Below are 288,358 nucleotides of genomic sequence, written 5' to 3'. Positions count from 1 at the left end.
AGGAAATTAAAAGTGCTGCTCCAGTGTACCACTGAATAATAAGAAAGCAAAATAACCTTATTGCTGATATGGAGAAAGTGTCAGAGGTCTGGACAGAAGATCAAACCAGTCACAACATTCTCCTAAGCCAAAGCCTAACTGGGAGCAAGGCCCTAAATCTCTTCAAATCTGTGAAGGCTCAGAGACATAGGAAGCTGAAGTATGAAGCTAGCAGAGAGGTTCAGGAGGATTAAGGAAGGAAGCCATCTCCATGATACAAAAGCGCAAGGAGAAGCAGCAGGTGCTAATGGAGAAGCCGCAGCGAAGTTACCAAAAGACTGAACTAAGATAATTCATGAAGGTGACTTCACTAAACAATGGATCTTCAAACTAAATGAGAAGCCTTATACAGGAAGAAGACACCATCTTGGACTTCGGTAGCTTGAGAGAAATCAATGCATGGTCTCAAGGCTTCAAAAGACAGGCTGACTCTCTTATGAGGGGCAAATGAAGCCCATGGCTTGAAATTGAGGCTAATGCTCATTAGCCATTTCAAAAATCACAGGACCTTTAAGAAGGAAGCTAAGCCCACTGTGCCTGAGCTCCATCAATGGAACAACAAAGCCTGGATGACAGCACATCTGTTTACAACACAGTTTACTGAATATTTTAAGCCCACTCTTGAGAACTACTGCTCGGGAAAAAAAAAATCCTTTCAAAATATTATTGCTCACTGAAAATGGCTCTGATGGGGATGAACTACAAAATTAGCTCTGATGGGGATGAAATACAAAATTAATGTTATTTCCATGCCTGCTAACATGACATCCATTCTGTAGTCCATGACTCAGAGTAATTTCAACTTTCAAGTTTTATTATTTAAGAAATGCATTTTATAATGCTATAGTTTCTGTAGAGAGAGATTCCTCTGATGGATATGTGCAGAGTAAACTGAAAATTGTCTGGAAAGGATTCACTACTATACATGCCACTAAGAATATACATGAGTTATGGAGGTCAAAATATCAATATATCAATATTTACAGGATTCTGGAAGTTGATTCTACTCCTCATGTATGACTTTGAGGGATTCAAGACTTCAATGGACAAAGTCATTGCATATATTGTGGAAATATCAAGAGAACTAGAATTTTAAGTGGAATCTGGACATGTGACTGAATTGCTCCAATCTCATGATACAAGTAGAACAAATGAAGGGTTGCTTTTTATGGATGGACAAAGCAAGTGGTTTCTTGAGATGGTGCAGATGCTATGAAAATTGTTGAAATGACAGCAAAGGATTGAGAATACTACATTAGCTTAGTTGGTAAAGTGGCAAGTTTGAGAAGATTGAATCCAATTTTGAAAGAAGTTCTAGGGTAGGTTAAATGCTATCAAACAGCATCACATACTACAGAGAAATCATTTGTAAAAGGAAGAGTCAATCCATTCAGCCAACTTCATTGATGTCTTATTTTAAGAAATTGCCACAACCACCCCAATCTCCAGCAACCACCACCCTGATGGGTCAGCATATCGAGACAGCAGAAAGATTACAACTCACTTCTGAAAGCTGAGATAAGTTAGCATAAGATATTTTTAATTGAGGAATATACATTTTTTAGATGTAATGCCACTACACACTTAATAGGTTACAGTACAGTGTAAGCATAACTTCAATATATACTGGAAAAGCAAAAAATCCATTTGACTCATTCTATTGCGGTACTTGCTTTATTGTGGTCTGGAACTGAACACACAGTATCCCTAAGGTATGCCTGTATTAGCCATACAATGTGCGGAGTGTCTCATTAACATTTAAAAACATTTAAACAAAACAAAACAGAACAAAAAAACACTGCTTGGATACCCATGTTGTATGAGGAACAAAAGAATAGAAAAATCCAAGCATCAGTCTCCTTGGAAGCATTGAGATTTCTATATCAACGTTATGCTAGCACTTCTTTAATGATGATGTACTAGGGTGTATTCTATCATTTTTTTTTTTTTTGCCTTTGAAGTTTCCCAGCCTGTCATGAGTATGGACAGTGTGTAAAAAAAAAAAAAAAAATATATATATATATATATATATATATATATATATATATATATATATAAAAGCTGAATGAATTACACTTTTATATCTGAGGGAACATTTCTAATGGTTGTGATCACTGTGCTTAGTGGAGGCCCTGTTCCCTTCCATGTGTACAGTTTCAATCTTTTCTTGGCCATAGATTTCACTGGAACTACAGCTATCCATTTGTAGATGTCTGGTCACCAGGCATAGCTAATGAAAAACTGGAATTGATCTATCTGTATCTACATTAGCCCATATCATTTCTAAAGTAGTGAAACGTTCATAGCCAGATTGTAATCTTTTTTCACAACCTATATTATGCCAAGGTTCTAGGGATTTGTAAAGTCAAGTTAATTACAATATCAACTTGAACCATTTAAGCTCTACTTAAACTCAGTGGAGCCAGGTTCTTAATAAATTATTTTTGAGTTGCTAGAGTTGCCACAGTGATCCATTTAGGAAACTCTCTTGATGTAAAATTGTCTAAATACATACCTTCAATATTATGATGAAAGTATTCATAAGATACATTCTTTTGCACACTTTTCAAATTACAGGAAAAGCAAGTGATCGTGAAATCTATTTACTTAACACACCTTAAGTGTGAAATACAGTACTGTTAACAATAGGCATAATCTTGTAAATCAAATCTCTATAATTTGCTCATATTGCATAACTAAAACCTTTTACCAATTCTCCATTTGCCATCTCCCCAGTCCTTGCCAACCATTATTCTACTCTGTTTCTACAAGTTTGACTATTTCAGATATTTCATATAAGTGAAATCATAAAGTGTTTTTCCTTCTGTAACTGGCTTGTTTCATTAGCATGACACCCTCAAGTCTCATCTAAATTGTTACATGTGGTAGGATTTTCTTTCTTTTTAAGGCTGAATAATATTTCATTATATTTATATAATGAAATATTTTCTATTATATAATATATATTATATCATATCACATTTATATTATATCACATCACATTTTTAATCCATTTATCCATTGATGGACATTTGGGTTGTTTCCGTGTCTCAATTATTGCGAATAATACTGCAATGAACATAAGAATACTAGTATCTCTCTGAGATCCTTCTCTCAATGTAGGTTCTACTTTAATTCTTTTAAGCAACCCCCATACTGTTTTCCACAACAGCTGCAACACTTTATTTACTCCACCAACAGTATGTAGGAAATACTGTTTCACCACACACTTGTCAAAACCTATTATATTCTGTTTTGTTTTGTTTTTTGTTTTTTTTCTAAATAATGGTCATCCTAACAGGTATGAGGTGATTCTTCATTGGGATTTGGATTTGCATTTCTCTGATGGTTAGGGATGTTGATCTTTTTTATGTTCCAGTGTGTTATTTCTATGTCTTCTTTGGAGAAGTATATATTCAAGTCTTTTTCCCATATTTTATTGGTTATTTATGGGGGCAGGGATAGTTATTTACTCTGTTAATTGCCCCCTGTGTTGTAGAGCTTTTCAGATTGATTTGGTCACCCTTGTCAATTTTTGCTTCTATAGCTTATGCTTTTAAGGTCATAACTAAGTAATCACTGCTAAAACCAATGTCATAAAGCTTTTCCCCCATGTTTTCTTCTAGTAGTTTTAAAGTTTCAGATTAATCTATTTTGAACTGATTTTTTTTTTATTTTGCCTGTGGTGTAAAAAAAAGAGTCCAATTTCATTCTTTTGTATGGATATCCAGTTCTCCCAGAATCATATCTTGAATATGCTATTCCTTCTCCATTGTATGCTCTTGACACTGTGGTGAAAGATGAGTTGACCATATATGCATGGTCTTACTTCTGGGGTCTATACTCTGTTTCCTTGGTAATATTTGTCTTTTTTATGTCAACACTATAGTGTTTTAATTACCATAGCTTTGTATATATTTTGATATCCAGAAGTGTAATGTCTCTGTCTTTGTTTCTCTTTCTCAAAATTGCTTTGGCTTTTTTAGGTCTTTTGTGATTCCATATGAATTTTAGAATTGATTTCATTCTTTTTATAAAGAATGCCTTTGGATTTTGATAAGGATTGTATTGGATCTGTAGACCATGTTGGGTAGTATGGACATTTTAACAATATTAAGTATTCCAATCCATAAACATGAGACATCTTTCCACTTAATATTTGTGTCTTTAATTTTTTCTTCATTATTTTATAGTTTTCAAGGTATAGATGTTTTATGTTATTAGTTAAGTTTGTTCATAAATATTTTATTCTTTTTGGTTCTATTATAAATAAGGAAAAATATAAAAGACGTCCAAACCAGAAAGAAACAAAACTATTTCTGTCTGCAGATGATATTATCTTACTTGTATAAAACCCTAAAGACTCCTCCTCCACCACATATACACATCTGTTAAGATTTGTAAACAAATTCAGTAAGATAATGGGATATAAAATCAGTTTCATTTCTCAACAGTAGCAGTGAACTATTCAAAAAGGAAATTAAGAAAATAATCTCTTTCACTTTTATTTTTATTAATTATTTTTAGAACACATGGAAGAGTTTCCAGTGAGGAATCTTCTGGAAAATATGGGATTCTGAAAAATCTTAAACTGCCTATAGAAAAATGCTGTTTTATTTGTAAGCAGAAAAATTTAAAAAGTACTGTATCTTCACCTAGAAAAGCATTATGGAATCCACAAGTTATGGGAGTCAGGATAGTGTTTGGAGAAGAGTTTCAAAGATGATGCACAGTTAGAAGAGTCAGTCCAGAGTTTAAGGGAAAAGAAATTGCTAAGCCTGGAGACAGATGGCTTACTGATGGTCCTCAGATATATGAGGGGTTTCTATAGACAGGATAGTGACCCCTGTTTTCTTTCTTTCTTTTTCTTCTTCTTTTTTTTTTTTTTTCTGAAAACAGGACCAAAGTAAACAGGCTTACACTGAGTGATCCAGATTAAAAATAAATAAAATTGTCAGTGCTTAGTGAGCACTGTTTATCACTGGAATTCAGGCTACAGACTCCTCTACAGGCTGATGAAATGTAAATGGTTTTGGTTCAACCTGAAGATAAGCTAACGAAAGTTAATCTCTGATGGCTCTTATCAAGGTTCATTAATAGAAAACAAGAGTTTATTTTTTTAAGATTTTATTTATTTATTCATGAGAGACATAGAGAAAGGGAGAGAGGCAGAGACACAGGCAGAGGGAGAAGCAGGCTCCACGCAAGAAGCCCGATGCAGGACTCGATCCTGGGACTCCAGGATCAGGCCCTGGGCCAAAGGCAGGCGCTAAACCTCTGAGCCACCCAGGGATCCCAAAAACAAGAGTTAAAATGAACTTTTGAAGAAATCACATATCTCTTCAAAATAACTTGCAAATTGAATTTCAGTGACAACAATTGGCAGGTATCTCATGGCTATAAAGGGATATTTTTTTCTCCTGTATTGTAATGAATGAAGCTGAAATCTATGAACTCTGATTTGTGACAGATTTAATTTTGGAAAACTCTATAAATGATCTCTAAATTAAAAGATGTATTTAAGGGAAGAAGTGTGCAAATTTTACCATACATATTATAGAAAACACTCACATTTTTGTACAATTTTTTAAAAGTATTTTCTAAGCTTGAGTCTAACAGATTGTCACAAGTAAGATAAATGTTCTTAAAAAATAAATCCAATAATTGCAGAGATTAAAAAGAAAATATATAGTTCTTCTTCTTGAGAATTCAAAATACAAGAGTGAATCTGATTAACAAATACTTCATTGCAACCTGATTTAAAAAAAAAAAAAATGTGATGCTAGACACACCGAATGCTCTAGGCACAGAAAAGATGGAGTTAACAGACTCTACACTCAGATTTTGGGAAAATATTTGAACTGGGTTTTAAAGAATGAGCAAAAGTTTTTCAAATACATTAAGGAGTGGGTAGGCTAGGCAGGGAAAACCATGAAGGCAAGGAGGAGAGACAGAAGTTGTCATGCTAAAGAAGAGGAAGAGTTTAGTATGTCAGGAAGGTAGTGATCAAATAGGAGCAGCAGAATATCATTAGAACCAGACTGTAAAGACACCAGATGAGATGACCACTTTACAGTGGTCAATGAAAACTCATGTGCAAAGTAGTTACAGGGGCCTCAACCCTGGAGTTCTGAGAAGATGATTCTACCACAGGTTTTTCAAGGATCAGACTCAGAACCAGAGTACCAGGCGTAGCGCTGGTAAACTTCACTGTGTGTCTCTGTGATCCTGAGTAAACTAGTGAACCTTTCCAGAATATTTGTAAAAAAGGTCAATGACACTACATCCTTTTACCCATCAATGGCTTCCCAAAATGCTCAAGAAGAAAATAATGCTAACTGTTCTGCTACAGTGGAAAATAAAAGAGCCAAATCTACAAAAATCTACACTCCCTGCACAGTACATTGGAAAATGATGTGTATTTTTTCAATCCCAAAGAAAGAAAAGATGTATTTGAGCAGAAAAAGTAAGGTTACTTACTTTACATGCACAGCTGCATTACAGACTGTCATCCACTTGACAGGATGGAGAAGACGGACATTTCACATATGAATATTTCATAGCAAAACTGTGACTCTTACCAATAAGTGGACCAGGAAGTTGGCGAGGAGGGCAGTGAGAGATGTTTACAGTAGTTTCGCCACTGGATAAATATCCTCCAGCCAAAAGCTAAGTTTGAGTGATAAAACTCTTCAGAGGAAATATTTGCAATGTAAGGCTTCCAACAAGTCAGAGATATTAGGTCCCTGATTTCACATGATCACCAAGCCCTTTTCTTTAATTTTTAAAAAGTGATGCACAAAATTGTGAAAGAGAATGTGAATGGTCTTCCAGTGCTTATGGGATAAAATAAACTAAACCCCAAAAATCTGAAGAGTTAATTCAATTGTATGGATTTGGGAAATAAGCTTCAGGAGTGAAAATCACTAACCTGCTAAACTTGTGTGCAGAACATGTACTAGTGAAAGACAAGGGAGATATAATTCTAGGGGCAGTTTTGAGGGCAAAAATATGCAACATTTTGCCTCTAGGGTAAACTTTCAATCATCTGCCTTATAAGGTAAATGTTATGACTCTTCCTGAAGCCATACTTAATTTTTATAAATAACATAATAAAAAATTGTTTAAAACACTTCCTGGGATGAAATTTAAAAAAAAAACTCATAAATCAGCAAAGTTAATGAGGGAGAAGAGACAAGTTTAGGCAGGTCCTTCATATTAACCTCAGAGGAAATCCACCTTAAAAGAAAAAGTCCACAATATCTGAATTGAATTGTAGGATGAGATAGTTTCAAAATTTCTACCTCTTCATTGCAATTTTATCATTTCTTCAAGGATCATGATTTTCCAGAATACTGTAAATTTATACTTAAATATGTAAATAAAAAGTCACTGATTTTTATCTGATTCTGTGTACTGGATAATAGAAAATATTCCAGTATTCTAGCATTTATTGTGAGAAAAATATGGGAACAATAGAATAATGTGGTGATTCTCAAGCAAAATGAGGAGAAAACATATGATTATAGTTATTATTATATGTGTACATATAATACTTTACGTTTTATTTTTACTGTGATTATTGCCACAATAAATCCATAACATTCAAATAGAATACATGTGCATACTTTAACTAATTTGTAACTCTCTTCTGATTTCAAAGCATGAAATAATACCTATTTAGCCAGAAAGTATACTTTCTTCAAATTATCATTCTGATTCAGTGAGGGTCTTTGTTATAAATTTTCTGATCCTAACTTAACTGATTTTCTAGGTAATGTGTACATACTCCTCAGAGAAGAAAAATTTAAAGAGCATCATACAAAATAAAGCTTATTTCCTTCTCTGATCATTACTCAGTACATGACAACACACTTCTTTTTAGTGTAATACCATGTAAAATGCTAATGCCTGTACTTGAGAGATACAGAGCACAGCAAAAAAGAAGTCAAATTTTGCCCATTTAGATTGTAAGGATCATTTATTTTGTTTCATTATCTGGCTGTCAATGTCCTATTGGTCTAAATTTATTTTTAAACACATTTACTTCTGTATATAGATAAAGAGTTTCAATTATGTGTCATATTATAGCTAAGACCAAAGGATACCTTCCTTCAGTAAAATGTCTACAGTTTTAAGAAAAAAAGACTCTGTGATTGTAATTACATTACTCATCATTAAAATCAGAGATGGAATTAAGTTCCAGATACATAAGCTTAAAACTATGCTCTGTAGTCTTCAAGTTAGGCTATTCCCTATTAAGTGTTTTTCTGACGAATAATCAAGAAAAATATGGCTTATATGTACTGAATTTAGGATTTAGGGAGTTTGGACATACATATATACATACATATATACACAATGAAATATTATGCAGTCATAAAAAGTTTGAGATCTTGCCACTTGAAATATGAATGGATCATGAGGGTATTATGGTAAGTTAAATAAGACTGTGAAAGACAAATACCATGTCATCTTACCCATTTGTGGAATCCTAAAAAAAACCCAAATGCATAAAGAAGCAAAAAGTAAAATCAGATGTATAAATACAGAAAACCAATGGTTACCACATGGAAAACTATTGGGGGACAGGAAGAAATGTGTCAAGGGCAGTAGGAGGTACAGACTTCCAGGTATGGAGGTCACTGGAATAAAAGACATAGCATAGGGAACTTCATAATAGTGTGATATCATGGTATCGTAATAGTGTTTGTTGTATGGTAGCAGATGGTAGCTTATTCACTTGTGGTGAGCACAGCATAATCCAGAGTTCATGAATCACTATACTGTACACTTGAAACTAATGTAACATTTTGCATCAACTTTAGTAAAAAAAAAAATTAAAGACTGTTCTTTTAATAAATTAAGTTATTCTGAACACAGGCTCTGGATTACTCATATCTGGTGCTATTCACCCGCAGTTTCCACTTCTACACCCATCATCTCAAGCTGTGAGTCCACAGTCTGATTTATTGGCAAATGCCAATATGGTTCCTCTGTCTTAAAAACCTCACTCTGCTCAGGCCTAGTAAAGATAGTATCAATCATCACTCTTATTACTGAGGATAATTCATTAAGTGGAATCATGTTTCACAACCATGCCCATGAGGTCCTCATTTTATAAGAGCAGAAAACCAGTTAATTTGCCTTTGCATTTTGTTCAAGAAAATGGATTATAGGTCAAAAATGTATAAAACAGATCTTAATGGATATTAGTTGGTTAAAACTAAAGCTCTTAATTTATCAACCACTTTACATGCCCTTGCTTTGTTGCCCTTTCATCCTCCCCCTCCTCTACCCTACCAAAGACCACAAGACTCTCCGTCAGAGAGCAGAGTGATAACCAGCTCCACAAAACTACTATCTGAAAATAGAAACTGGCTGAGAAAAGGAGAATATCATTATTTTGCGTTTGAACCACTATTATTTGTAAACCGGCTACTATATCCCAGGAAACCAAATGTTTACCATACTCACTTCATTTTGGGCAGGGGAGGGGGGACCAGTGGAAACAGTGGTGAATATCCATTGAAACTAGTCTTCAATTATTTGGGTGAACTGTGATCAAAACTTTTCATTTCAATCACTAACTCTCTCAACATACCTAGGAATATATGCTACACAAAATAGGCAGTGCCAAGACCTAACATGCCCACCTCAAATACTCTTCACAAAAGGGTCTCAGTCAAGAAGGAGAAACCTCACACACTTTTTCCAAAGCCATTGCTAAACATTATGAGAGTCTCATTTCATAGGATTCTCATTTCTATTGAAGGTATAAGTATCTTTGACATCTTTATATCTTTACTTATTGCTAGTGATGATACTGGAGAGATATTTTATATACATCATCTTAGAAGGTTTGCTGCCATTTTACCCTTGCCAGTTCTATGTCTTATACCTTCTTGATTTTCTGCCTGGAGAATTCACTTTCAATATCAATGCTCTTTGAAAAATGAGTCTTTTCCTTTACTGATCCTCTTATCGGGCCACTGTGGAAGAGTCTAAAATTTTTTTCTGGCTATATTTTGTGATTTTTGGTACTTGGGGGTGTGATTGCATTTGTCGTATAAAAATAAATAAATGCATAGAAACTTCTGGTATGAATATGACTATCTATATCAACTCCCTGCCCCCATTCCTGTTTCTCCTGTTAATTACATAAAGGCAATAATGATCACTTTTCAACACCCCATATTCAGTAAAAGTAGGAGTGGGATATACTACATATACAACAAATATATGTGTATTGAGTGTAGGTGAGTGAGGTTTGGTAGAAGCTGCAGAAGAGGAAGCAGAGAGAGAGCAGGAAGAGGGCCATCAGTAGGAGTTCTCTGAAGACAAAAAATACACTTCCTGAGAGAGAGGCATTCATTCACTAAGTGCAAAAATTATGTACCTATATGCAGGCCAGCAGCAGAAGTCTCCTGCATAAGGCTTAGAAATAAAGTAAAAAAATACATTTTATATCAAAATCTGTGCATGGCCAAAAGGAATATATATCTCATATATGCAATAGGTACACACACACACACACACACGCACGCACGCACATATGCAATCTATATCTCACATATATGCTTGCTGTATCCCAAATATATAGGGCACTGCCAGCCACATGGGTATTATTTGAGTGAATACATGAATCATATAGAAAAAAATTAGCAAAGACTATTTTGTAGAAAGAAAACAGAAATGGCTTTTACACATATTTAACAAAGTTTAATCCCTAATCATAGTAAGAGAAATTATTCCATTTATTAATTCATTAAATTGGCAAAAATCCAAATACTTCATAAAACTTCCTATTGGTAAAGCTGTGAAGAAAGTTATAAATCACTGATGGTCATGTAATTTGTATAAACTTTATGGAGGAAAGGCCATCAAAACTATAATGCTAATTTGACACTGCAATTCTTTTTTTTTTTTCTAAGATTTTTTATTTATTAACTTGAGAGAGAGAGGGCACAGAGGGAGAAGAAGCAGCAGACTAGACTCCACACTGAGTGGGGAGACAGACATGGGATGCAATCCGAGGATCCTCAGATCATAACACCAGCTAAAGGCAGATGTTTAACCAACTGAGCCACCTGGGTGCCCCTCATTCAGCAATTCTAACTTGGGTAGCATCCTAGAGAACTGCTCATGTACATCATGAAGTAGGTAGAAGGTAATTCTCTGCAAATTATTAAAAGTATAATGAAATCAAATTCCAATCAATAGACACCAGGACTGTTTAAATCCATTATAGAACATACATTCAATAGGAATATGATGCAGCTATACAAAAAATGGGAGAATTTTCCTTAAGATCTCCAGGATTTATAATTAAATTAAAGAAGTGTAAGCCAAGACAGTATTTGTATTAGGCTATTTTTTGTGTTTTAAAAGAAATAGAAGATAAGAATATTTGTCAGTAGCTATTTGCAGACCCACCAAAAAACTCTGGAAGCACTAACACAAGAAGCTAAAAATACTCGTGCTCTATTTCAGTGATAAAAGAGGGAGCAAGAGAGAGAAACAACAAGATGTAAAAAAGAGACAGATACACAAAACTTTTTCCACCGCAAAATTTTGTAAGCTTGCTCCTATCAAAAATTTTAAACTTAAATTAAGAGAGAAATTGTGAAATTAAATGCTAGCAAGTAAAATAAAGTACTGACGTCCAGCCTCATTACCAAATGACACTCTGAGATTTATAGCAATAGAAAAACTCATTAATTCAATCATTCAATACATAACTATTGAGTTACTTCCATGCCTCAAGATGATGGAGATAACATGATGAACTGATTAGGGCTAGAAGAACCGGCTATTCTCTTGAAACTTCTTTCAGTAAGGTAAGAAAGGACAATTTCCATTTAAAAAGAAAACATAAAACCATGATGGCATCAGACAGTATTGTTATTTAGATAAAATAACATGAGGGGCACGTGGGTGGCTTAGTCAGTTAAGTATCTGCCTTTGGCTCAGGTCATGATCTCGGGGTCCTGGGATGGAGACCCACATTGGGCTCCCTGCTCAGTGGGGAGCCTCTTTCTCCCCCTCCCTCTGCTTACTGTGTTCTCTCTCTGTGTCAAATAAATAAATAAAATCTTTTTTTTTTTTTTAAAGATAAGATGACATGAAACTTTATGGACAGTAACTTCAGAGGGCATTTTTTTTTTTGTTTTCTGTTTGTTTTTTTGATCTGGGAAAGTGTCTAAGGATGGACACTGAAGAAGATGACTTTTGAACTATGACTTGACAATAAAGAGACAGGCATGCACAAGTGAGAAGGACAGCATTCCACTGAAACACCAGGAAGCAAAAGCTTAGAGTGGAGCAAGCTCAGCATGTTCAGGACAGAAAAACATGCAGTGTGAATACAGAGAAATGAACAAGGACTCAAGGGGCATGAATTAAGAGGTATGGACCCATTATGTAGACATACTGAGCAAGGCAGGAAATCCAGATTGCATTTTATGGGGGAGGAAAATGCAATGGAAAGTTTTATGTAGATGAGTCATGTGATCTGATCTCTGCAAACAAAGGGCCTGACTCTGCTCCCTGCTGGGTATTTTAGCAAGGAGGAATTGAAGCAAGGTAGATGCCGGCAAAATTCAGTTGCAAATATGTATGAAACCCAAGAGAAAGGCTGAATCAGTACATTAAGATTAGGAATCATTTACATGTAAATGCTATTTAAGACCAAAGGAGTGGGAGACAAAATCACTAGTGAATAAAAATCGATATAGAAGAAATGATAAACAGTATTCACTCTATGGGTATGTCAACTTGTAGAAATGGAGAAAAAGGGAGATTCCAAACAAAGTGACAGCTTAACAATATAAACTAATAAAAATTATGCGCAAATGAAAACAATGAAGATAAAAGTCATGCTGGAAAGCATTTGCATCAAACATGATTTTCAAAGAGTTTGTGGTTCTCAAAGATTATTTAATGGGGCCTTGCTCTTCATCTAAATAAGGCAAAAATTATCAGCAAAAACTATATAAGCAAAGATTATAAATACATGGGAAATGTACAATGTCAGTTATTAAAATAAAGGAATATTAAAAAATAGAACAGAAAATTGCTTAGGCTACTAAAGTATTCTTCATCTATGAGTAAAAGAATTTTACTTCAGTAAAAACATTCAAAACTTGTGAGATTCAAAACATATTTGTTGTGTAATACACAGTAAGTAGCAAAAGCAACATGCTTATCTAGTATGATTCAGTAAGTCCACCTTTGAAAATGTATATCTTAACACTATAATTCCACACAAGAGTACTACATTGATGCAGAACCAGATTTTCATTACAAAACTTTTGTTTTTAACTTTAAAAAACTGCAATCAACATAGAAACATATAGAAAAGTGGTTAAAACTAGTACAGTATAAGTAGATTGGATAAATATTTTTAAGCTAGTAAAAGTATCATTAAAATTGATCTACAATGATTTTTTAAGATTAAATTAAGATTTGTATTACTTTATTGTCCTAATCATAATCAACTGATATTTTCTCTTTTGTTTCCCTTTCCATTTCTAAAATGTAAAATCCCAAAAGACTAGCTTTCTATGCAATAGTGTTATCTACTTTGTTGGCATGAACTTCAGGGATGGGGTTGTGAGTTAGGGAGTATATTCCAAATGATGGATCTTCATCTCAGGAATCATGGTGTAGAGTTCTGATGAAGATCCAATAAATCAAAGATAGAGGTTTGACCACAGATAAATTGTGGAGTGGGGCTATAACTAGCAGTAGAGAAATGGTCATAAAATGGTTAGGAGGAAATATGAAAAGCAGACAGGTTTAGGGTGAGGCCAGAAACACTGAGATATGAAAAAGTCTGAGAATATAAGAAAAATAAATTTAACCCATGTCCCGAATACATGAGAGCAGGCTAGGCATTGAAGACTTAGAGAAGATGCAAAGAATTGAGTAGTTTTCTGGTGGTTTCAATGAAAGAAACAAAAAAAAATTTTTTTTTTCCACTCAAATCCCTTTTGCATATCCAAAGAAGTCCCTTAAAGCATTTTTTTTTTAATTTCCCTCTGTTTCCAGATTTGCCTAACCCCACCTATCACCTGAGAGCATTGGTATCTATTAATTGTAAGCAAATTCACAGTGTAGTAGTAAGAGGTACACCATTCGTCCCAGGTATAATAAAATTTTTAATACTGTCCTCCTCGACACCAAATCTTAAGGTGAAGGAAGGGATCCCTATCCTTGTGCCCTACTGGTAGAAATGTAAATTGATGTAGTTAATGCAGAAAACAGTGTGGAGGTTCCTCAAAAAATTAAAAAGGCAACTATCACATGATTCAGCAATTCCATTTCAGGGCACACATCCAAAAGAAATGAAGACAGGATATTAAAATTTTATTTGTACTCCTATGTTCATTGCAGCAGTATTCATAACAGCTGAAGTATGGAATCCACCTGAACATCTGTCAATGGATGAATGGAAAAAAAAAAGTGGTATGCCACACAATGGAATATTATACAGCCACGAAAAAGAAGAAAATCTTTCTGTTTGTGGACCTAAGAAACCCATACTTAAGAAGTAGAGCCTAAAACAGTGGTTATCAAAAGTTGCAAGGTGGGGAAAATAAGAAGGTTCTGAAGAAAGGAAACAAACTTCCAGCTGTAAGACCAGTAAGTTCTGGCGATCTAATGTACAACATGGTGATTACAGTTATAATACTGTATTATAAACTTGATAGTTGCTAAGAGAGTACATTTTAAAAGTCCTCATCCCTGAAAAGATAGAGCAATTATGTAACCTGCTGGAGGTGTTAGCTTACTCCATGGTGGTAATCATTATGCAGTATTTAAGTGTATCAAATCAAATCAAAATGCTGTACATTTTAAATTTACATGATGTATTTGTCAATTATATCTCAGTACAGGTGAGGGATAAAAGAAAGGGATCTCTAGTGGAAGATATTAAGACATGGTAGTGAACAGGTTAGGGGTCATTTAACTTTGGAGGCTTTTTGAAACGACCTTTCAAATCACAAAGATGGCACAATCTCAGAAATCTTTTTCTCAGAGCTAGATGCATTCTCTTGCAGTGATTTAGGCACTATAGGAAGTACCATGACTTTTTCAGGCAACAGAGGAATGACTATTTCTGTTGGTACTAGTTTTCTGGTAAACAGAAATTTACCAATCATTTTTGGTAAATTACCAAAATTATTAACATGTCTTAATATGTACAGCTCCACCTTTTAGGAGGGAGGATTTCATCACACTAGAGTTCTATTACTATTAATCCACTGAGTCCCAATAAAAAATAGAAATATATTCTCTCCTCTATTACCTTATTTGCAAAGTGATTAATTCCTAACACAGGAAATCCAAAAGAACAACCTAAGAATCAGTCACTTAAAAGAAAAGTTAATACAGGGCTGACGGAATATGTTCCTTAGTCCTATACAGAAATTTCTACTGTGATTTCTACTGAAGAACTCATAACTGTGTCCAGTTTTGTGATGATGTAGAGCAAAAGGAGACAACGGTGCATTAAAAACCAATTATTTGCTACAACTGTCTAAAAATAGAAAATTAAATGCACATATTCAATCTTAGCATGCTATTATGTATTTGCTTTGTCATTTAATATGTTAAATGTTACAAAAGTTCTACTACAATATTTTTTTAGAGAAACATTAATTCTGCATATCTCTCCTATATAAAAAGTACACATCAGAGTTCTAGGAACAGAAGTGCAACACATGATAAAGCATGTACTGAGCATCTTTTGTTTTAGCTTGGTCCCCCCAGAAATTAGAGCCTGAGGCAAAGGCTTCTGGGCTTCCAGTGTTTTAGGAAATGCAATGCCCAGAGAGCGAAGGGACAGGGAAGTGAGGCAGATCAGAAAAGTAAACTCGAAGAACATGTTTTTGAGTTGATGGCTGCTGATTGCTTGATCTCATTAAGAAACCATACAAAGCGCATCTCAAGACAGCCTAACCAAAGGGAGGAAATGAGAAGAATATATTCCCCCATTCTTATCTCTCATTTGTCAAAGATTTGTCCTTAGGGAAGGTGGGAATTCTCGATATTTCCAGATTGCTTCTCTATGAATATTCAGCTGAAGCCCCATTCTTTTTGTGCCTTGAGAATCCAAAGCTTAGCTCTGGGATAGGAGACATGGGGCATAGGACATAGCAGGAGGCAAGGCATGGTCAGGTTGTACCTATAGGAAATCTGTTGGAGCTCATGCACAACGGATGGCCATAAGCAGTGGCTGGAACAAGGCAGAGTGAGGATAAAAGGAAATGAAGAAGTCAGAAGAGAAGTGGTTCTCAAACTGTTGCAGGCATCAGAAGCCCCTGCAGTGCTTGTTAAAACACAAATTGCAGGGTGTCACCCCCAGAGTTACTGATAGGGGGTGGGCTGGGGTGTGCCAAATAATAAGTTTGTAGGTGATCCAGATGCTACTAGGTGCCAGCCACAGTTTGAGAAACACTGCATAAATCTCCGGTCCACTGCACCCCTCCCACATGTGGGTTCTGGTAGTACACACAGTAGCAAATTTCTGCAATTCCTTCTGTGTGTCATCCATTGCCTCCAGGCCTCAGACTATATATCCCTGGCTGGCTGGAAGTTGACTCAGGTTATCCACCTCGAGGCAAGGAAGATGGTAAGAGAGGGTCTGCGGAAAAGTGACCTTCTGAACGATATGCCTCAGGTGATACCTCTATACAAACTGCAGGGGCAATGAGGCTCATCTCTGCAAGCCAAAAAAAAAAAAAAATATATATATATATATTGCCAATGGCCCAGAGAGTTTGATGGTATCTAGAAGACCAATATACTCTCTCTCTTGAATCCTAAACCAAAACTGCTTTTCTGTGATTATCTATCCTTTTAGTGCAGCTACAGTGTGGTTTTATGAAAAGATGGAAAGAATCAGGAAAATTTAGAGTAAAATGATTTTACTAAGCTCCATTAATGTGTATCTCTAATTTAGATATTATATGAAGGTGCTAAATGAGCATTAAAGTATATCTAGAGTTCAGAAAGCCTGATAGGATCCAACAACACACATAAACGGTAAAATCACACTATGGATGGAGAGACAAGATTCTTCGTTTTTTATAAAGAATATCTATATTAGGAATTCTTTGAGTTTTCTTGAAGCAATTAGGTAAGTATCACAAAAATCACAACCTATCATCCATTTTGGGACAAGTCTGTTAAATTAAAAATGAGGTTCAGAGGTATGGAGAAACATTCCATCATAAGAATTTCACAAGTGACTGTGCTTGCTGACTTTGCAACTACAGAATAGAGGCTCTTCCAGGAGCCCCGCAGGAGCATCTCTTTAATTGAATTAATAATTTAATAATAACTATTAGAGGATCTGTGAATTCAGAAGGATGACAAGATGCTACAGAAGGCAGAACATTTGGACTATTTCCATTCAGTCATTCAATATTTATTGAACACCTGTCTTATATTAAGAACTTTGCTAAGTACTGAGAAGTACCAAGATGATAAAAGGTATTTTTGCCCTCTTGAAGTTCATGGTCTACTGTGGGAGATGATGAATAAACAAGTAATTCTAATAATTTGTGAACAGGAGATGGCTCCAATTTGGGACAAGTGTGATGGAATTCCTTTAAGAAAAGCTGTTGCAGTATTGTGTAAGCCAGAATGTTTCTCATTTACATAAATTCCACATATATTGTAAAGTCAACGTCCAAATCAAATAATAAGGTACATTTATAATAATTCATTATACACACACACACATGCACACACATGTAATGTACTTAATGAGACCCGCCACAGTATAATCAGTGTACGCCCTCTATCCACCTCTCCCAAATGTGACCTTTGTCTAGTCTATCTCACATCTGACATATGTCTGACATTACCCTGAAAATGCAGTAGAATGGAAGAGAGGATTAAAAAAATTTTAATTTTATAATAGTAAAAAAATGTGATTCTATGTCACTAAATGTAACTCTAAACGCTCATTCTCACAATGTACCTGTTTATCTATTTAGGGAAATATAGGGGAATGGGAATTCTGAAAGACCTGTTCTCCAGAGTATTTCTTAGCCACTTCCTCCATAAATATCCACAAAGCCACAGATACTGTGAGAGAGTCTGTAAGAAAACAGGTAAGCAGGATGCTAGGTATCAAGGGAGCTGGTTCTCAGAGAATTCCTTTTAGGGAATAATTTGTTTCTTTAATTAATCAAAAATATGTATATGTTAAGATGAATATTATAACAATTTGTACCTTTTAAGTATTAAATATCATAAGTTTTTTAAAAAAGGCAAAATTCATTATAAGTAATCACCATGTATTAATATTATTGAGTATGAGTTACAGCTCATAAGGGCAAAGGGAGAAAGAGAAGAGGAGAAAACTTTTTTCTCTGCCTTTTCTTCCCCTTCTCCTTCCCCTTTTCCCTTCTCCCCCCTACCCCCTTTCCTTGTTGCCCTTTCTTCCCATCCTCCTTTATTAAATATAGAGTTCTGGCTTCATAAAATCATAACCACATGCTTTGAGAGCACAGAAGACTGTGATAGTGTGCCAGGTGAGGTGACATTTGAACTTCACCCTCAAGGACAAGCAGGAGTTTATGAATCAGCAAATGCACTCAGGTAAGAAGGAACACAGATGTTAACTGAGGACACAAGTGGACCAACTCGCATGGTGATCAGCACAGCCATCTAATATTCCTGCCTTCATGCCACAGGATGTTTGCACTTCTCTTGCTATACTCTTAAAATGCATCCAGTTCCAGATTGATTAGTAAGCATTCCTTTTCAAGCCTTGAGAGACCTAGAGGTAAGACAGGAGTCAAAACCAATTAGACAGAATCAGATGGTTTCCTTCTTAATACCTAGCTGAGGATCTGATACAGCCTGGGGAGTTGCCACTGAGGGAAATCCAAGCTGTGGGTGAGCAACAAACTGAGAAGTCTTGAGAGAAGCTTCATCTCTATTTTGAATTCCTTTTTTTTTTTTTTTTTTAGATTTTATTTATTTATTCAGGAGAGACACAGAGAGAGAGGCAGAGACATAGGCAGAGGGAGAAGCAGGCTCCTTGCAGTCCTGATGTGGGACTCTATCCCGGGATCCCGCCCTGAGCCAAAGGCAGACACTCAACACTGAGCCACCCATGTACCTCTATTTCACATTCCTATTTCAACATATTCCCCTAGTTAACTCTGAACCCCTAATAGGGAGGGTGGTCTCCTTTATTGTTTTCCCTGACTCCATGTCTTTGCTCACTCCATCACCAAACCCAATTAAAACTCAGCATTAAGACTGGCCCAAATTCATTTGCGAGCTATGCTAAATGTACATTGTAACTACTCTGATGGGTCTATCTGAGACTCTCATTTATAACATTGCTTCTATAAGAAAATACATTCCTGATTTCCAAAGGAGAACCTAGGAATGATTGAGTTAGCAAAGGTCACTGGTGTTTTAGACACTTACCTGGGGAAGAACTGATAGAACATGTGATGCAATAGTGTTATCAGCCCACCAAAATGGGGTTTTTGTATCCTGTGAGACAGGGCAAGGACAGTGGGCAGCAAGCACTGGCTGTATCTGTTCTTTGAATTTCACAGTAGAGAATGGCAAGAGGTGGATGGCTATATAAATGTCAGCTCTGCCTTTTGTTGATTAGTTCATAGCAAAATCCTTTTATAAAGGTCTACCAAAAAGTAATGAAATGATATTTCATTTCATATTGAAAGCAAACAATGTAAATAATTATGAAAGAGAAAAGAAATGTTTATAGCAATTTAAATCCCATTAGAAGCATAAAAGCATAAAACTACACTAAAAGGGCATTGCATTCACTATTTTTGATATTCTGAATTACAAATTTCAAGTATTTTAAATCCTGAATCAGAAGCTGGGACTTTATTTTTTTTCTTTTGCTATTCAAAATGTATGTGAGGTTTCCCCCAGGATTCATCCATTTTTCTAGGAGTTCTATCATTCAAATCTAACCTCTCAGCTGGCTTCCACCACCTTTCCAATCTCCTTAAACTCACCCACTGACATGTCTTTTCTTGATGTACTGTTTTCTCTTAGAAGTCTGTCCCTAAAGCTTCATTTGCTGAAGATTATATCCCACTGCCCTTTCTAAGTGACTTTTTGGCTTGGCTCTTCTAGACATATCAAAATAAACAAAATACTAATTTTAAAAATTAATTTTGTGGAAACCTCAATACTTTGCCTTTCTCACACTAATTTTTCTTTCACGTGGAGGTCACAGGTACTTGCAATAACTGGTACTATTGTCCAATAGATCATCTTTTACTGGAGAGGAAGTTTCCACTGCTCTACTCTGCTTTTGTACTATCCAGGCAAGCGAGGTAAAAACAATGCAACTTTAAAAATCCTCATTATGATGAGTTGAAAACCAGCATGCTGAGTTTCTACTATGAGGATAATATAGATTTAGGTTTATTGGATCTTAGAGAAAGAGAGCTTTGAATGAGCCAGCTTTAGCACTTGGAAGTCTATTTAAAGGCCCTGAAAACTCTGCCAATAGGGCACAGAGAGCAATGGAAACAGCAGGGGAAAGATATCTCTCAAGTGTACAGGAATAAAAATATTGTTTCTTATTTCAAAGAGTGCTTACCTCTGAGAATTACTGGTGCCCTGTCTAAACCCCATGCTTAAAAATATATTAGTTTTTCCATGAAATAGAAATATAGTATATTAGAAAAATGCCCCATCCTTACACCCCTGTACAGATCCTTGAGTATATATATATGAAAAGAGTAGACAGGAACCCAATCAATGGTTTTGAGAACTAACGGCAGTCTTGAATCTAGGCAGGAGAAAATAAGAAGTCAGTTTCCCTCTATTCACACAGGAGACAGTCTGTCCCTCATATTCCAGATAGAGGAAACTCAATGCTTACCTCCCTTGCCACAACTTTAGGAGACCAGGTGTACCAAACTCCTTGTAGTTTGCCCTGTACCCTCTCTGTCACCTGATTCTCTGAAGAGTTTTCTGCAGGATTTGACTTTGGTTATGTTGCCAGCACTTTGGCTCAAATATGCACTACGTGACTTCTGCTTTCTTTTGGGGCTTTTTCCAATGCCCTGATGTAAGACTGTGGCAAGCGACAGTGTAGCAAGCACACATGAAACAGGAGACATTACTTGCTCACCCAACCACAGGGGAGCTCTCAAAAGCAAGGGCAACAAGTACTTCCCCTTGGAGATCTTTTGTTGACAATTGGAGAAATATTAGGTTTACTCCTCAGAACATCATGGATTAAACTCCAATAGCCATGTCCAGGAGCAATCTGATACTGATTACCCCAAGAGGGTAAACTCTTTACCCATCCTTTTTCACTCACACTGGTGCCTATCTTTCTCCCTAGAATGATCTTCCAGCACTCTCCAAATGAAGCAACTACATACAAATCCTTAGAGTTCAGTCTGTTTTTGGTAGAAACCCAAGCTAAGTTAGAGGTTAATCTAAATCCTATTCACAAATACTGGTAGTGGTTTGGTGGTAGAGCTCCATTTTCTCAATCACAGAGCCAACAAGATTCATGCAGAAGTGTGTATCCAGGCATAGGAGACTAAAGATTTCTTCAATGCTCTTCAAAGCTTAAATCTATAGAGACCATCAGTGAAAGTTGCTCCCTTTTCTTATAATACTCCATTGGTTTGGCTTCTTTAAACTACTTCAGTGGATCTCAGCCTATAGATGTTTCTTTCCTTTTTCCTTACCAAAGTGTTCTATCTTTGTTTGTATTTTCCTGGTGCCTTAACCAAACTACTCTCCAGCTGGTCATTTTCCCTCTGGGTCTTTGTTATCATCAGATTTGGAAGTAACCTTAAAATCTAGCCACTTTATGAGTCTAGTGAAAAAAGCTGAGGCTTAAAATTGTCAAAATATCTGACCCACGATCATCTAAATTGTTCATAGTCTTGATAAACCACTTTGTCTATTGCCTTGATCTTAAACAGATAAAACTATAATTATTTCTAGATGATAATTCAGCATTAAATCAATAAATACAATATTTCCTCCCTCAGAGATGTTCTTGTATTTTGTTTTACTCATTTCCCCACAATATAGCAATTCTTGTACATGTTTTTCCAATGAGCTACATATAGTTTAAAAATTCTATTAAAATATTTTAATAATGCAATAAGTCAAATTCTATATTTTAAAAGCTACTTAATAATATCAAAATGATAAAACTCATATATTGTGGGCAGCATATTCTGTCTTGTATAAAGATGATATGCATGTACAGTAGCAACTTCTTACAACACAAGTTGAATGAGATTATGACATATTATCTTATTTGTTTCATGTTTATTAATATTTTCTGGATCTCATATGTAGGAGATATAGGGGGTTAAGTTTATCAAACTCCTAAGCTTATTGCACAGTATCGACCTTGCTTAATAAAAGTTTCTTCTCTTGTTATATTCATTCATTCTCTAATTCTTTGGCTTATACCCTATATCCCACTTTCCTTCCCCTTCATCCCTAGGCAACAATGTTAATATATTCAATGTGTTTCTGTTTATTTGAATATGCTTTTATGAAATGCAAATTGTATAATGTGCAAATATTTTAATTTACTTAAATAGCATTATGTTATGTATCTCATTATAGTTCTCATTTTTTCACTAAGGATTATGCTTAAAGATCCATTCAGAGTTTTGCTTCTGTTTCGAATGTGAAAACCACAAGAGAACACTGTTCCTACCCCAACAATAAGAAAATATATGGAACTAGATCTTTTTCTTCAATCCATCAATGAGCTGAAGTCTCAAGGCAATGAGGAGAATTGACTTTCAAAGGGTGACAAACTCCTCCAAGGAAAGATAGGATGTACTAACTATTTTTGTAATAGCAAAGCCCAAGACAGAAAAATAACACCCATTATAGTAGGTAAGGAAAAAAAAACCTGAAATGTCAAAAAACACATGAAGGCAGAGTATGGGCTGATATGACAGGTTAAAATCCCCGAGAGTCCCCAAAACAGAAGGAATCTCTAGCCACATACTGGATTTTTCTCATGAGCCTTCAGCAGGTGTCCATGAGAAAGAGAAGAGGCAAGAAAGGTCACCCAAGGAAAATTCTCCTTAGTAAAAGAAACCTAGAGGTGATGATCATCTGGAATAGGCATAAAATGTATATGTGACTAGAACTCTTTTCTCATTTAGAGCAAAAGCAGTCCTCCTTTAGATATGGAGCGGGAAGTCTTCCTTTCCTATAATCCCAGAAATAAGTGAGCTTTCACTGGAGAAGGGGTAAAAACAAGAGTTATCAGTCTCCTAGGGAAAACAGGAGAGCCTCCCTTGTTCCTGTTCCAAGCAAAGGTTAGCTGCTGCTAGTGGAAGATTTCAGGCATTCTACACTAGTGCAAAGCAGAGTGGTACTGCCAATGAAAGAGAAGGAATTAGCTTGCTTGAAAACCTCTGGGCCAGACTTCCCACCTATGACAGGCAGTTTGACTGCATGTGGGAGGAACAAAAATACTGAGCAATCAGTATTTCTGTAATCCCTAGGGTTCAGGGTCACAGGACTAGCCTGTCTCAATGCCACAACCTGACAGAAGGAGAGGAATACTGACTTCTGAAAGTGAGTATTATATATATCTCAGTTTCTATTCTTCTTTTTCACATAATACCCAGAATCTAACGAAAATATAATTTTGAGAGACCATGAGAATCCATGGGTTTACCATCAAAAGATAAAGCAGTCAACAAAACCAGACTTACATGGCAGCCGCGGTGGCTTAGCGGTTTAGCGCTGCCTTCAGCCCAGGGCGTGATCCTGGAGACCCGGGATTGAGTCTCACGTCAGGCTCCCTGCATGGAGCCTGCTTCTCCCTCTGCCTGTCTCTGTCTCTAATGAATAAAGAAAATCTAAAAAATAAAAAAAAAAAACAGACTTAGAGATGGTCCATATGCTGAAAATATTTGACATGGACTTTAAAATAACTATAATAAATATGTTTACGAATCTCGGGAAAATAAGGACAACATGGATGAACAGACAGGAATTCTGACAAAAAAGATGGCTATGTTAGGAACATCAATAGAAAATGACAGAGATTTTTTTTTAAGTCCTAGCAAAGTTAAAATTTCCCTTTAATAGGCCTCCTTTCAGATTGGACACATTAGAAGTAATCACGAATTAGAGTACATTTTGGTAGAAATTCTCCAAAGTGAAATATAAATATTAGAGTGACAGAAAGAAGACAACAAAATATCCAAGACCACTAGCAAATACTCTAATGTATGTGTTAGAGTCCCAATATTAGGAAGGAGAAGGACAATAGGATCGTAGAAACACCTTAAAAGATAATGAGTGAGAACTTCACAACATTAATGCAAGACAACAGACCATAGATGTAAGATGCTCAGAGAATGCAAAGCAGGATGAAATGAGGAATAACATATACAGGTACAACATAGGAAAACTTCTGGAAACCAGTTATAAGTAAAGGTTATTAAAGCTTCCCAAGCTAGAAACGGATTACATACAGAAAAATGAAGACGGCAATGACATGAGACATCTCAAGAGACAGTATGAAAGAAAGCTAAAAGACCATAATGACATATAATACTGAAAGGAACAAGTCAACCCAGAATTCTAAAATAAATGTTGATAAAAGTTATTCAAACAGAATATTGTAACAGATAACTTTATAACTACACAAAAAATGAATTGACAGGTGTAAAAATGTAAGAAAATATAAACTATACCTTCCTTATTTTTAATCTCTTTATCAAACAAAGTAAAAGTCAAATAATGAAAATATATTTAATGGTCACAGTATAGTAGAAGTAAAATATATGACAGCAATAATGCAAATGAAAATTGTGGGAAATGGAAGTATACTCTAGTTTCTTAAACAATATGTGAAGTAGTTCAATATTCTTTGAAGGTAGATCATTGTACTCTCAAGACACATATTGGAAATCCTAGAATAATTATTGAAGCAATAAAAAGAAGTAGAACCAATAAGCTATTAGTGGAAATAAAGTGGAAAACTGGAAATAGTTAATACCAACATCTCAGAAATTAGAACAGAAACAGATGTGACAAATTAAAAACACAAAGTAAGAAGATATATCAATATTTGCTATCATATCACTATGACATAGCAGTCCTAACGTAATCAATAAATGCTTTAGTTGTAATTTATCTGAACACTGTAATAAAAGCTGGAGATTGTAAATTCACACAACAAAGCCACACCCAATTATATAATATTGAAAAGATGATAGAAAATGGAAAGAATAATGAAAAAAATTGTAGTGACTATATAAATATCGAAAAAGTGTACTTGAAAACAAGGGATATTACCAGAGAGCAAAATCAGTGAATTGATACTTAAGAAACATTGACCACAATAACATCAGAAGCAACAATTTTTTTCAAGTGGACATAAAACATTCAACAGAGACTATAACCTCACAGATCAAACTTCAACAGATGTAAAAGAATTGAAATCATACAAAATATATTATCTGACCACAACAAAACTCAACTATCAGTATAAGTAACAATATGTATGGAAAATTCTCAAATAATCACAAAGTAAACAACACATTTCTCTGTAGTCTCTCAGTACAAAGAAACCACAAGGTAAATGAGAAGACATTTTGAACTGACCTATGAAAACTTAACACCAAAATTTGTGCAACACGGCTAAAACAGTACTTAAAATCAAATTTATAGTAGTAAATGCTTTTATTCTATGATGAGAAAGTTCTGAGAATAATGATATTGGCTCCTAATGAATCAACTAGAGAGGAGCAAATTAATCACAAAGCAAGCAGAAAAAACGAAGTAATAAAAAGCAAAAAAACAAAAACAAAAACAAAGCAAAAAAAAACAAAAAACAAAAAACAAAAAACAAAAACCCAAACCCAGAAATAATTAAAAAGATAAAACCAAGGAAAAAGATAAATAAATAATTATTATTAAAAATAATGATACTGATAAGACTCTGGGCAGATTGATAAATAAAAATAGAGCTCACGGGGCAACCTGGGTGGCTCAGCGGTTTACCACCGCCTTTAGCCCAGGGCCTGATCCTGGAGACCTGGGATTGAATCCCACATCAGGCTCCCTGCATGGAGCTTGCTTCTCCCTCTGCCTGTGTCTCTGCCTCTCTCTCTCTCTGCCTCTCTCTTTCTCTTTATCTCTCTGTCTCTCATGAATAAATAAAATATTTTATATATATATATATCACTGGTATCAGGGGGAAAAAAGCACTGTTACCTCCTATAGGCATTAAGTGAATAATTAGGAAATAATATAAAGTACTTTATGACAATACATTTGATAACTACATAAATAGAAAAATTTGAAAGATAAAAATTCCCAAATCTCACTCAAGAACTTATACTTGAATATCAAGGATATTAAATATATACTTCTCAAAAATCAAACTCCAAGGTCAAATTCTACCAAATATTTAAGGATTAAACATCAATTATACATAAACTGTTATATAAAATACAAGATTAAATAATGCCTTCTACCACATTTTATGAGACTATATTATCCTGATAATATAGACTTCATAAGAAAAGTGTGGACCAATATCACTTGTAACAAAGGCTCAAAATCATTAACAAAGTATTATGTAAGTCCAACAATATATAAAACAATACATTGGTAGCTTTATCTAGGAACGAAGTAATTTTTTAACACTTGAGAATCCATCAATATGTTTCACCAGTAACTGCATACTACAAAAAACTACAAAAATCACATGATCATTTCAATAGACATACAAAAAGCATTTGAAAAAGTTAAAATTTTATTATTCATAAGAATCATCAACAAATTGGTAGCTTCCTCAGACTAATAAAGATCATCTATGAAAAACCAAAAGTAAATATTTTACTTAGTGGTAAAAGATGGAATTATTTACTGCTATGACTGAAAAAAGACAAAAATATTCAATCTTACCTCTTCTTATTAAACATGTACTGGAGGTTCCAGAAAATTCAAAATTTGGGGGAGAGGAGTGTTGATGGGAAAATGAATTAAGGTGGTCAAAAAGTACAAACTTCCACTTATAAAATAAATGTCATAGGGATATCATGTACACCATGGTGACTACAGTTAATAATACTGTATTGTATATTTTTAAATTGCTAAGAAAGTAAATCTTAAAAGTTGTCAGAAGACAAAAATGTTAACTATGTGGTGACAGATATTAACTAGACATATGGTGGTGTTTATTTCACAATATAGACATATAATGAATTATTATGCTGTGCACCTAAAATTAGTATATTCTATTTCAATTATATCTCAATTAGAAAAAGACTCAGAACCCAACAGTAAAGAAGAAGTGATTCAAATAGAAAATAGGCAAAAGATATGTACAGACATTTTACTGAAATGGACATCTATATGGCAAATAAGCACATGAAAAGATATTCAAGCGTTCAGAAATGCAAATCAAAAACATGGTGAAATACCACCACACCCAACTGGATGGCTACAATAACAAAGACAGACCACATCAAACATGGGTATATATATGAAGCAATTAAATCTCTTATCCATGGTTGATGGGGCATGTTAAATGATATAATCACTTTGAAAAACAGTTTGGTAGTTTCTTAAAAAGTTAAGCACCCACTCAATATATGATCAAGACATCACACTCCTAGAAATTAAAGAAAGATAAAAGAAAACATGTGTCAATTCCAAGATCTGTACTTAGATGTTTAGAGCAACTCTATGTGTAATAGAAGCAACACAAACATTCATCAGGTAAATGAACACACTGGTATATCCATAAAATGCAATGCTGCGTAGTAACAAAAAAGGAATATTAACACATGTAACAGCATGGATTAATCTCAAAATTACTACAATGAGTGAAAGAAAACTAAGAAAAATAGTATATGTTATGATTTCATTTATATAAAACTAGAAAATATAAACTAATCGACAGTGCCAGATGTCAATAAAGCTATTATGAATACAACACGAAAGATATTTTATAAAAAGATTTATAAAGATAAAATTGACATACAATAAACTGCAGAGATTTAAAGATTTAAAATTTATTTAAATATTCAATTATATATGTATATACACTATTATGCATATATCACTAAATATACAAATACTTCATGTGTATATATCACATATATCTTATATATACACACTCATGATGTTAAGATTGACTTAATTTCCAAAGTAAATGAGTTGAGAGGAATATTTCCTATTATATTAAAAAATCATGTAGAGAAAAATAATAAATGCAGAGGAGACATACTGGAAAAGTGAAGTAATATATCCTCTACATTGGAAATCCCAAGAAATCCAGAAAAGGGACACTTGAATAAGTGGATTTATCAAGGCTAAGGAATACACATCAGAACACAAAAATCAATTATATTTCTATATACTGGCAAATAAAATAGGTAACTTTAAATTTTAAAAATGATATGCTTAGAATGTTCAGTCAATAAGCATGAAATACTTAAGGGTCAACCTAAAATATATGCAAGACCTGTACACTGAAAACTCTAAAACAATGTTGATAGAAATCAAGCATATGAAGAAACTGACCCATATTTATCATCAGAAGTCTCATATTTAAGACTGTTCTCTTCATATTTATTGATCTAAAAATTCCATAAAATTTAAACCAAAATTCTGGAAATATTTTTGCATTAATTAGGAAGCTGACTCTCAAAATTACATTGATAACCTAAGGATAGAATATTGCAAAAAATAATTTTGAAAAAGAACAAAGCTGGATACTACCTGATGTCAGTACTTACTACAAAGCTATAGTAATAAGTAAATCTTAAAGGTCTTATATACAGGATTTGAAATTAAATACATGATAGGTAGATAGACAGAATGACTCAGATTTGTCAATGGAACAAAATAGAAATATAGCCACACATACATGCAAATATGGTGCCAAGTTATTCCAATAAAGAATTATCTTATACCCTACACAAAAATTCAAAATGATTACAGACAAAAATTTAAGTCATAAACATAGAAAATATACAGAAATAAACATTGGAAAATATTTGCTACGACAAATTATGTCTTAAAGATGACACCAAAAGCAAAAACCATTAAAAAAGAAAATAAGATAAATTGGATTACAAGGAAATTTTAAAAAATGTTCTCAAAGATCCTGTTAGAAAATGAAAATACAAGCCACAGACTGGGAGAAAATGTTAGCAGAACACATATCTACTAAAGGACTTGTAGCCACAATATAAAAAGAACATTTACAACTGAACATAAGAAGATGAACAAATTAATACAAAAAGGACAAAAAATTGGTTGTGACAGTTCAACACAGATAATGAAGAAATGGCTCATAAAGTGCACCAAAGTGACACTCAAATGCATTAGTTATCAAGAAAATGTAAATAAGATCTATAACAATATGCTAGTAAACATCTGCTAGAATGACTAAAACTAAAAAGCCTGACATTAGCAAATGATGATGTAAATGTTGAGCAACTGGGACCCCTATACACTGCTAGTGGGAATGTAAAATGGTGTGATCACTTGGAAATCACTTCAGCACTTTCTTATAAAATTTAATATACACTTTGCAAATGATCCAGCTATTCAACTCCCAGGTATTTACTCAAAAGACATGAAAACATTTGGTCACACAAGTATCTCTGTGCAAATGCTCATAGCACCTTATTCAAAATAGATCTGAAAACAACTCAAATATCCCTCAAATGGTGAAAGAATAAATACATTTTGGTTACAGCCCAATAAGAGAATGCTAGTCAGCAATACCAAAAAAAAGTTGATATGTTCATATGAGAAGGTTCTCAAAAACATGTTTTTAAATGAAAAAATCCTGGCAAAATAGACTACTATAGAGTATGATTCTGTTTCCGTAACATAGTAAATAAAAGCAAAACTGCAGTGATAGGAAATAAATCAGCATACATCTGTTAAGATAATCATATCATTTTCTTTCATTCTATTAATGTATCACGCTGATTGATTTACATATATTAAATCAATTTTGCATCCTGGAGATAAATCCCACTTGATTATGGTGAATGATCATTTTAATGTGCTACTGAATTTGGACTGGTAGTATTTTATTGACAATTTTTTCCTCTGTATTTTCATCAGGGATTTTGCCTGTAGTTTCTAGTATTGTCCTTTCACAGTTTTGATATCAGGATAATGTTGCCTTATAAAATGAATTTGAAGGTGACTTTTTGGAAGAATCTGGGAAAGATAGATGCTAATTCTTTAAATGTTTGGTAACATGCATCAGCAAAGCCGTTTGGTCCTGGGTTTTTCTTTTGGGGAAGTTTTGGATTACTGATTCATTCATCCCACTAACAATTGGTCTGTTCAGATTTTCTATTTCTTCCTGATTTAATCTTGGTAAGCTGTATGCTTCTGAGAATTTTTCTATTTCTTCTAGGTCATCCAGTTTGTTTGCATATAGTTGTTCTTAGTCATAGCCTCTTATAATCCTTTAAATTCCTGTAGTATTAGCTGTAGTGCCTCCTTTTTTATTTATAGTATTACTGATTTAGATACTTATACTTTCTTTTCCTTAGTGGATCTAGCTAATTCTTCAATTCTGTTCATTTTTTCCAAGGACCAAATCTTACTTTGGTTAATTTTTCTGTAGTTTTTCTGTTATCTATTTCATTTACTTCTGCTCTAATCTTTACTATTTCCTTTCTGTGTAGACTTTGGGTTCACTTTGTTCTTCTTTTCCTAGTTTTTTAATACCTAGGTTGTTTATTTGGATTCTTTCTTCATTTTTAATATAGATATTTCTTGCTTCGAATATCCTTAGATCTATATTTGCTGCATCCCATAAATTCTGGTATGTTGCATTTCCATTTTTGTTTGTTTCGAGAAACTTTTTTATTTCCCCTTTTTTTCTTTGAGCCATTGTTCGAGGAGTGCTATTTAATTTCCATGTGCTCATGAATTTTCAAATTTCCTGTTGTTACTGATTTCTAGTTTTAAGCCACTGTGACCATAAAAGCGACTTAGTATGATTTCAGTCTTCTTGAATTTGCTAACACTTATTTTATCATCTCACATATGGTCCTAGAAAATGCTCCTTGTGCATTTAAGAAGAAAGTGTATGCTGTTGTTGTTGGATAGAGTGTTTTGTAAGGTCCATGTGGTCTACACTGTTGTTTAAATCTGCACTTTCCTTATTGACTTTGTTTGCATGATCTCTCCGTTGTTGAAAGTGGCATATTAAAATGCTCAGCTATTGTATTACTGTTTATTTCTCTTTTTCTTTCTGTTAGTTTTTGCTTTATATGTTTAGGTCCTCCAATGTTGGGCACATAAATATTTATAGTTATTCTACCTTCATGGATTGACCACTTCATCATCATTACATGATCATCTCTTTTGCCTGTTTTTACCATTTTCAGTTTATCATCTATTTTATCTGATCTAAGTATAGCTACTTCTGGTTTTTGCTGTTGTTGTTTTGAAACATTTGCTTAAAATGCCTTTATTCCAATCGACCATGTGTCTCTAATGCTAAAGGGAATCTCTTGTAGGCAGCATATTGTTGGATTTTGTTTAATATATTTAGACATTCTCTGTTTTTTGATTGGAGAAGTTAATCTGTTTACATTTAAAGTAACTCTTGATAGGGAAGTATGAAGTATTTACTATTTCCATGGCCTTACTTGTTTTCTTGTTGTTTTGTAGATCCATTTTGTTTGTTTTTTTGTTTGTTTTCATCCTGCTATCTTTTTGTGTGCATTTGAATGTCCCTTTGTAGACAAGTCCTTTTGACTTCTCTATTGTGTTCTTCCATGTAATTACCACAAGATTTTCCCTTGTAGTTATTGTGAGGCTTGCATAAAATATCTCAGATTAATGACCCCCTATTTTAAACTGATAACAACTTCAATAGAATTCACATATTTCACAGTTTTACTTCTTTTCCCCACATATTAGGTTATTGCTGTTACAAGTTATATAATTTTTATATTATGTATCTGATAACAGATTCTTCTATTGATGGGTGTTTTTGCCATTTGTTTACACTTGTACACTAGGGTTTTAAGTTATATGCAACTATACTATCTACATTTTGCAGATTCTAACTATTACTATATATTTTCCACTATTAGGGAAATTTACACTACTTCTCTTTTTTAATGTTAAATAATGTTCTTTTACTTCCATTCTAAGAACTCTCTGTAACATTTCTTATAGTGCAGTTCTGATAATAATTAACACCTTCAGGTTTTGTTTGAGAAGGCTTTATTTCTCCTTTATTTCTGAAGGACAACCATGGAGTATAGCATTCTTGGTTGATTATTATTTTTCAATATTTTTAGTGTGTTAACCCATTGTCTCTTGGTCTGAAAAGTTTTCGTTGAGAATCTATCAATAATCTTATAGGAGTTCTCTTTATGTTAACTTCTCTCTCTTCTTTTGCTGCTCTTTACTTTCTTTACTCTTTTTCATTCTTTTTTCTTTTTGCTCCTCAGCCTGGGTAATTTTCATTCATCTATTCTCCAGGTCACTGATCTTTCTTCTACATGGTCAGTCTACTCTTGAAAATGTCTATTAAATTCTCTAGTTCAACTTTAGAATTTTCAACTCTAGGATTTCTGCTTTTGATGGTTGCTGTTTCCTTATCGAAGTTCCTGTTTTGTTTATGCATTGTTTCCCTAATTTCATTTAGTTATCTGTATTTTCTTGTAGTTCACCAAACTTCCTTAAGAGGATTATTTTGAATTCTTTCTTGGACAGTTCATAGATTTCCGTTGCTTTAGGGTCAGTTATTGGAGCTTTATTAATGTCCTTTAATGGTGTCATATTTACTTATATTTCATGACACTTGATTTTTATGTTACTATCTGTGTACTTGAGTAATGAGGCTCCTCTTCCAAACCTCTTCCAGGTTTGCTTTGTCAGAGACAGCTCTTTACCAATCAACTCAATTTGGGTTTTGGGTGTGTCTAATACTAACATCTTTGGAAAGACAAGACCTGTTGTTAGAGTATATTCTGGGGTAAAGACACTGATCACTCTTAAGATGGTGGTGAGAGGATGTGCCAGTGGCTGAGAACAGTTGGAATGGATTGCTGACTTGGTTACCTACTAGAGTGAGGCTTCAGGATAGGACTCATGGTTTCCTAAATTCTCTGATCAGGCTTACTTAATAGTCAGGACTGGTAACAGTAACAGAAAGAGCTATCAATTACCTTGTCTGCCCTGGCAGGGCAGCAGGCCAAGTTCCAGGTCCTGAATAACTTTTGACTGGGGGTCCAATCCAGGCCTGAATATGCACTGAAATCCCTGGTCAGATGAGGCCACCTGTTTTGCTCTGCAGATGGAGGAAGGCACAAGCTGTGTTCTCTAGTCAAGAGCAACTGTATGTAGGGCAGTAGAATGCACTACATAGCTTCCTGTATGCTCTGTTTAGGTTTCCTGGTTGGACAGGCTGAAAGGTGTACTCAGCAATGAGCAGGGCTATGAATTAGGTTCCTTGCTTGGGTTCAATGGGTGAATCAGCTCTAAAATTTATAAATCTCTTTTGTTGTCATCTTAAGTCAACCCACACCCCAATGTACCTGACTGAGCAGAGCCACTAGCTACTCTATAAACCACCAGCTCTATTTATCCTTATCTTGCATCAAGTGCTGCCAGGGACAAAAGCTTCAAAGAATGATCTCAGTCCTTTTAGCCAGTTGGAGCCAAAATATTTCTGCATAGACGAGCCTATATCTCAGCTCCCTTACCTGGTTGGAGGGTGAAGGGCCACTCTAGCCTACTCCCAATTTCTCAAACAGCCCTTTCCAGTTGGAGGGAAGCCTCCATGTCCAGTCCTTGCTTCATTTTAGGGGTAATCAGTTTTGCCTGCCCACCTCTCAGTTCACACAGCATTCTCACACCTTCCAGTTGTAACCAGACATGTGTTCAAATGGAAATGAAAGGCACTCTCCACAGCAGGTGGGCTGTGATTCTACTCCTTACTTGGGTGTGGGCAAAGCAGACTCTGGAGCCAGCAGAAATCCTCATTTGAGGATTTAAATCAAGCAAATCTGCATCCCATCAAGCTTTCTGGTCAGTGTACCACTCATGTGCTTCTGTAGATGAGTAAAACCACTGTTGGGATTGCTACTTGGGCAATGCCAGTCTAAACTCAGTTAGTCAAGCTGTTGCTGACTGTTTCAAGCCCTTTCCCCCTACTCTGTCAGTGTCAGACTCCCAGAGGCTGGGCCCCACAGATTCCCCTGCAATCCCCACAGTGCAAGACCAGAGAAAGTTTCCCACAAAGTGGTCCACAATGCCAGAAAGGGCTGTTTGTCCTTCTTGGGTTCTCTCTTCTCACTGGAAGAACAAGAGTCTTGAGGGAATCTCTCCATGTAGGTGCTGCACTGGTCCAGGAAACTGGCCATGTGGTCTACTTGCAGCCACTTCTCTTCTAGTACAATTTGTCTTGAGTTCTGTGATACAGGTGGCGCTTTAGCCTCACCTTTGTGTTTTAGGAGTTTCTCAGTGGTGCTTTATTCATAAATAGTTGTTGGTTGTTCTTCCTATGAGGGGGAACAAAGAATTAGGAATAGCCTGTCACCATCTTAATGACGTGACTTTTCTATCTTAATTTATCCTGATTATTGTTGCATTTACCTGACTATAAAGGCTTGGGGAAACTCATCAAACAGTAAACTTACAAAGGTAAAAATTTAGAGGCACCTGGGTGGCTCAAGCAGTTAAGCCTCTGCCTTTGGCTCAGGTCATGATGCCCCTTGTAGGGTCCTACAATCAAGCCCTATAGGAAGCCTGCTTCTCCCTCTCCCTCTGCCTCTCCTCCTTGCTCATACTCTCTCTCTCTAATAAATAAAATCTTTTTTTAAAAAAAGTAAACTTTAATGAATGTAATTATTCCTCAATAAAGTTGACTTTACCCCTTGTTGACTTTAAAAAACAGAAGGATCTATTTCAGTTGCTATGTATACATCTCATTCAATTCTGATCATCATCGACACTGTGACAGTTAACATTTTCAAACCTGTTTTTGAAAACTTCTATGATTATTTATGGAATATATGCCTGGGAAGAAAACACTGAGTCACAAGATACATGCCATTAGTTTGCCATAATAAAACAAACTTTCCCTTCTTAGAGACTATACCAGCCTCTATTTAGTGGGAAGTTAAAAAGGATTTGTGTTAAGATCATCTGTTCTGGGGGCCGCCATGCCTGTAGCTTCAAAAACTAATCAGCCTCTTTACAGAAATAACTTTTTTTTTCCATTTCTTCTTGTTCCCTGTCCATTTGGTCTGTTATCATTGTTGTTTTCATCTTTCCATAGTTACATCAGGCTTTTCGAAATTGGCCATCCCCAAAAAAGTTGCGTGTCACAACAATCTTTAAATTCTTTTCCGAATTATTTCATTTCTTCTCCCTATCTCATTCAGGCTCGTTGGTTCTCTCAAAAAGATCTCTCTTCAAATTCAAGTCTGATTTTAGCATTTTTCCTATGTGCTGTGACCCACAATTCTTATTTCCAAAGGAAAATAAGCAAAACTGAGCTTAGCTACCCAGATTTTCAATAATCAGACATGTGTAAAAACTCATACACTAAACTTTCACCCCAAATCTCTTCTTTGTCACATTTGGGAAAATTGAATGATTAACATCTATTATGTGCATGTTTTTAAAGGCAGTTGGGAGTTTTGGCTCAAATTGTTATATGAGCAAAAATGAACATGGTATGTTTTGAAACTTTACCATCATACTTGCAACTAGATTATATACATGTATCTCAATCTATACACTATAACAAGTCTTTTCTGCCTTTCTCAATAAGGTATTTATCAAATGAATCATAAGTTTTTCTCATAGCTGCTTGAACTGTATTCTGAGTCCAATTTCTTACATTGCATGTTTTAAGTTGAGAATAATTTCGTCTGCTTTCTATAATGAAGCACAGTATAGTAATTCTAATATTTATATTTGCCATAGAAGGTTAAGTCTATATTTTAAAAATATTTTATTTATTTATTTATTTGAGAGAGGAAGAGAGTGCATATGAGAGCACAAACAGTGGAGAAGGAGAAGCAGGCTCTATCAGGAAGGATGCGGCTCCATCCCAGGACCCTGGGATCATGACCTGAGCCAAAGGCAGATGCTCAACTGAATGAGCCACCCAGGCTCCCCAAACATTAGGTATTTAAGAATTTTTATGGAGATGTCACTATAAAACACCTGTTTTGTGATTAAGAGATAAGACAGTTCCAGTATCTTACATTACACCTCAATGAAGTAAATTCATAGCAACCTAGCTTCATTCATTTTATAAATTTTGTTTTACATGGTTTTGTCTGAATTAGACACTCATGTATGGTGAGTCAACTTCCAGTAATTAACATTAAGGATAATTATCAAAATTTGAAGCACCGATTTATAAAGAGTTAGTGCCACCAACTATTTTCAGGCAGCACAGAAGAATTTGTTTACTTCTCACTACCTTTCTAGCAATGCTTCCTAATTTTAAATACCTCCAGTAATTTATAGTTCTCATAATTACCATTATTCCTAAGTTTGTCTAAGTTTAATAAGATCTCACTCCTTTTGTTTGTTTTTAACTTCAGCAGAGTGTATCTAAGAAAGTATCCTAGAATAAAAAGAATTCCCTCCCTGTGACCCTGAAACAAACACAACAGTCATATTTTCCCTGGAGTTGATTGTATGCTGAATACATTAAGCAATCAATTATTTGGCTAGAAAGTATATTTCTGTTCCTTTGGCTTTGGTTAAAGCCCATGTGTTCTTTAACATGCCTGTCTAAAACTGTCCCATGTAATCTTCAGTCTGCACCAAGCAGAGACATTGTAACCTAAGGAGTACACACTGGGTGCTTGTTCAACAAAGAGAGACAAAGCTAGGAGACAACATTTATGCAGATTTCTCACTGTTCAAAATGAGCCTTCTAGACACAGTGTGCTTGGGACAGCTAGCCTCAGGATGCTCCTTAACTCCAGCACTGCGGTGGCAAGTAGCTTGGTGCAGGAGTAATCTGCCGGCACAGTGCCTCAGCAGCGTCCCGTGTTTCTACCTCAACCTCCAAGTTTCTCAGCCACCACCTCATGGCCATCCTGATGAACCTGTGTTAACTTGACTATACTTACCAAGATGGTCAAGCAAAACCATGACGATAGCCAAATAGTCTATCAAAAGGTGAAACACACAACAGACACTGAGAGACCCACAGAATTTTAAGGTTAATTGGACAATTCGTGGTATTTGCTTGGCATAAAACACTAAGTAGATAAGTGAGACTTTTTTCAGACATTATTAAATCCCTTTTTGTCTTAAAAAAAAAAACAAACAACAACTGGCATTTACCTCACTACATTTTATATTTCCCAAGTGGTTATCCAAAGGAAAAAGAAGTGTCAAACTAATTAGAAGGAAGAAATGCTATCACTGTGTTTCCAGAAAGAACTTGCCTTCTCATTTTATCATGGACACAAAAGAGTAAAAGTATTTGCTTCCTTGACGGTCATTAGTTCACTTCGCCATCAATGAAACAAAACTTCTTTTTTACAGCCTCAGGGCCATCTTATTAATGGAAATTAGCATCTGACTCTTATTAACATTTCCACTTTATATCCATCAGATCAAAATGTTCAGAATCCATTATTCTTTTGTGAATACTCAACTAGTCCCCAAAGAAGTTCATTAATATCAGATCTCCAAAGTAACATCTTATTTATCTAAGTCAAACACACGTACCCAAACACACTTCCCAGACTTTACACACACAGCTGTAATTCAATCCTGCTGATCCTATTCTCTATTTTCCCAAGGAAGGGCATGATTCAGTCGGTAGAGGTGAAGGCACCATGACGTTAACACCATGTGCCTGGACTTCACTCTCTTACAGCAAAGGAGGCCGACTAGTGACTCCAAAGCCTTCCTACTACAATCCTACACATCTGGAAGAAACATGTTTAGAAAAGTATTAATGGATTCATGACAAGCAAGAAAAATCTGCAAGGGTAAAAATTAAGCCCAAATAACAATAACAACTATGAACTTTAACCAGAGAAGGCAGCTTTGAATGGTGTGCAATGGCCATGGATACTAATATCTAGAGAAATATGGAGATTAGAGCCAATGCCATCAGACTGCCCCTCAAGTGGAAGAGCTGAATCTAAAATGTCTGTATGAAGATGGAGAACTGGGGAGGTTACAGTGGCACCCCATGTTATTAGTAAGTTCTGGACTTTAGCATAAACAAGTTAAATTCTCTCCCTCAGTCAATACCATGCTATTCTTCCAAATTAAGTTCAACTGAATAGAGCTAGGAATTTTTTTAATCACACACACAAAAAAAACACCCCTATAAAATAGAATGACTTGAGGGAAAGTCAGTAGAAACTAAAAGGCAGTAACTTTAGATCTGCAGGGACTTCAGATGATAGAAATTATAAAACAATATAAAATAGTCAAGAGAAAAAAGGTGCAAGTTTTTAAAGAGGATAATCAATAAGAAACTATTGCAAGACTGATGTCAAAAAGAAATATAATTCAAGAATAAAAATTCACAATTAATGGTCAAAGGTTTTTAGAGGACTGGAAAAGAGATCTGAAGGGAATACCTACATCATAGTTCAGAGATAAGGAAAGACAAAATTTTTAAAAGTAAGGCATAAATGAGATGTTCTGCCTTCTAGTTATAATTACAGAAGGAGGAAATATAGACCGAAGGAGGCTAATGGTCTCTGCAGAGAAAAGTATGAAACTTTATTGAAAGATATTTAAAAGCCTCAATTAGACCAAAACACCCTATTCATGCACTGGAAGACTCTATTTTAAATATCTGCTAGGCCACATCTAAAATTTATCCCTTCATATGAATCATAATAACTACTTTGAACGCCTTTAAATAGCAAGTCTTGTTATGTACACCAAAGGAGATATTCACAACAGGATTATTCAGAGTAGAAAAAAAAAATATATATATATGTATTGAGTGGACAACATTTGAATAATGAGTGAATGATATGTATATATCATTTACATGAATAAATTATATATATATATATATCAGCAACAATGTATTGACAAGAGTATAGATAACATTTTCAATTGTCATAGTGGAATTTTTATGGAATGAGAAGAATTAATTGCAGCAATATAAAACAATGTGGATGGATTTGAGAAACAAAACAAAGGAAAAATGGAATTGAAGGTGGGATGACCTCACGTTTGATAACTCTATAAATCCCCCAAACAAGAAAACTAGGCTAGACTGAATTGTCTAGTAGCATTAAACATGTAGTAGTGGTATTAAAAACAATAACAAAAAAAGAGTATCCATTAATATTAAAGAGTAGTGGTTAGTTCTGGTAGAGAAGCTAAGACATGAAATTAGGAAACAAAGAGTATCAATATTAGTGCTATTTAATAATTCCTAAGCTTGATTATGAGTATATTGTTAATATTTAGGGGCATCTACTGGCTCAGTCAGAAGAGCTTCCAACTCTCAATCTTAGGATCATGGGTTCTAGCTGCACATTGGGGGTAGAGATTATGTAAATATATACATATATATATTCAATATTTAATGTTAAATCTTAAAATCTACCTAGAGGTTACATATAGTATTTTGTACCTATTGCATATCACCTTAAAAGTGTATCTGGTAGTTTATAGATAGTTCTAGGTTGGTGTGCTCAAATTTATTCTCATTTTACTCCAAATTCCCAAAAGCTACTTATTCAGAGTCTTAGGCCACAACCGATCAGAAGCAGCAGATTGAAAGGTAAAAGAAAAAGTTCCCAAGAGGCTACTATAAACCAGCACCTGTACACTGAATAATGAATGAAATATTTAGAAATAATCTCTGAGATATAGGCTCAAGGGCTGCAAAATTATGGCCATTCAGCACAAGAGCTATTTAATATTATAAGGAATGGGTTGGCACCTTCCAACCTCTAGCACCGCTGTGGAATACAGTAATCTACTTCCCTTGGGGAATCCTGAGTCATGATGCTCCGGAGGCGCCGTTACCTTAGGAAAGAAAGAGGTGGCACCTATCAAAAGAAATCTCAACTCCAGTAAATGTCCACTCACAGGGTCTGGAAGGGATGCCCCCTTTAGACTCCACAGAGTCATACTGCCTGCTTCACTTACTAGGGCACCTTCCTGGTTCCTGAAAGCACGTGTCTTTGTGAACCACAGATGAGCAACCCTTACAAGCAGTTAGGGACAGGCTGCAGGGGCTGTTTCATAGCCTTGGAGAAAGAAAAGAGTCTGTGTGTGGGCGACGGGATGTGACGGGTGGATGTAGGGAGACGGAGGGGTATCCCAGGAAGAGAAAGCAGTGTGAGTAAAGGCAAAGTTGCCACTTCTCATTCTCAACGCCTCCCAGTGCTAATGGCTTGTTATGTATTTGCCATGTGGTCTTTTTGTGTCTCTGGTGGCACGACATGGAATCAGGGCCAGGATCCCTAGCAAAGTGAACATGTAGCTAAAGGATATGCAGGGCTTTCTCTGTCCCTTTTGGCAGCTTTCCTAGTTTCTGACTTTGTACTTATGCCGTCTTCTGGAGCTTGGGATATTATCTTAAAACTATCTTCTGCAGCTGAAACTCATCCAGGTTTATTCTGTACAAATTGCCTGGAGCACCAACATCAAATCTCTTCCTAAATCCCTCCACTACACCAACCAAAAATTAATTAATTCAACAATTAATGGTGACCACTATGTGTCTATGCCTTCCATGCAATTAAATCCAGCTAGTTATTAAAAGGAGAGTAATTGAATTATTCGACTAAAATAAACCACCCTAAATGGCGAATGACTCATTTAATATTGAGTAATTCTCTCAAGGACTTTTCATAAGGTTTTTGGTAGAATATACAGAAGAGATGTTTTTCCTTTCCATAACCAGGGACAAAACCGCAAAGTTTATTATTTAGGCCATAAAACATTAAACAAGTATTTATTATGATGCCAATTATGTAAGGGTCTAAATACAATTGGCAAATTATAAGATGGCAGTATAATATGCCATATTTATATAGATAAATTGAATTTTTTATGTCGTAAAAATAGCAGTGATCCTGATTCAGGGGATTCCCATCTCTGTTGTTGCTTTGCTATTAGTTAGATCATGGACTTTAGCTACCTTGCTTACTTGGACTATGTTATTTTGTTTCATATCTAGAAATCGAAAGGCAATGTTATTATCTTCATGAGGTAAATAGGACTCCTTGCCCTGCCACTTACAAGTGGCAGTTTTCTAGGTCTCAGTTTTCTAGTTCATGAAATAGAAGTCACGTTAGGAGGAATATCAACCTTAAAGAATTCTCGAGATGGTTGAAATGAGATTTGCAAAGCCCTTAACATGCTGTCTACCTAGAACATGGTAAACATGGACAACATTGTCTTTCACAAACTGAAGAGACCCACAAATCAATACATGAAACAAGAGATTTATATTTTATTTTAATCTCCAATGTTTCTTTGGTTTATTTTACACGTATGACCTTGATTTTCCTCTATTTTTCCTGTTTCTCTAAATCTTCTCTGAGACATAGATGGACATACAAAATAGTAAATTGTATCAAGTGGATCAAGTGACTCTATAAACAAGATATCTAGCTGAGGATAAGATTTCAATACTCATATTTTAAAAGAGAGAGGTCTTTAGTACAAATCCCTTTAGATCTGGCTTCGTTTATTTTGGGCTGAGTTATATTTCTAATGGCCTGGATAAAATGCCTCTCTAAGATGGATGGGTAGGGTAAGCTTTGTTCCCAAAGATGCATGAGTGACCTAAAAATGGTACCATGACCCGTAAGTGGCAGCTTTGGCCTTAACACTGTGGATGTTGATAGTATTGGTCTTGAAAGGGTCCCTAGAGTTTTCATGCTGTGAAGAAATAATTGAGATATTTCACAGAAGTGATATTCTAACAAAAGTCCTTGCAGGCCATGGGGGCCACTTTACGTAGAGGTGCTTAGCTTTCTATTTTCCATGAGTTTCACATAAATATAATTTTATGACAAATATGTATTTGGTTACTAAGAGAAATGATACAGTTTCTTCCTTGCCCTGGGAAAACAAGGAAGTGAGCCAAAGATAGACATCTGAGGAGAGAAAGCTTCCAGGGGCCTATTAGGGAGTTTCCATCCATCAAGATTCCAGAATTCCTAGGAGAAGCTGAAGTGATAGGATGATGTTCAGCAGGAACATTTTCTTGTTTGGGGTTAGTGAGTGTGCTAGGAGATAATTCAGAGGAATGAAAAATAGGGGTGGGAAGGAATATCAGAAGGTGAAAACATATCTCATTCACTGTGTAAACAGAAGGGAGGGGAGATGAGGTTAATGGGCCAGAAGTGGTTGCAGCCAAAATATTCCTGACTCTGTGAAAATCACATTCCTTCATGCAAATAGGCCTATCCATGGTTGGCTCTGCTACTCCAGACTCTTTTTAACACCGACAAAATTTATATCCACATACTGGAATCAAAACAGGATTCTGTACATTTGTCTAAATGCCGCTCAACATAATCCCTTTTTGTTTGTGCGGAGTCCATAAAGAAGTCAATATGGCTCTGTAATTTATTGAGATGTCAGCTCCGCAAACGTGGTTGGAGCTTGGAAAGACAGACTACAGCTTCTTTCTCCCTTCTTAAAGATGCACTGACCTCATGCAGGGAGCACTTCAAGGAGTTTTGTCTGGATGATCAATACATTTCTATATTTATAAGCCTAATCAGAGCCCATCTGGTTTTCTGCTCAAGTGCTGCTCAATGAGAGAGGCACATAATCAAAATTATAAACTTTACTGCATTGATTTTTTTGTTCTACTTGTTACTCAGACCACAAAAATAATTAAATATTTTCATTTTAATAACTACGGCTTGACACAAAATCATTTCTCTGGGAATTATTTCTCTAACGGCAGGACTATGGCATCTTCTACTCCCAGTCCTGTCATTTCTCATTCTAATTATTAGATTTTAACAGGTCCAAGACTTGTTTTAAATGCTCTTGTCTCAAAACTTAACAGCTGTTCCGTGGGCCATATATAGAAAACCAGTCAGCTGCCTTGAACTGACCTCGGTGGCGTAGTCACTGAGAGCTCCATCTCCACCAGAGACACTCTAGCTGCACATTATAAATCCTGCCAGGTCATCTATAAATATGAGCATTTCACCACATTTCACCTGCTGTTGTTTTGCTGAGCCAAGTGCCTGCTGCCTTTACTCATGGAGCAGTGAGCGCCTTTGGAACTTACTTTTTTTTTTTTTTTTTCCTTTAGAAGTAGGGATTGCAAAGCCAGTGACTGTTTAACTGGCTTCATCAAAGTGTGGTGGGGAGTTCAGAAAAGAGAATTGAGGATGACCAACTTGGTGGAAATATACAGAACGAAATGACGTCTCACAATGACGATAATAGGCTGGCTTTTAATTTGCCGACGTGTTAATAAGCTAAGACATCTTTCTGTATAGTACATGGCTCATCACTTCACTTCACAATGGCCTGTGAAAGTTTATTAGATGGTTTGTAGAGAAGGTGTATGTGTGTGGGGGGGGGGGTGTAACCAGATCAATTCTACTTGCCACTGTTGAGCCACTGCCTCTGCTGTCGGGAATTTTCTTTTATGAAGGCAACTTTTTCTTCATAGGAAGATGAATTAGATCTGAAGACACCTAAATGCTTAGCATTTTCACTATGCCTTTGAGTATGCTCTCAGGCTAATTTAGGCCATATGGTGTCTTCACACGGCAATAAATATGCCCTTCCTGACTTTTAGGCTTTCTCAGCTTTGGGATTTCTGAATTACAACCTGCAGTTCTCCCTGGCTTTCCTAAATTCTTCAGAAGCACAAATCAATCAGCATGTTCTCAAGGCCAAATTACCAGGCTAAAGAAAATCAAAAGGGTAGTTGTTGAAAGGCAGTATGCTAATTTTAATTTTTAATGGGCGAAAAGAGTCACAGGTGCGTTCTGATTTTATTTAAGCATCTTTATCATTTTAGTGGAAATGATAAAGCAGTTCTTTCCATCTCAAAATTTTCCAAGATTTTCCTAAGTATTTTTTTCTAGTCAACTTCCTTCATGTCTCATGCTACACAACCAAATTTGTTTTTTAGTAACATATATAAAATTGTAAGCAAACTCATGAATGGTGACCAACCACATAAAGGAAGAAATTAACTGTTAACTTTCCAGATGCCAAAAATATGTTATTTGTTTTTCTTTATGGAATGCACAAGGTTTTTGCAAAATCTTTCCACAAAGTCAGTCTTTGAGGCTCTAAGACAGGGAAACAAAATAAGGTCCTATAATGACATACCACAGCAGTGAGTTTCCAACAAATACAGCTAAAACTGATTATGGACACTTGCCTTTATCTAGCCAGCTTAGACTTTGAAGTTTCATATACAATATTAGTTTCAAAAATTAAGGAACTTATCATTTAAAACAGGTAGCCTTTTGTAGTGAGCACTCAAAATGTTGCATTGTCTGAACACTAATGGTAACAAAGTTGGGACCTCTGAAGTAATGAAGAGTCTGGATGGTCATTTAAGCCAAAATATACATTTTATTTTCTCTACATCCTCTTCACTGTCTACAGCACTTGACTAGCCTGTCATAGGATAGACAGCTCCACTATCTCCTAAGATATCCAGATCATAGTAAGATCACTTTCATTGTTTAACATCACATCAATCTAGGATCTACTTCATAGTTATTGGTCCTAGGCACCAAATAAATTCCCTGCAGCTGAGTTTACCTCTGTTTCTCTTGACCAGAAAAAAACACTGTCTCAACTTTACGTATCTCTTAAGTTTCAGACTCAGAGGAATCATGGGGTTTGGAGAAATAAGTGTGTGAACAGCATACACAGCAGTATCTCAAATATCTTAACTAGGCTGTTTCCCTACTTAATCAATTTTAATGCTGTAATAATTTGATATGTCAATTGCTGGAATGAATATACATACACACACATCTACTCTTTCAGGTACATACACACACACACAAATACATATAAAGAAATCAGTAAGCAGAAGCAGAAACTGTTATAAAACCAATATGTATATGTGTATACACACACATATATATGAATATATCTATAGAAAAACATACATGTGCATACATATATATGAAAAATCAGGAATTCCAATATTTCTGACAGTAGCAAGTTTTTCTAGAAAGAGTGTGTATATTATATATAATACCTACCACTGGAATCATGGAATCATACATTTTGTTTTCAGGTGAAAATACAGAGCTTATATAATTTCTGATGTCCAAAATCCTTAAATAGTCCTTAATGAGAACAAAGACTATAGCAGCTCAAATACAATCCCAGTATATTTCTCTTTCATGTTAGCAGATCGGCCAGTACAGGCTGGAAGAACCACTGTGCTTCATGAGATCGTTAGACCCAGTTTCCCTCCATCTTGTTACTCTGTCCTAACCTCCAGTATATTACCCTTATCCACATACTGTAAACTGTCCCACCACTACCATACTTCCACTTTAATTCCGAGGATGAATAAAGAAAGACGTAGAGGGCAAGTAGTTTTATTTTAAGGGGCATGACCTCACAACTGGGCACATCAATTTTATTCATGTATCATATATTTCATCAGACGTAGCTCGATGTGCACTGCATCTCATTCTGTCTCCACATCTAGCTGTCGGATAGGCCAGCAAAAGAAATGTCTTCTCTCTGTGGTCATGTGTTCAGAGTAAGCTGGTGGCATGAGTGAGAGAGGAAGGAGTTTTATTATTTGAGTTTAAAAGGAGATCATTGTACCAGGGAAGAGTTCATAAACTCGTCCATTATTCCCTTGGAATAATTAGGTTAATTCTAATTTCTTTTACATCCCCAAACCAGAAATTTTATCTTTGATGAAAGCACTAATTATATGCAAACCCAAAGAGAAAATTTAAGATCATGACAAAAACTTTTTTAACAAAGAAAAAAAAAAACCATGCTGAAATCAAATTATTTTGACCAAACTTGTGTGTACATCTGTCATTTCTTAATTGTTTCCTTAAGATAAAATTTCAGAAGTACAATTGCCATATCAAAGAGAACATAATCTTTTAGACTTCTGATGTATGTTACCAATATTTCATCCAAAACTCTGTATCAATTTACACTCCAATCAGAAATGCAGTAAGATGCATTTGTTTCGATCTTTTTGTAAAGAGTTTTATTGAGGTGTAATTTATACACTATAAAAGTCACCCATTGACGTTTATATTTCAATGACTTTTAATAGATTTATGCAGTTGTGTAACCATCACCACAATAGTAGAACACTTCTATCACCCTGAAAGATTCACTGCTGGCCAACTGCAATCAATCCTGGCTCACATCCCCAATCCCAAGCAAATGTTGTTTTCTATCTTTTAGAGACCTGCTCTTTTCAGAAATTTCATATTCATGGAATCATGCAACACATAGTTTTTTGTGTCCGGTTTCTTTCACTATTTTACAATCCTTTTGAGATGTATGTATGTCATAGCATGTCCGTGCAATCTGTTCATTATTATTGCTGAACAATACCCCACTGGATAAATATGATGCATTTTGTGTACCATTTCACCAGGTGATGGGTATTTGGATTGCTACCACCATTTTTTTTTGCAATTATAAGTAATAAATATCTATGAACATTTTGGTTTCAGTCTTTGTGTGCACCGAGATTTCAACTGTTTCTCAGTCTTACTAGAACTATGTTAATACAACAGTCCTAAATGTGAGAATATGTACATTCACTTGTGATACAAAAAAGTACTAATTCCCATATTTCTAAAAGCAGTGGAATTTTTTTAAAGGGTGTTTATTGAAAGTGACAGTTCACATTCTAAAGCCATTTCTATTCCGTAATATTTTTTTTCTGATTCTGTTGCTCCGAAAAGGGGCACTGTATTGTTTCAATGGAGAAAGGGTGGCATCATCTTTCCTAAGTTCTGGCACACACTAAGTTATTCAACGATGTGTTAGAAAACACTGCATTTTGATTTACATGTATGATGCGCTTTATTTTTATATTTTAAATTCAGACACCCATTCAACGAATATTTATTCATCATACACAACAAACCAGATCCTACATTTGGAACTCAAGGAACAAAACAGAACAGAATATGGCCCTTGTCTACATGGAGCTTTACAAACCAAGGAGGCAATCACAGTTCACGTTTATAAGAGGATAATTGCTATCTACAATAAAACTAGTTTTAAAAAAACCCTAGATCTACAGGAAATAAAGAAAAATCTATTTCAACATTCAAGACATCTGAAAAGCATTGCCAGAGGAAGAAATATCCAAGCTGAGATCCAAAGAAAGAAAGGAAGGGTAATCTAAGGAAGAAGACAGAAAAATAGGGAGAAAATGAAAGGGGGGAAAGAACATGCACAAAGGCCTCGAGTCATCAGAATACAGCATCTTTGGAGAAATACAGGTAATTGTTATGGATGGGCTAAGCAAAGCTTTTGAAAGGGCAATAACAGCAGAAGGAGCTGGAGCAAAATCATGAAAGGATTTGTAAGCCATAAGGAAGCCCTGTAAGTCAAATCTACTTATACTCCAGGCACCAGGGTCCTCCACAATCATCCCTGTTCACATCATCAGGCTCAGTTAAAGCTTAAGGAAACCTTTTATGGGCCTTGAAACCATAAGCATTCACGATACATGGATTCACTATTTCACAGAACCCTAAAAACCTCCTTTAGAATTTAAGTGAGTTAGACATACAGGGTAGGTCTGTCTCCTCTATTAGAAATGTAAACTCTTAAGACAATGCATTTACATGTGTCCAGTTCACTCAAAATTTTAGCATTATTCCATAGCCTCTTGATTTTAAAAGGCTCTTAAACAAATTTGTGTTGAATCACAAGAATGGATTTACTCTTTATCATATGGATACTGAATAGGTCCTGATGACTTTGAGGCATATTTTTGCTTTGAGCAAGTCACTATTTTGCAGAGAATGCCCTGAAGAAAGAGGGCAAGACTTGATATAGAAGGACAAGTTAACAGTATGGACTAGTTGTTTATAGTCAGACAATGTCCTAAGTGCTTCATGTATTTTATACCTCTGAATTATCACAACTCTGTAATGTAGATTCTATCTACATCACTACTGAATTGTGTAGGAAAATGGAAACATTATTATTGATGAGAATATAAGTTAGCATACAACTTCAGTGGAGAGGAATTCCGTAATGTCATAATTTTAAACGTACATATTCTATTCTTAGGTTTAATCCTAAAAAATATATTTTTATGCATGAATATGTATATATACATAATACATAAAATATGTTTACAGTGGCATTTTACACAGTTTTTTGTTGTTGTTTTATAGTAAACATTGGAAACAAGCTAATTGTCCATCATCAGATGACTGGCTAACAATTTATGGGATAGAGTAGAATACTAAAAAGCTACTTTTTAAAAAATGAAATAGATATAGAAAAAAGCCCCACGTAGTTTTTAAGTGAAATTATCTTACATATATTGTATTCCCATTTGTGTAAAGATTTTCTACATACCTATCATCTATTATTGATCTATCTCCTTCCATCTATTGACGTATCTTTGTAAATGAATGAGTAATTTCTGGAAGAGAACACAAAACACTAATAGTGTTTACTTCTAGAAAAAAAATGAATACATGAGAGATACAGATGGAAGACAGTTTCATTTCCTCATAAGCTTTACTGTGTTTTAAAAATATGTTTTGCCAATTACCAAAGTGGATTTTGCTCTCTGGAAGACTTTTTAAAATTACCCAACTCCCAAATCCAACACATGAAATTTTAACTTTTTGGCTGAAAAACTTTTGTGCTTAGCATGATATTTGGCTGCCAATGAGGCATTGTAAGTTAAAGTATAAAACACAGAGTTTTGAATATTATTATTTTGACCAGGATACCTGCGGAAAACAGATGGCACAATTAAATTAGAATAAGTTAAGGAATGTTTGATAAAGAGATATTTTATTTATAAAGGTTCTGTCAGGATGGGAAAACTCAGGGACAGTGCAGTGCAGTACTCTAAAGCTAATGCTAAGTTACTTCCCTTAGGTTAAAAGGGCTAGAGGAGAAGTGTTACCAGAAAACAGACATGGGCACTTCTGGAGAAGGTCTTCCAATAGGAGGTAAAGCCTTTTCTGAAATAGCACAGCAGAACTGCAACAACTTTTCAGGGAGAGAGCTGGGACTATACACCCCTCACTGTCCTCCTTCGTTTTGGTCTCTTGCTAGGGTTTGTCATCAACTGACAAAGGACAAAGAAGTCCACTGATACAGTAAGCTTCCCATAGCACCAAGAAGGACAGAGAAGGATGGAGAGTAAATCTGGAAGACTAAGTGGATGATCATCTACCCAAAAGTAAAACTGGTTCTGATATCAAGTCCTATAGAAAGTTACCAAAGTTATGACCTTGAGAAAGTCAATTTACTTGGTCTTAGATATTTTTATATGCTACATTAGTTAGGATCCAATGAGAGGCAGAAACCTCATCAGTAATATGAACAGAGAATTTGATATAAAGAAGTGTTAACCAGCTAAAATGTGAGTAACTACTAAACTGAGTAGAAGATTCTACAGGGTACAGAAATAGCTAAAGCGGGAATCAGCTACTACCTCAAAGGTTAAGGCACAGTGAGCAATAAAGGAATTAAAAAGTTGTAAGATATACCTGCAATGACCAAGTAGAATTTGTAAATAAAAAGACGATATCACTGAGGTGCCTGATTGACTTATTTGGTTAAGCATCTGACTCTTGAATTTTGGCCCATGTCATGATCACAGGGTGGTGGTATGGAGCCCTAAAAAGGGCTCTGTGCTCAGCACGGAGTATGCCTGTCCCTCTCCTCTGCTCCTCCCTCCCACTCCCTCTCTTGCTCACTTTCTCTCTAACAAATAAATAATTTTTTAAAAAGACAGTATCACTTACATAAGAATCCCCAAAGTTAAAAAAAAAAAAACAAAAACAAAAAAAAAACAAACAAACAAACAAACAAAAAAAAGAATCCCCAAAGTTGAAATACTTAGGTATAAATTTAACAAAATATGTATATGATCTATATAAACAAAACAAAAACTCAGAATAGAAAAAAATTAATGGAAAAGTAGTTCATTTCATGGATAGGAAGCTGTAATATCAAGATGTCAGAGCTTGGCAATATGATCTAGAGATTCTATACCACCAGGCAAAATTCCATCAAGCTATTTTGTGGATATTGACAAAAGATTGTAAAGTCATGCAGAAAAAGCAAAGATTCAGAATAGCCAATACAATCTTGAAGGAGAAAGAAGCACAAAGTTGGAGGACTAATAACTACCCAGCTCTAAGACTTAGTATAAAGTTATAGTCATCAAGACAATGTGGTATTGGCAAGAGAACAAAGAGATCAATGGAACATAATAGTCTATAAACAGATCTACATTAATATAGGTAAGGAATATTTGACAAAGAAGCAAAGGAAATTCAATGAAGCAAAGATTATCTTTTTAAACAAATGGTGGTGGAATAACTGGACGTCCACATGTAAAAACATGGATGTTCAGATTCTATATTCCTCACAAAAATGAACTCAAAGTGGATTATAGATCTAAAAGTAAAACATAAAAATATAAAACTCCTAGAAGATAATATAGGAGAATACCTGAAAAACCATGGGAATAGTGAGTAGGTTTTATATACAATATCAAAAGCACAACTCATAAAAGAAGTAATTGGTAAGCTAGATTTCATTAAAGTTAAAATAAAATTTTTGCTACATGAAAGATAATGTTAAGAGAATGAATAGACAAGTCACAAGCTAAGAGAAAATACGTGTAAAAGACACATTTGATAAAGGATTTTTACCCTTTATTCACATTTGTTTTGTTTCTTAAATCCAACATCTGAGTGAAATCATACTCTCTCAAGACATTGTCAATGGCAAGATTTCATTATTTTTGATGGCTGAGTAGTAGTCCATCATACACACCCCCCCCACACACACACACACACACCCCACATCTTCTTTATCCATTCTTTTGTTGATAGACACCTGGGCTATTTCCATATTTGGCTATTGGGGACATTGTTGCTATTAAGATTGGAGTGCAGGTGTCCCTTCAAGTCACTATTTTTACATCCTTTTTAAAATTTTATTTATTTTATTTTTTTATTTTTACATCCTTTGGATAAATACTTAGTGGTACAATTGCAGGATCACAGGATAGTTCTATTTTTAACTTTTTGAGGAGCCTCCATTCTGTTTTCTGGAGAACCAGTTTGCATTCCAAGCAGCAGTACAAGAGGTTCTGCTTTCTCTGCATCTTTGCCAATGTTTGTTGTTTCCTGTGTTGTTACTTTTAGCCATTCTGACAAGTGTGAGGTGATATCTCATTGTGGTTTTCCTGATGATGATGATGCTGAGCATCTTTTCATGTGTCTGTTAGCCATCTGTAGGTCTTCTTTGGAACAATGTCTATTCATGTCTTTTGCCCATTTCTAAACTGGATTATTTGTTTTTTGGATATGGAGTCTGTATGTAGGGGGGATGGGTTAATGAGTGATGGATATTAAGGAGGGCACTTGTGATGAGCCTGGCTGTTGTAGGTAAGTGATGAATCATTAAATTATACACCTAAAACTAGTATCACGCTGTCTACTAACTAACTAGAATTTAAATAAAAACCTGAAGAAAAAAAGGATTGTTATCCAAAATAGACAAAGAAACTCTTAAAACACACAATAAAAAAAAATAATAATAAAAATAAAAAAAAATAAAAAATAAAACACACAATAAAGAAACAACCTGATTAAGAAATGAGCCATGGGGCGCCTGGGTGGCTTAGCGGTTGAACATCTGCCTTTGACTCAGGGCATGATCCCAGTCCCGGAATTGAGTTTCGCATTGGGCTGTCAGTGAGGCTTCTCCCTCTGCCTATGTCTCTGCCTCTCTCTGTGTGTCTCTCATGAATACATCAATAAAATCTTAAAAAGAGAGAAATGAGCCAAAGATCTTAAAAGACGTCATACCAAAAAAGAAAAAATACTAATGGCAAAAGAAAGCATATGAAAAGAGGCTTTGCCTCCTATGTCATTAGTGAGACGCAAATCAAAATGATGAGATACCATTATCTACTTTGAGAATGGTCACAGTCTGAAACACTGACAACACAAAATGTGAATATGATATGGAGAAACAAGAATGTTATATGTTTGCTAGTGGGAATGCAAAACTCTATGGTCACTTTAGAAGGCAGTTTGGCAGTTCCTTACAAAGTCAAACATACAACCTTGCCACATGATCCAGTGATCATGCTCCATTGCTCCATGGGACTTATCCAAAGGTGTTTAAAACTTATATTCCCAGAAAAAAACTGCACATATGTGTGTGTGGTGTGGGAAGGCATATACATAATTTTTTCTGCAACAGCCAGAAACCTTGGAAGCAACCAAGATGTCCTTCAGCAGGTGAATGTGTAAAGAAACCATTGCACATCCAGACAATGGAATTTTTCCCTTTAAAAAAAAGAGCTATCAAGCTATGAAAAGACACAAAAGAAATTTAAATGCATATTACTATTACATATTAAGTGAAAGAGGACAATCTGAACTGTCTACACATTTTATGATTCCAACTATGTGACAATCTGGAAGAATGTAAAACTACTGATTAAAAAATCAGTAGCTGCCAGGGAGGAGGGAGAGGAACTGGCAGGGCACAGACGATTTTTAGGCACTGAAAATATTCTGTATGACATTATAATGCTGGATACGTGTTACTATACATGTGTCCAAACTCACAGAACGTACAGCAAGAGTGAACTCTAATGTGTGTGGACTTTGCGTGATGAGGAAATGCCAGCATAGGTTCATGAATTGTAACAAACGTCCTACGCTGGTGAGGGATGTTCATAATGAAGGAGACTGTGAATGTGTGGGGGGAGAGGTTATATGGGAAATCTGTACCTTCCTTTCAATTTGGTTGTGAATCCAAAAACGAAAAGAAAAGAAAGAAAAGAAAAGAAAAGAAAAGACAGAAAAGAAAGAAAAGAAAAAGAAAAGAAAAGAAAAGAAAAGGAAAAGAAAAGAAGAAAGAAAAGAAAAGAAAAGAAAGAAAAGAAAAGAAAAGAAAAGAAAAGAAAAGAAAAGAAAAGAAAAGAAAAGAAAAGAAAAGAAAAGAAAAGAAAAGAAAAAACAAGACTTAGGAGCAAGAAGCCCGATTTGCTCAAAGGCCTCCAGAAAGAAATGTGAAAAGTTGAAGAGACTTCTATCTAATTCATTATAGGAGGAAATCCATTAGTGTGTGACATGCATAGGATGTGGATATTATAGAAAACTTAGACAGGTAATGGAATGCTAAATAAGTTATCCAAGAAGTAACATAAATGAATAAATGAATGAATGAATGAACAAATGAAAAAAAAATTCTAATTGCCTAAACTTGAGATTCAAACTTATTTGGAGAGGGTCTGGCTACCAGAGGAATAAGTTTGCCTAGAGCAAATAAATTTTACAGAGAGCATGGGCCAGAGCAGGTCCATGAGGGCATATGAGGTGGGCACTGCCTTCCTGTGCCTCCTAAGCTCCTTCATTGGCTCCTACACCAAAACTACACACTGAAGGGAATCCCAGCCTGTGGTATCCCTCCAGTGATCTAAATTGACAGAGTCTGACATAGAGCCAGATGGCAAAGACAAAAGTGTACACAGGAGTCCAGCAAAGTATCAACATCATGAGAAAGCAGGTGGATTTGAATTTGATAGGTGATGACTGATAACTGGCAGATGTAAAATAAGCCTCATAAGAAAAACTGTAATGACAATACTTTAATTACGGAGAGCTAGGTACTTGAGAAAATATTTTATAAATATTATCTCATTTACTTCTCACTAATTCCTATTGTTGTACACATTGTAAAGACGAGGTAAAAATAATACATTTATAGTACCCTGAGAGTGCTGCTGTGAACATTCAGAGGCGTTATACCTAAAAGGCAGAACATGTTAGGTGGAATATACAACATGATCAGTAAACGGGGAAGGAGAAGAGGTAGGGAGGAAAGGATGGAGACAGAAATGGAAATTATACTATCTGATTTCATCCTTGTATGATGTACTTGGTTTAAGATTTCTTTCATTTGTTTGTAAATTACCATGAACAGTCTGTGTCCCACAGTGACAAATTTAGACCAATTTCTTTTTAGGTGGAGAAGTCAAGTGAGAGGGAGAAAAAGAATCTTAAGCAAGTTCCACACTCAGCGTGGAGCCTGACAGGAGGCTTGATCTCACAACCCTGAAATTATGACTTGAGTGAAATCAAAAGTCAGTTGGTTAAACTGAGCCACCCAGGCATGCACCCCCAGACCAGTTCTTTACATAGGACCCACATGTATTTGAAATGAAATGATATAGTGGAGGCTAAAAAGTGATATATAATATCTTTAAAGCTATATATATAGCTTTAAAGATATTATATATATAATATATATGTATATACATACACACACATACGTCATCACCTGAAACTCTGTATTCAATGAGCCATCTTTCAAAAATGAAAGTAAAATAAAGACCTACTTAGATAAGTAAAAACTGAGAGCATTTGTGACAAGAAGATTTTTTCCCCAAGAAAAAGACATTCCTTATGCTAAAGATGAATAAGGTAAGATGAAAACTCAGATTTAAAACAGGAAAAATAAAGTAAGAAACAGGAAGTATAGAGTATTAGCAATAGTAAATATGTGGACATTCTTATCTTAATTACTCTGAAAAATATTTACTATTTGAAACAAGAACTGTGTTGTGAGGCTTGAGGTTGATAAAATCCCCTTAGGGAAAACATGAGGGGAAAATGCTTTATGTTGTCACATCTTTCTTAACATTTTCAATGAAATGCAACGATATTTACTCTGAGTTACAAGATAGTAAGATGTATTAAAACCCTAGAGCAGCATTAAACACACAGTAACAAATAAAGAGCTAATTTTTTTTAAATGAAATACTAGAAATTATTCAAGCAAAATAAAAGATAACAGGAAAGAAGTGACTAAACAGCAAAGCCAGAATGAACAAATATGAAATAATTTCAAAATGGTAGACCCCAACCAAAGAATATCAGTAATTACACAAGCTGGTATAGGAAAAAAGTACTTAAAATGCAGAATAAGAACCAAATACATGTTTTCTAGAAGAAAGGCATTTTAAATGTAAAGACACAGATAAGTTGAAGGTAAAACGATTGGAAAAGATACACTACTCAACTAAACATAAGAAATCTCATGTGAAGAGATTTTTCATTAGAGAAAAGGTAGGTTTCAAGCCAATAATTATTACCAGAGATAAACAAGGAACTTTTGGAATGACACAAAGGTAAATTCATCAGCAAGATCATAATCATTAATGGATATACACCTAATAATAGAGCCTCAGGGTATATAAAGCAAAATTTGATAATACTTAAGAGAGACAGATAAATGTACAATCACACTGGAAATTTCAGTTACTTACAGAATATAAGAATATACCCTATTTGAACCACAATGTCAATCACTTTGACCTAATGGATCTTTATCAAATGCCCACACTCAACAACTATAGATTAGATATTCTTTTCAAATGCACATGAAACATTTATCACATTAGACCACATGCAATGCTATAAAAATAAGTGCCAATAAATTTCAAATGATGGAAATGCTATAATGTTCTCAAATCAAAATAAAGTTAAATTAAAAATCAGTCCATTATTTAAAAATCTTCCAATATTTAGGATTTCAATAACAGACTTCTTAAGACATTCATGAGTCAAAATAAAATCTGATAGTAAATTAGAAAATATTTCAAAAGGAATGATAATAAAAATATGGAGGATGCATCTACAACAGGGACTACAAAGAAAATTATGATCTTAAATGCCTAAGTTTCTCCTTGAATGAGCAGAGAAAAGGGAGCAAATTAAAATACAAGGAAAATAATGATAAAAGCAGAAACCAATAAAATAAAAATGCACACAAGAAGAACATTAACAAAGCTAAAAATCAGTTCTTTGGGGAGATTAATAAAATTAATAGGCTCCTAGGAGAATTGAACTGATAAAAGTGAAAACGCAAATTGCCAATATTGGGTATTACAGGGCACATATTAGTTAGATCATCATTAATTAAAAGAACAATAAGAGTAGTATGAATAATGTATGCCAAGGAATAGGATAGCCTATAGAAAATGCAAAATATGTCCTTGAAAAACACAATTAATACAAACTGATACTGGAGGGAATACAAAACCCAAATAGCCAACTAAAGGAAATTAAATTTCCATGTAGAAAACTCATGAACTAAATAGCTGCACAATCTCACTACTTTCTCAGACAAGACAAGAGGAAGTAACAGTGGTTAGCTGATTTCACATGGCTCATATAAACCAAACATCAAAGCCTGACAAGGACATTATCCCTCATGAACACTGACACAGAAACTCTTAATAAGCATTAGCAAATTGAGCCTAATGATATATAAGGAAGGTAATATATCAATAACAAGTGAATTGTATTCCAGGGATGTGAGAATGGCTCAAAATTAAACAATCAATCCATGTAACTCACTATGTAAACAGAATAAAAGGGAGTGACATCATCTGATCATCTCAAAAGCTGCTGAAAAAATCATTTGATAAAATTCAGTACTCATGCTATAGCTCTGCTTTAATACCTTTTTCTAAGAAGTTACTATGAGAAACCTTCATGTAAAAGTTTTAGCTCTTCAGAATATAAATCCAAACAGATAAAAGAAAATCAAAGAGGATAGTGGTTTTCCAAAATCATCAGTATTTTACTATTGAGCTACCCAGTCATTTTTTTTTAATTTGGATTATTGTATTTTTTCCCATTTAAGATTTCCCACACCCCCTGTTTCTAAAATTTTAAGAGTGTTGTCCCTTCTTGGAACAAGGTTTTGATGGTTCCCTCAGAGGTTCTGTCTAATAATTCCAACATTTGATTTATCCTGGGTTTGGCATCTTTTGATTGTCTTTTTCCCCTGTGAGTGTGGGCATTCTTGTGTCCTACAAATTTTGGATTGGATCCTGGACATGTTAAAGTGCCATGTGACTCTGTGCCCCATATGTCCCATCCAGAGTCCACACTGACGTTCTCAAAGCTTCCGATGTGCTGTTGAGGGTCAGACTCTTGCACATGCAGTTTGGGGTGAGCCTGGGGGTTCCTACATCATCAGTTTCAGGGGTTTGGTTTCTTGAGCTGTCCCCTCTCTGTAGTCTTCCCAACACTCTCTGGCTATCAAAGTGCCCTTTTCTGGCCATCTGTCTAGAAAACTAGGACTTTAGTTTCCTTGCTCTTATATGAACTTCCAGTAACGATGCCTGGTTCTGAGGTCAAGTGATGGAAGGATAGATGAGGTTATAACCCTAGCACCACCACCCTTCAGTTGACAGTTCATTTGGCCAATGGAGTCTTGTCCCTCAGAGTTTTAGGTGTATGCCTGGCTGATATAGTGATTGCTGCCATAATGGAATTATAACTTTAAAAATGAGGATGCTCTGGTGGCTGGGTCAGGAGAACTAAATACTGAGATCTTTTTCCTATTTTCTCCCTGCAGAAAGCTCTCTTTTCTTGATGCCCAGACCAGAGTTAGAGGGCTTCTTTTTATTTGCTCTTTTTGTTTGCTCCCAGGGCACAATTCCAGAATTCAGGTTCCTTTTGTATCCATGATGAAAGATATGGTAAGAAAACAAAAACAAAAGCAAACAGAAACAGGAAACATACCATCAGATCAATCCCACTTGAAGCTCTCATCTCCTCTCCCATTTTGCCTGCTTTTGTTTATTTTTCAAAGTCTTTAGGAAGCTGTCCCACATATTCTACACAGGGGAGAGACATGACCTACATAGAGTTGAAGGCACTAATTCCATGTTTAGAGGAACTACACATCTTTTAGCCATATTCCAAAACAAAATATTTTCAGATGTTCAAAAACATGTATTAAAATGTTAGATTTTCAGAGGTGAGCTTGTTTTCCGTTACACTTAATTTTCAAAATTAACATACTTTGTATTTATATACCTTTTTATTAAGACAATGTTTTTTGAGTATTAATCAAATCAAGCATCCAATTATGGTCATGTCATCTCTTTTTGTTTTGGATAAGAAAGCTCCACATTGGACTCTGATCAGGACTTGCAGTATGACAAGTATGACAGTTAAGTCACAAAGGGAGGTAGCTTCAAGAGTTCTCCTTTCCTTTTGGAGTAGTTGTTTTGGAAGCAGGGTAAATTCCATCCAATGTCACTGGAAATACATTGGAATAAAACATGCAGGCATAAACTTTGAAACAGAGATAAGGAATATGAGAACCTTAAGCTTTTTGACTCCCCCTGGTCATCATCTTGTCAGTCACCAGTAAAAATCTTGAATGGAAAGTCCTGGAGTGATCATCAGGGGCAGCTATGTAGGTGGGTTTGCGGTTGGCCGTCTGGGTAGGTTTTTGTCTATTACTGCCACCAAAGCCTGCAGAGAAATTCCTGAATGGCAAGTGTGGGTGATGGCAGTTTTTGAAGAAGTAGAAATCAGACTGAGCATTTACAGCAAAAGGAAGAGAAGTAGAGGGAGTGGGGAGAGCCTGATAAAAAGGACTGGGGCTTAACCCATGGAAAGCTCCCAATGAGGTTCACTCACTAGCCACTCATCTAGAAATATGTGGTACTTTCTTAAAAGTTTTAAGTGCATGCTGCTAAAAAAGAAGACTCTTTAGCATACAGAAGAACAGAAAAAGGGGAAAAATAATTTGTTTTTCACTTCACTGGTTTAAAAGATATTAACTTATTCTAAAAGTAACTTTATGCTACTAGGTTTCTTCTACCTTCTTATTTTAGCTCATGGATGGCTTATTCCAATGAAAGCTAAAGCAGTACAAAATGAAGGGTAGTTTTTACTTTTATAAAATACTAATTAATATATTTTACTTGCAAAGTCATTGTTTAAAATGACACCTAAAACCACTGGATCAGTGTGTACATTTATTTTAGATAACAACATGAAGATCCTTTTTTCTCTCTGAAAAGCCTCCACTCTACAGAATAAACTCATAGTTTGGGTTTTTTTTTTTTTTTAGAGGAATTTCTTTCCCAAAATGAACAAAATTTTGTTCCTTTGCAAAGCCCTATGATATTTATATGGCTTCTCAAAATGCCCAGGGTGTCCAGTGCCAAGTCCACCACTCTCCCTAAGCTGTCATTATCGTTTTATGGACATTGTGTACAGTCCCCTTTCTTCTTCTGCATTTTCAATCACTTACTGCTTGATATTAGAAAAGATTACACATTTGTACCTGCTTTTCTCATCCCTTACTTTACTGAAATCTGTTAAATTCTCTAATGGGCTCAGGTGTATGCCTTCAACTTCTTATGTTGAGGTCCTAATCCCCAGTACTGAAAAATGTGACTGTCTTTGGGGTTAGGCCCTTTTAAGAAGTAATTAAGATAAAAAAAAATCATAATGGTGGGCTCTAATCCAATAATGATTAGTGTCCTTATAAGAGGAAGAGATTAGGACACAAGACAAAGAGGGAAGGCCACAGGGAGACAGTGGAAGAAGACAGCCATCTGCAAACCAAGGGAATTGGTTTCCTAAGCAGTATCCCTGATGACACCTTGAAGTTAGACTATTAGTTTCCAAAAATGTGAGAGCAGAAATTTCTGTTTTCAAGCTATCATGTGTGCGGTACTTTGTTTTGGCAACTCTTGCAAACTAACTGTGCTAATTTTTTTAAGTTTTATTTATTTATTCATGAGAGACACAGAGAGAGGCAGAGATTTAGGCAGAAATGCAGGAATCAATCCCAGGACCCCAGGATCACGACCTGAGCCAAAGGCAGACACTCAACCACTGAGCCCCCCGGGCACTCCGTGTGCTAATTTTTAAATGAGTTTCTTCAATGTCTAGGCTTTCCATCATACTGTCTACAAATTCTTCCCAATTTTTATCTTATTATTTATTCCACCGATGCAATTATATGTTTAGTAATTTCAGAACAATGTTAAAGAAAAGTGGTATTAGTGGGTACTCAAGTATTTACTCTGCCTTAATGGGACACATCTAGTGCTTCAGCATGCAGCAATGATCATATTTCTGGCCTTAAATTGCATATAGACTTTCTTTTAACATTTTAGAAATGTTTCTATTTATTGCTAGTTCACTAAGATTTTTTGTTTTTCTTCTTTTTTTTCCAATTTAAGAACAAAATTATTTTACCAAATATATTTCACATTTAGGGGATGACATTAGATTACTATCCTTAAACCTTTAAATATTTGATTAGATCAATAGCATTTCTAGTACTAAATTGCTCTTACTTCTTGGATTGAACCACACTTGGACTGGCTGAACTGTTGCAACAATAGAACAGTAATTGAAAGAAATAAAATACAACCAAAAAACAATACCAGAGCAAATAGGAATCGGGGGAGATAACCTTCACAAGCTAGTGCTTTTACAAAACATATTCTCTGACAGATTTCTCAATGTCATTAACAGTTGTCCTATTTTGATTTCATATCTCTTCTAGGGTTAATTTGAGCAATATTTTGATTATCAGTATTCCTTGCATAGAGAGGATAAATCTTCTTATTCATAATCCTTTTCCTTTTTCTGTCTATGAGTGTTCTTTTTAAACATTTTTTGCTTACATTTGACTTGTGAATAATATTAATTAATTTATGATTCTTTCGGGCAATATAACTTTGCAAATGTTTCATGGATAGTTAAAAAGAAGTTGTATCTTCTATTTTCAAAGTGGCACTTTTAATGTGTATCTCTTAGACGCATTTTTAAAATGTACGTCTCTTATCTTCCATATCCTTATTTTCTGTCTTCTTGATGTCTCCTAAATTAAGTCTCTAAATTCAATTAGTTAGACCCAACAATATTATGAAATACATAGATAATATATATTTAATTCTATTTAGTACTTCTTCAAATAATTAAGAGCTTTATTTGCAAGTGTGATGTTCTGCAGTCATAGGGATTTTATTCAAATTCAAGCTCAATTACCTAAAAGTTTTATTAACCCAAGCAAGTTACTTAACTCTCTGAGCCATTCACAAATTTTCTCACTTACCAAATGGCACAAAACTATGCAAAGTATCAAAGACGATACATATATAAAACTTTGCTCCAAGTAAATGGAAGCTGTAATTACTATTCTGTCCACATGACCTACCATAAATCAGTGGCATACTATACTTTTCATTATTATTTTTATGTTAATAGGGTCACTTTACTTCTAATTGTTTTTCCTTTGTGACTTACTGCTGCTGTAGTTTTAATGAAGTCTATAACATGTATTTGCAGATCAATTATTTTCAGTGTAATTAGCTTCTGTATCATTTAAACCATTTTTCCTTACTTACACCATGTGTGATACTAACACTACCTGCTTTTCTTATCTTTGCATTTACCTGACATGTATTTATCACACAATGAGGACTTTTTATTTAAAAAAAAAAAAAAGACTTTTTTTTATTTGAGTGAGAGAGAGCATGAGCGGGGGAGGAGCTGAGGGAGAGGGAGAAGCAGGCTACTCACTGAACAGGGAGCCTAATGTGGAGGTCCATCCCAGGACCCTGACACCATGACCTGAGCTGGAGGCAGATACTTAACTGACTGAGCCACTCAGGCGCCCCAAAATGAGAACTTAAAAAAAAGTTCACACTAAAATTTTTGTGTTATTATTGAAGAACCATGCCCATTCACATGTATTGCCCTATTGTTACATTGAGTATTTTTCTTGTCTTACACTGAAAAAAATATTTTTACAGTTGGGCAATAGCAAAGGTAAGCCCAGAAAGCAGCCCTTTCAGAATCCAAAGAACAACAAGTTATATCAAGAAATACCAAGGGGAAAAAAAAAGAAATACAAAGGGAAGCTATCCCCTTTGGGTCCACAGAACAAAGTTATTTCCTTCATTTGAGTACAAAAGGGAAAATTAAAAGGTGACAAATATCGGAGTGCTTGGGTGGCTCAGTCAATTGAGTGTTGGACTCCTGGTTTTGGCTCATTTCACAATCTTAGGGTCCTGGGATCGAGCCCTCCATTGGGCTTCACACTCAGCATGGAGTCTGCTTGAGATTCTCTCTCTCCCTTTCCCTCTACCCCTTCTCCCCACTCATGCACTCTTTCTAAAATAAATAAAAATAGATCTTTAAAAAATGACAAATATTATACTCCCCACTGATGTTAATTTTCCTCACTATTTTCTTTAAAAAAAAAAAAGATTTTATTTATTTATTCATGAGAGACACAAAGAGAGAGGCAGAGACACAGGCAGAGGGAGAAGCAGGCTCCATGCAGGGAGCTCGATGTGCGTCTCGATCCCGAGACTCCAGAATCACGGCCTGAGTGGAAGGCAGACACTCAACCGCTGAGCCACCCAGTGTCCCTCCTCACTATTTTCTTGCATGGCTTTCCATCTACTGAAACCCACCAACCAACCAACCAACCAACCAACCAACCAAGGTAATTAGAATAAACTTAACATTTGCCCATGAAAACAAACAGGCACAAGTGCTGCAGCCAGGAATTTCCACTCGGGTGCAATCACATTGACATATTTGCCTCAAGGAGCTAATTTTTTTAATCCTATAGCTTACTTATCTGTTATCATAGACATAATTTATATCAAGTCGTGACTTTACTAATTATATTAAGTTTGGTGACAATAAAGCTACTGAAACCAAGGATAAACCAAGGTTCACTCATTAAAAAAAAGTGTTCTGGGGCACGTGGTGGTACAGTTGGCTAAGCTTCTGACTCCTGGTTTCAGCTCAGGTCATGATCTCAGGTTCATGAGATCGAGTCCTGTGCCAGGCTTCTCTCTCACTAAAATAAATATGTAAATCTAAAGAAAAAAGTTTTCCTTGACAATTTTAAGAATGCATCACATAATTTTTGAAAATATTTACCATATCAAAAACTGAATTTAAATTATCCACTTGCATGTTGTTTCTTATTCTTTAATTTTGGTAGGTTTGGAGTAGAATGGTGAATTGCTTGCAATAACAGAAGCAGAATATAACCAGATGGGAAGAGACACTAAATTCATATAGTCCAAAAATTCAGTGTCATATTCTGTATGAGAGTGCCTTGTGCTTGCCCAGAGGCCAAAAGATAATGGGCATGTTTTTAATAACATCTTTTTTTTTTATGTACTCCCCTCATTCATTCTATAATCAGGAATTCTTCATTTAATCTTAAAAGGCTCTGATCACTGGATTTTCGAATTTTCAAAGGCTCCTCAAAAAACTTGGAAGTTTGATTATCTGATCCTTTACTTATACAATTTCAATAAGCCACTGACTCCAGCCCACTATTTATTAGTTTTGTAACCTTTTGTTGGACTACCACCATTAAACATCCTCTGACTGTTGTATTGATGTAAAGATAATATGAGCTGATTGAATTGTTTTCCAGGACATTTATATTAAGATGTGAAGGTTAATGTCCAGCTGCTGTTCAGATAAAATTTCTCCCTATAATTAAAATCAGCATATGCCCCCACATAAATCAAAAGAGGTTTTATTTTAGTAAAATTAGATTTGGTTCTCAGGGACAGAATTTTTTTTCCAATGATGATAATGAGCAATAAGCAAATGATTATTTGAAAGAGATACTTATACAAATTAAAATACTATTTAACAAATAGGGCTATGAATTAGGTCACTGTACTACTGCAAATGTTTGGCAAATTTTTAAATATTTAAAGACAGACACTAAGGAATAAATGAAAGATCAATCTTCAGTGTTTTTTTAATCTAATATGTAGTAGTCTTTCACTTGAGATTTAAGTTAGTAAAGTGGAACTTAAATCAGACTAAACCATAGACTAATTAGTTATCAGATTGGTTATTCTTTTCCTTGGCCTGCCTAAATCCTGCATCATAGACAGTGATTAAGATTATTTTGTGAAATGAATTAATACCTGTCATCTGTGTTAGTTCAAAATGAGAGAGAGTAGCTTTCTTTGAAGCCTGTTACACATTTAATCTTACATTTTAAAACCTATTTTTATAGATGTTTGAAGAAATAGCACATGTGCTCAGTTTAATTGTAGATGTCTAATTTGGAGAACCAGCAATGTACAACTGCCCCTTCATGAGTTTCTAGACAGATTCTTGTTCAAACAGGTGAAGCTCAGCTAGACATCTTGCCAGTTCTCTTCCTGAATGGAGCTATATGTGGTGTAACTGCCACTGGAAGGGCTTGTCTTAATCCTCCTTCACATGTTCGGTTTTACTATCCATATACTCTGTTTAGTTACTAATTTAACACTAAAATAGTTTTTCATTAGCAAAAAGCATGTGTATTGTAATCTTTCATTAATAAACTTTCTGAATAAAAATTAATATGTAATTAAATAATTTAAACTGCCGTTTTCAGAATTGTTCTAATTTGTAAGCAAAGTATCTAGACCATTTTATTCTGTAAAATATTACCTTTGGGCAACGGAATAGGTATTCATTTATAGATTTTAGAACAGGGTTTACAAAGGTAGGATCCTATGGTTCTCGTGAGTTAATGTGCAAAGAAGTGCTTCATCTACTATATGCTATATTACTATTGCAATGCTTTTAAGATTTTAATTAAGCACTATCCACATTTAATCAAATGTATTTTCTGCATTGTTTTTTTCTAGAAAATAAAAAAAAAACAGCAAACCAAATACTTAGAAATAAAAAAATCTGTTTATCAAACACCCTAATTTAAAAAAAGAAAGAAAATAGTACCTCAGTTCTAGGCTCCCCTGAAACAGCTCTTACTCAAGTTAATAGTGATCTCAATCTTGCTAAATCTTATGGTCCTCATTTTACTTGAATTTTGAGAACCATCAATATAATAGACCAACTCTTAAAAGACTTCCTTTGGTATTTACTGTGCAATACTCCCCTGATTTTACTTCTACATCCATCTGTATCATTCCTTCAGTATCTACTTTGTAAGTATTTGGTTAGTACAATAAACATTAATATTCTTCAAATTTCTGCCCTAAAGCCTCTCCTCCACCATTTTTTTCTTCCTCCACCATTTCATTTATGTACATGACTTAAGCTAACCGATATACAGGTATTTCACAAATATATACCTAGGTCTGCATATCTTCTTTGAGGTCTGGACTTTTCTATCTTGTTTGCATTTTGACATCTGCTCTTTGATGTCTCAGAGGAGATTCAAAATCAACATGTCCCAAAGTGAACTTAAAGTCTTCATTCAAAACACTGATTCTCTGCCAGTGTTCATTATCTTAGTGAAAGGCATTGCCATCAATCCAGTCATTCATCAGAAACCAGGGAGTTTGACACCTGCCTCTACATCCAGTCTATTAGCAAGCACTGTAAATTTCACTACATACACACACACACACACACACACACACACACACACACACACACATAATCTAAAACGTTGGCAAAGATGCTTTTATAATAGGAATTAAAACATTGTTGACCTTATTCTCTCAAGAACAATTAAGTTATTATTAAATATTCAAAAGAACTAAGTTGTTAATCTACTAGATGGGGTTCCTACCAGTTTTTGACATTCTTAAATAGTTTGCTGATTTTTGCCTTCATTTTTAAAGACAATTTTAAAAAATTAAAAATTCATATTTTATTCACTTCAGGATCAGCTAGGTTGTAATTGGCTACACAACTCTTGGATCCCAGTGGCTCAAAGTGATAAAGTTTATTCTCAATTTCTGTTACATGTCTATTTAGGTGAGCGAGGATTCTGTTGTGTATCTTTCACATTTAGAGCCAAGCAGAAACGAGCCATGATTGGGTTGAAAGAAAGAAAACTCTGGATCAACAATCCGAAGAAAAGTCTGTATCAGCCATCAGACATTCTGTCCCAGAAGTAACACATATCATTCTTGCTCACTGTTCATAGGCCAGGACTGGCCTCATGTCCATCCCCTGATAGGTGGGCCAGCAAGGATGTGTCGAGTAAGGAATGAGCTGGAAATATCTGCTGAGAGTACTCCTGACTTTCACATTACTCAAAAAGAACTGTTATTTTAAAGCATGATTTAATAGCTAAAGCTGAAACTTTAAATTCTTTGGATGTACCCATTATGGGTTAATCATACTGATACTCAAATAATTTGTATACTGGGAACAGGATATATGGAAGACAATAATTTTCCTCATTTTCAATTAAATTATAATCTTTAATGATGATTTTATTTTCTTAGTTCTTCAAAGAGTCAGCTGAATCAATCAATTACTAACTCATTGACCATTTAGACATATATATGATTATATGAGTTCTCAATTACCATGGCCCATTTGATGGAGAAATTTAATGAAAAGCAGAGCTTAGCCAAAAAATGGACTTCTATTCTTTTGGGATAAAGTCTCTTGAAGTTCTCTAGTTCTCCCTATTTTGCTTTCATCCACTCTTTAAAAAAAAAAAAAAGTTTCATTTGCCCTTTTTAGTGAGTAGCTAAAAGCATAAGAACTATATTTCCTCAGCAAAACATTATTTTCTCAACAATTCAACAAGTCTGAAAGAAGAAATGATGCACATAATTTTAAAAGTAGTTTACTTATAGTCAGATTCCCCACCTTCTTTTGAGGATAACAAGGAGCAACTAAGTCAAGTATATAATGCTTCTGGCAAACTCCCACTGACTCTATGACTTCATTCATCTGTAACTTGGTTTCCAAACTGTATCAGAAAAAATTTCCTTTCCATTCAACATCAAGGACCCTTCTCTGCAGCCATGTGAAAGTTTCCTTGACAAGGTTTTTAATGCTGTCTTTAACTGGAACATTGAGTTACTGCACTTCCATTATCAGAATACAGTATGCTTGATTGGCCAAGGCTACAGGAATTTTAGTTAAATTCTTCACCAGGGAAAAAGCAGCACTCAAACCCTTTTCACATAGCTGTAGCTAAATCATATAATGCAACTTGGCAAGTGTAGATGACATCCCATTATAGTATGTCTGGGTTGCAAGACTCTTAAGAAACTGTCCTGAGTCCCTCATATCAATCTGTAAAAGTCCCCCACACATAGAATTCTTTTTGATGGAAGAGAATAATTATAATTAAATGTGTAAAATCACAGTTATGCAACTTTGTGAAAATATCATCATATTTGACTTTACAAAAAACACGTGCCCACTTTCCAAAGCCTGTTAAGTATTACTGCAGTGATTAGAAGCTTTTATAAAATGGAGCTGGATGTATTTCTTTCTGAGTTGTATATCCTCGAGACGTGTATGTATACACATAGCTACTGAGTTTGACTGAGAACCCTGACAGAAAATGTAAGATTTTCTTCAGGGAATATTCCAAAATACATTATTTGGGTGAAATAAAACGGTAGCCAGAAGCAATGAATTAACAGCTGAGCTGTAAGTATGCAGTCCATTACCAATGATTAATCACTAACTGGTGTACATGGGCTTCATATATAATGTTTGGGTCTTACTCTCTTCCTGTTTTCATGGGTTTAAAAAAAACATCTTGAAAGTTGTCAAAGGGATTTGGCTCTAAAATAGCAGAGAAAAAAGTCAAGAAAGGCTTCTCTGTTGTGTGCTACTAATTGCTGATAAATTAATTATTTGCCATTGGTCTTTCATAGAAAGATATAATCATTATTTTGTTTTTGTAGGTCATCAAGATGATTCTAATATGAAAGACTTCACTTCTCATTCCCATAAAACAGCAAAAAGCAAAGTGGGGAAAATCATATATTTGAAATCCCATGTTTCTAGTTGTGTTTATGAAGTATTACAACTCTGTGAAAACTCTGATTACTGACTCAGATTCTGGAGCAATCTTATTATAATTCACTCTTATTATCTGTCTAATCAGAGATAAAGGCACAGTGATTTGTGCCTTTAGGCAAAATTCTCCTCAGACCCACTATTTCTGTTTGCATTTGCAATGGTTTAGTGCACTATCCTGGTTTCTGATTTCTTAAAGATTGACAATCTCAAGTTGAAACTCATCCTTTCTGGGCCTCTGTCAGCACTGTGTAAACCTACTGTGCCTTACAAATAGTGCTCAGGAGGTGTCCATGAGAAACTCGGCTATGGAGCCCATTCTATCCACATTCCCAAATTCTGAGAGCTCTCACAGCTGCCGACACCACAGACAGCTATTGAATGAGCTTCACAGGTGCTGTGTTATATAGAAACATATTATTTTTTCTTATGAAAATATTATCAGCTATACAATTGAAAGATACTTACAAATTCAAATTGTGGATCTGGATGTCGCTTTGAAAGGTCATTAAATCATCAAAGAGTATTGTATTATTGAGGGAGTTCATTACTTGTTTCTCTACATTTGGGGTATTTCTTAAAATGTTATTGTTAAAGTTTTCTCCAAATGTCACTCTAACTCTATCATTTATTAACAATGATACAGATGGTAGAACCCAAAACACTGATTCTAATGTGGGACTCCATTTATGGATACTGCAGAGGAAACTAGAGACTAAAATGATAAGAGATTGAAAAGAGACATCTACCTATCAGCCAAGAAATATTATTTGGGGCTTACATTTTGCCCCATATGGTTAAATGGTGATTTCAATCATGCCAACAAAAACGTTATCTAATAGTGAACAACTGCTTACCATTTGCACTGCAACGGATCTTTTAGCAAAGGGAGTTTTATTACCTGAGTTATCTCAATAATTGTCTGAACACGGTAATTTGTCTGTGGAACATAAGCCAAAACAAGGAAATAAACCTAAAGTGTTAGGCATGAGGGACATCACCCTTCCCGTAAGCACTGATGCTTGGTGCCTGCTGCCAAAAAAAGAAAGAAGAGAACTAAAGATTTTTATGGAGACTATCCACCCCACTCTTTGAGGTCACTAAAAATAATTGTGCCCCAAATCAGGAACATGAGCAAATTCTTTCATTTATTCACTTCACCTATTCATGTATTCATTTACCTGTTTCCTGTCCTGCACTTACTGTAACAGGCTCTGTACAAGGTACAGCTTGTATACAGAGAAAAAAAGACAGATTTTTGTCTTCAAGATGTGTCCAGGGATTTCAGCAAAGAGCTGAGATGTCTAAAGATGGAGGAAGTCACTCAGAACCATGGAACATTTTGAGCAAAGACAGGTTTGGGGTTTAGAATGCAACAGAGTCATAACCAAAGGCTTAGTACAACAAAGTGGACTGCAGGCAAGTGAATACCATGGATTTGAGGTTCATTCTCTCATGTATCCCCAACTCCACCCTTTCTGATGGCAAGTAACAGTGCAGAAATAATTTAGGAGTTCAAAGAGTAAATAGTTAAAGAGAAACTTTTTGAAAAAATTCTCCCTCTCATATGGAGTATCTTTTCTATGAATGGAAAGATATTTGGACCAAAGTCATCTGAGGAAATTCAGATTTTTTTTCCAGAAGCCACAATTCTCAAACTTTAAAGCTACATTATTTTGTCTGTGAAGAAAGTTTCACAAAGTTCCTCTTTGTAGATTACTATTTCCTACTCTTTTTCTAGGTAGTCAAATTAAATTTCAATAAATTATTTTTAAAACTAAATTATAAATTCTGGTTTTTATATGTTATTAAAGTGGACAGGAAAGAAGGGGAAGGTTTTAGTATAGCTATTTTCAGTGAAATTTTTCAACTGATACATCATTACCTATATATAATCTTAAATTATAATTCTCTAATTAGCTATACATTTGAATACAATTTTTTATTCAATAAATATTATTATCTATTATATGCCAGTAAGTCTAAATGCTGAGGATAAAAAAGTAAGAAAAACAGGAAAACAATTCCTTCTTTCATGAAGCTCACATTCTTGGATAGAGGGGAAGGTGGAGCATATGAAACACAAGTGGATAAGTAATGCATAACTTGTCAAATATTTGATATGGATTATGAAAAAGATTGAGTAACCATTGCAGAATTAAGACAGTTTCATGGAATCCCTGGTGTGAAGCAAGAAAATCTTGCTGCTGAAAACATTCAGCTGGTCTCTGAGTTTGTTAAAATTTATTGAGTTATGTTTACACAGTGCTTGGGAAATGCTATGAGCTATTGGGTTACTCTTAGTAACTCATATACAATATTATCATTCAAAATTTACCATGATAGCAAATAAAGAAAGCTTTTTTTTTTTACATAATTTGAAGATTTTTAAATGTTGTATATTAAACTGAAATAAGACAACAGTAAAGACAGGTCAAAATGAATTAAAATGGTTATATAATTGAGTTTTGCAGTAAAAAGGAATCTTGAGAATAATACAATCCAAACTACTCTTTTTTGTATCAAAATAAAATACATAAGTAAACAACACAAAGACAAAACCTAAGATCCATGAATCATCAGAACAAGTGGACATTAAGAAGGTAATAAAAGTTAGGGATCATGAAATGAATTATACACTCTAACAAAGTGAGATTTATCCCAAGTATGCAAGACTGGTTCAACATGAGAAAATTGATTAATAGAATCCATCACATCTACAGGCAGAAAAAATATCAAATGATCATACAAGGAGATGCAGAAAAGCCTAAGCCAAAACCCAGTGTCCATTCATGATAAAAACTCTCAGCCAACTAAAAAGAGAGGAGAAATGCCTCAACTTGATATAAGCACCTACAAAAAACTTATGAGAGTACAACAATGAGAGTACTTAACATTGCAAAACTCAGAGCTTTGTAAGATCAGGTATAAGGCAAAGATATGCTATCTCACAATTCCTCTCCAACACTGTACTGGGTGTGCCAGCAAATGCAGTAAGAAAGAAAAGAAAATACAAGATTTGGGAGAAAAAATAAAATAAAACCGTGTTTGCTCACAAATGGCACCATCAATTATGCAGAAACTAACTAACTAAATAAATAAATAAATAAAATTCCAGGGATTAGTAAGTGATTGTAGGAAAAGTTGTAGATAAATCCTTTTTTAACTGTTTATTTTTATTTTTTTCTGTTTAATTTTGTTTAAATTCAATTAATTAACATATAATGTATTATTGGTTTCAAAGACAGAGGTCAGTGTTCCATCAGTCTTATGTAACACCCAGTGTTTACTCCATCATGTGCCCTTCTTAATGTCCATCACCACAACCAAACTCCCCTCCAGCAACCCTCACTTTGTTTCCTATGATTAAGAGTCTCTTATGGTTTGTCTAACAAAATATGATCTGTAAGAGGAAAGTATAATCTGTATGAAAAAAACTAAAAAAATCTGATGAACAAAAACAGAATTAAATACATGGAGAGATACTCCATGTTCGTATATAGGAAAACTCTTGGCACTTCTTGCCAACAACCTAAAGAGATCTATAAAGACTCAAGACCATAGTAATCAAAATCCCATGAGGTTACTTTCTGGATATTGATGAAATTATTCTACAGGTTTATAGAGGAAGACAAAAGCTTCCTAAATAGCCAACATGATATTGAAGGAAAAGAACAATGCTGAAGGACTTATACAACCCAACTTCAAGACTTACTATAAAGTTACAATAATCAAAAGAGTGTGGAATTCACAAAAGATAGATAAATAGATAAGTTCACAAAATAGCCCAGAAATAGATATGCACAAATAGAGACAACTAATCTTTGACAGAGGAACAAAGACAATACAATAGAGCAAAGATAGTCCCTTCGACAAATGGTATCGTAACAAATCGATGTCTAGTTGCAAAAAGAAAAAAAAAAAAGAAAGAATCTACAAACAGACCTTGCCCCCTTCAGATAAATTAACTGATCATGGATCACAGACATAAATGTCAGAGACAAAACCATAAGCCTCCTACAAGATGACACAGGAGAAAACCTAAATGCCCATTAAGTATAGTGATAGCTTTTAAACAGAGCACCAAAGACACGATCCATGCAATAAATTGGAAAGTTGAATTTCATTAAAACTAAAAACTTCTGCTCAGCAAAAGACAATGCCAACAGAATGTGAAGACAAGCCACAGCCTGAGAACAAATACTTGCAAAAGTCACATCTGATAAAAAATTCTTATCTTAGGAATACAAAACAAAACAAAACAACCCCCCCCCAAAAAAACAGAACCTCTTAAAACTCAACAATAAGAAAGTAAACAACTTGATTAAAAATGGGCCAAATACCTTAACAGACATTTCACCAAAAAAGATATAAAGATGGCAAATATCCATAGGAAAAGATAATCCACATCATATGTTATCGGAGGAATGTGAAATACAACGATGAGATACCCCTTGACACCTATCAGAATGGCCACCATCTGAACAATGACAGCACACCAAATGTGAGGGGAATGTGGAGCAAGAAGAACTTCGTGGTGGGAATGCAAAATGGTAGAGACACTTAGGAAGACAGTTTAGTGGTTTCTCAAAAAAGTTCACACACTCCTTAAGAATAGAAAGGGAATCTGACACCTAAACCTAACAATGAACTCTTCTTATTAATATCTCAATGCTGGATTTGTAAAGTACAATGGTGAAAAATCATCAAAAAGTCCTAATGGTCAGAATTTATTGGGCACCTACTGTGTGCCAGTCAACATATAGGACTTGGCTACCGTCATACGCTCCCCCAGAGCATGCTGTCTGGGTCTGACATGTAGTGAGTGCGCTGTTCCGGTCTAGATCCAGGCCTAAAACCAACACCTGTGCTGGGGTGTGGAAACCAGAACTTCGCCTGGAGAACAGAACAGAGAGCGCAACCGGTGTAAGCCGCCCCCCCCCCCCCCAAGCCTGAGGGCCTCCTTCCACCTCCCTTCCCGCCCCGGGCGGTGACCGTGGCGGAGGCGGCCCTGGTGGCCTGCGGGGAGGACGAGGTGGCCTCGGGGACCGCGGGGGCCGCGTGGAGACAGAGGGGGCTTCCGGGGTGCCCGGGGCACCGACCCAGGCGGCCTTGGCGGGGGAAGACGAGGCGGTCCTGGTGGGCCCCCCCGACCTTTGATGGAACAGATGGGAGGTGGAGGACCTGGAAAAAATGATAAAGGCGAGGCCCCGCAGAGCTGCACCGACTACCAGATTTATTTTTTAAACCAGAAAATGTTTTAAATTTATAATTCCATATTTATAATGTTGGCCACAACATTATGATTATTCCTTGTCTGTACTTTAGTATTTTTCACCATTTGTGAAGAAACATTAAAACAAGTTAAATAGTAGTGTGCTGAGTTGTTTTTTTTTTTTTTCCTTCTTTTAAAGATGGTTGTTTAACAAAGACTAAACAATGGGAACCCCTTGTGAGCATGCTCAGTATCATTGTGGAGAACCAAGAGGGCCTCTAACTGTAACAATGTTCATGGTTGTGATTTTTTTTTTTTAAATAAAACTCCAAATGTTTATAAACAGTAAAAAAAAAAAAAAATTGATTCAAATTAGGAAGTCACATGCCAAAAGAAAAAAAAATGTTCAGAAAGCAGATAGTAAAGCCCCTGGAGGGGGGCGGGGGAGGGAAATATATATATATATATATATATATATATATATATATATAGTACATATATTACAAATATATTTATAATATATAAACATATATAATATTAGTATTATATATATATATAAATAAATGTGAGTGGAGAAGCATTATGAGATTCAGTAGAAAGGGGGACAGAAAGGATAATGAAGTACAAAAGTTAATCAACTCTTAACTATGTGTCTCTTGAAAGCAAAGGAAGCAAAATAAAAGCTCAGGTTTACTGATATGAGAAGGCAAAGGAAAGATGGGGAAAACCAAACAGCAAGCTAAAAGATGTTATATGCTAAGAGATATATGTAAAATTAAAAACAAAAAGGGATTGGAGTGCCTCAATGGCTCAGTCAGGTAAGCAATCAACTCGATTTCAGCTCAAGTCCTGGTCTCAGGGTCCTGAAGATGGAGCTTCGAATCACTGGGCTCCACACTCAGCAGGGGGTCTGCTGGGGATGGTCTCTCTCCTTCTGCCCATTCCCCATGCACACACTCTCTCTTTATTTTTTTAAATAAATAAATCTTAAAAAAAAAAAACCTCTATAAAAAATGAAAAGGGAGGAGGACAAAGAATGAGGAGAAAAAAGCAGTAAAGAAAGAATTTGTAAGTAGATATGAAAGGGATTCGGAATCAATATAAAATGAAATGTGGTGAGTATACCTGGTATTACCTTAGATGTAATTTTTAAAATGTCTATAATGATTGGACATACACATGGAATTTTTTAATAAGTTAAATATTATAAGTAGACCTAATGAAGGTAAGAAGTATAATAACAGGGTTGCTAATTACATACTGGGGTGGGGCCAGTATACTTTTGATGAGCAAAATATCTGCTGAAAGGATTACATCCTGACAATACTGAATTGCTAACACAATTCAACAACTGATTACTACTGAATGCTTTTCTAAAATTGGCCCATTATGAGTTTTCCATATTCACTTTCTATGCATATTATTATATATAGTATCATAAAAACAATATGAATCTTTACATTGATCTGTTTTATATGCCTTTTTATCATACACAATTGTTTTTTCTTGTCTCACTGACCTAAGTGATTAGGCATTTGAAATACAAAAAATGGTTTAAAAACAAATTATTTATTATCACAGCAGGAAGAGTTTACAAAGACAGGCAGATGATAAATGCATCAGGTTTGTGCACTCCAGAAACCATGTAGATAAACTGTAAGAATTTCTACTCTGATGGAAGAATGCATAGAGGTCACTTTTTTTTCTTAAGATTATTTTCTTAGATTTTTTTTATTTATTTGAGAGAGAGGGAGAGAGAGCACAAGTAGGTGGGAGGAGCAGAGAGAGAGGAAGAAGTAGGCTCCCTCCTCACTAAGCAGAGAGTCCTAAGCTGGCCCCAGGACCCTGGGATCATGACCTGAGCTGAAGGCAGATGCTTAACCAACTGAGCCACCCAGGCAGCCCCACAAGAGGTCACTCTTGAGGGGAGGCTCAGTGGTTGCTGAGAGAACAAAGGGGTTGAGGTGGGAAAGACTGTCCCAGTACTCACTGGTAGCAATGATCTTCTGGAGCATATGCTACAGTTTAATTTCAGACCTATGATTTTTTTTCTATTTTAAATCTACTATTATTGAAGATTTATGGCAAGGTGGAAAGGTAAAATCACCTTCCAGCGAAGACAGTCAAAACTACTCTTGTATCTCAGCTAAAATTCTGGAAATGAGACCAAAAAATGGGAACACAAAGGATACATGCTCTTAAATGGTCTTTGAGTTTTAACTCATGAATCACCACCATGGTTTAGTCAATTTCCACAATGTAAACATTTTTCAAGGAATATTCATATTTGCCTTTGAGACATGTTCTAAGTTAAGCACTGTGTTAAGGAGATCTACAAAACTATTCCATATATTTCATTGCCATCATTTCATTAAAAGAGAAAATCAACCAAGTGAGTAACTTGCTTAAGTCCACCCAACTATCAAGTTTCACAGCCAGGAATAAATCTAGAAAATAGTAACTATGACTATGTTTTGCAGTTTCCTGAATCAGACTGTGGAGAGGTAGAGGCCATAACTTTAAAGTTATTTTGATGCACAACCAGGATAAGTTATCACTACCTTATACCTACAGTGTACACAAATATAAATGCAATAACCCAGAGATTGGAATCATCACCAAAATGAATACGTCTAAAAGACAAAAGTGAAATGAAACAAAAATTTTCTTTATCAGTTGGGCCCTGAATTCCAATCAACCTTTCTATAAACACTGTGAGTGAAACTGGTTATGTAATTCAGTTGGCTTGTGTACACTGTGCCTAGTCAGGCTCAGTCTGACTTAGACAGGACTCTAGGGATCACTTATATAGTGGCCCTTCTCCTTTTGGAGGTATCTGGATTTCTCTCTTGCAATCTATTCATTTAATTGCCTCTGTCTCAACTCAGAGCCAGTAAAGCAATACAAGAGCCGCAAAGAATATCCATTTGAAACCATAAGGTGTTACAATGGAAAAAATAAATTCAAGGGAGAAATACATGTTGTAAGAGTACAGATAAGACCACATGAAATGCAGAGTTATTTTACAAGGAAATTAAATGCATAACTTTCAACATTGACCCCACTGCCCTCCTTTTTATTTTCATGGCATAGGTGCTTCCTTAAAGCATTTCTAAACATATCTTCTATTTTTGGCAGTTACTGAAATTGAGCAACTGTTCAGTATGTGAGGAGTTTTGCCTTATTGGAAAAAATCAGAAAAGGGACAGAAATAAAATTGTAGCAAATAGTCAAAGAGAGAAAATAAATTTGGGTTAGAGAAGCAGCAACACATGTAAGTACATAATGAAGGAGAATTCAATTAAATTATCAGTGAAGATATGGAATTACAGAGCTAGAAGAAAATGTAATTTCCTCATTACTAAAAAGAGATGGTTAAGCACTTTTACTCAAGAGATCTAGTAACTTTGGGAAACCTGGGTGGCTCAGTTGGTTAAGCATTTGCCTTCAGCTCAGGTCATGATCTCAGGGTCCTGGGGTGGAGTTCCACAGTCCTGGAATCCAACCCAGCATCAGGCTCCAGGCTCAGTGAAGAGTCTGCTTATCTCTCTCCTTCTGCCCTTCCCTCATTACTGAGCACATGCCTGTGCGCACATTGTCTCTCCCTCTCTCACACACTCTCTCTCAAATAAATAAAAAAATATATTCTAAAAAGAGAGAGAGATAGTAAGTTATACCAAGATTACTTATACCAAGTGTTCTATTAGATTTTATTAATAGAACTACTCATATATAGTGAGGCACTGTGTTAGGCATTTATATTCATTTAATTTTCACAATAATTCTCTGTAGCAGTTATAATTTCCATTTTAGTGAGGAAGAAACTAAGACTCAGAGAAGCTAAGTAATTTGTTTTAAATTGTCTGTTAAAAGTAGCAAAACCAAGACCAGAACAGATTAGATATGCAGGGACAGAGTCTTATCAGATCAATAAAGAAATCATCTGTGAGACCCATGAAATAATTACCAGAAGAAAGGTAGTGGGTGGGCGGAAGCAGACTGGAGTGTTTCATTCCATATTCAATGGCATATGCTGAATAACTATACTGTCTCAGGCTCTTAGTAGAAATGATCCCTTTTAGGACATTAATATTGATCTAGAATACACTGAGTTAGACACATGTCTATTTCACAGGAATGCTGTAATCGAGTGTTTCACCAAGAGCTAAAAATTATTTTAAATGATAATTGATTTGGAAGATACAGCCAAATCAGAAATGTAAAAAGGAATTTCAAACGTGATGTAATAAAATTCAAGAAAGAATTAGAAGAACTGTTTTAGAATTAAAGACTCAGCTAGAAAAAAACACAGAGCATCTAAGCATAACAGATGATGACTTAAAAGAACAGAAGGTAAACAGAAAGTAACTGTCAGAAATCAAAGAGAAATGAAAAGGGATATATAAAAAATATGAGAAGAGGCAGCAGATGCAGGAAAAAGACAAAAAAGACCCAAGACATGTAGAGTAGGCATTCCCTAAAAAAGAAGTCTAAATCAGAGAACAAAAAATACTAAAAGTTATAACACAAGAAAACATCCCTGAGACTTAAAAAACAAAACAAAACAAAACAAAAACTTGCAACTAGAAAGTAAAGGAATACAACACAAATACAGAAAAACGGGCCAATAGTGGAACACACTCTAGTCAAACTACTAGAATTAAAAAAAAAAAAAAATGGTTCTCTGAGCACTCAAAACATGACAACTCTAGAAAAAGAAATTGAATCATCGGGACACCTGGGTAGCTCAGCAGGTTGAGCACCTGCCTTCAGCCTAGGGCCTGATCCTGGAGTACAGGGATCAAGCCCCCACATGGAGCTCCCTGGATGGAGCCTGCTTCTCTCTCTGCTGCCTGTGTCTCTGCCTCTCTCTGTGTGTCTCTCATTAATAAATAAATAAAATCTTTACAAAAAAATTAGATCATCAGACTTTTCACATACTTTTTATCAATAATATACTTAATACCTATGAAATGTGTGAGCCTAGGATTTGATCCAGTCACACTGATTTTTAATTATAAAGTCTTGAGATAAATCGTTATGACAACCTAATGTTTCAGACATTCTGTTCCCATTAGCACTCTGTAAAGAATTTACTAGACCATGAACTTTAGATAGCAGAATGAATGGAGGAACTACAATAAGAGGCCTGATGGTGAGCATTTAATGTATATTTACCTACATAGGACTGTGAAAAAATAGAGTTGTAAGAGGTGGCTTGTAACATATAACAGCTATATGTCCTAACAACAGACACATAGCAATCTATCCAAAACAGGAGAGAATGGGAAAAAAAAATAATTAACAATAGAACAGGAAGTTTACCAACTACCCTATAAGTATTAGCTTAAAGTAAAAGAATATTACTTCAAATATATTTGGGGGAGATTAAAATAAAGTTCCATTCTCCAGGAGAAAGGACTTTGCCATAGCCTATTCCCACCTGAAGGAACAGAATTTCTGTGACACTGATACTTCTCTGGCCTCTTTCATGCTGTAAGAAAGAAGAGGGGAGAAGAACACACACACACACACACACACACACACACACACACAGTCAACAGGGGTCTGTAATTTAAAAATAATAAATTCAGAATGCTACAACCGGGAAGTTAGGAAGCAAGGTGAGAAAAAGAAAGGGAACAAATAAAGAGCTATACCATTAGAAAACCACTTTTGAAAAGTCACAGCACTGTGACACAAACCACTTGAAAACTGAGATTTATCAGAAAATCATAGCATGCACCCCAAATTTAGATTCAGAGCATACAGCAGCTGTGGGAGCTACAATGATCACAGTTTTAAGAGAAACAGAGCCAGTAAGACATAGATATACACCTAGGTATATATGTATATATAGATCATGAGCAATTGGCTCATGTGATTATGGAGACTGAGAAGTCCCACCATCTGCCTTCTACAAACTGGAGACTCAGGAAAGCAGGTGGTGTATTTCAATCTGAGTGCAGAGGTCCAAGAACCAGGGAAACCTAAAGTATAAATCCTAGTGTAAAGGCAGCAGATGAGATGAGCTGTCCCAACTCAAACAGTAAAGGGGGGTTGGGGAGGTGAACTCCTCCTCCTTCTGCCTTTTGTTTTCAAGACCCTCAGTGGATTTTATGACTCCACTCACACTGAGCAGGATAATCTACTGAGTCAATTGATTCAAATGCTTATCTCATCTGGACACCCTCACACACACCCAGAAGTAATGTTTATTCTGGACAACTCATAGCCAGTAAGTTGACACATAAAATTAACCATCGGACAAGAAAGAAGAAAGAAGAAAGAAAGAAGAAAGAAGAAAGAAGAAAAAAGAAGAAAAAATTACCACCACAGAAGCTCTCAGCAATATCTTTGCAATTTTCTGTAAATCTCAATACTATTCTAAAATTTAAACAATTTTTAAAAGAACTCAGAAACATAACAATTAAAATGTATGGAGTTTTCTTTGATTCCAATATTTTAAAAATTAATACAAGAACATTATAATTTTGAACACTTACTGGCTATTTGATGTTATTTAGTACTATTCATTAATATTGGGGGTAAGACCATATTTTGTTTACTTTTTAAAAAAAGAATACTTTTGTTATGGAAGTGCAAACTGAAATATTTGTTGGTGAAATAATCTAATGTCAGGGACTTGCTGTAGAGGAAGAGTGGAGGGGGAAGTAGGTGGGAGTATGAATGAAGCAGTATTGGCTGCAGATTCAGGTTTCTTGCACTGGGTTACAGGTACACGGGGCTCATGGGACTGTTGTGCCTATTTCTGTGTATGGTAGACATTTACCAAAATGGAAGCTTAAAAATATCTCCAAAGCAAACACGCACAACTCCGTAACGACTGTTGTAAAGGATTACAAGTAAACAGAATAAAAAACAGATGGGCTACATTTCTAAGTTAAAAATGAACAGTTGAGCAAAAACACTTCAAATTTTCACAAATCTGGATTCCTTAGTACATAATAATTTCATTATCCTCAACAACCATATAGAGATGTCGTTAACAGACCTGGGTGCTGGCCTAATTATCAGACCTTGCGTTCCCACCTAGTTAAGGCACAGACACTAAGGGGAAAAAATCAGCAATGTGTCTCAATCAACAAGAAAGCTGCCTGAACTAATAATGAGTTAAAATAGTAGACAGCGAGCAGCAGCTAGATGCACACACTGGATACGAAGAGAGACAGTCACAGGCGCTGTGTGTGGAAGGAGGCCAACTGCAAGTTGTCAGGCACAGAACTTTCTGCTTCTTCAAAAGCACTGTCATAGGAAGGGGCTGCCTTTTTAGAAACTAAGACTGGTAGTACAGAAATGATCGAAGTATAAATGAGTACTGAAAATAAATTCCATCTTCTCTTTTTGCCCAATCAGCAGTACCACACTTTAAAGATATTTAAGTTACCCTTATAAAAATTGTCTATGAAACTAGAGCTGAATGGACACCCTGCATGCATGCTCATGCACAGAAAAACACACACACGCGCGCACACACACACACACACACACACAGCACCTAGGTGGCTCAGCCACTTAAGTACCAGACTCTTGATTTTGGCTCAGGTCATGATCTCAGGGTCATTGTGAGATCCAGCCCCCACTTAGGGTCCCTGCGCAGCAAGAAGTCTGCTTGAGATTTTTCTCTCTCCTTACTCTCTGCCCCTCCCCCCACTTGTATGTGCACACACTCTCTCTCTAAAAAAATAAATAAATCTTTTTTAAAAACCACATACATGCGTTATTTTGCATTAATACTCAAGAAGATGACATTTCGAAGGAATACATATTGATCAAGAAGAGATATAAAAATGTGGAGGGAAAAGAGTCTAGGAAACTATAAAGAATGCTTTGAGGTAAAAATGAAACTCAAGTTGTAGAATTAAAAGAGGTTTAATACCATTCTGGTTTTTGGCTTTCTACACATCATTCACATCTACCACTTTTAAGTCACTTCAAATTAGGCATCCCAGCAGTGAAGTTCATATTCTCTTGCTTCAAGCGAAGAATAAAAATGTGAGACAAAAAAAGGGAGGGGGGAGGATTTTAGCACTAAACTTAGTGCTAAAATATGGTAACAAGGGACAAGAAATATAAGGAAGATGGGAAGGCAACGGATGGAAAATCTGTGGCTCTAAAGATGTCACCTCAGTTCTATAATTTTCAGCTTTGTGGAGATTAGCAATGGTAGGAGGTCTGTTAAATTGTAAACCATGTTGAACAAAGGGGACGCAGCCTCTGTATGCTGGTGACATGGACTCCAAAGAAACAGAGCAGTCACTAGCTGACTCTTAGAGTTTGTTTTATTATTTTTTTTTTTGAAATGAGACATCTAAATGTCCAAGGGGAAATAGGCAGCTCTTACAGTGATTTATTCTACTGAGACATTTGGGGGAAAGTTTGTAATTTAAATTCATCTGTCACATATGTTCTATTTTGTTCTGCATTAGAGTATATCCACACAGATTTCTATGCTATATGCTATTATTTATGAGCGTGGAAGAATGTAAGCACAAGTTCTGATAACCAAAATTGTTTCCGGTGTGAGTTTTCGATCTCAAGCGAAAAGAAATGTATGAATTTGTAGCCCAACGTATGGCAACGGGCATAGGTTAGTGTGAGCTGGGGAGGTTAAGGGAATAGAGTTTTCTGAAACATCTGGGGCTCAGGGATACAATCACAAACATTATTGTGATGTAAATCATAGAAATGTATATTATTAGAAAGACATAGGGAGATCTATTGGCGAGTGCTTGGAAAAGACCAAGCAAAAAGGAAACAGGATATGTAGAAAGAGGTGAAGTTATTTCTTCCGTGTTGATTTTGTGGTCAAGAGTCTCAACTATTACATGAAGAAAATGCAATAGATATAATGGACTTGGTGATTGCTAAAGTTTATAATACATTGCCTTAAAGCATCTCACTGAAGACAGAACTCTAATTGGCTTGAAAATCATCTCATTGGAACTGTAAGCTTGATCTAGATTAGATGAACTCAAACCACTGATTGAATCAAGGTAAATGAAGTGACTACACTATAGAGACACAAAATCACTATTTGGTTGATTTTTTCCTTGCACATATTCTCTCTCCTTAGTCTATAAAGTCTTCAGATGAGTGATATTTCACACCTCATTTAATAAAAATGTCTAGGAAGAGAGGGAATATGTAGACTAGCTATAGACAGTAGAGGCAGTCACAATATCCTTCTAATGTGGTGACCATGAATGTTCTAAGGAAGCAAACTTGCATTTGAAGACCAAGGTAGGAAAGAAAACTTATCCCCAAGATGGTTTGTAGACTTCATCCAGATATGTATCAATCCTAATGGGACATGTGTCTCAAAGAGCAAAAGTTGGAACTGACAGCTCCTATCTTCTCTGCATATGATACGAAATCCAATGTATTCCTAAATTCAAAGATATCCACATTTAAGTATTTGAAATTGCTTAAGATGCAAAAAAATCACACCTACTTAGAGGACCAGGATTTAGTCCAGGGAAAAGTCTATTAATGATGAACTCAAGAGAGGAAATAAGAAAAATGAATCTTAAAGAAGAAGAGAAAAAGTGACATCAGTCCAGTTGACTGGAAAGCCTTTTCTAGTTCAAGAAGAGAGCTGTATCCTATGAAAACTCATGGTACATAGCACCAAACCCTTTTCTCTTCTCGTCTTCAAGATGTCTAGGGTAAGGGAAGATTTATCTCCACCCAAGGCAGGCTTGCTGCTGGCATCCAAGAGAATGCTGCAAAGAGAGCTGAGTAAGAAATACTTTTTTGGATTGCAATTTGAGAAGGTTTAGTAGACATATAATTTCTCTAATAAGGGTAAAAAGGAAATGTGGTCCAGAGTTAAGCTCCCCTAAAAGGGTTTCTGATACCACTTTATATTTTTTAATATCATAAAAACAAATGAGGGAATAGTAAAAGTCCTGCTTGAAGTAACTTGCTATGTATTTCTTATTCTGAAAGTTAAGCCATAAATAATAATTTTACAATCTAATTCCACTGTTCCCCATCTGGCTTTAAGATAAAGGCCATAAGCCGCCAATTCATGAATAAGTCAGATCCATCAAGATATGCCAACAAAAAACCCCACATTTTTAAAAAGATTTATTTATTTTAGAGAGAAAGAAGGAGAGAGTGGATAGGGCAGAGGGAGAGAGAGAATCCTGAAGCAGACTCGCCATTACATGAGGATCCCAATGCGGGCCCCGAGACCATGACCTGAGCCAAAGCCAAGAGTCAGCCACTTAGCTGGCTGAGCCATCCCGGTGCCCCCAACTGCCAACTTTTTTTAAAAATAAATTTTTGTTAATATTTAAAAATTGAGAGAGAAATTTGAATTTTTCTTTTCTTTGACAAAAAGAATAGCAATCCTAGGGCCAAATCAGCTAGATCTGAGTGCCACAGTTGGCTTTTAATTAAGTAGCACCATTTCTTTTCAACATGTCCCATATGAGTGACTTTTTCCATATATTTCCACTGCCTGCCCCATAGGTATTGAGATCTTGCACAATGCAACATCATATCCTTAGGGATGTATTATATTCATTAAGTAAAATATATTCTTTACTTATATTTAATATGCAATATTTTAAATAAGTTCTAGTTGTAGAGAAAGATGAAATTAGCCACTTTTAGTTTTCTGAGTGATCCACATACTACTGGCTGAAGACATGATCAGAACGTGTACACTGGAGCTGGAGGTCTAGTGCCACCTAGGAAAAACAATCCAGGTTCTATAGTCTTTTTAAAACTTAAAAAAGAAAATAAAATTCACTTAACCAACTAACATGCAGAATGGCACATTCTTCTCAATGTAGCGAGGGACATAAATTCTCCTGGCAACCCCTGCTACCTAAGCTCCTCTGACTGACTAAATTTCTGGTAATTTCTTTTCCTGGTTAAATGTAAATTTCTTTAAATCATTAAAGATGGAGGTACTAAGAGTTTCCTTGTCTCGGGATAAGATTTTGACAAGAGGGAGAGCATGTATGAAGAATTTAAAGCCCCCACCTGTAAAAGGACAACAGTCCGGACAGTAACATAGCATTCTGAGGGTCCATCTAGTTTCTGCTCTGGGTTGCAACTGAGCCCTGTTCCCTAAATGTGGTTAAAACTATAAATGGCCTAACTGGCTATGTTTCTGTCCAAGGACTCCACTATGCCCTGCAGCTCTGTGTAGCAAAACCTATGCTGTCTACTCCAAGTCTAACCATTACTAAGGAGGAGACCCAGGGAAACAGAGGGTTCTGGGTTCCTCCCGCAAGCTGCTGGCGTTTGAACCTCCTGCATTAACTTCTGAGAACACTCAAGGGAATTCAACCATAAAACAAACCAGTCACTCGGGTTGCCAGGGGGCAATAATAAGACTTCACTGGTTCAGCTTTAGGAGCTCTCCAGGCAGTTTTCCATACAGCAGGGCTAAAGGGGCAGGTGTGACAGGATCATGAGCTAGAAGCTGCCTGTGAAGCTCTGGCCAGGGTTCTCTAATCAGGTGCTGTGGCACTTTCCCCACTCCTGGCCCAAATGCCCCAATTAGGAGCTAACAAAGAGCAAGCTGAACAAACACATCAGGAAAAGAGCTCCCCTGGGAAAGAAATAAGTTCTTATTGATGCAAGCCTTGGAGCGGTTGAAGTCAAACGCCTGGGTACACTCAGCAAAGATTCCTGGAGGAAATGAGGTCTTGCTGAGTATGTGTGAGGACTGCCAAAGGAATCAAGGTGTCAGGTTATTCCAAAAGCTCCAGAGGACTGTTGTCTCTCCTATGCCAGAGGGCCAGGAATTGCTGAGAGAATCACGAGTGATAGGTAGAAGAGGACTCACAGGTGGTGTGATACGGGAGACCATGAAATCACACATATCATGCAACAGCTCTGCTTATTTAGGACAAAGTACAAAGTATATTAACAGGGAGAATAATATAATAATGTTAACTAAGGCCATTGGATGTATTTGCTATGGTATTAACCTTTTTGTTAGATAAGATTTTTTATTCTCACGCATGACTTCTTATCTTTGGACAAATACTGTTGTTTATTAGCCATAAATATTTTTTATATATAATGAACAATAACCTTAAGGCAAAATACATGTTTCCTCTGCCCGGAGATTTTTCAAGAAATTATTCAATTACCTAATGCTGATTGGAAACACAAAATGTGCTATACCCTTAAAGGATGGATAAAAGGAGGTATTAAGAAAACTCAAGGGATTTTTTTTTTAATACCAAAACTGATTTTAGTCAAACTTTCCTTTAGGTACTAACCTGGTTAGCCAATTCTCTTACTTGGAATTCCTACAATTAAGTTGGTCATTACTTAATATTTATAGAGCACTTTGAAATGTCCTAGTGTTTAATAGCATTGCTTATGTTTTCTTTACAACATTCCCAAAAGGTGTAAGCAGTAAAAACTTCTCAGGAACAGAACAGGAAATTCTAAACTTCCATCAGAAAAGATATTTTTATAAGGCATTTTGGGTGGTGAACAGATTAAGGAAGTCAGCTGCTTATTCCTTTAACCAACTTAATTTCGAGTCAGTTCTGCCAACATTTATTTGAACTCAGCTGTGACAATAATCTTCCAGGGTTTAATTATGATTAATTACAGCAAAGCCTAGCAAGAAACTCGAGTTTAATAGAGGAGTCTTGAGATCAAGTCTCAAATTGGAAGTACCTGGAGAGGTCAGTAATTCCAGAACAGCTCTGAAAGGCAGGCCATCTCTAGCAGATGGCAATTGATTTTAAAATTCTCCCCAAACCCTCCATTTTTCAAATCTATTCAGTTGAATGTCTTTTGGTACAGAAATAGCACTTTCCTATGTCCAATCAAAATCCAGGCTTTGGAATAAACCTATCTTCTCTGGTTCATATTCCTTGGAAACAGAGGAATTTGGTTAAAAGCCACTTACAAATTTAAAAAGCTATGACTTACTTTTTCAAGTAAATAAAGTGCCTGTCCTTTAAACCATATGACCTGCATTAAGTGTTTTACTTTCCACTTCCAGGCTCAATTGGGACTGATTAGAATAGCTCCTAGATCTCACACCCACAGCATAGATCGTCTTTAAAAAGAATGGTAAGAGTGATAGAAGTCCACTAAATATTGAACTCAAGAAAAACCACAAAGGCACCATTACAATGGAATTAATTTCAACAAGCATTTAATTAGTTTCTACTATGTGCTTAATAATGGGCAGTAGGCTGCTCAAGTAAAACAAACAGAAACTCCTTTTTATATTAAGGTTGAAATAAAGAAATAACAGCATATTTAACATTTCAATAAGTGAACAATGGCAAGAAAAATGCAAACTCTGTAGTGTAGACAGATTTAAGAGACAGGTCAACGTGAAGACATACCCTAACACAAGAGATAGGACTTGAACTGAAACTTGAAAGAGTCCTCTATTTAAGAAAAGAAAGAGAAGTACATTCTCAATCAAGAAGGCAACATTTAAGTAATTACTTAATTAGAATGGCCTAGTGTTAGGTTAACAATGGAAAATGTCTGCATTGAAGAGTTGTTCCCAGAGTGAGGTGAAGATTAAACTGAATAACTTACGGCAAATTATCCTTCAAGAATCTCATGGACAGGAGGTCTTTGTTCCATGTGTGAATTTTGAGCTGACTTTGAGAGTAAGTTAAAAAGACAAAACAATAAGCATTAATGTGGGAGGTCAGTAATCTAATACCTAATAAAGACACCAATAGATCTACCGAGAAACAAAATGGGATAAGATGAAGAGGGTGTTTGGTGGAAGAATATTTTAAGACACAAGAGAAGAAAGTCAAATTAGATCACGAAAATCCATTAAAGATTAAGTCTTTTAATAAATAGAGAAATGAAGACAAAAAAAATACCATAATGAAGGAATTTTTCTTATAAAATGAATATTCCTGGGGTATCTGGGTGTCTCAGTGGTTGAGTGTTGGCCTCTGGCTCAAGTTGTGATCTGGGAGTCCTGGGATGGATAGAATCCTGCATTGGGCTTCCCATAGGGAACCTACCTCTCCCTTTGACTATGTCTCTGCTTCTCTTTCTGTGCCTCTCATGAATAAATAAATAAAATCTTTAAAAAATAAAGTAAAAAAATAAAATGAATATTCCTTCTCTCCAACTATTGTGAAAGTGACTCTTTAAACTCATCCTTAAGATTTCTTTGCTTCTTCACTCTCTTCTTAGTAACTCTGCAAATTCTTCCTGGTTGGTGTATGTGTTCACTGGCTTTAACTCTTTCAAGCATACAACTTTAACTCTTTTCAAGCATACATACTTTTAATACAAATAGGAGCCCCACATTTACTTTTCTGTTGTTGGACTCTCTCTGCTGAATAGAGTTGGTAGATATTTCATAGAAAAATTCCTCATATTCACCACATCAAAACCTGGGGTTTAACCCAAATCCAGATCCTCCCCAGCCAACCTCTATGTTCTCTATTGCAAGGCTATCAAATGATTAAAGACTTCATTCTCTCTCACCAAATTCCTTATAGCAGCATCTCACTTAACTTCTCTGCCTCCAACTTCTGTCTTTAACATATATTTAAACCATCTGCTTGATATAGTCACTTCATTTCTACAAATGTGTAAAATTTTTTTTGGCTCCATAAAACATATTCCAAATTTTATAGCACAACATCCAAGACACTATTCTCTTTTTCCAGGGTTTCATTCCAGAAACCATCCAACCCTAGTGTCCTTCCACTTCCAGAATATGATCTGCACTTTCAAATATGGAGCCATGGCTATGGCTTTAGTCCATGTCTGAAAATCTTCCTCAAATCTGTTCTTTGGAATATTTCTTACTACTTTTAAAACAAGCTCAGAAAACATCTACTCCTTTGACCACTCATCCAAATTTAATCAGTAATTCCTCTAAATGACCACTATACTCAAATATAGTTCTACTGGTAATTTATTGAGTAACTGCTATTTATTTTTATTTTTAGATTTTATTTAAATTCAAGTTAGTTAACATACAGTGTATTATTAATCCAGGGATAGAATTTAGTGATTTATCAGTTGCCTGTAACACCCCTCATTACATCAACTGCCCTCCTTAATGTCCATCATCCAGTTACCCCATCCCCTCACCCACCTCCCCTCTAGCAACTGTCAGTTTATTCCCTATTGTTAAGAGTCTCTTATGGTTTGCCTCCTTCTTCGTTTTTATCTTATTTTTCCTTCACCTCCTCTATGTTCATCAGTCTTGTTTCTTAAATTCCACATATAAGTAAAATCATATGGTATTTTTCTCTGACTGACCTATTTTGCCCAGTATAATAGACTCTAAATCTATGCACCTCATTGCAAATGGCAAGATTTCATCCTTTTTGATGGTTGAGTAATATTCCATTGTGTATATACACCACATCATCTTTAACCATTCATCAGTTGATGGACTTCTGAGTCTTTTCCACATTTTGGCTATTGTGGACATTGCTGCTATAAACGTTTGGGTCCATGTGTCTCTTTGAATCACTATTTTTGTAGCCTTTGGATAAATACCTAGTAGTGCAATTGCTGGGATGTAGGGTAGTTCTATGCAACCACTATATTTATATATCATTCCATTGGAACCTTATCAAACTGTAAGATTGATGGCCTATAGGTTTCAGACACACAGGTGCTCAATAAATGTTATGAGATTTTACTTGTGGCCTTTCCTGAAACCTACAGAAAGATTATAATTGCCTGAAAGAGAGTATTTTCTAAAGTAAAAATTTTAGGTACTTGTCCATTTTTTAATGAATATCTAATTTTTTTGCTTGTGATATCCTTTCTATTCTTCTAAACATACTCTGTATGATGCCAGTCCCTTAGGCACCAGCCCCTCCTACATACACAGGCACACACACACACACACACACACACACACACACAAACAAAGCAAAAAAAAAAAGTCAATCTAATGGTTCCTCCAAGGAAAAAAAAAACAAAGAAATTGAGCACCACTATGGTGCTATGAACATAAGATGCTCTATACACCTTGTTTACATAAATTTCTGATACAACTAGTTAATATAAGGACACTGGAAAGAATATTTATGTAAAGTAGAAATATGAGACTCCAACATAGTTTAGGGTTTTTAGGAAAAGTAGATGTTATTGTTCAGGCAGTGGAGTCAGACAAAGAAAACGATGTCTAGCTTTTAAAGACTCACATACTTCATTGGCTGTTAGGAAAATTAAATAGAAGAATGCAGGCAGAAAAGCTGGCATATAGTTACCTAACCTGATTTTTACTCTGATTGTAATTGCATTATCTATAAACTGTGGAAGAGAGAAGAGAGCATGGGCTAGCGAATCAGATGAATCTAAGTTTAAATGTTTGCCAGCTGTGTGATCTAGGATGATTATTTAACTTCACTAAACCTTGCTTTTTTTCCTACTGTACCTATAATCAACATTAGATACAACTTTCTAGTTTTAAAATGAGACAGATATTGCAACTAGCATGAAAACGCACACAGAGGATATAAAATAAGGTTGGTTCTCTTCCCTTTCCCTCATGTAAAAGGCCAATTTTTCACTTATATTTTTATAATGTAATTTTTTAAAGATGTAATACATTCTTTACTAATTGCATCGGAATTTAACAGCCTACTTACTCATAATAGATGTAAGTGTCTTAGTGTTGGCCCTGGCTAGAAACCTTTCACTAAAATGGTGTTTAGGTTATAATCTTTCTAAAATCAACAATAAACAAGCAGAAATGTCCACTTAATGGGACACGGGATTATGCTATTACACTAAGAGATTTTAAAGTAAAGCCTCGGGGGATTCCTGGGTGGCTCAGCAGTCTAGCGCCTGCCTTTGGCCCAGGGCGCGATCCTCGAGTCCGAGTCCCCCGTCGGGCTCCCAGCATGGAGCCTGCTTCTCCCTCTGCCTGTGTCTCTGCCTCTCTCCCTCTCTCTCTCTCTCTCTCTCTCTGTCTATCATGAATAGATAAATAAATAAATCTTAAAAAGAAAAAAAATAAAGGAAAGCTCCTGTGATTATACATTAAGTAGCTCAAATGTTTTTAAAGCTCCAGCAATCCCAACAAAACTAAAAACAAAACAAAACAAAAAACCCACCATGGGTCCCTGTCATCACCAACCTGCCAATGTATTTCCAATACCATCTAAATTTAATTAAAGGAGAGTAAAGTCTTGCAAAAAACAAAACAAAACAAAAAAAACAAATTACTTTTTAAAGATTTTATTTATTTATTCATGAGAGACATAGAGAAGCAGAGACACAGACAGAGGGAGAAGCAGGCTCCATGCAGGGAGCCTGACACAGGACTCGATCCCGGGGCTCCAGGATCCTGCCCTGGGCTGAAGGTGGCATTAAACCACTGAGCCACCAGGGCTGCCCCAATTTTCATTTTTAAATCCTACTCTTGGCAATTGAGACATACACCCCTTGTATTTTTCACCAATTTTTAAAAAATGGAGAGGCAAGTGTGGAACATTAGGCAGTGGAAAAACTTTACCTGTTTTTACCAAAGTGATTAAATTTACTTTTATTTCTAGTTGCCACATTATACACAGTTGAGCTAAAGCAATGCTAACTATACATTTTTCTTCATAATTCAAGAACTCAGAATGTCCTAAATAATCGGCCATACTGTGTCTTATCCCAATGGAATCAGTGCTTTGAGAGGATTAAATAGTGACTTTTTTTTAAAACCAATTCTAAGGGCGTGTAAATATGTAATTGTTAGACAATCTTTCTAGGCAGTCTTGACAGTCCTCTCTCACTCTGAATTTATTTATTTATTTATTTAATTCAGGTCAACTTATTGTCAAAAATGGAAGATGTCATCAAGTCTTCCATTTCCCTTATCAGAACCTACTTCCTTCTGCATCTCCTCTCCTGCAAGTCTCATTTATTACAGTTGGAAAAGTTAATTTTGATTAATGACCTAATTTGAAGAAAAAAATGAGTTTGATTAATCAACATTTTCCAGCAAAGTGTCAGTTTTGGAATAAGTCCTCCTTGTGGCAGTTTGTAGGTATTTATGATGTCTAAGTACCTGCTAGGCTTCCTATACGCTAATTACATATCATGGTTCATTGCTTAAAAAGTGTTTTGCATACCTTTACAGAGAAACAATGTAATGCAAAATATATCAATAATACAGCCTTTCTCACAAGACATAGTTTTTGTAAAGCTGAATCATTATCTTTACCTCCTGTGAGTACTGAGTAATACTGGCATGGATATGACTGGCATAGTATCCATCTGAGGGACACCATTTGCTGCTAACTGCAAATTCTCCTTTTCTTATTGTTTAAGTTATTGTCTTTGTGTCCGGATTTCATCAGTTTGACTACATTATGTCTACTTGCGATCAGCTAACAATTAATCAGAAACTACTTCAAATACCTTAAACTATTAAGTTGGAGAGCATTTGTTAAAAGCTTCTATATATAGACACATCTTCATTGCTCCATCAGGCAGCTTGCAAGTCTGCCCTAACCTTCACTTCCTCATTGCTCAGAGCCTCAGGGTCAGCCAGAGGGGAACGATTAGTGACCTCTTCAAGTCGTTCCGTGGGAACCAGCACAGCTCTGCCCATGTAAGTGTCCTTTTATATTCCCAGGTATGTATCAGAAGAGCTTTCCAAAGTCCCCATGAACACTTCATGTACCAATTTTTCCTTGACAATTTTTGGTCAGCTTCTTATTAGTACCAACTAATAATTTATTTATCAATGCCTGAGCCATCTGCAGTATTAATGAATTTCTGCTGATTTTTTTTCACAAATGCTATAGGAACATGGCTAAAGAAAGGATACAGCTATTGGCACAGATCAAGTGCTGAGTCCAGTCAAACAGAGACAAGCCCTGACAATGGACTTTTTCAGGGAACCACCATACAAATCAAACAGAGACAATTTTTCCACTTGAGGGTTTTGGTGAGCTACAAACCTGTTCTATCCTTTCAATGGCTGCCAGACTACTCATTTTCACAGCTAGTATGGTTGCAAAGCTTTTGGTTTCAAAAACAACGTAGTCTGGGAAGAGGGAACTGGGAAAACACCACGAGGTTTGCTACTCTTACTGAGATTCCACTATTTTTCTTGAAAAAACACTCCTTAAATTGTTGCAAGCCTTTGTCTAATTTCCAGAGTTCCAGAAAGATAATTTTGACACTATTTGCTGGTCATCACTTGGAGGATAGGTTTGGAAGATTCCTTACTCCACAGTCTGAAGTACATCACCATAGATACTAGGTTTGTGGCTTTGAGTTCAATGTATTTCTTTTTTTTCCTTCCTCAAATATTTATAGAGAACTTCCTAAACTATCCTTAGCTTTATAGTCTGGATTTTTAAAAATCAATAAAAGCAAAAAGAAGACATCCTACGAGTTGCTTATAATGTCATCATGAATCTCCATGGGTGAGCACCATGGGTGAGCCCCATGGGTGAGCATCAAGGGTGCTCTTCGCTGCAAAAATACGCCTTAGATGTTGTAAAAATGTAGAATTGGTACTGATCTTAGCAATTCTCTATCCCATTTCACCATTTATAAATGTGAGCACAAAGGATTCCACAATTTTGTCCTAATCACAACAGAAACAGCCAGAGGTGTTAGTAGAAAAAGGCATTTCTTTGCTTCAACTAAATGATTACTCTTCTCTATCCTTCAGTCTCAATTTTAAAATAGGTTAGTGAATGAACACCTTTATTAAATGCTGTAGATAAATTAACCATGCTGTAACACATGGAAGGTAGATCTAACCGGAAAACAATGTAATTTTTGCTTATGAATTTATAACCTAAGAAATATTTAGGATGTATGTGCCTGAAAAATAAAAATACATGATTAAAATATCCAAAATCGCAAATTATATAGGAACCCAACTATTTAAATTTGTGGATTTTTTCCAAGTGATTGGAATAAAAATTATAGTCATAATGCACCCAGGAAAAGACATGTATGGCTAATTCATTAATTTGGGCTATAAAAGACACCTTCAATCCAATTCATGGCAACCATATTGCCCAGAATAAGTCTTTCCCAAATTCTCCAGATAGTCATGTTGCGATGGCCCTTTATTCTTGGTTTCTTATAGTACTTAATGGTGTAATGTATCTCTTTATCTACTTGCCTTTCCCAGTACATTATGCTCACCTCTGAATCAGCCACTCTGGATCCCCAAAATCAAAAAGAGACAAATAGTATTTATCTAACATTGTTATTCAAATGGATGAATGAAATAATGCTTGAATTTACCTTCTACTTTGCTTGGGCAAATCGAGACTGAAAATAGATATAATCTCATGAATTTTATCCTGGAGGTGAGTGGATCTAGGCAACAGATTGTGTTTCTTAAAGTTCAGGAGTATGCTGAATTCAGCTCCATGAGATAATGCCAGGAATTTGTTGCTTTCGATAAATGCAGGTACCAGAACTATGCCTGGGAGAGTCTGTGAATGAATGAACTACTTGCATCAGGAAACTCAACTCCCCCGTATGCAGAAATAGCAAGTCCAGAAAACAAGCTATGGATGAAGAAGAATCTTACTCTTTATCCTGATGTCATGCTACTGGTGTTTTGTTTTTGTTTTTCCGTAGGCTCCACACCCAATGTGGGGCTTGAACTCATGACCCTGAGATCAAGAACTGCATACTCTGCTAACTGAGCCAAAAGGTATTCTCAACCAATGTCACATAACCACTTAGGACTACTTTTAAATTTGGCTTTACCAAATTTAACATCAAGAAAGTAAAATAAATAAAAAATTAAAAAGCACCACAAAGTCTGCTAATCTTACTAAATGAACACGATTCAGTGGCAGAAATGAAGCCAAAGGATTTCATTTGTTGTGAATTAGCTGAGAAACTTTTCTGTTCACATCCACAGCTTAGCATAATAAGAGATGTAACCTGGGATGCCTGGGAGGCTCAGTGGTTGAGAATCTGCGTTTGGCTCAGGGTGTGATCCCAGAATCCTGAGATCAAGTCCCACTTTGGGCTCCTGGCAGGGAGCCTGCTTCTCCCTCTGCCGTGTCTCTGCCTCTCTCTCTCTCTCTCTGTCTCTCATGAATAAACAAATACATAAAATCTTTTTTAAAAAATGAGAAATATAACCTGAAGTAACAAATGCAGTTGGTTATAACAGATACGTAAAGACAAAATGAAACGGAAAGCTGAAAAGGGCTTTTCTAATCATTAAATAATGGAATTATTCAGCTAATGAGTCCTTATTAACTAAGGGAATTAATGAATTAAACTCATTTTCAAACCTAAGAGTGAACTGTAAATATAGTATTTTCACTTCTATGATAAGAATAGTCCTTTAAGAAATTGGTTTCTTGTGAAAAACCCATGAGGACTATACATTGATAAAGCTGTTTCACATTATATTATCTATATGTTTCACCCACTATTGAAAAAAAAAGCCACATCATCTATTCTGAGCCCAAGTCTGCCTCATTAAAAGTAGATAGTTATATATTATTTGATATTGCTCTGGGAGCACTCACCAACTCATGGTTGCTATTAAATACTATCCAATTTTTTTAAAAGATTTTATTTATTTATTAATGAGAGACATACAGAGAGAGAGAGGCAGAGACACAGGCAGAGGGAGAAGCAGGGAGCCCGACGTGGGACTCCACGCTCTGGGCTGAAGGCGGCGCTAAACCGCTGAGCCACTGGGGCCGCCCTATCCAAATTTTTTATTATTTTCAGGTTCCCAACATTCTGTCTTCAGTCATTCACTTGGTTTTACTTTAATGTAATCCAATAATTGCAAGATTTCATAGGGAAATAAGTCCCTAAAGTGTTCTCTATGGCTCCTTATGCACATTTTGATGAAAAAAAAAAAAAAAGTGAGAGTTTGTTGCTTTGCTCTCAGTTAAGCTGCTTCAATTTCTCCATATGAAAGGACTTCCCTTTTTCTTTTTTTTTTTTAGCAGATATGTGTATGCATGATTCCTGGAAATGGTAAAGACAATTGTGCATATACTGATGGGAAATCCTTTACCTTGAGACTAACATAGCAAAGGACAAAATCAAAAGACTCATTTGTAATGCATGTTGTATTATGACCACAGAGGTCCAATCACAAAATGCTCATTTTTAATTTCTTTAAAGCTTTGTTTCATCTACCTATGCTAGATGCTTTGATTCTTTCATTTCTTTCCTAATTTTTCTCCCAAATGTATCTCAACATAAATGGATGCCAAGGGTCATCATCTAGAGAAAGCCAAAGCAAAATACAATATGGTTAGAAGCATCAAACAATGAATTAGGGAATATCAAAATAAAGTTTTGGCAAAATTTCATTGCTGCTTTGAAGTTTTCATTCTTTCAGAACTGAAAAATCTGAATGCTTCTTCCCTAATTTTCTATGTGATGTTATCTACGGCTGAGATCGTCCACACTATACACCAGGTCACTCTAGAGAAACACTTTCCAATAGATAAGAAAGAGGGAGGCATGAAGAAAGGAAAAGAAAGGGAGGGAGGGGACAAAGAACCAAGGGAGCTAAAAAAAAAGAAGCCAGGGATCCCTGGGTGCTGCAGCTGTTTAGCGCCTGCCTTTGGCCCAGGGTGCGATCCTGGAGACCCGGGATCGAATTCCACGTTGGGCTCCCAGTGCATGGAGCCTGCATCTCCCTCTGCCTGTGTCTCTGCCTCTCTCTCTCTCTCTCTCTCTCTCTCTCTGGCTATCATAAATAAATAAAAATTAAAAAAAAAAAAAAAAGGAAGCCAGCAAGCTAAGTCTCAGGAAGCTACAACAGTCAACAGGACTGTGCTGAGTGCATTATGGCACAGCACATTTTCATCTCTTATGCCCATTTTCTCCCAAAGTACAACGAATAACAACAACAAAAAACTGACACTTCCAGAATTCCAAACTTTGAAACACTAAGAAGTTGGGCAAACATACAAAAAACACTGTAGTGCACTGTGTTTTTTAAATATGTTTTTCAAAATGATATGACAGGAACACAACTCCCCCCCCTCCACCACCTCACAACTACCTTTGAGAGAATCATGAAGATTTGGGGGTACCTGGAAACAAAGATATGGTCCAGGGTTCATTCTACTTAATTATTGTTTTTGTATATACCTGTGAGCTTGAGGTCAAAATAAAACTTTGAAAAAAAAAAAAAAAACTTCGAACAACTTATCTAGAAAGAAAGAGGGAAATGTATAAACCTGGGGAAAAAATGGAGGGGCTTTCCTCAGTTAAGAGCCATCTGTGGAAAGTGGAATGTTAGAAGAAGCTTTTGCAGAATGTAAAGATTTGCTGTCTTTAATTTTTACAAGATAGTTTGTCTTATTTCCTCCCAAATTCTACTGAGAGCTCAGCAATAAAATTTATGTAACTTAGCCAGAATAATTTATCTTTCCATCTCTGTTATAGCTTACAGTCATTAACAAAGTCTATTTTTCCCTGCCATGTCACCTCTGCACTGATTTTTCTCATTTAAACAAGAACACACCTGATTAAGGAGCAGATGTCTTGTCCCTGGGTGGTTGTTTTATTTTTACTTAACTACTGTATTGCAGAAAAGAGGCTAAATTTGCTAATGAGATAACATCACTTTAGTTAGATAACTGCACTGGTCTTTTCCACTTGTTACAAGCCAAGTGTCATATTCCATATATAAAACCAAAATGATGCCATTACCAAAATGAGCTGAGAGATTTACAGGAAAAAGCTCTGGCCTTCAACACAGAAATCTTTAACCAACTGAGTTACCTTGGAAATTTGCCTTAACTGCTTCCATGGTCAGGTTCTTAATCTGTGATACAAATTTGATAATACTGACCTCTCAGGGTTGCTATGGAAGTAGGGCTACATTGGGCTATGCTTCCCATAGAACTATTCAACAGTAGTATATATTGTAACTAAAAGTTGCTTGAACCCAAGAATGGAATGACTCTTCTTGTCCTATAGGAGTTAAAAACTCCCAACCGTATGGCCCTCAAAACACACAGGGAGATCACTTTAAAGAATCCAAAGCCAGGACCCATTTAGAAAGCAAGGGAGCTATAGCATTGCAGAATTATTCTTACGTCTAGGTTTATTAATCAGCTGGTCTTAAGGAGAGAACAGTTTAGGAATAAATGTCTTCAAAATTAAGAGAAAATAAAACATGCAAGAGTTAAAGAATGTAAGATAAATAAATATGCAAGCAAAGGCAAAGAACTATTTATGATGTGGAATTTTTTTCAGAAAGAAAAAAACACATTGCCTCATAGCAAAAAAATGAAGAAACAAGACAGATACTCTGAGGCTGTATAAATTCTACAAAATAGAGATCTGACCTTTATAAAATTTAAAAATTCATTGTAGAATAACAGAGTGGCAAAAGCCAAGTGCCTGCTGCATTATGAAAACACATATGGTGGTCTGAAAGGTGAAATATATGCTTACAAGTCAAAAAGGAAGTTCCATTACCAGAGAGCAAAGAAGTATTTTTAATTCCCTAATTGTAGTACTGACACCCACAGCCTCCTGTGGGTTCCACTGCTGGTAAGAGTTGAGAACTATATTGTCATCATAGAAAGAAAGGTAGCTAATAATGCAAAAGAAGAGGGCCAGGTGTTATCCACCCTGTTGGCTTCAGGACCAAAGAAATTGAGGTAGGCACCTGCTCTTCATTCAACCCTCTACTACCCCTCTATCACCTCTTTGAAAGTAAAGTAAGGTGTCTCTTAGCCATAAAGTATCTGTGCTGGAATGTCCTAAGTACTATGTACTAGTACCTAAATATCACATAGATAAAGCCACTGTCCTACTACACAATCTTTTCAACCAAAATAAAGATTAATATTTCATAATTTATTTGGATCTTACAAATAAATTTTCAGCATTTTTTTAAAACCACACATACGACAAATGATGTTATTTTATATAATCAAATATTTGAGGATATCAAGTAACTGAAACACATGCATCTTATTGATTTGACGTTTAAGTAGGAAGAGATGCTATTGCTTATACTTCCTTTAAACACTTAAAGGTTTTAAAGGTAAGAAGAAAATGCTTCAAAATATAGTTTGGATTTTGCTGAATGCAAAGCTTTTAAGAAATGTGTTTGAAGTTAATGAGTCCTGAAACTTTCTCCACTCCTAAGAAGAAATAGTTGAGTCAATGCTAACAGAAAGCTATCTCTTCCAAGAGCACCATGCAGATAAATATTAGAGTCTTAGAAATAATGATGTTAATTTACAAAATCATACCATGGCCTTATAATCTGTCATCATAGCTTCTCCCCCTTAAGACAAGGGAAGGGATTTGAATGTGCAAAACAGAGAACTAAGAGACAAAGTAACATACTGTTATCCATCTGTGATATTTATGCCAGCAGAAGGAAATGGAGCTTGGGGTGAACCAGTCCAGAGGTAGACATGCATCACTGACTGAAAATGATTTTGGGGTGGGCTGGAAAGTGATCAACAGATAGGATAGCAAGATATTTCTGTCAGATGTATTACTAAATGTACAGAACTGCTCTTGTACACTCTTTGAACTTGAATTTCTTCATTATGCATAGCAAAACCCAAAATGCCTCATCACATTAAAGATTTGTTCTCCAGGGCCTAAATGGTGCTGTGGAAAGAGTGTCTTTACAGGTTTATATACAATGTTCTGACGGCTGTACAATTATTTGTGGCTTATGACAATGCACTTTTAAACCAGTCCAGAAAGTTGACCTTTTGTAGCTCATTTTGTGTGTCTGTGTGTTTTGAAATAACTTATATGTATCCTGTTTCCTTAGTTAATTGTAATGTTGGTTCACTGCAGTAATAAAATGGTTATATATTGAGTATCAGGGATGGACCACTCTGCAGTGTTATATTATAACTGTTTATAACTTTGTAATGCCTTCATAAATGTGATTCATTACACTAATAAACATGCAAGACAACTGCAGCATCTTGCTGTTTCTTTGCCCAAATTGCTTTGGCCTTGATACTCAGACATGACTTTCACCTTCACCTTGAACAGAATCATAGAATGTGTATGATTTGATTTCACAGAATTATTTCAGTTTATATTTCCTGAAATTATAGAATCTCATAAAAAAGTAGATTATAACAGGATGTGTTCGAATCACTTATAATTAAAAAAATATATCCCTTATGGGAGAATATAGAAATTATCAAAAGGTGAGAAAGCAGGACCTCTAGTTTTAAAAGCTTTAAAAAAAAACAGAAATTATTTATACCATAGACAAGAAGATTGTTAGCAAGTTACCTGCTTTTCAATAAACAAAAGGTGTTGGGAGAGAACAGGTCAAATAGAGAATATTTTTCCTCTATTTCTAGTACAGATAGAAATTAATGAAATCAAATTGTAGTGGAGTTTTTGGTGAGGAAGGGAAAGAAGGCAAAGTTTCTGTTTTCAATGTTTATGATTACTTGTACTATTAAAAGCATTATAGAAAAAGGCACTGTAAATATTCTGTTGAGATCTTTAAAAATAGAGTTCCATTAGTAAAGAATTATCTAGTCTTTTTTTTTTTTTTTTTCTCTAAAGTAGAGAATAACTGAATGGTCCGTATCTGGCTTCAATAAACAGTTTTGTGGAAATTCCCAGCTTCTCATAGTCCTGTGTTAAGGCTTTAACATCTCCAATTAACATCAACAAGTTACAAAAAAAGATCTGTAAAAGAAAAGCAAGATATTGGGACTCTTTCTCATTCATAAATGCAATTAACCTGCAATGTCTAGTATTTGTCCTGAGCAATTAGGACAACTGAGCTTTAACCTAGTCCCATCCCACATGTGTCACCTCTATATAATGGTATGGGGTGGAGTCACACTTGATTTTCTAATTGGTCTGCATCTAGTCTGCCTGACTGGCCTTGATATTTTCCTCTCCTTTCTATCAATCTCAAATTCAGGGTTTGTACCATACTTCTTATATTCATAGTTTCTAGGCAGGGTCCTTCTTAATCATAGGGACTACCAAAAATCCAATTGTCATATGCCTGACATTTTCTATTTGTAAAATAGAAATAAAACTTGCCTTGCAGAGTTTTTCTGAGAGGTAAATGAAGTTTTATGAGATAAAGTATATACAGCTGCAATTTAGTAAATGCTCTAATCATCACTTCTTTCCTCCCTAGGCTCCCAACCACTAACACAGACTCTAAGCTTTAATGACATACTTTTACCAGTACAACAGACCTCACTTAGTCATTGACAATCGCTAAAGTACACTAAGCCCTTTGAACTGGGATATTAGGTCATTTAGTCATGATTATGCTCTTTTAGTCCTTCCAATTTCAACTGTTCTTAGTTTCCTCAAACATTTCCCTATAAGCCCACCACTTAGGCGTCAGTGTGCAATACAACTGAATCAGGCCAGGCTAAGATAACATTCTATAATAATAAAAACATGTACAAAGTTCTGAGTCCAATTAGTATGTGAAAGAATGAGGAAGACTGACATTACATGAAATGATAAAAGTTCTTCAGGCTAAAAAGCAGTAGCAGTATGTTGTGGTGTTTGACCATTTGCAGTTATAATAATATTAACAAAAATAGCAAAGAGGATGGGATGCTAAATAAAACTGTACTGTGGTAAGTTTTTTACATTGTGAGTAAAAAGACACTGAATTATTTCAAGACAGACTATGCTTGTTTAAGCAAATGCTTTCTAGTCTATAGAGTAAGCACTGGCAAATAAGTAAGTGAATAGGACCAAAAAAAAAAAAAAAAGGTATAAAATAGAATACGTAAAAAGACATAATTAATGCAAAAGCAAGTAGATAAGAATCTCAAGAACAAAAAGAAATTGGATAAAAACTAATAGCCAGATGGTAGATTTAAACTAAACAATACCAATATTTAACATTAAACATAAATGGATTAAATATTCCAATCAGAAAACAGATATTCTGAGATTCAATTAAGGGCAGGCTATTAGGGGATCCCTGGGTGGCTCAGCAGTTTGGCGTCTGCCTTCGGCCCAGGGCATGATCCTGGAGTCCCAGGATCGAGTCCCACATCAGGCTTCCTGCATGGAGCCTGCTTCTCCTCTGTCTGTGTCTCTGCCTCTCTCTGTCTGTGTCTCTCATGAATAAATAAATAAAATCTTAAAAAAAAGAGCAGGCAATCAAGAACTAACTATAATGTTATAAAATATATAAATATATAAAATTATATATAATTTATAAGAGCTTACTTGAAATAGATACAGGTAGGAAGGTATAGATAAGATTGAAGTATGCAATAAGATATAATATTAAAACATTAATCTGATATTTATATCAGAAAAAGTAGTTACCAGGAAAAAAAGATTCATTACATATAAATAACTACTTATATTGATTAGGTGCCAATCCATCAGAGTCATGAAAATAATAAATCTGCATAGATCTATAGTTTCAAAGTATCTGAAGCAAAAACTGACAGCTGTAAACGGAAAATAAGACATGCACAATCATACTTGAGTATTTTAATACTCTCCTCTTGGTAACTGTAGAATAAGTAGATAAGAAGCACATAAAAAATCTGAATCATACTATCAACCTACTTTTAACCTAATAAAAATTTATACAACATGATACTTAGTTGCAGAACAAATATTATTTTCAAGTGTACATGTAATATACTTCAAGACATACACTAAGGAAGACCAAAGATGTCTCAATTTATTTCAAAGAATTTAAATCATATAGCATATCTAAGAATAAAACTAGAAATCAAGAGTAGAAAAATTCTCTTATTTGTAAATTAAGAAATGTGAGTCTACATGAACCTATAGTCAAAAAAGACAAACAAAAGAAATCAGAAAGTATTTTGAGGTAAATGGAAATGAAAGCATAATGTAAAAATTTTAGGATGTAGATACAGTGATGATTGTCTTTAAAAGTTTATATTATAATATCAGTGTCTAGGGGAACCTGGGTGGCTCAGTTGGCTGAGCATTCAACAGTTGGTTTCAGCTCAGGTCATGATCTTAAGTTCATGGGATTGAGCCCTACATGGGGCTCCATGCTCAGTACAGAGTTTGCTTAAGATTCTCTCCCTCTGACACTCCCCACCCATGATCGCTCTCTCTCTCTCAAATAAATAGATAAATATTAAAAAAAAGAAAAAACCATTATCTAAAATTAGTAATATAAGCTAAAAAATGACAAACTTTTTTCTTAAGGACAAATAACTTGGGTTTATGGATGATGGTCTATATAACAACTGCTCAACTCTGCCATTGTATAAATAATATAAAAACATGCAACTGGTTTGTATGTATCTGTATGTATCTGGGATGTAATCTATGGACCGTGATCTAAGCTTCCATGTAAAGAATTTAGGAAAGGGGAAAAAAGAGAGAAAAGCAAAACAAACCCACGTAAGTAGAAGGGCATAAATAATTAGTAGAAAATAAAAAATAATTGAGTAAATCAACAAAATCCAAAACTTGGTTCTTCATAATGTTAAATGTAATTGATAAACCTAGCAAAAATTATCTAGAAATAGAGAAAATATAAAATACCAACATCAGAAATGAAACATAGGTCATTACTACAGATCCTACAGTCACTGAAAACAGAACTATATAAGTATTAAGAATAGCTTTACAGCAATAACTTAGCTATGTTGATAAAATTAAAGTTATTGACCCCTCAAAAAAGAACTTATCAAAACAAACACAAAAGAGGGATCCCTGGGTGGCGCAGCGGTTTGGCTACTGCCTTTGGCCCAGGGCGCTATCCTGGAGACCCGGGATCGAATCCCACGTCGGGCTCCCGGTGCATGGAGCCTGCTTCTCCCTCTGCCTATGTCTCTGCCTCTCTCTCTCTCTCTCTCTCTCTCTCTGTGACTATCATAAATTAAAAAAAAAAAAAAACACACAAAAGAAATAGGAACTAATTAAATTTGTAATAGAAAAAAAATTTCTCACAAAGATAACTATGGGCACATAGATGAGCATAGTATCTCATATTTATAGTATAAGGAAATAATATTAATAATAATTAATAAATAATGCCAATATTGAACAAACTTTTTCATAAAGTGGGGGTGGAGAATAGAACACTATTCAACTCATTTTATGAAGTCAAAATAACACAAAACCCAAAACTGGACAATGACATTTGAAGCAAAAAAATGTTTACAGAACAGTATCTTTCATCAATATAGAAAATTCTTTACAAAATCTAAGCACATCAAATTTAGCAATATATAAAATGTGATAATAAATCATGGCTAGTGGAGTGTATCCAGAAATGCAAACTTGATCTAACATTTGACTATCAGTAAGTATAATTCACCACATTAATAAAGGAGATAAATTATGCTATCATCTCAATAGGTGTAGAAAAAGTCATGGGACACAATCTAACAGTTATCTATAATAAAATCACTCAGCCATCTAGCAATAGAAGGAAACTTCTTGAATGTGATGAGTACCTATGGAAAACCTGAAATGTTTTCAGGTTTAATGGTGAACATGAATACTTTTTCCCTAGGCCTATAATCAGGATGACATAAAGATGTCTTTTTTCATCACTTCTATTGAATTTTGTGCTAGAGATCTTATTCACTAAAGTAGCTTAAAAAGAAATAAAAAGTATTAAGTGTCAGGACACCTGGGTGGCTCAATCAGTTGTCTGCCTTAAGCTCATGTCATAATTGCAGGGGCCTGGGATCAAGCCCTGTGTCATGCTTCTTGCTCAGTGAGGTGCCTGCTTCTTCCTCTCCCTCTGCTCTTTCCCACCTCTCATGCATTCTCTCTTTCTCAAATAAATAATAAAATCTAAATAAATTAATTAATTAATTAATTAATTAAATAAAGTTTGAGAAAGGAGAAATAAAACTCTGCTTGCAGAAAATATGATTATGATAAAGACCTGAAGGAATCTACAAAAACACCCAAATCCACTAAGTGAGTTCAGAAAGGCCTAATGATAGAAGGTCGGCATAGAAAATTCATTTGGAATGCACTGGCAACAAAAAGGTGAGAAAATAAAAATAAGTATCACAAAAAAAAATATAAATCACTTAGGAACCAATTAAGTAATATAGGTAAAAACTCTGCACTAAGTACTATATAACATTGTGGCAAGTATTTAAAGAACAAAGTAAAAAAAAAGAGATACCATGTTTATGTGTAGGAAGGAGTATTTTAAGTATGGAAATTTCACCTCAATTATTTATAAAATAAATGCTGTATCAATCAAAATGCTGTCAGGTTTAATGGGATTTTTTTGAGGGGGTGGGGTAGACAAGCTATTATTAACATTTATGTGGAAATAAAGGATCTAAACTGTCAAAAATTTCCTGAAAAACATGTATAATATTAGAAGAATTAGATGGCCTGATTTTAAGTCTTACCTAAGTTTTAATGAGTGTGGTATTAGTATAAGTAAATGGAACAACAGAACACAAGAAAGAGTCTAGAAATGGATTCACACAAATATGGTCAACTACTCCTTGACAAAAGAGCAATCTAAAACGTATATGGAATATTACTCAGCTATTAGAAATGACAAATACCCACCATTTGCTTCAACGTGGATGGAACTGGAGGGTATTATGCTGAGTGAAGTAAGTCAGTCGGAGAAGGACAAACATTATATGTTCTCATTCATTTGGGGAATATAAATAATAGTGAAAGGGAAAATAAGGGAAGGGAGAAGAAATGTGTGGGAAATATCAGAAAGGGAGACAGAACGTAAAGACTGCTAACTCTGGGAAACGAACTAGGGGTGGTAGAAGGGGAGGAGGGCGGGGGGGTGGGAGTGAATGGGTGACGGGCACTGGGTGTTATTCTGTATGTTAGTAAATTGAACACCAATAAAAAAAAAATTGATTTGAAAAAAAAAAAAATAAAATTCTCTCTTTATCACTAAAAAAAAAAAATAAAAAAAAAAAAAAATAAAACGTATATGGCCATCATTTGAATAGCAACTCATGCCTCACACCATATACAAAAATTATTTCAGTAAGGACTGCAGACTTAAACATAAAATCCAAAAATATAAATCTAGAAACAAGGAAGGAAGTATCTTGGTAACACTAATGTAAATAGACAAAGACTTCTTAAATAAATCTGCAAAATGCTAATCTTAAAAGAAAAGACAGTTAATGATTTAGAACTCATTAAGATTAAAAAATGTATCTCATCAAGGAGGTAAACAATCTACCAGGATCTGCTTTCAGGGATTATCTCCACTAACATCTGTTATGTTTGGGTTTTCTCAGACACAAAGACAAGAGAGAGGCAATCTATTTGGTAGATAATATCAGGAAACACTAGAAAGAGAGTAGGGAATTGAGACAACAAAGTAACAACATCAATAATAGCTGTATCCTAAAGAAAGCACAGCTCAATCCCACTGGAATACACTAGGACAGAGTTTAAAATACCCCTTAAGGGATTTCCCAAGTGAGGGACAGAGACACTGTGCTATTCATTCTGTAACAATAGTACTCACTGGCTGAGAAGTGTTCCTTAGGATATTAACTCCTGGCACTTCCTTGCTTGAGCTGTATGTACCCTCTCTGAGGAAACACTCTGAGGAAAAGAGGGTAGAGACTTTTAACTAAGAATCCCCAAGCAGTAGAAGTAAATAGCAAGAGGATATAGCCTCAGCACTAAAAAAATCTGATACATATATTTCTAAAAATATTTCACCAACAGCCATTTTCAGACTAACATTTCCTGTAAGGCATCAAGGAACAAAATTAAATGGAGGAAGAGTTCAGATTCCAAGTATGAAGTCCCATGGGTTGAGGTTTGAAGACTCATCTAGGAGAGTTGGGTATTTGCTCTGTTCCTTCCACCTCAAAGGCTCTTCCTGCATACCCTTCCTCCTCCTAATTAACTCCTATCTATTATACAAAACTCATTTTACAAATCCTGACTGATCTTTTCCCAGCACATCATGCCCCTGTAAAAAAGCACACTTTAACACCCTTGACATGGCCTTCCTAGCAACCTTCCCAATTGAAATTACATAAATAAGGTAACTTACTATTTAGATTTGTCTCACACAAATATTAGCCACATAAATGTGAGGACTGTATGTATTTCCCATTGCTGTATCTTTAACCTTTAACACTATTCCTAAAACAGAGGAGGTACACAACACATATTTGTTCAACTCATGCATTAATAAACTAGAAACTATAGAATATTTTAGATTACCTAGGGACTGGTTACCTTTGCAAATTATGAATAATAGAAAGCTATCCAAGGACATCTAATATAGCCAAACAACAGAAACTTGTCCAGGGAATAAATATACACCATCAAGATGTCTATCTTGGGATGCCTGTGTGGCTCAGTGGTTGAGCATCTGTCTACCTTTGGCTCAGGGTGTGATCCCAGAGTTCCGGAATTCAGTCACACATCACGCTCCCTGCTGGGAGCCTGCTTCTCCCTCTGCTTGTGTCTCTGCCTATCTCTGTATCTCTCATGAATTAATAAATAAAATATTTTTAAAAAAGATGTCCATCTTAACATCTGACAAAGACGATTCTCGTAAGAAACACATGGACAGGGATAAAATATACATAAACACATGGAAAATCCTTCCATCTTAAAATATACATTTAAGGAATTTATTTGAATAAATAAACTGAAACAGCAACAAAACATTAGAAGAGGATTGTGTGAAATCCTCAGCACACATAAAATATATCACTCAAAACTTGGAACAAGAGCATATGGCATGACATAGTTAGAGAAAATCCCAAAAACTCCACTGAAAGACTGTTAGAACTAATAAATGAGTTCAGTAAAGTTGTAGGATACAAAAATCAATTCACAGATATTTGTTGTGTTTCTATACACTAAAATGCACTAGCAGAAAGAGAACTTAAGAAAACAATTCCATTTATAATTGCATCAAAAAGAATAAAATATGTACAAATAAATTTAATCAAGGAGGTGAAAATTTTAAAACAATGAAACATTGTAAGACATTAAGAAATAAAGTGAAGACAACACAAATGGACAGCTATACCATGCTCATGGATTGAAAAAATTAATATTACTAAGATGTCCACATTATAAATTCAACGCAGCCTCTAGCAAAATACCAACAATATTTTTCACAGAACTACAATAAGTAATCCTAAAATTTGCATAGAGCCACAGAAGACCTCAATTAGCTAAAGCTATCTTTAGGAAAGAAAAAAAAAAAAAAAAGCTGGAAGTATCGCAATTCCAGATTTCCAAGTATACCACAAAGATACAGTAATTAAAACAGTATGGTTCCAGCACAGAAAAGAAATAGACACACAGATCAATAGAACTGAATGCAAAAAAAAACAAAAAAACAAAAAACAAAAACAAAAACAAAAATAGAACTGAATGCAGAGACCAGATATTAACCTTTGCTTATATGGTCATTAATCTACAAAAATATACAAAAGAAGCAAAAATATACACCCAGGAAAAAGAGCCTCTTCAAAAGATGGTCTTGGAAAAACTGGATAACTTATAAAAAAAAAAAAAAAGAAAGTGGATCACTTCTCATACCCACAAAAATAAACTAAAATGAATTAAAGACCTAAACCATAAAACTTCTTAAAAAAAAAAAAAAAAAAAGAAAAGCTAACCTAAGCAATAATCTCTTAGACATCAACCTTAGAATAGATTTCTGGTTATGTCTCTCCAAGCAAGGGAACAGAAGTAAAAATAACCAAAAAAAAAAAAAAAAGAAGAAGAAGAAGAAGAAGAAGAAGAAGAAGAAGAAGAAGAAGAAGAAGAAGAAGAAGTAAAAATAACCAAGTGGAAGTACACCCAACCTCAAAGCTTCTGAACAGTGAAGGAAACCATTAACAAAATGAAAAAGGAGAAGTTATTTGCAAGTAACCTATCCAATAAGGGTTTAACATTAAAAAATATAAATAATTGATACAACTGAAAACCAAAAAACAAAACAAAAGATTTCAAAGATATTAACATTATTCTCATCACATTTTGAACATATTCCGGTGTTACACACCTGAATTCTTGTCAATTTTTGACTATTAAAAACAAGTCTCAAAAATATTTATCATGTCTTTTATAAGATCATATCTCAGCAATGTTAAAGAATATGAATTCTATATTTTTAAAATTTTTAATATTAACAAAGCATTTCCCTTTGAAAAAGTGCTCTCTTCCTATTGTAGGAGAATGTTTTCCACAAGTTTGTCAATGCTTGTTATTATTAATCCTCTTCTAAATTGTGTCATTTTTTAAAAGATTTTACTTATCTATTCATCAGAGACAGAAAGAGAGAGAGAGAGGCAGAGACATAGGCAAGCAGGCTCCTCATAGGGAGTCTGATGTGGGATCGATCCCAGATCCCAGGATCACACCCTGAGTAGAAGGCAGATGCTCAACCGCTGAGCCGCCCAGGAGTCCCTAAATTGTGCCATTTTGATGAGCAAAATAAAACTTCCCTTCGAAGTTTGCATTCTTGATCTTTAAGGACACTGATATGCTTGAGTGTATTTTTACTTCTTGAATTACCTGATCCCATTCTTTCCACTTTTTCTAATAAGCGAAATATATGTCTTATCACATTCTTGAAGGTCTTTATGTATTTCTGATACAAATATTTTTATACAATATATGGAGTGAACTTCTTGTTTGCTTATTTTCCATTCCACTCCTTATTTATAAACTTTCTAAAGGTGACTTTTGTTCTGATGAAGCATATTCAGTGCATGCATTAGGGTCAGATTTTATGTGGACAGACCCTAGCTCTGTCCCTTACCACCTAGGCGACCATGTGCAAACTACTTAACTCCGAGTCTTAGTTTTATCCCTTTTCTAAAATGGGTATAGTAGTATTGACTACCTCAAATTTAATGAGGACAAATAATTAGCTATTATATTGGTTTTGTTTTTATCATTCTGAAGGCTTTTTATTTTTATTTATCTCTTGATTATAAGGCCTATCCCACAACAAACTGAAGGAAAAATACGGATTATTGTTGATTTTTATTTACTTTTTTTTATCTATAGGGACCCACATACTATCTGCACATTGAAAATAATTAAAACCCAGACACAGGTTTTTGAAAATAAGAAGAAATCATCTGTGTGCCTGTTTCCACAAACCACAGTGACAGACCACAGTATCTGCCTTTCCCTTGATAACAGATAGATCACTACTGGGTCCATGTCAAAATCTATGTACAAGTTTTAAGATTGGATCTTTAGATAAATAATCTATAGAGCATTTCATGCACTGACAGGTGGTCCATGGAAGTTTGTCAGCTACTTAAAATCCAAACTATTTCTATTTACTTTGGCACAAAACAGGAATCTAAAAGCCATATGCTGAGGAAAAGAATGGTTGACCACTAAGATGTTCAACACACAGCAAAGTTGATTTGTTTTTGATTTTGGCTCTGGTTGGGATCTCAGGGTCATGAGATCAAGTCCTGAGATGTGCTGTATGCTCAGTACAGTCTGCTTAAGACTCTCTCTTTCCTTCTGCCCCTCCCTGCTGCACTCACACTTACACACTCTCTCTCTAAAATAAAAAAATATTTTTTTAAAAAAAAAAGCAAAGGAGAGGAAAAGAATCAAAGTAAAAGGACACCAAAAGCAAACAAAAACCTTGTCCCTTTCAATTCAATTTGTTGGACAGAGTTACTGAACACCTCTTCTATAGTCCCTATCACAATCTTTATCAAACATGTTCTGAGGTTTTCCATCCAAGTCACACTTTTACAGATGTGCTAGACATTGTCAATGGTGCCCTTGACCTAAACAGAATTATCCAGATGTGATAGTGGCCAGAGTATAGTAAAGTGAATGTTTGCCTTGATTTGGACATTAAATTTTTGTAATTGCTGGCCAGATTGTATGAACTCCAAGATGTTGCATATTTATCTCTGCCTCATGCTAAGCCTGCAATCACTTTAACTCTACAGCTATAGCCTAAGAAGTAAAATTCAGATAACTTCAGGTATTCCTTACATATACTTACTAAGCCATTTTTTAGATTAATTTTACACATATCAACTTTACAATGTATCTCTGAGTTTTTATTATAACCTATCAAGTTAATTCAGCTCAGGGTAATAACTGCTAAATGAGTAAAGCATTTTACTTCTGATGTGTCATTTACTATCTTTAATATAATGACCTCCATATTTATTTACGTGTTAGAGATTATATAAGGCTAGGTGATTTAACAGTAACCATGTAGAGAATAAATAGTGATGCTAGTGACTGAACTCGGGTCAATCTGATTCAAATCCTTCCTCTTTCAAAATACTGTACCGGTTCAGAATGTAGTGGAATACTATCTTATCCTCCCAACATTATTCTTTTTTCAGACCATTATAGGAATTATTTATAAACTAGTTGAGCACAGCAGTGCCAAGGTCAGGGCTCTGCAGCATGCCACCAGAGAACTCTTCTTTTTCATGCTGGCAATGACCTATTAGTCAATACTTTGATAAGAGTAATTTCACCAGCCACAAGCTGACCTAAATTTTGCCAAAGCCCAACCCATATATCATCATCATGTTTATAAGAATACCATGAGGGACTTTGTCAAAAAGCCTGCTGGAACAGGAAACAGTATGTCTACCTGCAGCATTTCCAAAATTTTGTTAGAGTTGAGAATGTGGGTCACCACTATGTAAGAGAATGTACTTGGTTTTTGTCCTTTAAGGCTGGTCAAAGCCCTTAACAATGCCAGCATCCATTGTGACTCCAAAAGATAGCATGTTTGCTGTAATGTCCTTTGCCAGAGAATCTTCCCCTTTGTGAAAGCATGTACTAGATCTATTATAAGAAAAATATCCTATGAAATATACTTTGCTAAAAAACTGGCTCACCTATCAGTTTCAGTTTGAAATCTCTGATCCAATGTAAATTGCAGCTAGTTCGGCCTAACTTCATATATCATTGATGACCTGAGATAAATATAAACATAGGCAAACACACACCTAGATGAGTCTCTCCCTCTCTCTAATGCAGACACACACACATACACACATTCATCCCATTTATGAATTCCAGGATTCTAGTAGACATTGGCATCAAATTCACTATATTTGTTTCCTTCTGGTTGTCCCACATGGAGGATGCTTTTCTGTGCCCATTCTCATTCTTTTGTGTTGACTACACAGGAAAAGTGACAAGCATCCTCTACAGCCTCAACGTGAAGTACTGTTGCATAGACAGCACATAATAATCTCTCCAAAGAATCTGCAATCTCTTGAATCAGCCAAGCTACTCAGTAGTGCATCTCTTGCTTACTTGGCTCCAAACCTTTCTCACTACTTCAGCAAAATAACTTTGAGAAATTATCTTCTGTGCCTCTTACTTTCTAAAGATTTTCTCCAGTGTTTTATGTGTGTGTATGACTTATTATTTCTGCCTTCAGATTCATTTTGGTTTTTGTCTTCAATTTTTCTCATAGCCTTCCTTGTAGCTATGTGCTTTCAAGGATCAGTGTTGTCCATGAAATACTAGTCATGGAATAACAAAACAGAAGGGTCTCTGAACTACTCATCTCTTACCTGGGAGTAAGGGGAGGGAGTGAACATCAGTTCACAGCATTGGAAAGAAAGCGTGTCAGACATTTCTTATTCCTCATCTCAGGACCTCTCAGACCATCTTTTATCCTATTGCTACAGTAGATGCACTCACCAATTTGTATCCTGCCAACACCTCATCACTGAAGCATCCTATACATCTTGCTTCCTTCTCTGAGCTTCTCTGAGTCCCCGCATGACACACCTATGGGAATTCTCATGGCTGTTGCTTATGTTCAGCCTAGAAGAAACAGGAAGTTATGCACAGCTGACCTTTGACTTATGGGGCATGAAAGCTAATGAGTAAATGTTCTTCCTTATGATCCTTAAGCAGGCAATTATGAGGCTCATTCTACATATTAGAAGGTCCCAATAAGATCTAGCTCCAGGCACTCATAGTGGTAGTGACTGTGTATCTTCTTAAACTTATGTTTCCCTTCTCTGTTTCACTCTTTGCAGGTTCCTACTTCCACTCCCCAGGGTTGCTTCATCAATTAACAACCTGGAGGCAAGCCCTTGTCTTTAGCTCTGTTGTGGGGGAACCCAGGCCAGGAAGGGAAGCGTTATGGCCTTCAGGCTTGAATGTGACATTCATTTTTAGCTCTTCTTTTCAAGGAGGAAGTTTTCTTGCCAAGATAGGATTAAAATTCACCCTCAAATGCCCCAATATCCAGTGACCTTCCTGTTCTCATACAGGAGATACAGCTGTCAAATAGTACACAAATACAGATATAGAGGACACTGTGTACTCAAAAGAAAAAGATAAAAGTGCAGGATCACAGCTATTATTCACGTTAGGGTGGGATATAGCTTGGAATAGCAAATCATTAGGTAGAAATCAATTGATATGGGGTGCCGGGGTGCCTCAGTTGGCTAAGTGTCTGCCTTCAGCTCAGGTCATGATCCCAGGGTTCTAGGATAAAGGCCCACATTGGGTTGCCTGCTCAGCTGGGAGCCTGCTTCCCCCTCTTCCTCTGCTGCTCCTTTTGCTTGTGCTCCCTCTCTGTGTCAGGTAAATAAATAAAACCTCCAAAAAAAAAAAAAAAAAAAAGAAGAAGAAGAAGAAAAGGAAAAGAAATCAATTGATAAACCCTAGGCTACAATATCACCTTCATCATTTTTATCAAGGCATTAAATCCAGAGGTACCTGTGCCAGTGTATTCTGAGGATACAGACCACTGTGGCACCTTTCTAGGGTATGCAGGCTGAGGCATACTAATTACCTTAGCCACATGGGCCAGTGGGATGATGAAGTGGTTGCAAATACTTCTTCTACATGTATTACATATAAATGCATAAGATTATCATTTAGAGCTATTTGCAGAAAAGCCAGTTAGTTTCTCTGTCTCCTTAAAATCTAAAATTTGAATCCCCATACACTAATCACAACCGAGAGTTCATAATATGGGTCCATACAACAGATCTATCTTAATTAGGCTATTTTTGTTTTGAAGTAATAGAAGCATCAGCTTAGGCCGAATTAAGGAGCAATAAAACATTTTATCTCCCATAAAAAACAAAGCAAAAATCAAAAATGTGAGTACAGGGGGTTGCAAGATTAATTGATCCAGTTGCTCAGTGATTTTAACAAGGACTTAGGTTCTTTCTGTCTCCACGCTGTCAGCTATAACCTCACACTGCTTCCCATTGGAAGGGAAGCTCCAAAGCGCCATAGTTTGGCTGTGGCAAGTAAATATATGACATAATATATATGGCAAGTGAATTCTTGGCGCTTTTCTTAAGGAGGGTGGATTCTTTACATTGAAACATGGATTTCTCATTACCAAGGATTTGGTCACATGCCCCAACTAAACTGATTGCTGGCAATGGAAATGAAATTGCTGTGGCTGACTTAGACTAATGGTCCAAGCTGGCATCAATGTTGACAAGTCAACTACAGTGTCCAGAACACACACCTCACTTGATATGTTAGAATCAAAGGCTCTCATATTCAGAGTAAACAAAGCCAGATAAAGAGCCCCCTTAACCAAATGAAGCTTCTTTTACTGCACAGCCAGCAACACAAAATTATTTTTATGCCATAGGAAAACCTGGTTCAGAAAGATTTCCAGCACAATTTCTCAGATCAAAGTCTTTTCTGCAAGACCCAGATCATTATCTGAACACTGAGCATAATGAGGTCACTATAAACAACACTTCTTTTTGTGTTTATTGGCTTCCATGTCACAAAGTTACACACTATAAAAGTTCTTTGAAGTTCAAAAGAGGACAAATCAATAGCTGATGTAACGAATCTGTCTCATACCTTTTAAATTATACCCTTATGTAATTTATATGTCCCATGTGTTTGATTAGCAATTGCAAAATTTCTGTCCAGAAGTCCAGCCGTTGGCTTGAGGTCAAGCCCAACATCAATGAACACTTATTAATGTGCCAGGTGCAACTCATAACGTGATGAAGTTCTGACATTTTACTGGGGGCTTCTCTCCGGCTTGAATCTTCTGTCATTTTGACAATTGAATCTCATTTGCAAGGCAAGGATAAAAAAGACAAATCTGCATCTTGACATCTTCTGACGTCTCTCTGGAGGTGATGAATCCCTGTTTTGGTTAAGGCTCAAAATAATTGAGCAATGGAAAGTAATGAGAGAACAGTTTTCACAGTAGCTTCAGTCTTAACTGTCTGTCAAAGCATCTTGTCAGGTTACAAAACAATGATTTAAATCCCAAATGCAACTCATCTTGCACCCATGTGAGGTAGTTACACATGCGTGCTCAAGACACATGCATGCATAGAACAGAAATATTCTCCCAGGTTCTGGAACATGCCAGGTTTTGTGCCCATATTGGTAAACAATATAAAATAAATATCCATTTTCAAATGTCCAAATCACTACAGCATAGTAAATATAAACTTATTACATTTGGATTATTATTTGAAACTAATTTATTTGATTGCCATTCTAGAAAACAACAAACAAACAAACAAACAAAACATTGACCTAAAGATTAGTTTCTGAGTTCCAACCCTGCTGCAGATCATCCAAGAAGACAGGGCATTTGTCTTCAAGGGTTTCAATTTTTTTTCAGTTACAATATGTTAATGATTTATTGTGCATCTATGCCTATGGAATGATCATTTTTCACTTTAATTCACAACTAAGTATGTCAAGAACAAAAAGTCCATTGATCTCCCCTGATTGGTATGATAAATAATAAATAACTATTTTATTTTTGACAAAATTCCCTAGAATATATATGCTCTACTTATATTTCCCCAATGAAAATAAAAGTGTACAATTGATAAAGACTAGTTTGAAAGGAACAACTACTCTAAAGGCTGACTGTCAATGGCTTCAGTCCTTCACTTAAATTTTATTGACTACTTACTTCTAAATACTGGAACAACAGTAATAAACAAGACAGCAAGAGTGTATTGGCTCCAGTAGAACCTAACTCTGGTGGCTAAATTCATTCACATGAGTCCTTTGAATGGGGATCGTGATCAGGTGTTGGCTCTCACTCAGAGCAATGAACACATTCTCCAGAATGAATACAGATAAAGTCCCACTCTAACATTCATAGTGGGAAGGTGCATTTGACCACCACATTTCAGTTCTTAAAAACTCTCTCCCCCATTGTCTCCCTCTGTGAAATATACTCAGTTCTGCATCCTTAAAAACTGGTTCAGTCAATTGCAGCATTTTGCAAAGCTCTACTTAAAGTGAAATATCATTACTCAACATTACAGATTTAAATAAACTGTGTCACCAATTGTCTTTTCTTCCTTTATTTAATCAATGAGGAGAGGGTAAACATCCTTCTGATGCATAAAAGCAGCAAAGGTTGATGGATGGTAAGGAAATGGGTTTCATAGAATGTCATCTCTGCTAATTTTCACTGAAAAATTTTTTATTTAACTAAGAATCTCACATCCTCCTCACTGAAAGAGGACTTTAAATGTATATACTATTATTATTTGCACTAACAGTGACAGATCCAGTGGCAGTGCAATAAGCGCTTGTGATACTTACTCAATGACTATTTATAGAGCAATTACTATGTATAGGCACTTTCCTAGGTACTTAGGATATGGCGATGAGCAAAACAAAACTCCTTGTTCTGGAAAAGCTTATGTTCATTTAACATCCTTTGCAAGCTCTTAAAATAGGTGCTATTACTAATCTCATTTCTTAAGAGATAGTATAATGGGATTTAAAGGTTAATTAATTTGCCTGATGTCATATAACCATTAAGATCAAACACAGGCTGTGAATTCAGGCCCATATGAGCCTAGAGTCTGAATCCCTAATTACTTTAAATACAAAACCCAATGTATAGTATCTTCTAGTAGACCACAAAATGGTAGCAATTTCCTTCATCTTAAAGACTATGAAATATCAAGACTAAAAAATTGGGAGCTAATTATGATAAAGAGACTTAGCCCCAGCAAATTAGCGACTTCCTTCCTGAATCCCCATTTCAAAAGTTTACAGCCACATGAACAAACATTAGGTGGTATGAAATAAACAGTAAGTGAAGAAGGCTACAGAGTCAGGAAGATTTCCCATCTGCTCTTTTCTTGCTGCTTATTACATGCATGATGTTGGATAATTACATAATGCCTCCAAGTTTGGGTGTACTGTAAAATGGCATAGGCAATACTACCTATCAGAACAAGCTATTATGCAGCTCAGCAAATGAGGCTGCATGTCCAGAGCTCACTACAGTGCCTGACACACAGTCCACGGACCAAAGAAATTGGACTTGAGTCTTCTTTCTTTAAGATTTTATTTATTCTTGAGAGACAGAGAATGAGAGAGAGAGAGAGGCAGAGACACAAGCAGAGGGAGGCTTCATGCAGGGAGCCCAACATGGGACTCGATCCCAGGTCTCCAGGATCACGCCCTGGGTGGAAGGCAGGCGCTAAACCGCTGAGGCACCCGGGCTGCCCGGACTTGAGTCTTCTTACTCCTATGTCTGTGAGCAATGCATAAGGTAGAATAACTGCCCATGTTGCGGATATGAGATACCTGCTACATTTAGGGAGGCTAAAATCAGGGGTTTCCATAACTCTTATTTTTTTCACAGCTTTAGAATTTTCTCAAGCATATACCCTTGAGAGAAGACAGTTGAAGTCTTCATCTTAAAGACACCTAATTAGTTGCCTCATGCTTAATTTATAGGCACATTTAAAGCATGCATGTGTGTTATAGGCTAGGTACCAAAATTTGCAGAAAATTACCTTAAACTAAAAACACTTTTAATATCAAACTGGTTATGTTTCTGATAAATAATGCACTGAAGAAAATTTCAAGTAATATCTATTGCTTTAAAAAAAAACCTGATGATCCTGTTTTTTAGCTTTAGCTTTAAAAGGATAATCACCTGTGTTTGTATGATTTATATGTGTGTGTGCATATTGTGTGTATATATATATATATATATATATATACATGCACACATATTATATATATAGTTTCCAGATACATATGCTAATCTTAGAGTGTGGATAATTTAAGTTAGGGCATAAAAGGGGTGCTCAGCTGGCTCAGTCAGAAAAGTAATTCTTGATCTCAGGATCATGAGTTCAAGCCCCACATGAGGTGTAGAGTTCCTTAAATAAACTGAAAAACAAAACTGTAAAGGAAAGCCATAACAGACAAAATTGATATGTTTGACTTCATAGAAAATTGAAATCACATACCAAAAATATGCAAAAGACTGGCTTTAAAACATATTACAAACCAGAAGAATAGTAAACATGTGAGATATACAAAATTATTTCTATTCTGTATAAATAGGTCCCAAATCACTGAGGAAAAATTTCAAATTCTTAGGGAAAAGTATGGGCAGAAGATGTAAAAGACATTTCAAATGCAGGAAAAATAAAGCCACAAATGGCACTGAAGTACTTGAGAAATGTTCAAATTTAGTCATAATTGAAAAACTGCAAACCAAAACAAAAAGGCTATGTTTTTACCACTATGAACAGCATATATCAAAAAAGCAAATTAATACCCAGCATTGGCAAATATGGGGAAACAGGCATTCATTGTTCATAGGAATATAAATTTGTGTATCCTCTCTGGAAAGAAACTCAATAAAATATTAAGCAAATATATACCACAGTACTAAAATACAAGAATTTTATTACTTAGTATTTCTGCTTCTGGATTTTATTTTATAGGCATGCACAGTTTATACAAAAAGATAATTGACTGAAAATTTTAACATTACTTGTGGAAGCCCAAAACTAAAATATACGTATGTGATTGTCAAGACTGAATTGAGAAAGCAGATTATATTAGAGACATACAATGGTATAAGAGGTGGATTTATACAGGTTATGATGGAATTATCTCCAAAATACTTTAAGAGGAAAAAAGCCCACAAGACTGAAAAACTTGCTTATCATAGTAAGCTCCCATTTGGGTAAAAATGAAGATGTATCTAATGGCAGACAAAGAGAAAGGAGATTTATTTTTTCAAGTCTGTGTTGTGCATTCATTGATTTTTTTAAGTTCTTAAAATGTATATAAATAGGTACCATTTAAAGAAAAAGAATTCAAAAAAGAAGAAAATGAAAAAGACAATTCTAAAAAAGAACAGAAATGGTTGGAGAAGGCAAAGGAAAACAAAAATGTAAGAGATACTGAGGAGCAATTTAAGAAGTTCACAGATAATTATTTATTTTGCATTCCAAATAAAGTTCTAGAAAGATGAACATGAATAAGAAAATAGTCACATCATAAATTAAAAATTATCCAAAGCTAAGATCTTAATTTTCACAATGAAAAAAAACAATTGAATGACCAAAACTGCACCACCTAGAATTTGGCATTTCAGAAAACTTAGATTAAAAGAATGGCCTAAAATATTCCAGAGAATGAGCAGGAAAAATGCTTACCCACCAAAAACTAAAAAGGACTTTAGTATTGATCATCCTGCCATTATGGTTTCTAAATATTAAGGATGGAACCCATGAAAGCTCTAGATGGAATTGTATCCACAGGCTAATAATTCTATATCCAGCTAAAATATCATTAAGTCTGTGGGCAAAGTAGTGAAGGACTTTGTCAGACATGAAAGACTCAGCAATAATTCATTTAATGATGTACTTTGGTAGAAAACAATGATAATAAGATGAGATGCAACCCAGAAAAGAATGGTATTAGTACTGGAAACCAAGTAATTAAGCCATGAATAATGACTATCTAACTACCAAGATGGGATGCAAGTCATAGATTTCCAAGAAGTATTTCTTTAATAAAATTGATTAGACTGAACAAAAATTATGTTGAAATATTTTGGTGATTGTAGAGTAACAGTTTACTCCTGTTAGAGCTTATTTACTCTTTAAATAAGCTCCTAAGTTTATTTAATTCCTAAGATTATCCCTGTAGAATGTTCTGTCTCTAAAATTACTACTTCCTATTCTTAATACTACATGACTGTGTTTCACCATTTTGAAGTACATTTTAAATTATTTTATTTAATACTGGCAGTGGAGTATTTATTCAATTTACTAGGCACTTAGCTTGTTCCATATATAAGATTAGAACAGTTAAAAGGAAGTTTCATTTTTATAAGTGACTTCATGCAGAGCTTACCAAAAAAAAAAAAAAAAAAAACACCTAACAGTAAAATCTCCATGAGGTAGTATAAATAGCAACAGAAACAAGGAGCTGTGCATTCAATGGCATGTGTCTTGAAAAACCTCATTAATTCCAGAAAACATTTCCCAAGTCTTTATTAATTGGAAAGTGCTTGAAGGCTAGGTGTTTGAAGAAACATGCCACAGTACTCTGTGTGAATTCGGTTTGCATTAAGAAAAAAACAAAACAAAACAAAACAAAAGTTTTCTTTACGGAGATTTAAAAAGGTATAATCACTGGCAGGCAGTCATAGTCAGCCCAAATGACATACAGAAGCAGATAGAACATCATTTTGTCATCAGCTTCATGACTTCAACTCCAGTGATGTTTACAGAAAGAAAATGTATATAACTACCAGATTATACTCAATGTCTATAACTACCAGATTATATCACACTGCCATTCAGAAGTTTTAATGTATGGAAAACAGTTTTAAACTCCTTTCTCTGGACCTATCATTTAATTCTGGCATCTTTCTTCCCACCACCAGAGATCTATACATTTTATTAAACTGAAGTTTAAGGTAAATTGAAAATAAAATTGATTCCTGACATCATGTAAGAGCTATGGATACATATATTAGTTGAGACTAATCACTGAATATTTTACAAACTAATGGGCAGCCACATAAATTGATTAAAACATAAAAATTTCTTGCCCAGAAAAAAAAATCCAGGTTATTCTTTAGCTACTGATGAACACTACCAACTGCTACATCAGAGAGTCAGGAAATTGTGTGAAGACACTAGGCTTTGAGAGTGACATCTGTTTAGATGCTTTACAGCTCTGTCTATATAGATGGGTATAAAAAGATAGTGGATGGCCCAAATGTAAATCTGATGGAGCATTATAGGGTTTCAGAGGTGTGGTTTTACTTATCTTTTTCATTATCAAATCCCTGGAATAAAGTTTAAATAAGTAACAGAAACAACAGAGCACAGATGAATAAATATTTCTACAGCTGTGATTCATGTCAACATTTTTAAAAAAGCCTTTGGTATAAATGTAATAGTGGATGGGTGATGGTGTTGCAGTCAAAGCTCAGAAAACCCATCTATGTTCAAAACTTGCTTGCTTTCTCACTCTACCCCTCATGGGGAGACTGCTGCTTACTGATTTATCAATACAGCAAACATTTACTGGGATGGATTAGAGAATAGGATTTACCAGGAGCAGAGGCAACTATACTGGGGCAGATACCTCTTCTCTCTTTGTATATATCTTCTTCCATGAGTCTTAAGGAGCAAGATAGGGCAGCCCTCTGAACCAAGGAGCAGTCTGTCATGAGAGGCCTATGCTCCTCCCTATTCCCTTTCTCTGGCTTCCTGAGATTGACAAGACAAGGTGGGTCCGAGGCCTTTGTCTCACTCAACCTGAGGGGATCAGGCTATCAGTGATCTTCTAGACAGAGAGGAAAACTCTCTTTGTACCTCAAGTAATCCAGGCTGGACATCCTTCACCAAAGCCTGCAGACCATAGGAATGTAAAAAGGGTACTTCAACTAATATGACTAATAATCCGAGCAAATTTGTTTTCTACATATTCCTACCTGCTGCCCAAGGGACTACACTGTGGTTTTAGGTCAAAATTCTTGCTAGTAGTAAGTGTTACAGATCGAGCGGTCCCCGCTCACAGTTTGATATCTCTGCTTCTATAATTAAATAAGTATTGGGACAGCTTTGGAACTTAGAGTGAGTTTTTCTTTTGGTATTTCCCTGCATCACATTCTGCTTATGAGAATTTTAGAGAATTAAGCCTAAGAAGTATAACCTTTTAAATACTGCTCTCGGGGCACCTGGGTGGCTCAGTGAGTTAAGCATCTGCCTTTTGTTCAGGTCATGATCCCTAGGTCCTGGGACAGAGCCCTGATTCGTTAGACTCCCTGCTCAGTGGGGAGTCTGCTTCTCCCTCTCCCACTGCCCTGCTCATGCTCTCTCTTATGCACACATCTTCTTTCTCTCTCTCTAAAAAACAAAAACAAAAACTGTGTCTCTCCACATCACATTTTCCTAGAGCTGGATTACTTTGAAAACAAAATTGGTTTCCTCTATTTATAGTATAAAAAGGTCCATAATGTCACACTCAAAATCGAGGGAAATTAATATGCATGTGGACATAAAAATAGAACTTGCTGGAATTTATATGAAACATACAAACAATTGACTTTTGTAGGATACTAGAGGTAGAGAATGGAGCCGGCTGGGAAAGCAAATGTCTGAGAGCTCTTTGCCAACATCTATTGAAGTGGACACACATAGACACCATTTTGTACAAAAGAAAGCCTCATTCTGAGCCGCTGGCCAGACAAAAGAAATAAGAGATGCAAAGACAACTAATATGGCTAAAAAAATACTGATTCATTTGTGGGAAAATCACCTACAAAAAGGAATTTTAAGGATTTTAGTCTTACTCAAAAGCTTGCTTTGGGGGCAACTGGCTGGCTCAGTGGGTAGAGTGTGTGACTTCTGGCCTCAGTGTTTTGAGTTCAAGCTCCACATGGGACATGGAGCCTACTTAAAAAATTAAATCTAAAAAATAAAGTGTATTTTCTCTCAAAGAATGAGCTTTAAATCATGTCATTATTACTCATAAAAATCCACAATTGACCTTTCTCATACTGTATTTACTTAGAAATAGCCCCTTTTTAGCCAATTATCTTCTTTAAAAGACCTCTAAGTAGTTTCTAAATAGCATCCAAATTCCCCTGGGTATTAATTTATTCCTAATATAAGGTACACATTATGGCTTTGGGAATTATGAGGCACTCTCATGGAATGCCTTACTGTAAGAGTTACAGCTGGGAGTTAAGTCTTTGAAATCCCTCTCACGATTGGTCCCCTGATAAGCTCCACCTTGTCACAAAATCCTGCTGTCACAAAAAGACCTGCCGATTCCCTATTAATCTAGCATCTCTCCTCCCACAGACCCAGCTCCAGAATGTCAAAGTACACAAGAAAGAGCACTGGTCAGTTTCAGGTAATCCTTAGTGATTCCCTTTATGTTAAAACAAGGAGAAATGACAATGTGATATGCTCTGGAACCTGGAAATGTTGAATAATAAAAATCATCTTTCATTTTTGCTTCTTCTCAGCTTTCATACATCATAGCCAATGAGACTCACATTGATGTCTGGAGCCGAATTACCTCTATTAATATCTCATTACTAAAAAACTTGGGATAAACTGGATGAAGGTGAATTATGTCTGGGATGCATTAATATCTGAAATGCACTAAACTATCTTTTATTTTCCAACTGGCTTTTTCTCTCTTTCATTCTCCTTCTCCTGATTGTATAATTGGACAAAGCTCTTTGTGGCAGAGGTACTACTGCACCATGGAAAATATGTATTATGGATAAGAACTGTCATTCTGCCCTCCATTCCCATTTACAGCTATTCACAAGACATGCAACTTCACCTTGTGAATGGTTCTATTTCTCTGTGCTTGAAGACACAGGCAGACACACTGCAAGCTTGTAAATCCTGCCCAGCTTCACTTAAAGCAAGCTTTCTGCTAATACTAAGGAAATTTAAAAAATCATTACTACATAGTACCATTATTTAATTGAACAAAAGATTCTGCAGACAAGAAAAAGCAATTTCCAAGGTATTTAAGTTACTGATTTTTGATATTGCCTTTCACGGCTTTGAAATCATGGTCTTTAAAAAACAGGAAGGAAAAATTTCCATTTAGCAGAGCGATCAACCATATGATTTAACTTATAAGTGGAATCTAAAACAAAACAAAACAAATGAATTAATCAAATAAAAAAGCAGAAAAATATCCCTGTAAATACAGAGAACAAACTGGTGGTTGCCAAAGGGAAGGGGTGAGAACATGGGCAAAATAGGTAAAGGCAATGAAGAGGTACAAACTTCCAGTTATAAAATAAATTAGTCATGGGACTGGAGCATACAGCATTGGAAATATAGTCAATAGTATTGTAATAGCATTGCACAGTGACAGGATGTAGCTACACTGTGGTGAGCACAGAATAACACAGAGGGATGTCAAATCACTATGTTCCACACTTGAAAGTAATGTAACATTGTGTATCATCTGTCCTTCAATAATAAACAAAAAATACATCTTCAGGGAGAAACTGGTGAACTCATGCTCACAGGAGTAGGTTTCAGTTGTTGACAGATTAATTTTTTAAAAAATCATCCAACTATAGCAAAAGGAGGAGGAGGAGGAGGAGAAGAAGATGATGATGATGAAGAAGAAGAAGGAGAAGAAGAAAAAGAAGAAGAGTATAAAGCAAGAAGGGACAAAAGAAGGAGAAGAGAGATCACATAGGGTTGAAAAATTAACTGCTGGGGATCCCTGGGTGGCTCAGCGGTTTAGTGCCTGCCTTAAGCCCGGGCCATGATCCTGGAATCCTGGGATCGAGTCCCACATTGGGCTCCCTGTATGGAGCCTGCTTCTCCCTCTGCCTATGTCTCTGCCTCTCTCTCTCTCTATGTCTCTCATGAAAAAATAAATAAAATCTTAAAAAGAAAAAGAAAAACTAACTGCTAAGGGGTCTCACTTAAAGGTCTACCTTAAATAATGTCATTAAAAATCTAGTTCCTGTTCAATTTTAAATACACTTACATCACTGTTTAAAAGGCAATATCTGCATATTTACACAAAGGCCTCGACACCAGTGTTCATGCAGCTTTATTCACATTAGCCCAAAGCTAGAGTCAACCAAAGTATCTCTCAGCTGGTAAATGGGTAATGAGAATGTGGCATATGTATGCCATGGATACTACTTGAGAGTTGAAAGAAATGAACTATGCCATCACTACAACACAAATGAATCTGAACCACTCTGCTCGGTGAATAAAATTGGACACAAAAGACTTCAAACTCTCCTTCCATTTATGCTTCCTTCAGGAAAAGGAAAACCAGAATGGTAGGAAAGAAAACTAGAATGTCAGAGGCCAGGGTTAAGAAAAGTGGTCAATTGTCAAGGGTCAGAAAGCAACTCTTTGTGGTGATGGTAGTTTCATGACTTCATCAAGAAGAACTCATCAAGCTGTACATTTAAATTGGTCCATTTTGTTGTATTAAGCTACATATCTATACTGCTGATTTTAAAGATTCAATAATTGAGATGCCTGGGTGGCTCAGTGGTTGAGCACCTCCCTTTGGCCCAGGGCGTGATCCTGGAGTCCTGAGATCGAGTCCCACATTGGGCTCCCTGCAGGGAGTCTGCTTCTCCCTCTGTCTGTGTCTCTGCCTCTCTCTGTGTCTCTCATGAATAAATAAAATCTTAAAAAAATAAAAAAATAAAAAAGATTCAGTAATTATCTATCAATGGGATAAGAGACTAAACTAGATAGCACTGGATAGGAGGTTTAAAAAATGAAAGGGAATAGAGGGAAAGGGAGAAGAAATGAGTAGGAAATATCAGAAAGGGTGACAGAACATGGAAGACTCCTAACTCTGGGAAACGAACTAGGGGTGGTGGATGGGGAGGAGGCCAGGGGGTAGAGGTGACTGGTTGGCAGGCACTGAGGGGAGCACTTGAAGGGATGAGCACTGGGTGCTATTCTGTATGTTGGCAAATTGAACACCAATAAAAAATAAATTTATTATAAAAAAAATGAGTAACAAACATAAGCATGTCAGCTCCCAACTACAACTTGGGCCAAAATCAAGGGAACAAATTCACATGTCAGTTCTACCACACCTAGGCTGTGCAAAAAGGAGAGCATGTCCTGTCATGTTTAGAATTTTCGTAAAGCTTCAATGAGTTAAATGTGTAATGTAGAAGACCTGGTACATAGCAAGGACTCAAAACAGAGTCACTGTCATCGCCAAGGGAAATTATTTAAGCAATCATTTGCAGTGTTAATATTCCTTCTCCACTAGGCTCCCTAGTATTTTATGTTAGTCCCAACCTCTGCTTCTTAGCCAAGGTTCCTCATTTATCCAAATGACCCTCCTTTCTAAGTGTGTGCCATTCTTTGTTCATTTATTTATTAGACAGATACTTATTGCTTGCTTTCCATGTGCCAGGCACTTTGCTGAGTGCCAGAGATAAACTGTTAAACACATCACATGTGGTCTTCTACCCTCATGGGAAGGCAGACATGAAACAAACATGTAACAAAATATTTAAGTTCCAACAATGAAAAGTGCTACCAAGCAAATAACCACGGCATTGAACTACATAATACAGAGGGAGCGGATTTAGACTAGCGCTATATCGATGTCTTCCCTAAGAAAGGAATACCTGAGGTCAGATCTAAAACATCGAGGTGAAAAAAGGCATTCTTTGTAGACACAATCCTGGAGCATGGGGTGCCTGGGTGCTCAGTGGTTGAGCATCTGCCCTCGGCTCAGGTTGTGATCCCGGAGCCTGGGATCAAGTCCCGCATCGGGCTCCCTGCATGGAGCTCCTCCCTTTGCCTGTGTCCCTGCTTCTCTCTCCATGTCTCCCCTGAATAAATAAAATCTTAAAAAAAAAAAAAAAAGACCTGGAGCAAAAAAATAATAAATAAATATATAAATAAAAAAGACTGATGAACCTGAGGAACTAGATAACAAAACAATGAGTGTGCCTCATTGGTCAAGAAAAGACAAAAACAGAAGGAGATGAGCTAGATGGCAGAGCTAGGTAGGTGGCAGACAGCTGGTGGGCCACATTAATGTCACCCTTAAAGCAGAGTTCTCCTTCACAAAATAGTAGCTAGTGTCTGTTAAAGTGGTTTCTGTGTACCCAACAATATTCCAAATGCTTCACATGAGTTATTTCTCTTAATCCTTACAATATCTCTATCCAGGTGGGTATTTATTATCCTGCCCATTTTAGAACACAATCAACTGAACTTCAGTCATTTGCTCAAGATCACAGATAAGATCAAAACAGCCAAGAAAGGAATGTCCAGCTTCAGAACCCACCCACTTAACCATTGTGCTATGTGGCTTTTGTTATGTTCTACTTCTTCTCAGTTTATGACTAAAGCATGTTGTCACAGGATCTATTTTATGAATTGAGACTTTCACCCCATCTGCTGTGGGAAGAATGCATTATAGATGAATAAGAATGAATGCAGGGAGAACAGTTGGAAAGTAACTGTAGAGCCAAGACCAGCTTCGTGGCGCCCAAACTGTGCAGGTGTGCCAGACCCCACACTTAGAAGTACGTTGCTCTTGACTTAATTCTGTAATGACGGTCTTGAAAACCGAAATTTATGGGATCCCTGGGTGGCTCAGCAGTTTAGCACCTGCCTTCAGCCCAGGGAGTGATTCTGGAGTTCCGGGATCGAGTTCCACGTCGGGCTCCTGCATGGAGCCTGCTTCTCCCTCTGCCTGTGTCTGTGCCTCTCTCTGTCTCTCTCTGTGTCTCTCATGAATAAATAAAAGTATAATCTTAAAAAAAAAGAAAATCTAAATTTATGAATAAGGGGCTCTGCATTTTCATTTTGCACTAACCCTTGCAAATGACATAGCCAGCTCTAGCAGTATTCTAGTCTGAGAGATTCGAACGGCTTGGATTTTTCAATTAATTTACTCACATTTAATGACTAGGGTGCTGCATTGCCCATACCAATATCCTTCCTTGGGGGCTGCAGAGAATTGCCATTTATTAAGCATTGAGCTAGGCAAGATCCTAGGGCTTTATGTCTATGATTTAATTAATCTGCACAACCACTTTATACAGCAGATTCTATTATCAGCATTTTGTTAAATGAGAAAAGTATGGCTCAGAGAGGTTAAGTAATATGACATAGCTGGGAGATGACAGAGCTAAGGCTCTAATTTCAAACCCATTCTGCTAAACCAAATCTTTTCTCTAGGTTCTTAGTTTGTATTGCCCACACTACAATTCTACTGCCATGCTCTGCCCACTGGTTGGAGCACCTCACTTCCACCTGCAGCTCTGGTGCCAACCCTTTATCCAGACCAGTTAGTGGAGACTGCCTTTCCAGAAAAAAATCCAGTGTAATGCCCATCCTGTACAAGGGCTAGGACTAACTCTTTCCCAGGCCTAATCATCAGGAAACTAATACACATCTCTTACTAAGATTTTTTTTCCAACTATGGTAAAGTTCCACAAAAAGTCCCCTCAAGTTTGCAAATCTTTTTTTCAAATCTTGAAACATGTGCACTCACTGGATCCAAAGGGTGATGCTATGGTAAGGCTGTTGACAAGCACACAGCTCTTTTATTTGTTCGTGTTATCCTGTTTGTTTAAAAAGTCTGTGAATGTTGCAACCCTGCTTCATTGAATCATAGACTGTCTAATCTCCAGGGATGGGAGAATTTACCAAGAGCCAGAATGATGCTTAATTTCCACTCCAATTCCCCTGAATATCAGATAAAAGTTCATACAGTTTAGCTGTACTATCCCAGTAGCAAGCGCAGCAGGGGCACAAGAAAACAAATTCAGCCTTGATGGGAATTCTGCAAGTTTTACTATGTAATGTAAACATTTCTGCCAAACATAAAAATAAAATATATCTTATTCACTGTTGCAGTTTTAGAATTCAGTCACCTCTTAAAAAGAAGCAAAAACTGTTACAATCGTATTTCTAAAAGTACATTTTCATTATCATAAAGTAACTAATTAATGTGTTTTCTGAGAATATTTGGTTAACCATACAAAATCGAAATCAGTATTGTAGCTCTAATTACATGGAATAATATTGGATATGTGTTTCAATTACTAATGAGAATTTGGTTCTCAAAATCTCCATTTCCACTCTATTACATGCCTCAAAGAAGAAAACACAATTCGATTACACTATTTTGAATACCAGGGAAGAATAAGACAAAAAAAATTCTATCTTTTGCTAAGAGTAACTTAAAGATGCATCATTTCCCTCTTGCAAGATATTTATTTCTTAGGTCAGATATCCACTTAACTGCACAACTATCCATCCTATTCAAGGGTGGAAGTCTCATTTTAACATAGTACTGATTTGTTCATTACAAGCAAAAAGCAGGTGGCTGTGGGGACACCGTACCTAATAGCATTCAAACTGAGCGCTCACCCTTCTGCACTGCTCAGAATGGAATTCAACTTGACAATTTTTCATTTCCATAAAGTTGACAGTTTGAGCCTATTGTAAAGTTTTCTGAAACTTTGAGTTCCATCACAAATATAAAAGCCACCTGGAAAACCTCCGAATTGCATTAGGTGGAAATAGGGTTTTCTTTGCAGGTTATGGTTTATTTAGCAATTAACACAGAGTAGAAACTTTCCTTGTGATTACATTAGTCACTGATTGTATTTTTCTTTTCAGACTACAGTAGCCATTCCCTGAGAGAATGGAATGAGTCATGGAGATTCCTACATTCATGCCCTAAGTGATATTAGGGGCTGACTCTTCAACAACAGAAAAAAATAATAAATTGTATCTCTTGAGAGAAATAGGAATCGTGATGGTGTCTGGAAATTGTGGATGGTAAAATAGAAAATGTATTGGAAAATACCAGAGCTGGTAATCCACATTATGTGCTCCGTACATGACATGTCATCTAAAGACGTGAACTTTAGGTCGTTGATTCAAACTCCATAGTCTTTTAATGGATCTGTCACAAATCCCTAATTAAAAATCTATTTACAGTTTCTTGATTTGCCTTTTTCCCCCTTTGCTCATTTGTTTTATTGTTTAATTTTCGTATATGAGTGAAAACATATGGTATCTGTCTTTCTCTGATTGACTTACTTCCCTTAGCATCATACTCTATAGTTCCATCCATGTTGTTGCAAAATGGCTATATTTCATACTTTTTCATGGCTGAATATTATTACATTGCGTGTATATATATATACCACATCTTCTTTATCCATTAATCAGTTGATGGACTTTTGGGCTGCTTCCATAATTTGGCTATTGTAAAGAATGCTGCTGTAAAGATAGCATGTATCCTTTTGAATTAGGGTTCTAATATTCTCTGGGTAAATACCTAGTAGTGTGATTGTTAGATGGTGGTAGTTCTTTTTTTAACTTTTTGAGGAACCACCATACCCTGTTCTACAGGCTCTAATTATGGAAAACAAACAGATCATTATCAGAGGAGGGGGATGAGGGGATGGGAGAAATAGGTGATGAGGATTAAGGAGCACACTTGTTGTGATGAGCATGGGGTGATGTATGGAAGTGTTGAATCACTGCCTTGTACACCTGAAACTAATATTATACTATATGTTACCTAACTGGAATTAAAACAAAGTTTTTAAAAAATGTTAAATAAATAAAAATCTGTGTACAGCTTATAACTAGGGTGCCCCATATACTTTATCCTTAAACAGAGATACTTTTAAAAGTAAAAGTAAAAGGAGTGGTTAATAATTACACCAAGACATTAGGAATAAAACAGTATCATCATGGACAAACCAGGAATATATGCTTGAATTATAGATTACTTTTGCCCTCAGTGCATACCCAATTTAAGGCAGACCACTCAAGAACAAGTAAATAGAGTGGACATGCAAACAGGATATTGTAAAGTTTAAATCAAATAATTTAAAACTGCATGTAAGCAACACAGATCTTTTACTGTTAGAAGCAGAACTATGAGCCACAGCTCTAGCTGTGGAGCAGAAAAAAGGTACTACTAAGTATGTAATCTTTAGCTGGAATGAACAAAATCCAGAAAAACAGGGTGGGATAATCCGAAAGGGATCTAGAAACCATGATATAGGAGAAACATTTGAAAGGCCTAATGAGGTTTAGCCAGAAAAGAGAGTGTTTTAGAAGTGGGTCATTAAAATTATTTGTAGACTATCATGAACAAGAAGGTCATGCTTATCCCCTGTACTTCCACAGGTCAAAGCCAGGATTAAAGCTTGAAAGAAAGAGGAAAATAGACTTTAACTCAATTAAAAAAAAAAAAGAAAAGAAAAGATCCTTTTTGAACAAAAGAGAGTGCCCAATGACAGAAAAGGCTATCACATAAGTTAGTGAATTCCTCAACACTAGTAGTACACAAATAGAATACGGACAATCATTTATCATTTTCCTAGAACATGCAATATACACCAGGCAGTGTGATAAACAGCTAACAAGCAGAATCCTATCTAAAAATCATGACAGTCATATATGGTGGTCACTATTACAATCATCTCTGCTTTATAAAGGAGCAAACCAAAACATGTCCAAAGACATAAACCTAGTATATAAGATACAGAGTTTAATTAAAATGATTTCTAAATGTTCTTCTGTAGTCAAGGTAATTTTCAAAGCCTGGTTTCAATTGTCTTAAACAACATTCAAGTATTTCAGATAAGGACACGTCCAAAGACAGCATGATAACAGACATGCTGCTTGAGTTTTCTCTCATTATCTTGACTCTGACCTCTCTCTGTGCTGACTTCATCTGCAGGATGCTTCCAAGATACTACAGTAATTCCACCCATCATATTCAGAAATAAGAGCATACAAAAGCAGAGAAGAGATCTTGCATGTCTCCTTCTGAAGTGTGAAAAATATTTTCCCGGAAGATTGTAGCTGATTTCCCCCTCACACCTTATTGGCCAGAACTCCCCTATGATTGTCTCTAACCGATCACTGTCAAGGGAACAAAACTATCATAATCAAATTTCAACAATTAGGATTTATCCTTGATTCAAATAGGGAAAACATGGGCACAAAGAAAATCTTTCTGTTAATAGGGAGAAAGTTGTCCAAAGAATATTAGTAGACCCTATAGTCTTTCTACTTAAATTGTCCTTCAGACATCATCAGTATCTATGACACCTCGGAACTTGGCTAGATACACAGAATTCCAGGCTTCATCCCAACCCCAATGAATAAAAATCTGTGCTTAGTCATGTGATCTTTAAAGTTTGAAAAGGTCCTCCCTTGCAGGGCCTGCCATAGGCAGCCCTAGATGGTGTAATCTTATCAAAACATCATATAAAGTAGTAAAATTACAATGAAAGAATGAATTTGGGTTCTGGTTGTGAATTGTGAAGTAAAAACTAATTCAGCACAGAACTCAGGCCAGTCATATGGATCCTGAGTGTTCCTTTCATGTTGCCGGATGGTGGTCCCCATCATACCAGTTACCAAGAGTCTTCATGAATAATGTGTATGTGTGTGTGCGTGTGTGTGTGTGTATATACATATATATACATATACATAAAAATATATACATATATACATACATATTATATACATATAATTTATATACATATACATAAAAATATATATTATATATATATATATTTAAAGCTTCTGTGGTTGTACAACACCAGAGTATTATTTTTAAAGAGTTATGCAATCACAATTATGTTTGGTAAAATCCACAGCTTTTATCATCTGGAGATTGATCTGCTTTACAGATAATTGGGCTTTGAGGGGAAGGTGGGAGAAAGCAGTGATTTGTAAATTTGTATGCGAGGTTGACTCATTGGAATATTACCATAATTTTGAGACAGCTAATATGCCAAAGACAACATGGCTCTGTGGAGCCTTTTATGGGATGACACAGTAATTAATTGGTTGCATCATGGCCAAAGGTTATTATCTGAGCAGCTGCTTCTTTACAAAGCCTGCATGATCTGTAGCCAAAGGGTTATCATGAAAGGAAAAAAATACTTTTTTTTTTTTTTTTTTTTTTTTTTACTTGTGATAGTATTAGCCCTGTTCTACTAGAAATTAAGTTCATGCCCTGCATGCCTTTCCTGTGCAGGCCTTCTACAACCTTTGCCTAGCAATGGGAACAGCAGCTCAACCAGGTGGTTGAAATGTGAATACCAAGGGCAATAATCTACTTGGTGTTCACCTCTCATCCTGATTACTAGATCTACATATCCTTCCTTCTGGGAATGCAGAGCACTACAAGAGCCTGTGATTTAATAAATATACTGTATCTTCAAAGATACAGATCCCCATTATTTCAAAATATTTTCTCTGAGCCAACACTTTAGCTCTAACATTACTAGGAGGCCATTCTAGCATTCTACATAACTGGTTGCTTCTTCCATGCTTATGGCCCACTTTCAATCTCCTTGTTAAGTAGGTCTCTTAGTTGAAGGCTACAGTTTGTTATTCCATGCCTGGAGGGATTAAACATTACAAGCTATCAGATAATGATGGCCATACTTGAAATAGGCATCTTTTTCTATAAAGAAGAACTGCAGGCCATCCTAGGATGGAATGGGCTCAATGTGGTCAATTCTACTAAGAATCCGGTTGGTCTCCCCAAGGAACGGTACCATATTGGAAGCTCAGTGGCTTTTTGTTTGATTTTTTTATATTACTTGACAACTTGAGAAAGTGGTAACAGGAACAGTCTTTATAAGGAGGAGAAAATGCTATGAGATGCATAGCCTCTGTCTGGGCCACTACAGCCATGTTACTCGTGTTCCCATCATGTCAGTTCTGGGTTAACCAATGGCATACATTAGCTGATGCCAACCGGTTGGCTGTGCTGAACATTTGGTGTGCTGAACAAATGAGTGTTTTCTTGCAATTGATATGGAATGATGCAAAATTCTTCACATTCTAGGCCCCCGTCTATATGTCCATCCATACTCTATACCTGCTTGTCATTCATCTTCCAATTCTTTATCTGGAAGATAAAGCAAGGTGGCCACTGCCAAGAATAATAAATATTCTCACCCTGAGCCACTTCTCCTTCTACACAAGGTGTATAACCAGCTGCACTGCTCATAATACTACACCTAGGAATATTTTCTGTCCCCCCCCCCCTCCACTGTCTCTTAAGATCACTTTTTCATGTGGCTGCAATGCAGATAACATCTTTTTTTGGCTTGTACCCAGAAACTTAGCTGACCCACCTATAAACCAACTTCAGATTTTTCTCTCCTTTTCCAATTGATCCATATAAGATTTCCTACATGGCTTTAGGTGAAAGCTAGGTGAGGAGCAGTGTTAGTAGGTGGTGTGCAGTCTTCTCATGACCTCTGATCTAGGTGAGGCTTAGACCTAGAGGTATAATTTCCATCTTACAATGTACCGATTAATATCAGACCCATTCAGATTTGTAGGTTAGTGGGTCCAACATAATCTAGTTAAAAAAAAGTATAAATGTATAGTCACTTTGTGACCATTATTACACATTCCATCTCCACCAGGGCCCAGGAGAGCTGAGAGCTATTCCTCAATGTGCATGGAATTATTTGCTTTGAATGGCAAGGTTCTATTCCAGAATTCCAGGGCCTGCATTTTAAGTGTCCCATGGAGGCTTGCTACCAAGGGCCCAAATGTAACTTTCCTCTCCACTTACACTTTTAAAACCATATAGTGCCTGGTGGATCACATAGGCTAGGTAGCAGGACTGCTTACACCACAGGCTGTGATTATTGAAGTTCTCTCTCCTGTTGCAGGCACCACACAAGGCTGGTAGACTTCTGCCTCACCTGCTTTATGGGTCTCTAGAATCCAAAGATGCATGTCAGGTTTTATAAGGTTTTGCTTTCATGTAGGAGATTCAAGATGCAGCAATTTGTCCTTTACTTTGGAGAGCATGTCTAAGTACTCTCTTGGACACTGAATTCCTATCAATTTTATTAATGTGGCCATTCTTTCAATGTTTATAAAACTGAATTTCATCCCCTGGAGGATGTAGGCCTTAACAATGCTTCCAGCTTTCTAGTCACCTCTCGCTCATTCTGTCCCCTCAGAATGATGTTACCAATGGAATAATGGATCTGCATAATTTTTTGTGGGATATACACATGCAGGCCCGATATACTCAGACTATCTTGTGACAGAGAGCAAGAGACTCAAGATAGCTTCCAAGGTAACATTGTCAGTGAATGCTGGTAATGTTTCACAGGAATACAAACTGTTACTGATCCTTTTCTAATGGAAAAGATTTAATTTCACATGTACTAAATATATGGTGACAGGGCATGTATCAAAGATATTATTAATCTTCTCAACAAATAAGATCTATACTTTGAAAACTATAAGACATTGATGAAAGAAAGTGAAGATTACACAAAGAAATGGAAAGATACCCCATGTTCAGGGTTTGAAAGAACATTGTTAAAATGTCTGGACTACTCAAAGCAATCTACAGATTCAATGTACTCCCTATCAAAATACCAATAGTAATTTTCACAGAACTAGATTAATTAATCCTAGAACTTGTATGGAATCACAAAGACCCTGAAAGGCCAAAGCAATCTTCAGAAAGAAGAACAAAGCAGAAGGTATCACAGTCCCAGATTTCAAGCTATACTACAAAGCTAGGGTAATCAGAATATAATACTGGCACAAAAACAGACATTATACTTCAATGGAGCAGAGTAGAAAGCCCAGAAATAAACCCATTCCTATGTAGTTTATTTTAATCTATGAGTAATCTCTAGATTATTCATTTAATCTATGACAAAGAAGGAAAACAATAAACAATGGGGAAAACACAGACTCTTCAATAAATGATGTTGGGAAAACTAGACACTTACATGCAAAAAGGAAAGAAAGAAAGAAAGAAAGAAAGAAAGAAAGAAAGAAAGAAAGAAAGAAAGAAAGAAAGAAAGAAAGAAAGAAAGAAACCAGACTGCTTAAACCGTACACAAAAAATATACTCAAAGAAATTAAAGCAATAAATGTAAGACTTGAAACTATAAAACTCCTAAAAGAAAACAGGAAGTAAACTCTTAAACAATGGCCTTAGCACTATTCTTCTAGATCTGTCTTCTGAGGAAACCTAAGCATTCATCCACAGATGAGAGGATTAAGAAGACATGGTATATATATATATATATATTCAATGAAATACTACTCAGCCTGGGATCCCTGGGTGGCGCAGCAGTTTAGCGCCTGCCTTTGGCCCAGGGCCTGATCCTGGAGACCCAGGATCCAATCCCACGTCGGGCTCCCTGTGCATGGAGCCTGCTTCTCCCTCTGCCTGTGTCTCTGCCTCTCTCTCTCTCTCTCTCTCTGTGTGTGTGACTATCATAAATAAATAAAAATTTTAAAAAAAATACTACTCAGCCATAAAAAGGGATAAAATCTTCCCATTTGCAACAACATGGATATTGCAATACCTAGAAGGTATTGGGCTAAATGAAATAGGTCATAGAAAGACAAATACCCTATGATGTCACTTACTTCTGGAACCTAAAGAACAAAACAAACAAACACAAACAGACTCATAAATACAGAGAATAAACTGATAGTTTCCAGAGAAGAAAGATGTGGCAGATGAGAGAAATTAAGTGAAGAGGATTAAGAGTTACAAAACTCCAATTACAAAATAAATAAGCCACAGGGATGAAAAGTACAGCATACGTAACACAGTAAAGAATACTGTCCTAACTTTATAGGATGACAGATGGTGTCTACCCTAATCATGGTGAGCATTTCCTAATGCATGTAACTGTTGAATCATGATGTTATACACCTGAAACAAATATATTATTGTGTATCAACTAATTTAGAAGAAGAAGAAGAAGAAGAAGAAGAAGAAGAAGAAGAAGAAGAAGAAGAAGAAGAAGAAGAAGAAGAAAAAGAAAAGATTCAATTCAGCAGTTGTTTCAAGATCTACTACCTGAGTAACTCTGTGGTCATCTACAATTATTCTACAGAGTACATCAGATTTTAGAGCTATCAGATTACCTAATTAAACAGAGATGTGATACGGACCACTGCCCTATAGTGTTTAAGTCTTCAGTTATGGCATTAATCTCTGCTATCCCCTCTTGGATTCCATACTGTTTTCTATTTATTACATCATCCAAGGGAGACAAGTTTGGGAGGTTTCCATTTGGCCATCTTCATAACAGCTGCTCTTGCAGAGACTAGAGACAGAACTGTTGATCTAACTGTCAAATACATCAATTTTAATTATGCACTTAGGGATTACAGACATGGCCACTGAAAGCATCTGTACACCCAGGGTGCTCACAGGGAGTCAGATCTCCATGGCTTATCTGGCCACTCTAAACCTCTGCTCTAACAGGAGAGCTGCGATGATGGGTGGGTCTGGAGGTATCAATGCCTACTTAGAATCTGTGTTCAACAGCCCTAGAAATGTCTGGGTTGAGGCCCCTTGTCCCCTCAAGTGGATTCACATGAGTCTATGGCTGTAGACCTCTTAGAAAAAATTGGGGGACATCATTAGATGTTGCCCCAGCAACATTACTTGCTGTAATGTTGGCAAAGTTCTTCCTTCTTAGAGTTCTCAGGATAATAACTGTGTCTGATCTATTAACTTAAGCAATGGACTATGAGTTACTCTTGAGGTAATCACTCTATCTTTTGCTCCTACCTTTATACCTCTTTTTAAAATTATATTTGCTAAGCAGAACCTCAGACGCTGTGCTCTTTGAGATAACTATTATCTATTAACCATTTCACAGCTCCTGACTGGTTAACTTCCCTCGACTGCCCCTCATAATCTTACAGCCATTATATTAACTGTGGACTTATGGCTTCAAGAAATTAACCACAATTATCTGGCCATTTTTACTTCACGGCCATATCAATATACGAACAATAATAGGCCTAATTCGCGACCACCTCTTTTACCATCACCCTTGGCAAACAGAGCACTCGTCCATGCCCATCAAACTTCTTAGTGATGGCAGTACCCTTCACACAACACATTACCAGCAGCCTCAGCAAATCCTGCATTCTTTGGCCCCCGTAATAGAAGGAACATCGTGCTCTGATGTATCCTCTGGCCTTACACAGTATACCCATTCCAGACAACACACTTTTTTCTGCTTCTTTATTCCATCCTTTTCCAGGGCAACTCAAGTATTGCCACTTCGTGGACAGTGAGCCATTGTTTACTCCAGGCTTCTAAGACCTCAACTATTATTCAGTTTGTTCCCCTCCCCTGGGATTCCTAGGGGGACATTACAAGCTGAGTCCTAGAAGAGTGGCCCCAAATTAAAAGCTCTTGTTCATCCAGAATTACATTCCTGCCCCTTGACCAAGCATGTTCAAAATATAATCCCAGGAGTATTCTCCTGGCTGTAACAGGTATGTGCAAACTACCCTTCGGATTTTTTTTTAGGTATATGAAGTCTCTTTCCTTTCCTGTAAAGCTCAGCAGCTCCCCAACCAAGTTCTGTGAGGATTTAACCCTAATTATCAGCCTCAGAACCAAGTAAGAAGGTGGAGGAAGCTCCTGAGGGGGGTGTTTATTGTTTTATGGGGAAGAGATTGCTGTAAATGTGATTTTTCAAAGGTGTCATCATACCTATCACAGCATTCCTCTCCCTGTGACATTTTCCCAGGTCATGACTGAAAAGTCCTTATTCACTGAGCTACACCATCTACCCATGCCCAATTGAACAAGCAGGTTATCATCTTCTTCACCTGCCAGTTGGTAGATGAGCATGTACTACATCCTCCTCTGACAACCAGTTTTCTCAAGCCACATGGTATCACTCTGTCCAACTATGGGAAAGAAAATAGCCAGGAAGATGGGGAGAGCCATCAGATCATCATATGTGACTAAGTCAAAGACAGAGGAGGGAGATTTGGGTGAAAGAGGCCTCACCTGGTGAGCAGTCTAAGCAAAGTTTGGTAAGACTATTCAGCAGTCCTCAAACCAGAATCAGCTGCCAATAGGCTCCCTTCTAACTCATGAATGGGTCTGTTTTTGCAGAGCTGCCACACTCATTCCATGTCTGGGATCATCCCAGGGGAAACTATGTACTTGGTCAGAATGTGGAGGTGGATTTCAGTTTAGTCTCTGAGTTCAGGCCAGTTTCAAGGGTGTGCAGACAGACGGTGCTGTCAGACAGGGAAATGCACTTGTGTAAACGTTCGGCTGCTGTACTGAAATTCTTAAATATATCTCCGGACTTGTGTTTTGTAGGGACAATGGAGTGCGCTCAATAAGAGACAGAGCATGTGCAACATGCATGCCAGCCATTCCTTGCTGCCTCTTCACACATGGAGCTCATGATACTGCATAAGCACAGGATCCTGGCATAGCCATGATGCATAGGCATGACAAGCCAAACTCAAGACCAGTGCAAGGTAAGTTTGTCTTGTCTACAACTCAGTAAGTAAGGCTACTAACAGAGGCCAAGAAATCATAAACCAGAACTTACCTCAAACCAGAGAAAAGGCAGTACACTCCAAGAAATATGAATGATCATAGAACCACATCATAACTTATATTACTATTCTGTATTACATAATCCCTTATGCTGAAAATGACCTAGAGAGAAAAAGGAAGACCCATAGTTTCTTTTCCTTTCCGTCTTTCCTTACCCTTCAGATCAAGCTGGAGGTAGAAAACATCAGTAAAATGTGTGTGTATCAAAAAGTGAAATAAAAACATTTGAGTTACTTTCTCAAGTTTTCATCTTTCTGGTAAGACAAAATACATATGCATGCACAATCTACGAAACAGAATTGTGTAATTCAGGGATCCTACACATAAGTTAAATGCTCATATATTTGCATTTAAAACTGGCATTACACAACATAAAGAAGAATGGTAAAATTCAAGCAAGTCATTTAGAATTTTAAATATTTCTTTACGTAGGACAACATTAAATATCAAAATAAAAACCACCATGAAAAGATGAGAAAGATAGCAGAAGAAAGAAAACAAATTCATATTTTAATATCTTTCTTGACACCTTTTTCTTGCCTTTGGAACAATGGATCTCACATTTTTATTTTGAAACAGGCCTTGCCATTTCTATATACTAACAATGAGACTGAAGAAAGAGAAATTAAGGAGTCAATCCCATTTACAATTGCACCCAAAAGCATAAGATACCTAGGAATAAACCTAACCAGGGATGTAAAGGATCTATACCCTCAAAACTATAGAACACTTCTGAAAGAAATTGAGGAAGACACAAAGAGATGGAAAAATATTCCATGCTCATGGATTGGCAGAATTAATAATGTGAAAATGTCAATGTTACCCAGGGCAATATACACGTTTAATGCAATCCCTATCAAAATACCATGGACTTTCTTCAGAGAGTTAGAACAAATTATTTTAAAATTTGTGTGGAATCAGAAAAGACCCCGAATAGCCAGGGGAATTTTAAAAAAGAAAACCATATCTGGGGGCATCACAATGCCAGATGTCAGGTTGTACTACAAAGCTGTGGTCATCAAGACAGTGTGGTACTGGCACAAAAACAGACACATAGATCAGTGGAACAGAATAGAGAACCCAGAAGTGGACCCTGAACTTTATGGTCAACTAATATTAGATCAAGGAGGAAAGACTATCCATTGGAAGAAAGACAGTCTCTTCAATAAATGGTGCTGGGAAAATTGGACATCCACATGCAGAAGAATGAAACTAGACCAATCTCTTTCACCATACACAAAGATAAACTCAAAATGGATGAAAGATCTAAATGTGAGACAAGATTCCATCAAAATCCTAGAGAAGAACACAGGCAACACCCTTTTTGAACTCGGCCACAGTAACTTCTTGCAAGATACATCCACGAAGGCAAAAGAAACAAAAGCAAAAATGAACTATTGGGACTTCATCAAGATAAGAAGCTTTTGCACAGCAAAGGGTACAGTCAACAAAACTAAAAGACAACCTACAGAATGGGAGAAGATATTTGCAAATGACATATCAGATAAAGGGCTAGTTTCCAAGATCTATAAAGAACTTCTTAAACTCAACACCCAAGAAACAAACAATCCAATCATGAAATGGGCAAAAGACATGAAGAGAAATCTCACAGAGGAAGACATAGACATGGCCAACATGCACATGAGAAAATGCTCTGCATCACTTGCCATCAGGGAAATACAAATCAAAACCACAATGAGATACCACCTCACACCGGTGAGAATGGGGCAAATTAACAAGGCATGAAACAACAAATGTTGGAGGGGATGCGGAGAAAAGGGAACCCTCTTACACTGTTGGTGGGAATGTGAACTGGTGCAGCCACTCTGGAAAACTGTGTGGAGGTTCCTCAAAGAGTTAAAAATAGACCTGCCCTACGACCCAGCAATTGCACTGTTGGGGATTTACCCCAAAGATACAGATGCAGTGAAACGCCGGGACACCTGCACCCCGATGTTTCTAGCAGCAATGGCCACGATAGCCAAACTGTGGAAGGAGCCTCGGTGTCCAACGAAAGATGAATGGATAAAGAAGATGTGGTTTATGTATACAATGGAATATTACTCAGCTATTAGAAATGACAAATACCCACCATTTGCTTCAACGTGGATGGAACTGGAGGGTATTATGCTGAGTGAAGTAAGTCAGTCGGAGAAGGACAAACATTATATGTTCTCATTCATTTGGGGAATATAAATAATAGTGAAAGGGAATATAAGGGAAGGGAGAAGAAATGTGTGGGAAATATCAGAAAGGGAGACAGAACGTAAAGACTGCTAACTCTGGGAAACGAACTAGGGGTGGTAGAAGGGGAGGAGGGCGGGGGGTGGGAGTGAATGGGTGACGGGCACTGGGGGTTATTCTGTATGTTAGTAAATTGAACACCAATAAAAAATAAATTAAAAAAAAAAAGAAAAAAAGAAACAGGCCTTGCAAATAATATAGCCAGACTGCATTATAGTAGTGGCCACATGGGTTTTGGTGTGCAGAAAACCTAGAATGCAAACCTAAGACATCTGAATCACAAATAATTGTTTTGCTCACCAACTCACATGTCCTCTGAGTATATAATGCCCTCTTCTCTCTCTCTTTTTTTTTTCCTGTCAAAACATGTTTAAAAACTCCTAGGGGGATATTCTTCACTAATGTTCTATATCCCAAACCAATGTAAGTGACACGTGGTGATGATTACACATGTCAATCATACTTGGAAAGGGTGCCTGCTTTATCCCTGTATCAGAGTGTGGCTCACTTGTTCAAGGATTTGTTGTATATTTTTCCTTAAAGTAGATACTAATACTTTGGGCTCTGTAGTCAGACTGGCTAGGATGCAATTTAACTGCATAGTGTGACCCAATGCACTATTTAAGCTCTAACAGGCTCATTTTCTTCATCTGAAAAATGGGGCTAATTCAAAGCAATTTGTTGGGTCAAAGAGATGCTTATCATGGTGGCAAACACACACACCTGTCAGTCAGTGTTATCTATTATTATCAAGCCACTCTAGGGCAATTTGAAATTCTTCAGAAACCAAGATCTATTTCATGAAAATTACCCTTATGGTGAAAGACCATACCATGGCAACTAAGCTAATGATGCATTTGATCTCTCAGACCATTACCTGCCCAACTCAGCCTTTGCTTAACACATTTTTTTTAAAATAGTTTGCTCCCTCTGGGTAAATTCATCAGAGCTATTTTCTCTTTCTGGTTTACCAAAGTTTAAATTAGAAGATGACTTCATTGCCGATCTTTGAGTTAAAATCTGAACAAAATAAAACAAAACACAGGCCATGTTGCTTCACCTTCCTGGTCTTTGCCATGATCCTGATTTTAAACAAATTATCCAGTGGTCTTCTAGAAATGCACCCATCACTCTTTTCCAGTGCTGAGGTTTCACCACAGTCTAAGATCTTTAGAGTGAGGAGAAAGTTACATAGGCTGGTACCTTCAATGGTTCTTCCTCAATTCTATGTTATCCCTAACTATAAAGTGAGTTGAGCCAGAATTCTGCTAAAACACAACAACAAGAACAACAACAAAACAAAACCGTGATCTTGGGCAACTTAGTCAAGACCCAAAGACATTGCTGAAGGTTCTAGCCTGACACAGGATAAATGCAGTATAAATATGATTTTAATGAATGGATGGATGAATAAATTTTAAAAGCAAAGAAAGAAAAGACTCCTAAAAGAAAACACAGGCAATAAATACTTTGATGTTGGCCAAAGAAACATGTTTCTAGATCTGTCTTCCAAGGCAAGGGGGGAAAAAAAGCAAAATTACAATACTGTGTATTAATTATACTCAATAAGAAATTTTTAAAAAGAAAAAGGAAAGGATTAATAAATGTGGTAGAAACTACTCCATCTCCTGTATATTCAAACCTCTGTAATAATTGATTTATTCTCTTTTGACTTACCTTTTCCATGTCTCACTCCCCAAATCATGGGCATATACACATGGAAGGACCACTGGAATGTTTGGAACATTCTATCTAGACTATATTCTTCTTACTGAAACTTTTCAAAAACACAGAGGGATAAGGAAAGACAGTTTTCTAGTTTAACTAGTTGTGCTATTAATGTAAAAATTGTGAATTACGGTTCTTTAATGAAGTAAGGTGAGTGTCTCAGAAATTATTGAACAATGTCTTCCAATGAAAACCACCACAAGAGATTTCCTATTAGCCAATTCCCACACTCCAACCAATTCTACTGAGGGGGAAGACATAAGTGCACATACATCAGAGCAAAGAGTACAGAATACATAAGGCAACTTTAAGTAAGAATACAGCAAGGTAAGGAGCACTTAGCAAAAATCTGAAATGCCACCTCATGAGTTCACAGTAGTGATGGACCGACTGGTCATGAGAAATAGTCAGTAGGCAATTTAGAACAAAAAATAACATCTCTTTTTTTATATATCAAAGTGTATAATAATTTTTTAGCATATCATTTTTCTTGAGTGCTAAGACGCTTTAAAAATTGGAGGAAGTAATCAACCAATTAGTTAAATTTCCCCTTTTGTTGTGACTTCTGAAGATAGGTAAATTGTCTTAAAAGTGATGGATGACAAATCTTAAAAGACCAAATATAGAGATTTGAGCTGATCAAATAAATGTAATAGCAGGGAGAATACATTCAACACAGGAGCTTCTTTTTAAATTTTCTTCCTTCAAGAGAGCAATAAATAAAGCTGTAATATCACACATATGGGTCTTAATTAATTAATAGAAGTTATTTTTTTTCATTGAGAAGGCTCAATTCTTCCACTTTCCCATAATCTTGTTAATTACCTAGGCTACTTTGGGATGTGTGGGTGTGTGGGTGTGTTTTCCTTTTCATTTGGTCACATAGCTAGACTTATCCAGCTTTTAGAGAAATTATAGTCCTCATAAAACATCTTGTCTTTACTGATTCCTTATTATTCTAATTTGGGTCAGTGGGCCGTGGGCAATTAATTAGTTTTGCAATTGACTCAAGATTTCTAAAATTTCATTTGACATTTTACATCCCTTGAAGTGAAACTAAAATCACATACAAAGCAAAAAAATAAAGACATGACACACTTAATTATAAGCTTAAAAAAACAGCAATCCAGAAAAAAATAAAAAGCTCAAATATGGTTTCTGCCTGTATCAGCTATGCAAATGTATACTCTGGCAGTTTTAACTAGGTCACAAGTAATGTAAATGAAAAAAGAAAAAAAAAGAAAAAGTCAAAGCTTAGACTGGGACTCCAAACATTACCTAAAATACTAATTCCAGAATATAAATAATTTCATCTTTAAAAAAATCACCATTTTTCCCAAGTTAAACAAACCTGAACCAAATAAAAATTTATATTCAATACCAACAAAACAATTTGTTCTCGGTTATACACTTTGAATATTTACATCTTGGAGGAGGTTTTTCTGTTTGGCATAATATGAGTATTATCATTTCTGGGCTTCTAAACTCCTTAGATAATGATAAATTAATTTAAAAATATTTTCTGAACACTAAGCACAAGCATTTGGTACAGATGACAAGATACACTGAAAGAATAATACATGAACCCTCTATCTTCTGCTCTCCAGAATCTGAATCTGAAATGTAGCAATTTAAAAAACAACACTATTTTTTTGTCCTTTGTTTGTTTTTAACAAATTAATAAAGCAAGATTTCCTACAATGTGTGAAAAAGTATAGGTAAATTCTGAAAAGACATATTCCTGTCCCTGCAGGGTTCTGTTAGGGGCTGTACTGTGTTTCTCCAAAATTTACATGTTGAGGTCCTAACCCTTAGTACATCACAAAGTGACCATATTTGGAGAGAGGGTTTTTAAAGAGATAATCAAATTGAAATGAGTTCATCAGAGTGGGTCTTTATCCAATAGGGCTACCGTCTTTGTAAGCACAAGAGATTAGGACATATGTGCCCGGGGCAAATACAATGTTGAAGACACAGGAAGGAAAAAAAAACCATCAACAATTGAAGGAGAGAAGCTTCAGAAGAAATCAACCATCTAGTGGAGCATCCCATCCCAAGGCCTTAGCTCTTTGCCTACCTTGCAATTCTGTGCTGTGGCACTATCGCCAATACTGGGTAAGTCTGTTAAGAGCAGACTAGATCAAGTTTCTTGTTAAATGTGAATGTGGCATCCTGAGGGGTATTCAGGAAGATCAAAATTTCCCGTGGGACAGAATAATGCACTCCTTTTGACCTTGATTATTTTCCTCATATTTAATTTTAAAGCCTCTGAGATAACCTGGTATTTTGAAGTACAATTTCCCTGAATAGATGGTTCTAACTCAGAACCTGAATCCTTACAGTAACCTTGAGTATCATTACATTCAGAACTTAGAACGCTATTTGGCTTAGGAGGTTTACATTTTTTTAAAGATTTTATTATTTATCTGTTTATTTTAGAGAGAGAGAACATGAGTGGAAGGAGGAGCAGAGGGAAAGGGACATGTAGACTCCGTGCTATGTGGAGTCCCATGTGGGGCTCAATCCCACTACCCAGAGATCATGACCCTAGCTAAATCCAAGCATTGGCCACTCAACCGACTTAACCACCCAGGCACTCCAGGGAGTCTTACATTTCATCTGTATTTCCTGCTTGGTAATTAAGAGAAGATTACAGTTTTTTAAAACTTTGTCATGATACATTTTCAATTATGGCAAAAATTGTTCTGCAGCTCATCAAAAATGATTCAATAGGGGCACCTAGGTGGTACAGTCCATTAAGCATCCAACTTTTGGTTTTGGCTCAGGTCATGATCTCAGGATCATAAGATCAAGCCCTGCATCAGGCTCTGCACTCAGCCGGGAGTCTGCTTGAGATTCTCTTTCCCTGTCCTCCTGCTCCTCCTGCTACTGCTTTCTCTCTCTCTAAAATAAATGAATCTTAAAAAAAATGTATCAATGGAGGAGTGTCCAAGCACTTGAGCAATAATGGACATTGAGTGTCCAGCATGGAAGGGGATATTGGAAAAGAAACATCAACAGGTGCCAGAATATTTTTTAACATACCACAGGACCTGTAGACAGTGAGTTTATATATTCTATCAATATAGTTCTGTGATACTTAATAGAGGCAGGAAAGAAATGAGCTTTAAAAAATGCCTTTGCTTGGCTAACAGAAAACCTGGAACCATTTGCCTTGTGTCCACAAGACAGTGCGGTCAGTAGGGCACAGGCAAGACCTGCCACTTGAGAACTAAAAGCAACAAATGGAAAGGCTGAAATTGACAAGGCTGTAACTCACAAGTGTCCAAACCTGCACTCAGATGCTCTTGGGCAGCTCCCGCTGGGGCTCTAGCTGGGATGTCAATTGAATTTCAGTTGCGTGAAAGGAGCTCTTGGTCTACTGGGAGCAACTATTCTCTGCTGAAACATGGACAAAGAGTTTTAGGTAATAATCAGACACTAAAAGTAACCATCTGGATAAAAATACAATTGTTCTCTCTTCCTTATAACTGGCTTTAGCCACAGGAACACATATATGGAACTAAACTAAAATGGCAGCTTTAGCCTTCATTTCCTATTAATTAGATATCACCTCCCTTGCATGGGAGCCTCACTTATTATTCCAGTCAGTGATGAGAATCTTACAAAGACAGCACGCTCACTCTGTGAGAATGTGAGCCCTCTGACCCTTGCCACCCAGGAGAAAGGGAAGTACATATGTAAGAGGCCATGATTACAAAATGAATTATTAAGGAGAGAAGTCAATCCCAAACAGCCATCACATTCAAAACAACTTCTATGGCTGTGGCCAGAAGTGGTCCAACAAAATGTCATATGTATGGGAATTCTTAAAAACAAAAGGGTGATGGTGAAATCATCGTTCAGTTAGTCTATCAGATAGTATTTATGATAACCCACCATTTCCACATTTCTACATTATATGTGTCCTGGGAAAATATAACAAAAGCAGAAGAGATGATCTTGGAGTTTAAATCTGAATGAAAACCAAACTAAATCATAAACACAGATTTCCATCCCTATGCATTATAGGGATTCTGCAACAGAGGGAAATAGGTGTGGGAGTGTTAACCTGGACAGGTCTGGAGCAAATAAATTTTAACCAAACATCTCATAATAAAACAAGATCTAGGTCAGAGGAAAGAAAGCAAACTGGCATCCAGAAGAATTTGCATGGAGAAGAAATAGCCTAATGTCATTGATAACCAGTGAATTCTCTCAAAGCAAAGCTCCCTCCAGTGCATGAAAAGAAATAAACACAAGGAACTGGTCATTGTTCAGGTTGCTCTTTAGTACATAATGGAATGTTTGGGATCAATAAGGAAGGCAACTGAGGTCCACCCATGATTTTCTAATGTCAAGTAACCTGGTGAAAATAAAGCTTATGGAAGTTCTTTTTTTTTTTTTTTCAGAATGAACTGTATACATATTGGTATAATATTCCACTTAGCTCACACCTTTTGAATTGTTTTTGCGATAATCTGTACACTGAACCAAGTAAATCATCATTTCTAAATCTTGTTCGGTTAGAACAGTTGAGCCCAAATTATCACAATCTTGAATCAGGATATAGCCACATATTCTTATAATAGTCTGCGTAAGACATGCATTCTGCATACTTTGTTTTTTCCTGGTCTCCAATGTTTGACCCATAATGAGCCAAATATACAGAACATCCTCAGTAATTAGTTGTCATAATAAAACTGTCAACAGTGATATCCAGCTGGTGAATATCCACTTTGGTGAATTATTTGTGGACAAAAATACTATCGACTTACTACAAACACTAAAACTGATTAAAACCTCCCCCCCCTCCAAATGGATCAGACAGTCATACGTGCGAGTACTTTGCAGCAAGCTAGAGATTGCATTTGGCAGTATCTCTGAATTCAAAATGAATTTAAAATGGAGAAGCATTTGACATCCTTAATGAAATTTTATGTTGCAGCTACCGGTACTTAAACTGCAGAAAATTTGTACAGAATTTCATTTTAAGAGAAAAGGAAATGAAGGCAAATGAGGGAAGGAAGGAAGTAGTAACTGAAACTCACAGGAGTTCAAAGAAGATCTCCAAAACAGACAAAATGAGTTTGTTACTGTCCCCACCAACTCAAGAACTATCACTTGTCAATAACAGTTATGGTTATGGTGAATTTTCTCCCTCATGACCACTTAGTGCACTGGCAAAGGAAAGCCAACAGAATGCCTTAAACTAAGTTCTGTGAATGAAAGGATGCTTTTTTGTACAACAAAAGATAACAGAGAAAGAAAGATAACCAATATTTGCATCTTATTGAAGGTTATATCCAGTTTGAAATTGACACATAAAACTCTACAATGAAGATTTCATGATAAATAATCATGCAAAGAAAAGTAAATGAGCTAGTGATATACATATAGAAGAAAAAATCTAGGAAAACTGTTTTTGAAAGAGTTTTACAGAATGTACAATCATTATTTTCTAATTCTATCCTTTTATCCAGGCCCCTGGGTTCCAAATATAAATGATCTCAACTTACTCTGAATAACTGTAGTGATTATAGTAGCCTCTCAGTAATTGCTGTTAGGAGACAGTGATTACATGATACTCTAATGAATTCATTAATTTTAATATCTAAAAATATTTGTGTTTCACATGGCAGTACTAAGAAGTGTTGCAAGAAGATACCAGCCTACATTCAGAAGTAATACCCTCAGAAATGTTGTACAATTTTCAATTTCTATACTCAGGATTTTGTTCTATCCCAAATGCAAGTTCAGATTTCAAAGTCCGGTCTTAGATATAGGTAAGTAACTTCCAGGTTTTCTAACAAAATTTCCAAGATTAAGGACACTTACTATGACCAGTTTTACAAAGCCAACGGATGCATGAAGAAAAAATGTTTCTGAAATAGACTTTGCTTCTCTTGCGTTATGCATGCATTAACTATTTCACCAGAAACATCTGCCTTGAAAAAGTTAGCAGGAATAAAAAAAAAAATAAAACACTTTCAGAAGTAAGGTTGGCAGCTCTAAGTGCCATTTATTATCCAGAGATATTTCAGATATGGTTTGATGAGAGTTAATTATTTGATCCTATTTAGTACAAAGGGAATGGAAGAAAAAGCATCTAATTGATGCATTAGTAGTCATCCCCACCTCCAAAAGTTGCAGGAGGCACTTTTAACAGCCATCATTTTCTTTATAGGGGATTTGCTCTGAACAAAATGGAATAGTCACTGTTTGTTCTATCTTACATTTATTTAGCAAAGGCATTATCATCCATCCCAAGCTCACACCTTTACAGAGTAAGAGATGTAGAAAGCAATGATGTTTTGAATAAGCAGCTCCTATTTTATTAAGTGCTTTTGGTTTTGCCTTAAGACCTTCTCAACTTGAGTAGGTTCTTTATCTGAGGTGCACAAATGGCCCTTCTATTTTCATTATGATACACTGTTCATCCATAATGATGGCGAAATCAATGGATTCTTTCTTTTTTCCTTTCCTGAATAATCTTCCTTTGGGGTTTGATCCTAATAATTAGTTTTGGGGGAAAATGAATGAAGAGAATCATAGTACTACTTTCTGTGATTCTGTGGAGGAAAAATATGTCAACTTTTCTACCATAAACATCTACCTCTAAAATTTTATGCAACCAACATAGAAATGATCCCTGGGCTGGAACTTAATGTTTCATCTTGCATTTCTTTCCCTTTTTTCTGCCCTTCCTTTTATGCCTTGGGAAAAAAAAATGGGAATGTTTTCTCAAAAATTCCTTTTTTCATTGCTAAGAATGGCAAATGGAAAAAGACAGTCTGTTAAATGAGAAAGAAACTTCTATCAAGGTTAATTGTATTTTTAATAACGTGCAAGAAGCTGCTTGCCCTGAAGGGGTTTTTTTTTCTCAAATAGTAATAACAAACAAATGAAATGATGTATATAAAATCTGGCCCTGAAAATAGGACTGCACCCTAACGAAAGTGCTCTGATGCCCCGGGTTCTAGAATGTTCTAAAGTAAAATTTAAGAGTGGAATGCAAAATAAGAATTCCTTTTTACATATCACTTACTCCTCCTAATTTTCCTATCCAGAGCTTGCCAAAATTAGCACAGGGTTTCTAGAAAAAAAGTCTCTGTGGTACAGTTCAAAGTCTGATCTAGCCAGAAATTAAGGAAGGTGAATAACCTTTCTGAATCTCAGACTCCTCTTCTAAAAAAGCAGCCACCTGGAAGGACTTTGTAAAGACTCTTATCCTAAATATTAGGATATTTAAATATTAACCTAATAAAAAATAGGAAAGTAGGGCACCTGAATGGTTCGGTTAGTTAAGCATCCACCTTTGGCTCAGGTCATGAACCCCAGGTCCTGGGATTGAGTCTGCATTGGGCTCCTTACTCATCAGGGAGCCTGCTTCTCCCTCTCCTCTGCCCCTCCCCACTGCTTGTGCACTGGAGAGCTCTCTCTTTCAAATAATAAAATCTTTAGAAAAATAAATAAATAAATTTTACTGCATACATATATCCAGGCATGCTCAATCCTAAGTATTTTTACAAATTACCAAAATAATATTGGCCAACCCCATTCAATGATCCTGTATTAATTTATTCATTCATTCGAGTAATACTGAGTACCCAATATGTATCAGATTATGACACAGCCACAAAAATAAACTAACCCTCATCCTTCCCTGAACTTCCAGCTTCACAGCGAAGGTAGATAGTAATAGTTACCACAAAATTGACGGGGAATAGTATTTCCTTGGGGATACACATTGACAATATAATTTTCAAGGAATCTAGTATCTTCCAGTAACAGAATAATAATGGTGAATACTCCCCTATTTTGATAAACTTTTGTGGGAAATTAGGGAAATCCATAGAACAAATAATAGCCCCTACCTTTTCCTCCCCACATATACCTAATCTCTCTGACAACTACATGAAAAATATCCAAAATCTGGGTGAAATCTCTTTATCCATGTTTTAGTCACCTCTTAATTTATTCAGCTATACATTAAAGAGAGAGGTTCAACAGTGTGCCCTCTAAAGAAAACAAAATGACATTTGATTAAAAAAATAAAACCCCAAATTCCAGAATCTTTAATGTTAACCCTTCACCTTAACTCTTAACCTTAATTCTTTTTTTTTTTTTTTAATTTTTTTTTTAACCTTAATTTCCAGAAAGCTTTTCTCAGAGGATTTGTTTTGCTTTTTTTTTTTTTTTTTTTGACCAAGAGTAGTGTTATAATTAGCAAACACAACACACTGAGTTGTCCAATTGTTTTTTTATCCAAACGTTTCCTATTTTATCCAAATACAAATTCTACTTGTATCCAATATAAATTTCCCTTTATGCCTCACTCATCCCTGCTGTCTAGATTCTCTCTAAAGATTTATGGCCTCAAACAATTTCAAATCAAAGACCCCTAAAAAAATGTACAGAAAGGACATCATTTATTATACTCTCAAGGGAGCAAAAACTGTGTAACAATCAACTAAGCTTTGCCGCTCAAGATAACTACTTTCGTGTTACACCTAAAAAAAAAAAAAAAAAAAAAGAAAGAAAAAAGACAGCCCAGTTACAACCAGGCCCATGTGTTTTTACTGTTGTCATTGTTGGTTTTCTTTTTTCTCCATGATCTGTGGAATGTTGTGATGGAAAGAACAGTAAGGTAATGTCAGTAGAAAGAATTGCTAAGAGCCAAAATACTAACTGAAGCAGTCCTTATGTGTTCAAAATAAGCTGCAAAATAAGTGCCCAGGAAAGGACCCAAAGGTAAATGCACTTGATCTTGTGTTTTGATTACATGAGTGACTTGCTAGTCAAACCTCTTTCGATTTGGATAAAGGCTCACCTTTAAAAGGCAATTGCAGGAATGCATATATGCTTTAGCATTGTTTTGCACTCTTCCTTGATCCCACAAGCTTTCTGGCACATGAAAGCAAAGGAGAGAAACAAGATGATAGACAACAGATTGTTTCTCTAAAAGCTGCAGTAGCAGGAGGAAAACAAAACAAAACAAAACAAAACAAAACAAAACAAAAAAACCTTCCAAGTAAAATGTTAGGGTAAACCTGGGTTCCTTTTAGTCTTGTTCTGTGTTTGCTTTTACGTTTACATGTTCACAAATAAATGATCTCAATTTTCAGCCAGGTTTTAAATATAGTCACAGAGAGAGAGAGAGAGAGGCAGAGACATAGGCAGAGGGAGAAGCAGGCTCCATGCACCAGGAGCCCGATGTGGGACTCGATCCCGGGTCTCCAGGATCACGCCCTGGGCCAAAGGCAGGCGCCAAACCGCTGTGCCACCCAGGGATCCCCTTCAGCCAGGTTTTAAATCTCAAGTTTTCCACTTACTGAGAAAAGAAACATACATAAAAGTGCAGGAGAATGATGTATCCAACTTTTGATGTGACAAAATGTTACTCTGGAAATGGAGCTGAATTACTGGTGCATTCTCAACTAGGATTACACAAAATATTGAATGGAAAGAGTCCAATTCTTGCCAATATAAAGATGACCTCTGAAATGTATTGTTTTCTCTGCCTACAAAATAGAATTTGTTCCACATTACAAAGAATAAAATAACAAAAACACAAATCTTTTATATGCAAATTACTTACCTTTTTAGAACAATATTGAACAATTATCAGTAATTTCAACTCAACCATAATTACCTATCTCCAAAAGGCCCAGCACTGAACTGATCTTTAGAATACAAAGATAAAATGGAGCACCTCAAGGAGTTCTTGGTTTACTAGGAGAGAGAAACGGATTACTACCACATTCATGAACAACATACAAATACAAATACAAATACAAATGTGCATTTTATAATGATCTATTTTAAGGAAGACTTTTTGCTCCTTTGGAAGACACATCCGTGAACAACCCTGATGGTGATAATTTCTAACTCTGACTTTCCCTGTGTCCCAGGACAGTGGTGGCTAGGAATTGGCCTCACAAAGCAGAGCTTTTTATTATTATTATTATTATTATTATTATTTTATTTATTTATTTATTTTTAGTTGACTGTGGTGGTTAGATTAGGCTGATGGAAGAACCTTGACAGGGAGGCACCCCCTGGGGAGGCAAGAGGGGCAAAGTATGCAGAATTTTTGAGGCTTCTTCTGGCATGAGTGACCATATACAATTTAAACTGACTTAACATAAATAAATAAATAAATAAATAAATAAATAAATAAACAAACAAACTGACTTAACCAGTTCAGTTGTAATTTCCTACAAACTTGGAATTTACTGGCTTGCATAAGTGAACACTGCAGGCAAGATGGCACACATGAGGTTCTCATACACCTATTTCTCACTTTCCTCCAGGCTCTACACTCCTTTGTGTTGGCTTCTTTTACAGGCAAGTTTAAGTTAGCAGCAACAACGGACTACTACATCTCTGAATTTATAATCAATTAGTTTAAAATCTAAGCAAAAAGAGAAACTTCTTTCTCTAAATCATCTGGCAATTAAAAATTGATAAGTCAACGTTCTATCTCTGTCAGCTTCCTGCCCCAAAACTAATCTGTGTGTATCCATTAGGAATTATATTCAGCTGCTATAATGATAATGATTTAAAGAAGTCTAAGGCTTATTCCTCCCTCAAATTAAAGACCAAAGACATGTAGTCTAGCACCAGTATGCCAGCTCTCTGTGGATTAGAGAGACAGACTCAAAACTGTCACTGAATTATCTGAATAGAAATCCCGACATACTCTTCAGAGAAATCATTCTTAGAAATATTGGCAAGATTGCTGAATATAAAAGCAATATATAGTCATCAGTCACATTCCTATACAGAACCACATGGAGTGATGAAATCTTACATAAAATATAAAATCTTATTAGATTAAATTTATCATTTTCTCTTGCAAGAAAAGTATAAGGCACTAGACTAAACATAAGTGATTTGACTAGTATTAAAAGAAAAATTACAAAATTTTACCTTAATAAGTTTAAACATTAGGAAGATGTATATGCTCATGGATAAAAAGATTAAATAGCATAAAACTGTCAGTACGTCTTGAATTAACCTAGAGTTAGATGGAGTTCCAATAAAAATCCCCAATGGGGATTTTTTTTTCAAGAAACATGAGAAAAAAAAACTTATATAAGAAAGCAAAGAGTCTGGAATTTTTTTCAACGAACTTGTCAAGAAAACTTAAACGGACAAGCTCATAGGCAAGAGAGCAGGTGAGACACAAACTATGGATCCTATAGACATCAGGAGATCATGAAACTAAAGTGATTAAGAAACATGGTTACTGGCATAGAGATAGGGAAGTTGAGCAATGAAACAGAAAAGACCTACAGGTAAATATATAAATAAATTTACAATTAAAGTGGTGGGCAAAAGAGACTAACAATAAATTATACTAGGAAAATTGGTTATTTAATTTATTCAATTAAAAAAAATTGCATCCTTATCTTACACAATAAAAACCAAAAATTAATTTCAAAAAAATAACAAGTCTGACTATATGGTTAAAAAAACTTCAACAGTTTTAGAATGTCTTTATGGCATTAATATTGGAAAACATTTCTAAAAGTGACTTAAAGATCATAGATCCAGAGAAAAATATTGATAAATTGGATGCTATTCTAAATTTTAATTCTTTTGTGCATCGAAAAGCATTGCAACAATGTTAAGTCTCAGTCAGTCATTAGAAGATTATTTGCAAGATGAGTTAAATGCCAAGGAATTATGACCTACAAAATATAAAAACTTCTTCAAAATCTGTAAGAAAAAGACAATTTACCCAACAGAAAAACTGACAACAGGTATATATGGTCAATCCACAGAATCGGAATATATATATATATCACCAGTTATCAAAGAAACGTATATTCAAAGCATTTTAAAATGCCATCTTGTACCCAAGAAATTGTGAAATCCATTTAAAAACACACATGGGGGGATCCCTGGGTGGCGCAGCGGTTTAGCGCCTGCCTTTGGCCCAGGGCGCGATCCTGGAGACCCAGGATCCAATCCCACATCGGGCTCCCTGCATGGAGCCTGCTTCTCCCTCTGCCTATGTCTCTGCCTCTCTCTTTCTCTCTCTCTCTCTCTCTCTGTGTGACTATCATAAATAAATAAAAATTTTAAAAAAACACACATAGGGGATCCCTGGGTGGCGCAGCGGTTTGGCGCCTGCCTTTGGCCCAGGGCGCGATCCTGGAGACCCGGGATCAAATCCCACGTCGGGCTCCCGGTGCATGGAGCCTGCTTCTCCCTCTGCCTGTGTCTCTGCCTCTCTCTCTCTCTCTCTCTCTGTGTGACTATCGTAAAATAAAAAAAATAAATAAAAAGATTAAAAAAAAAAAAAAAAAAAAAAAAACACACATAGGGAGACAAACAATGAGAGACTCCTAACTCTGGGAAAAAAGGGTTGCAGAAGGGGAGGTCGCTGGGGTAACTGGGTGAGGGGCACTGAGGAAGGCACTTTATGGGATGAGCATTGGGTGTTATACTCTATGTTGGCAAATTGAATTTAAATTTTAAAAAATGTAAAAAAAAAGAAAAAAAGCCCACACACATAAATTAGGAAACTTAAAAATACCAGTACAGTGCAAATTGCTAGGGTCAATTTGGAGGATTATCTAGCAAAATAATGAAAAGTGGAAGATGATTTAGGAATTTAATCCTATATACCTATTCTAGATAAATCCCCACACATGATACATGCAAGTTTTGTACAAGCATGTGCAGAGCAAAAGTTGTAATATCAAAGAAAGAAAAGGAGAATAAATCTTTATGGATAGATAAATTTATACATATTATGGTATATTCACATATCATACCACAGTGTAAATAAACTCAATCTATATATTTCCACATTAAATATTTGCTATTTAGTGAAAAAGCAAGGACAAGAGGTATGATATGACACATGCAGAATTTTTCTAAAGGATTTATTTATTTTAAAGAGAGAGAGAGCAGGTGCTGGAGGGGCAGAGGGAGAGGGAGAGAGAATCCCAAGCAGACTCCGTGCCAACTGCAGAGGCCGACACCAGACTTGATCTTACATCTCTGAGATCACGACTTCTCAGCTAAAACCAAGAGTCAAATTCTTAACTGACCAAGCCACCCAGGTGCTCCCACACAATTTTATACTAGACTCTATTTATTAAAAATATACATTAATTTGGCAAAAGTACAAGGCTAAGGAAATGACAAACACTGAATGAGAATAGTATTTATGTCTAGGTGGAAGGAGTAGAGTGGAATTAGGAAAAAAATACTTAGGTCACTTCAGCTCATATTTGTAACATCTTTATATTATTTCATCTGAGTGGTTATTAATATATATCCAATTCATTGTTGCAAATACAGTTTTACTTTTGATACATTGTAATAGATTTAAAAAGATACCATGAGCCAGTTACTGCTTTTCTTAAAAAAATTCGATAGGAATGGGGTATGTAAGTAGACAACAGCAAACACAGAGGTAGTAATCTAAATCAGAGGTCTTCAAACTCTCAGGCCAAATCTATCCCACCACCTGTTTTATTTTTTAAATAAAGTCTTATCAGAACACAATCATACATATCTGTTTGTACATTGTCTATAGCTGCTTTGATGCTACAAGCAGAGAAGAGTATTTGTAAAAGAGATCATATGACCACCAAAGCCTAACAGGGCCTTTTACAGGGAAAGTGTGGTCCTTTACAAGGGAAGGTTTGCCAATGCTTTAAATGGTTGACATATACTTTGCTTGGCATCTATGTTTTAGTTTACTATATACATACTATTAACTAGGCAGTTTAAAGATATCATATTTAAATATATCAATATTTCAGAGAATAGTAATATTAAGCCCATATACAGATGAAGAAACTGAGATTTAGAGAATTTAATAGCTCAATCTTTCTGAATAATAAAAGACAAAAAAAAAAAAAAAGATTTCTCTTTCTCGAAGCCACATACTCATTTAAATCCTTTAGAAAAAGCCAGAAACGGATTCCTGAGCTCTTGATCTTCAGACTACAGGTAGAGGACGTTGGGTCAATTGTTGGAAGAGGGTCAAAAGATGCAAATTAATGTTATAAAGAACCCTCAATTTTGTCCCAAATAATTAGGGGTATTAATTTCCCTGGGAAATTACACAAACACATCCACACAAAACGCATCCTTTTGTTATTTCTTATACCAAAACACGCTGTTAACTTAAAAAGCCAATTACATGGCACTACAGAACACACCTACTCTGCTGAAGATCTGTTTTTCACAAAAGTCACTGATTAAATGCATGAAAATCACTGACGTAAATTGAGCTTTTTACAGTGAAATACAAGAGATTTTTAAAAATCTGCCCCTGAAAGACTATAAATGGCTTAAAGATTGAAAATGTGTGTACACTCAATATACATGTCCAGGAAATGAATTAATCATAATTAATCAGATCTGCTCAAGCAGTACTTTGAAAAGTGCTATGCCTAATACAAAGTGTCTTACTCTAAGAGAAAGTGGAAAGCTAGACTAACAAAATCAAGGTGCTCAAGAAAACATACCAACCACTCAGACTATCCAAACAGCCAGAGAATAAGAAGGTACAAAGGAAAATACAAGAATGATGCAGTCTGGCACTGAGCCTGATGTACTGGCACTGACTCTGAGCCTTGAGACCTGAAAGCATTTGGGTAGGTATATTAAGTTGGAGAGGACCAGAAATGGCAAAGGGAAGAAATCTACGACATATTCAAGAGACAAGATTCAAAGTGCTAACACTGCTCAGGTTGAAGTAGATTTTTCTATGCTTTCAGATTTGTGTTACATTTTCATTTGTCCTGAGTATTTCCAGACACCAATCCTCATCACATGCTAAGAAGATAGAAGACAAATATCATCAGTGTCCAAGTGAGTCAGATGCTTGAGACCACCTAAACTCTTGTTGCTGTATACTAAGAGGGATGGGATTTGGGAGAACCACAGATAAAAAAAAATCCCTGAGAGTCTTTGTGTCCTGCAGTGTAGACCTTTCTCATGCAAAGCCTCTCTTCACTGACACTGTTAAAGAATATGGAAGCAGGGTCAGTTATCACTGTCTTTGACACGTGGATTCAGGAGAAACACCAAATGATCAAGCATTAAAATTCCTGCTACATGGTTAATAATCTAGTCTCTATTGTGAATGTACAAGAAGACACATATCTAAATTTCATCTCCAAAATAATCCCTTTCGATGGGTCTTTAGTGAAGAATGGGTGGGGAAACAAAATCTAGTTTGGGCAAAGTGATTCCTAAAGATGTTGGCTTTGGACCCTCTAGGATGTTCTAAGTCACACCAAGAACTTAGTCAATGAGTACAATGTGATTTATGCTTCCAGGCCATTAGGATATTGAGCTCTTGCAATGTGTTACACAATTTCTTTGGTTTTCAAAAAAAAAAAAAACTCACACAGCAATCACTAGCTATATAACCTTTAAAGAGTCACCTTACTTGATTGAGCATTGTTTTCTTCATCTGGAAAATGAAGCAACTATAGATGATCTACAAATGCAATCTTCTGTGTCAATGCATTGACAGAGCTTCTTAATAATGAAAATATAGCTCATTACAATTACAATAAAGAATAAAACTTCCATAATGTAAAAATCATCTGAGGCTCATCCGTGAGGGGATCTACTGGCTTGTCATTTAATTGCAACGGCACACAAAGTACATATATTTCAAAGCTTAATCCTGAAGGGCTATGGGGCAATGTTGTGCTAATGTGTGCTCCAGGCATCAAAATCCTTTAAGAGATTGTTTTAGAGAAACACGAGATTTAAGTAAAATGTAGAAATAACATTACTTGAAGTGGAAAAGGATGGAGATGAGGGAAAAAATATCTTCAGTGGAATTCATTTAACTGTGGGCAAAATCTGCATTGAGAGGATGAGAAGAGGACACAGTATGGGCCATGACAAAGAATTAATTCTCTTGAAAGGAGAAAGAGTTGGCCAAGTACATTTGCATGGACTCTAGCCAAGAGAAAAGGAGTGAAATCAAATTCCAACAAGGATAAGCATTAAATATATATTATATAAAACTACATTTATTCATAAAACCACCATGCTTTGTATTCTTAATTTTGAAGTATACTTTATCTGGACAACGATTATAAATTTAATAGTTAAATTTACTTTTAAATGTTTTAACTGTATTATAACAATCTCTAAGAATTGCTTAATTTAAGTTTCAGAAAAAGCAACAACATTTTGTGGGTGGAGAAGTCATCCAATCTTTATGAATTTCCACCCTTGCGAACCAAGAACATAATGCTAAAGATGCCTCATTCTAGGATGTGCAATGAGATTGTAGTTCAAGACCTGCTGAGCTAGCCAGAGACCTGGCTTGCTAACATATACCCTTTAGAATTAAAAGAGTGCACTCCACCAAAAAATAGAAATTTCTTCCCAGCCATAAATGAAACTCTTTCCAAAAGCACTTGCACAAGGCAGTCTTTGAAACCAAAAAACAAAATGAAATTTCTATTAGCCATGTGACTTTACTCAAACTCTACAATTCTTCCTGAATTTCCAATGCATCATTGTCAGATGAATGCTGTTTTGTGCTCCAGATTCACTTTCCACCCTTGTTGCCTGTCCTCCTGGGATGCTGAGGCCTAGAATACATTCACAGGGAGCCACTGCTTTCAGACTTCGGATACTGCAAAAAAGAAGCTGGTGCATGAAGAGGAGAGATGCATGAAGACAGCGATGTCAGGATCTCTAAATCCCTGTCTGTACCCACTCATCAAGGTGGGCTGCACTTACCCAAAATGCTATTCTTGACACAGTTCTCTCCACATTCTGGTAGCTGCTTGCTTTCCTCATACCCTGAGGTCTAGGGGTGGTTAACGGTTTCTCTGCTCTCTCCCGATCCCAATTCCTGCTCTAAACATGGTTCCCCATCCCTTCCCCCATAACTGTACAAATGCCTCCTTTGTGAATAAACCTCTAGAAGTTTCCCAATATGTGAAAGCAATGTTTTCCTGCTGCTGCACCTCATTTGAAATGTAGATAGTACCAGTAACCATTTCATAAGGTTGTTACAAGGATTGCATAGCAAAGTACTTGTGGGTAGTCTTCAGGTCATGTTCTACGTTCTCTAAAAATCACTATGAGATGAGAGGACACTGACGTGGTAATGCTTTCTTTAGGGAGAGGTAATCTCAATCAGCAAAAGTGAGGCAGGGGTGGGGGCAGGGGGAAGGGTCTAGGAAGGATGGGAAGTGATTGAGAGGTGATGTGTCACCTCACTGGCCACTTCACGACAAGCTGGAAAAACACACAGACAATATTTGGTGGGTCACCCTAGGCACAAAACAAATTCTTCTCACAGGCTGTTTGGAAAAGCTGTATCTTGAGCAATCTGGCAGAGACAAGGAAAGGATGCATTTTCTGGGTGACCCTCTCTTGTTTTTCTTTGATCAAATTTGGTTCCAAATAGCAGTAACTCCCCAGGATTTCAGTTCATGCCATGAGGCATGCCTTTTGCTTCCTGGGAAGCCAAATTTCAGGTCCTCTGGTCAGGGTTTCATCCACACCCAAAAAGAGCAAATAAAGAGTTATCACATCATTTTAGACAATAGTTGACACGAAAAAAAAAAATCTATATATATGTTAATGAAAATGGAAGAAAGATGAGGCATTGAAAATCTGAGAAGGTGCCTAAGCTCCATCTGGTTCTCAGATAAGGCCAGCATTATCATCATTATTATCACTCTCCATACTTTAGACACTTGTCCTTGCTTTCCTGTCATACTACCTTCCCAAATGGTCCCATGTCACAATCCTTCCTTGAGAGGTGAACCCAGATAAGACAGCACACCATCTGATCCCACACAAGTAATGGCTAAGCACAGAGAGAATCTGGGAGGAGGCCAGGGCTGGGGCATCTAAGCAGAACTCTTGCTTCTAGCGATTTTGAACTGCAACAGGGGAAGAGTGATATAAAAAGATCATGAGTGATATCTAGAAGATAACAGTGACTACTTGAATGGAAACTCAGAAAGCTAGGAAAGTGAGATAGTGCTTTGAGGAATAGTAGGGATGCTGGTGCTCACTCTAAGTTACATGCAAGGTATCACCTACTGTGATAAAGAAGCAGAGAGATCACAGGTATCCATACAGAGCAGCTTCGCAAATCATGAAAAATGAAGCAAATAAGCAGAGGCAAGAGGCCATCAACTTCACAAGGAAATGGAGAAGGTCATCAGTCTTGATTCCTGCTCTCCTGTGTCACCCAACTGCATTCTGTTCTCTATGCTTGGATTTTTGTAAAACCCCATGGTATCCCATGCAATAATCAATTTTTTTTTAGATTTTTTTTTAGTGACAGACTCTACTCAAAACAAACAAAAATAACCTATTATCTCAGAGGCCTAGAATGTCTATAGAATGTTTGTCTTCAGTTAGGGCTTGATCCAGGAATTTAGCGATATCATCAGGAAATGGATCTCATTTTCTTTTTCCCCTTGGCTCTCTTCTCTCCTGCTAAACCTCATTCCCTGCTATATTTCTCTCTCTCTTTTTTAAATATTTTATTTATTCATGAGAGATACATAGAGAGAAAGAGGGGCAGAGACACAGACAGAGGGAGAAGCAGGCTCCATGCAGGGAGCCCGATGTGGGACTGGATCCCTGGACTCCAGGATCACGCCCTGGGCTTCAGGCAGGCGCTAAATCACTGAGCCACCCAGCGATTCCCTCCTGCTATATTTCTCTGCAATGTGGAAGCAGTGATAACCTTTAATGATCCTCAACAATGCTGATCACTTGAGTACCAACCTTAAATTTCAACATGCATGTCAATTCCACAAAAAAAAAAAAAATCTGATTGGCTTGTTTTGAATCATCTTGTCAGTTTTGATTAAATTAAAGATTCTAGAGGTCTAGAGTACTCTGGACAGCCTAGCATAATTGCCAAGTATTTTAGTACTGAAGGTGAAGCTATGTCATTATCAGCTCCATCATACAAGGAACAGGAAAGCTCTATATGGAAAAGATGCTGAGCAGCCCAAGATGGTAACAGATATTCACTACAGTCCTCTATTCTGTTTTCAGAAATCAAATAATCCCAGACTGAGGGATCTATCCTTTCTATAGTCCCTGACATACTTGGTCCTTAGAGACAGACAAACAAGTAAGTGAAACACAGAACCTTTCTGAGCATCTTGTCATTTTCAAGTCCACTGCTGGATAAGGAACATGTTGAAACATAGACAATTTAATTACAAAGTTGTAAGTATGATAATAAAGTATGTAGAAGGTATAGAAACATTAGGCAGGACATTTAGGCTTTCTCTGACTCCTGTAGTTAAACTTACTGTCAAATATATGCCGTAAATATCAACTTAGAGGATAGGCTTTTCTAGATTGCATTTTGAGGAGAATCAAAAGTAACACAGATGATCCTGTGATCAGATATGTGATGGGCATGAATTACCCAGAAAGATGGTGGATGTTGACAAGAGAGAGATATTTGGAAGAAAAGTAAGGACAGGTTTTGGGGGGATTCCCTAAAGAACCTAGGGTTCTTGCTAGCAGGCCAACTACCACTAAGATTGGTCCTGATTTTCATTAACCAGCATCCCCTTAAGAACCCCAAATAGAGGTTGAGTAAATGTGGGAGAGTTCGTGGTCTATTTCCATTACCTTGATTCTGGTCTCTCATGGTAGGAGATGTTTTCATTGGGTGTGCTCTCCCAGGCCCTCTGGATGTTTCTGGAACACAGAAAGAGAAATAGATGTTTTTCCTTATAGTTTCAAGTCCTCTCCTTTCTCTGCTGCTTCTGGCTCTTTCAGTCTTCGGCTTCCAAAATCAGCTCGGCCAAATGATATTTAAATTCTTTTAAAATTTATGTGATCTATTTTAGAATTTTATCTATCCTGTCTATTGCAGATGTCTACTGAAATTGCTTAATAAGCCTGATGTTGGAGACCAATAACAACTCTTGCTACGTATATAAGCTTACCATAATATGGCTAATTTTCATAATAGATTATTTTATGAGCATTTAGCAGGCACATGGCAGACAGCTATAAAGCCTCGTTTCCTCCTGTTCTTGAGCACTACTTAACAGAGTGTGTATATCAATGTGCAAGCATGCTTGGGTAGGCATTTATTACATAACTTTAATTTTGAAATAATTGTGCTTATTTTTTGGAAAACAAAGTGTTTTCTTATTTACTTTTGATAAATTTGTTTTGCTCCCGGGGGGGGGGGGGGGGGGGGAATGCACAGAGAAGAAAGCAATCTCATCACCTGTTCATATTTTAGAGAACAAAGATGTCTCTTCATGCATATCTATCATGTTATATCACAATTTAATAATGACTCGTTTTAATAATAGGATTGTTTTATGCCTTAGCAGACAAGAATTAAATTCTATACTAGGATTTAATTTAAGCCAGTACTTACATTTCATGTCCAAATAACCCTTGAAAGGACCACTAACTTTGCATTCTATTTCATTCTTACCTTTATTTGAAAAATGGTGTTTAATTTCTCCACAGAAGCACCATGGTACATTGAAACGTCTATGCCTAATAACAAAAGCCACTGAGTAGGAATATAAAAATTGTCAGATAAACGTCAATTTATGACTCTATAAACATTCGATCTGTCCGGAAAGTATGCACTGATGGAGTCAGTTCTGACAGATAAAGAGGATTCACTGAATATCCATTCCTGAGAAACATCCTTCATTAATATTTACATTCCTCTTGACAGTGCAATTGCTGCAACCATAGGTCGGGAAAACATAGGCTGCATTTGGCAAATATACAGTTACAGTTTTCCATTTGTCTAAAAATCCAAATACTTAGGGCAAGAATATGGGCCTCACTATGGACTTCCTGGACTTCGGACCTCAAGTGTACTAATTCAAGGGGGAAAAAAAAAAATCCATGACACTTATTTTAAGGCATGGCTGCACTCACAGCCAGTTAACTCATTATAGAAAAGGAAACAAAGGCTGGTTTTAGTGCCCCTCCCCCCCTTTTTCCTCTTCTTCATTTTTTATTCTGCTGTAAGCAGTCACTAAAAATATATCTGGTCAATAAGGGGCAGGTAAAATTGGAAGGGTTGCTATAGGAACACACGAACTGATGCAGAGAAATAACCACTCTAATTTATACTGTGTTTTCATGTTGTATTTCCATTGTAGTTAAACTCAACTTCAAAAGACATTCCTTAAGAAAGAGGCTATTTGAAATGCAGAAGACTTTCTGAGAGAATTTTATGGACTAACTTTAAAAATAATAAATTCTATATCTGAGTAGAGCTACAAGCAGAAACCTGGTATTTCTTCTCTTCGTTCCATTCTCTTTTCAGTGCATTTTAACTAAAATCATTTTTACGCAGCCTAAGACCAGGGAATGCATTTTAATGGTGATGAAAGCATGAGTAATGAGGAGTGCTGCCTGAAGCAGCCCCCTCCAACTGCTCTCCCCCATTTTGACAGGCAGCATCTATATTCCAACTCTGAGACCCTCCTCATTCCCGATTCTGTTGAATTATCCCACTCAGAAACTATGCTCTCCTCAAGTCTTGTTTTTTTCCAAAGGTGACAGCCTCTACTGCCTTGTTTCTGACCTCCATTTGGTAAGTCCAGCATAATCACTGGAGGCATTTCAGACTGACAACCAAAATAATTTCACATTCCCCAGACCCGTGACGGAAAGGACAGGGTCATTGCCACCACAGCCACATAAAAATCTTCCAGAGGGAGGGATAGAGAAGGAGCTTACTGCATGACACAAAGCTTTATATCAGAGGAAGTGAAACCAAAGCCTTGCTCATAGCTATATATTTTCGTATGTCCAACTCATAAGCTCAATGAATTTTCTCCCTCCCCTCCAAAGTTGTGGGTGTAGTCAGCGAGCAATTTATTCCCAAAATGAGGGTGCATAAGCAGTTTCTAGGCCAGTGATCAAAAAGTCCCATGGATCAAAACTACTCAGGAAACAAGATCATTCACAGCATCACCTTAATGGCGTGGCTAGATGCTGGTTGCCCCTCCTTCCCTAGTAAGTCAGAGACAAAGGTCAAATGTTCCCTCTTTCCTTGTTAAAAAAAATGTTTCATGGTTGACAGGGGAGGAACTGTGGTTCATCTGACAGTCTTATCACTTCATTCGGTTTAGTTCAGAAAAGTGGTTTTCAGCTGGACTGTCTAGTTGAAGCATAGGGTTTGAGAAGAAAAGGAGCAAGATGGAAACAAACATCCCAAAGATAAAAACCACACCAAATAAATTTTTGAAGTCCATAAAATGATGTATGTCAGAGGGGCTAGCAATTAATATCTCTGCAAATTATGAAATGATCAAATACAAATTATTTGTGTGGGGTCAAACACTCCAAATGTTTAGTACCAATTTATCCTGTCCTAACATTATTGACATAAACAATGTCTTTGCAAGAGCTTTTAATCATGAACATATTTACATGTGCCTGGGAGTGGGCAGAAAATAAATATAAAAGCAATTTCTCTGCCACATATTCTTGACCAAATAGCCCAACAGTAACACTCAAGACTGTGTTTGTCAAATAACTCGTGCACACTCTACTGAAACACCTAGTATGTATGAAAACGTTGCCTACTTTTTTGGGTGAAATTGTACATATAGTTCTGGAATGCATTTTAAAAGCTTTTCCCAAGACTGAAGCAAAGAATTATCAAAAACCTTGGGCTGATAAATGTCTTCTGAAAATACCAACATCTCAATTACAAACACGTCCATCTAAAACTCCACAAGAAAACCCATCAATGGGGCACCTGGGTGGCTCAGCAGTTGAGTGTCTGCCTTTGGCTCAGGTCATGATCCCAGGGTCCTGGAATTGAGTCCCTCATCTGGCTCCCCACAGGGAACCTGCTTCTCCCTCTGCCTATGTCTCTGCCTCTCTCTGTGTGTCTCTCATGAATAAATAAATAAAATCTTTAAAAAAAGAGAGAGAGAACCCATTATCATACAACAGAATGTACCATTCCAGAAAATATTTCTCATATTTCTAAGATGCTTTTTTAAGCTGAACCATCTTTTTGTTTCAAATCGATGTCAAGGACAGTTGGGATAGATGGGGAAATTTGAACCTTCCAAGACCAATGGGACCAGTTTATAAATGATAACCTTCAACTCCAAATCTGTTAGCTGGAGGGCAATAATGATTGTTTAGCCTAGAAGATGAATTTAAATTATCCTACAAAATATAGTTTGTGGAGTTAACTAATCACATTAGAGACTGTGTTTTCCAACACAACCCATCGTGTCTTTTTTAACTATGCTCAATCCAACTAATCACAAAAGAAACACATTTGTGTTTGTCTTCAGAGAAGTACTAGCATTTTGAAACTCCATCACCACTGCCCACACAGAAAAAGAACAAATTTTGGAATTACTGAGTTGGCTTACATACATGTGTGATTATGGACTATTTACAATTTCTGGGTGGAAGCATTCAATTCTGTCATCATATGTGGATGTGTCATCAGTAGCATTCCTGTCGAGGTCAGAGAACACGTTCAGTTCCTTGGGCATGGACCTATCTTTACTGTTACCCCTGACAAAGGAAAGACAATCTGTCTGGGTTTTCAGGCAGCCTGTAAATAACTACCTGTTCTCTCAGCTGCCTATATTCAGAACCAAGGCAGAGTCATAAGAGTCCAAGAGATGCAAATTTTCCAATCACCTCTCTGCTTAATGACACTGATATTGGTGTCTGTGGCTTAGCTAAGCAAATGGGATTCATCTTTGAATTGCACAGACTCACCCACCACAGTCCCCAGCTGTTAGAAGCCACCACAGGCTCCAGAGCAGGAGTAGGGCCTTCACATTTAGAACCTACAATGCAAGACTCCGAGAGGAATGTACACATCCTGAAGTAGGCTCCCAAAAAAGAAGTGAGACAGAACAGATGAAGATCAACCTCCCCCTCTCCATCCAAACTCCAGTGAGACAAATTATTTCTTCAGAGAGGGACATCAATGGCTCAAAAAGCAAGCTACGATACTCTCCCTAGGCCCCTTCCAGAAGGAAGCATAGAGCCAAGGAAAAAGTGAGTTCCCCTTCTACCTCAATGCACGCCCTTTCCTCTCCTAGCACACTACAGAAAAAAGTGTTCTAAATGGAAACTCAACAGTCTGAAATAAGTAATTTGCTTTGGTAAGTTCTTAATTTAATATAAAGAAGTAATTTAAATATTGGAAAAATTTAGCTTATTAATTTATATTATTAAGCCATATTTCCACTAGCATGGATCCTTTGATATTAGCCTTACCTTTATGGTGATGGGAAAACTGCTGTAAGAGTTTAAAATTTTCATATTCTCAATAATTTTTTTCTCTCAGCTTAAAAGCAACACACACACACACACACACACACACATACACACATACATACACACACTGTTGGGTTGCTCAGTCCACCATATATTTATTACTGTTTTTTTTTTTTTTAAAGAAAAAAACTTCCCAAATATCTCACTCCAATACAGTAGAGTAAAATTTGCTTTGTTTACTATGAGTATATCTTGCCCATCATGCATTATCTCCCTATGTACAAAGGCCCTGGAGTCTTCTTTAGACTGCACCGGTACTTTTGAGCCCAACATTTTATTTGATAAAAATCAAAGGTTAGATGAGTTGTATTTACTGTGCTTCCCAGAATAAAAATGTTTAAAATGCTTAAAAATAAAAACCCCTAAATATCCTTATTGTCTTTGACTTCCAAATGCTTGGGATTAGTGAAAAACTGTGGATATAAAGAAAACATGATATCAAGAAGACTGTCGTTTATGAGTTTCAACTATTCTCACATCAATACAGAATAACCAGACTACAACAGCTCTGGATTATCATACTCCCTCAGATGTGCTACAACCAAAGTTATTTTCCATTAATAAGAAGAGTGATAAGTTGAACAGAACAAGTAATTCACTCTTCCCTTGTATCATGTGCAGTTGGAAAATAATCACTGGATACTTCATGCCCAGTACTGGGGACACAGATAAATAACCCAAGGACTTAAAGGTGCTTATGCATTAGCAAAGAGGGTCAGCTTGTACAGCTATCTCCAAATTTTTCTCTTAAGGGAGACAAGCATACTGTGTTGTTCTTCATTAAATGTAAAAATGGAGGTTTCTGAGAGAAAAAAGATCCTATGGGGCATCATGGAAAATGAATGTAAAACAAACAGCATGTCAACTCTGTCTTGAAGGAAGAGTAAGATTTAGATCAACAGGGAGGGGTGGAGGAGTAATCCAGGTGGGAGTACAGAAGAGAATTCTGGAAGCCCAAGAATGAGACAGAGATGAAGCGGGTGCCCTATCCTGGCTTCCCCAGAAATTGGAGCCTGAGACTGAGTCCATGTGATATTATTTTAAGAGGAAATGCTACGCTAGGAAATAGGAGTAAAGGATTAAGAGGAACAAAGCTGAAAGGGAGGAAGAGCCAATATGAGGATGCATTTTTTTAACTGCCAGATAAAACCAATTACTCCATCCTTGGGAATACTCCCCCAAGGCCCAACTTCATTTCAAGACCAAGTGTCAATCGGTGAATCAAGGTGGGGAAAGTAGGAACATTTTCATACTGGTGTCCAACTTCCACTGGTCAAGAGCCCTTTTTTTGTGACATTAGCTCCTCCATACTTGCAGGTTGGGCTTGTCTGGATATGGACACTCAAGAGGCTCCCAGGGAAGCAGCAACAGCAAAGCCCCAGGGCAATTATCTTCAATATTAACTTAAGTTTTAGGAAGCTTGCTCTAATGAGATGAGCAAGTGAATGGGAGATGGGATTGAGAAAAGGGGACTAGAAACAGCAATGTATTTGTCATACTTTTGAAACTGATTCAGCAGAGACGTCACATGGACAAGGACCATGGCTGTGACAAGGGGACTAGTAAAGTGCTGGGCCAGGAGTCAGGGGACTAGGTTCTGGTCCATATGCCATTCATGATTCACTTTCTGAGCTCCAACTCATAAAATCACTTCTCTTGGTCTCTACTTTCTTGCTTATAACATAAAGTTATTGAACCAGCCCTGTTTACCTCACTGACTTAAAAGACAATGTGTTGGGAATAGTTTTGTAAGACTTGAGAGGTCACTGTGATAAGCAGAAGGTATCAACAAGGAGAGTAGCACTGTCTTTTACTATTGCTCCATCTAGATGTATAGACATCAAAGACCCAAGACCAGGAAGAACCCTGGGGCCCATACCCTCACCTTCATGTAAATATCCTCTGCTTACTGAAATAAAATCAATACGGTTGAGGCATTTACCCCCATGATTAGAAATTCTGACCATTAAAACAACCCACAGTGGAACAAATTTCTGTGTTCTCAGCTAAGCTTACCAGATTGTGTACAATAAATAAATTCTCTAAATTCTAAGCTCTCAGTCATAATTTACTTTGTAAGCATAAAACATCTTGATCTATAACTGCAGAAATTTAACAACTATTGCTTTTCTACAGGAGCAAAATGAATTTTTTTAAATGAGGTAATTATTTAGATAATAAAATCCTTATAACCCCATTAGACTCATTCATCTTAATTTTATGCAAAATAAAGGGCCCTTTACCTACATGATCAAGATAATTACTTCAATGTGTACTTCACAAGCAAACATAGATCTCCTTTGTCTCCATTAGCTACCTCAAATAACTAGGGCCATTGTGTCATAGCTCTGTCATTAAACTGCCCCTAGTACCCGCTCCTCCAATCTCACCTGCAGCCCACCTCACCTCCAGGCTCTGGAAATGGCACAGTCTACGACTGGAATTTCAAGCAATCAGTAATAACAATAACATTTTCTCTGGTTTTAGCATCTGGTGGATATAGGACTCAATATAGATTAAAAAATTAAATTAAAAAATAAAATGGCACAAAACACTCAGTGAGTAGGGGACTATAATAACTGAACCATTCTGAGTTACTGCTGGTCTTTGAACCAAGTGACTTCTGTTCTTCTTGAGGTTCCACTAAATGGCTGTGACCTTCAGCAAGTAACAAAGCTTGTCTGAGCCCCAGTTTCAGCAAGTGTTAATGAATACATGTAACAGAATGTTCTCAAAGGTATTTTCTAACTCTGATAGTCAGTGGTTATTAAAACAGCAATATGAAATGGTTTTCCCCATGAACATGATCTGTTATAATTAAGGTTTAACTAGTCAAACTAGGTATTATCACACATCATAGGATCAGCAGGCAGTATGACTAAAGCCATCCATGCTCAACTGGACCAAAATCACAGAAGTTGATTGCTTAATTTGTATACACCCGAGTCCAGTACTCTCAAGTGCAGAGACAACATTTATGATGAAAACAGAGCAGCTGATATTACAAAGGTCAAATGTGGTAAGTACATACCTTGTCCCCATTTCCCTATGCAAAATATTTCCTGATACATGCAAGAAATACAGAGCTTTGGTTTGTTTCCTGTAATTACTTCCATTTCATGCAAGTCTACCTTCTCGTGCTGAGTAGTCAAAACCAAGTATAGGATCCTCTTATTTAGCTGAGTCTCCATATCAAGTGCTCACCAGGGTCTATTCTTCTGCCAAAGTTCTCCAATTCTCCTTACCCTATTTTCTATCCCACCCCTTTTTCTTATCTTACCAACCTTCTCTAGATTCTTTATCGTTCTAGGCAGAAGCCTTTTGATTTAATCATTAGTGACTACTCATCTTTAAACCAACAAGCAAAACCTCCGATGACGTATTTTGCCTTGCTTCAGGAATATAAGGCATCTCATGAAGAAACACATAGGCTGGAAAAATGAAATATATTCTCAGTTTGGAAGAGGACTGAGGCAATGAACAACTAAGGGTAATAAATGTGAAGTGCCAGGAGATAAGTAAACAACATTTATGCCATAAAAACCTATGCACATAGTAAAAGTAGATCTCTAATTTGTTATTCTCCTTCTATCTGTCGGCAGGAAGAGGAAAATATGACTAGATCTGTAATTTACTGTGTTCATAAGATAAAGATATACCAATTGCTCTGAAGAAGCACAGAGAAATACCTCTTCCAGGCTCTTATAAGGATACTCTGTCATGTGCTGAACCAGCAACTTAATCCTTCTAGTAAATAAGTCGCAGAGCTCCATAGCTTTGTTTCTGATGACATCCTTCAATAGAAGTTGATGACAAGCCAAAGGGGCAATGTAAGAAAATCAATAGTACAGGATGTTGATAAAGATGTTGTAATTGGGTTGAATCCAATGATGGATTTTACATTATTGGGAATATTCTATCTCTCAACTGAATTTTTAGTAGCTAGTGTATGGCAGTACAGTTAAGGTAATCTGAGCCAAGGGGTACCCGAATTGCAGGGTTATAGTTAAGGGACCAGCCAAATGCTTTATCAGCTTGCCAGGCCAGGGATAGAACTGCCATTCTTTTATGAAAACTGAGTTGATAAAGAAGACCAATTGCCTACACAGAAAGCCAACCACACACTCTCTGAGGTGACTGAGGGGCGACCCCACCCTCAGGCAAACAGTATCCTTAGGAGGAGCAATTCTCACAACACACAAACAGGGCAGGTGAGAGCCCTAAATGCTATGCCCCCAAACACAACTGTTATTCAAGTCTCTGAAAATTCTAAAGCAACTAAAACAAACAATCCACTTTGGTCATTAAATAATAAATCAAGTATCTACAAAGCATCCATTTGAAGTCTAGAGCTTCTTGGGCTATAATTCCCTAATATTCCCTAGAAAGATAAAATTGTTGAAAGCTGGTTCATAGGCATCAAGTGGATGAGATAACCTGTCACAGAGCAGCTTTATTATTTACACACAAGTTAGAAACCGGAGGTCTGTTGAAACAAACCTGACAGCTTAGTGTTGGAAGATGTGATATGTGATCCCTTTTACTATTAAGACCATTTCCAGTCTGGCATTAAGAACCTTGCCATCTGTATATAAGAAAATGTTTGGCTTCCAATGTTTTAGAGAATCTGTATGGGGTGGGGGGGTGGGGCATCATCTTTTTTATAAGTATTCAGTTGTTTATCTTGGCATCCAGAAAAACCCTATGCTTTTTAATTCCCTTTCACCTTTATATTCTCCCAGTTTGGCATTTAATCAATTGTCAACAAATACTGACTGAATGATAAATTTGGGTCCAAATAAGATATTCATAAATTACCCAACTGAAAATAATTATTATAGACCAGAAGCTGCCTTTCTCTATTAATGATACATTTTTAAAAAAAAAATCCCTTGGTAAAAATGCATACCCTTTGATTCACACTGAGAAACTGTGATTGGTGGGGCACCTGGGTGTCTCAGTGGTTGAGCATCTGCCTTTGGCTCAGGTCATGATCCTGAGGTCCTGGGATTGAGTCCTGCATCAGGCTCCCCACAGAGAGCCTGTTTCTTTCTTTCTGTCTATGTCTCTGCCTCTCTCTGTGTGTTTCTCATGAATAAATAAATAAAATCTTAAAAAAAGAAACTGATTGGTTCAGTTTGTGGTGGGATTCTGATGGCTGACTTTTAGCAATCATCCCAGATTTGTTGGATTCAAGTGATTCAGGAATTCAGGTCTGAAAAACACTGCAGTAGATGCCAATTTGAGTTCTCAGGGACCATCATCAGCCCAAGGTCTTAGCTCCTATTTTTTTATTCACGATCAAAGGACTATGGAGGTCAGTAAGAGTTGCAAACAATCACATAAATGCTAACAATTACTCAAGTTGGTCAAGTATAAAACGGAGGTCAATAATGGAATACCTGTGTCAAAAATCTAGACTTCTTTTGTAAATACTTGCCTGAAAAATTCAAGCCTTTATGTTATTAAGCAAAGTGTTTTAGAAGGAACAGATGCTAAGCTCCTAAGTCTATAATTTTGGACAAATAAAGGGTGTACTCATTTAAAAAGGAAGCTTAGCTACATTCAGGATTTATAAGCACATATTATGAAAACCCAGCAGAAAGGCTGCCTGGGATCCACAAATTTCAGGGCATTAGCAGACCTTTCAGCCAAATTCAAATGTCTCGCATAGATTTATTATTCCCAAGATTTTATTGTGTTTTGTTTTGCTTCTTAATTTAATTCTTAAATAGCCTCTGGGGTTAACTAATGGTTCTAATATAAACACTGTTAGGCCAGAAACTGGAATGCCTTTAAACTTTAGGGGCCAGATACAAAGATCTGGCAATGCTATTAGCTATAGGTGGTTATTTATAAGACAGGAATGGGTGTCTCTGGAAAAGCAACTCTGATGCTGTGGGTTTTCTGGTGGAGCAAATATATGAAGGCACACTTTTTGCCTGGTGACATCATTTACTCATTCAAATAATTACTGAGCTTCTATTAAATGTCACAAAGTCTCGGGCAGCCCGGGTGGCTCAGCGGTTTAGTGCCGCCTTCAGCCCTAGGCATGATCCTGGAGACCCAGGATCAAGTCCCACATCGGGCTCCCTGCATGGAGCCTGCTTCTCCCTCTGCCTCTCTCTCTCTCTTTCTCTCTCTCTCTCTCTGTTTCTGTGTCTCTCATAAATAAATAAAATCTTTAAAAAATAAAAATAAAAAAATAAATGTCACAAAGTCTGATGGGTGCTTAGAATGCAAAGGTAAATTAATTCAAGTCTACTATCAAAAGCTCACATTCTGTGACTCACTTCCAATAACAACAATAGAGGCACACATATGGAATCATGAGAAAGGAAAAAAGAAGTCCAAGTATCTCTGGAAGAGAGGATGTCTGAATTAAGTCTCTCTCTCTCTCTCTCTCTCTTTTTTTTTAAGAGAGAGTACAGAAGCATGGGGGAGGGGCAAAGGGAAAATAGAATCCCAAGCAGACTCCGTGCTGAGCATGGAGCCTGGCGTGGGGCTCCATCTCATGATTACAAGATCATGACCTGAGCCAAAACCAAGAGTCAGTGGATCAACCCACTGAGCCACCAGGTGCCCCCAATCTTAAAGAGAGAATCAGAGTTAGACAGGTGGGGGAGGGAGAGGCAACTTCAGACAGGAAACCAATGAATCAAGTGAGGAACAGCAAGGAAGAGTCATGGATTACTCCAGAATCAGCATTATGTGATTGGGACATAACATGAGAGGAAATGAGTGATAAGACTTGAGGATGGCAAGTCATGGAGGGGTCTCGAATCATGGAGTGTTTTTCCTTATAAACCTCTAAAGTGTCAGAACCAGTCAATGGAATTCTCAGCAGAACAGGGAATCATTGCAGGGACAATGTACTGGAAACCAAGCCTATTTTAATCCTCAAAGAATGACTTATGAGTATTCATTTCATTTAAGGAATGTTGGCCCCAAATGAGGGAGATAATTAGGCCAAAAGGTTGTATTACTCAAGTGTCTGATTACATCAGAAAACATGGGTCCTTAGTGGAATATGACGGGATCATCAAGAGTGATGCTCACTCTTGGCAATTTTTATTCCTGGTCCCTTCTCTTCAGATAAATGAAGATGGAGCTACAATAAATGGTGACCAGACCCCTTTTTCTTCAGAATTCCTAGCTCAGGAGGGGAAAAAAAATCAGTAACCTATGATTAGAGTATCTTTATTTGAAAGATGATGGGGCCAAGCCTAGAAAAAAAAAAAAGGAATCACTTTTCACGATCATTGGAAGGATTTGAGTAGTTTGCATTGTTCTAGCAACAATACTAGGATTATGGGATTTTCCAGCCTCCTTCATTCCTGTGTCTTGGAAATTGTGTCCTTCGACAGCCTTCTATGCTACCACTCCACCAATTTTCCTGCTTTTTGCAACATTTCTAGTCAAATGAGAATAACTAAAACTATCTTATATTGAAGAATATCTTTCCACAGAACCATCTGTTTTTAAAGGAAATTGGGTGGAAACAACCCACAATTAGAGAAGCAATAGGTAGGCATGAAAGGGCATTTGTCCTCCAGATTTATGTTTCACTCATGAATGACCTCATCATAGAAAGAAATTAGCATAATTTATATCAATAATTTGCTTCTGTGATGTGTGAAGAAAATAATACCCCACAATAAATTAAAGATGCCTTTATGACTACATTTTCTCAGCTTACTTTCCCTTATTTACATTTAGAAATGCAAAGTCATATTAATAGAGTTATGAAAACAGCCCATGAGCTGCAACCCTCCTCGTTTATAATCTATGAGGAATGGTACTATTTAATCTGACTCAGTGGAAATGCTGTGCTCAGTCTAACTTCTTAATAGTAATGCTGTACTGATGGTTGAAGGCCCACTTCTAATTCTTTAGTTTCCAAGGCTTGAGCTCACCTAAACAGAATTGCTATCTCGTGTGTAAACTGGTCAATCATTTTGCCCAACAGATTCATTTGATTTGTTTTCTAAAGTGACCTTTTGACTTGTAATCATCCACATTCTCTTCATGCTTTATTTCATCTCACTTTACTAGAGAGCATTTTAGAATGTTTGTCATGAAAAGAGCTACATAAATATTAATGTATTGATAGTGTTATGGCTTTTCAAACCTATATTTCATTTCATGGGTTTTAGGAGCTACAAAATTTACTGGCTGCACAGAAAATATAGATATAATGGACTTACTGAAATGCCCCAAATGTGATAAAATATATGAATTATTAATCCCATGAAAGTCACTGTGATCCTGCTTAAATGCCAAATTTTCTGAACAGATCTTGAATTTTTTTTTTAACTAACAGAGATAAAATTTGAGATATCAGATAAATACAATCAGCACTCCAATTTTGGAAGTTTCAAGTCAGTTTGGAGATAACTATAATGAGGTAAACAAAAGCATAAACTAGGATCCGTGGAGAGTGACAAAAACATGGCAACTTAAGGCTACATGGTCCTATCTCCTCTACCTGTTTATTCTGACTCTAAACTCTACATGGGCCATGAGGTTAAAAGTCAACAGATTAACAATTGCCTTGTACGCTTTAAGGCATCTCCTAAACAAACACTTCAGATAAAAAAGTCCAATCACCTTTAAGGAGCATTCAACACAACCCCAGAGAGATGAAAATAGCTCACCTGCTGATACTCTTTACCTGTTAAAACATAGAGGGAAATTTAAGGATTGAGAGACTCTGTACTGTATAAGCACTCTATTTCAATACAGAATTTTCTATATTTGACTATGACAATCTGTATAGAACTGACAATTCACACAGCACATGAAGCTAGCGAGAGGGTGAAATCCGTAAGGCAGGCAAGAGTTCCACTGGCTATTTCTCCTTCTGGAAATGTTTGCCAAGAATTGACAATAGGGATCACGTGACACAAGGCGCTTTAAGGGAAACAGCACAAGAATACAGGGATTCTAAGTGTTGGGGACACAAAGCAAGTATGAAAATATGTAGAGAAGTGGAAAAGGTTAATATTCTCCAAGGTAGCAGTATGAGCTGCATGAGCAGCTCGAACATCCCCTTATTACTACAATTAGTCAGCACTGATCTAGAAGTAGGAACCTAACGGCACCTGATACTTGTTTTCAACCACCCAGAATCTGATGAGCCACAGTGCACACCCCGGACAGAGCCAGTACCTGGCTTCCCTAGTGCTTGTGGCCAATAGGAAAGAGGCACATGACTAGGGCAGGAGCTTGCAATGCACAGAGGGAAAGAGTAGAAAAAGCAAGCAAGGAGTGGAAAATTCAGCAGGTAGTGGCAGCAAGCAACTCTAAGCTCTGAGGTGCTGTGCCAAGCTCTGGTGGTATTGGCAGTTCAAGCCATGGCATCCCTGTTCAGTCCCAGCAGCAGGGTTGCCACCAAAAAAGATTGTGTGGCATGATTTTGCTTTGGTTTTGCTAACAGTCCTCCACTAGTCTTCTGTTTAACTGACCATCTAAATCCTGTTTCCGATGAAGGGAACAATGATCAGTAGCTCTGGCTTCACTCCAGAACCCTGAATGATACGACTAGCCAGCCAGCCCAGATTGACAACAGAAAATGTTTTGGTGATAAATACTGAAATAGAGGACCAAAACTTAGAAGATGATATCACTGCCTACTTAACGCTCTTTGGCATCAACTGCAAAAATGCTAGAAAAAATACAAGTCATTAGAATATAATCATATTCATATATAAAAATCAACCACATGAGGGCTAATAGCAACACCTCATTTATAAATGCACTTACACACTCAAAAAAAATACAACGAACTCAAATAAAGATAGCGACATGTAAATATATATAGACAAAATTTTAAAATATATTAAATGAAGGACGCCTGGGTGACTCAGTCAGTTAAGCATCCAACTCTTGGTTCTGGCTCAGGTCATGATCTCAGGGTCAACCATCAAATAGATCCTAGCATCAGGCTCCATGCTTAGTGCAGAGTCAGCTTGAGATTCTCATTCTCTCCCTCACCCTCTGCTCTTTGTCTTTCTCTCAGTCTCTCCTTCTCTCTCTCTTAAATGAATGAATGAATAAAATCTTTAAAAATACATATATACTAAATGACATAAAATTATATTTAAATAAATGGCAACATAATGTGTTCTTTGCTAGGACACTGAAAAAGCTGTGGTTCACTCCAAACTCATATGCAAATGAAACGTGATGATAATTAAATAACATAGGGCAAAATGTTATCAAGTTCCCAGGCGAATAATGGGACATTTCTAAAACAGCTCTGAGAAAAGGCAGCTGATGAAAAGGGAATAATCCTACCAGATATTAAAATATCTACAAATATTAAAATATTGGATATATTAACATTTAAACCCATATGATTTCAAAATATTAAAACACTCTGGAGCTCTAGAAATAAAAAGTGGCTGAATGCATGTAATGGAGACCAAGATAAATTCTAATGAATATGGGACTTGGGTCAACTCTAAGGATGGCATTACAAACCACTGGGTAAACATGGGATTGAGACGCTAATTTCTCTTCGGTACATGGATAACAGGCTGCCATAAGGTACTGTGTAAAATGGCATCTTTCCTTCAATTCTCAAACCAGCAGTTCTGTATTCGTTTTTTAGGGCCATAGGTCATAACCAGTATCGCAGACTGGGTGGTTTAAACAAGTGATTTTCTCACACTTCTGACCGTGATGTTGTTTCCACACCGTGGCTATTGAGGATAATGCTTTGATGAACACCAGAATGCAGAAATCTCTTGAAGATACAGATTTCATTTCCTTTGAAGAATTTCTGGAGCACAGGGTAGTTCTAGTCCTAATTTTTTGATAAACTGCCATGCTGTTTTCCATAATGACTGTGTCAATGTACATTGCCACCCACAGTGTCTAAGAGTTTCCTTCCCTCCACCTCCTCCACCACATTTCCTAAATCTCGTCTTAGCAACAAAGATAAGCAAGTGGGACTTTATCAAACTAGAGACCTTTTGGCACAACAAAGCAAACAGTCCATCAATTGAAAACCCAATCAGTAGAATGGGGTTTGCAGACCACCTATTTGATAAAGGGTTAATGTTTAAAATAAAGAATTCATCCATTTTAATGCAAAAAAATGCAAATAATCCAGTTAAAAATGGGCAAAGGAGTTGAAAAGATATTTTTTTCCCAAGAAGACATATAAATAGCCAACAGGTATGTAAAAAGGTGCTCAAAATCACTCATCATCAGGAAAATGCAAATCAAAACCACATGAGCTATCACCCCACACCTGTGAGGATATATATTACAAAAATGACAGCGATAACTAATTTCCTGTTCTTAGAAGGATATTCGTTACATTGAATTAGAGACTGCCCTAATGACTTCATTTTACCTTGATTACTTCTTTTAAAGGCCCTATTCTCCATATATTCTGAAGCCTGGGGGTGAGAACTTCAACATATGAATTTTGGAAGGACACAATAACAAGTTATCGACATGGGGTACCCAGACCAGAGGCAACCTCAAACCTCTTTTTTTTTTTAATAAATTCTTTTTTTTAAGATTTTATTTATTTATTCATGAAAGACACACACAGAGAGAGAGGCAGAGACATAGGCAGAGGGAGAAGCAGGCTCCATGCAGGGAGCCCAATGTGGGATTCAGTCCCGGGACTCCAGGATCACACCCTGAGCCAAAGGCTGATGCTTAATCACTGAGCCACCCAGGCATCCCATGACTTCAAATCTCTATTCAGCATCACAAATTCTGGGGTTGGGGCCTGACTCTGTAGTTTCACAAATCCTCCAGGTGATTCTAACGTATGATAAAATTTGAAGAAAACTGTGTCAAACCACAGTAACTGCCAAAGGGTTCAAAAATTAAAATGAGAAAACCAAAGAGTTTGTACTGAGTTAAATAGCATCCCCCCAAAATCCATGTCCACCCAGAACTTCAGAATGCAACTTTGTATGGGAATAGGTCTTTGTAGAGATCATACTCGATTAGAGTGGGTCCTAGCCAGTGACTGGAGTTTTGTTGTTGTTGTTGTTTTAATAAAATAATTTTTATTGGTGTTCAATTTACCAACATACAGAATAACACCCAGTGCTCATCCCGTCAAGTGCCCCCCTCAGTGCCCATCACCCACTCACCCCCACCCCCTGCCCTCCTCCCCTTCCACCACCCCTAGTTCGTTTCCCAGAGTTAGGAGTCTTCATGTTCTGTCTCCCTTTCTGATATTTCCCACACATTTCTTCTCCCTTCCCTTATTTTTTAAAGAAGAAATAATGACACAGATACATCCATAGGAAGAATGGCATTTAAGGATGGAGGCAGAGATTGGAGTGGTAATTCTAAAGCAAAGAACATCAAAGATTGTCTGGAAAGCCCCAGAAGCTCCAACAAATAACTAAGGATCCTTTAGAGAGAGCAAAGCCTTTCAGATGTCTAAACTCCAGAACTGAGAGAATAAATTTCTGTTGACTTAAGCTTTCTAATTTGTGTTATTCTGTTATGGCAGCCCTAGGAAATTAATGCAGAGTTCTATTGAAAACCGAGCATATTATTTTCAAATAATTTTTTTTTCTAAACAGAATTTATCACCTTAATTCTAGTGATGGTTTCATAGGTATATGCCTATCTCCAAACCCATCGAATTATATACGTTAAACGTGTCCAGTTCTTTGGAGCATCAATTGGTTTATCAGTTATACTTAATATAGCCAAGCTTTTTGAATCTACAAAATAAATATCTTCCACATGCTTAAAAAAAAAGAATAAAGAGATTAATGATAAACTGGAAAAAAATGTTAGCAATGCTTTATAACAAAGGCTGTTTCTTTAGTTGACACAAAGCCCATAAAAATGAGTAGGAGAAAGATAGATACAACACAAAAGAGAAAAGAAAGGTGAAAATTTGAGACAAGTTATAGGGAAACAGGGAATCTTTTGCATTCTGGGCAGAAAAAAAATGCACACTTTTGGTAAAGCAATTAGACACTATTAGATTTTTGTATGCACACAGCATATCATGCCCAATTACATACATAATTATTTCAAGATACATGTGAAAGTATACTCACAGGATTTTGTGCTGAGAAAAAAAAAACCTAAAACCACCTAAACATATATATGATTTATATAAATACTATAAACCATCTATATGTTACTAATCCTTTACAAAATATCTGAATTAAGGAAAAAATAAACATTTAAAAGATTGAGGTACATTTCTATGTATTAATATGGAAAACTTATTTTAACTTTTTTCAAGGTCTTATCCTGAAGTAATTTCTACACCTAACATAGGGCTTGACCTCATGACCCTATGATCAAAAGTCACATGCCCTATCCAGAGAGCCAGGCAGCTGGCCCAATATGGAAAATCTCTGATATTTTAATATACATTAACTCTCAGGAGCAGAAAAATGAAGCCTGTTTAATTCTTTCATAAATTCACAAGTAAAATTCTTTCCTGGAAGTGATTACAAGGAATAATTAGTACTGGGTAACTCTGATACAGGGTCTGTGGGGTGTAAGAAAAAAGTACTCTCTCCTCACATATTGTTCTTCCGTATGGTTTATCTATTCTAAGCGTGGATACTTAAGAGATACACCTATAAACATACATAAATAATAGGCCAATTTATATTACTTGGATGAGGACATAATGGGTTTTTTAAATGTTTTTTTTTTTTGTAGTTTTCTGTCCTAAAACCACTCACTCACACTTTAAACTTTCAAAAAGGCAGGAGACAATGAACTTTACATTTAAATGTTTCCCACACTATTTTTAAAAAATGGGCAAGTTTTTCCTACTGTGCTTCTTTGCTCTCATCAGCATATGCAAGTATTATTCTAACACAGAAGCCTTTGATTTTGGGGAGGGGGTGCTGGGTGGCTCATTTCGTTGAGCGCTTGCCTTCTGCTCAGGTCATGATCCCAGGGTCCTGGGATAGAGCCCTGCATTGGGCTCCCTACTCAGCTGGGAGCCTGCTTCTCCCTCTCCCTCTGCCTGACACTCCACCTGCTTGTCCTTGTTCTCTCTCTCTCTCTCTCTCTCTCTCTCATTTCTCTCTCTCTCTCAAATAAATAAAATCCTTTTTTTTTTAAAGGCCTTTGATTTTTAAGTCATCCTTAGACTTTCCTTCTTAAATTCTGGCGTCACCAACTAATCATTTGTTCTCTGGTGGGTCTTTCCACTCCATCACTCATTGAGATGACAGCAGTTAAATTGGAGACATAGGACTCCCACATAAAACTCTGTTTTAAAAAGTGACTTTATAAATCAAGGGACAAGAACCCTACGTGACACATAAAGAAATAGTGTAGTCCCAATCACAATGCTCGTCACTCGTCTTAGAATTTAAAAAGATCCATTCTGGGGCAGCCTGGGTGGGTGGCTCAGCGGTTTAGCACTGCCTTCAGCCCAGGGTATGATCCTGGAGACCTGCAATCGAGTCCCGCATTGGGCTCCCTGCATGGAGCCTGCTTCTCCCTCTGCCTGTGTCTCTCTCTGCCTCTCTCTTTCTCTGTGTCTCTCATGAATAAATAAATAAAATCTTAAAAAAAATAAAAAAGATCCATTTTGTAATGCTGCATTCGGTGGCCTATGACAGCAAACAAATATGGGAAACTTGGAATCTTGGCCTTTCAGATGTGGTCTTTATCATCATTCACTCTTACACCTCTGAGAGGCAAGGTGAGAAGAAACATAGGGAAGGAAGGCTGTTTAGAAAATTCAGGGTAGGGATCCCTGGGTGGCGCAGCAGTTTGGCGCCTGCCTTTGGCCCAGGGCCCGATCCTGGAGACCCGGGATCGAATCCCACATCAGGCTCCCGGTGCATGGAGCCTGCTTCTCCCTTTGCCTGTGTCTCTGCCTCTCTCTCTCTCTCTCTCTCTCTCTCTGACTATCATAAATAAATTAAAAAAAAAAAAAGAAAATTCAGGGTAAACAATTTACTGGGCATCACACATGACAGATGGTAGCTAAGGGCTCACGCTGTGGGTCGGGGGTGGAGGTCCTGACTTTACATCCTTGCTTCACTGTGACTCAGTGTGTCCTACTTGCAGCAACAGAGGATGATACTAGGCTCTTCAGAGAGTTGCTCTGAGTATTCAACTGATGCAGGTGACTACCACAGGAGCTGTGAGTAAGCTACCCTTTTTTTATACATTGGCCATTACAAAAGATTACATTGAAAATATATGAAGAATTTAGGTTTTTACTGCATCAGCTATAATAAAGGAAAGAGACACCATGAACAAGTCCAAGGGATCATGCATACAAATCTCATTGTAGCTGACGGCAGGTTTGGGATGAAATGAATTATCTTAAAAGGAACAGACATGCACAGTTCAACGATGATAGAAATAAATTATGTGCTGTGGTTTTTTTTGTTTGTTTTTTTTTTTTGGTTTGGGGTTTCTTTGTTGTTGTTGTTTTTTACATATCAGACCCACTTCCACTCTATAAAGCACATTTTAACTTTTGATTCAGATTACATGAGACCAAAATCAGTAACAGAGTTAGCAAGATAAAAAATAAACTTGATCCTGTATTTCCACATGGGGTTGTCCTTTTCACCTATAACTAAGTCATGGTTACATACCAGGTGCTCTAGGAAGCATGTGGATTTCAGGGAGAAAACAAAGGCTGTTTGGTTTGCACAGCATCAGTTCTCTTGCTTGTTTGCATTTATGCCTGAGACCCTGGTGATACTACACTCCTAAAGGGCTGATGTCCTGAGAATTCACTATATTTATAAAAGTCCTTGTGTTTTTGCAGAACTATCAACATGCAGTACCAAAAAAAAAAAAAAAAGTCCTCATAAAATGAATTTATTTTAGACTAATAGGTGATTTGAAAAGCAAGTTTAAAAAGCAAGATTTATTTTTACCTGTCTCTCAGATACATTCTCCCAGACTTTAAAAGGATATATTAGTGCGGGGCTAGACACATTATCCACGCAGAACTGCAAAGTGAGGCTCTGTGTGCCCAGGGAGTAGCCAAGCATGCATCATGTGTTCCCTAGAGCAGGAGATCTATGAACCCCTCTGATCTGGTATGTAATATTTTATGGGTCTGTACATCACTTTCATCAGATATTCAGAGGGGGTCTTGATACCTAAGCTGGTTAAAAAATACAGTCCTATGGAATTCACAAGTCCATATGCATTTTAGAGCTTTTAAACAAAGGAAGGCTGGTGATGCTTAATCCTCAGTCATAGAAAAGACAGAGAGGGTAACATGCAGAGTGAGCTCTCAAAGTAGATCATTTTTGTTTAGAGGGAACAGTGTGATAATCCATTTGGGGAGGAAATGAAACCTCCCTTCTAAGTCAAGTTAACCGGAAGGCTGTTTGTTGATGAGGAGGTCTTAATCTCGCCTACTCACAGAGTTTACAAAAGAATATGGTTACGCAATAAGCACACTTCAGTCAACAGTGTTAGTTTACGTTTTCTTTTTCTTTTTTTACATTTTACTTTACTTCTTAGTTTTATTTGATAGAAACTATTCTGATCATTTAAGCTATGAAGCCTTTCTTAATTCTTTTAGGAGACTCTCAATTGTATTTTTCATCAAGGGAATGAAATTGGAGTGGAACTGCATTTGTGGGGTTTTTTAAGATTTTATTTATTTATTTGAAAGTGAGAGAGAGATATCATGGGGGAAGGGGCAGAAGGAGAGGCAGACTCCCCATGAAAGGGGAGCCCGATTTGGGGCTCAATTCTGGGACTCCATGGATTAATGATCTGAGTCGAATGCAGACCCTTAACCAATGAGCCACCCAGATGCCCCTGTATTATGTTTATAATACCTTCATCTTTGTAAACAGATTTCTGTCTCTCTTACACAGTTAAAAATTGTTTGAAGAAAAAACCCAAAAAACAAAACAAAAAAATGTTTAAAGGAAAACAATTATCCAATGCAAAAGAGGCAAGGGATATAGAAGAGTAAGTTGTGTGGATATTTTTTTCCCCCAATTATACTTATGCTGATATAATCAGAAAAGACACTGAAAAATAAAACTTCTGTCCTTTTGTTATGACAGTGCATCATGAAGAAAATATTTGTGGGTTGGCTCTAAAAGATTTGGGGGGTTATTAATAAATTTTTATTCTCTACAATAAAAGCTTGGAATCATCATTCAAGATGTAATGGAATTTGAGAGCATATTCAAAAGTTTTCTCTCAGGGTCTGTTATGGAAAACAGTTGGAGAACTCCGTCTGTTCAGGTTTAAATTACGAATGTTTTGACTCTCTTTGGGGGCATGTGAGGAAAATTACAGACCCTGGTCAGCACACTCCTTTTGGGATAGGGCTGCCTGCTTCTATGATTATGCATGCACTCATAAACAAAGGAGGACATCTTTACCAATAAAAGGTTATAAGTATACAATTTACAGCCCTGAGTATAAAATGCCCCAAAATAATGTGGGTAGACAAAGCATCTTAAATTCCCTTCTGATTAGAGGTCATAAAATATGAACATACTATTTAAATACAACTCAAGAAGAAAAATAAGAAACAGATTAGATTTTTCTTATGGTGCAAATGTTCAGAGTTACACACATTGGTGGGGGAAAAAATTTAAAGCCTGTAGACCAAATGCATGCTAGAACCAGATTTCAATAAATTGGACCCTCTTCTCAGACATATGCATATAATCTTCCATTTATTGGATGAATGTAAATTAGGAAGAGCACACGTCTGATTTGTCTTCTGAAGATAGCTTTATATTTCTTGGCTTCATCCCAGCTCTTTTTCCACTTGATAATCATTGGAGAAAAAACTGTTTTTACTCAATTATCACTCATATGTGTATATTCATATTCTTTTCACCTAAAAAAAGCCTAAAAGTGATTTAAAATAACCATCAGTGGACGCCTGGGTGGCTCAGTTGGTCAAGTGAAGGACTCTTGATTTTGGTGCAGGTCATGATCTCAGGGTTGTAAGAGCAAACCCTGTATCAGGCCTCCACTTAATGCAGAGTCTGCTTGACCCTCTCCCTCTGCCCTTCCTCTGCTCACTCCCTCTGTCTAAATAAATAAATAAAATCTTAAAAAAATCAGTATATCAATCACCTAGCTATGAGATGAAATTCCAGTTCACTATTATCAAAGCTCATCATTTCTGAAGATGTGTCTTTTTATCTTAAATCTAGCACTTCTCTATGGAAAGGTAATACATTCTAGTTCAGCAGACAGCTGTGCAGAATATAAGATTTAATAATCTCCCTCGACAGGTAATCAACCTAAATGGGCACAATAAGACAGTGTGAATTTGATCTAGAGAATTTATAAACAATAAAAACATAACCAAAATCAGTCTCCTTTTTATTACTGCTATGCGATGGATTTTTTAAATATCAATGATTAGGTCCTTTTTCTGAAAAAGATATTTTATCAGTCTCAGTTCTGAATAATTGCCTTAGTTAATATTGAGTTTTAATAATACTTATATAACCTTCAAACTGGCACATTTTTATTACTTATCCTGTAGAGAAAAGTGCATTAGACATGGGAGTCTATTTGGACATCTCATCTTATTCTGTAAACTGTGACAGAAGACAGATATGGACTCAGGTACACATATATATGCACTCAGAGAGTAAATCTGTAATAATTCAAAATTGTTCAACCTTGAGTCAACAAGTTAGTACACAAGTTGACAATGAGCATCTACACCTCTGTGACACTACTTATTCCTGTGCTTAAACAGTTGATTCTCAATAAAAATTATTAAAATGTTGAAGATGAAGAAGAAGATGAAGCTGAACCTGAGCATGCCAAGTCTATCTTTCTAACCTCTTAGGGTTTTTACTTATGTTTAAAATGTAAAATAGTGAAACGGAGGCAAAGAAGTAAGATGGTAGAGTAGGAAGATCCTGAGCTCACCTCCTTCCACAGATAAGCCAAGGCTGCAACCACATGCAGAGCAACTCTCTGACAATACCCTGAAGGCCAGCAGAACAGCTATTCCACAGCTAGAAATATGAAGAATACATCACAAAGCACCAAAAGAGCAAAGAGCTGCTCTGCTGGGGAATCAGACCCACAAGTGAGAGAGATATCATAGTACTGAGGTAACACCTGAATAGTGAGGGATTCCAAACCCACATCAGCACCCCCCACTCTGAGGATCTATACCAAGGAAATGGGCTGCCCTAACATGTGTAACATGTTGCTTTAAAAAACACAAGTGCTCGGGATCCCTGGGTGGCGCAGCGGTTTGGCGCCTGCCTTTGGCCCAGGGCGCGATCCTGGAGACCCGGGATCGAATCCCACATCAGGCTCCCAGTGCATGGAGCCTGCTTCTCCCTCTGCCTGTGTCTCTGCCTCTCTCTCTCTCTCTCTCTCTGTGACTATCATAAATAAATAAAAAAAAAAAAAAAAAAAAAAAAAAAAAAACACAAGTGCTCAACCCCAGGACAGCTGGGGTGTATGTAAAAGAGGTTTATGAACTAATTTTATGATGTATGCCAAAGGACAGGGATCTGTAGGAACTTTCTTTGGGAATAGAAGCATGGACAGGCACCATTTTCTTGACCTAACAGCCTAACACTCCTGCAGGCCAGTTTTGACACTCCATCTACCTTGATAGTACCTTTCACCTGGGTTGATCATTCCCCTGCAGATGCATTCCAACCAATCCACCTGTCCTGGCAGATGTCCCTGCAAAGCAACTAGTTTACTACCAAATGCAGCAAGCAGTTTGGACACCTCCTGCCCTACTAACAGGGAGGCCAAGCCCTCCCACAAGTGCACCTGTAACAGTCATGGACCAATTACCACAGGAGAGCACATGCAGCTCATAGGGGACATCCTTGGAGCATCTGGTTCTGGTGACCAAGGAGATGGCACTTCTAAGTCCCACAGGACACCTTCTATACAAGGCCATTACCTGTAAGACCAAGATACATATAGCTGATCTACCAAGTAAATAAAAATAAACACAGAGACTCAAGCAAAATGAAAAGACAGAGGAATATGTTCCAAATAAAATAACAAGACAAAACCTCAGAAAAAGAACTAAATGAAATGGAGATAAGCAATCTCTCTCATAAAGAATTCAAAGGAATGGTCATAAAGATAGTCATCAAACTTAAGAGAAGAGATGGATGAAGTGCAACTTCAATAAAGAGATAGAAAATATAAAAACAACCAATCGGAGCTGAAGAACATAAAAACTGACAAGAACAACACTAAAGGGAATCCACATCAGATGAGAAGCTGCAGAAGAAGGAATCAGGGATCCAGAAGACAGAATGGAAATTATAGAATCTAAGTAGCAAAAAGAAAAAAAAGAAGGTATCAAGCATTCAGATCCAGAAAGCAGAGAGAGCTTCAAACATATGAACCCAAAAAGGTCTACACCAAGACACATAATAAAAATGGAAAAAGCTAAACACAAAGGGAAAATGTTAAAAGCAGCAAGCAAAAATCAAATCGTTATGTAGGAGAGAAACCCTATAAAGCTATCAGCTGTCTTTTCTGCAGGAACTCTGCAAGCCTGAAGAAAGTGGCATGATGCATTCAAGGAAGGAAAGGAAGGAAAGGAAGAAACCTACAACCAAGAATACTCTACCCAGCTAGTTTATCACTCAGAATTGATGGCAAGTTTCCCAAACATACAAAATTAAATTATTTCACACTAAACTGGCATTTAATGTGAAATTAGAAACATTAAAAGGACATCTTTAGGTGGAAAAAGACAAGATCACAAGAAAGAGAATCATGAAAGAAAAAACTTCACTTACAAAAGATAAATCACTTATAAAGCCAGTAAAAAGGTTAAAAGACAAAAGTAGTAAAATGAACTATATCTAAAATAATTAGTTAAAGAACACACAAAATAAAAAGATGTAAAATATAACATCATATGTATAAAATGGGGGAAAAGATTTAAAGAAAATACTTTTAGAATGTCTTTAAACTTAAGCAACCATCAACTTGAAACAGATGGTTATATACATAGGCTGCTATATGATAACCATAAACCAAAAGTGGTAATGATACATGAAAAAGAGAAAGGAATCTTTAGGGTTTTCTATATTTAGTATTATGTGATTTGTGATAGTTTTACTTATTACCACTTTGGGTGACCTTCTATTTGTTTTTGGTTTCTGATTGCTATGGGTGGTATTTCTAGTACATGTTTGTTTTTCTTTTTTCTAAAGATTTTATTTATTTATTCATGAGAGACATAGAGAGACAGGCAAATACATAGGTAGAGGGACAAATAGGCTCCCCATAGGGATGTGGGACTCGATCCTGGGACCTTAGAATCACACCTTGAGCCAAAAGCAGATGCTCAACCACTGAGCCATCCAGGTGTCTCATGAGAGAGAGAGCATTTGTTTTTGTTTTTGTTTTTTTTAATTTTTTTTTTTTTTATGATAGTCACAGAGAGAGAGAGAGAGGCAGAGACATAGGCAGAGGGAGAAGCAGGCTCCATGCACCGGGAGCCTGATGTGGGATTCGATCCCGGGTCTCCAGGATCGCGCCCTGGGCCAAAGGCAGGCGCCAAACTGCTGCGCCACCCAGGGATCCCCGAGAGAGAGCATTTGTAACTTCTCTTGCAACAGAAACATCTTAAGGAGGAAAGAATAAAAATTAAAAATAGAAATGCCATACAATCTAGCATTTCTCCTTCCGTGTATCTCCTTCACAACCTGGCCCCCCAAAAAACACAAATTCAAAAAGATACATGCATCCTCATGTTCACAACATTATTTACAATAGCCAAGCTTTGGAAGCACTCTTAGTGTCCATCAATAGATAAATGGATAAAGTGGTCACTGGCTGAATTTTTACTTTTTATTTAATTTAATTATTCATTTATTATGGAATACTACTCAGCCATAAAAAGAAAATAAAATTTTACACTTAGCAGCAACATGGATGGACCTAAAGGGTATTATGCTAAGTGAAATAAGACAGAGAAAGACAAATGCCATACGATTTCACTCATATGTGGAATGTAAAAATAAAACAAATGAATAAATTAAACAAAACAAAAATGTAGTCATAAAAATGGAGAACAAACTGGTGGTTGCCAGAAGTGAGGGGTGTAGGGTATTTGACAAAATAAGTAAAAGTAATTAAGAGGTAGAAACTTCTAGTTTTAAATAACTAAGACAAGGATGAAAAGTCCAGCATGGGTATATATTCAATAATACAGCAATAACTTTGTATGTTGCCAGATGGTATTATGGATAGTATTTTATAATGTAAATAAATGTTGAATCAATATATTGGAGGTCAACTACACTTCAATAAAAAAAATAGTGAAATATACAAACTATGAAGTGTAATATTTTTCTTTGAAATGGCAAATTTTATTTCACACATGAAATATTTTATCTACTTAACTTGAATAATACCTGTATAATTGAAATTTATTATTCTTTCCTGTCAATTAGAAAATTTTAAAATGGGGGCATCTAGGTGGCTCAGTCAGTTGAGTGTCAGACTCCTGGTTTCAGCTCAGGCCATGATCTCAGGGTCATGAGATTCAGCCCTGAGTTGGGTGCTATGTTTAGCAGGGAGTCTGCTTGAGATTCTGTATCTCTCCCCTTCTGCCTCTCCCCCAACTTGTGCTCACTCTCAAAAACAAATAAATAAAACTACTTTAAAAATTTTTTTAAATGAAACCTTCAAATTTTTGTAATATTGACTCTCATATGATTATTAAAAATGTTTCCACACAAATTAAGGAATTGGTGGCAATGTCAATTATGAGATTAGCTGTAAATGTAATCCTACATTCCTTATGAAAGTAGTGAATACTAAGTATTTTGTGATTCTCATGATCAATCTAATATTCTATTCCTAAAAGTACTGAAGGAGTTACACAATGTAAAATAGGAGTCTGAGAGCCAAAATTCTTGGTCTCCCAGAATCTGGGCACTTAGGCATTTTTGAGCTTTACAGCTCTTCCAAGACTGTTGAGCTTCGAGATGGTAACTTTTTGGGACATTAGGCTTGGTGGGGCCAAATTTGGAGAACCTGACTTCTCTAGGCCATGTACATACACCTCACACAGACAGAATGATACATGCTTCCCAGACCCACACATTTTAGAGCCATCAACCCTTGGTTCCCTCTAGTATGTGAAATAAAATGATTCAGTTTTAGATCTGTTCCAACCTCCTATAAGTGGGACTTTTAGCTCTCATCTCTTGGGTCTCTCCATTTTTCTCCCATTCTTCGGCATATACATCCTTAACATCCTAAAATTATTCCAGTGGTCATTCTTATTGATTTGAAGCTGAAAGCAGCTCAAGTACCCACTGCAAAAAAGTCCACACACACATCTATCTATCTAACCAGATGCACAGAGGCTATCCAGCAAAATTAATTCTTGAGTAAACAGTTTATTTCAAAGTGAGAAAACTCTAGCAATCTCTCTTTACTCTGAGAAGCAAAATGCTTACTCTGACCTTTGAGACTATTTAATCAAAGATTTTATGTTCTTCTGCTGTCCCTTTATACTGCAAGTGACCAGATTTCTAGTGTACTTGTATCAACCCAGGAAAGAAGAAAACTAAATGTATCAAGGTTAGAAGCTTTCTGATGTGACAAGTCTCTGCACTCCCAGAAGACTGTCAGGCTGCCATCTACACTATGTTTTATATAATGTATAATCTGCTATTAGGAATGAGATATAGGACAAGAGGATCTACTTTCTTTGTTGACATAGCTTCTCACTTCCAAATAGGGTCATCCATAGTTCTCCAAAGTAAGTATGCCGATATTGTGCTAAAATGTGGGTTATTTGGCCAAAGTCCTTTTAAAATTGGGCATGTTCACGCCCAAGTGAAAAACTTAGAAGAGAATGCTTGGCCTTTGGAACTTGTTAAAATGTCATTACTGCCAAGAATGTGATATATGGGGATAACTGGCTATTATATTCACCATGGATGCTGGAGACTATACTCTGGAATGTTACTGAAGCAAGTCTTCCCAGCATATTTGACATAATTTGGCAACCTTCTTTATGAGCAATTCTAAAAAGAGTAGGCCACAAATCAACACAATAAAAATTATTTATTTACAGTAATTTCTTATTCTCTCATTGTTAAATGTGTTCCTTCTCCACCAATTTTAGACCATGATGTGTATTTTTTTTCCCCTTCTGGCCCTGAATAGGATATAAACCCTGTCTTCTCAATAAACCGATTGATGTTCACTTCCAATGCTGGATGGGCTGCTCAGTTTCTATTCATTGATTTGGGAAAACTGTCTCTGAATAAACAAAATATACTTCACTGGATTGTGAGGATATAATTCCAGAATATGCTAACATTTTCATATAACCACTTCTTTATATTTTCCTTAATTAAACTTCATATTATCTGTAAATGATCCTTTTAACATAATACTGACATGATCTTTTGTTCTTTCTCAAAGTTCGGGAGCTATTTCTTGATTATTAGCAATTTATTAATTCAAACAACCCTTAAAAAGCATTTGGCAAACTACAGCTCATGGGCTCATCTGGCCCACCTCCTATATGTGTAAATAAAGTATTATTAGAACGCAGCCACTCATATTTGTTTATGTATTGACTCTGGCCGCTTTCTCCACACAAAGGCCGAGTTGAGTAGTTCTGACAGAGACCATGACAACACCTAAGATATTTACAAGTTGGCCTTCGCAGAAAATGTTTGACAACCCTTATGTTAAACAGGCATTTATTGAGAGACACCTGGGTGGCTCAGGAGTTGAGCGTCTGCCTTCAGCCCAGGGCGTGATCCTGGGGTCCCAGGATTGAGTCCCACATTGGGATCCCTGCAAGGAGTCTGCTTGTCCCTCTGCCTCTGTCTCTGCCTCTCTATGTCTCCCTCATGAATAAATAAATGAAATCATTAAAAATAAATAAAAATAAACAAGTGTTTATTGAAAATCCATCTTATACCCAATGTTAGAGGCAGCAATGAAAATAGAACTGTGATAAAAAATTCTCTAAAATTTAGAATTAGACTGATATATTTTGTGGCAGAAAATATGAGTAGGAAGAATGAGGGCACAAATTAGACATATTATCAGAGGGACAATTTAAGATCAGAAGTGAAAGGCATTCTCCATTAATGAGGAAAATAGTGAAGAAAACTATTATGTATGCTTGAGCAGAGAATAAAAAGGCACAGAAACTTTAACCTACTCTTTACTTCTTAGGACTCTAGTTATTATTGTCCTCAAGGACCACATGACTAGAGAAGCTAACAATACTCTACCAGGGGATCATATTTCAAACGTGGTATCTGACAAAGGAGTGAAAAATCAGTTTTTTATGTGATTCTCTAAGGCTTTTGTTCTACCTGATAATTATTTTATACATTTCTTCTATGGCGGTAAATCAGAATATCCAATTTTTCTTTGAACTGCAAAGTTAAGCACAGAGATGAGCGCAACATGTCGACATTTATGTACTATTTATTTATTTATTTATTTATTTATTTATTTATTTAGTTTCTCTCAAACAATGATACTTATGGCTCTTTCCAGTCAACCCTTTTCCATGACAGTGAGATAGTCATCTCGTAATTGGGCTGACCTAACTCTTTGGACCTTGACTTTAATGTGCACCCATACAATTAACGTAAGCTATGTGTAATAGTCTATTTTCAGAAATGTAAATTTGAAATATATATTAATGATTTTAATGTGTCTAAGAGGACAACACACATTCGAACAACTGTTCTTAGTTTCTTTTCTAACCTCTAATGTCTCACAAAGATAGGCTAGCTCCTCAACCTGGGATCATTCTTTTCTACATTGCATAAATTTCTGTAAGCACTCTTCAACACAAAGGGGCACTTAATTTTATTGGTCTTAACAAGGCTGCATTTTTATTTTATTATTTACTTCTTTAATCCTGATTCATTTTGGTATTCAATGAAGTTTTCAAGAAAACCTTCCAAAAGGTCAAGAAGACTACTACCTATACATTATTTTATGCTAACAACAATCATTAAATAATAACATTTTAATTATAATTTGTTATACTCTCCCTTCCTCCAAAACTATTGTGAAGTGACTTACAATAAAAACCTGGCTACAGGGATCCCTGGGTGGCGCAGCGGTTTGGCGCCTGCCTTTGGCCCAGGGCGCGATCCTGGAGACCCAGGATCGAATCCCACGTCGGGCTCCCGGTGCATGGAGCCTGCTTCTCCCTCTGCCTATGTCTCTGCCTCTCTCTCTCTCTCTCTCTCTCTGTGTGACTATCATAAATAAATAAAAATTAAAAAAAAACCTGGCTACAAAATTTCTACAAACAATTACCACAAGACTGAAGGCAAGCGTTGTAAAAAACATGGAAGATAGCCAATGCCCACATACATTTTGGCAAGCAAATTAGCTACACATTGGTGTGTAAGTCCATCACAGGGAAACCATGAAGATATAATTTCGGACTTAATGAAGAGATGTTATTTCTATAATGGAAAAGGTTTTTTAAAATTATTTTGAGATAATATAAAATTTGTGATTGAGTTCATAATACAATATCCACACATGGTGGGCATTCAAATATCTGTCAAAAGAAAGGGCAGATTGGTTTAATGCTAGTTTTGATGGAGTTTATTGCTTAAGTTAAATACTAGTTGACTTGTCTGTGGGTAACTAATGAAGACATCATGTTGGCAATGTGATCTTCTATCAATTTTATTGCATCCAAGATTATGGTTTTTTTTTTCCATTACCATAGCGTTATATTCTTCTATTTTCCCCATTATATCATGTTGGTCATACTATCTTAGGAAATACGTGAGAGATTCAGCAGATCACCAAGGTCATAATGGTCACTGTAAGTTAATTAACAGCCTCACCTTTATGGAATCTATTGAGACACATGGACCCCAGTTTCTGGGGTCCCATTCTTTCTTGCATTACCCTAACTTTAACATAAGAGATGGTGCAAGGATATGAACTCAATTTATAATGTAATTCAGCCACCTGCAGCACAAGACTTTGTGTTTGGATTTTTTGAAATCTCAAACCTATAAGTACAGAGAAAGAAGTTTTTTTTTTTTTTTGCAGGGATCTCATAGAAGCTTCAAATACAATTTATTATCTAATTTACTCAAGTTTAGGACTTGATATTAATGGAATCATATAATGTGTTCTCTTATAACTTATTTTTATAGCTCAATATTATATTTTAAGATTTATTCTTATTGATGCATGCAATAGTATTGATATCATTTTTATTTAGAATATTTCATTATATAGATATGTAGCATTTATATATGCATCTAATTATTGGTATGTGGAATATTTCACTTATTTTTGCAACTTTGATGAATGGTATTAATAGTATTTTGTACTTGGAGCATTCATTACTGAAAGTTTCTCTAGTGTAGAGCTATTTGAACTGAGATTTGAGAACCATTAATGGAATATGAAATCAAATTAGTAATATATAACCAAAGCCTTATACAAATACTATAGAATGAAAAGTATTAAGGCATTAGAGGTAATATGAGTAAAGACTGCTTCATTACTTTTTATCTCCATGAATATGTGTGTACCTGGTCACAGTATAAAGCCCATAAACGCATTTAAAGAAGCACTACTCAAAGTATATAGCTAGGAATGTAATTGTACATGTACAACTTTTGCAAAATGAATGTATTGATATATACTTCTAGCAACAGTATATAACAGCTTGCATTTCTCCACGTCCTCACTAGTACTTGTCAGAATTAAAATTTGGGCATCAAGATTATCCTGGCTTTACCGAATACACGTGGGGTATCTCTGTTTATACTCTTGGAAGAATTATTAATAACTTGTCTTTAAGATCTTTACATTCTTGGTTGCTTTATAAGAAGTTCTAAATAATGTATAGAGAATTTCTAATCTCTTTTGGAATCAGCTTTGATAAAATGTTACATTCTTCTAGAAATGTTACATTCTTCTTCATTTCAACCATGTTTTCAAATTATTGGCATAAAGGTGTCCATAAAAGCATTCATAATTTCCACATATTTTTCTTTGTAAGTTCTGCATCACCTTTATATTTCATTCTTATTTTTTAATATATTTACAGTTTACATAATTTTTTCTTTGAATAATCTTTTGGGGCTATGCCTGTTCTATTAGGTTTCTAAATAACCAACTTTTGGTAGGTTGAGCCTCTTTATTTCATTACTGGTTTATACTTCATGAAATTCCTCTTTTATTTTGATTTCCTGGTGAGCATCCAGGTACATGTGAACTTTATGGCTTGGTGGCTCTGACAGCATTCAACACAGGATGAGCAGTTTGGCTTACATAGGTAACCTGAAGGAGGGTGTAACCAAAACAAAACAAAACAAAACAAAACACCAAGAAAGGACCAAGGATTCTAATGAGAAGAAGCCAGAAATGACCAAAAATGCTAAAAAGAGAAGTACGCAAATGTTACCATTTAGTGTTTAAAATTTCAAAGAAAACTGAGTAAGCTGAGACATTCTCTCTAAAAAAGCTGCACACTAATATTGATCAGATTTGATTCATAAAAGGGGGAATTGTCTTACAGTACAAAAAGTTCTCACAACCACAACTTGGTTCAACTTGGTACTACATTTTCTGTTGAAAATCAAGTATTAGGCACTGGGTGGTATCAGAAACCATGAAAAATAAAGTCAGCAAAAAGTCAGGACAATATAAACAGCCCCATGGGGGAATAAAGTTGGAAGAATTATATGCTAGATTTTATAATAGTTTATTTGCTCTATGCAGAAAGGTAAAAGATGCTCATGAAAATTCTCTGGAGGGGGAAGAAGAAACTTAAAAGGATACACTAGAAATACAAAGGCAATAGCCTAAATTAAGAATTCAGGAGATGAGTTGAATAGCTGATTAAACAGAGCTGAAGAGACAAATGAGAAGAAACTATCTAGAATAAAGAATGAAGAGCTAAGATGATGGAAACTGCCCATGAAAATAATAAAGTGTTTACAGTGAGACAGTAAAACCGTTTTAAATATTTGTAACTTAGCTCCTGGAAAAATAGGAGAGAAATAATAGAGCAGAAATTCTCCATCAAGAAATAATGGCTGAGAACTTTCTAAAACCCTCCAAAACTGGTGACTGGACATCACTTCACACATTCAAAAGGCTCCATGAACCTGCAATATCCATATACATTCTAGGATAACTGCTGAAAATATGATGGAGTACAAGTCTTTACAATATTCAGAATATGGAAATAAATTTTATAAGAGCTTTAAGGGGCAAGAAATAGCCTATGTCTCAAAGAAACAATGAAAGTCAGAAGACAAGGCAATCATATCATTAAATTGCCCCGTGAAAATAACTGTTAATCTAAATTTCTTTTACCCAAGAACAATGAAGTTGCAAAAATGTTATTTTTAGACCAAGATTGTCTGAATGAATTTATCATTACCAGTGATGCATGTAAGGTAACTTTACAGACACTTTTCAAATAGATTGAGAGAAATCACAGATGGAATGTTGGAGATACTAGAAATAGATGAGAAATGGTAAACATGGATTTTGAAATGAGCCATCATTGATATAGTATGTAAATTAAAAATGCTATTTTGTTGATAAGTAATTGTTTCTAGGCTAACTATACAGCTTATGCTTATTATTATTATTCTGGAGGATGCTGGTTGCTGGCCAGCTACTGTCACACTTTTGAGCACCTCTTACTGCCCATGTGACTTTGGGGTGGAAAGTCTTCAATATCATGTTGTGGGTGCAAGAACCAAACCTCACTAAACTTCTAAACAAATCCATGGAAAGTCCTTGACCAGCTTACAATCCATATTTCTGAATTGCCTGCATACCATATAGACTAAAAACATCTATTAATTGCAAACCAAGAGGATCTGAAACATGAGACTAAAAAAAAAAAAAAAAAAAAAAAAAGAAAAGAAAAGAAAATAAAGAAAAAACATACCTATTCTGATTTAAAGACCATAAAATAGTGACTTAATTTTATCTAAAGGTTTAAATACAATTGGTTTAGAGTTGTCTTTAGTTATAGACCAAATTCTATGTTCTTTAAGATATAGACCTACCACTGTATCTCTGAAATTTACTGGTTTGTCAATATCCACTTTTTGGACACAGATCTGTGAGCAGACTATTTATTTATACCACATAGGACAATTAATGTTTCCCTGCATTGTCAATACTGTAGCTGGCTTAGCTCGGTCTCTACAGGTCTAGGGATAGGAGATGAGTCCTGGCTCCACCTTCAGGAGTGTCATATCTCTGCACTAGGAATGAGTAGCGCTGGGGATGGGAGTTGTACAAAGAAGGGTACAAATCACATAGAATAGAAAGAGAAAAGTGTATGAAAGTGACCATAGTATATCAGGAGAGAGAAATTTCACTTAGTTGCATGATTTAGTAAGAAAACTAAAATGATTTAGTGGAACACTTAAATTACAGAATATTTTTAGTGAAATGGCCTTGCTATGTGGTAAATCCACAATACAACAGCTCCCACACAGAGATGTGGCAAGTCTCTCAAAGAAAATGAATAAATCACTTATCGTTAACATGGATGATTGACTGATTCTGAGTCCTAAAAACATTGCTCATTACACATTTGCCTGGATATCTGTTGATATTAATAAAGTTGCTTAGCAAAGTTTTTATGTCTTAAGTAAAATTTGGAATTTTGGCCTGTGTATTTCAACAGAAAGAACACCCATGTTCAGTAACATACCAATGAATGCACTTATACTATCACTTTAAAATTGCTTTAAATGTGTCCCCATGTCTAACAAATTCTACGGGTAAGTGATAGGTAAATAAATTCCCTAAATTTAATTGTCAAGTAAGTGATTTGCAAACCTTTAGAAAGAGAAATACAGCAAATTTCATCAGGGCTCAGATAATCTTGTATAAGATGTCTTCTTTTTATTTTGAAAAATCTATTTTTCTCTAACGGGTTGCTATTTATACCATAGGACAATTTCATCCGCTGGAATAATCCATATTTTCCCATTGACTGTCTAGGCAGGTGACCAAACTCCTTTGGAAAAAAATACTTTTTAATGCTGGCCAACTTCTCCCTGCAACAGTGATCACAGCTAACATTCATAAAGGAGAAAACACTGCCAAATATTTCAAACTTTGGAGGACATCTGAAGCTTATTGTTCAGCGCTTTCTTGCAACACCTTTACGAATACTTGATATCACTGTAAGACATGCTGCTTGCAGGGTCTGAACTGAAAACAAAGAATGATGGCTCAGTGCTCGATCTTGAAAGAGATTTTTAGTCTAATATAACTCAGCCAAATTTCACAGAAGTGCTCAGAAAGTAATATGGGAGTGGTTTTTGTTTTTTTTGTTTTGTTTTGTTTTGGGTTTTGGTTGTTTTTGGTTTCTTTAGGGTTTTTTGTTTTTGCTTTTGTTTTTGTTTTTTGCTTTACAGCCAGCAAACATCAAAATATTCCTCATCTATTATCCTCCTAAAATTGTTGTCATAATGCAATTATGTAAATAAGGACTTGCAATCACACTGAGTATTTGTTCCGGTTTTGAGGCAAATACTTATTAGATCAGAGTAGTTTAAAGAAAACAAGAACTCACCACCAACAGAATTCAGAGAACGTGAAAGAGCATGAGAAATTCCCATTGGAACTTTTCCCAACGTGTTGCATAAATAAAGGTAGGGTTTGTTGAAGCTTTCCTCCCACCCCCTTCATTTTCTGAGAAAGAAGCAGGCTTAGTCGGAGGAATGAAGCATGGCTCGGCAGTCACTACCACCTCTTCCATCCTGAGATCTGGTGTGTGGCTCCCCCCCCCCCTTTTTATATCTACCAGCTTTCTCTAGCATTCTCCTGCTCCTCAGACCCCTCCACAAAGGATTTCCAGCAGAGAGCAGCTGGTGCCCCTTATTGGCTGCTTTCCCCAGACTCGGGTGGGGGGTGGGGGGGCTTTCACAAGAAATCAATGGCTTATTTTCTCCAGTACCGCAGTTTTATGTGTGGACTGACATGGCCCCAACCATACCAATCCATTCTGCAGAGCTATTTCCATTCAGATGTGCCTCTTTACAAATAGCGGAAATTAGTGGAGGGCCAGTGTCAAACTGCTTGTCACATCTTGTTTTCAGTCTGTTGAAATCAGGTTTGTAGTGTCCTATTCAGAAACCTAGCCTCCTTTTGAGATGCACAATGCATTTCAGGAGTTCCATCAGGCGATAAATGCAGAATTCCACATTGCTATTAAAAAATAATCAAAATGATTAGGCTTTTGAGCTTTGTGGAAGGAACGTATTTGCATGGAATTTGTTGTTTTAATTGCACGATGTCATGTATTCCTGGGTATTCATCTCTCTAATGTATAAAAGTATTCCCGGTTCATTTGTCAGTATTAGAGCTGGAGAGTGTGAATGCGTTCTGGTGATTTTGTCATGATGAATGAACGACAAACCAAGTACCACGGACATGAATACAGTCAATGCCCCACCATACACCACGCTCATAGCCAGAGCTCCCAAACAAATGATAATTAACGTGTATTGAATGCATACCGTGCGCCCAGACCACCACTACATGCTAACGACTCATTTAATACTCACAACAAACTTCTGAGGTAGTTACTATTGTGATCCCCATTTTATAGATGAGGTAATTGAGGTTTAAAGTGATTAAGTAACTTGCTCAAAGCGTCACAGTTTGCTGGGGATTGAGCCAGTCCCTCCAGCTGCAGAGCCCACCAAGTGTACCCCCTGTGCAATTCTGACTCCTTGCATAGCACAGTTTATGTGGCTTCAGGGTTATTTATAGTGCGGGGGACAGGGCCCAGGTGTACCCAGAAAGCAAAGTGAAGCCTAGACTGGAGCCCGGCATTACAATCAACCATCGTACTGAAGAGAGATGTGAAGCAAAACCTGGTACCTCTGACTAGTCCCTTAGTGGCTGCAGTTGGAGAGTGCCAAGAAAAAAAACGGCAGGTTTTATAACATGGGGTGATGAAGGAGGGGATGGCTCAGGCTTCAAATAAAAGAGAGGGATGAAGGCGACAGGTTCCCCATGATAAGACAAAGCAGAAGCACACTTAGCAACAACCCAGGTGTGATCAAGGGTACAGATTCGAAGATAGGCAAAAACTCTATTATTTGCCAGAACACTTGTCCAGTAGAGCTACTAGCACATTGCCAGAGGGACTATGACCCATGAGGACACTCACACTGTTAGGGTGAAGAGGGCTGGTTGTTCTGTACTAGGAGGCTTGCCTGCTTGTCCAAAGTGAAACAATCCTCCTTCCTTTTTAATTACAAATACCTAAGGAATCCCTATGCAAAACAAACAAACAAACAAACAAAAAACCAAAAACAAACAAACAAAAAAACAAACAAACACACCAAGTGGCATTAAGACAGAACATTAGCTCTCTAAAGGAGGGGGCTTAAGGGGGTGGGATGTAAAGAAGATATTACAGACAAACCGAAATTTCTCATCATGTCCTCCCTTTCTCCTCTGAGACCAACATCACCATTCACCATATAAATAACAAGTACATGTTTTTATACTTTCACTGGAGTTTGTATCCAGAAACATTGTGCAAACTTGTTTTATGGGTTGTATGAAACTTACAAATGCTCTAATACTCTACTTGCAATGTACCTATATATAAAATGTAGCACACTCTATATAAAGTGTACCTACTTTATGTTTTGGAAATCAAGGTGGAATGTTATAGATGTATTCTAGAACACTTAGTCTAACTGCTGTAGATGAGGTCTTAATGAATATATCATAATTTATTATTTTGTTGGCTGATGGATATTTGTATGGTTCCCACATTGCCCTATTAACAAAGACCACATGTAGCTCTCTGAACAAATCTCATACAAATGTAATGAAGTTTCTTTGGGGAATATTTTTAGGAATAAAAATGCCAGGTCAAGAGGTGTATGTACGTTCAATTTCAGTGTATTTTGCCATACTATTTCCCTAAGTAGCTGGAGCAATGTATACAACATCCAAGAGTTATTAAAAGTTGCTTCCCAGTGGCCTCTTCAACATGCATTATTGCAACTTTATTTTTTCTTTTTTTTTCATTATTGCAACTTTAAAAAAAATCTGTCAATGTGATGTATGAAAAATATTATCTTACAGTTTTCATTTTAATTTTCAGAATTATCAGTGAGGTTAAAAATATTTTACCATAATTACAACCATCCAGCTTTTAAATCATTTGCCCATTTTTGTATATTAAGTTTTAAGCATTTTTTTTACTCATTTGCAGGAATTCTTGATACTAATTTATTGCCATTTACACCCACAGCAAATACATTCTTTGAATCAGTTGTCTTTTTATTTTTAATGTTGACTCTGCAAATGTCACATTTAGTAGTCTATTTCATAAATTATTTCCTTTTTGCTATATGCTTTTTTTCTATGTCTCATCTAAGAAATTCTTCTGACCATGATGAAAATCTCTTCCTGGACACTGAGCACTTCTGTGACTATTCTGCATTAGTACTACGTTTGTACTTCACTAAGGCTATTGGTATGAAAGACATAATTCTGAGAATTCCATAATTATGAAATTATTTTTTCACTGTCACAAAGCAGAGTGTCCAGTTTTCATGTTATTATTTCATATGAGTATGAGTTCATTATTTTTCTCTCTGGGGTTCAGATAACAATAACCACAGTTATAATAAATAGTCAAGTCAGGTCAAATAGCAAATAATATGGGTTCTGCCACTAATCAGCTCTATCACTGAAAATCTCTTTAAACTTGAGTGAGTCTATGATAGTAGACTTTTAAAAGTCCTCATTAAAAAAAAATAAAAAATAAAAAAAAAAATAAAAGTCCTCATTGCACCTTGTTCTAACAAGCTTGCCAAAGGAACAAAGTAAATGTCTTGAAAAATTCTAGGCCAAAAGCAATGTAGATGTAATTATTTATTGGGTTAATCAGTCCCTCTTCTTACTCATTTTTATGCCATGATAGATTATAACTTATACATGTACTTATATATATAAAGATTATCAAGTCTCTCCATTGTCTCCATCTCCCATGAATAAAGATTACATACCATATATATAGTATGTATGACTTGTATATGTAATAAATAGTAGTCTCTTACCATTCTAACCATTAATGTTTACTTACACATGGTCTCTTTTGGCTTTCTGACCTTACACTTTTTTTTTCCCACTGAATACCATTAATATTCTTTCCAATCTCTCTCTTTAGCAGCTCATAAAGATACCAACCCAAAATGAATGACTTTCACTTTTTTTAAATTAATCCCAACAACAACATATTAAATACTCATTTTTTCTGGCCAACTGTGAATTTTTCAATGTGTATAATTAGGAAAAGTTCCATTTGCCTAGATTATTATTCATTCTTTTACAGAGAATCTGAAAATATATAAAAGAACAATGTTCAGGACAAAACAAATGTCCTATCGAAAGAATTTCTTTCACTCAGAATCCTGACATGTCCCAAAGAAAGCTTCCCGAAATGCTATGGGGCAGTCTTGACTGAAGTTACAGAATAAACTAGATAAATTTTGTATGTCATAAATCTCCTAACTCTGATTACCATGATGATTTTATTGTTAAAATCTATACCCAGAAGTTTCATTTATCAATGCCCAACTTTCCCTGAATAAAGAAAACATTTACTTGTAGGAAGTTTTGAGAGAAATAATTTCCTTTCCTACTACAGGAGGAAATGTTTTATGTACCACATGTTTTCATGGGACTCTGTGTGCAGAGACCAAGGAAATACACAACAAAGACCAAAGCTATCAATCCCTTCTAAGAAGCCAATTAAGTTGCTCAGTGAGTTAAGCAATTGACATATCCTGCATTGCTTTCAGGACCCATTACTGACTTAACAAGATCATTTACCAGAGGGCACAAAAAGGACATCATCTGTTTGATCTGTCCTTATCACATCAACAACTATGATAATTGGCAAATGACATGATTTGCCAAATGAGATGGTACTGAAGGTTGACCACCATCTGAGCTGTAGGCAAAGCGATGCATGGTGGTTCTGGAGGTGAAGGACCAGGAATAATCAAGATTGGCTACTGGAAGAAAGACAACCAAAATATAAAGGTCTAGTAAAAATGACTTGGATTTAGAATTCCCTTTTCATCCTGATATTGAATCCAGTATGAGGAAGAAAAAAATTACTAGACATAAAGGCACTTCGAAAACTTTGCACCCCAAAACCCCCTCTCAAACAATTTCATACAAAAATTTGTCAGCAAAATGAAAAGAGAAAGAAGAAGACAGGCAATGAGTTTAAAACATAAAATAGAAACTCTCAGAAATAAAGGGACAAGTAATCTCATGATTACTTGTGCCACATTAGTAAATAATATCTCAATTTAGAAGAGAAAGTCATAAATTATCTAGAATAACATATAATAGGTTAAGAAGCCAGATTATCCTTTAAATTATGTAACTATCATTCTTAATTAATAAGAACAAGTCCATGGCAATGGAGTATTTATTACGATAAACTCACACTACTTGATTTTATAACAAATGATATTTATGTCATCATACTATTATGTTGGTTCTTGACTTCAATATTAGACTCAAACTATAAGCAATGTTTGGAACACTCATTTTTCTGTGTTTGTGTGTATTACAAGGGTAGATTATCTAAAATAATAACACGATGGGTCAAGTTTGCAAGATACTGAAGAGAAATGGAGGGGAAAGGAGGGGCATACATTTTGTCATAAAGTATAGGAGTGATTAAGGTGATATCCTGAGTAAACAAAATTATTACATTAGAATACTTTATTATTTCATAATGATGACATTTTTAAATGGATCTGACCAATAATTTGGAAGGGATGTTAAGAATGAACAAAATGAGTAATTTTTATATGCCAGAGAGTCTGTAACTATTATGTGAATTTGATAAATCAAGGAGTATACATACAAGGGGATCATTTACAACTGCAGAGGAAGCTAGCCTCACCAGAGGTATAACAAAAAAAAAAAAAAGGACAATATTAGAGAAAAGGAGAAAAATGCCAAAGGCTTTATTTTTTATTATCCAAGCTAGTACTGTTTCAGTTTGCAGCATCCCTTACACTATCACTTTTATAATTAAAAATATAGAGGAAAAATAATTTTTTTATGTTTTGAGAAATTCTGGTCTATACATTTGATCTATACTTTCTTGACTATTGTATGTCTGCACTGGCCACCATCACCACTAGCCAGATGAGGCTACTAAGCATTTGAAATGTGGCTAGTTTAACTGAGGAAGTGAATTAAAAAAAAAAAAAAGATTTATTTATTTATTTGAAAGTGAAAGAAAGCGAGCTTGAGGGGCAGAAGAAGAGGGAGAGAGAGTCATTAGCAGACTCCACTCAGTGTGGAGCCTGATGCGGGGCTTGATTCCATGACCCTGAGATCTCGACCTGAGCTGTAATCAAGAGTCAGATGCTTAAATGAATGCACCACCCAGAAACCTGTGAGGAAGTGAACTTTTAATTTACTAATCTTAATTTTAGACAGCCATAAGGCACCTGGGTGGCTCAGTCAGTTAGCTCAGGTCATGATCCCAGGGTCCTCAGATAGAGCCCTGCATTGGGCTCCCTGCTCTATGGGAAGTCTGCTTATCTCTCCTCCTGCCGCTTCCGCTGTTTATTCTCATTCTCTCTCTCTCTCTTTCTCTCTCTCTCAAATAAATAAATAAATAAATAAATAAATAAATAAATAAATAAAATCTTTTCCAAAAAATTTAAATATATACATGTGTCTCTTGTCTATCATATGGGTCAGTGCATAAATGGTTCCTGATCTTTTACCCTCAAACTTCTAATTATTATTATTTTCCTTCTAGAGACCCCCACACTTTAAAGGATTTTACCAACCACATTTCAGTAATAACTTATTTGCTCTTACCACTCTCAATCACAAACAGGTAACTGCTAACTGGAGCTCTGCTGAGCCTGAAGCTCTTACCTCACTAAACCTAACCAAAAGCAAAGCAACTTGACATTTTAGAGGGCAGGAATTTATTTCTAATTAGGACACAATTTTTATTTGTAGTTTATTTATTTTTGAAATAGTAAAATGATTCATAAACCCTCTGCAAGGGCTACAAGAGCCGCAGAAGATCTAACAATTTCTGTTGGATCTTAATGTTCTTCTAAAATCCTATCAATCTGTTCCTTTTTGGGCCTCTGATGGAGTTGTGAAGGATGGTGAATAAATAATGGTCCTCCACATCCTCTTTCCAGCTATAGAAATCCCGTTTCTCCTCAGAGAGCTCAGCTGTTCTCTGATTCCCAGAAATCAATGCAGTCCTCTAAGGCACCTAGACCTGATCTGCCTTGAAGCACAGTCCTCATTACCAGGTCCTAGCTACTGCCAACAGAAGCAGCTAAGGTGCTGGGGGAAGCATAGTTACCTGTTACCCTCACCCCCCATCTGCCCCCCAAAACCATACCCCATGCACAATTCCACTGTGCCCAAGTACTGCTATTCTTCTCTTATAGTTGCCATTGAGGGGACAAAGCCTTCTTTGGAGCAGAGTTCTGGTGCCTTTACATTTTCATTCTGCTCTATCCAGTCATGGAGAGGTGACTCCATGAAACCAATGACCAGGATGCAGAGGAAATTAGAGCAATTCACTCACACAGTATTTCCGTCACATGGGGTAGGTAGCCTGGCTTCTGCAAGCCAATGATTCAAAGGCTAGAATTCAACCTATGTCAATTTATGGTCAATATTATCAAATGTCACTATAGAATGCAAAAGTAAAGGGCACTGTTTACTGTTTCAATGCTTAGGCACCAATGGAGGCAGGAGGGGAGAATCACTCCTTTTTCAAGGAAGGTCTATTCAATGAGCACCATCTAAAAGCAGGTTCACATTGAGAAGTATGGGATGATGCTTAGGGAAGGGAGATTGCAGTTGTGGCATGAGCATGTACATGCTCATTTCTAAAGAGATTATTTAGAATCACTGATTTTTACTTGAAAAAAAATAGTCATTTTACTGTGATTTGAGATTGTAAACAATGTTTCTGTCATCAAGTCAGAGAAGGAGAAAAAAAACTAGCATGATTCTGAACACTGATAAATGACATATCCCGTCCTTGCCTGTCACCATTGTGGAACAGCTGAGATCTTAGCCTATTCTTGGGGGTCAGATCTAGCAACATCTTCATTCATTGGTCTGAAAGAAGAACAACAAACAATTATTTGCACTTACAAATATTTATCTGGTATTGAAATGCTGAGCCGTATGAGAAATGGCAGTAGGGGTGTTATGATTCCTCAATTAAGACGTTTGTGCTATTTTATTATAATCTTATAGCAATTATTTCTTTATGTCTTTATCACTCTATTAGACTAGGAAGTGTTTAAAAATAGAAATTCTGCATTCCAATTTTTACATTCCTAGCCTCAAGTGTAATCTAAGTACCAAGTAAATTCTTACAAATTTGTTTCAATATTACAAGAACAAACAAATGACTTAACCAATGCCCTTGTCCTTGAAATGCTTAAGTACAAGCTGGAGACAACATTTTGTTATGTTATGTCTCTTTTATTCTTTAATAATCTGAAAGTACTTGGTTGTCAGTAATTTCACTGTCCTCCGCCCCAATCCAGCTTCCTCTGTTCCTGAAACAGGATGATTTACTCTCCTTTCATTTCTACTTTCAATGACACTCATCCCATACAGCTTTATCTTATCTCATGTGGATTATTTTGAGATTTTCTACCTGGTTTTTCAGCAAGGTTTTCTGTGTTCTAGCCCAACCTATCATATTAGTGTCTCTGGTCACTAACCAAGATAGAGCTGACAATGAATCTTAGTGATGAAAAGGATAATGAAATTCATTGCCACAGCAAAATGAGGGAACTTTGTCACCATTTTAATACTCTCAATTATTTTAGAAATATTGAGTATGAAAAGGAGAGCAAGTAAAAAGATTCTATTATGAAGAACATAAAAAATTGCTTGAAATAATGATACAGTATTATTTCTGAGGTGTTCTAACTATGTTCGTATAATCATTTAAGTTAGCTACATATTTTTTTATCCTAAATGCATTGTACAATTCTTGAAGGGAAGAATTCTCTCTCACCCTGGTTTGGTTTGTTTATTGTGTGTGGGCCATATTAGATGTTCAATCTACATAAAGTTTTTAATTTTTTATAGAAAAAAATGCTATCCGACAAAGATAACAGGCAAAACACTCTACTATGGTTACTGTTTTATTTGGAATAGAATCTCTAGTATTCATAGTCTTAATATCAGTGAAGCCATTTTTTCCTAAATTAAAGACTACATACAATATTGAAAAAGTACCTGTTGGTAGTCATGGGGCTAAACTTCATTTTACAATAGCTACACATAATCCATTCTGCTTGTTAACATGACTAGAGCCATATCAAAAATGAGTATTTTTTTAGATATGTTGAGGGAGTCTGCAAAAGTCAGAAGGGAGCAGATTCTTATTTAGTATTTCCTCACAGAACATAAATAATTCCTATTTGACTCCCAAGACTATGAGGTTAAAAAAAAAGAAGTAGCACAGTGGAAGGGAGAGTGGGGGGATGGAGAATACTGAGCTGAGTTTCCTGTTTGCTAAAGAGCTGTAAAAATAGATGGTATTTCCATTGTTGTCATATATAAATCTGCCTATGAACCAGCATACAGATTCAGCTCTAAAATAATGAGTACCAAATCAAGTTCCAATTTCTGCCTAATAAAATGACTATGTCACTACTTTTTCATCTACTGCTTTTTTTGTTTGTTTCCATGATTCAAATATCAAATTATAAAATGGGACACAATAAAGAGTCTGATTCTACTCACTGCAACCAGCTGCTCATGACCCATCTCCATGACATGGACTCTCCTCCCTTAAGAATTCTTCTGTTGTTTCTATATTCAAACACTTACAAAAAAAAAAAAAAAAAAACCTGAACAGACAAAAAACAAAAAACAAAAACAAAACAAAAAAATCCCACTTATTTCTATTTTTCCCCTTTCTTACAAAAATGGAAGCATAGACTCTGTACCATTCTGCATTTTTTTTCATTTAACAATTTTTTTCAGACATCTTTTACATAATATATAAATAGCTCCTTCAGTCTTTTTCTGGCCACCTAGTAGTCTATTCCATATGCATATATATAAATTATTTGACCAGTGCTTACCAGTGAACATCTGAGACATTTTCAAAATTTTCTTATTGCAAACCAGGTAATTAGTAATTCAGAATGTATGTCACTTTGTACATATGCAGTTATAAACATGGGATAAATTCCCCAGCAACAAAATAAGGAATATAAAGCACTGAAAAAGGTTAAAAATTAGGACAGGCCTCATGTTTCTACACAGCGACCATCAATGACAAAATACAGTGGGAAGTGTCTTGTTACCCGACATAACTATACCCAGCCAATATGTTTTCTTTGTTTTTTGTTGTTGTTGTTTGTTTTTTGGGGAGGTTTGTTTTCAAACAGGCTCCTTGCCCAGTGTGGAACCCAACATGGGGCTTGAACTCATGACCCTAATATCAAGAACTGAGATCAACATGTGAGACCAAGAGTTGGACGCTTAACCAGTTGAACTATCCATGTGCACCTCCCAACCAACATGTTTTTAAATACAGTGGCAGCAGGGAGAAAATCTCAAATATATACTATTTTGAATCCTTCCTGAAACTACCACTTGGAAATGAAATCCAATCAATAACTTAGGAGTAAGAGGAAAAAAAAATTGAAAGTTTGAGTGGTGAGATCTAAATATTTTTAATTAAGTAACTAATATAAATAGTAAATATATGAATAATGAACATGGTGCAATATAAATATTGATTATACACCAATAATCAAAATAACAAAATACTAAGATGAGAGATGACAGTGGGGAGGTAGTTTTGAGTTCTAATATTTACATAAGAAGGCATCAATCAAAATTGTCTAAAGTTTAAGTGTATACTTTTTAAAAAGCCGAGGATTTTAATTTCATTGTTGCTTTCCTAATCTCTCTCTTCTGGTTGGAATCATCTTTCAGAAAATTGAGTCCTGTGGTAAATATTTAACTTGAAATACAGGAATTCCTTGAGTTCCTTTTTTCATTATTTAAAATAAAAAGCTATGTAATGATTTTATTATAAATTAGAACTAAATATTAGATTTGAATAACATCAAATTATAATCTGGAGTCATAAAAGCAAAAAACATTTAAAACATTTCTATATACCTACTCGTATTATGCACATACACAAAAAACTTGATGCCTGGTATCAAGGTCTCCTAACATAAGCAGTGGTTAGATGAGTGTTGGCAAATGGTTGGTTTAGTCTCTTATTTGGTTTGTTGCCTATTTACTTCCCATGTACTTTCTTGGGTTGCTTGAATTTTGTATAAAAGACAAGAATTTGTTAATGTAATTTAAAAAATATAATGTATGAAATGTATGCCTTAAGTAATATAAGACTTCAGACATAGACTGCAGCCTTTGCAATAATTACAGTAGTAACAAATGAACAGTCTCTTAGGTAATTACTAATAAATAAAGCATTATTAAGCAAATTGAATACTATACAAAACTTACAGGATAATTTTGAGGCCCATAGGGTTAGCAAGGAACAGTGTTCATTATATGACATCAAATGAAATAAAAACTGAGAATAAATATAGGTGCATTATGAATACAATTACTTATAATCTATCAGTAGGTAATATAAATGAGTTAGAAGTTATTTTGAACTTGGGTAGTGGTGACATGGATGCATATTTTCTTCTATCTAATGTTCTTGTAATTTTTCTGATGGTGTGTATTATTTTCTTTTTTTAGAATAAAAAAGTGTTTATATTACTATTCAAAGGTCTGAACTGACCTACAATCACTCATGGCTTTCACAGAATTAATGGTCTGAATGTATGGATCTACTTCTAATAATAGAACAATACTGACTTGAATGAATCCAAAGAGCACCTACTGAAACCATTAGAGTAGGTCAAGTGTTTGCTTGAAGAATCTACTAACCCACTCTTGATTTTTATTTTGTATTAATTTATGAGCTTATCATCCTAGAGAGTAAGAGCACATTAAAAACCCTTACCCCGATTTCTCTCTAAACTTCATATGGATGACATAGGAAATGTGACAATATGTGCTTCTGATTTGGAATAGTTTCTAATTTCAGACTTTTTATTTGTAAGACCCTGATACTTGAGCACGTAGTTAATTCAAACAGATCATTTAAGATTCTGAGAAAGCATAGCTAATTTTAAATGACTCTGTATTTTACAGATTATAGTCAGTAGGCAGGAGAGGTAGAAATCTAAGCATTTCCATCACCTGCACAAAACTTGTACAACACAGAGGTTGCGAAGCAGGCTATTATCTCCTCACTTTGAATCTTGAATTCTGTTCTGTTACAGTTAAATACAACCTATTATTTCCCATAAAACAGTAAAGCTGTTAGCGACATGCTATACTTGGCGGGGGGAAGGGGTGTTTATTTCTCTCATCTCTTCCATGTGGGTTTCTCTTTCACAAGCAAAAACAATTCTTCCGATGGTACTATGTGAACGATGGAAGTTATTCACTTTGTTCTTCCTTTGCTGGTTACAATACAATAAAAGGTTGCTAAGACATTTACTCTGCCCTCTGTGGACCCCACTAGGTAATGTGTAGATACCTGTCATAATACTTCAGGCTTTCTGATGGGCAGCTTGATACCCAGAAAGACTATAAGCTTAGAACTTGTTAGGTGTGAGAATAAAAATGGATCTGAGAATAACTGCTATGCACCCATTATATTTACCTTTACAAGGACAAAAAGAAACAAACCAAGAGACTGGTTAAATGTGTTATCAACATTAGCACATCTGTGCTGGTGTCCCCTATGAGTCCTGTTGTTCCAGAACCCCAGCAGAAGTGAGAAATGGAACAGAATTCAATGTTTTCCTTTAGTGGGCTGCCCTTGGGCTATATTCCTATAGAATTTAGCAAATGAAAAATAGCGTTTTTCAACAAGCCCTTTGTGTACCACTCTCCGGCTTCACAAAGACAGCATTGATAAGTCACACCAGCACAGCGGAAGGGGAGTGAAAGAGAGCAGGGAACGGGTGTGAAATCTTATGCTCCATATTGAAAATAAAACTTCTTGGTGTTTGCTCGGTTTAAGCCATGGATTGATCCCTAAAAATGAGGAAACACAGGGGTGGTAGATACCAACTTTTTATATCATGGAATTTGACTGCCATCTTTCCACATTTAGAAAGAGAATTTTCCAGAGCCATTTTCACAGAATGAAGCACAGACATGCATGAGGAAGGAATTGAAAATTATTTTATGTAACACAGGAAAGGCAAATTTTTATGATTATTAACCAGAATATTTAAACAGGAAACCTTGGCTTTTGTTTGCCCACTAATGAGAAGGCAAGCCTACCTGGACTTCCAAACTACAGAACTATAAGGTCATAAGTGACTGCTGTTTTAAGATGCTAATTTGGTGATAATTACATAGCACTAGCAAACAAAGAGCCACACGTAATATTTTTCTCTCCTTCGGAACCTTCTTAAGGGGAAAAATTGATGTACTCACATCTCTATCCTCAGCACCTAGCATAGTGCTTGGTTTACAGAGTAGATGCTCAATAAAAACTTGGTGAATGAACGAGAAAATCAGAGGTGTTTCTGAATGCTGCCAAGCAATGTCATAAATTTCAGAAAGAAAAAGGATCTGTACATAAATGACCTTGGCTTGAGTGTCCAACTACTCAAGGTAGATTTCAAAAGATTAGCATGGTGTTCCAACAGGGAACCCCCATTAGATCAGAACCCAAGTAACAGGAAACTTAAATAATTGGGATTTCACACACATACTCGCCTTGCATTCTACTTTTAGCAGAAAGAGAAAGGCATAAAGACATATGGTTTCAATCAATCAGAGAAGCCAACCAAAAACTGTCACAACCTCATGAGTAAGACAGGCAGCAAAGCAGAGTAGTTGAAAATCATTCAACCCAGAGTTAGAGATTTGGTTTCTACTCTAAGCTCAGTCATCAGTGACGTAAGTAAATTCAGGTAAAATTTTACCATCTGATGATGTTCATGTTTAAAAAAAAAAAAAAAAGTGGAGATCACAAACACATCTTGCAATTCCAGAAGCAGGTTTCTCTAACCTAGAGCCCACTCACATCAAGCATCACTGCTACCCTGGCTAGGCAGGCCAGCCAACTTGTTCTAGCTGGCCAGGGCAATATGCTTAAAAGTTCTCTGCTTCCAGACTATGGTCCTTCTATCACCAGATTGGTCACTCTTAGAAGTTTACTAAAAATTCTAAAGCCTATGCCCCAACGTGGAACTACTGAATCCAAATCCAAAATGTGAACAAGGCGCCCAAGTCACTCTGCACATGTTGTAATTTGAAAAGTGATCATCTATTTGTCCAAGGATCTTCTACTTTCCATTCTATTACACCTACCAGCAGCCACATTAATTCACCTGAATGGCTTAAGCAGACACTTTATTTTTTAATGCCCTATGAGGCTTTGAAATTCTTCCTGTAGGAAATGCGTTGACACTGATACATACAATGTCATTGACATTTTATATAGCTTCAGTGAACTTTGTATCCTTGTCTAGAAAATGGGGATAACAACAATCTCCTAGTATGGATAATGTGGTAATTAAATGAAATTAGTCACATGGAGAAGTGACCATAGAATCTGGCATAGACAATGTTCTCGGTAGGAAAGGACCACCACCACCATTATGATTGTCATCCAGAGTCAGTATCATCAAATATGTAATGGATTCCTTATCATCAAATTAATTCTGATTATATGCATCCAGAATATTCCTGGCACAGTCTAGATAACACCAAGTTGTGCTATAATTTGGATTCACATGGAGAAATTACTTGACAAATAGAAGCCTTTTCTCATCCTCAGGGACACTATAGAGATTTCTAAGTGAGGTATTTGACAGCATCTTCTAATAGAACCCAGTTGTTGGAGGATATATTTAGGAACAAATCAAATGGCTCTTTGTTAAGGACGAGGCAACAAATTTGGAAAAAGTGACATCTCAGTTAGATTCATATGGAAAATAGCTTTCGGTCATAAAGACAAAATTCCAAATTGAGAGAAACCCCAGTGAATTAGTCACTGAGGAAAAATTCCTCTGCGAGGAATGATTTCAGCCAGTAATTCTGGAAAAGAAAATGACAATAAGGTTCTTGATATACAATGTGATATCATTAGCTACACTTAGCTCATATACTGTCAATTACTTCAGCGGAATCATGCACAATAACTTTGCCTCCTGAAGGATATAAATGAAAAACAGATACACATGTTCAAATAATTCCTTCGACTCGATATATTGATGCTGCTTTGCAGAAATTAGTGTGCTCGTGAGAATTCCAAGGCAAATGAGCTATATAAAGCAGGTACCCCTATCTCGAGTTTTGGACCATGATGGAGTTGACAGTATTTAAGTCGAGACACTAATGTCCATGAAAGTCCATATTAATTAAATGTCATTTTAAAATCAATCACGATCAATGACCTAGTCCATTCTTCTCATGTGACACATCATCAGCTTATTTAGCGGAAGAACTGGTAACCCATCTGCTCTTGTCATTTGCAATCCCAACCAATCGTAAGCCAGCTCAGAGATGCTCGTAAATACTTCACTCCCCTGACAAACATGGGAGTCTCAGGGCTGGGACTTCAAGATCAACCAATCAATCTTTTGAAGGCTCTGAACTAGAGTAAACCATTTCTATCAAGCCTCAGGCAAACAGCAAGTGGGGAAGGAAAGCAAACTAAGTGGGAGAACCCAGAGTGAAAAGGTTAAAGCAGTTAAAAGGCCTGCCGTGGACACTCCAAGTCGGAAACAGCTAACTAAAACCGAAACTCTAGGTTCTCTTTTAATGGCAGGTGTCTCTGGTTCTTACTATGCTCTGTGCCTTGGGTTTCTAGGCTCTGTTGCAGATTAGAGGCAAGTTTCTTCATCAAATCCAAAAATGAATGAGAGGCTCCAGATCGTCCCAGACTGAGAGGCATTTCTTGGTCCTCCTTCTACCTTCCGTTGATAGCAAACTCAAAAGACATTTATTTCCCTGAATTCTTCATACTACTTTAGAATCCAAGTCCATGGAACATGAAGTGCTTCTTTTCCACACTCATTCTACTGCATGAAAACTAATTATTAATGAAAAAGTTACCCTGCCAATCACTAAGAGCCTCACACACCTGAGCAGCTCTAATGGCCCTTTATTTCTAATGGTTCCACCCATCACAGAAGGAACCTCCCGGGAAGCATTTCTGTCAAGGGTTCATCACTGCTGTTATGAAAGGAGAGCACCCTGAAAAAGGCCCCTTTTACACTCCAATGGTTTCATTGTCAAAATTTTATAATGGGTAAGAAGTTGAAGGGTAAGGCTCAGTGGGGGAGCAGTGGGAGGGAGTAAGGCAAGGGGCTCCACCCTGGCCTTTTCAGGTCACAACAATCAAAATACTTACCCCAAACAAAATTATCTCATTTTCTTCTTGATATTCTAACAATTAGCTTTTCTAAAGAAAGTCTGCAGTTCCGGTTCCATGGGGGTGGGAGGGAGCTTTTAGAAAAGAATGCACAGAAAAAAAATGGAATTTCTGTGTCAAGAGGCTGCTGTCACTTCTCAAACTCCTCCCTATCCTTCCTCATCCTCTCCCAGTCTCCAACTGGCTGTGCCCATTTTCTCTCCCGACACACCGAGTGTAGACACAACACGCTCCCTACGCATCTGCTCCTGGACACCCACTTCAAACCTTCTCTTTCTGCCTCTGGTTCCCATTTCTCAAGCCAAGTGCCCAGCCAGTCGGCATGTGTTAGAAAATGAAGGAAAAGTCTTGGAACAAAAACCCTGGGAGGAGGTGAGCAAGAAGTTGGAATGGTAACCTGAAAAATATTCCTCAAGACAGATTCCTCTTACTAGATACAATTGCTGTCATTATCCACTGTTTGCCTTATCTTTTATTGCTCTAAAATTGAATGAAACACAGGCTTGAAACAGCACAGTCCTTATAATTCCCTTTGCCAGTTGCAGTACAGTCTCTGTTGTCATCAGTTTGGCAATCTTTAGATTTTTCCATTGATTAATTGGGCTCCCCATTTTCTTGGCTTTCTTCCTTCTTTTTCTCCCTCCGCCCCTCCCACCCCTCCTTTTCTTCCACCTCTCCCACACACACACACTTTTCTTTTTCATAATTCCAATACAGTTCTTCATGTTTGGCAGGTGGCGCAGAGTTGGGTACACCATTCATTTTCTGAGGTAAGCCTTAACTTTACATTCGGCTGGCAAAGAAGTATAGCTACATTCTTCTACTCCTTGATTCCAAAATGGATTTTTTACTAATTAAATGTGGACAGGATGCTGGTTGTCACTTTCCCTATTTTTATGTATGTTGTGTGTGTACCAGTTAGAGTATACAGTCAGTTCTTCCTATTTGTAGCAGTTATGGTCTGTGAAGTCCTAGTGAACACTGAAACACTGCCCCTAAGGGAAATACAGGCGTCCTAAGAGACTCTGGTCACAATAAGTTCATCTCATCAACTGATCACTGCCTGACCTTGTTTTATTTGTGTTTAAAGACACCTGATTTAAAAAAAAAAAAAAAAGACACCTGATTTAATATATAGTGATGATACATTAACGTTCAACTCCTGACCAAAAGCCCTCTAACTCACGATGGGCTAAGTTTATCTAATACAACTACTTTCTCCCTAACATACATCACAGTCTTCTTGAACACAGCTTAGGAACACAGGACATACTTCAGCACTATGCATACACTGCTTTAAAACAGGAAAAAACACCACCACCACCACCAATAACAACAACAAAAACCCTACAAAGACGTAAAACTGTAGCACTAAATAGGGGCACCTGGGTGGCTCAGAGTTAACCATCTTCCTTCAGCTCAGGTCATGATCCTGGAGTCCTGGGATAGAGACCCCATAAGTCCCCCATCAGGCTCCCTGCTCAGCAGGGAGCCTGCTTCTCCCTCTCCCTATACCCCCACCGCTCATGCTCTCTTTCCCTCTCTATCTCAGATAAATAAATAAAGCCTTTTGTTTTAAATGTCAAAACTGTAGCACTAAATAGATGATGAAAGGACATTTATTTATAAGAGCTGATCCAAGAAAGGCAAGGATCAGTTTTTTTCAACTTTAAGCAGGAATTCGTGGGTCACGTAACGCCAACTTTTTGCCACTCTGCATAGAACCAGGAATGAGCACCAAAGCAGTATGGGTATCGATTGGGGCTGACAAATAAATTACAGCCAGTAAGTAAATTTACAAATACGGAATCCACAAATGATGAGGATCGATTGCAGTAACTTGAGGACGGAGTGTCCACCTTACACAGGCAGGTTGCTATTTCCCTCTCACTTGAAATTTCAGCTCAGCAGGTTGTGAGTCTTCACTGAGTTAGGGGTAGCCACAGGAATGATTACTTGTGTTTCTTGTCCTTAATTAAAGGCTGTTGGTGAAAATTTCAGGAGGTATTTTAGCCTATTTTTGCAACAAGGCGACTGCCGTTTTGTACCATAGGGTTCTAGCTCTTATTACTACTGCTGTTCATTTTCTGCCAGAGGGAGAAAAGAGGTGGAGAATTGATTCCAAAACATAGGCTACTGGAAGCAGAAGCAGAAGTCTTGAAACTAGAAGTTCCCAAAGCATTGGGTACAGGCAGGTCAAACTGCCCCTTAGTGTGTGTTTTTTAAAGATTTGATTTATTCATGAGAGACACAGAGACAGGCAGAGACACAGGAAGAGGGAGAAGCAGGCTCCCCCTGGGAAGCCTGATGTAGGACTTGATCCCAGGACCCCAGGATCATGACACGAGCCAAAGGCAAACACTCAACCACTGAGCTATCCAGGCATCCCAGCCCCTTAGTGTGTTTATTGGAGGAAAGGAGGGAAAACTAGGGAGTTTGAACAGATGGAAAGGAGGAATTTCAAATGCAGTAAAGTCATCACAGGGAAGTCAGGTACCAAGGAGTTTTGAGTTGGGTGAAATCAGCAGAACAGAAGTTTTTGCAGAGCTTTTAGCTAGGGCCATATGCTGAGCAGCATGGTAAGGAATGTCTGCTTTACCGGCTATGTGTACGAATGCATGGGACACTTGAGGACCAGGAAGGACCACCAGATGTCTCCAGCAGTGACCTAGAGAGATAAACTGAAATCTAAGGTAGCAGAGCCAGCTGTAAAAGGGATTCTGAGAATTAACAAATATTTCTGAATTACTTGAAGAGGGTGATAAAAAATAGTTTAATTGAAAACAATTCTTAGGTTTGAAGTTAGTTGAATAGAAAAATGGCCCCATGACTGCAAGGATCAGGGGAAATTGAGAGGCACTTTGAATGGAACATGATTCCAGAAGTAATCTAATTCAAGGATGGATTCAATATAGCATCCATGAGAGAGGATTTTCTTCTCATTCCTTTCAGGGAAATGAAAATTTTCCCCCCCTACAAAGCAATAGGTTTTATTGTTGATGGCTTAATTATCATTCGGTACTTCCTTATTCAAATATTTCATGAGTTTTACCCACTTACATGACGGTTTCACTTGGAGGAGCATGGAAAAAATAAGTCTTCCTTCTTTTCCACGTACTAGTCCTGTATATGAATATGTGAAGTCCCTTATCAAGCAAATCCTTGGTCTTCTATTCCCAAGGTCAGAAAAAGGTAAGTAAAAGGAAGTAGATGTGTACAATACAGAAAATAGTGCAGCAGAAAAAGTAGTTACACAATGTTTATAAGTACAAATACATTTCAAAAACATTGTTAGGTAAAATTTTCAAAAAGTTACTTGGTAAAGAAATGAAATCTGTCCTGCAGTATCATTTAAGAAAAAAAAGCACTGGCATATATAAATCATGATGGTCTCTCGCTAGCTTCTTTATTTGTTCCTCTCGTTAAATAGTCTCTAGATCCTCATCATTCTGGGTCCTCTCCTCAGGGTGGATCAGGTGTAGCAGGGTTACCACTAACATGAGTTGTTCAGAAATTAACATAAGTTGAAAGATACCCAATGACTAGTGTGAGGTACAAGAGGAATTGCTTCAATTCTCAAACACAAGGGTCTTTTCTTTTTCAAACATAAGGATTTTTAATACTTAAGTCCCTCAGGTATCTATCAACAGAGGAATGGAGTTCAATCCCATCTACACCCTCCCTGTACCTATGTAATTAGGCTTTGGAACTTTTTTTTTAAATTTTTATTTATTTATGATAGTCACAGAGAGAGAGAGAGAGAGAGAGGTGCAGAGACACAGGCAGAGGGAGAAGCAGACTCCATGCACCGGGAGCCCGATGTGGGATTCGATCCCGGGTCTCCAGGATCGCGCCCTGGGCCAAAGGCAGGCACCAAACCGCTGCGCCACCCAGGGATCCCGGCTTTGGAACTTAATCTAGAATTTCACATAGCGGAGGACCAACACGCTTGCCCTGAAAATGTCTGATGTTAGATAACCAAAGAGGTAGGACATAAGAAAAGTAGACCAAGCAAAGCAGATGGAGAGATGATAGAAAAGAAGGAAAGCCAGAATAGTCAAGGGTCAAATAATTCAGTGAAATGAGTTTCAAAGTGAAAGATGGTATAAGTACATCAAAAGCTTAAAAAAAGTTTTTTAAAAATGTGAAGGCTGAAGAAAATCCTTTATATGTGGCAATGAAATGATCTGCTCTTGAAGACAGCAATTTCAGAATCGTGCTAGGGATGCAGGTAGATTTCAGGGGTTGGGAAGAAGCGAAGCAAGGAAGCTGATCAAAGTCCAGAAATCATACAATGTGAAAATCAAAGAGAGCATGAAAATCCAACAGTAGCCACAAATGTCACCCATTTTCACTTAAGTTATGTCCTCTAACTTGATGTCAATTGTAATTTTGTCAGGACTCCAATACAAATGAATCAAAAATAAAAATGTCTTTCGGGCAACCATGTATTTATATGTGCATGCAAAAACAAAATATGATTACGTTTTCAGTGGATAACAAAGAGGATATGCATTTTTACTACAAATTACCTAGTGAATTCACAGTAGAGTGTGGTTTCAACTATATGACATTCTTTTTGGAACTTCTGGAGAAATAAGAGACATCGTCCTACTTTTGGGTCAATTGTTTAAAATTTTTACTTGGAGCATACAACTGTTATATAATGATATAATAGCAGGGCTTGCATTTTCAGTCAAACTAAGGAAAAGTACTTATTTGCATAGCCTGCCTCAGAATCGATGTCGTTTTGGTGTTTTTCTGTTCTAAATACATGCTAAGATCAACTATAGAAAGGATCAGAAACCACAGAAAGCTTAGGTTAATATTGTTAGGACAGTGTCTGTTCTCTTTAAACAAAATTTTTGAGTTAATGGAAATGGCCAAGTCTTCCCTTTGTCCCATTAATGACTCAGGGTGAAAAATCAGAATTTTCAATGGGGACATTTACGTGCATCTGTTGAAAACACAAAGCAGTAAAAATGTATTGGGTAGCTATTTGGTGAAACGCAGGTTAACTGTGTTCATAAAAGGGCCTCTGTTCAATCAGTGTTACCCGAGAGCAAAGCTCACAGTTCTCTAAGGGGCTGTGCATGAATAGTTCTGCTTCAGCTTTGTAATAATAGCAGGGAAGCATGGGTAACCTAGGTGCGTGGCTCTGGGAGACTGGGTAAGTAAAAGGAGGTAGATGTGTACAATACAGAATATAGTGCAGCAGAAAAAGCAGTGACACAATATTTATAATACAAATACATTTCAAAAAATTGTTAGGTAAAACTTTTAAAAAGATACTTGGTAAAGAAATGAAATCTGTCCTGCAGTATCATTTAAGAAAAGAAAGCACTGGCATATATAAATCATTATGGTCTTTCTCTCAGGCTACCTAGAGCACAGAGGAACTAGAAGGATGGGAAATGACACCATAACCAACATAGTAAAAACAAGTATAATGAGCTGAGAATTATCATTGTGACTGGCTATAATTTTAGAAATGTAGAAATCACTGTGAGGGACAAAAATGTTCAGTAATATGTTAAAATAAGAACCGGTAGAAAATGAAAATATATACAAAATAATTTGTTTTATTACCCTCTAAAATATTTAAAGTAACTTTTAGGAACACAGAAATGTTAGATATTATGTATATAATAAGTCATGAATAAGTAAATATATTATTAATTCAAACTGTGTTTACTTTGGCAACTGGTCAAAAAACATATCCTTCTCTATGTATGGGATACACAGTTACTGTAAACTGTTTAAAATGAAGAGGAAATGATCTGCTTTTCCTCTGAAATAGCTGATTATACTTGGTTATAGCTGATGATGCCACTTACGAAGACTGAAGTGTGGGAACGAAACGTGGAACACCACTCACGTTTATAGTACATGTAAGCACCATGCTTGGCAGCATTAGCGTTTGCTCAGTACCTGCTCTGAGGGACCCTCGTGCCTGTAATCTCACTTAATCCTAACAGTTCTATGAAATAGTGACTGTGACAAACAATTTAAAGAAGGGAAAAAATGAGGTTGGGTGGGGATAAAATAGCTTCTGATTGTAACACAGGTAAAAAAAAAATGGCAAAGTAGCCATCAAACTATGGTGGGCAAGAGCCTCCACTGCATGATGCTGCCCTTGTGACGGGTTGCTTCAATGTGGATTCAATTCCTTTGGAATCCTTATCATTTTTGCTGCTTAATTCACTGGCCAATTCAGCCAGCCTCCTTGCCCTCCCAGCACACTCCCCTCCAAGAGAGCACTCTTAAAACCAATGCGCTTCCCCACTGCTTCCCCATCTTCTACACAGATAACACCCACTAGCTAGCAAAGTCTAACTTTTTGAGAACTACTTGACATTCTTCACAAACACAGGCTTCTGAAACATAGCAGCGGTGCATTGTGGCAAAGACCAGGATAGCAGCACTTAGATTACTAAAACACATTTCATTAGCAGGGATGTAAAATACGTCACCGAGATTTACACAGGCTCTTTCTCGGCAATCAGGAAATTGCATTTCCTTGCTTAGAACAGTTACAACAACTGATAAGGTTTTTGGGTTGTTTTTTTTTTTTCTTTTTTCCCTCACTGCCTCACTTGTTCACATTCAATTAGCTGGAATCAGGTAAATCCATTTGAGATCAGGGCCAGGGCGCATACAGCCCGGGTTGCTATCACTTTTTCTGTCAACATTTAAGGATGCTCTGAATTGCCTCTAGACCTACCTCTGCCTTTCAATAGCTTTGGGAATGAGTGCATTTTTCTTAGGCTTCATGTTCTAACTTTCAGACACTGGTTTAGTCCTTTCGTGGATTCAAGAGGATGGTGCCATTATAATATCTGTCATAGAAACTGACCTGAGCAGGGCAGCACACTGTGCGAGCAGATTAGAACTGCAAGCAGGCTGGAAAAATCCCGGCGGCAGATGGCAATCAAAAGAAAATGATCTTCCAGAATGAAGCCTCTGTATTAGCTCAAGTAAAAAAGAGAATCGGTCATCTGGGTGCATCATCGAGCTTTCCAATAATAAGATCAAGACAAAGAGCCAGTACCAATACAACCGTGATGGAATCAAGATCTCTCTAAATCTAGGAGCTGGCTGGTTCATCTTTTGAGGGCCTTTTTGCTTACGCCTACCAGTTATTTCATTAATTCTTTTCTTTGACTTCCTTCTTAACTTCTTGCAACCTAAGGCTGTTTTTCCCAGGATCTGGGGAGCACCTTTGGAAAGAAACACAAATACATTTTCAACAGTTCAATAGCTGGTGCTCAGTCAAAGGCTATAAAAATGCAGGAGAGACGTGAAATGTTGAGCCCACACAACGTTCTTGGCCAAAATGCCGATGAAAAATAATAGATCTGAAAAGAATCCAGGTCGGGGTCTTCTCCACGATCCCCTAAGGAAGGACAATTTCTTTGCAAATGAAACTGAATACCATCACCTTATTTCAGAGCCGAGGGCTAAAGAGAATATCTTTTAATCCTCAATCTTCACTTTTTAGTTAATGTCGCTGGTATTAAAAATAACAAGAAAACAGTAAAACAAAGACTCAAGAACTCTTACTCCTTTAATGGATGTATGGATGTAAAAATGTAATTGACCAGGAAAATCAAGCAACAGCAACCAAGACTAGCATTTGTGGATGTTAGCATAACCAAATATATTTTTTATACTAAGAGAAAAAACATGGATATTACCTAGGAGTTGAATCATCAACTTATTTTAGAAATGAGTATTTTGTTACCAAGATTTTATTCTAGAAAGGAGGGCTGTATTAATGGAAACGGATTGCAAAGCAGAGTCTGCTTTGTGCAAAGAATCCAGGGTTTGATAAAACCTGAAAGTCAAACACAGATGTTAATGGACTATAAACTCTGACAGTCTGCAATAATAGCAGAAAACTTCAAATAGTATTTTTAATAGAAAAACTTGTTAACAACAGGGTCTCTTTTTCCGGTCTATGATCAATCAATTCTCTGTGGCTTTCTTTAAAATTTCATCTTTATCTTTAATTCAATCACACTTATCATACAGATAACCTTGGAAAAATAATTCTAAAACAACTTAAAGCAAGAATCATGCCTGATTGGCCATATATTACACATATATATACTGAGTGCTTCCAATCCAGTTGAAGACATCTGGCCTTTTCTGAATATTTTGGAGAACTGTTTGGATTCCTATGGCAGAGACTGTCAGTTGTTGTGACTTTCTTTTTCCTCTCTTTCCTTTAAAAACAGAATGCTGGGCAGCCCAGGTGGCTCAGTGGCTTAGCGCTGCCTTCAGCCCAGGGTCTGATCTCAGACACCCGGGATCAAGTCCCACGGTCAGGCTCCCTGCAGGGAGCCTGCTTCTCCCTCTGTCTGTGTCTCTGCCTCTCTCTCTCTCTCTCTCTCTCTCTCTCTCTCGTCTCTCATGAATAAATAAACAAAATCTTAAAAAAAAAAAAAAGAAAAGGAAAACAGAATGCCATGTGGATGACCACACCAATAAAAACTGAGTGGTCCGGCCTCCTTTAAAGCGGGAGGCTGCCATGTGATGAAGTTGACAAGAGAGTGGAGGTGGTAGCAGCATGGAAGCAGTACCATTTCTGGGGAGCATAATGAACAAAAAGGGGTGTCCCCTTCTCTCTCTTTCCTTGATCGTGCTAAGCATACTATAGACAGAAGAGCTGCAGCTAGAGTACCAGTAAGTAGCGGTGCATGTAGAGCAGAGGTAGAGGTGAGAATGTTAGCTTCCATCCCAATTTTGAGTCTCTTAGTCTAGGGAGAGTCTGAGAGAGTGTAGGGTTCAGAGAGTGTGGACTACGCCCCACAATGTTCTCAGCAACCAAGGGCCTGCTATCTTGGTTAAGCTACTCTGATTTTGACTTTTCTTTCTCCTTGGATCCCCTCCCCCAATCTCATTAAGACACAATGATGTTGGTGTGAGTCCTCGAGTAGAATCAGAATTGTGACAAATGTTTCTCTTAGATCATGAAAAGTAACTAAGAGATGTATTGTAAGGTATTTCCCCCCAAATCTCCCAGGTTGGCAGTGACACTGTGAAGAAGGACTTAGTTATTCTAAAGATCCTGAGCCTCACAATCTCTGGTCAGAATATATGTGGGCAAAATATACCAGTGACAGATCCTTATGTAGCATCTTCCTCACTTCCTCCACCAGCCCCATCACCCTGTTCCCAGTCCCCAAATCTCTCTTTCTTCTTAACCAACTAATTAGAATTATGATGAAAATGTTATTGTATTTTTTTCCCATCTTAAGTTACTGGAAGTACAGGGCACAGCCCTCGCTTAGGGGCCCTTTGTCCATTCCCTACTTCCATTAGCCTTTTTCACTCATTCCACCCTTCCCTCCCATTAGAAGACAATGGTAGAGTTAGAAAAGAATCCATAGGAATCAACTAGGCCAACACTGACTGAGAGACAAAATCTACCTAGAAATGTCAAGTTAGCCAAAGCCATCAAGTAAATGTTCTATACTCAGAGAAGACTGTTCTCAAAAGCCAGATGACTACTATCTTCCCTTCACTCGATAGCTGCCCACTTTCCATCTAGGTCCTGTCCTCCTTTCTGTCTTTTCTTCTTCATGCCCTTCTGTATTTCTGTCAGGTGATAAGGAAAGAAAAAAAGGAATAAGGGTAGAAAGGCAATAGAACATGTTTACGAGATAGTGGCTGCCTATAAAGTGTTTTCCCAGATGTTTTCTTCCTTATTCTCCTAAATGAATCTCTTCAAATAATTACACCTCCATGTTTGAGAGGTGGACTATTGTTAGGCTGTGTTCCCAGAATCCTTCAAAGTCCCACCAGAGTAGAGAATCATCTTTTCCAAACCCAACCCCACACCACTTATACCCCCAGTGTCAGTAACCAGTGGCAAATCCAACAGACAAATGCAAGCATGATCCTTTACTTCCCTCAGTGGCCTGCCCTTTGCTTCCAATTAACAACTACTACAAATTCTACAGTATTAATATTCCTTGAACTCACTCTGTTACCTTCATCATTGCTGCTGCTCACACAGAACTGCTTAGACAATGAAAACAACTTTCTAACTGGGCTTCAGTCTCTCACCCTGTCCCTATTTGATCCCTTCTGCATCTTATAGCTAGAGGGATCATTCTAAAATGCTAATCTAGGAATGCCTGGGCGGCCTAATGGTTGAGCGCCTGCCTTGGGCCCAGGGCATGACCCTGGAGTTCCGGGATTGAGTCCCGGGATTGAGGGCTCCCTGCATGGAGCCTGCTTCTCCCTCTGCCTGTGTCTCTGCCTCTCTCTCTCTTTCATGAATAAATAAATAAAATCTTAGAAAAAAATGCAATCTAGCCACAGATCTACCAATTTCCTCAGTCAACATCCTAAACTTGAGGATACCAATTTTTAGTAGGACACATAAGCCCCCATATGATCCAGCCCTGGACAAAACTGCTTGCATTCTAGCACTTACTACATCGCTCTACCACCCTACTCTATAGCCCTCTGTGTTAGCTCTAGGTCCTTAAGTGGGACATGCATTCTTTCCACAAATGTTGTCATCTCTGGGTTTAGGATCATCGGTAATAAACTCTTTTAAGAATGATCAGAGTCTCCAATTTAAAATTGGTCCCCATTTCCTGTGCTCCAAAAGTTACCTTGTAACTGCTGCTGTCGTACCATCACCATAAGAGATGCAAATGCTTAAACTCCTGTCTTCCCCAATCTGCATCTTAAAGAAGAGATGATTTTGATTACAAATTTTGATTACAAATGTCTAGCACACAGAATGTACATGATAATTATTCAACAGAAATTGGTTCAATTTCTGGTTCAACTGGTTCAATAAAATGATTACGTTAACAAAGGCCATGATTTGTGCTACTGGCCATGCCACAATCTACTATTAAATGCTTTTTGAACCTTGACCTTGCTTTTAGCTACCAAGTTCAGGCTAAGCTACCGGTCTACAGCCTACTCATCCCACACTATACCTGCACCAAACTACATACACATATGTACACATGTACATAATGAGATAGAAATGAATAAAGCCCAACTCTGACATCTTGCCTCGAGCTTTCCAACCTCTCACTGATATCACAGACTTTTCTTCTCGGGATGATAGTTGTTGCAAGTAGGCTAGTAACTCATACGTATAAACTTGTTGTATTTTCCATCCTTATAGAGTGAATATGTAGCCCTTCCAAAATGAGAGCATGATGAATTAATCCATGCCAAGAAAGTTACTGCCCAAATAAGTTGTGAAAACAGACATTATCTAAGACCTCATGCCCTGTCCCTCCACCTAATTTAAAGGAAGAAAATATGTGGAAATGGAAGGATAGGACACAATTAGGCATTGTCTCTAGTTGGCATCTGGGCACAGTATTACCAGACCTACTGTAGATGTAAAGGCCAATTGTATAAAAATATATCCAATTGCACAATAAAAATTAGAGAAACAAGTTTGCCAAACAGAGTGAAAAATTTGAGGCTGATAATTGGATTACAGAGGAGTTCTAACTTTCATTATAGCAAGAGAATGCTATGTGGAAATATTCATTTTTCCCCATTCTTCAGCTACTGAAATGTATGCGTACCAGTGATCCCTTTGAAATTGCTTTGTATAGACTCCTAAATTACCTATTAATCTCAAACAAAAGGAAACATTATAAAATGACAAAAAGTCTTTAAGAATTCCAGCTGTCTCCTTTCTGTCTAGAATACTTTCACAAAGTGCTAATGTGACCCTACTAAAAAGACAATAATGAACAACTAAAGCTAGAAATTAACTGCCTTCTTCTGGAAACCACTTATTTCAAAGAAGTTTGTATCGCTAGTTCATGTTATTGCCACAACACCTCAATACATCTTTAAAAATATATAGATATACTCTTTCTCATGGTAAGTGGTGTGGATCACTAACTTTATAGGCCCCAGTTTAAGTAATTCTTGCTTCAATTTGTTTGGATCAGACTATCGTCGCTGGTAGAAGCAGTAGTGGCAAGCTCTGCATTGGTTTCCTCTGCTTGAGTGTAAAGAAGGCATACAATATCTCTGTAGGTTAATTAATTCACATTTTCTACTTTGCACACTACTTTATTATTATTATTATTCATTCATGAGAGACACAAAGAGAGAGGCAGAGATATAGGCAGAGGGAGAAACAGACTCTCCACGTGGAGCCCGATGTGGGACTCGATCCCAAGACCCTGGGATCACACCCTGGGCCAAAGGCAGACACTCAACCACTGAGCCACCCAGGCACCCCTGCACACTACTTTTTAACACACTTCTAGGCCCTAGAACTATGGCAAGTATCATGGAAGACCTCACATGCTGGAAAAAGCTCTCAGACAAAGATAAGCCGACAAACATAGATAATTAAAAGGGTCATTGTAATATAATGATGGCAGGCAAGATAGGAATTTTTCATGAAATAATGAGAATTTGGTAGAAAAACCTGGGGAAGACACAGAACCAGGGCCTCTGCCCCCACCCCTGGAAACTCAGCAACCATTAATTAGACTATATCCACACAACTCTGTGAAGGTGTTATACTTAAGTATTTCACTATTAATGACAACAAATGATTCACTCCTATGCAACCCATTTAACAATCTTTCTAAAGACTAATTTTTAGAGGCAACTGGAGTCTCATGAGCAAGGAATTGAGCTAGTCACAAAACCAAAGAGGGATCGGGTAATGCATTTTTATGTGATTAAAAGTTTTACTTTTAAGAAAGCCAGTGTATAGCTTACTTAGTCTAATCATTTCTTGTCCCATAATATTTTTATGGGCATAGCTACAGATGACCTTTAAAATCATGTTACTATTAAGATCAAATATGGCACTCTACTGAAATTGATGGTCATGGTGTTAATACAATCTGAAATGGAATACGGAATCTACCTAAATTTGCCCTTTATCAAAAGCAATACAGCATTTGGACACTGATCAGATCTGTAGGCAAGATATTCAGTCATAAGCTATTATTAAACATAATTTACTAGAGTGAAACATTTCACACTTAGAACCATTTCAAATAATGGGCATAGGGCAGCCCCGGGGGGGGGGGGGGCGGGGGGTGTTCAGCGGTTTAGCGCCACCTTCAGCCCAGGGCATGATCCTGGAGACCTGGAATTGAGTCCCACGTCAGGCTCCCTGCATGGAGCTTGCTTTGCCCTCTGTCTGTGTCTCTGCCACTCTCTGTGTCTCTCATGAATAAAATAAATCAAATCTTAAAAAAAATGGGCACAGGTATCTTTTTTTTTCTTACATTCTCTGAGAAGATCATTTTTACTGCTTTTGAAACATAAATCACATATATTTTATGAAATACAGGAAGAATAATATGTGATTTAACTAGTTATTAAGCTTTTCCTCCCTTAATTATTTGAGTGTTATTTCTTCTTTTTGGCTCACATAAAGTCAAAGATTTGGCACCTGCCTTTTTTTAATTTTCCCTCCTCAACTTTTTACTTAAAATTCCAATTAGTTAGCATACAGTGTAGTATTCATTTCGGGTGTAGAATTTAGTGATTCAACACTTACAACACCCAGCGTTCACTGGCACCTGAATTATAAAACTAAAGCAACATAACTCTGTGTTTTCTCAAATGTAGTTATTATAGAGTATCAATGGGTCTGAAGAAATCACTCACAATTAGATGTAAATTGGCAGGAGAGGTTAGCACAGAGCTCTAACAAATTTAATATTCTTTCTTAATTATAAAACATCACAAGTTTTAAGAAGTTTTAATAGTTGGGAACTATTTCTGGAAATCATTACTAAATACTAATTGCAGCCTAATGATTCTTCCTAAATAGAGAAGGCATGAAGTATACATACATACTTGATTTTCTGTGAACAAAGTAATTTAGCACTCATCATTAGAGTCAGAGCTTAAAATAAAATTGACAATTAACAAAGGACAGTGGGTGGGCAATATAACCTAATAAAAACATTCCAACAAGTAATATTATCCACCTTAAAGTCTGATCCTTGTTTTAATATTGATGTTGAACAACTCAATCTTGAATCTTTGAGCATTATTGCATTACTGCATTACCATTATATGCCTTTGAGCATATGGATGGACAGTGCTCAAAGGTTGAATATACATATGTAATTATATGTACTATTATCTCTTTTTTAGCTTGCAGAATAGACATCAAAATATGAGAGTATCTATTCAGGACCACTGCCATTAGAAGTGATACGGGAGGGGCACCTGGGTGGCTCAGTGGTTCAGTGTCTGCCTTCAGCTCAGGTCATGATCCCAGGGTCCTAGGATTGAGTCTCAGATCAGGCTTCCCACAGGGAGCCTGTTTCTCCCTCTGCCTATGTCTCTGCCTCTCTCTATGTCTCTCCTGAATAAATAAATAAAATATTAAAAAGAAAAAGAGGTGATATGGGGAATGTATCAAAACTGTTGTTAACCCATTAAACAATGGGCAAATCATCACTACAAAGTGGGAGGAAAAACCCTGAGGTATGAGAGAAAAAAAATTATGAATCCCAACTTAAAATTTACAGTACTTTACTATAAAAACAAATTTATAAAACTTTTTATTAATATGAAAGATAATTCTATAGCTGTTTCTTCAAATTTGGGGGAAGTCACAAAGGGTTGCTCTCAACAACGTCATAAACATTTTGAAACCCCCTTCCAGAGTTTGCCTATAATTTCAAAGTGCTGATAGATATACCCACACCCATCCAAGGCTTCCATCGGGTCCAGATTAATAACCCTATTTTACAGAAAGCTAATTCTTATGTGCATTTTCATCTTTTATTGTGGGTGATATCTATAACCCTTTACTTATACCAATTATAAATAAATCATTTGATAAGCTCTGATAAATATATACACCTAAGTAATCCCAACTTTTCTCAACAAAGAGAACATTGTCATCACCCTAGAAAGTTCCTTTATGCTCTTTCAAGTCAATCTCTGTTTTACTCGCTGACCCCCACCAGAGGCAACCACAATCCTGATTCTTTTTCCACCAAGATTAGTTTTGCCTAGAGCTGGACCTCATATAAATGAAACAATACAGTGCATCCTCTTTCATGGAAGATGTTCTCTCAGCATTGTGTTTTTGAGATTTAACCCACTTTTTCTCTGCATCAGTTCACTCTTCTTCCTACTGAAACACGTGCCACTTGACTCATTTCTCACCTGTTGATGAACCCCTGAGCTGTTTACAGATTTTGCTTGTTATGAATAAAGCTGCTGTGAACATTTTTGGGGAAACTGTTTTGCAGGTAGATGCTCTTATCTGTCTTGGAAAAATACTTAAGAGTGGAACTGTTACAGGATAAGCTAGATGTATCGTTTTAGAAGATACTGCTGGATGATTACGCCAACTCCTATTATTTCACACTCCTATAAAGGACATAGGAGATTCCACTTGCTTCACATCCTCTCCAATATTTGTGTGGTTAGTCTCTTTATTTTTACCTACCTGATGAATAGTTAGCAGTCTCTTTTTTTTTTTTGAAAGATTTTGTTTATTTATATTCATGAGAGACACAGAGAGAGGCAGAGGGAGAAGCAGGCTCTATGCAGGAAGCCTGATGTGAGACTCGATCCTGGGACTCTGGGATCATGCCCTGACCCAAAGGCAGATGCTCAACTGCTGAGCCACCCAGGCGTCCCTACAGTCTCTTATTTTGGTTAAAATTTATTAGCCTGCACTTCCTTGAAGATTTAGGAAGATTTGTGCCTTCACACCCCTATTGAAATTAACCCTTATTAATTAACCCTTATTGAAATTAACCCTTATTAATTCCAATTAATTGGAATTAATTGAATTAATTGGAATTAATTCAATTAATTCCATTGAATTAGAATGGATTCTAATTCATCAAATTTTTCTCTTAGGATTATTGTTCTAAGAAAAGTTTACCTACCCATAATTCATAAAGATGTTCTACTAGTCTAGTTCTTTTGTTTGTTTAGACCTATGATCCATTCCCAACTAATTTTGTGTGTAATGAGAGCAAGGGGTTGAGGATCATCCGTGTCCATATTCATATCCAGTTGTTCCAGCACCATTGGGTAAGAAGACTTTTCTTCCTCCATTGGATTTCTTTGCTTTCTTCATTAAAAGTTGGCCACACCAGTGTGGGTCTATTTCTGAACTCTCTCATCTCATATACTGATCTATGTGTTTATCCTCATGCCAGTACCTTATCTTCCTGATAACATGGTTTCATGTTAACTCTTGGACAAGCTAGTGGTGATCCTCAAGCTTCATTTTTCTTTTTCAAGATTGGTTTTACACATTCTAGTTTCCTATGTTTTTGAATAAATTTTTAAAACTGTGTTTGTCCATTTCTATTTTTTTAAAAAAGCCTGGATGGAGTATTGTGGAATTACATCCAATCTTTAGAGCAATTTGCAAAGTGTCCTATTTCACCATACATGCCCACCTAGCTTTTGAAACATTAGTCCTTTGAAATACCATTAGCACTATGTTCCAGGTATCATCAGCCTGTAAGGTCACTTTGATCCACTCTGGATTCCATCTTAATCTCTACTATCCTTGCCTTTAATAGCTTCTCTCTCTTACCGCTTTTTATGGAATGGTACCATGAAATGTACCAAGACTGAAGCAAATGCCCAGCCTAGTTCTGGGATTGCTAATTGCATAGGTTTCCAAATGGTATTTTGAAATAGCCAATGACCTGAGACTGTGCTCTTCCACAAAAATGTTCATTGCCTCTAGTCTATATTCCCTAAGAGACCAGATCGACTTTCAAAAAAAAAAAAAAAGAAGTTTATTATTTTTTGGCACTTTAATTGATAAAATTATGTTTTCCCCTTTTGTGGTCTTAATTGTTATTGCTCTTTCTTGCATGATCTTTAAGGAGGATTGCAATTAGTAATACAGAAAGCAAAATTGACTAAGTGTTCAATTTCACTAGAAGAAACAGTTAGTTCCCACTTAAGTCAAATAAAGTTCTTACTATCTGACCTGCTCCATATCTTTGAACAAAAACACAGCTTTTTTTTTTCATGAATTCTGCAAGAAAGAAAGAACATACATTGCAAATGAACACTGCCTTAGAATTATTTATCCATGTTGCAAGTGGGGAAAGCAAACGTTTTTGGCTTCTTGATGATCAGCTGCTCTATCTCACAAATACCAAAGAAATAACCATAATGATTTAAAAATTCAGGGACACATCTCAAGCTAACTTTCGCTGCCCTATTACTGGAACAGGAAAGGCTTGTAGCTGTTGCTACTGTATAAAGTGATAAGGGTAACATATGGCTTTTCAAAACACATTTCCTGGGGCACCTGGGAGGCCCAGTCAGACTATTTTGCTCAAATCCTGATCTCAGGGTCATAAGATAAAGCCCCACATCAGGCTCAGTGCTCAGCTTGGCATCTGCTGAGATTCTCTTCTTCTCCCCCTGCCCCTCCCACTTGTGTTCTCTAAATAAACACATACATACATAAATCTTCAAAATGTATTTCCCATTCACCTTCACCTATCTTTTTTAGGCATTTTAACATTCTTTCTAAAACTACCCAGTAACCAAAAGTCCAACCTCACACTTATACAGCTTATTCATCACATTTTCCAATATATTAGAGTAGTACATCCAGGCCAGACACTATTCTAGACTCTGAGATTTAAAACAAAACAAAACAGGTTCATTGCCCTCATGGAGTTTATATTATTCAAAAAGAGATAAACAATAAGCAAGCAAATAAAGAAAAACAACCACTCTAATAAATGCTTTGAAGGAAGTAGCAACAGAGGTTACTGGGCAGATAACTTTAAATAGATTGCCCAGGGAAGGAATATTTGGGGAGAAAAAAAATGACATGCAAGCTAGATCTGAAGGATGAGAGATGTCTGACCATAGGGTACTTTAGGAAGGAAGTAAATTCTTGTATTTTGTATTCTTCTTACATCAAATCTTCGAATGAACATTTCAGGCGTCTGCTTTGGAAAGATTTAAGGTTCCCCACAGTGATGAAGGCTGGGGAAGTAAGAATAAGTAGGGAACAAAGAAGCTCTTCATTAGAAGTTCAGCTATGAAGCCCTGTGGCCTTTGAGACACAACATCTATCTTACCCACATCAGACATACTGTGCCAGGTTGGGATGCAAGAAAGTGGGTCATGTCCGCCCACCTGAAGTCAGAGGGACCTGACACAGTCTTTCCAGTTCAAAAGTTCTATCATTTGAGGGTTATGCAAACCGACTTCTGCTAGCAACTCAAATTAGTCTCAAGGATCTTATTCTGAGGGTGCTCTCAAGTGGTTTAGGCATTGAAGAAACAAGGATCGAGCAGAAAACACAAGGAGATGATAAATCCTATTTCATCTCTTCCAAACAATGATGCAAATCAAAATGCAGAGTCACTCATGTGACTTCAGAGTACAAAGAGACTGACTCACTTAAAAACGATAAATTTAATAACAACCCGTGGTAATGGGTTTTCATGCTTAATACATTACCAGACTTTCCTACTTTACAGACAAATAAACTAGAGAATGATTCTCTTTGCATTTTTATTTATTTATCTGAGAATAATGAATTTTTATGTGGCTAAAGGCCTGCCTGGACATAGATAAATTTTAACCACATTATCATATTGTTACAAAATTCAAGATGGCAAGATTTTGAAGACAAGGAGCAGATACAGACATTTCAAAGCATCATAAATATATATTCGCATTCTAGTTTATTTTTAATATAGTCACAGTTTGCAAAGTCTGTTTTCCCTTTAATTATTTTAGATGTTAAATAAACTTCTCTTAACCTTGACTCATTCTTCATTCAGATTTTTTAAAATATCAGGACATGCTCACAAAAATAGTGTCATATATGTCAGTACTTTATAAACTTAAGATTAGAGTTCCATACTGGGTTTTAAGAAACTCACAATTCAGTAACAACTTGGCAACATTTTGGGGATAGAAAGAAGGGAACATATGAATTTATTAACATAACTAATTGCTCTACTTTATACATAGCTCTTTGTTTTGATTTAATGGTGTTAAAAACATTAGAACTTAAGTTTCTGATTCAGAAGACAGCTCCTGTTGCTGAGGGGAGGAATGAGAAATCTGTGAGGACCTCCAGGAGTTAAGAGCCTTTGCTCTGGCTGACTTTTTCCCAGCCTGGAAAGCTGGGAAGCCACACTGTGTGGATAAGAAGAGGTAAATAAGGAGGGGACTCGACTAAACCTCTTGTGGGAGATAAATGATATCTAAGCTACTAGAACATTCTCAAGTAGCACTGCTACACAAAATACAAGTACTGACCCCAGAACTAGATGTTTCCAGTTCTTGGTATCATGAGGAGCTTGGGCCAGAATAGAAGTCAACTCTGTTTCTGAGCATTTTGTTCAGCTGATATTTTTTCCATAGTGTAACTTTGTCAGTGAAGGAAGAAGCAATGTGCTGGCTTAGGTTCTGGGATAAGCTCACCATCTAATATTAATTAATAATCTCAGTTCCCAAGCTAGATCTGTCCACAGAGCACACTGTTCATTGCACTGGTCTACAGGAGAAGACAAAGCACATGGAATTTAGACTGGTGGCTACAATCCAGAAGCCTACTCATGGGGAACATGCTAATGCCTGAATTATACTTGTTCTATGCAGGAGTCAATAAGCTAGGGACTCTCTTTGGACCTCTACAGACATTAAATGTAAGTCCCAAGACAAATAGAATTGATATAACCCTGAGGGACACAAGCCATGTGATGACAGGTGATTAGGAAAGAGCAAGTAGCAAGTGTCTATCTCTGGTGCGTGCGCACACACACACACAGTCTCATACACACATAACCACAGACAGGTACACACAGAGCCACAAAGTACAAATACAGCCACACAGAAACATACACACAGCCATGTATAAAAAGTGTCTAAGTTCCCAATGGATAGACTTCCACCAATGCTAGAGTCATTAGCAGCAGAAAAAGAATTTCATCTAGAATAAGGCACTGTCGGTACCATTGTTAGATGAGGTTTCAAGCCATGCACTTCAGCATGAGAGCCCGAGCTTGCCAGCAAAGGCCAGTGCTGACGGTAGGAACCCTGGGCCTCTGCCTGTATCTCCCTAGGGCAGAAAGTGGCAACATTCTCACTGACAATATCTGTTCACAGTCCAGAGCAGAAGAGATCATTCCAAGGCAAGAAGGACACAGAGGACTAGGCCGAGTGCCAAGGCGCAGACAGGTGCAATGGATGCTTTGAGGAAAGCAGCAACTCATTAGGAAGAGAAGTGGAGTTTTTCCTACTAACAGGAAGACAGAAGAGGTTTATCAAGAGCCACCAACAAGAGGCATTTGGGCAGGTGGGTGGTAAAGACAGTGATGAGCATCACAGTACTGAAGGGAAATGCCAGAGCTGGACACAGAGAGGCTCCATGGGGGCAGTAAACCCTATGACTTGTAACTTGGGCTTTTAAACAGCATTTTTCAATAGCCTAATGTGGTCTGGAAGAGACAGAAGTTTGACTTCCGATCAGGAATAGGAGGAAGCAGTTTTGATGCCTCTATTTTATATCTCAAACTCAGCTGTCTGAGGTGCAATAGCTTTCCTAGTGTACACTGCCCATATTCCTACATCATTTTCTCTCTTCCTAAGGCTACCCTTTGAAGCTCTGATTATATTTACTATCAAAGGGGAATCACAGCAGAGACTCCAGGAAGAGGCTGAGTTTAAGTCATCAACTTCACAAGACTGTTTAGACTTTATTATCAACAATGGCCCCTAGGAATGAGAGAAGTCTGAAGTGGGAGAAAGAAAGTGAGGCTGCTTATCCACAATATGACATAGTCTCATCACATGGATTAGCGAAGTTAGAATTTAGTTCAATTACATTAAGTTGCTAATTACCATATTACTGGCATTAATTTATTACACAATTCTAAAAGAAATTAGATGAAAAAAAATCACATTTTTCTTCTCATCTTCTTTCTTGCTTTTCTTCTATATCCCTCTTCCCAACAACAACAACAAGAGAAAAATATATTCAAAACACCCTAAGCTGATTAGGTTCTTGTTGTTTCCTCCACATTGCCCCTAATATTTTCCCTTTTGTGAAAGACCTGACAAAAATTATGCTGACAATTACCCTGATTCGAGGGACAGATTCTTTCAGAGCACCAGGGGAGGAAATATTTCTCATAAACAATCTCTCTCTGGCCTCAAACTCATCCCATTAGCTCTGAAGGATGAGGCAACTAATTATACAAGAGGCTGTTGCCAGAATTTTCGACATGCTATAAACCCACTAAATGTAGAGACTGACAAACTGAATAATAAATTATTTCTGTACTTCACATATGGCCTGTGCTCATGTTGCCAAATATTTCATAACAATGGTGAAGTGAAAGCTAAAATAGACCAGTAGCACAGGGGTTCTTCAGGGTAAATGGAGCTAAGGATGCCACAGATCAGAATGATCAAGCTCAGTGTATTCCTTTTCCCAAGGTGTCAAGGGTCAGTGGTGAGAGGTAGTCAGACTTGATGTTCTAATTGGAGAAGGGCTTCGAATGTTGTCAGGTCTGCAAGGGCACTCAAAGTGTAATAGCGTCCATCTACCGTAACACGTTGGTTTTTATTTTTGATCAACTGAATGCTAAGGCTGCATAAATGAGGACTGAAGCCTATTTCCTGCTTATCAACTAATTTTTATTGATTTGTCATTCACTATGCTTTGTTGTCAGTTAAAACAAGAGTCACAGTATTTCCTATGAAGGCAGAATTAAACTCCTGGCTTTTCTAAACAAGTAAACAAGCCAGCTAATTAAAAAGATCATGAGGCATACAGACACCCATCAAAGGTTTTGTTGAAAGAATAGTGGACTAGTAACAAAAATGCATTTGTTGTGATTAGGGTGACTATTCCTTTGAAGAAAGATTTCTCTAGCATTGGATAGGATTATTATTAGTAGAGAAGGGAATTAGAAACTTAACAATCAAATAGTCACTGTTTTCTCAAGAAGGACCAATATCTTTGGATGAAAAGAAAGATCAAAACGTATCTGAAGGAACTAGAATATTGCTTTTAGTCCAAAATGTTAAGATAAATGGGAATAATGGGAACTAATGGTGAATCAACATTTTTAGACACAGCTAATGATTCTTAGTGCATGTGGTGATGCATTTGGAGATTTCCTCTCTTACCAAGTGGCTATGTTGTCACTTGTGATGCCAGAAGAGTGGGGGCTCTCCTAAGGTTACTCAGGAAGAGAGACAGTGTACCTCTAGGGGAAATTTTAACAGGAGGTAAAAATAATTGTAGACTTCTCCAGGCTTGGCTCAGCTGTAGCTGAGACTGACAGATTTATCACTGTTATAGTATCACCACCCCCTATAACTTTGGAATTCTTTTGAATACCTTTAGTAACAGCGAACACAACAGCTTACAAAGCCACCTCACTGTGATTAGTCATCAATCAAGTTGTTTCTAAATTACATAAACACAGGGAGTCGAGTCAAAATCTCTACTCTTGTTTGCCTGAGGTCACTACCTTTCTGGATTCTCTGTGATTATTTATTATCCATATGGGTATGGGGATATGATTTTTCTTCTTGAATTATGCATTTTATTATGGCAAGACATCCCTTGTTCCTCTTTATTAAAATCCCCATTAGTAAAAGAGAAGAGCCCTAGGAGGTTGTTTTGTATGTAGCCAAAGGTGGCACATTTGTTTATAAAATTAATTAGGCTCATTGTAGTCATCCAGAAGGGTTGCAAAGTCTTCTCCTAAAGCAGCAGTCTTGGGAATTAAGACCCTTTCAATGAATGGATTAAAGATATCCTGGGTTGTTTTTTTTTTTTTTGTTTTGTTTTGGTTTGGTTTCTTTACCTATTATAAAAGCCCATCGGTTTGATTTGTTTTTTTCAGTTACTGCTGCTTAAAATACCATCTCAAAAGGTAATCCCCGGAATGGCACTTTTATTGTTTGAAACTCAGGAAAAATGGCAATATGATCTTCCAGACTGTGTGCCTGTGTGTGCGGCAAGAGTAAGGTCATCTTCTGAAGGTTGAAGGTTATTTTCTCTTTATGTTAAATCCCTGTCCTTAAATGGAGAAGAAAGGCAGAGAAAGGAAGCTGAAGCTTTGACCCACAGATACAGCCTCTATAGTTATCCAGTGGACCCAGCTCTGTTTAAATTGAGAAGCCAGACATCAATCACACTTTGCTTCTTCCCTAAAACATTTTTAAGCATAAAAAGAAAGGTAGGAAGGAACAGTCACAAAAGAGGCAGAGAGAAAGATCCCACAGGCATGTGAAACTTGGTAGGACAGGGGCTTCTGTGAGCAACTTTGCCTTCCCAGCCCGGGAAGGGTAATGATGCTTGTCCATTGAAAGGACACAAAACATGTACTTGTGGAAGAAAGCAGAGACATCTGGCAATAACGCTTAATATGAAGAGGAAAATACAAATATCGAGTAGAGAAAAGGCTCATTTAGAAGAGGGGGAGGATAATCAACTAAGTAACACAGATTTTTAAAGGGACAAATATCAACTGGAGAGTAAAAACTGTTGAAACCACTGTCGTAATAGGACCGACCACCATGGCCTATTGAATTGAAGATGTTCATCTTGGGGGCACCCGGGGGTGTTACCTGTAGTCATTTTTTTAAATTACTGAAGTCCTTCCGCTCAGGGCATGATGCCCCGGGGCCTGGGATTGAGTCCTGCATTGGGGTCCCTGCAGGGAGCCTGCTTCTCTCTCTGTCTGTGTCTTTGCCTCTGTGTCTGTGTCTCTCATGAATAAATAAATAAAATAAATGAATAAATAAATAAAATTTTTAAAAAGATGTCTGTCTTAGTCAATGTTCATTTGGAGAATGGTTTTATGGGTTCTGTTCAGTTAAAAACATCAATTTGTCTACTATGGCCATCAACTGGTCACTCTTTTCAGGTATGGAGATACAAAGAAGAAAAATGCAAGGCCACTACCCTGAGGAAATGACATGCTCAGGACCATCAGACCATATACAGTTAATTTCAACTTGATGTGCTATGTGCAGAAACAGCACCAGGATGGGATTTCAGGTCTGCCTATGGGATAAAGAACGATTTCCTCGAAGAGATAATGCTTGAACTGTCTTTCATTCAGATCAAAGCTCAACACTATTTAACTCTGTACTATAGGGCAACTCACAAAAATCCCTCTGAGCGTGCTTCCTCATTAATTAAAAATGGGCGCAATAAAACCAATCTCACAGGTTTGTTATGAGGATTAAAAGATTAAACATATAAAGCACTTTGCATGATGTAAATGTTCAATAACTGTTTTCCTTCCCGCTGCCTATAAAATGCTGGTGTCAGGAAGTTGAAATACAGCCTCTGCTGTTATTTTCTAATGGGCATGAAGATTGCACAACTATCCCAGAGTCATACCACCCAGTCACAGAGCCAGTCTTCTTAACTCCTAGCCTAGAACCGGCTCTACCTACCTGCCCCCCTACCCCCTATCATAATGAAGATTGACAAATGACTTTGATAAGAAGTACTCCAAAGGGAAACATATGCATGAGCAATCCAGAGACACTGAGAAAAAGGAGATGGATTGTGAAAATAAATAAAAGTCTTTGAAATAGGTGAGCAATAGATTTTGAAATTAATTTAACAGGAACTTAAGGGTCAGAAACAACAAGTGGACCTAGACTCTTGCATTTAAAATAACACATACGGGCAGCCCCGGTGGCTTAGCGGTTAAGCGCCGCCTTCACCCCAGGGCATGATCCTGGAGACCCGAGATTGAGTCCCACATCCGGCTCCCGGCATGGAGCCTGCTTCTCTTTCTGCCTGTGTCTCTGCCTCTCTCTCTGTGATTCTCTCATGAATAAATAAAATATTTTAAAAAATAAAATAAAAATAAAAAAATAAAATAACACATAGAAATGATGTTCATGATTTAACCAAGGGTCATTTTAAACAAGATTGGATATGGATACAACTAGTATTAATAGAGGACAAATTCAAGTTAAAAAATATCTTAAGGTTTTTGGGGCACCTTGGTGGCCTAGTCAGATAAATGTCTGACTCCTGGCTTCTGCTCAGGTCATGATCTCAAGGTCATGAGACTGAGTGGAAGGCAGCTCCACAATGGGTGTGTAACCTGCTTAAGATTCTCTCTCTCTCCCTCTGCCCCGCCACCCACACCCCTCATTCCCCCACTCCCATGCATACTCTCTCCCTCTCAAAAAAAAAAAAAAAAAAGTGTACTATCAAGGACTCTCATTTTTGGAAGCAACTTTAGAGTTGCTCTAATTCAGAGACTATCAGTCTTGATACTATTGGCATTTGGGGCCCAATAATTCTTGGGATTCTTTGTGGTAGAAGCCCTTGCATCTGGATGTTTAGCAGCAGCATTCAAGGACTCCACCCATAAATGTCAGTAGCAAATCCAAAGGTGGAACAAATAAAACTGTTTCCAAGCATGACCACATGTACCCCGTGGAACAAAATTATCCCTCAATGAGGACTACTGATCTAAGCAAGGTTTCTGTCCATTGTAGGAAACTCATCCTTTCAGCTTCAGACTATTTCCAGGATTGGAAAAGCCTGCATTTTGAGGCACTCCATCTCGTAACTGAACGGCCCCTTATTATTTGCAGAGTTATTTTATGGAGCTGGAATCTGCCCGTGCCTCTTTTCCTGCCAACAGTACACATTTTTCCCTCTTACAAAACATGCAGAGCTTTTCATCCCTCTTCTGCTTTCATTTATTTGTGGACACCTGCCATGTCCCCTTTCATCCTCTCTTCTCCCACCTACAACTCTCTCTATCCCTTTAACCCATTTCTTGTTACAAGATGTACAGATTTCTCATTACCTCTGTCTTCAGCTTTTTGGGGGCTTGGCACTTCATCAACCACCTCCCCCATATCAGGGTTAGTTCCCTAACACTTCCCTTGCAGATAAGCAAATGGTGAAAAGCAAGAATGGCTGGTTGATGTGTTCAAGTTCACATCAGTAGCCAGTGGAAAGACCGGGACTAGAGCCACATGTCCTAATTCTGGTGGACTGTCCCTTCACCCACACACAGTCAGGTATGCCCAAGCAAGGTTGAGTCAGAGAGCTGCTCGACATGGCAACAGTTGCTCCTCATCCTAAGCATCCGTTCTTTCTTCCTAAATCAGAGGTTGCTCCAAAACCAACGGGAAATGGGCAGGTAGAAAAAGCACACCTCTTCCAATAAGATTTTCACTAATGGTCAATATCCACTACCTTGGTCAAGTTGCTTCAGCAAAGTACCTAAAGCCAGTAACCTGAATTATTCCTCAAATTCTTCATTTCCCAGTTAAGTATCATCAGAGCACTTGGCTTTCAGTGTGGCAGCAAAAATAAGATCAGTGTTAAATAAAGGCTATTACTTAATTCCAATTACAGATCAAAAATACTCTCTTGCTAGTTTCTTCTCAGCCACCCCACGGTGTTTGGTGGGCCTAACACGGATGACCAACGTGTCAGAATGAAGAGCCTCTGTTCAAATGAGTCCAGGCTTACTGGAAGCTGAGGTTTCCCTGATACACATCCTCAGTAGAACTAAAGTCTTTCCCTTAAACGGTTGTCAAAGAGAAGCAAGGAATTTAGGAATTTTTTTTTAAATACAACAGGAATCGTGGGTCCCCGAAGAGCCATTTCCATCACTCTTACTTTCTTGATCCCAAGTGTTTGGGGTGGGAAAGGTAAGTCACAATCTCCCCCAAATGAGAAAACAAGGACAAACATCCTGTGCTCAGAATCACTTTGTTTTATCCCTGAGCTGGGAATCTTCTTTATGAGACCGTCTGGATTCACAAAGTACCATAATACTATTTCTGAGGATCTCTGACTGCCGTTTTAAGCCAGTTTGCTTCTTTACAAATTTTAACACAGAAAGAAGGTTCTCCAGGGTCACAGTCTTCCCTATAACTCCTGTCATAGGGAAATATTTTTGTCCCCGCTGGGATTAAATTGGTTTCTGCAAGAATCTCTTCAGATAACCTGGGCCCAACTGCCTTGAGGATTTTTTTCTCAAGGGTACTCTTCATTTTCTTATATTGCCTTATTTTAAAGCTTCCAATGTACCATGAAAGCAGCTCTTGATTACTCCAGCTCAGAAGGTGATTTCCCTGCTGTGACCTTTTGGACAGGGTGTCTGCACTAAGACCAGGTATAGCTTCGGGAAAGAATGCATGAGAATCATTGGACTCCAAATCATCATTTCTCACACTGTGCCACACGGCTGAGGAACAGACCTTTGCCACTCAACCCCAGGCCTGGGGCTTGAGGTGGTTCTTAATTCAGTTTCCCAGTCTTCTTCTACTGCTAGAGGTCTTTAAAAAAAAAAAAAAAGTTTTATTTATTTATTTATTCATGAGAGACACCAAAAGAGAGGCAGAGACGCAGGCAGAGGGAAAAGCAGGCTCCCTGCAGGGAGCCTGATGTGGGACTCGATCCCAGGACCATGGGATCATAACCTGAGCCAAAGGCAGATGCTCAACCACGGAGCCACCCAGGTGCCCCCACTGCTAGAGGTCTTTAAAAGTTATCAACAACATGCTTTCTGATACCCCCGTAATGCAGCCATGTGAGTGCCACATATTGGCAGCACTGCTACAGTACATGTGTCTACAGGCATTGGACACAATCAAGAAACAGAGAGGCATATCAAAGAATTACATGTATGCACCTTTAGCTGCTCGTTTTGCAACTCCCTTGTGACTTGGGGTAGATCTCCCATTTCTGGAATTTCCACAGGAGGAGACCTGACTCCTACTCATCCCTGACAGCTATGGCACAGACATGTGGCTTAGAATCAACCAACAAAGAACTCCTGTGCAGTGGTTAGGACCTAGAGAGTATACTGCAAATATAGAAATCATTCATGGCCAAGGCAAGAGAGCAGAGAAGTCAGTGATGCAGATGAATAATGGTCCAGGGCAGGAAAGCCAAGGGAATCACTTAAAACAATCTTTCATATAACCTAATCTTGGCTGTGTTTTTCTGCTGTATATAGAGAGTCAACCGTGCTTCCAGCCTCCTTCTCCACTCTTCTGATCGACTTGGTGAATATTCCAAGATTCCTTCCTATAAATACCCATAGCCATCTCTGACTGGCTATGTCCTTGACCAAATCATCCAACCATCCTCATTAGTAAACTGGGAAAATTATAGTATCTACCTGTCAGATTTGTCCAAAGAATTAAATTAGATACTTTTAAAGTCTCAGCACAATGCCTGATACACTGTACATGCTGAATGTTACCTGTAGTCATTTTTTTAAATTACTGAAGTCCTCAATTTTTATTTACATATATGGGGTGGGCAGTTGTCAACATATCTAAACAAAAAACTATTCAGAAATAGGATCATACATCCCTTAGATGTATTTATACATTCTGTTATATAATAAACATCTATTTAAGAGACTATCAGGCTTTGCCTGATACCAAAGTAAGCAAAAACACACCAAAGTTCCTTCCCTCCAGGCAAAATTCAGTGTCAAATTAAAAAATCTCACCTACCAATAGAGGGCTATGAAGCAAAATAAGAGAGAGAGAGAAAAAAAAAAGGGTGTCCTTAGAGTATGAAACAGACCCCCAGGACTCAAGCAGGCCACAAAGGACATATCCCCAAGGTAGAGGGGCATCTTTGAGCTGGGATCCAAAGGATGAATGGGGGAACCAGCAAGGATGGACAAGAAAGGCATGCCATGTTAAAAGACCACATGGCTGAAGGTCCCGTGGTGGGAGGAAACATGGCATATTTGAGGATAAGGGAGTGCCCAGGGACAGTGATACAGCACAAGGAAAGCTGGCAGGGGCAAGATCCTATAGGGCTGGCAAATGATGTCAGTGTCTTTGAAATATCCTATGAGTGATGAGAAAGCACTCAAGGACTCAAGAAGTTTTGCCTTAAGAAATCTGCAGTCTGGCTACAGTCAGAAAAATGGATTGGAAGTAACAACAAATGGATGCAGGAAGACTACTATGAGACTACTGGAAGGGTCCAGTTTTAAGATAACAAACTGAGTTAGGGACAGGCTGTACAGATCAAGAGAATTGGAATTTAGGATGTGAAGTCCACCAGACTTTGGGCAGGTTGAGTATAAGGAGTGAATAGGGGAAGGAAGTGATGAGGACCATCCTTCATCTCCCTGCAAGATACCTTGTTTTCAGGACGGAAGAGTGCTGTTTGAGGAGGGAACCCCAGTACACTTTATGCTCAGGCACTTCTGAGATAGCAATTCACATAAGACATTCAACTGTAGCATAGCTTTAGCATTTATGTAGCATGTTCACAATCACTTTCTTATTTCATCCTCTTGAGGCACAAGAGAGCAAGATAAATGACTTGCATCTACATGGCATAGCTAGGATGTGAGGGAATGAACACGAAAGCCTACACTGTGTGCCTCCCAGTCTAGCTATGTTCTGTTACACACAGCTGCCATTTGTCCTCATCTAACTGCCTTAAAGCTTCCCCAAAGACTTCCTGGGCAAGTTCTCTTTCAGCAAGGCTTGGCCTTTTACTCAGCAGATCATATTTAGTGAACATCAGTGTTATCCAAGATTCACCAAATTACTGGATACCAGAGAGAGACTAAGCAGATTATGATTTTTGCAATCCCTCTGCCAAATCAAGAGAAAGAATTTACAGGATACATAACCTGAAATGACAGTTTTGGCAATGAGTCCTACTGCATTGTTTTCCTTTAAATACGATAAAGATAAATGTTATCCATCAGCACAATAAGTAAAAGAACTCTGGAGTCGGGATCCCTGGGTGGCGCAGCGGTTTGGCGCCTGCCTTTGGCCTAGGGCACGATCCTGGAGACCCAGGATCGATTCCCACATCGGGCTCCCGGTACATGGAGCCTGCTTCTCTCTGCCTGTGTCTCTGCCTCTCTTTCTCTCTCTGTGACTATCATAAATAAATAAAAATTAAAAAAAATATATTAAAAAAAAAAAAAAAGAACTCTGGAGTCAAAAAAATCTCAATTCCAGTTTTGCCACTTACTAGTAGCTGAATGATGCACAGAAGTTCTGAGGCACTTTTCTTTCATCTGAAAAATGAGAACTATAATAGCCATCTTTTAAGGATGTTTTAAGGATTAAGTTTGATTAGACAGATACAAAGGCTGCCAAAGACCAAGGTCTCAAGAACTGGTAGCTGAAATGAGGGCTGACACCTGTGAGGACCAGTGTTTAATCAAAAAATGAATTTCACATAGACAAAGGACAAGGAAAGAGGGTGAACATAGCTAGCCATTTCGGAAGACTTTGGGGTAGTTACAGGGTCAGTTATGAGACAGAGAAAGAAGACCAGTAGTTTCTGAAGGAAATGGAGTTACTGATTTAGTCTCTCCTTTCTTCGTGTACCAATTATTTGTTAGTGCTATTTTGGAGAAAAAAACCTAGAATCCCCAGTCCATATAAAACAATATTATTACCACAATTTAACCTCTAAACTAAACAGACCACATAGAGATCAAGAGATCATCTGGGATGGGTCTCACTTTTTTTTTTCTTTTTAATAATAACACCATGTCAACATGGACTTCCATATCTGTATGGAAGAGAAATAGCCTTCAGAAGATCAAAAAACTTGGAACCATCATGGTCTATAGACATTATTGTCATTTTTAATCTGACCGTTAATCTCAAAATCTATGGCATAAAAATCTATCCTGTCACTGAAGGAATATTAATTAACCTAAGTAGAAGTAAAACCGGTATTCCCACCACTCTCTTATATTCGTTATCTAGAAAGTGGATCCAACAGCAAATACAACTATAATATGAAGTATTTAATGAGCACATAGATACCAGGATTTGTGCTAATACAAAAGAGTAAGACATTACTTTTGCCATCAAGCAGCTCCCAGTCTGGTAGATGAAACAGAAGCTTGGAATTGGTTAATTACAATGTAACACATTTGAAATTTTAGTTTGGTTTCTGTTTTTTTTACTGCATCTGAGTCTATGTTCCCTACCTACCGCGTGAGCACTTGGTAAATAAGTAAGAATAACTTCATCGTGGGGTGCCTGGGGGGCTCAGTCACTTTGACTCTTGATTTCTGCTAGGGTCGCGATCCCAAGGGTTATGAGAATGACTCAGAGTCAGGCTCCAGGCTGAGCATGGAGCCTGCTTAAGATTTTCTTTCTCCCTCTGCCCCTCCCTTGCTTACACGTGATCTCTCTCAAAGAAAAAATAAATAAATAAATAAATAAAAAAGAATAACTTTGGCTCATCCCCTATCTGCAGCTACCAATTCCAGGCTAATGGTTCCCAAACCTAGGTCTCCTGATTGAGAATATAGTAAAAGCAATCCTCCAAGCGCAAAACAATGTGAGAACAGGGAGCATTCCTTTACTTTGTCTCTTCCAAGTTCAACAGAGTACAACCCAAACAACACAGACTCAATACAAGTGTGATGAATAAATGCATGTATGAATAAAATGAAACCCAGTGATTTGGGCATTAGTGGAAAATGAATCTAAGAATTCAGGACCTCAGACTATGAATTCCAACAAGTTTTGTCTTGTATTAGAGCCCATGGACTGCTGGTTTATCTCAACCAAGTTGATTTCCTGGTGCCTTTCTTGGTATTGGCAAAAACGAAACAAAAGGAAAAAAAATCCACCTTCCTCTCCTGTCCCCCCTGTCCTGTCCCCCAGTTTCCAGCCATTGAGTCAACCGTGTGTGGCCAATAGCTAGAGGAACAGGTCTTGTCCTCTGGTGGTTCCTATTCAAGAAGCTGAGAAAAGCCTGTGGAAACTAGACAAAATGTATGGTATTAAAAAATGACCTTTTATATTGCATAGTTCCTCTGTATCATGAAAGAGAAATAGTGTCTGTATTTGGCCAAGCCTGCTTTTCCATCTTGAAGTGAAAAAAAAAAAAAAAAAGAAATGGTCAACTCTTTGTCCTGAAAGACACAGCAAGTGGATGGGAGACCCAACTTCATACCATGAACATTAAGTCTTTTCTATCAGTTTTGCTGCTTGTGACACAACGGAGGTTCTTTTCTATGTCATGAAGATTAAAAAATAAATGAATAAATAAAGAATACATGAAGGAGCCCTGGGTGTATGAAGAAAGTTTTACAGAGGAGGTCAGTTATACGTTATAGGAGAGAAAATTTTAACTCCTGATACCATCAGAGTACAATAACAGCAGATTCTTTGTGGCTATCTTAGGTTTCTGCATTAAACAAATGAGGCACAGTCAGCTGAGTGCCCAACTCTTGTTTGTGGCCTGAGCCGCACATCGGCCTCAGGACTCAGTGCACCATTCCTGCTGGGGATTCTCTCTCTGTCTCTCTGCCAGTCCTGCACACATTCTGTCTCTCTCTCTCTAAAATAAATAAATCAATCTTTTAAAAAAAAAAAGGAAAAAGAAAAAAATTAGACATAGAACTACCATTTATACACAAATTTTTATTCAGAATTGTCACATGTCCTGGTTGTTTAATTTTTCTCACAGTACATTTATTAGAGTAGCCTGAAGCCGACTTTAATTTTCAAACCCAGTGGCAAACTTAAATAAACCTTCCGTGTGGTCCTGCCATTTTTGCCCTACATAAAAATAAATTATACCTACTCAAGTTACATCAGATAGAGATGGCAGTTCTCCTAAACCCCGGCTGCACAAAATAATCACTTAATGAGGTTTTAAAGAATACTCATTAATAATAATATAATATAATAATCATTGCCTGGGCCCCACTCCAGACAAATTAAATCAGATTCCCACGGAATAGGACCTAGTCATGGGTTTTTTTTTTTTTTTTTTTTTTTTTTTTTTTTTTTTTTTTTTGGTTTTGCTTTGTTTTAATGTATATCCCAAGTGCTTCCAATCTGTGGTCTGCATTAAGTACCACTGAAACTCATCCACACTTCCTGGCTGGTCTGGATACAGGTGCTAATCCATGCTTCTCACACTTCAGTGGGTGCACAGATAGCCAGGGAGCTTGTTAAAATGCAGATTCTGAGTCAGGAAGTCTGAGCTACAGCCTAAGGTTCTGTTCTGCTAATAAGCTCTATGTAGGGCTATGATGCTGCTGGTTGGTCCACATGCCCTACGTGGAGTAGCAAAGGGCTGAGCCCCTCATGAACTGTGCCCTTTTGCAAGTAGCTGAGAAAGGAACAATGTTCTGCAAAGACAACCTCAGGGGGGACATATGGCTGGCACACAGCGAAATGAAGGGCCATTTCAGTTGTTCAAGTAATGAAAGCTTTTTGTCCAGATTGGTAAATGGCCGTAGCTCCAAGCTTCCTGCTCTGGCTTGCCTTCACCTTCTCCAAGAAAGCTCAACACAATCAATTCAGCCACTCAAATGCTCACGCCCGGCACATGAGGGGACCTCCAGGACTCTGCTTCGCCTGTGATGGCTTATTTCCCATTCTGATTGGCCAGAGCTTTTGCTCAATTGGCCACTAAATCTTTCAAATATCACTCTCGAGCACCATACCAATATATGACCCCAAGATGGGTCAGACTTAGAAAACTGTCCAATTGCTGTCTGGAAGTTGTGTTAGGTTGAGAGATGATCCCTTCCATCACTAACATGGGTGATTTTGTTAAGAGAAGACAAGATCAGCAGGGCGGCAGGACAATAGACAAGTTCAGAAAATAAAACTTGAGTTGGGGTAAAAAAAAAAAAAGCATCTAAGAGACATGCAAAAAGGACGAGTCATTATACAAGTTCATCGTGAACAGGCAGATTGAATGAGAGGAAAACCTTCATTTTATTCAAGGTCCTATGGAACTGAAAAGAATAGCAAAGATTTGCTTTACTGTCCTCAATAGAAATCAGAGGCCTACTAAAAAATTATGACAGATCATTCATAACATATTATTGTAAGGCTCTGCCCTGCTTTGACAAATAAGTCATTACAAAGCACCACATGCATTGGAATAATCAGTTACTCTAAATCCAAGTGGAATATTCAGTGTTTAACATTTTTAACAATGATATTTAAACATGTATCATTTACTTAAAGAAGTGATTTTCCAGATGAATCATAACTCAGTGTCTCTACAGGTAGAGCTTTTTAAGAGAAATTGGACAAAAGCCTAGATTTTTCTATTTTCTTCCCACTCCAGTTAAGAAAGATATTGGTTAACAGCAAGATAACACAAAGCTAATCAAAGGTGTGTGCCTGGGTTCTTACAAGATGTATCTGAGAAAAACAATTTTGAGATTCCTTGACAATGACACAATGCCATTCAATAGAATCAACCCACATTATAGGTCTCCTGTCCTAATGGTGAGTATTCTTTTTAGTTTTACCTCTCCACTTACATAATTGGAGCCACTGAGTCACCATAACACATTTGCAAAGACTGTGTGTTTTTAAAGCACACTAAAATCTCTCCATTAGTGCTGATAACATACAAGATAGTCAGTCCCCAAACACATGAGTACAAAGCCCTAACAACTGTCGTCCACAGCGTGCATGATTCTGACTCACTTTTTTCACTTACATGTATCTCGACCTATGCTTTATCTCCAATTTTTGGAGCACAACAGAATTACTGATGTGATTTCTGCCTTCACCCTTCCCTTTTCCTCTGTGCATCTCAAATACCATGTTATTTTTACTGCACTTGACAAAGAAGGCTTTTGAAGCTCTCAAAAACACATATGGCAAATGGTCTGTAACCAAAAATCTCCCCTTTCCTGTGAGGGGCGTCCCCCACCGCCACCCTCTCACCAGCACTTCTAATATCGGGACCTGAAAATCCTCCCACCATATGTCAGAGATATTTGATCTTTTTCTGTCTAAGCCTGTGGTAGGGCTTATAGTTCACACTGTCTGCTCCGTCTGATTCCTCCTCAGGGGAGTCTGATTTCACATTCTAACCGCCCTAAATAGACTTTTGAAAGAATTCCTCCTTCCTCAACTCAAGAAAAGAAATGCACAAGCGGAGTCCCCCTAAGCCAAAGACACAGATCTCTCCAGGGCTGCCTCCACCAGGAGACCATCCGAGGCTCCCGCAGCACTTCCATCTCGGGTGTGATCACCAGTGTTGAACACGAGCACAATGCAGTCTCGATCTTGCCAAGTGTGGACAGATGGGGCACAGAAGCAGGTATTTCCAGCCCTCTGCTTCTTGGAGACAGAAATGTATGCGAAGCCTAACATGCGAAGCTTTTCTAGCAGAGCTAATAAAAAAATGTTTTTAACAATGTAATGTGGTGTAAAAAACAGATTCCTTCAGTTTTATAAATAGTGGATCCAGATTCAAGAGAAACACAACAGCCGTGCAACCTGCCCAACAGCAATTTCCACTTCGCCCTGCATTTGGCTGCTGACCACCTGCTCCCCTCGGAGGGACTGGCAGGTGGTGTCCCTCCTCCTGTTCCTCACAATGAATGACCCTGCCACAGCAGATGAGATCTTTGGGGCTTCCGGTGTGAGGTTTTCTGGAGAGGTTTTCACCCTCGCAAAGGCTAATTTAGCCACGCATTGCCATCTTGAAATTGCCTGACTGGGGCTTCCCGTGAATACAACTCCTTTCATGCACGTCAGGAGGCCCAGCTCCCTCCCAGTGCAAATTTTGAAGGGTATGGTTTAGACCCCAGGCAGGAGCACCAGACGGACCAAGGTGGTGTTCAGGATAGGGCACAAAGGTGGAAGCGAAAAGGCCGCCACTTAAGCCAGGAGAGAGATGAGATCGTGTCAGAGATGATAAAGAAAAGATCTGGGTCTTAAGGACAGCTGGCTGAGTAGAACTGCGTTGTCGGGGGAGGACTGGGGTTACTAGACAGGCTGGCCCTGACTTTCCCTCAACTAGGCTTCTGGAGGCAGGGGCACTTCTCACCCTACTTCCTTCTTCACCCGCTCCCTAAGGCCCTTCCCAAGCCTCCCCCCCCCCCCAAACCATCAGCAGTGACTGGTGCCAAATACATGACCGGTCTTTTCACAGAAAACAGACTTCTATTGTTCTACCACAAAGAAGAGAAGCAAAAGCCAAGACCATGACTGACCCTCACTCAGAGACCACTCGCATTTTATGTTTTTGATCAGTGTCTTAGAATTTTTACCTTTTGGGGCCCCTGGGTGGCTCAGTCACTTAAACGTCCAACTTTTGGTTTAGGCTCAGGTCATGATCTCAGGGTCTTGAGATGGAGCCCCGCATTGTGCTTTGAGCTCTGGGTGTAATTTGCTCGGGATTCTCTCCCTCTCCTCATCTCTCCTTTATTTATTTATTTATTTATTTATTTATTTATTTATTTATTTATTTATTTATGATAGTCACGCAGAGAGAGAGAGAGAGGCAGAGACATAGGCAGAGGGAGAAGCAGGCTCCATGCACCGGGAGCCTGACGTGGGATTCAATCCCGGGTCTCCAGGATGGCGCCCTGGGCTAAAGGCAGGCACCAAACCACTGCGCCACCCAGGGATCCCTCCTCATCTCTCCTGCTCTCTCTCTCTCTCTTTCTCCTTCTCCAAAAAATAAATAAATTCTTTTTTAAAAAAAGAATTTTTACCTGCTAAAATAGAATAATTTTTTTCAAAATTAAGAAATGAGAAAATTGCTGTCTGTATAGCAAAGCTAACCTCCCTAGTCACCCTAAATATGGCCTGTTGGGAGAAATATGTAACAAGAATGACATGAGCACTCAGAATTTATGCTTTAATTGGCGTTGAACCTTCTACATTTGTCCAAGCTACTTCTCTTGGAGAAGCAGCATATGTCATGGTATTTGTGCAATTCCCTTACATATTGGGGCCAATGAGAGTAAAATGTTCCTAGAAAATATGAAATTATTTAGAAAAACAGAGAGAGAAAGAAGAGGAAAGTAATAGTATGCCAAACACACAGACCAAAGGAGCAAGGCTTTATATGGACTTGTCCAGAGGGAGAGACAAACACAGATTAAGCCCAAATGCATTTGCATCATGATATGCTTTTGTTTTTGTTTAATATATACGCACCTCCTGCCCCACTTCAGTGGGTAGGAGAGAAGTGGTCATAACAAAGGGAATTTGGGTGGGAAAAGAGACCACTGTATCAAATCAACTTTGAGATTCTGAGTTTCCATGTCAATTATTGAATATTGTAAAGCAATAAATCTGGCATTTGTAATGCGATATGGCCTCCAAGCCTCTAGAAAGTAAGATTGGGCTGTTCAATAACTGAGGCATTCTGGTTGCTTTCTCTCTCATTGTATATTAATTACATTAATTTGTGGTATAATGTACTCCTCCAACCCTGGGATATATGGTGAAAATACTGAGAGATCTAGCTACTTTCCATTTGCCAGAAAGATAGAGTAGGACTTGAGACTTCAAAGTTAGAACCAGGTCATTCTAGGCAAGTGGTCACTCTGTGCAGCCTCTTGAAAACCTTCCCTCTTGTCTGTCCCTTGATAAATATTCCTTCTAAATGATCGTGGTTGAATACAAGCATTCCCACACTAACACTTTTTGGCCTAGTACTTGGCATGTGCTTTCTTAATTACAGTCTTTGTATGAAGAGTCCAAACAATGCACGATTATGTAGAGCAAGGATCAAATTAAAATGCCTTCAGAGCCCAGGCAAGCAACATAATTGTGTGAAGCAAATCCACTGTGAGGGCCCTTCCACCCCTCAGAGAACACACATGGCCTCAAGGCTTGCAATTGCAATTCAGCAACCAAAATGTCCATCAATACATGAGTGGATAAAGAAGATGTGGCATGTATATACAATGGACTATTACTCAGCCACAAAAAGCATGAGATCCTACCATTTGCAACAACATGGATGACCTTAGAGGGTGTTATGCTAAGTGAAGCAAATCAGAGAAAGAGGAATACTATGTGCTTGCAATTATACATAGAATCTAAAAAGCCAAGCAAGGGACGCTTGGGTGGCTCAGTGGTTGAGCATCTGCCTTCAGCTCAGGTCATGATCCTGGAGTCCTGGGATCAAGTACCGCGTTGGGCTCCCTGAAGGGAGCCTGCTTCTCCCTCTCCTTATGTCTCTGCCTCTTTCTGTGTCTCTCATGAATAAATAAATAAAATATTTAAAAAATAATAAAATGAGATTAAAAGGCAAGCAAATAAAAGAACAGAAACAGACTCAAAAATACAGAGAATAATACACTAATGGTTACAAGATGCGCCAAATAGGTCAAGGGATTAAGATGTACAAAATTCCCGTTATAAAACAAGTAAACTGTGGGGAATGAAAAGCACAGCCTGGGGAAGAGAGTCGGTGATAATATAACAACACCTTATGGTGACAGATGGTAACTAAGTCTATCCTGGTGGGCATTCTGAAGGTACGGATTTGTTAAATCGCCGTGTTGTACATCTGAACTAATATGACACTGTATGCCGATGAAACTTCGATTAAAATTTGAAAATAAAGTACTGAAAAAATAAATAAAAATGAAAAAACCCACACATATAAAGGCACTGAAAATCAGCCAAATCTTAAAACAATGTGGGGAGGGGGGCAAGACAATAGGGACATCACTTTGGACCCAAAGTGTCTCCGAAGCCACAAGCTGCCTATTTCAGCCAAATAATGGAGGTTTCCCTCACATCCCTGCCCAGGAGTGTAGGTTAAACCATTTCAGAACATTATCTATTCACTGTGTGTATGTCCACGTGTTGTTTGTGTCTACACTACGTCTCTGTTTGCCCAGATGGTATCACATGATTCAAAAGGTATCAGGCATTAAGAAATAAACAGCAGGACAGCATACAAGACAGTGTACCCAGGTGGCTGATGCGTGTTGCTTCGGATGCCTTGACAAGGAGGGGATGAACTGAGTCAGGTTTGTGTAGCTTTGCAAATATCACAGTAGCTCAGGGCATGAAATCTGGAAGTACATTGGAACTACAGCTTGAAGCACAAGGATGGAAGACAAGGCATGTGCCCCTAAAGGCAGCAGCAAAGTGTTGGGGGAGGTGGCTCAGATGCCGACAGGAGTACCAGAGGGACAGAGAAATTTGGGCAGAGTCACATCAGTGAAAATGAACTGTGTTTATAAAAGAGAAATTCCTAACGGCACAAAGTCTGTAAGATGAGCAAATCACTGATTTTTTTTCCCCCCAGAACAACAGTGCACCAAAATAAGAGAGGGAGAAAGCAAAGCAACTTCTGATGTTAAATGAAGAGGACAGAACTGAATTTATAAGCAAGAAAAGACTGAAACTGGGGAAGTGGATGCTTTCAGAAAAGAAGTCAATCCTACGGAACAGCCAACTACTCAACAGCTGAGGAGCTGGTGGCTTCAGACAATCTATGATAGTCTTTAAATCATATTCCTTATGAATATTCACATATATATACTCCAACCCCATATAAAAATGTTGAATTTTTTTTCGTTTCCACAATAAGCTCTTTAAAAAAAAAAAAAAAGGTTTTATTTATTTATTCATGAGAGACACAGAGAGGCAGAGACATAGGCAGAGGGAGAAGCAGGCTTCCTGTGGCTTCCTGTGGGGAGCCCAATGTGAGACTCAATCCCAGGACCCTGGGATCTGACCTGAGCCAAAGGCAGACACTCAACCACTAAGTCACCCAGGGACCCCTCCACAGTAAATTCTTTCTCCCGCCCCCCCACCACTCTCTTCCCAAGAAACATATGCTGATACCAACTAGTAAAAAGATTTCACTGATCCCCAGGCATGTCCGCCATGATGTCGGGCTGAAGAGAGACCTTCCCACTTGTTCTACATCACAGGCAAACAAGGCACATGGGAAGATCTGCTCCTTGCCCTGAAAAAAATCCCTAACAGCTCTTGTAAATGCTCTTGGTAACCCTCTCACCCAAGAATTTCAGTCCTCCTTTAGATATGGGGGAGCAACCTCTTATGTTATTTCACTTTTGCCCTAACCCTCCCCAGGTTCAGCTGTCAGACCCTCCCTAGAAGCCAAGTGCTGATCAGGTTTTGTCTCCAATCCCTCCCCAGCGATGTTTCTTTCTAGGCCATCTGAAAGCTCAGGCTCATCCGTGATTTAGTCTAGAGCCACTCTAACTTTACAGGGTGGGCTGCCTTTAGGGAGATCCAAGAATCCACGTTAGACCCATAAACCTTAAACCCTGTCCATCTGCATTCTAATCTAAGGCAGCTTTAAACACAGCAGCTGGCAGCAGGCTATACTTCATGACGCCTGCCAACGAAGCCAGTCACTGTGTGTTCGCAGCCATGGAATTATTGCTGCTCGAACAACCGAATTCATGGTGGCTCTGAACTTCAAGCTGATTGGTTTACGTGGCAGCACTTGTGTTTATTTCTTCCCTGGCTTTTGTTATATTTATTTGACAGCCTCTTATTTGGCATTTTCTCCAAGGAACCAACTAGTCAACATACATAATTTCATGGGCTCATTTTGACTTTCTGTAGAGCATCAATACACAAGGAAAACTGCATCTGGGTAGTATTTAGAGCTGTGATATGTCACCTAAGGACAGGAAATGAAGTTAGGGTAATCACTCAGCTCTAACGTACTTTGTTGTACTTAGTATCGAAGCACAAAGCACAAGACTTTTTGGTCCCTGCAATGATCTCTGTTTACCTTTCCTTCTCATTATTTTAGAGTCAGTTAACCAGGGTTAACTAGATTCCATGTCATCCTAATAGGCAAGATATCTTAAAAGTCCGGTCTCTTTTCTCACCCTGTTGCCTCTTGTTACACAAATAGCTCTTTTCCTGCACTATTGCTTCTCCAATGTATCCCACACAACTCTGTCCATCTCATTTTCCTGTATTGTTTTGAAATCCTGCACTTGAAAATTTCCATGGGGTCCTGACTCGTCACAAAAGCAGGTCCTTCTATAATCTTCCAGATCTAACCAGGGAGGTCCAATCCCTCTCTAAAAACACTCTAGTGGGCAGTCTGGGTGGCTCAGTGGTGTAGCGCCACTTTCGGCCCAGGGTGTGATCCTGCAGATCCGGGATCGAGTCCCACATGAGGCTCCCTGCATGGAGCCTGCTTCTCCCTCTGCCTGTGTCTCTGCCTCTCTCTCTCTCTCTCTCTCTCTGTGTGTGTGTGTGTGTGTATGTGTCTATGAATAAATAAATAAAATCTTTAAAAAAATAAAAATAAAAATAAAGTAAAATAAAAACACTGTAGCCACACTCTGACCTTTACTCTTGGCTCACTATACTGTCTTTAATTCTTTTTTTTTTTTTTACAAATGCAATCCAGCCTTACTTCAAAGATAAACTCATCTTATTCTGCAGAGTCACTCCAGATCCTCAGAGATAAGCATATGAGCCAAGTATCTCATTCCTGTTCATGCTCAGTAACATTAGCTAAGCACGTTGTTTCACATAACTATACTAAAGCACCTACAAGGAAAGCATTATCCATCATCTTTCCATATGGATGAGGAAACTGAATCATTTGCATGATGAAGTCATTTGCCCAATGAAGTCACTCACCCATCACTACATGGCTATTCAGTGGTGGAGGCAGTGTTTAAGCCATAATGGCATCAATGTACCACCTCCTCCATGGGACTTCTTAGAGATGTTCTCTAGTTCACTATCCTGGCTGGCTTGCATTTGTAGACAATTTGCATAGAATTTCCATCATCTTGTAAAAGTCATTAGCCCTTTAAAGGCAGACACAGGGGTGCCTGGGTGGCTTAGTCGGTTAAGCATCTGCCTTCGGCTCAGGTCATGATCCCTGGGTCCTGGGATTGAGCCCTGCATGGGGCTCCCTGCTCACTAGGGAGTCTGCTTCTCTCTCCTCCTCCCTGCTCGTGCTCTCTCTTGTTGTCTCTGTCATTATCTGTCTCTCTCTTAATAAATAAAATCTTTAAAAAAATAAAAATTAAAAATAAAGGCAGATACCCCTTCTGACTGCCTTATACATAATAAGTAGGAAGGATGGTTATTTGTCCCACATTCTCTATCAAACCTGTATAGTTTTCTTGAGCATACAGGACAATTGTACCTCACAACTCCTTTGCATTTTGGCATAATCACATGCTAATTGAAGCCAATGATTTGTAAGCAGGAGTGATTATTTTCCCACATGGAAGTTTTAAGAAGCAGAGTGCAATTCACCACTGCCTCTCTTTTCCTTTGCTGTGGCTTTTGGAGAAGATTCACAGAAATGCCATTCTAGGAGTCTGGGTTCTAAAGTAAAGACCACACAGAACAGAGTACTCAGTAGATCTATGCCAGACCTGAAAGAAAACATGAAACTTCAGTGATTTTTAACATAGATTTTGGGGGATCTCTTCGTTACTGCAGCATGGCCAGCCTATGTAACTAAGAATGATGGATAACAGATTTCTATGGAGGGTCATAACTGTGACTTGTCTGCAAGCCATCATGAGAAGACCTCACTGATTACACCGCAAACAGCCAGAAAACCTCTGCGTGAAAGCTGGTAAAACAAACAGTTCACCCAGGAGAGTTTGATCCTTAAGAACTTTCAGCTGGGGTCGCCTGGGTATCTCAGGAGGCTAAGCATCCAGCTCTTGAAATCAGCTCAGATTATGATTCCAAGGTCATGAGATCGAGCCCCACATCCCACTCTGCACTCAGAGGGGAGTATGCTTGAGATTTTCTCTCTCCTTCTGCCTCTGCCCCTCCCCCTGCTCTCTCACTCCCTCTCAAATAAATAAGTAAATCTGAAAAAAGAAAAAAAAAAAAAAAAAAAGAACTTTCAGTTCAAATGTGGTCCCAGACAGGTGCAATCAAAATCAAGACCAGTTTTGATTTCAAACTGTTTTTAAGAGTTTTGTCTGGATCACAGTACTCCTGATTCGAGTACCTCTTAGTTTTCTGTTTTCCCTTCAGCCTAACAACTGTTCTCTAGTCCACTCTTATATTTGTTTCCTCTTTCCTTTGATGTGTTTTATTCTTTGGGTTTTAAGAGCTTCTAAACGTGTACAATGAACTTTCTCATCACTGAGACCAGAACCGGAACAGTTCTCTCCACTTGCCACAGTTCAATTTCCAGTCTCTCCAGATGTAAAAAACAAAAACACTCAAGCAAGCCAACAAAAAATAAACAAGATAGAAAAAAGAACAGGGTACTCTGCCCCACCTTCACCAAAAAGAGTGGGATTCTCAAAAACATCACTGAATTTTCTCACAGGTAGAAATGATCTGCTCCTGTGTTCAACTCAAGATGAAAAGGTATTATTTCACTTCCCAATTTTAGCTTGTGGTTTGTAGTTAATGTAATGTAACCGTAAGTTTTCATGCAATCAGAAGTCTCCAGATTACTACTGTACATCACTGAATACCGTACTATAACTTACCTACCCAAACAGGGTAGGAAAGTATCTGAATATACCTATTTACTTCATGCCACTCCTCAAAGAATGAAGGTAAAATCAGATATAAACTATTTAATGTCTTTGATTCATAGGTTAGAGAATATATAGAACCTACAAGAAAAACAGGATTGCAGAAGAGTCTTGATTTTAAAAATTCTACTTAAATGAGACCCTTTTGTATTGATGTTGAGACAAGCATTCTCTAAACACTGACTCATCAGAATGTTTGTGAAACTCTTCCTAGTAACGACTTATGAGGCCCCTTCTACGGTAGACACAAATGCGGATTGGACACTTCACAACAATGGACATATCCATTCCATAATTTAAACTGCTGCAGATTTCTGGGGTGCCCAGGTGGCTCAGTTGGTTAAGCATTTGCCTTGGGCTCAGGTCATGATCCCGAGGTCCTGGGATCGAGTCCCACATTGGGCTCCCTGCTAAGTGAGGGGCTTGCTTCTCCCCCTCCCTCTGCCTGCTGCTCCCCATGCTTGCACTCTCTGTCAAATAAATAAGTAAAATATTTTTCTCAAAAATAAATCACTAAATAAAAATAAAATAAACTATTGTAGTTTCAATATATGGGTGAGTAACAGAAAAAAGAAGACAGAAGCCTGGATGAGGTTACTGAGGGAAAACAATTAAAAATACTGCAAGTGCCCTCTGGAGGCAAGAACCTGAGTGCCTTTGGTTTTTTTCTTGCTGAGAACCCACAGCTGATTTGAAACCTTCTGAGCTAAGGGTCACGACAAACCAGATGCAGTTGCACTTGCTACTAACCAATTTAATTTGGACTATCTCGGCCAGCCTTATTGAATTCTCTCCAAGCTCCCAGAGGCAGAAAGGTATTGCCGTCCTTAGCTATTCAATAAGCCTTTTAGACCTCACTGGGGTAGCATGGTTGTACATTCAGCATCATCTAGTTTAAACATATTGAGCAATCAATTCAAACTTGTTATTGTCATTGGAGTTTGAAAATTTAATAAGCAATTACCTGAACACATTCCTTTATGTTTTTAATTTCTACTGAGATGTTGTTCCATTTTCAGGCCTAAAGCAATCATGCCCTCCAGAATGTTTAATTGAATGAGTCCATAATGCAATTTTTTTTTCTTGACTGTCTTTTCCTAGTGTGATTTATGAATATGAATGAAGCCGTGTCTTCTGAAGGAGGGAGCCAAGAAGCAGCGCAAATTTCAAGAATCTGACATGGATGGATGACATAATTCATCGTTTTGATGTGGAAGGAACCAGCAGACCCTTCTTGATATAGGAATGCCTTTCCTACAGAGTATATATGAAATGTTTTATCCTTCTTTTCTGAGGTGATGCTGCAGAACTACGTGTGTGTATGTGTGTGTGAGTGTGTATAATACGTGCATAGATATATATTTATACACACACATGATTGTATATGTGTGCATGTATTTTATACAGACATAATTACATTTGTATGTAAGCATGTATATCTGTTTTTATTGATCCTACCACAAGTGAAGTGGTGGTCTTTCATTCACAGAAGGTTTCATTTAAAGATGTTCTGTAGAAAATTATTCTAAAAATTTACATAGAAAATTCATTTTATCAAATATTTCTATTTCTTCTTGTCTCTGACTAGCACAGGGGGTCAGCCTACTTTTTCTGTAAAGGGCCAGATGGTAAATATTCTAGGATTTGCAGCCATAAGGTCCCTGTCTCAACTATTCAACTCTGCTATGTTAGACCAAGAGCAGCCATAGACAATACACAAATGAGCGAGTGTGGCTTTATTCCAGGACAACAGTATTTAAAAAAAAAAAAAAAAAAAAGATGGCAGGCCAGATAGAGCTCACTGGCCATAAATTGCAACAAACCTCTGGCCTAGAATATTTAACAGAAGAGATATTTTTCTATATGCAGTTTTGTTTCATTGATTGGTTGGTTGGTGTTGTAGAAACATGAAGTTCTTTCTAGGCATCCTTAGAAGGTGTTCCTCCATCCAGTCCCATAAATTCTGATATTTCAAAGGGGTCTTTCCTTTGACCTACTTTTGGGGGGGATCAGTTTTTTAAACCTTCTCTATGACTTCACTCATTGCATAAGAAATCTAGAAATCTGGAAATCAAGAAAGAAAGAGAAAGAAAGAAAGAAAGAAAGAAAGAAAGAAAGAAAGAAAGAAAGAAAGAAAGAAAGAAAGAAAGAAAGAATTTCCAAATTTATCTTCAGTCTAGATATTTCCCCTCAATGCCAGAGCCCCATGCCAATACCGAAGTCTATTTAAAATCTTCTACCCAATAACCATCGATAGACATCTTCAAGGTCCATCAACCTAAATATGACCAAATTAGAACTTCTTTCTTTCCTTCCAGTTTGCCATTCCTCCTAGTTAGCAACAAGAGTCCACCTACTCCCTGAGATTTCTTTCCTTTCCTTCCAATCCCTCATCAACTTGCAAACTCCATTTCATAAATGGCTCTCCACTCTTGGCCATTCTATCTCTACCATCTGCACCCACAATTTTAAAATCTCATTGTCTCCTTAGTGAAATTTTCTTGAAAATAGACCCACAGATGCCCTACTCACCAGTCCTTTTCCTTTTTTATAAGTACATTGCACTGCTTTCAGCTGTTTCTAAAATGCTACCTTTCAACTGAACACCAGCAATTATTTTTCCTACAAGAAGATCATCACAGAATATAAAGACTTCCCAGCATCAACCTACCCACCCTGCTTTACTTTCTTTTGCTTCTACTCACTCCAACCCCACCCTCCCTAGAATTCTGCACTGGGTCTTAGTGGCACCTCTCCTTCCCAGGTAGCCCAACATCTGCTGTGTTTCTATTCCAGACTACACCTTTTCTACGCTCCACATAGTCTGCCATATTCTGAGTATACAAACATGAAGAAGCCAAAGAGCTTACAAGATTACAGGATAACTGGGACAACCCAAACAAGTAAATACTTATACAGATGTGATGTGAGAAGTAGCAAGATATAGCGGTTTCAACACAGACTATGGAATGACCCCTGAATTTGAATCCCTGTGTGCCACTCAGCTGAGAGACTTTGGCAGGTTACTTAGCCTGTCTGTGTTGTGGTAACATCATCAATAAATAGTGATATAAAGCAACCTACCTTAGAGATTTGTTGCAAAGAGTAAGTGAATAGTTTATAAACCACTTAGAACAAAGTCTGGCACATATACAAATATATACATACACCCAATGTACACATAAATATGTGCATGTGTGTGTCTACATATGTGTGTATATATGTAGTATATGTGTACATATGTATATCTATATATATGTATACACACACCTATGCCCCTAAAAATGTATTCATGTGTATATATTTATATATGTATCCATACATAATTATTATCAAATAAATCTATAATAGAAAAACTGAGGGGGCAGCCCAGGTGGCTCAGTGGTTTAACACCACCTTCGGCTCAGGATGTGATCCTGGAGACCCAGGATCGAGTCCTATGTTGAGCTCCCTGCATGGAGCCTGCTTTGCCCTCTGCTTCTGTCTCTGCTTCTCTCTCTCTCTCTCTCTTCCACTCTCTCTCTCTCTCTCTCTCTGTTTCTCATGAATGATAAATGAAATCAGAAAGAAAGAAAGAAAGAAAGAAAGAAAGAAAGAAAGAAAGAAAGAAAGAAAGAAAGAAAGACTGAGGAAAAATCAAATAATTATGTATGCAGAAGTGAAGGCAAATCAGAGAAAGAAAGGAGACAATTCCACAGAACTTGAGAGAGAAACTGACAATTAAGCAGAACCAGGCTTTAAACCGCAGTCTGTCTCTTATTACTATAAACTAATAATTTACTGTCTGTACCACTGAGCACTGAGGCAATCCTTATAATAAGCCTTTTACTTTTATCATATTACTGCTTTATTATTTAATAGTTTATGTGTGTATAATTTTTTACCCATGTGGCCTCAAAACACCTGGAGGATACGCACTATACGTGTGTGTGTATGTGGGGGGAGGCACAGGGGAGGCATCCCACTGTTTCAAAGACTGCGTCCAACATATAGTAAGGTTAATAAATATTAATAACAAAAGGATAAAATGATAGAATAGATGCTGTCTGAAATGTAATCCTAACTCTTAAATGTAATCTTAAATAATGAAACACATGTATCAGGTCCAATTAATCTTGGATCCACCATTAATTATTTTAAGATATACAACAAGCTGAATTACTTTCTTGTTTATAGAAACCATTAGTCACTATGTTAATTCTAGAATAGAAAACTCTGGATGAGTACCTACTGGATGCCAGGGCTAGACTTACCAGAGAGAACAAAGTGACAGACTATGGAATTCAAGAAGACAATGTCTCATGAGACCTTAACCTTAGCTCAAAGCCCGTCTTTTTTTGTTTTCACTTTTGTTTTAAATCTGCTCTCTATAGGCAAGAGTGAGGCTCTGGAAGCCCAAAGAAATGCCTAATACACAATAGGTATTTGGTTGATAAATGTATTTTAATATCATGTACAACATGTAGGAAAAAGGCAATCAGAAGTCTGAGGATAATATAAGAATTACTGGATACAGAGATCAAACTTGAATTGGGGAGGAAACTAAACTCAAGTAATAGATCCTTAAAGACTATGACTCAGAGAAACGATATTGACATTGAAAAGATTAAAAAAAAAAATTCAGGTTCAGACCTCGGCAAGACTTTTCTAGCAAAAGTTTTCACCCAGTGCTTTCCGTGTATTTCCATGGCACTTGTCAAGTTGTACTTAAACACTATGATTATACATTCACATCTGAGCTAAGCACACACTTTCCCCCTTAACACCTCCTCATAAAACCGAGACTTATTCTTGCATTACTATTTTGATAAAGTAGGAGTTTTCATTTTCTTTCCCCTTGATGCACTTTAATTTTAATGAAAACAGAAATCATGAATCCTAACAACAAACATCTATGCTGGGTCTTTAGGAGAAAAAGAAAAAAAAAAAAAAAAGAAGGGAAATGAAGATGTATTTGGTGTGATTATGAACCCCAAAAGAGTATGCTCTATTTGGGCAAACTGTTCATAGCCGGGCTTTTAACTCATTCTATACATGGTCAAGTGGCTCACAAACTAGAAGATGACTAGGGTTGCAGGACCTCCAAACAGTGGTATTCTGTTGGCCTGAAAAGCACTAACAGTACTTAAATATACAATAAAGGGCTTTTAAAAGACCAGGATCCTTAAGGTATCAAAACAAAAACAAAAACAAAAACTATACACTTTTCATTTTTAAGATATTTACTAACGATATTCAACACCTAAAATGAAGTTAACTCTTCTGCTTTTTGAGGAAGCAGCAAACAGATCCTGAGGTAGCACTGTTCATTCTCTTTATTCATTTTTATAGATCTTTTTCCTTTAAATATTAGTTTCAGATGTAGAGTTCAGTTATTTATCTGTAGCACTAGTAGACTGAATGTTTCCCAGGCTGCAAAAGTTCAATTTTATTGCTTAATTTGGGGAAGATGAGGCAAAAAAAGAGATGGAAAGTCAGAGTTAGGAGTGAAAGCTGTGTAAGGCATCCTTTATGTAAACGGACATTATTTACTTCCCTCTAAAGTAACTACAATTAATTATGCAAATGCAGGGAGACTCTCCAAGGACAAAATTCCATGTAGATAAATGCCAAGTATGGTACTGTGCTTCTTTATTTTACACATTCTCTCCATTTCTTCCTCTCTGTCTCTCTCCTTCTCTCTGAATTAAATATAAATGTGCTGAGAAGTCTGAAAAGCAAGAAAATATGATATACCTCCTAGACTTCAAAAGTGAAAAAAAAAAAAGGCAACAAGTTGTCTTGGCAAAAAAAAAAAAAAAAAGTTTAATATCTAAAAGTGCACATTGCTCTAAAAAGCAAATATTCGCTGACTGATTTAAAAAAATGCAAGAGCTCTGCTCGTCTTTCTCAGCTCTGCATTCCTTCCATTACTTTATTGCTTTAGATATTTGTACTGTGGAAGGGTGATCAATTAGATGAATAGGTCCCATTACTTTGTGGTTAATAAAAGATTTTATATTCTGAGATACACACAAAAATAAGTCAGAGTCAGCAGTGGATTTATGGGATGGGGAACAGAAGGAAAACTGTTTATCTAACAGATCACAGTCTTGAAAAAGCTTTTATTGTCTTGGCAGGCTTGATTCCATTGCCTTCTCCTCCTGAGCCACAGAGAACCTGTCCAGATTACAGATGTGAGGACCTTAAAGTACTTACAACCTAAGCCCACTTCCTCTCTGCGACACTATTTTCGACCAGGTGGCATTCTGGAAATGCCTCTTTCAATAACAAGAAAGATGTTATCCAGAGATTAGAACCTCCACTAAAGAAGCTATCTTTGTTTTTCTCATGCTCTGAGCCATGCTGGGCTAGCAAACCTAAGCCCACCCACTATTTTCTCTACATACAGCCCACCTCCACGCCTGATTACCCTTTTAAATAAATCATTTTCCTCCAACATAAAGCTCTAAAAAACCCTGAAAGTCAATCTTTTTACTGCTTCTTATGTGGTATTTATTTTTCTCTACTTGCCAATTGAAATGGCTGTAATATGCCCCAAAGGGCACTGTTCCTGTCAAGCTCTGAGGTACATCAGTTTGGATGCAGGCAGGTGAGCTCAAGAGCCCTGGAGTCTCAGAGAGACCTGTAATGCAAAAGAGAGAGAAGAGCACCCTTGGGAGGCAATTCTATTCAGTAGGAGCTGAAAACCTTGAATTAATAGCAAATAGATAAAGCAGGTAATCCAAAGGTAGAAATGGCAGTCCAGCCAGGTGGCTGCACAATGACATAAAGATTCCTCAGCACCCAACAAACTGCCCCCATTTGGAGCCAAGGAATGTGGTGGCAACACTCTCTGATTTACTCTTTCAACAGGGAGGATGTGAATTAATAGGACTTTTTGTTCAGTAGCACTGGAGAAAAGCTAACGAGGCAATTCCTGTCCTGCCTCTTAACTGTGGACTGTAACTGCTCTCCAGGTAACCCAAATTACACACTTGTGCTTTATGAAGTATGAACTGTGTGTCAGTTTCCTCTCCGGGCATGCTCTGTGACTGGGCTCATTTTGCACATATATTAGCATCCATTTACAAAAACTAAAACTCCCTCTGATCCCCAATAGAAGTATCTTTTCTGAAAAGAAAGAGGAAAAAGCCCAAGCTCTCCCAGACTTGTGAGGACAAGCAGTAGTAGAGTCAGGTTGAACATCTTGGCGCATAAAGAACTTCTTGCAGTCAGAGCAAGAACCTCTCCTGTGGGAAATCTTAAAACTAAACAAAACCAAAAAAGGAAAAGGAAAGAAGAGAGGAAAAGAAAAGTTCGTAGGAGAAAATATAGAGACACAAAAAGTTTCCACGGGACCCTCAAGAGTGGTCCTTTTCAAGGACCTTTGAAGTTGTTCATTAGCTTTCAACTTCATGGGTCTGTCAAGAAACAGAATAGGGGTTGGCTTTTTTTTTTTTTTAAGACTTTTATTTATTTATCGGTGAGACACACAGAAAGAGGCAGAGACATAGGCAGAGGGAGAAGCAGGCTCCCTGCAGGGAGCCTGATGCGAGATTCAATCCAAGGACACCGGGATCACGCCCTGAGCCGAGGCAGAAGCCCAGTCACTGAGCCACCCAGGTGCCCGCAGGGTTGGCCTTTTATGTGCCCAAAGTGTCATAGGCGTCCACATCTGTGTCATTCCATGAGTAAAATAAGCAGATAAATGCAACTGTCGCTGCAGTAACAACACTGTGTACTTGTCCACACAGGTCTTGCCAGCTCAACCCACAATTGTCAGGTTCAAGTCCGTGACATGATAATTGTCTTCATGTCACAAGTGTGCCATAAAACTCATGTCATACTTTCTACTTATATCTGATGCTTTCAGATCCCAGCGCGCCTGTGGTAGTTTGTGTGACTCCTATGAACATTCTTTCCAATCTGTCAGAGCAAGCAGAAGTTATAAAGGGACAGAATTCCACTAATCTGTACTTCCTCCCAGTAATCTAAAAGACAGGTACTTTATCACTGCACGAATCCTTGCCTGAAAGTTAAGTATTTCCTAACTGCGAACTCTCTTAAATAAATAACCATGAAGCCGTCCTTCATTCTGAAATACAACCAAAATAAATACCTTGGTTAATGTTCACATATTAACATTCCAGACGATCAGTCTCAACAATCTCTCATAGCTGAACGCTAAGCATTTCCATTAAAATACATTTAGCTCCCGGATTTTGTTATGCAAGATCCTGAGCTGAGCCGTGAAAAACTTTCTAGGAACATCAATATTCTCTTCTTCCTGTGCAGCTTCCAGCACTCTGGGGAAGTGATTGTAAATAATCAAAGAGGAAGCTTGCAGCCCATGCCACCTTTCCTCTGGGGCCTGGGATCCATATCTGCAAAAATGATTAGGATGAGTATGGGGAGTCAAGTCAAAAGTTAGTGACCAAGGTAAATCGGTGAGAGCATAGAATAAGACTGCAACAATGAGCAAAACATTGGCAGGAGCTTAAAAGGAATGAACTAGACACCGAAATTTTTCATTTTTCATATAATTTAACAAGGACATTCTTAAGTAGCAGAAGGCCTGAGAAGCAGCATCTGATCCTCTACTACCCCAGCCCAGAACTCGAAACAAAGATGACAGAGGTAAGGGGGCTCACTCTGGCTTACCAGAGAAAGATGTTTCTCCACAACTGCAGCCAGCCATCCAAGAGCAAAATCAGCAACTTGAGAGAACTCACCATTAGAAAGATTGATCCAGAGGCAAATGTCTGTCATTCACAATACCCTTCTCTGGAGGGATTCCTGGCACCACTAAGGCAGGACTGCTATAACATCATGCACCATCTAACCAGAGCAGCAGGAGCGTCCCCACCTTCCCCATTCGCTTCCAAAATTATCTTCTTTCCACCAGTCAGGACCCATTACCACAACCCCTGAAGTAAGAGGATTATCTCAACTTTCTCTGGTTTCTTCAGAACCCATGTATGAGTCAAGAAAGCAACAACAATGGAACCAATTTCATAGAACATCACTAATGTCACTCGTAGAAATGGGGAAATATTGGCCAACTCACGGTACATTCTTGGATGTGGTGCTTTCCACAGAGTAATACAAAAATATTTTTCTCAAGATAAACTTGAAAAAATAGAGCTGCTCTCCAGTGATAATGATGTGATACTCTTGGAGCACCAGATGTCTCAGTGTGGTCTGGTTAATTGAAAGCCATAGACCTCACATCTACAATCAGCCTCACACATGGTCTGTTAATTTGATTGTCATACTAGCTCACTCATTCATGTTCCTGGAGCTTTGTATATTTCCTTTGTCTTTACCCCCCAGGAATTAAATCACATCTTCTTTCCTGTCTCCAGTGGCATGCAAAATGTGGGATCTATAGTAAACCGGGTCTTTTAATAAAGGCTGACCTGAAATGTTCCAGAATTCTCCATGTTTAAGTTCTTTTAATTTGTAAAAGATGGAGCAGACTTGGTGAATAATTGTCAATATCATTTTGTTTAGAAGAGATTCTTTTTACTCACAAATGTCTTTTTCTTATTTTTTTTTATTTTTTTTTCACAAATGTCTTATTTCTAGCCACTTCAATGCAATCACGTATTAAAAAGTATCTAGAAGAAATAACGCTACACATACACACCTCCACGGGTGTACACACAGGCACAGCTCTCAGTGCCTGAGGTTTCTGTCATGAGGACTCATAAATAAGCCATGAATGTGATGCCATGGAAGAAGACTTAGTCTCTCACCTAAACTGCTGAAAGTCTTAAATGTACAATTCCAACATACTTGTGTATCTGGTTCCCAGCCCTAAGCAAATTAGAAGAAGCATACTAAGGGGGAATGAGGTGACTTCAGAAGGATATCAGAGGCAAAGAGGAAAAGAAAGAGAAGGGAGGGAAGTCAAGTGGCATTGCCTAACTAAGTAGAAGAAAATCTCAACAGCATGAGCAGAATTATAAAAATGTTACAGCACAGAAGCACAGTCACATAAATATTCAATAATGTCATAATAATTTGTTTGACAAGGATGACATTATTGAGCAAGCAAACCAACATTTTGTTCATCACAGAGGACCCCTTGGCAACACTACCTTTGGAATCAATGCCATCGATTGCTTCAAGGGACAGCCATACTCAGCCAAGTTCAGGAGGGTCGGTGCTTGGCTTGAAGTTTCAAAAGAGAATTTCTAGGCCAATATGTGGTATCAGGTTGAAAAAAGTATTTTAAAAAAATGCTGGAGCTTGGCTTTATTGAAAGAAAATCATTTTCTTAAAAATACAGAGATAGGTTTTTTGACTATGTGGTGTCATGCCACAGGGTATTTGAGATCATAGAATTTATTCCATAAGGCACAGAGTAAGAAAGAAGAAAGCTATGCCACAAAGACAGTTCCCTGAAAAGAAATGGAAAAGCCCTTCCAGCGCTGGGGTAAACTGAAAGAGAGTTAAGAAAAGCACAAAGGGTTGGATGTGAATGACATTGTCTGACTGTTGTCTCTTTCCGAACCTCAGGGCTGAGCATCAAGGGTAATGAAATCCTGGAAACATCAGCCAACAGATCAGTTTAGGGGGATCTAAAAACACCATATGCTGGAACCTTGTTTTCCTGGGGTACTGCAAGCTGCTCAGAGGATCTGCAGGGGGTATTTTTGGTGCCCCACTGAGATTTTCCCTGACTTCTCTTGCCACTGTACCTGTGCCCCAAATAGTGTGTGCTTTGCTGTTTCAGAGCCTCTTTTCCTTCAGAGGGCTGTCCCAGGGGGAGGAGTCACAAATGCCTGGGAGTTTCCAACCCCTTAAGGACAGCTAGGAGCCAAGGATAAAAGCCAGTAGAGAAGTATATGAGTAGAGTTCTCTTCTCCAAAAGATGAAGCAAATTTCAAGGTCAAGTGTATACGCTTTATAGGATGAGGCTGAGCCTAGAACTTCACTGAAACTTCCTATCTGTCTTACCTGCTTCTTTTTCCATATTCGAATGTTCTACTTCACGATCAAAATCAAAGATCCAGCTAGTTATTTTGTGATCATCAATAAACTAATTATAAAGTTAATATGAGAGGTCAAAGACACAGAACAGCCAACACAACACAGAGGAACAAAGTTTGGAAACTGACATTATCTGACTTCAAGTCTTACTGTAAAGCTACAGTAATCAAGACAGTATAATATTGGCAAAAGAAAAGAAAAATAGACCAATCCAACAAAATAGAGAATCCAGAAATTAAGCCATATAAATATGATCAAGTGATCTTTGACAAAGAAGTAAAGGAAATACAATGGAGAAAAAAGGGTCTTTTCAACAAATGGTATGACAACAACTGGACATTCACATGTAAAACAAAAATTGCATCTAGAAATACACCTTACACCTGTCACAAAAAGTAACTCAGAATGGAACATAGACCTAAATATAAAATGCAAAACTACAGAATTCCTAGAACATAATAGGAGAAAACCTAAACGACATTGGTTATAGTGATGACTTTTTAGATTCAATACTGAAAGGCATAATCTGTGAAAGAAACAATTGATAAGCAGGACTAAGTTAAAATTTAAAACTTCTGCTTTGTGAAATATGATGTCAAGAGAATTAAAAGACAATCTAAAGACTAAGAGAAAAAGTTTGCAAAAGATACGACTGATAAAGACTGCTATCCAAAATAAACAAAGAATTCCTAAAACTCAACAATAAGAAAGCAAACAACCTGATTTAAAAATGGGCCAAAGACCATAACAGACACCTCACCAGACAAGATATACAAATGACAGTTAAGGGTATGAAAAGATGATTGTCACACATCATCAAAGAAATGCAGATTACAATGAGATACCATTACACAGCTATTAGAGTGGTTGGAATTGGGATCACTGGAACACTAAATGTTAGCAAGCATGTGGAGCAACAGTAACTCTCATTCATTGCTAATGATAACGCAAAACAGTACAGCTACTTTCAAAGACAGGTAGTTTTTTGCAAAACTAAACATATACTTAATATATAATCTAGCAATCGCATTGCTTGGAATTTTAATTTTAAAATTAAAAGCTTCACACCAAAAACACCAAACACTTCACCCGGACATATATAGCAGCTTTATTCATAAATGCCAAAACTTGAAGACAACGAAGATGTCCTTCAGTAGGTGAACGGATAAATAAGCTTTGGTAAATCCAGACAAATATTAGTTATCACTGAATTTAAAAAATGAGGTATCAAGCTATTAAAAGTCATGGAGAAACCTTAAATACATACTACCATGTTAAAGAAGTCAATCTAAAGGGCTACATACTATATCATTCCAACTATATGACATTCTGAAAAAAATTATGGAAACAGTTCAAAGATCAGTGGTTTTCAGGGATGGGAGAAGGGATGATTAAGCACAGCACACAGGAATTTTAGGGCAGCAAAAATATTCTACATGATATCATAATGGTAGATGTATGTCACTGTGTGTTCGTTCAAACCTGTAGGACATACAACAAAAAACAGTGCACTGTAATGTCATAAACCTTGGACTTTGGATGATTGTGACACGTCAACGTAGCTTTATCAATTGTAGCATACCACTCTGGTGAGGAATGTTGGTGATGGGAAAGCCATACATATGTGAGGGCAAAGGGTATATGGGAAATCTCTGTACCTTCTTAATTTTGTTGTGAACCTTAAATTGCTCTAAAAACAACTGTCCTACTTTTAAAAAAATCATCATGAAATAAAGTGAAAATGCTAGAGATGACCTGACACAGTATGAAAGAGAACACAAGGCTCAGAGAAGAGGGCATGTTAGTATATATGAACACAAAAAAAATGAAACAAACACAAAAGCACTAGCGGACTATGTTCAGGAAGGGCTAGGGGAAACTCCAATTAGTAAAACAATAAAAAATGAATTGGTAGGAGTCACGAATATGGTTGAAGTTTATGACTATCTTCTGAAGGTTTGGACTGGTGGTATAAGATGCTTTAGGAAACTGGGATTCCTAGTACCCACCAGTTGAAAGATTCCAGGGGCCAACTTTAACCATCAGAGACAAAGTAAATCTAATTACCATAATGGGTAGTAAGGTGAAATAATGAGAGGCCAAGTTCTGGGGGATTTATGTCAATGGCTAAAAGACATGGTGAGAGCCTAGGATCTACAGTTTCCTGGTAACTAAGAAAAAAAAGAAAGAGAGAATTTGTGTGTGGATGTGGATACAGATCAAGAAGGTTGCTATCAATTACCTTAGTTAAAAGTTATGATCACTTGCTCAGTTTCCACAATTGAGTCAATTTTCACATGTAGAATTCAAAGATGAAAACACCTGGAAAAGGAGGATGTGATGCCACAACATGTCTTAACAATAGTGATTCTCTTTGTCCTTTCCCAATGGGACCTGCAGCCACTCACCTCAGTAGTTGCATATTCAAAAAGAAAAATGTGTAAGTATTCTGGGGGACATTAAGTCTGGACTGATTCTGACACCAGCAATCCTGGTATCCTGACCCTACTATTATAGTATGGGTATGTGGATATTTACTGATAAATAGAGCCACGGCCTATATTCAACATGTAGAGTGTCCCATGGACCCACACACTCATCCAATATTCATTAATCTGGTGGAACGTACACACTAAGAATCTGATAAAACCCTAACACTGCTTTGATCTGTGGAGTAAGAGCAATCATAGTAAAAAAGGATATCTACATCACACTTAATGCCCATCATAAAACATCCATTCCAGAAGGGTACTAAATAGTTAGGTGACCACGATGACTCAACAAATTACTATCAGTTGACATCTGTCCTTGATTACCCAGGATTTACACAATGGATTCACCAACAGAATAGCCAAAGTGTCAGAGACGGAAGCTATTCACAGGCCTCCCTCTAATCAAGGATAATGTAGTTTTTGACACAAGATCATTTTGTCCAATATGTCAACAAAAGAGACCAAGGCAGAGTATGTGATAAACTACCACTTCTTGAAGAGACAAATATGCTACTTCAGGTCAGGTTGATTAAACTGGACCCTATTCATTCTGAAAAGCAAAGCAACTTTTATCAAGATTAGAAAAGGGAAGAGATTCCCTCCCTTGACAGCAGTCCCTTGGCATGTGCTGTATCTGAGGGCTCACAGAACATCTTATTTACTAACATATGATCCTGAAAAAATTGCCTTGGACCCCCTTTATTTTGAAGGATGTACAACAGTAGGCACAGGCCCAGAACATCCCTTGGTTTTACCACCTACTACACATTTTAGAAACTGCTGGTCTAGCAGAGTGTTGGAATAACCTCTGAGAGGTCATCTAAGAGATGACCTTCTAGAAATATTGGGAATTATTCTTCAAGACACCATACAAACTTTAAAGTTACAACCATTATATTGTGTTGAGTCCCCCACTAGTATATCTGATGGCTCCCAGACCAAAAGGTAGGAAGAGAATCCCTTGGCTTACGACTACAAGCATTGACATATGTGGACAATCTATGCTTCCCATCTCTGCATCTTCAACCTCTATGTGTCTAAAGCTCCTAGTTTCCAGATAGAAATGAATCCAGCAAGGCAAACAGTAGAGCCCTACTAAATGTCAAATTTTGATTGCCACTGGGTCTGTTGGATTCCTCACACCAATAGACCAGTTAGGCAAAGGAGGGGATTATCATCTTGACAGGGAAAATTGATGCTGATAATTATAAAGATTTAGTGTTATTATGACATCTTAGAGCTAGGGTTTGGTTCTCAGCATCATTTAGTGTTCCAACAATCACCTTTACTTCAGAAGTGGTACATTTTATTTTTAGTGTTTCCATTTGGCTCTTTCTTATAGTTTCTAACTTTCTGCTGAATTTTCTGATTTTTTAATTCATTGTGAACATATTTTCCTATCATTATTATAAGAGCTACTGTAAAACTTTTGCCTGCTAATTGCAAAATTTGTTTCATCTCAGGGAGAGTCTCCATTAAATAGTCTTTGTCTTGATAATGGGTCACCTTTTCTTGTTTCTCCATATGCCAAGTTATTTTGGATTGTGTAATGGACATTTTAAATGCTGTGCTGTGGTTACTCTAGATTTTGTTACATAGTTCCCCAAAATGTTGATCTTTGTTGTTTGTTTTATCAGGTAATTAACTTGACTAAACTACAACTGGATACTGTGGCAGCTGGGTAACAGCTCAGATACAAGCTCAGTTTTTTGTCTTAAATATGGTAGCTTACATGGTTCTTCCCCAAACATAACTGGCTCGGAAGTTATCCAAAGAGTTTTAGAGTTTATGCACAAAATATGCAGAAAATGTGAGATTTGTCTCTTTCCGGCTCCCTTCTTTCTGTGTTCTCCCCTTCGTGATCTGCTGTTACACTTGCCTCACACTTGGTCCTCTGGTTCTTTGGGCCACCAAAAACGCACATATTTCTAGGACAATTCTTTTTTTTTTTTTTTTTTTTTTTTTTATTTATGATAGTCACACACAGAGAGAGAGAGAGAGAGAGAGAGAGAGGCAGAGACATAGGCAGAGGGAGAAGCAAGCTCCATGCACCGGGAGCCTGATATGGGATTCGATCCCAGGTCTCCAGGATCGCGCCCTGGGCCAAAGGCAGGCGCCAAACCGCTGCACCACCCAGGGATCCCTCTAGAACACTTCTATAGGCTCTGTATATTACATAAAGAGGGATGCCCTTAGGCTAGAAGCTACAAAACAAAACAAAACAAACAGAAAATCCTTCCATACACACTACCATTCCCTTTATCCAACTGCTGATTGCTCTAATGCCTCCAGTAGCTATTTTTGTCTATTGTTTGTGTTTTTCTATTTTTTCCAGAGTATGTACTTGTCATTTGTGGGAGTGCTGCCTAATATCAGCTTACTTGGTCACTCATGACAACAACCCCCAAGATAAATTTTACCTGTGCATGAACCATGACAGCAACCTTAAGTGCAGGTGACCAGAGCTCAGGCTCCTCAAATGATGGTCTAGTTCATCCTTCCAAGTTATCTACTAGAACAGCAGATGTGCTAGCTAAGGGTGTGTTTGAAACGGGTGTAGCAGGAAGATGATGAGAGTCAGAAAGGGTGTTGGGACCAATTCTAGCAGTGCAGATTAAGGCTTGTCACACCAATTATGTATACAATGGAACATTACTCAGCCATTAGAAACGACAAATACCCACCATTTGCTTCGATGTGGATGGAACTGGAGGTTATTATGCTGAGTGAAATAAGTCAATCAGAGAAGGACAAACATTATATGGTCTCATTCATTTGGGGAATATAAAAAATAGTGAAAGGGAATAGAGGGGAAGGGAGAAGAAATGTGTGGGAAATATCAGAAAGGGAGACAGAACATGAAGACTCCTAACTCTGGGAAACGAACTACGGGTGGTGGAAAGGGGAGGAGGGCGGGGGGTGGGGGTGGCTGGGTGGCGGGCACTGAGGGGGGCACTTCACGGGATGAGCACTGGGTGTTATTCTGTATGTTGGCAAATTGAACACCAATAAAAAATAAATTTATTATTAAAAATTTTTTTTAAAAAATCCACACCAAACAGCAAAAAAAAAAAAAAAAAAAAAAAAAAAAGGCTTGTCACACCAAGCTCTCTTAGAAATTTGTCTGCAGAAATTCCGACCCGTCAGATTTTTTTAAAAAGGCATCAACTTAATGGAAAAGTAGTGCAAGTTGGACTCTAATATACACTTCTTTTTTCCTGCTCAAACATCCTCAGGTTCCATGATCTCTGTGCACCCATCCTCAGCCTCTGCTGAAGACGCATCTATAATCTTTTACAGAGGAATGCCTTTGGGTGGCAGGAGCAACCACGCTGGAAGCACTTGGGAGCTTATAACCAACCATCTCCTCCCCACGCCAGCTTTACAGCCAATGAGTAACTGGTGCAGAAATGAGAAAGGTCAGCTCCTATAGTGCAACATGAAATAAAATATGAGGCATAATTTGTGTTGCAGAATCATACGCTTAAACTTTACCTGACCCTGAATCTTTGCTTACCTTTCCCCTTCTATATCTGCTTCCTCTACTTCTTTGTCAATTTCTTCTGGAAGTACTTCCTTAAGAATTCACATACACTCAAATTCCTGGCTGGAAGTCTGTTCTGGGAGAAGCCATCCTGAAATGCTCCATATTCAGTGCACTGCTGTCCCTAACATGGCATGAGAACAGTAGGGTATTGAAGACTTGGAGGGGTGAGCGTGTGATGACAGGCTCATAGAGCTTTGCGCCTGCATGACAACAGGTGCCACAGGCTGGCATAATGCCGCAGATGTCAAAGTGGGACCAGTTGCACCTCAACAGATATAAAAATCTGTCCACACCAGCAGATCCAGGAATCTGCCAAACTGTGTCAGAGACATCAATGGTATGAAGGATAACTCAGAGAAGAGAAGCCCCTGACCAACTGCCCACACTGCTCCAGAAGCTTCTTTCATTCCATATATCCCTGGGGGGAAAAAAATGGATAAAAGGAGGGTTGAGCATTTTCCTGAAAGTGACCATGTTTTAAACCACACACAACCTGAGATATGAGTATATAAATGTGAATAGAAAACAGAGTAGACTATATGCGAGAAAGAAGTTATTTTTTTCTCAGAAGATTTACATCTTCAAAGCAAAGGCAAGTTCAGTTATATATAATTCATTAATGTTTTAGATTTTTGCATGTCTACATCTTAGGGTTTAAATTTTTGATCCATAAAAACTTCTCCTAGAGTACGATTTTCAAAGTGATCCCTCCTACCTAATGAGAAAGCAGGAATTTCTATCTCATTCATAGAAAAGGAAATAAAATATCACTTAGATGGTTAAATGATTTGCCTAATGCCACAAACAAACCAGCTACCATGAAACAAATATTCAAAATAATTTTCTGACCTTGAAGTCCAATTCAGTTTTTTCTCAAACCTCGGAAGCAGTGTAGGACACAGTAATTGAAGCCTAGCTGAGACAGTTCATCACTTTGAGTCCCACATTTCTTTTGCATTTGGAGCAGGGTCCCCACAGTGTACTAACCCACAATACTCTTAGCAACTCTTGGAGACATTTTATCATCTGGATGGTTGTGGAAATATTCATGCAAAGAAATGTTTGCTTCTTCAGAGAACAACTTTAAAACTCAACTGACATGCCTGAGAGTTCTGCATATTCCAAACCTAGAATCAGAATTACCTGATTTTCTATACGTCAGAATTACCTAGAGGTTTTTATTTTTTTTAAAGATTTTATTTATTTATTCATAGAGACACACAGAAAGAGAGAGAGAGAGAGAGAGAGAGAGAGAGAGAGAGGCAGAGACACAGGCAGAGGGAGAAGCAGGCTCCATGCAGAGAGCTTGATGTGGGACTCCATCCAGGGACTCCAGGATCACGCCCTTGACTGTAGGCGGCGCTAAACCGCTGCGCCACCAGGGCTGCCCCCTAGAGGTTTTTAAAAACACTAACAACTAGAACCCATATCATCTCAGAGGTTCAGATTTAGTGGGTCAGAGGTAGAGTCTTGGCTTACGTATTTTTAAGATTTGCTGTAGAGAACGCCCATGCAAAACAGAAGTCTGAAAACTCTTGTTCCTACCTGACTTTGACTACCTAGCCTTCAACTCCGGTGTCCCATTGTTTGGGTCTTTTATTTGGCCTGGGGCACCTTGTTTGGCCTCTGCTCCCCTAGACTCTCATGACACTGTCTCAGTTCACCAATGGATTTGAATCAGTAACTCCTCAGTGAGTCTTCCTCTTCAATACCATGGCACTTGGTCAGCTCCTATAACTCCTCCGTTGGTTTGCATTAATTCACATGCTTGGATCTCTTCAGCATCTCACCATAAAAGCATCCTGCTCTATTCCTCACTCTCAGTGGCAAAAATTACTTATTTCAACTAAAATTAAGTAGCCTGTGTCATGATGATTTAACCTCTGGTTGGCTATCACTCTCAAATTCAGTGTATTTCTGACATAACCTTTCTATATTGTTAAATAATTTGATGTCAATCTACATCCCAACACACTCTTTTCCTTAATATATGGAGGTATAGAGATAGCACAGTATTGCCATGAGTAACAGTCCTCCTCTTTGAATCTTATAGATAAGCTCCTGTAAATCCATGAAAATGGCCTCTTGAAAATGGCATCAATCTTGAATTTGTGATTATAATTCGTCTCCTCCATTTTGATAGTTCTGGAGATTTTGCTTATCAAAGAAATAAATAAGAATATTGTATTAACCACCCTCTGTTCCGAACATACAAAAGAAAGATCAGGTTAAAAAAAACCCTCCATAATAAATAGACAACTATTTCATGGTAACTTCATGACAGCTATGTATCCTACAGGCTATGTCAGATAGGAGGCAAGCATTCCTGGGCACACGGCAAAGACAGGTCCAGTCTTCCGAACACTAATCAATTCTGACAGCTTCATCTATGAACCTTTCACACAATATATGTTTCTCTTACTCCTATCTGCAACCAACATAGTCCTTCGATATGTGTGTAATGAAGGGAATGCTAAGCTATGCATACAAATGAATCCCAGGGTAAATCAGAAGCCTTTGTGTATCCCTGCCAAGAAGATGGCACATAAAGAGCATGAACTCTGTGGACACCAGAAAAAGCACCCTACAGCAGTAATTTCGTAACTGGTGTCAAGTTTAACCTCGTGATATGTATAAGAAATTACCTCCAAAGTACATTCAAATAGTTCTTCATAAAAGCTTCCCTAATGATAGGAGACAAAATATAGACTCGGGATATTTATCAAACACCTAGATTCTACATATAGTAATCAATATCTCAGATCTAGAAAAACTAATAGTTCTACCTAACTAAACACAATGTACTGAAGAGATCCACAGGCACCCTTAATTTAGTTTAGACTCAAAGATGGAAAATAAAAGGAACTTCATAGATGCAGAAATCACTACCATGATCTTAACATAAGAAGCAGAGAAGTTAATTTAATAGATCTATTTCCTCTGAGAACCCAGAATTATACTACCAAACTGAAGTGCAGTGTCAGAAAAATTTTCAGATCTTATAAATTTCTTTAAAGGTGACTCTTCCAAAGAAGCAAATTTAATGATTACAGTTCCTGAACCACTCAGTTTTAAAGGTGCTGCTGGACAGGTGGTCTAAGTAAACAACAGTGGATATGGTTGGAGGTACAGGTACAGGCAATCAAGAAGAGTCACTGGCTTTAGGAAGGAAGATGTCAGGTATCACAAAATTCTTGTCAGCATACAACTGTTCTGCTAGACCACCATTTCCCAATGGAATGGGTTATGCTTCGAGGCAGCTGTGTGACCCAGAGCCTTAGGCTAATGATTTCTCAACATACAATTTCCTACCTCCTCTTCACTAGAAATGGAAAAAATCTGAAATCTCAAAATGTTAAAAGCCTAGCGTCACATGAAATCTGAAATTGTTCCCAATACAATTCAGTAATGCTCCCATATAATCATACTCTTCCCAAGACAATTCAAAGTTATGCCAGATTCTTTATCATTTTATCCAAGACAATCCAGTCTTCACCCTGTACCTCGCGGTGTGCTGAGAAGAAGTCACAGAAATACATCTCTAGCTTGTCTGCTTATAAATAGAGCTCACTAGTCTAACAGGACGGTCGTCAATAACCAGGCCACTTGACTCAAAGGTGTTTACGACTTCCTTTTTGGTACTTAACATTTTGAACTTGAAGTAACACAGAAGACAGAAGATAGTCTTCTGGGTCTAATTTGTTCATTCATGTTGCCTTGTGTCAAAACTCATGGTATTGTCTTTGAAAAGAGGTAAATTTTACCCAGTGGAGTCTCTGTGCGTAGTAGAGCGAAGTGGCAAAAGGATGACCTCTTATTCTGGTGTCAAGATCTGTCTGTGGTTCTTGTTTCACTATTGCATTTCTTGTCTGAATCACTTGATAATCTTAGCAACAAGGAATTCTGAGCAAAACAGTAGAAGGTGAAACAATGCCTGCCCAGTAAAATAAAATTGACAATTTACTCACTTTGGAGCTCCTGATTCTTACCTACTATGGCATAGATGAGTGGCTGGATGTACAGCTGAGAGGCAGAACTACAGAGTAATAAAATTTTATAAAGACAAATATCCTTGTATGAGGATATTAAATGAACCACTTACATCTCTGAAAATTAAAAGAAAGAAACAAAAGAGATCCGAGGGTTCCAATGCTACTGCTAGCACTACAAAAGTGGAAGAACGAAATGGGACCGGGAATGGGGAGCGTGAGGGTAGTAGCAGCATGAAGTTCAGAGGAGGTCACTTTCCCAAGTTGATTTCAACATACAAGTAAAATCATATGATCTAGAACCTCAGTCCACAAAATTAAGGGTTTAAGAAATACAACTTTTGAAACTGCTCTACTTATGCTCCTATTGCACCAAATAGCAGACATAAGTCTACTATGAGTCTCCTCCCCCAATTTTCTCTGGGTTTTGGTCAAATTGGAGGTACCAAAGGATGATACAGAAGGGAGGGGACACTGGGCCTTCTTTTATTTGTTTGTTTGGGGGATGTCTATTTAAGCACTACTACTCACAATACTTCTTGTCTTTATCCACCAAAGCACCTTCATGCCCTGTGGCTCTTTCTGCTATTCATCAAAGCAGGGGAGGCATTCTTTCCTCCCCTACATTCCCCAAAACCAGGAACTTCCATCATGCTCTCTCTGTAGCATCCAGTCAGCTGATTCAAAAATCTATGGTTGGGTACGCCTAAGTGGCTCAGTGGTTGAGTGTCTGCCTTCAGCTCAGGGCATGATCCCTGGGTCCTGGGATTAACTCCTGCATCAGGCTCCTGGAAGGAGCTTGCTTCTCTCTCTGCCTATGTCTCTCTCTCTCCCTCTCTCTTTCTCTCTCTCTCTCTTTCATGAATAAATAAATAATTTAAAAAGAAATCTATGGTTGGTACCTTCTTAAAGTTTTGCTGTTGCCCTGAGAACAACATGGAATGGAGGCTCAGTGCAGAGTTCAAGAATGAATACAACAGAAAAGGTCTGCAGCAGGTCTTGAAAGGCAATGAGAACTGGCCAAAGGAGAAGGAGACATGAAGAGCAGAAGGTATCCTAAGCAGAAAGTGGCGCACACATAGAGGCAGATGGGAGTAACAAAGGTTGGTGTGTATGAGGGAACTCTAAGAAGTGGCAGGAGATGGAGCTGAAGGATGAAGCCAAGTCAACTCACATGGAACCTTAAAAGACAGTTAAGGAGCTTATACTCGGTCTGCATCAGGCTTTTTCAAGAATGGGGCACACCAGTGGAGATGCAGGCTGACCATAAATGGGGATGAGGCATGGCAAATCTGGGGGAATGGATTCCACTGCCCTGTCAACACCACCATGGCTATAGAATAGAGTATTATTTACACAATCTTCACCTCTATATTGGCAACACTACCCATGAGGACAGAAAAGGAAGATCTACATAAAGTTTCTTCTTACCTCTACAGGTGAACAATCATACTCATCATCAGTATTTTATTTACATATATACCTTTTTTTTTTTTTTAGAGAGAGAGAAAGAAAGAGGGAGAGACATGGGGGAGGGGCCAAGGGAGAGAAAGCTAGAATCCCAAGCAGGCTCTCCATCCAGTATGGAGCCAGACATGGGGCTTGATCTCACAACCCTGAGATCATGACCTCAGCCAAAATCAAGAGTGAGACACTTAACCGACTGAGCCACTCACTCACCCGTCCCTACAATCACATCTTAATCATGGTCTATAATAGCCTTGATAGTTTCTAAAAAGATTCCATTATATATTTCTTTACTGAATAAAAGCCACTGTGAATATATGAATATATAGACTTTTTTTTTACTGTTCTTTAAGTTCAAAAATTCCATTTATAGTACCCTTACAATATATGATGAAGTAAAAAAATTAGTTGAATTTATAGAAATAGAAAACTTATGTGATGAGTTTAGCATCTAACTGATATGAGAAAATGCAATGTTAAGGAGAATTATGAAGTATGAAATCTTGAAATATTTTTGTTATGAAACATTTCAAAAGTATGGGTGAGTGGAGCAAATAGAAGATGTATTTATTCACCATGCAGATTTAACAAATGTTACTTCTATAACATATGTAACTTTTATTAAATCACTTTATCTTTGCTAGAAGTTTTAAAGAACTACAACTTCCAGATATACTTGAACCCCTTTTGTAGTCCTCCCCCATTCTTAGAAGCGCTTCCTCAAGTTCATGTGTATCTTTGTATTTCATATTTTTCTGAAAACAGATGTATCTAATAAGCATATATAGTGTCCATTTATTTACATATATACCATCATAACATAGTTTACCTTTTTCCTAAAAAATGTTTAAAAATTAATCCATGGTGAAACATGTCATCTGTTTTTTCATTATCTAAATAATTCATTGTTTATTTATCCAGTCCTCTATTGATAGACTATTTCTAACTTTTGCCACTGCACCTACATGCATTTTTTTTTTCAGTCTGTATTCAAGAGACACTTGTAGGTCTATATTCAAAATAGGAATTGGGAAGTAACTGCTAGTGCTTTGCCAATTCTACGAACAATTACCAAATGGCTCTGTAAAATTGTTACAAAATTCATACTTTCTTGGGTGTAATATGAAACTTAGTGTTTCCTCATGTTCTCATCAATGTTGATAATGTCAGCCTTATTTTTTGCCAATGTGATGGGTCACAATATATCTATGATTTCAAAATGCATTTCCCTCAGTGCTAGCGATATTAAGCAACTCTACCTGTGTGAATTGGTCATCCTTTCCTCTGTGAACTGCCTGTTCATGCTTTTTGCCTAGACTTCAATGATTTGTTTTTCTGTATTTGTTCGTGTATTCTTTATCAATTTTGGTTTCTATCTCTTTGTTAAGTTATATGTTTTACAAGTATTGTCTCCAGTCTGTGGCTTGAATTTCTCATGAGCAATTTTTGATGTGGGCACATTACCAGTATTTTCCTTTATCATTTGTGTTTTTTTGAGACTCACAAATCATTTACTAAGCCAGTATCATAAAAAGTCTCATTTTTTCCAGAAAAAAATTATAGTTAAGTTTTTCAAATTCGTATTTTTACTTCTTTTGGATTTTATTTTTGTGCATAGTGTCAGGTAGAGGTCAAATTTTATTTTTTTCAAATGAACTAATTGTCCCAGTGTTTTTTAGTCTGTCCTTTTAGACTTTGTAGAATAGTTAGTCTTTTTGTGATTGCTTTGTGAAGACATACCTTCTATATGTCATGCTCTCACATGCTCCTAGCTAGGCTCTGTTGTTTTATTGATATATTGTTTTCTTTGGGCTAATGACCACTGATGATCATTTTTCTAAATTATAAGTTGAAGGTTTTACAAATTAATGTAGCCCAAACTCCTCACATCAAAATTCAGTTGTGACTAGAGTAACTATTAACTGAATTTTCTTTAGCATTAGCATATTGTAGAAAGGACATGCATGGGCTTCAGACTCTGATGGCTGGATAATCCCAGCTGGCCAGGGGCCATCAACATGTGGTTAAATATTCTCTGCCCCCCATGTCCTTACCTACAAAACAGAGAAGAAAAACAATCCCTCACCTGCTTATGATCTATTATTCTTCTTATCTCTTCTCTTTCACAGCCCTTGTCATAAGCCATAATAATCTCCCTCATTTGTTTTCTTACTTATCTCTCCATATAAACAAGAATATAGAACAGGTCTATCCATTTACCATCAGATTCAGGATCCTACAATAGTGCCCAATAAATGACATATAATTTATAAGTTTATGTCAAATGGTGAATGAATAAATAAAGTACTAGATTTAAAGGAACAAGATTTAAGTAAAAAAAAATCTTTGTACTTTTCCTACATACATGCTATAATTCATTATATTATTGCAGAGCATTTTAATACTATAAACCTCATGATTATTTCTTGCTGACGTAACTGATAAAAAATTTTACCTTCTAAGCTTACTGAGAGGTGAGAAGTTGAAATATGTGTTGGAATAGTCATGAAAGGCCATGTAGGTACTCTTAGCAAAAACCTCTGAAAAATAAGTAGGATGTAGCCACATAAAAAAGGAGCAGCAGAGATATTATCAATAAACGGGATAGCAAGACAAGAAGCTCTCATCTGGGAATGAATATGAAATGGTTGAAATGGGAACCTAACTAAAAGATCAGAAGATATGGAAAGTTATGGAGTGAATTTTATCATTTTACTGTCTAAAACACATCCCCTTCATGCTGAAAGAGAGAAAGAAAGAAAGAAAGAAAGAAAGAAAGAAAGAAAGAAAGAAAGAAAGAAAGAAAGAAAGAGAGAGAAAAGGCAAGCAGGCATTAATAATGTCCTTAAAATATTTCTTCTCAGTAAGCAAATTAGGTTAGAGGTTGAAATTTTGTATTCTTCCAGGATCAGGATACATACACAACATTAAAACCTCTTTCACTTACAATCTTAGAGAAACCAACTCTTCTGTTGGATCTCTGGTACTTTCTGCTTTCCTGAGAGGATGTGTTCTGAGTATCCTAACAGTGCTATCAAAGTAAAAGGATAATTGAATTTTTCTTATTATGTTAACACTTTAAATATCAAAGTAAAATAGCACTGATTTCAATTACCAAATTAAATTAGCCTAATAGGGCAGAAATTTATGAAACCGAAAATTTATTTCCAAGCTTAGGGCTTCCTAAAGTGAGTCTGATTTCACAAAATCCCTATTTGAATTTAAAACTTGGCTCTTCAACCAATCTAACATCAAACTAAATTTTATTTGAGTTTAATATTAAGAACACTGTGGTATTTCATCAAAGTAAGAGGATAAAGATGATATAACCAAATGTCAATTAGTAAGTGCTTTGTCAATATCATTAGCATTTGTGTTTTTTAAGACCTTATGATGTTAATAGAAGGTTAATTTTTGAAAAGCCCATCTATCCCATCTAGAACACATTCAGCCAGTCACATACCACTAGAGGGCAATGAAAAAGATGTTAGCAGAAAATGTAATCAGACTAAAATTCTCATCTCTATACACTGACAATATTTTCATCATTAGGCATATTTAAATAAAGTTTTTATGAAATATATCAATTTCCTTGTTTTAGGAAATGAGATTGAATGAAAATAAAAGACTAATTCTAAATGTTATGCAAAAATAGTAAAGTTAGAGTACATACCTAATGAACAACTCAAGAAAGAATTTTCTGGAAGCCATTTTATTATTCTCAAATTTGATCAATACAATCAGTATGTTACCTGACTGTCAAGCCAAGTCATTTCATATCAGCTTCTACCTCTTCACTGTAAAGATTTCTCACAATTTTTTTTCTGATTTCCTCACATATTTGTCAAACTTGATATTAATTCTGTCTCTAGGAGCAGAGTACTTTCAACACTCAGCCTATACAAGTGTGTCTAGAATCCTCAAAAGTGTTAATGCCAAGGGACTGGCTTAGAAGGGGGTTGGGAAGATATAGGGAGGAAAATATTTCATATCATATTGCTAGAGACAGAACTCTGTCTGAAGTGGAGATAAAGGGCACCTGGGTGGCTTAGTGGTTAAGCGTCCACCTTTGGCTCAAGTCATGATTCTGGGTTCTTGGGATCAAGTCCCGCATCGGGCTCTCTGCAGGGAGACTGCTTCTCCCTCTGCCTGTGTCTCTGCCTCTCTGCGTCTCTCATGGATAAATAAATAAAATCTTTAAAAAAAAAGTGGAGGTAAAACTCTCCTCATAGCTACTTTTCCTCCCCACCCTCTTATGAAGGCTCTGGGAAAGCCTATTACCTCACTCTCCTCATCAATTTTCATATTCATTCCACTATACCAAAAAGCATTTATTATCTCTGACTGAATCTGTTCCTTGGTGTTCTATTAATGTATCTAGAGTGGTCACAAAGTCAGAAAGTATTTGGGAATACGGTTTAGAGATATTTAGATGATAGAAGTATGACTTTACCTCTCCAGAATCAACAAGAGTAGAAAATCTAAATTTCAAGAATTGCACTGTACAAAACCCAATTTTTTCACTTCACTACTTAAAAACTTATATAAAATAACTACTCCATGAAAATACTTAAAGTATTTCCAAAATTAACCAAAGATAAATGGCTGACATTTGCAGACTCTAAAGTTCATTCTTTTGGGGGCACCTGGGTATCTCAGTGGTTGAGTGTCTGCCTTTGGCTCAGGTCATGTTCTCGGGGTCCTGGGACAGAGTCCCACTACAGGCTTCCTGCGAGGACCCTGTTTCTTCCTCTGCCTATGTCTCTCCCTCTCTCTCTGTGAATAAATCAATAAAAATCTTTAAAAAAAAAAACTAAAATTTGTTCTCTTTAGAAATTTACAGGTTTTTTTTTATTTTAAGCTTTACTCTTCAAAGAGGTATTCAGAGATAAAGTTACATGTAGTGCCTTAATTTGGCTAAGATTAGTAGTTAATTAAGCGATTTCTTATTTATTAAATCATTTTAATTTTCCCACAACTTCTAAGAACTGGTATGGATTACACACAGCAACCTCAATACAGTCTCTGTGAACACAGCAAGGACAACAGGAACAAGAAGACTATCCTAATTTGTAGTGAGTGTCGCTTTCCACAGTGTATAAACTCCCACAGTGGCCATTGCCAGTTACCATAACCATGAGGTCAGCACCTGTAGAGTGGGAGTTAATGCTGTGTCTGGAGAGCAAGCCCCAGTCCACCGTAGCCTTCGAGATCGGAAGCTCTGAGAGCCTAAGTGACTTGTGCAAAGTCACACAACTAGTAACAACTCACAGCTCAGAGCCCTGAATTTTTTAATTGTCTCTTCCAATTCAAGTTCAGGAGTTGTTCTGCTATAGCAAATTGATCTCAGGTGTCTTAATCCTCTCAATGCTGTACAGTGCATAAATTAAGATTTTCAAGTGAAGGTATGTTTACTTCCTAAACTGTCGGATAGCATCCACTTTCTGCTGTTTTCCTAAAGCAATATTAAAAAAAAAAATTAAACTTTAGTATGGGTTTAAAGGTCATCTTAGAACAACTTAGAAAATGAAAAACTAAGATACACTTTTTGACATATGCCTCCCTTATTACTAATAATTTCTTATTAGTCAGTCCTGAAGCCTGCCAGCTCCTTCTCAACATTCAGGATTGTGACTGTCCAATTGTCCAATGCTGCTTATTTCTTATTGATGAACTGCTCCCTCTCGTCTCATGGGTTTTTCTGTTTCTGTTAGTAAAAATTATCTGAACTAATCTCAGATTACTCTTAGTTAGCCTTTGAGAAACCTTAGCAGTGTCCAAAATCTTGCTTTCTATTAACTTGAACAAAGGCAAGGAAATGAAAAGACAGGAAAAGAAAAGAAGAGTAAGCCTCAGACAAGTTCTGTCCTATGGAAACACAAAAATTCTTGTGATTTACTGTTCCCTCACAAGTTAATAAAGTAAAATGTCTACTGTGCGAGATGTGTGCAAAATATTTGGGAAATCTCTTATAATTTGAAAAAGAACACTAAGGAGGAAAGACATGCCTTAACAAATAATAAAATAAATTATAAAGGTCTATGAACTGGAGGATTATGGCACAGGCCAATACAGAGACAGATTGATAAAAAAGCATGGATCAAGTTTGCCCAATTACGGTGAAATGAAATCCTTCCCAAAACCATTTCCATGACAAACACTCCTCAAAAATATGACCTCCTTTATCCACCTCTTAGAGATTTACAATCTATTTTAGCATATTAAACCATCTGAGGATGCGGAGAAAAGGGAACCCTCTTACACTGTTGGTGGGAATGTGAACTGGTGCAGCCACTCTGGAAAACTGTGTGGAGGTTCCTCAAACAGTTAAAAATATACCTGCCCTACGACCCAGCAATTGCACTGTTGGGGATTTACCCCAAAGATACAAATGCAATGAAACGCCGGGACACCTGCACCCCGATGTTTCTAGCAGCAATGGCCACGATAGCCAAACTGTGGAAGGAGCCTCGGTGTCCAACGAAAGATGAATGGATAAAGAAGATGTGGTTTATGTATACAATGGAATATTACTCAGCTATTAGAAATGACAAATACCCACCATTTGCTTCAACGTGGATGGAACTGGAGGGTATTATGCTGAGTGAAGTAAGTCAGTCGGAGAAGGACAAACATTATATGTTCTCATTCATTTGGGGAATATAAATAATAGTGAAAGGGAATATAAGGGAAGGGAGAAGAAATGTGTGGGAAATATCAGAAAGGGAGACAGAACGTAAAGACTGCTAACTCTGGGAAACGAACTAGGGGTGGTAGAAGGGGAGGAGGGCGGGGGGTGGGAGTGAATGGGTGACGGGCACTGGGTATTATTCTGTATGTTAGTAAATTGAACACCAATAAAAAAAAAAAAAAAACCATCTGAGAAGTACTATTTTATGGAAACCTGTCTCAATTTACATAACACTACATTTTTCCCCAACTTGTGTGACCCCTGACATTCTTTTCCAGAGAATTCCTAAAATTATCTTCCCAAGAACACTGTTTGTAGTATGTTGAAATAAAGAATCCATTAATGGATCCAAATATGGATGTTAATACATAATGTGAAAAAAAATGTGAGAGAAGCACTCGTCAGTAAAAGACAGTAGGAAGAAAATGAATACTAGAAAACCTATGATTTTTAGGACCTCCCGACTGGTTCAATTGGAAGAACATGCAACTCTTGATCTGAGGGTTTTGAGTTTGAGCCCCACATTTGGTGGAGAGATCACTTAAAAATAAAGAATAACTGATACGTTAATGTTTAGAAATTTAAAATAAAAAAGGCAATTCTCTACCTTACTTCCTATGGGCAAATAAAAATTTAAACATGAAAACTAAAGCTATAAAAGAAATACAACAACACATTAGTTAATGTGCTTGAAATATCAAGAAGGGAAAAACTTTCTAGAGCTAACACTGGAGAAAGACATCTACAATTATCACTAAATAAAAATTTCAACTTCTGTAAAGGGCACCAACATTAATAGTGATCAAATAAAAATGGAAAGTGACTAAAATTATTTGAATTTGCAATACCTATAATGGGTCTCATATTAATAAAAGGAAACACACAATAACTGGCACCATAATTTAACAGAGAAATCACAAAGGTAAAAATGTTAGTGGCATTTAAATTCCAAAATGATGTTCAATCTAACGACTAATGAAGTAAGTACAAATTCAAACAATAACGAAATTGCATTTTTCATCATTCAGATCAGAAAATAATTGAAAAAAAAATTAACAATACCCAGTGTTGATAAGAGAATAGAGTAATAGAAATTCTTATTTCTTCTTGGTAAGCAATGATACAAGTTTTCCAGGACAATTCTGCAACAACCATGAAAAGTTAAGTATGGTTACCTTTTGACTCAATTCCACATGTGGAAGTGTATTTAAAAGAAAACGTGCAAAGATGTGTGCAGTTGACAATAGGGCACGTTGATTAAATGGTCGATTTTAAATGCAATGACATGAAATTTTTCAGTTGGGAAGTGTTTGATTATGATTAACATTCATGAGGTATCTGTGAGTACAGATATAACCAAGACAAGTAAGGCACTTGACTCATGAAACACCTATTGTGGTGGGAAAAATAATAACCAAATGTGCAAGAAAAATTATTAGTACTTGTAGTGATCTGTAAGTAACAAGGTGACTACTTTTACAGTGAATGGTCAGGAACAGTGTCCCTGAATGTCACTTAAGCTAAGACCTGAATGTTAACAAATGTCACTCAGACAAGATGGTAATGTAAAAGGAGTTTTTATTTTATTCTAAGTGTAATGGGAATCCACTGCAGAGATATTTTAAGATGGAATTTTCACTCTAGAGGCATCAAAACTGTTGGGTTGACAGGACACCAGATAGAGGCAGTATTGGAATCAGGTAGACCTATGTGAAGCCTCCTGCTCTAGAGCGGATGAAATGCAATGAGATCTTGGACTGGGGTGGCAATATTAAATATGGAAAAAAGTGAGAGGATTTGGAATATATTGTAGGGGTAAAACAGATGGCACTTGCTGATTGATTAAATACAGCGATGTGAAAAAGACAGGGATTTTAAAAAATCATTAATTTTGATTTGAGCAACTAGGAGGAAGATTGTGATATTGACTCAGATAGAAAGAGAGAAAAGGTCATTGTAGGACCTGGGACATTAGTAATTCAGA

General features: G+C 37.0%; 2 long non-coding RNA genes across 3 annotated transcripts; one reads left to right on the top strand and one right to left on the bottom strand.

The window, feature by feature from the left end:
- Positions 1 to 45,629: 45,629 nt before the first annotated feature.
- On the bottom strand, positions 45,630 to 274,620 carry LOC119873857. Its single transcript, XR_005366550.1, has 5 exons — positions 274,198 to 274,620; positions 224,581 to 224,654; positions 161,776 to 161,844; positions 145,424 to 145,545; positions 45,630 to 45,786 (listed from the first exon to the last, which is right to left on the bottom strand). It is a non-coding gene; the product is annotated as an uncharacterized LOC119873857 (long non-coding RNA).
- On the top strand, positions 135,260 to 159,067 carry LOC119873856. Of its 2 annotated transcripts, none has more exons than XR_005366548.1 (4): positions 135,260 to 135,447; positions 137,926 to 138,089; positions 144,050 to 144,258; positions 158,697 to 159,067. It is a non-coding gene; the product is annotated as an uncharacterized LOC119873856 (long non-coding RNA). The 2 variants fall into 2 exon arrangements; XR_005366549.1 differs by lacking the exon at positions 158,697 to 159,067 and adding an exon at positions 147,786 to 147,923.
- Positions 274,621 to 288,358: the final 13,738 nt, after the last annotated feature.

This window comes from Canis lupus, chromosome 11 (genome assembly GCF_011100685.1).
Source record: "Canis lupus familiaris isolate Mischka breed German Shepherd chromosome 11, alternate assembly UU_Cfam_GSD_1.0, whole genome shotgun sequence".
Lineage (NCBI taxonomy): Eukaryota > Metazoa > Chordata > Mammalia > Carnivora > Canidae > Canis > Canis lupus.
The sequence above is the reverse complement of the archived record's forward strand: the minus strand, read 5'-3'. Positions and strand labels throughout refer to the sequence as shown.